This window comes from Musca autumnalis, unplaced genomic scaffold, assembly GCF_047663935.1.
Source record: "Musca autumnalis isolate F117 unplaced genomic scaffold, ASM4766393v1 scaffold_3, whole genome shotgun sequence".
Classification (NCBI taxonomy): domain Eukaryota; kingdom Metazoa; phylum Arthropoda; class Insecta; order Diptera; family Muscidae; genus Musca; species Musca autumnalis.
Genome location: NW_027411866.1, coordinates 41,928,052 through 42,189,580, shown reverse-complemented (window position 1 = coordinate 42,189,580; position 261,529 = coordinate 41,928,052). Strand labels below are relative to the sequence as shown.

Below are 261,529 nucleotides of genomic sequence, written 5' to 3'. Positions count from 1 at the left end.
TAAAATAATATCTTCCCTAAACCTATTTATCTTTCATTGCAAGCTTCCTGATCTGACTTTTTTAAGCAAAAATGTTAATCGTAACAAGTATGTTATATTGCCTTACAGAATATATCTTCGTCTCGGGATGCATTACATCCATCATATGATGGATGAATATAGGAAGCACGCGTCACATTCCGACAGCATTTAAGTAAAGGAGGTAGAACCACAAAAATAAATTTTAAGAAAATCATTCATAGGCAAAGTAACACACAAGACTAAGTCGCGATTAGAGGTAGGCGATTGTCGTGTTCGTGACACTAGAAAACACGTCACAACAAAGTTTATATAATTGTTCCACAAACATCCCAGGCGGGACGGGGGAGACTTCTCTCACATCAATGAGTGCACGCTTAATGATATGGGACCTACTGTTTATCGCCGAGTCCGAACGGCGTGTCTAAGACACCACTTGTAGAAAAGTTGTGCAAGGCTGAAATACTCAGAAAATGTCGCCAACATTACTGACGGGTATTTTGCCACCGTTGAAAAGTGTTTGATGTTGACTGGCCGGGGAATCGAACCCACGACCTTCAGCGTGCAAGGCGGGTGTGCATACCATTGCACCACGGTGGCACCCAAGTACTTTAGTACTTCTTAGTCGGTGCTAAAGTGTTTTACGTGTTTGCCACGAATACGACAATCGCCCACCTCAAGTTCCGATAGTATTTGATGATGAAACCCTATCTATTTGGATAGGAAATCTGCCCAATGTTCCTAATTTGTCCCTGTCCAATTTAATGCAGAACCTTTATGTAGAACCAACTAGTTTCAACACTTTTAATATGTCTCTCTAATATATTTGAAAACGTTGGGCGCCATTAATATGAAAAAATTAAAACCGATTAAAGATGTATACCGGTAATAATCGTACATATAATTTTTCATTAATTCGAGTGAGGTTATAGTCTCCTCCATGTAAAACATTTGCTAATTGTTGGCCACTGAATTGCGGGAAAAACAAAGAAGATCTTTCCAAAACACATTAATTTGACCAGATACACCTTTACTTTCAACCCTTTTAGCCACATCTTACGTTTCGAGTCATTATGAATATGTTCCTCCCAAACAGTTGAAACGTTGGGCGCCATTAATATTTGTTGCCGCACACGTAGCACTTGTTGCTATTCCCTAAAAATTCATATTTTTTTGCGATTTAATTGCAATGCACTCCGAGGTAAGATCGAGGAAATAATGGACCTTATGAGTCGGAAGAATATCATGGATAAGAAGAACAACTGCAGCATACAGCGTTGTAATGGTTACAACGTACTGCGGAAGGATCCCAACAGAAGTGGAGGTGGGGGACCAGCTTTTCTGATGCACCGCAGCGTTAAATAAAGCCCAATCTCGCTTGAGCCTGGCTCAAATTACCTGGAATATATGGGGTGCCACCGTGGTGCAATGGTATGCACACCCGCTTGCACACACAAGGCCGTGGTTTCGATTCCCCAGCCAGGCAACATCAAAACACTTTTCAACGGTGGCAATATACCCTCAGTAATGTTGGTGACATTTCCTGAGTATTTCAGCCATGTAAAACTTCTCTACAAAAGTGGTGCCTTAGACACGCCGTTCGGACACGGAGATAAACTGTAGGTCCCATATCATTGAGCTAATATGAATCGGGGTGCACTCATTGATATGAGAGAAGTCTCCCTTGTCCCATCTGGGATGTTTGTGGAACAATTATTATATGGGGATAGCCGCCAAGAGTGGAACTGTCTATGTAGAGTTGCTAGGTTATAGGCCCAACAATAGGTCGCTTTTGGAAGGTCATAACCGACTGATCTTTAATGCTCATGGTGAGTAGGGTCTTTCGGTCTTAGGTTATGGCCAGAGGGTTATAGCGTTAGCTGAACAGACGCACCTACCAGAATTAGCGGAGAGTGTCACAGTTCGCCAGACATAGCCATCGTGTCACCTGGTCTGACAAATGACTTCACCTGGCAACTCGTAATTTCTCTCGGATGAGACCATCTCCCCATAATTGTCTACCTCAGCAGACCGCCCGATTTCATCATCTCTGAACGCCGTAATTTCGTCAATCATGCGAAAAAGAGTCCAAAGAGCCCAACCCTTCTGATGTTCGGATAGCAGAACGGACGTTCCGAGACAAAATCACTGCTGCAGCCGCTTCTGGCCGAATACCTGAAGTGAGACCAAACTTCCCGGCAGAGGCGACGGGATCAGTAAATGAGCGTAATGAGCTTCGTTGTGCCAACCAGAGTCGGGGAGCTGACACTGGAAGTTAACAGGTTGTTCGGTGATCATAAGCGGAACAAGTGCTTAAATCGTCTGAAGAGTTGCAACATTGGAGTCGGAATAACAGCCAGTTTTTGTATGTCGAAAGAAGAATGTGTGCGAATGAAACACGTCCGAACTTTAGTTTTCGAAATAATTTTACCTTTGCTTTTGCTTCAAAACAAAAAGAGTTTGGACGTGTTTCATTCGCACACAATCTTCTTTCGACATACTGAAACAGGCTGTAAGTGAATTATGGGCAACGTAAAGTCACTCTCCAACCCTGGAAAGAAGAAAGATAGAACCTCAATTACGTTTGACGACATTATGCTCACTGATCCGAAGAGGTGCACAATCTATTTTAATTGACAATTTGTCAAGCACCCCGGGAGTGACTAGTCGAAGAGAAAAGAACTACGTCGTATTATATATCTCCTCCTGCCGAGGAGGAACCACGACAATTTAAAATTGATGATGTTGCAAATGCCACCATCCAAAGCGTTAGTTTCTGACGGTATCTCCATGATAATGCTGAAACAGCTGGTTGAGCCAGAAGCTGAGTATCTTACGAGAGTTCTCAGTCAGGAAAATATGCAGAGTAGTCCCCAACTGAAGCCAATCAGGATTCCAGGTGAATAGTACATGCCGGTTTTGATGTTATCGCCTATAGCAAATACTGTAGGGGCTTTACTCCTCCCCATCATCAGAAGTAGCTAGTCAACACAGAGTAGCGCTGCAAACCGCTGAGACAGGACAGTGTTGAAAGTGTTCGACTTATCAAAAGCATTTGATACTCTCAAGCATTCAACGCTGTTTGAGGACCAAGGTTGAAACTTTGAATAATCAATAATTGGTCTGTTCCTTAACTTTAAAAAAAAGTAGCAAAAGTTGTGAACTGCTCTCATATCAATTGTATGCTTACATCAAGTAAAGGAACGCTTTTCGTGTAAAAAGTGGTAAAACTTGAAGATTCTTGAACGTAAAGGAACAGAGCTAATATGTGGAAACGCCATTAGTACGCGGAAATCAGGAACATGAAGTCGAAGCCCTGTACACTGAAACAGTGAGTTTCCGAAGGTGTGATGGTATCTCCGGAACTGTTTAACCTTTATCTTTCCTATATTCCACCCCAGAGATCGTTACTTATGAGGACCATAAGATACTTGGCGTCGGTTATCATTCCTGATGTCTTTTGTGAAAGTATGTAGCAGCCAAATTCCGACTATCAACTACCCTAAGATTCCAAAGGCCTGCGTACATAAGCTGTCTCGCCTGCTTACCTTGCTTGCTTCTGATAAAAGAATAAAAAAGAAAAGAGCAACCCTGTCCGAAATTTACTCGGCCTTCTTTATTCTTTTATTTTTATTATGTACGCAGGCCTTAAAGGTGTGAACAGAATGAAATACGCCGCTTTATCACGCTCAGTTTCATGTAAAAGACTAAAGGCAAAGTACTACCTAATTCAAATTAATCAGGCAGCATTTGAATTAGGTAGTACTTGGCCTTTAATCTATGACATGAAACTGAGCGTGAAAAAAAGCGGCGTATTTCATTCTGTTCACACCTTAAAGCTGAAAACAGATACAACGTTTGATTAATGTTTTGCGTTGGGCGTCGAGAAAAAACAACAACAACAGGGCGACGACAACACCAAAGTCCAGCGTTTATCTGTTTGTCGGCATATATGTATTTCAAATGAAATTGAATTTTTCGGCATCATGCCCAACAGTGTAAAAACGGCCAAAACGACACAAAACTTTAATCAAACGTTGTATCTGTTTACAGCTTTACATTTGACAGCATGTCCACGTCGTCTGTGCATATCACAGCTATGTGCGGCAAGCTGAGATGTAGAAACCAGGTCTCCCAGCGGCAGCACTTGGGGAGCAGACAAAAAACCTTGTTGACCACATATAAAGTGGTTGGTCGGTCTGTGGAAACCTATGCTACGTCAGTGTGGTTCTCGGACATAAGTGAAACACAACGGAATAACATTCAAAGCTGTCCTCATGTCATCAGTGGGCCATCTGCATGAGAATCGTAGATTCTTACAGTACGACAGCACAATGAAATGCTCTCGTTGCAGTACTTGCTCCGGTATTACCATGAGACCAGTTTCTGTATGTCGAAAGAAGAATGTGTGCGAATGAAACACGCCCGAACTTTAGTTTTCGAAATAATTTTGAAAAACACACAAGAGTTTGGACGTGTTTCTTTCGCACACATTCTTCTTTCGACATACAGAAACAGGCTGTAAGTGAATTGTGCGCAACGTAAAGTCACTCTCAAACTCCGGAAAGAAGAAAGATAGAACCTCAGTCACGTTTGGCGACATTATGCTCACTGATCCGAAGAGGTGCGCAATCTATTTTAATTGACAATTTGTCAAGCACCCCGGGAGTGACTAGTCGAAGAGAAAAGAACTACTTCGCATTATATCTCCTCCTGCCGAGGAGGAACCAAGACAATTTAAAATCGATGATGTTGCAAATGTCACCATCTAAAGCGTTAGTTTCTGACGGTATCTCCATGATAATGCTGAAACAGCTGGTTGAGCCAGAAGCTGAGTATCTTACGAGAGTTCTCAGCCTGTCGCTAGCCACCCACATCGTATCCGTAGTCAGGAAAATATGGAGAGTGGTCCCCAACTGAAGCCAATCAGGATTCCAGGTGAATAGTACATGCCGGTTTTGATGTTATCGCCTATAGCAAATACTGTAGGGGCTTTACTCCTCCCCATCATCAGAAGTAGCTAGGTTCTCGGACATAAGTGAAACACAACGGAATAACATTCATGAAGTTCGACTGTTGTTAAATCGTTTAGACGTGTTACAATGGAGCTCCCTAGTAATTCTCTCTGCGCTAAATGTTTTAAACCGGCAAACGTAAAATTTATAGCCTGTCATGTTTGCAGGTCAAAATATCATTTATTTTGTGCTGAAATCGATGTTAGCATTGGTGAACTTTTTATTAAAAATACCAATTTAGTATTTAATTGCAATGACTGTTTAAGTGCTACATCTGACATTGTTGCTGTTATAACTTCTCTGAAAAACGAAGTAAGAGAACTTAAACATTTTATTGACTCTTCGTTGAGTGCAGATGTGCGAGAATTAAAGCAATTATTGGAGAATAACAAGCAAGCAAAAAAAGGAAAACCACATCAAAACAAAACCCAAAGCAATGCGACGGTTAGTTCTGGTGATGTTGTTGGTTCGGTACAAAGTTCATATGTACCTGTCTCAAATGGTGCCGAAACAGAATCTAATAACAACAACAAACAACATGTTGTGCATTATGCATCCTCTGTGTCGTCGATAAACACTCAAGATGTGAATGCTAAAGTGTGTTCTACACGGTATGTTTTTTACATAATGGTGCATACCAACTGTCATGGTATAAGTAAAGAGGTAGATTTAAATGAAAAAAATCTATAGAACCCTTGTTTTTCTTGAATTCCTAAAACTTCAAAATAAAAGCAACAAGTGGGTTTGTTTACAATGTATTTTTTGAGTATTTTATAAAAAACACGAAAAATGAATGAAGAGTTAAGTTTTCTCCACATAATCGAGATGTGAATATGATAAACTGATTGTTTCAATGCAAATCTCACCAATTTCTTCCATACAAATGGTCTAAAAACAATTTTAAAAATCATTGAATTCGATTGTTTTTAAAATTGTTTGGCATATTATTCAAACACCACACACACATACACAGTTTGTTTATATTGTTTTGAAGTTTTAGGCATACTCGAATGAAAAAATTTAAATTGACATAAAGCTTTGGCTAACCTTTCTTATTAAACCATGCCAACTGTCACTTTTTACGTATCTGAATTTTGTACACATGGTGTGAACCATACAGAAATTTCAATGCGTGAAAGTGTTATGTGCATACATATGTAAATTTTTCGAATAGAACGCGCTCTATTCTCGTCTGTACAAACAATGATAAACAGCTGTTTTGTTTGTACGCGATATAATTAAAGAAAACAACAGAAAACGAATGAAAAATAAAATTTTGCCGTGCAGAAGGAATTACATATGGGCGAAAAAAAAGAGACATTTGCAATGCATGAATATGTAAAAAACATACCGTGTAGAAACCCCATAATGATGCAAATATGTTTGAATCAAACACGCAAACAACATCAAATTGGATGCGTGCTCAGAGGCGTAGAAGAAGGAGGAATAACATAATTTATGGAGAAAATGTTGATTCCAATGACTTGGATGTTATAGTAGCTAAAAAGTGGTTACACGTCTCATCATTTAAACCGTCAGTAACGTGTGAACAAATCATCAACTATATTGTGAAAAATTCTAAAATTGAAAGGGTCAATGTTGTTTGCTACATGTTAGTAAAGAAAGATGCTGATCATACAACTTTAAAAAGAGTAAATTTCAAGATTGGAATTTCTCCATGTTGCTATGAGGAAATCGTAAATCCTAAATTGTGGCCTAAGGATATCAGAATTCGGCCATTTGTAAATTTTCAAAGAAATGCTGCGCAACCGACGACGTTGTAATTAATGTCGTACACGGTTTAAAAATTTATTATCAAAATTTGTCTGGAATGCGCACTAAGTCAAAGGCGGTTTCAGATTTTACCAACCAGTGTGATTTCGACGTAATAGCACTAGTGGAAACTTGGTTAAACAATGATTTTCATGATGCTGAATTCTTCAATCTAAGTTTATATTTCTGTCTATCGCAAAGATAGGAGTGTTTCAATGACTGGATCTACTAGAGGTGGTGGTGTGCTTATTGCAGTCAAAAATCAATATAAGTCTTTTTTACATGAAGTAGATGATGATAACGGATTATTGGATCAAGTTGCCGTATCTATTATTGGTTTGAATATAAATCTTAAAATTTGTTTATCTTATATACCTCCATGTAGTAATGAATGTATTTACTTAAAACATCTGGGTAATGTTGTCTCGTTGGAAGCAAGCTTGGAGTCAAATTTTTGTCTTTGTGTTCTAGGAGATTTTAATCTTTCAAGTATCATTTGGTCCAAATTTGATAGCAATGATTTTTTAACTCCCACAAATGTTAATAAGAGTTATGAAATTGAGTTTATTGATACTTTGTTGAGTTTGAATCTGGTACAAATAAACCATATTTCAAACCAGTTGCATCGTTTCCTCGATCTTATTTTTGTTCCTCATGACTTTAAATTTCAAGTTTTTGAATCGTTGACGCCGATATCTTCTTCCAACCTGCACCATACTCCAGTTGTTATTGAAATCGATTGTTTTCAATTCTTAAAATCCACATCGTTTGCTCTGACAGACTTTAATTATAACGCTTGTAATTTCCAAGTGCTAAATTCGATTCTTGGCTCTATTGATTGGTTGACAATTTTTGCAGATCATGAAGTTGAGGTTTGTTATGAATTATTTATTGGAAAAATGTCAGATATTCTTAAAAATAATGTGTCTATTAGAAGAAATAAACCATATAAGTTACCTTGGTACACTAAAGGTCTTAAAAAGCTAAAAAATCAGAGAAATAAATTCCATAAACGTTTTCTATTAAATGGAAGTTCAGATGACCAGTTAAAATTTAAACACTATCAACGAGAATTTAACTTTTTAAACAAGTTCCTCTACAAGCAATTTATTTTAGATAAAGAAAACGATATTAAAACAAATCCCAAAAGTTTTTGGTCGTTTGTGAAATCAAAAAAACAATCGTCTGATATTCCTACTGTTATGAGGTATAATGGTACAACGTCGCAATCAGGTGTTGACATTGTCAATATGTTTGCAAACTTTTTCAAGTCTAATTTTGATTCGTCAACTGTGAATAATAACGTTATTCCAAACTCTGTATCTGCCATAAATTTGGGTAACATTTTAATTTCAGAAGAAGATGTCTTGGAAGCTATTTGTAAAATCAAGAATAGTTTCAAAAGTGACGTTGATGGTTTGTGTGCTCACCTTTTGAAGAATTGTTCAGTTTTCATATCACCAATCTTAAAATTAATTTTTAATCGTTCTATTGAAGAAGGTGTATTCATTAGCAGATGGAAAGTTGCATACATCACACCGATTTTTAAGAGTGGCAGTAAGGATGATATAACCTGTTATAGGCCTATTGCTAAATTATCGTGCGTTTCTAAAGTATTTGAACACGTGATTCACAAAAAACTGTTTTTCACATGCAAATCAATTATTACTCCTCATCAACACGGATTTTTTTCTGGTAGGTCTACTACTACCAACTTAATCCTTTTTACTGAGTATTGTTTATCTGCTTTTGAGCGTGGTTTTCAAGTGGATGCTATTTATACGGATATCGCCAAAGCATTTGATAAAGTCTCACATGTAATTTTATTATCTAAATTAGAACAAATAGGGTTGCATTCTAATTTTTTGCAATGGATTGCTTCATATCTGCATAATAGACTATGCAAAGTAAGAATAGAGGAATTTGTGTCTGAGTCTTACTTTCAAACTTCTGGGGTACCACAGGGCAGTATACTGGGGCCACTACTTTTTAATTTATTTATTAATGACATATCTTTGTGCTTTTCCAAGGCAAAGTTTCTTCTCTATGCCGATGATTTGAAGTTATTTTTATAAAATTGAGTCTCTGCGTGATGCGATCGACTTGCAGAAAGATCTGGATAATGTTCTACAATGGTGTATTCATAATAATCTTGCATTCAATTTATCTAAATGTTTTCATGTTTCATATTATAGATTACTTAATCCCATTCAGACCACTTTCAAAATTGGTCACATTATACTAAATAAAGTAACTTCAATTCACGATCTCGGGGTAATTTTTGATTACTCCTTGACTTTTGTTCCTCACATGGATTTTATTATTCCCCAAGCCTACAAAGTCCTCGCATTCATCAAGAGAAATTGTTCAGAGTTTTCTGATCCCAATACTATTAAATTGATTTATACTGCCTTTGTAAGATCAAAGCTAGAATATGCATCCATTATTTGGGACCCTTATAGCTTATCCCAAATTAGTCGTGTTGAGCGAATTCAAAGACGATTTACGAAATTTGCTCTAAAACCAATTTCGTTTGTTGAACTTCCACCATATCAATCAAGATGTTTGCTACTAGGATTACAGAGCTTGGAATGTCGTAGAAAATTCCAATCTTCTGTATTCATTTATGATTTGATTAATGACAATGTTGATTCACCTGATTTGCTGTCCTTAATTCCGTTTTCTGCTCCCTCAAGGAGATTACGATTTAATGATTTGCTTAATATTTCTTTACATCGGACTAATTATGCATGTAATGGGCCTTTGACGCGTGCACTCAGAAATCTTAACTTAATAAATCTCAACTTTCAAAAAGATCAGAAGCCATGCATTGACTTTAGTGCTCCTAAAGAATCGTTTAAATGTTTAATTTATTATGCTTTTACTTAAACTTTAATATTTAAAATTAAAATATTTAAAACTTATTTATTTTTGAATTATTATCTTAGTCTGTAAGGAATTGTAATTCCATTGACTGAAATAAATGAAATGAAATGAAAGCTGTCCTCATGTCATCAGTGGGCCATCTGCATGAGAATCGAAGATTCTTACAGTACGACAGCACAATGAAATGCTCTCGTTACAGTACTTGCTCCGGTATTACCATGAGACCAATCCTAATCACCATATGGTGAATAGGACTCCTCGATCCTGGCATGTCAGAAGGGATCTTCGTTATCTAGAGAGAGATCTAACAAGATAAGAACCCCTAGATCAGCAAGCCTATCAAGCAGATTTTGATAGTCCTCGAAGTCAGCTGCCAAGACAAATCTGAGTAGTTTTGGCTCAGCTACGTTTAGGATGGTGCAGCCGTCTAAATTCCTATACAGCAATGATTGATGACACAGTGCAAAATAACTACCCAGCATTCGGCGCAAGCCCACACGACATACTGCATCTTTTGTACGCTCCTGCCAAACCCACTCAACTAACTTTAATAGCTTTGTGTTTATAACCAATCGAAGCAGTCACATTCCTAGACCTGAAGATAGAGGTAGAACTAAATTGCGCGGGAAAACGAACGTGCCACATGGCATGTTTGAAAGACAGATCAATACATTCCTATCGAATAGCTTCAAAGGTTAGACACCACTCATACAAATATACCAAAAGATAAATACAAATAGAAAATATACTGCGTCGCGCAGTTACAGAAACCGGGTGCAATGAAAGGTGTAGGAAAGTCTCAGATTACAATACAGGATTACGATCGGACCAGTAACATCTAGCCTTCTTAATTTTTAGCCACGACTCGCGTATCTAGTCGATACGTATTTTCGGTTGAACGGTTGGGCGCCACTTTTGAATATGTGGAGTTTAACAAAACGAATCGCTACTAAACACCGCTAAAGATTATTTTCTGAGATAGTCCTATTTTCGCTCGATGTAGTTCGTCTGTATCTATCATGTCCTGGTCCTTATAAGTGAGGATTTTTAATTATTCCCGGTTGATTGATTTACATAGATTTCGATTTTAAATTATTCTTTTTGTTTTCTTTCTTTCCAGGGGATGGAATCGTGTTATTATCGAGAAACCCTTTGGCCGTGATGACATCTCATCGAAAGAACTAAGCGATCATTTGGCTTCACTCTTTCACGAGGATCAAATCTATCGTATTGATCACTACTTGGGCAAAGAAATGGTACAAAATCTAATGACCATTCGTTTTGGTAATAAGATTTTAGGTTCCACCTGGAATCGTGAAAATATTGCCTCAGTTTTGATAACATTCAAGGAACCCTTCGGCACCGAGGGACGTGGTGGTTATTTCGATCAATTTGGTATTATACGTGATGTGATGCAAAATCATCTGTTGCAAATTTTGTCACTGGTGGCCATGGAGAAACCGGTTAGTTGCCATCCCGATGATATTCGCGATGAAAAGGTCAAAGTGTTGAAGGCGATTAAGGCATTGACATTGGATGATATGGTATTGGGTCAATATGTTGGCAATCCCGAGGGGACTGGTGAGGCCAGACTGGGCTATTTGGATGATCCAACTGTTAATCCTGGTTCGACGACACCAACCTATGCCCTGGGTGTTTTGCACATAAACAATGAACGTTGGCAGGGTGTACCGTTTATATTGCGTTGCGGTAAAGCGCTGAACGAACGTAAGGCTGAAGTTCGTATACAATATCAAGATGTTCCTGGTGATATATTCGAAGGCAGTGCCAAACGTAATGAATTGGTGATACGTGTTCAACCCGGTGAAGCTTTGTATTTCAAGATGATGACCAAATCGCCGGGTATCACGTTTGATATTGAAGAAACCGAACTGGATTTAACCTATGAACAACGCTACAGAGATTCCTACTTGCCCGATGCCTATGAACGTTTAATTTTAGATGTTTTCTGTGGTTCACAAATGCATTTCGTGCGTTCCGATGAGCTGCGTGAAGCCTGGCGCATCTTTACACCCATTCTCCATCAAATCGAGGATGAGAAAATCAAACCCATACCCTATGTTTATGGATCACGCGGGCCCAAAGAGGCTGATAAAAAGTTGCATGAGAGTAATTTCCTGTATTATGGTTCTTATAAATGGCATGGCAACAACAATAACAACAATGGTGTAAATAAAAGCCATTAAAGAAAGGAGTTGTCTCCTCCTTATAAAAAATTAAAAACATTTATTTGCATTGCATATTGTACAAATTTTCATAACAAAATCAATTAAAAGGAATTGATACGAATTTCAATCGTACTTTAAACGTATTTCCTTTGAAAAAAAAATTGTTAAATTTTATAAACTAAAATATCACTCCCTCACCTAATTGACATTTATTGTATGTATTCTCTCTGCTCTCATCATAAACACATCGAAATTATTCTCTTTAATGAAATAAAATTCTAACCTCACTTTTTGTAAATTCATGAATTGTTAAGATATTTTAATTGACTCATTCATTATACACTGTTTTGTATATAAATTGGATTAATGGTTATTTTTTATACAAACATATATTTTGTACGAATATTTATACAAATAATAAAGATTTAAAATCTTTTTGTGTGTGTTTAATTCACTGCAACCAAGGCGAATTTAAGGTAATGTTACAAACGATCAATAATGAGCATTAAATTAGGCCGGCCCTAAATTTTGATGCCCACTACCATGAAATATTCTAAACTAAATTATCGGGTATGTTCTGAGACACACTTCACGCCTCAAGCATTTTGTACGCTTATTTTTCGATTATTTTATGGATGGACTAGGGTGTATTCTTCTTTTTAAATACCCTAATGAATCTTAGCCCCAAGAAAGTCGCAAAAATAGGACTAAATGGGGTGGATAAAATGCTTGAGGCGTGAAATGAGAGGTGAAGTGTGCCTCAAAACATACCCGTATAATCAGCCCGATCATGAATATTAACTCCCCATGAGTTTTCTCACTCTCTCCTTTAAGTTGTAACGGCAGAGAGTTTACATTAAATATCGGCATGAATAATTTTATTCCGGTTACGGAATTCCAGTCCACTGCAAACCCTAAATCCAAATTACAGTAAATTTAGAACAAAAACTTAAAATCGGCTGGTACTGTTATAAGGGGGCTATACCATAACGTGGAGCTATGTCCGCAATTTTTGGTGCAGAAGTTGTTGACCACTGGAAATCTCAAATGCATCCAATTTGGACCTAAAATATTGATAAAAATTTCAAAATACCAAACGTGGCTTATCGTCCTTTCTTTCCAGGAGGCAGGAGAGTGACTTAACCGTTGCCCAGAAATCACTAATTCTCTAATGTTGCAACTCTTCTTATAATTTAGCCATTTGTACCGCTAGTGCTCACTGACCACTATATTCACGTCCACTGTGACCTCCCTAACTAATCACATTCATTTGCTAATACCATCGTCTCAGCTGGAATTTTTTTTCACTTCGGATATTCGACCAGCAGTTATATAGCGAGGGGGTGCAGCAGTGATAATGTCCCGGATCATCCTTTCTGCTACCCAAACATCAGAATATTTGGGATATGTTACATTCAACACAGAAAAGCGATACAAATATAAACATGTGTATTCTGAGATGGCAGCCCGAAATGTGGGAGCTGTGTGGTTCCTGGTAAATTCGTTTTCGACTAACTCGTCGCCCTGGATTTGCATCGTTCACAGAAAATAGTGATGGTATCTCCTGAGATTGTAGGGCAAATATGACACTCCTCTTTGATGTATCTCGTGATGCCGGTTAAAATAATATGCGCACTTCTTTGGAACTAATACTGTCAACACATTGAAAGTAACGTTCTTTTAAAAAAATACTTCATGAAAAAAAAACCAATAAATTTAGTAAAATCTAAAACTTTATAAAAATTGTATTCGTTTATTTGCACACGGCATTTTTAAGCTACTAAAAAGCGATGTCTTTGAGGCTTATTGAATTGTTATGTATATATAAGTAAATATGTATATGTTAGTCAGTTTTTAAATATATTACAAACTAAAAATGTAACTTAAAGTTAATATGGAATACTTCTGGGGTCGTACTTTTATATATTCTTATTAGAATACCAAATGTTAAATAATTTCGAAAGTTATAAAAAAGTATCTAAAACTATTTGCAACCTCCACCACAACTACTTCCTTCCTTCGTTTTGATATTTATCATCTGCCCATTGAAACCATTTTTACTTCGGCATTGCCATGATCGGGTAAGATGTGTTTAACGGAACCAACACAGGTGTTTTTAAGACTTTGCTCCTTATTACGTTTCAGACACTCATCATAGTAGCACTTCTCTACATTATGAAGAAATTCTATAAGCAATTTGGAGTCACCGCCATTTGGACCAACAAAAAATTCACATTCCATGGCCATGGGTTTCTTTAGATCACGTACACAACAATTTAAGAAATCGGGATTAGCAGAAAACCAGTTATTAAGTCTTTGCAATGGTATATTCAATGGTTCCCGTAATATTCCCGTTACCCATGTATCATCAATCCAAAATATCGGTGAGTTGTAGGCTTGTTGAACCAAACGTAAAGCAGTATTTGGATTTGTTACATACAACCAGCCGGATAAGTATGAGGGATAAGTGCTTCGATTATATTCCTCTGGACGAACATACCATTTATTGGCTTGGTTTCGTATAACAGGCTTTTCATCCAATATATAACCACATAACATTTCATTGGACTGCGTTAGCTCAAGATTTTCCAATTCCAAAGAATCAAGATAACGTTTCAAATGGAAAACATCATAAATAATATCGTCATCAATTTTTATAATAAATTTCGCCCTTCCACAGCGTTGAGCTGCCCACTCCAAACCCATTACATGTTTGTAGGAAAGATTGCGATAGGCTTCATAAAAGTTTCCTTGCAAAAGATCACCAAATCGTTGTTGTTCATTAAATATTTGTGATTGGGTAATAAAGTGCTCCCTCCGTGGTATAGATGCCAGAAGGAAGACACGCTGCATACCCATTTCGGCAAGTTTTGTCTGTGATATTGCCTGACGATGTGCTGCACGTAATTCATCATGACCCACATAGGATGTGACAATCAAAATTGCTGAAAGAAAAACAAAAATTAGCAGTTTATACTACATAAAAAGCTCAATATAAACGGGAACAAATTTGAAATTTTGCATAAATTATACTTTTATTATCATTACCATTCATGAAGTTACATGGACCTCTGTTACCATATAGAGGAACTTAGGATCACTCTGTTGTTATATACGGGGTCTAAGGAGGTTTATGTCACAACATATAAGATAACAGGGCCGTTGATGTTATGCTATTTAGATAATAGATAGATAATCTAATACTCTTTGATGTTCCGGAGAGCCTATTTACGTATGGTAAAATCCTTTGATTTACTATTGAGGTTCAGATTTATCTTCGCATTGGCATTGGCCCGTAATCTCAAAGTTTCGTCAAAATTTGTAACTGTTCCCCTTGGACTATTAAGCCAAGTTTGCCAAACCATAGGATATTGTTATTCGCGATCTGTGAAGTTTTCTACGAGATTTTTTATTTGTTTCACACAAAAAATGTCTACGTGGTTTCAATTAATCCATAGCTTCTATAAATGCAAATTACGATACATGTATTTTGCAAATTTAGATAATCTACATATATCATAAAATTAGATATATATTAACATTAAAATTTACATAAGAAAAGATTTCCAATAAAACTATTAGTTTCTATTATGCACTAAGGCCCACTTGGACTTCTTTCGATAATTATTCCCCCATATTAACTATTAAAGCTATTGAATATAACACCATATTACCTGTTAGCTCCTTTTTGAAACGTTCACACAAATCATTGTCAATTAAATACTCAAATTGTGTTAGATTCAATAGGGGTCTTGATGTCACTTTTCCTTTTCCAAAATCTAAATTGGTTATTAACTGTAGCTGTTGTTCCTCTTCACTAGCTACGGCAGCAGAATCTTGCTTTGTATTTCGAAGTATAGTTATGAATTCATCAGAATAATTATCCGATTTTTCGTTATTATTTAAAAATATAAATAGCAGGACGACCAATGAAACCGTTACAATTAATAATAATTTCCAAATAATTCGGCGCAAGCGCATCTTTATTTTTGTTTGATTTGTTGGCCCTTTCCTTTCGATGGAATTCTTTTATTGTTGTGTTTACATTAACCCATTGACGTTCGTCATAAATTATGGAGAAATACCTGCAGGCTTTCAAATCAATTACATGTTACAACTTGCTTATTTTAATAATACATAGCACTTAATACATAATTGCCATTCAAAACTTTCAAATAAATTTATTTCTCAAGCGTAAACTTTAATCTTATTAATAAAATTAATTTACTATAAATTTAAAGGGTTAATCACAACTGGATTAGTGCAGTGGCAACGTGTGTCGTACAAGTATACAGTTATTCGTGGCGTATTTATCAATATTACACATAACGCTGTGCTTACACGTGACAAAACAACAGGGTACAAAGCGAACGGTGGGTTCTATTTCCCTGCGTTTACACATGACAGGACAGTTGAGTACATGTATTTGCTTTGTTCCCGTACTTTTCAATAGCAAAACTCGTAAAAGAGAGAAAGAGAGAAGATTTGTTGTCACACAAATGTTTTTTCAAAAAGTTCGGGAACGTAAAAATGGAAAAAACGTCAAAAAAGCTTGAACAAATGTCAAAGTCGGCGTACCGTCCAATCAGACGCCGGCATCCATGTTACTATTTTTTTTATACGCTCAAATTTGTCGAGTAAAAAGTTTTTAACGAGAGCGTCTTCAGCGCCATTTTTGTTTAAAGAGAAGTGAACATTCTACAACTTTTTTGTGTACGGGAACGGATTTTCTGGTAAAATGTGTAAAAGTCGTAAAATTTGTAAAAAACTTTTTAGTTCTGGAACAAAGCTATTGATTGCCAAAAACCCCAAACTTGCCTGTGTGACGTAGGCGTCCAGACAACTGCGAAAACAGTTGTAAAATTATGAATGAAAATCGTTGATTTCTTTTGTTTTCCGTTCACATATTTTGTTTTTGTTCATGTTCTTTTGTTTTCAACACATTTCCATTATTATCTAACTTATTTTTACAAAAATGTCAAAAATTTGTTAACCCGACTGTCTGTGAAAAAATGATGGACAGTTTGCCGGGTTGACTGGAAAAGTTACACTAATGTTGACAGCTGAAATCGATTGGATTTCGTAAATGTAAACCATGGCAGAACTACCAGGTAGTGGTATCACACCAGCTGATCGAATATTAAAAGTCAAATCCTTTATAAAAAAATATTTTTGTTGTAATTTCCCCAACAACATAAAGACATTTTTTACATAACATATTCAAAAATTTTCGATGCCTCTACCTAGGTAATTATGCCATGATGTAAACCAAGCATTATGGTCTGTTCCTTTACTTTTAAAAATGGTAACAGTGGCAGAAAATGGTAAAAGTGGTAAACTTCTATCATATAAATTAAACCAATTCTATGAATGTTAAATATAATTTGGAAAAGAGCACATTCGTAGTTTTTATTTGTTAAGTTCTTATTTATCATAGTATAAGTAAAGTTGGTTTACCAAATCACTTGCACCCATGCATGAATATCATGTTTGGCATCGAACATTTTGCTGCGTACCGATCATCTTCGGGTATCTCCCAAACAATATTTAAAAACGTTTCACACAGATGCAGATTATGGGCATGTCTCGCATGGTTTGAAAATGTTTGCAGTAGGCTGTCCACGCGCCCCTATGGTAGTACATTCCCATACTTCCTGTTAGTAGAAGAAAATTTTGATAAATAAACATATAATAACCGACGAGAACATAAACTTAGAAGAATACTTTATGGTCCTGTTGCACCGATATAAAAGCTTTGCTCATTTACCCTGCGTTTACACATGACAGGACAGTTGAGTACATGTATTGATTGTCAAAAACCCAAAACTTGCCAGTGTGACGTAGGCGTCCAGACAACTGCAAAAACAGTTGTAAAATTATGAATGAAAATCGTCGATTTCTTTTTGTTTTCCGTTCACATATTTTGTTTTTGTTCATATTCTGTTATTTTCAGCACATTTCAATTATCGTTTCATTTCTTTTTTACAAAAACGTCAAAAATTTGTTAAGCCTACTGTCTCTGAAAAAATGATGGACAGCTGGGAGACAAACGACAAATGTATGTATGTGTTAGTAAATCAGAGTTGTATTTGGAGACAGTCTGTCTTGTGTAAACGCCTATTTAAGTTAAAGTTTCTTCAAGTTTTACCATTTTTAACTCGGAAAGCGTTCCTTAACCCCAAAAAGTAGTAAAACTGGAAGCAAATTTTAAGAGAGTGAGAGAGGAGAGGGTTTCAAAATGGCTTTCTCTTTTACTACTTTCTGCTCGACAAATTTCGTTGTGTAAAAAGTGGAAAATCTGTCAAACTGCTGATTGGACATTTATTTGACAATTAAGGCAAAAGGAAAAAAGAAAACTACGCGCTTTGTCAAAGCAAAATAAAAACAAATAAAATAAAATAAAAAAAATTTAAACCAGTGAAATAAAAAAATAAAAAAACAGTGAAATTTATTTGGTTTGTTATTTTTTTTAAGCCGCCATGGTTGTTTTTTGACATTGCTGCCAGATCTACTATTTTTTCGTTTCTTTACTTTTGTGGAAAACTTGTTACGTGAGAGCAATTTTCACAGTTTTCTGAGAGAGGTGAAAACTTCCCTCTTTTGCTACTTTTACTATTAAAAAAGTAAAGGAACAAAGCTAAAGTTTTTCGTGGACAAATCCATGTTTCCTGACATAAAGGTCCAACATTTCTAAAAGCACGATAACTACCCAAAGGAGTGTCTGACATAAGCTGCTGCCTTGCTTTCCTGCTTCATTTCCGGATTTTTTACGAATTGTATTTATCATTTATTTGGTCAAAAAACGACATCTAAAGTTTGGACTAAATAGGTGGAACCTTTCGAGATTTATCGTTCGCACACACAAAGACGAACAACTTCAAATTCCATCAATGTCTTGACCTTCCGCCACTGTATATTCCAATTAACATACTAGTCAAGCATTCATCATCCCAACAATCGCAGGCATAATGGGTCATTGCTCATCTGTTGACGCAAACGCAAGCATCGTCATGATGAGTCATTCTTGTCTCAACAATGGTCTCAAACTTGGGATGATCCTTCTGCATTCAACAACCACAGACTTAGAATGTTTGATTCAAGGCACCACAACCCATCGAAGTTTATACCTTACATACTACGCCGAAATTTACCGTCTGGACTAGAATAGTCGTCTTCATCACTGTAATAAAAAACTATGGGCCCCTATATAAATGTGTTCTTTAACATTGGATGGATTTTATTACGCAAAATAAACCAATTTAGAGGAATTAAAAATATAATTTAAACGTTAAAAGTTAATGTCAAGAAGGTCCGCCATGAAATCTAATGATCACTTTTAACTTTAAGTTAACCGGAACGCTATAAACCTGTTCGGTAAATCCAAACTATAACAAAAGAAGACTTATAATAATGGTGGTATGAATTTTAATATTATCTACAAGATATCTCTATATTTAACTTACCATTTCCAAAGAAAATTTAAATATAAATAAACAAAAGCTGTTCTTCTTTGTTTTTGACCAATGTGTTTGATATTTTTAAATTATTGGTTACTGGGCTTTTTTGGTCAGTAAAGGCCTGCGTACATAAGCTGCCTTGCCTGCTTACCTTGCTTACTTCTGATAAAATAATAAAAAAGAAAAGGGCAACCCAGTTCGAAATTTCCTCGGCCTTCTTTATTCTTTTATTTTTATTATGTCAAAAATGAAGCAGGAAAGCAAGGCAATCAGGCAGAGTAGCTTATGTACGCAGGCCTTAATAGTTTTAAATGATAATAAAAATAATTTTATTTCCTTTTTGCTCGACGTTTCGTTGGCTTTTTTCCAACTTTATCAAGAGCGGCTTTTATTTGAAATTTTTTCTTATTTCTTCATCGTTATTTATTCCTTATAGTATTAAAAACTGGACTCCACAACATACATTTAATACAATAATTAATAAATAATTAAATAAATAAAATCACAGTTAAACTTAAGATACTTTTATCACAGAACAGTTCCTACATTATCGCAATTGAATACTGTATTCAATTGCGATAATGTAGGATGTTGTGGAGTCCAGTTTTTAATACTATAAGGAATAAATAACGATGAAGAAATAAGAAAAAATTTCAAATAAAAGACGCTCTTGATAAAGTTGGAAAAAAGCCAACGAAACGTCGAGCAAAAATGAAATAAAATTCTTTTTATTATCATTTAAAACTATTACTGACCAAAAAAGCCCAGTAACAAATAATTTAAAAAAGTTGTTCTTGTTTTTCAATGTCATGCAGGGTTGGATAGGTTTAATTACATGTTCAATTGCAGACAGGTTCAATTACAGAGAAATACAGATAAGTATGTTCGCTTTTTTGAAATGAGGTTACCTTTTATTATTCTACCATGGAGGTTTCATTGATTATTTGTGTTTTTGGGTCATTATCTAAAAATGCGAAAAATGAATGGAAGCCCAAGTTTTATTTACAGAATCAGCTTCTGTATAAATGCGTTTCCGTACACCAAAAAAGTTGCAAAATGTTCACTTCTATTTAAACAAAAATGGCTTATCTTTAAACAAAAATCTTTAAACAAAATACATGTATTTCAAATTGAAAACAACAACAAACACATGTATTTTGTTTTTGTATTTTTGAACGCACACGCAACACGCAGAGCTATAGGTTTCGCCCTTATTTGTAAACCCTAGGTTAATCATTTACCAAAAATGAGAAGCCAAGAAAGTCCCAATTTACATTAGGCGAGTTTACTTGCGGCAATTGTCAGTTTGACGGAGAGAGAGGTGAGGCATATGGTAACCCTTTGCCTCTCAGCCCCCTCTCTCACCTACAAACTGACAATTGCCGCAAGTAAACTCGCCTAATGTAAATTGGGACAAAGCGAAGCAGGCAAGAAAAGTCCATTGAGTTTTGGCCTTTATGATGTCACCTAAAGGCCTCGACACATAAGCTGTGTTCCAGAACTAAAAAGTTTTTACAATTTTTACGACTTTTACACATTTTACTCAAAAAAGCGTTCCCGTACACAAAAAAGTTGTAAAATGTTCACTTCTCTTTAAACAAAAATGGCGCTGAATGACGCTCTCTTTAAAAACTTTTTACACGACAAATTTGGGCGAGTAAAAAAATAGATAGATGGATTACCACAAGGGAGTTGCCTAAGTCCGACCTTGTTTAATATATATACCCTAGGTTTACACGGAATATGTGATCAGTCCACAAGAACCTTTCAATTCGCTGACGATTTTGTCATTTTATCTGCACATAAAAATTTTGAAACTGCCAACGTTATTCTTCAAAACAAGGTCAATCAATTCTGCAATCTACTTACTGCTCTCAATCTAACTCACAACTCTGAAAAAACAGTTGCTATGTATGTGGCCAAAGGAGCCAGAAAAACTCCTCAGATTATGCGATCAAATCAGTCGACAAGATAAAATTTCTCGGGAGACACATAAAAAATAGTCTCACCATCTACAATCACTATGAGTAAGTTATAAATTCTTGCACTACGACGTTAAATGCTCTAAAAATGATTAATTCTTATAAGCACGGACTGAATCCAACGATTTCTTTAAACTTAGCAAAGTCGCTCTTGTTCTCAAAAATTGAATACTCAATTTCATCGATGGCACACATGCCCAACTATATTAACAAAAAGATTACGACCTTTCAAAACCGAATATTGAGGAAAAATTTAGGACTAACGCCTTCGACACCTGTACATATTCTATACGCTTTAGCAGTCATTTTGCCTCCGGAAAAGAGAGCTCAATATCTAGCTGCAAAAGAATTATTAAGATTCAAAACCTTTCACAAGGAATCTTACACAAAGTTCACAATAAATGCGACCAACCGAACAAGCTTTGGTATAGTTTACAAGAAATTCGCGCAAATATTCGACAACACCATAATAACTCATCTTGAACCTACTGGGAGAAATACCACTTTCCTTCTGAATATTTTTAATAATGCAAAAAACACAATGCCCAAGGAATTGTTTAAATCCACTGTTATGCAGACACTAGAAGATTTCAAGTCAGTTGGTACCTCTATATGGGCCACAGATGCCTCAATTGGAGTAGATTCCACTGGTTGTGGCGTCTGCAACATATCCTCCAATGAGAATTTTCTCTTTAAAATTGAAACAAAAACGTCCTCTCTCATGGGTGAACTCAATGCCATCAATAAGGCCATCGATCTAATTATCGAAGATGAAATTGAAAAAGCTGTCATCCTCACCGACAGCAAGAACGCATGTTTGCTCATAAAGAATAATACTGCTCACAACTATCTCGCCAATGAAATAAATAAAAAAATTAATCACTCAAGAATAAACTCGCTCACGTTCTTTTGGGTTCCATCACATATCGGCATCCCGGCCAACGAGCGCGCTGACTATTTCGCCAAACAAGCTGCCATTAATGGCTGTATCATACCAAATCTACTATCTCTCAAAGATGCACACTCCTCTATTTACGAACTATTATGGAAGGAATGGGTTAATGAATACAAAACTATATCCGTCTCAAAAGGAAATTACTTTTCCAATTTTTTCCCAACTCCTCCAAAAAGCTACTGGCACACTGGTTCGTCACTTTCTCCAGGAGAAATAAAACTTGTTAATCGACTCCTGTCCGGTCATACATATTCGAAGACATATCTGCATAAAATCAACATAGAAAACTCTTCCCACTGCGACATCTGCAATACACCAGAAACTGAGAACCACCTTATCTTTGAATGTTCAAAGTTTAACACAATTAGGAGCAATTTTGGATTCTTCAAATCGTACAACAACTTACAGGATTTACTTAAAAATCGTTCAAACATCATTCTAAAAGATGTTTGCAAATTCATCGCAACGGCTAATATCAACTTGTAATTACCTTATGGGTGCCTCTAAACAAATCAGCAGGCACTCATTATGTCATTTCAACAACCCAAACCAGGGGCTGGATTCTTGTTCTATGAAAATTTGAAATGAAAAATATTTCCTTTATAATTTTTTTCATTTGACAGTTTTCTCCTTTATAAAAGTTTTCATTTCACATTTTCATAGAAACAGTACCCCATAACTAGCAGATAATCACATAAAATGAATACCCAGTAGTGGTCATGAGTACTTCGGGTACCCAACCAACATCAAACAAACATCAGCCCAAAAAAAAAAAAAAAATAGTAACATGGTTGCCGGCGTCTGATTGGCTGATACGCCGACTTTGACATTTATTCCAGTTTTTTTGACGTATTTTCCATTTTTCCGTTCCCGAACTATTTCAAAAAACTTGTGTGTGAGAACAAATTTTTTGCAGTTCTCTCTTTTACGAGTTTTACCATTAAAAAGGGAACGAAGCTATAAGAAGCATGGCATTCTTGCTTAAGTCATAACTGGTAAATGACTAAAGACCCTGTTCGACCTAATTCAAATGTGATACTGAAATCTTTTTATTAGGTCGAACTTGGTCTTTAGTCAATTACCAGATATGACTTAAGCAAGAATGTCATGCTTCTTATGTGTCGAGGCCTTAATGGTAGAAACACAATGACTCTTTTTGCTTGCTTCATGCTCAATTCCATGTACTGCCATGTTCATACCAGTACTTTAATTTCGTCGTTCGCTCTCACAATTACGTATACGAATTAACCCGTTCATTCGACATGGTACATACTTCATAGCAACATGATTCATATTTTCATACTTTTTATTTACTGATTTTAAAGGAAGTTTCAAACAAAAGACATGCAAAATTGATTGATATGAACTGGAAAATTAATTTCCTTTCCTTCAAACATCTATTTTATTTTCTATTCTTTTCATTCATGTTTTCTATTTTTTCTTAAAATTGTGCTGTTTTCAACACATTTTTAAAATTTTCTATTTTCAAAATTAACGAGAGAGACCTGCCAAAATAACTGTTTGGTATACAGAATTTCAGGCAGGCACATGGTAGAATAAGAAAAGGTAGCAGCAATACACAGCTGACTGAACTGGGTTGTAACGTTAGTGCCAAATTTCATATGACATTTTATACATTTATTTCTATTTCGATATTTTTTGAGGAAAAAATATATCATTCGGAAAAAAAAACTATTTCCCAGAAAGACTTCTTCATATCAATGATATGTAACCTCCTCCAAATTCGAACGATAAGCCGCGCAGTAAATCCCCGTTTGTTAATGTGGGAGGTATTTTGTTAAAATTAAAAAAAATAAAGTCCTAATAAACATGTGCTTCTTTGATTTCTAAAAAAAACATTGAAACAGCTTCTCCTTTTTCTATGAATTTCCAGCGACCCCAAACTTTTCTGCAAGAATTCTACTTTCTGCGAGAATTTATGCATTTAGGGGAATGATGTGGAAACATAAAAATTGAAAATGTAACGAATTTTCATTCATGTTTTCCAAAATATTGAACCAAATGTGAAAAATTATTAGTTTTTTAAATTCCAATAATTTATAGACATTTATTGTTTTGTTTACAAATACAACTGGCAGTAACGTTACAAACAAAAACAAATTCCTTTGTGGTTGTTGTTCGAGTTGTATTTGTTGTAGTATTAACTTTACCTTGTAAAGGGTGTTTTTTTTAAGCCCGATAGAACTTGAAATTGTAAAAAATAACACAAAAAATTAAATTGTAATCAAAATTTTTTTTATTCGAAAGATCAATACGTGACATTAACACTTAAAAATGATTTCGGGCATATGGGCACCGAGGCTGTTCTTTACGAAGTGCATTCTGGACGTCCAATTTTTTGGCCACTTTTTCGAGCACAGCTGGCCGTATGTCACGAATAACACGAACAATGCTGGCCTCCAGGCATGAATTGTTGCTGGTTTATCAGCATAAACCAGTGACTTTACGTAGCCCCACAGGAAATAATCGAGAGGTGTCAAATCGCACGACCTTGGAGGCCAATTGACAGGTCCACTTCTCGAAATCAACATATCGCCAAATTTTGATTTCAATAAGTCGATGGTTGCGTTCGCCGTATGGCACGTAGCGCCATCCTGTTGAAACCACATCTCCTCCGGATCAATGTCATCCATATTTTCAAACAAAAAATCATTGATCATGGTGCGGTAACGATCTCCATTGACCGTAACGCGAGCTCCGGCCTCATTTTTGAAGAAATAAGGTCCGATGATGCCACCAACGTGAAAACCGCACCATACGGTGCATTTTTCTGGATGTAATGGAGTCTGTAGGGTCTCTTGTGAATTGGTCTCACTCCATATGCGGCAATTTTGCTTATTAACAAACCCGTTAAGCCAAAAATGCGCCTCATCGCTGAACACAATTTTGCGATAAAACAACGGGTCATTTGCCAACTGATTTTCAAAGTAAATTTGGATAATTTCGTAGCGTTGTTCAAGCGTGAGTCTATTCATGATGATTTGTCAGAGTATACTGAAACAAATAAAAAAAAAAGTTTCATCAAAATTTAATTTGTTGTGTTACTTTTTACAATTTAAAGTTCTATTTAGCTTAAAAAAACACCCTTTATTTGTTCTACCATGAGGCAGGCATTTGATTTTAGTTTCTAGATTTGTACGCGAATTTGAAACAAACGACAAAAAATGCAACTGCAATGGAAGAGAACACAAAATTTACTATGATTTGAATGTATACTAATCGTTCCACCGTTTACTTTTCATTCATGTTTTGCAGTTCTTCTAACAATTTTAGTGTTTTTCATATATTTTTAAATGTTGGATTTTGTCTGCCATAAATAATTTATTCGATAAATACGCTCATTTGTTAGAGATGGGAGATATTTTATCGTCGTTCGGAGAGTAATTTAAATTGAACAAAGTACAAAAATCGTTCTTCGCTCTCAAAATTTTGTATGGAAAATTAAGTAATCTATACATAATATGGGCTCGAACAACGAATAGAGAGCGAATTACCGTCAGTATGAACAAGGCATAAACGAATAAAGGCCAGGTACTACCTAATTCAAATGCGATTATGCATTTCTTTATTCTTTTCATGAATTTCTCATTGTGTTCTCAAACTACTGATTTGACAATTAAGGCAAAAGAAAAAAGAAAACAACGTGCACTGTGAAAGCAAAATAAATATAAATAATAAACAACTTAAACCAGTGAAAATTTAAAAACATTGACATTTATTTTGTTTGTTGATATTTTTTAGGCAGCCATGTTTGTTTTTTACATTGCTGCCAGATCTACTATTTTTCCTTTCCTTTACTATTGTGCAAAACTTGTTTACTATTAAAAAAGTAATTGAACAAAGCTCTTATTAGCCCTGTTCATTTACGTGCAAGAATCTTCAAGTTTTGCCATTTTTTACTCGAAAAGCGTTCCTTTACTTTAGACACCATACAATTCATATGGGAGTAGTTTAAAACTTTCACTACTTTTGCCGGTTTTACTATTTTCAAAAGTAAAGGAACAGACCAATTAGTTTTTATTTTGAATTTATCCCGCCAGATCGCCAAGCACTGTAAAATGGTAGCCGGTGTCCGCTAAGCACTGATAACTGATGCCACGTAATTTGGATTTGGCAATAATGCGTGATTTCAGGAGGAGTAAACAATGTTTTAGTATAAGAATAAAACGCAAAGAATTTCTACACGCCGCAAAGAAATGAAATAAAAATTTAAAAAAAGTTTTGCACACAAACCAAAATTTTGTATTTATAAATGAAATCTTAGCGCAAAAGAGTTTTCATATCAAATGGCTAAATGAATTTGAAATATTTTGATATATTAAAGTGAAAAAATCAATACAATAAAAAGGCTTTAATAAAAAGATTTGATATAACAAAAAAAGTGGAGTTTAGAATTTAAGAATGTGTTTGTCTGTATGGTAAGTGTATCTTCATAATACCGAAAAAATATAACCATTTCAAAAATCCATTTAAAGAAGTTTTTTATTCATAATTTTCCATAATTACTAAGAACCTGATTTGACTGTGCTTACTTCTCTTTGTCTCCTTTATGTTCATGTTTTTTTCCCTAACGCTAATAACGTTAAGTTTCGTACATTAATTTGTGAGATTTTTTTCTTTATTTGCATATTTTTATTTCTCCTGCTCCTTCTTTATTAATACATAAATTTTCTTCAGGGAGGGCTACAGTTCGCCGCCGCGAAATACAATAATGTTTTGTGTGTGTTTGTATGTGTTGTTTTTTTCTTTTTGCACAAAACAACATGTGTATTTGTGTTGTGCTCCTTTTGTTTTTGTTTGACTTTTTTGCTATGTTTGTTGTGTTTCATATTTCATTTTGTTCCCATTCTCTCTCTCTCTCTCTCTCTGTGCTAGGTAATTGTTTAGTGTTGACAATATTTATGTTGATTTGGCGTTTTTAGCAGACAAATTAAAAAACCGTTGCAAAACTCTAGGGCCCATTATTATAACCTTTCGGCAGTTAAATGTTGGTCGTAATCGGACAGAAAACCAGTTTTTTATTCTTACAATTTTGTTTTAAGAACAAGTTTTTCATCAATAAATGTTTCAACGTTTCGTAAAAACTGACATATGTGTGATTTGTTGGACTGTGTGGTTGCTAGACTTGTTGATTGCTAGTTCATCTGTCTTCTCGTTTCCCATAATGTTAAAGTGTCCTGGTATCCAGCATAGTAGGGAATCATTTGTTAAAAATTGCCCAAAGGGGTCTGCTCCTAATTCTTGTAGGATACATCTATGCCCATAGGCGCTGTCGCGCTAAAGATATAGTACATGCATCCTTAGAGCACTACCTGCTGCTAGAGCTGGCAAACAACACTATCGATACTTTATTTTGAATTTCATTATCGATTGATAGTTTTTTCAATCGATATTATCGGACAAAACTGAATTGGCTAAATTTCCAATGTCTTTTGGGTATTTATCATTCTGCCATGGTATTTATCTAGAATTCATGGAAGCTCCGAAACTAATGCTTGATTTACATTTAAACGTCACAAAATACCCAATAGCATGTGGAACCATTACATGTGAATTATTACCAAAATCGGACCTACAAAGTTTTTTATGCGGTCTTAATGTTTTTCCTTTACCAGGAACCTATACTAGAATTTCAGATCTAGAAATATTTTTGTCACCCCTTTCCACTGGGTGTTGAAATGAAAGGGCGATAGTATCGATACTATCGATAGTTTGAAATGAAAGTATCGAAACTATCAAATGTTGTGGATATCGATAGTTTGCCAGCTCTACCTGCTGCCTGACATTTAAAGTTGGCCAAAGGTCGGAGACTTAGCATAACATTCAGAGCTGCATTCAGAGTAGTTCTAAAGACTCTCGTTATTAGAGTCGAGGCTGCTCTTTGCATCATGTCACAATGGATGTTGATTTTAGGCGTAATGAGTGCCACCAGACAAAATATTCATAGGCTAGGGTGAGCCTTACCACTGTGTTATACATCCGGTATATCATCGATGGGTTCAAATATTTTAATTTTTTCGCCAATATTAGTACCCAATCCAAGGCAGTTTAAAGAGAGGGTATGCAGAGTACTCTCCGTAATGTTTAAAACATGGCTGCTTAAAACGGTGTTTTGTGTGTCAGCATAATATCCTAAACGAAAAAGTGCCCAGCAAAAATTTGGTAGGCACATGTCATTACTTTCTGCATTACCAGGTAATGCGTACTCATTACCCTCCGCATTATCAGACAGTACATATATAACAGGTAACATATAACTAGTTACATCCTTACTTACTACTTACCTACAAAGGAATAAGTACGGTGGCACAGGGCTAGTGTGTCTGACTACAAATCCTAGGTTTGTGTGTTCAAAGCTCACCGTCAGCATGGGAGTTTTTTGTTGACAAAATTACGAAGAAATTTTGATGTACATGGATGTTTTTAAACAACCCTTACTATTTGTACGAATGGCCTAGTGTGTAGTGTGTTTGGCTAGAAATCAGAAGTTCATGTGTTCGACACCGGCAGGAAGCGGAATAAAAGAAAAAGAAGAAATAAAAACAAAAAATAATTGGAATATTTAATTTGAATATAATTTCACCACATTTGTTCTAAAAATAGAACTATGCTTTTTAGCTTTTTTTGACTACTGGTAAGTGGTTAAATATGTACTTAAAAACACATTTAAGGAAGTACTTCCTCCCTATGACATCCCCATGTTAAAATAATGACTTTTACGGTCATTTAGTAAGTAGTTACAACTGCAAAAATTTACTGAATAAAGTCATTATTTGGTAATGACTTTTTTTGCTGGGTGCTGATAAGTTCAAACATTAAACCATATAAAACATTGCATTTTCTACCAGTGTTTCATAAATTGTCTTTCTTTGGGTATGTCTATGGTTTCTTGGCCAGTGTATAACTTTTCAAATTGTTTTCAAAACTTCTTCTGTGAAGTACTCTAGGTCATATATCGCAAATAAGAGCCCCAACTAATTCTTGGAAGTTCCTATTAGCGTTATTTTTAAAGTTTCCCCAACGTTTTCCGCCAAAATGTGCCGATGGCCTTAAGGGGTTTACACAAGGATGTATTGTGTTTAACTTTTTATTATGAGGCAAACAAAAGAACGGTTGATATTAATCCACTTTCCGAATGAATATTTTAAAATTTAAGTGTTTATATGAGGGAAATTTTTTTTGATTTGAGGGTATTGTGAGATTTTCCCCAGACCATGGGAAAAGTGGTAGAAAGTGGCAACCCTGTTAGGATAACAAATGCAAACCCTTTTTAAGATGACACTACCATGCCCCAAAATACAAATTTAAGTCAAAAGTACAGTTAATTAACACCGATGACACTAAAATTTTTAATAAAATTCTATTGTTGCTTTTGTTTTGCAATCCCTGTTCTCGAGGATCTGCAAATATTATTGTTCTTGTTATCCCATCCAACGACAAAGTACAGAAACAACTTGTCGGAAGCACTCTGCACATAATAAAGAACAACTGGACACAAAATATTACATTTTTAAAAAATTGTAACGGATCCAAAAATTGAATTACTGCAAAATCCTCGATTTGTTGCTTTTGATATGCACAACACTGTATGTTAAACATTTTAATCCGATCCCAGGGCTACTCATAAACGATAAAGTGCTGATAAATTCATACATTTCTAAAAATGTCAAGACCCATAAATCGAGTATTATGGAGGAATACGGTCGGAAAACTAATATAGAACTGCTACGTTGGGAAGATAACATGTCAATAGATGCCGAAATAGATAATGAGTTCGAGAGGGGCCATCTACGAAATATGTCGTTCAAAAAGGAGAATAGAAATATCCCAGAAAATGCCTAGTAAAGTAAATACATTCACAAAAAGTGATCAAAAAGTTTTTTCCTTATTTTCTATTGAAAAATTGGTGGCGATAATCAAAAGTGCCGTTTGCATTAGAGCCTAATTAATACTTTATAAGGATTTATTTTGACATATACGCAATGGAATTGACATTTGTAACCCTGTGGATTGGTTAAATCATAGACACATGAATTGTATAGACAAAGAAATACTCTCACCAATGTTGTTATCATTGAGTTTATTGACAGAACAACTCAATTAAAAATGCCAATAAACACGATTTTATAAACATTTTGCTCTAACAAGAACTGTATGGGGTTAATTTTTGACGAAATCTACATCCTCAAACAGCAAAAATAGTCATTACAAATTGAACTACTTTCTAATTATTTTAACAAGGGCATGTCAGCGTCCGTATTACCCAATTACGTTGAATCCGACATCCTATTTAAAACACAAAAATCGCAACAGAAATTTTATTAAATGTTTTCATTCGTAAAACAAACATTTTTCCTTTGCAATAAATTGTATTTATAGTTTTGTTGGGCTTTTGTTTTCAAAATACAAATCACACACATACATACAATAACATATCGTACGTTCTGTCAAAGTTGAAAATGTTCAACTTACAAAAAGTATACGCTCGACATATTTCGGTAGTTCTCATAAGAATACATGTGTTCTACTTTTTTACCACACACGCCCCTGGAATACGGTCGTATTTAGGCATAGCAGTAACTACTTACTTAACTACTTATTTACCTACTTTTTAGTGGCCAAAAATAAGTACTGATTCCCTATGACATGCCCTAGTTAAAATAATTAGAAAGTGGGTCAATTTGTAATGATTATTTTTGCTTGGCTGATAGAAATATAGACGCAAATTTTTCAATTTTCTCCAAAAATCGCCTTCGAACAATTTTGAATTTTTCTGTTTGAGTCGGTTGCAAAATGCACCCCGTTTACTACATTTTAGAAGCAGTTGCTTAGAGAGCCCTAAAGAAAGTCAGTTTGTCGATCCCCACAAAAAGCGACGTTATTTTTCCAAAAACAAAAAAGATGGTCTACACTTTTAACATTTTATTTATTTTATTTATTTATTCATTTATTGCGATTAAAGCAATTTCTAAATTAAAAATACAAACAGTTAATTAAAAGTTTCGAACCTTTTTGCGGTAATCTACGAGACTAAAATGAGTAATGGAGTGCATTTGGTGATGAGTAGCCAATACAAAAAAACATTTTGGATGAGCGTGAATTTTATTTGTCTGGGATATTATTAATTTCTTGCATTTTGATTGTATCCTTAAACTGATTAAATACACATTTCAAAGAATTCGAAAAAAGTATTCAAACTTCAAATATAATCATTTTGAATCATGGTGCCTTCGTAATAATTTAAAGCTTAATGTGTCAAAGTGTTCTCATATGTCCTACAGTCGACTTAGAGATCCATTACAGTTAACTTTTCAGCTTGGTGATCATGTCTTGGATAAAGTGGATGAGAAAGATGATCTTGGTTTAGATCAAAGGTTGAATATGGATCTTTCATATGGAATCCATGTTCAACAGTTCATATTAATAGAATTGAAAGAATTCAAAAGAAATTCATCAAATTTACATTTTTCACAACGTATACCAAATTATGAATCTCGCTGCCTTTTGATCAACTTAGAAACATTAGAATTCAGAAGGAAAACTCATTCTATGTTATTCGTGTTCGATTTAATAAATTCTACAATTGATTGTTCATGTCTCTTAGAAAAAATATCCTTCATTATACCTTGCCATAACTTGCGTAATTGCAATGTTTTTCATATTGATTGCCATAGGAATAATTATGTTAATAATAGCCCCATTAATAGGGCATTAAGATATTTTAATATGCTTAATAGATATACATCGGTTGAATTTAGTGCAACAAAAGAGTCATTGAAGGAAAATATTAAAAAATTTAATAATCTTTTGTGATTAGAAATTGTAATATACACTTCGATATAGTCTGTAAGGAAAATTGTTCCATAGACTGCACGATGGGGCCAATGACAGGTTTTCGAGGCAACAAATCACTGGGGCAAGCTAGACCTTCCAAATTTTGTACAGATGTTTATAATGGGCTTAGAAACTAATATGCCAAATTTGGTTCATATCGGTTCATATATACATATAGCTGCCGTATATATGTTCGCCCGATTTTAAGCAATTGATGGACCAAACACGCAAATTCTGCCCAATTTTTATGCGATTTGGAAAATACCACGGAATTAGGACTACAAATAAGTTTGCCAAGTTATATTGAAATCGGTTCAGATTTTGATATTGCTCCCATATATATTTTCGGCCGATTTTAGGTATTTGGTGCACCAATCCCGCTATGTATGTCCAATCTTAATGAAATTTGAAATGTGTGACGGAAATTGGTCTAGAAACATTTTTGGCCAATCATATTGAAATCGGTTCAGAATTGGATATAGCTCCCATATATATGTTCGCCCGATTTCAGGAAAATGATTGACCAAGCATGCAAATTCCATCAAATTACAATAACATTTGGAAAATGTTACGGAATTCGGACTACAAATAAGTTTGTCAAGTTATATTGAAATCGGTTCAGACATAGAAATAGCTCCCCTATACACATATGTTCAAATTTCATGGTTTTGTCTGTGCTTTGTTATAAGTTAATAAAAAAAAGGTTACAAATTTAGTAAAAATCGGCTAAGATTCCGCCACAAAAGCCAAAGTTTGCGATATCTTTGAAATTATATATTACTATTATTATATACGTCTATTAAATTTTTCCGAAATCCAATTGGTAACATTAATGGGTTTCCGATTATTCGCCAACCAAAGCATAAAAATGTCCATATTTTTAAGTATTACGACATCTGAAATCAGATTTTTATGAAAAGGCGCAGATAGGCGCAGCTAATTTTTTCACAAAATGATAGTACACATTAATACATTTCACCACATATATATAATATCCTAGATCTTCCTAGATCTCAAAAGTTATACTCCAGAGAACACATGGATAACAAAGCAAAATACTCCAAAAAAGACATAACATCTTACCTCAAAAATACATTTACCACACATAACATTTTTATTATTTGTTAACACTATCTTATTTTACATAACCATTGAAGAGCTTTCCATGTTTAAAAAATATAAAAATGTTGAAATGTTCTTTTTGGCGCCTAAAATGCTTTCACTACTTATTTATAATGAATGTCGGAAAATGATGCATAAGAAAATATGTCACCATTGCCAGATCAGTATGTCGCTATGTGATGTTACCAGATTGATTTATTTTTTTATTTTAAGTGATTCAGAGTGTTGGCAATCGAAATCCGTTATTATTTTTTTCAAATTGTTCACTTCAAAATTGACTTTTTGCCTCGAAAACCTGCTATTGGCCCCATCGTGGACTGTAAGAAATAAATAAATAGTCAACATTTATCTCAAAGTTAGCGGAATAATCGTTTGTGCGTTTTGCTCATTGACAATACTGTTGAATCTCCTGTTCACAGTTCTTTTCAGGGATGCCAAGTTGGTGGTTTTCCCGCTACTTGTAGTGATTTTTGACGTACAAAAACCACTTTTTAGGACTTGTAGCGATTTTTTTTAATCGCTACAGTAGCGATTTTGGCTGTTTAAGGTAGCGATTGTAGCGATTTTTACGCAATATCTGCTCTGTTCCAGAACCTGCTAGATGCTACTACTTTTTACTACGATAACATTTTTTCCTTCATGTTATCGAAAAAAATAGTAAATATTAGTAGATTCTTGTAGTACTGGAACAGACCAATTGTTTACTGTCATCACTTTTTAAGCAAACGAAAAATAGTTGGTCTGTTCCAGAACCTACAAGAAGCTACTATTTTTTACTACAATAACAATTTTCCCTTTATGTTATCGAAGAAAATAGTAAAAATTAGTAGATTCTTGCAGTTCTGGAACAGACCAAGTATATTGTGAGGCGAGTGAAATATTCACACATTTAGAGCAGCGTCAGGTGATTAGGCGCCCGTGTGCGCTCATTTACCGTATCTCTCTCCACACACACAATTCAACCCATTGACAAAGCATGCACTCACACTATGATGCCCCGTAAAGTATGCAATAGAAAAGTATGGTGCCTGACCCTGATATAGAGGTCAGATAGTGTTCAGAAATACAGAAAAGCATGGGAATTGAGATATGTATTTTATTGAGGAAATGGATAAAAACATGTATGTGCGATCTTTTTAAATTTCTATCTTTCTGTGTAACAGTTGATAATTTCTGCAGTTTTTATAGATTTTCGTGGTGCTTTTTGTGCTAAGTTTACATTTACGAAATCCACTCGATTTCAACTGTCAAATCCATAGGATAAACGTCAAATGAAATCCAGATGAGATTTCATTTGACGTTTGAGCTTTGTAATTGACAGTTGAAATCGAGTGGATTTCGTAAATGTAAACTTAGCATTGGTCTTAGTCAGTGAAGATTTGTGGTGGTTTTTAACACAACTTTTCTGTAGCGATTTTTGCCTCGGAAAAGTTGGCATCCCTGGTTCTTTTGTTTTTTTAATCTCTCACTCTTAAGATATTCTCATTTCCTGGCACAAAGGCACTATGCCAATGGTGAGCAAAATAGGAAAAGAGAAAATTTAAGGGAGAATTAATATTTAATATTTCTTGTTGTTTCATTGCATATTTAGACATTTTTAAGCATTAATGTTACCTAAAATCGTGCTACAAATGAAATATTAAAGAATTATTACAAAAAATACTTAAACTCCCAAGTGTTGTTGAATTAATTAAATTAAGAGTATTTTACAGAAACCACCAGTGGATGGCCGTGCACACGTCTGCACTATGCTTACTCTCTTCACTGTTACCCCACATCCCTCCTCTCTCTCTGTTGTTTTTCTGTAATAATGATTGCTCTGCCACTGCGGCTACAACTTCTGCTGCTGCTGCCTGTGTTGTTTCCTGCAATGTTTGCGCTACTATTATTCTTAATGTATTTTTGTTGTTTTCCTTAGGAGGATTCTTGTTTTTTTCTGATTTTGTTATAATGTTTTTAGTTTATTTAGCTGATGTGTGTGTGTGCGTGAGGGTTTATGGATTTTTGTGAGAGTGTGAGTTATTTTTTGTATATTCTTGGGCTTCTCCTTGTTCTGTTTAATGTTGTTGTTGCTATTGTTTTTTTTTATAAATTTATATTAAGTACAGTGTTCAAAATTGTTCGTTCTTAAAGCTATTTTGCAGTGCAATGTTATTGGCCTGTTCCGCGCCGTGAGTTGTATGTTTTTTGCCTTTTTGTTATGTTTTTTTTGTTTGTTGCTGCTGCTGTTGTTTTTGTTGTTGTTGGTGGTGGACTCCTCTGTGTATAATGTGGTACATCTGTAATTTTTTTAAAATTATCTTTTAGTAGTTGTCTTTGTGTCTTCCTGGCGTCATTTGTTTAAAATATAAGACGGAGTAACAACATTTTTGTTTGTTATATCTTCAAGAAGAAGAAGTAGAGGTGGAGAATACCAACAAAATTTGGTATTATTTATAGATTTGCACTGAAGAAGTTGTAGCGATTTAGTGGCAGTAAAGAAGGAACTGTGTGTTGCTGCTGCGTTAGTTGCACAAATCACACAAGGTCACTGAAACTTCTTATTCTTGACTGAATTGGCCAAAAGAAGAATTGAATTATTTGAATAATAGCTACTACGACATACAACTGAAGAAAGGAAACGTCTTTTAAAAACCGGTATGAATTGTGTATATCCTTGCATTATTTTTTTTTTTCTTTCTGTTGGATGATTAAACATTTAAGTAGCATATAATATTTTTTCAGATGTAATGTGTATTGTGTTTTATACCGATGACTTTGTGTTAGCGTCCAAAAAAAACAAAAAATATTTATAGCATGGATTAGTCTTTGTTACCACGGATTTTAGCAAATCATTTTTGGTGTTAATCTGTCTATCTGCCATTAAACCGCCACTGATAGCCTAAAATAATTGCATATATTTACATATTAATCTATTACAATCTGGATACTTAATATTTTATATAATGAAAAACGAAGGTATATTCAATTTACATACGTAAAAATGCAACAACAGTCAACAAAATTTATTTTAAAGCCCATACCCTCCCGATATATGGGGTCCTGCCATTTTAAGGAATACCTATGTGCTTTTATCACCATTATTACTACCCCAATCATTGGAATATGAGTATCATTTTGAAACTTATTGATAGAACATAAGTCACTTCATAAGAAAAGTTACAACATTGGAGTCGGAATGAGTGAATTGTGGGCAACGATAAACTCACTCACCCTCGGTCCCTGAGATTAAAGGAAGATAGAACCTCCTTAGTCACGTTTGGCGACGATATTGCCGGTTTTATTATAGCTTTTACCGGCTTAAAAGTGTTTGAGTGTTTATTTGACGTATACGTAATGGATTTGACATCTGAAACCGAGCGGGCTTTTTAAATCCGGTTATATGTAAACGTACTGTTAAGCTGACTGATAGGAAGAGGTGTGCAAGTTATTTTAATCGACAGTTTGTCGAGCATCCCGTGAGTGCAGGGTTGAATAGAAGACCCCCTCCATAGAATGAGTGTTGATTTTAATTTAATATTAAATCTACAATAATTATGTTTTTGAATGAGTAGTAAATTATGCAACATAGATGTAGTTAACTAGCTGATGAATTAAATATATGTAGCTGGTCTTTAAACGCGAACAAAAAACCCACTATGATTCGAATCATGGTGTGTACGCGGTCCCTACGTATGGCACCGTCGCTTCCGGTCGGAAGGGATGGGTGTGAGTGGCGTAGGGAACGTTCGTTAAAAAAAGAGTACTACGTCGCATTAGACTTCTTCCTGTGGATGATGTTACGAAAATCATCAGGAACGCAAAATCATCCAAAGCGTTGGGGCCTGTTGGAATCGCCATGGTAATACTGAAACAGCTGGATGAGCTGGGAGTCGAGTATCTCACTATAGTTCTCAACCTGTCGCTTGTCACCCACATCGTTCTCGAAGTCTGGAATATGGGCGCTACTGAATCTAGGCAATGATGCCACAAAGTTGAATCATTCAGACCGATTTCGCTTTTGTCGCCCGCAATAAAGAGCCTTGAGCTTTTAATACTCTACAGCGTCAGAAATAGCTATAAAATAATCAGCATGGATTCCGTAAGTAGCAAAACGCGTCAAGAGCGGTGCACAGCATCTCCACACATATTAGTCGAAGACTCAACCAGACCAAGCCGTGCCATAGAACAGCGATGGTGGCGCTCGACTTATCAAAAGCCTTTGATTCTGTCAAGCACTCCAAGCTGTTTGAGGGCATCGAACAGACTACCCTTCGGCCTAGTTTGAAACGTTGGGTAATAAATTATATGTATGGACGCCAGTCGTACGTGGAATTCAGGAACAAAAAGTTCAAGCACCGTTAAGTGAATCGTTTTTTCCTAAGGTGGGGTGATATCTCCTGAACTATTTAAACTCTACCTCTCCTGTAAACCACCCCCTCCAGACGGCATTGAAATCGTAAAATCGTTCCTTCAATTGCGAAAGGCTAACCAACATCATATAAAGCGATAGGTTGGTCTGTGGTAAACTATGCGGGGCCAGAGTGGTCCGCGAATATATGTCCAACGTGATGGAAAAATATTCAAACCTGTCGGAATGCACCCTGAGAACTGCAAAAGGATGCCTCCTCATGTCTTCAGTGGACCATCTGCGTGAGGAGATACAAACTCTTCCAGTACAGCAACACAATGGCATGCTCTTGTTGCAGTACTTGCTCCGGTATTATAGGAGAGACATCCTAAGTGCAAGGATAAAATGACCCCGGCCAAAACATCTGCCTTACTTGCAAAACAGGCCTGAGCGACAAACTGCACCTTTTCAACTGCACTACCAAATCTACTCGACTAACTTCAGTAGCTTTGTGGTTAGAACCCATTGCAGCAGTGACATTCCCACTATCTAACTCTGGGAAAAGGAATGATCCGATTTCTGTCATGCGATGACAAAATCGGAAATTGAAAAAGAGCCAGATTAAAAATAAAGCGAGCATTTGACTGTGTGAAACTGTGATTTTACCTGTCTTAAGCTATGGACATCTGGTATGATGGCGCTCTTTACAGGCACTCTGGTTTAGGCTCTGAAATGAAGTGTGGAAAGGAGCAAGACAATCTTCTATCTTCTCTGAAAGTCGTCCCAGATCCTATCTTCAATTCCAAGCATTTGAAACTGTGTTAAGACATCGAAAGTCAAGATCGTGACGATCTTCGAAGTGATCACAATAGTGATTTCATGCCTAGCTCTCTGTCGTTGAAAGCATAATTTCTAAGGTCTTCTATATAAGACGTTCAAAGATCTTCTGTCGCATATACAAGACCTTCAGTCGTCTATATATTACCTTCAACGTTCTTCTGTCGTCTATATAAAACCTTCAAAGGTATTTTGTCATCTAAAAAAGAACCTCAAAGGTCTATTGTCTTTTGGAGAAGAATAAAGAACAAAGGTCTTCCGCCGTTAAAGTCGTTGCAGTACTTCTGAGGTTTACTGTCGTCTTTATAAAACCTTCAAAACTCTTCTAGATGATAAAAGGCCTTCAAAGGTATTCTATCTTCTATATAATACCTTTAAAGTTCTTCTGTGGTCTAAAGAAGACCCCCAAAGTTCCCTGTCGTCTATATAAGACCTTCAAATGTATTCTGTTGTCTATAGAAGACCTTCAAAGGTCTTCTGTCATTTTAAGAAGACCCTCCCTCAAATGCCTATTGTCGTCAAACGAGGAAGGTTTTCTTTTACTGATTTCATTTCCACATTATTACTGCTAGCTGTGATATTTGGACTAGAGGATCTTCCTTGACGGATAGACGGATCTTTAGAGGCTTATATATCGGGAAGTATAGGCACCAATCACCATATGTTATTATAATCAGGACAACAAGGTCTGACACTATTAGGTATCGATCTTCTGAAGTGTGCTAAATTTTCTACTTATTCCAAAATCGTCAACATTATTTTAAACAGATTCATTAATTGATTATAAACTAATAATTGTTTTACACTTTCTTTTCAGAATTGGTTAAAAAGTTCAACAACGATTTCCAAATCACAAAATTCTTCCCAAATAATAACTGAACTACAACGCCACAACAGTCATATTATGTCAATGGCGAACATCTTCCTCATCTAGTCTTCATAGCAGATAACAACAACACCAACCGACAACAGCAGGTCTTTAACACAACCACTAACATTTGACTTAAAATCTCACCGTCATCATCATCATCAGGAGTAACAGCTAATTAATCATATTCTCCACTAAAAGCCCCACCATCACAATTGCTGGTATATGACGAAAAGTGGTAAAATGTCACCATCGCATCGACAAGAGTTTTGTGTGCGTTGGAACAGTCATTTGGGTAGTATAGGAGCGGCATTTCCCCAACTATTGGCTGGTCAACGATTCGTGGATGTTACCTTAGCCTGCGAAGGTCATCAGGTGCACTGTCATCGCCTTGTCTTGGCCGCTTGCTCCTCATATTTTGAAAGCATTTTAGCGGAAAATCCCTGCAAACATCCTGTCATAATTCTACCTTCTGAAATAAAGCTATGGGAAATACAAGCTTTGGTGGATTTTATGTATAAAGGTGAGGTAAATGTAACACAAGCGGGTCTACCACAATTACTGCGCTGTGCCGAACAGTTGCGTATACGTGGCTTATATGGTTCAGATGCAGCATTGAATTTAAATCAATTGAAAGCTTTAACTGGCAAGGCGACGCAAAATCAGCAAGTTAGCAATAATAATGCCTCACAGCCAACGGCGGGGATTGGTGGAGGTGGCGACAGCAACGATGAAGATACAGCAACAAATTCTACAACTACCACCACGGCCACAGCGACCAGTACAACGCAATCTCACCCGCAGAATGTAGTTATTAAGAAAGAACCTATGTCAGGACCACCTAGCAGCACACGACCCGTATTAACACCCGTCTCCTTGAATTCATTGATGGCAAATCCCGCAGCAGTAGCTGCAGCTACAAATTTCTCCACACATCATCAACAGGATTCGGAAGATGAATCAACCTCAAATGCCTATGAACAATATGAAAACAGTCAAAATGCCAACAACATTGCAGCTTCGAATAATGCATTACAACAAAATCTGATGCAACAGCAGCAACAACAACAAGTTTCCTCCACACCCTCAGAGGCAATGGCCCAGAATATGTCAAGCCATCACATGGACTCGACCATTGAGGATGATCACAACTATGTGGCCCACGATGAAGATGATAGTTTTGGTGGTGGCAGCGGTGCAATGGCCGATTCAGAACACGACTCAACAGCCAATAACTCAATGATGATGCACCAATCAATGGATCAAAACAGTTCACTGCGTCGCATACGCCGATCTGAGGAGTCTCTGGAACAGGCAGCCAAGTGTGTTTCGAAAGGTCAAACCTTTCAAACGGTCAGCAATATGTTTAACATACCTGTATCGACAATACGTTTCTATATGGCCCGCAAAGGAATATTGCCCAAACGTAAACGTGGCCGTGGTGCATCAAGTGCGGGCAGTGGTAGTACCGGTACAGGAGGAGGAGTTGGAACTGCTGCTGGTAATATGATGAGCTTAGCGGCGGCCGCGGGTGGTAATTTATTAAGTAGCGGCCTTGGAGGTGTTATTGCCAGTAATCCCGCAGCTTTGGCGGCAATGTCTGCAGCTCAAATGTCACAGGCACTGGCGGCCCAAATGAAGCAGCGAGCAAGTGAAAGCCCCAATTCAGCACAATTTTCCGAAGAGGCCGCCTACCATATGATGGGCTATAAAATGAAAACAGAGGCGCCGCGTTTAGTTTGAAATTTTGAAACGTAATGCAGATAGAGGCGCAATTAAGGCAGATGCTGCTACAGTTGTTGTTGTTAACAAATAAGATTCCAAAACAAGAAAAGAAAAACGAAAACAAAAAAGTTGTGAGTTTCTAAAACTAAAAAATACTCTTAAAAAACAATGATGTATATTCATATACACACACATACATATATAAAAGATATAGGGAACCTATCAAGCAATCATCAATGTTAAGAAGATTATAACAACAGACATACGTATATCCATATATCCTTTGAGGAGGAAGTGTTAATCTTTGCTTTTTTAAGAAAATGTTCAAAACCAATTTCGAAATATCTTCTCTTTTCTAACAATGGCTTATAAAAAGAGCGCTAAATTGAGGGATTGCTTTGTTCTCTTCTCTTTTTACAAGAATCCTAAAATCCTAACCTAAAGTGTAGTACACTTAGATGACAATTGCAGCTTTATGCCAGTTTGGCCGTTCATGTTTGTCAAGAAAAAAAAAAACATACTACCCAGTTTTAGAATGGGAGATTGCAATCATTTCTCGGCATTTTCTTATAAGAATTTGTATTCACTGCAAAAACAGCGTAAAGTAGAAAAAATTGACAAATATTGTCTGCATGTCTCTCTCACGTCACATGGAGAGAACATACTGCATTTTTAATTTTGCATAAATGCACTCTTCCATGGCACAATAAACAAGATATATGCTTGAGATCCGCCGATAGGACGGACAGTCAAAAAAAAAAAATGTAAAAAAATGAAATCGTTGTAAATAATAAATCAAATTGAACCTTACAATTTATGTTGAAAATTATTCCAAATAAAGCTATTTCTTGCTCTGCGATAACAATTTGTCCTTTATGTTATCGAAAAAAGTAGTAAAAATTAGTATATTCTTGCAGTTCTGGAAGAGACAACATATTAATAAATGAGCAAAATAAATATTATTTTATCGTTTAGACATCTGCCCTGTTCCAGAACCTGCAAGAAGCTACTATTTTTTACTACGATAACATTTTTTCCTTTATGATATCGGAAAAAGTAGTAAAAATTAGTAGATTCTTGCAGTACTGGAACAGACCAATTTTTTACTGTCATCACTTTTTAAGCAAACGAAAAATAGTTGGTCTGCTCCAGAACCTACAAGAAGCTACTATTTTTTACTACGATAACAATTTTCCCTTTATGTTATCGAAGAAAATAGTAAAAATTAGTAGATTCTTGCAGTCCTGGAACAGACCAAATTTGTCCTTTATGTTATCGAAAAAAGTAGTAAAAATTAGTATATTCTTGCAGTTCTGGAACAGACCAAATTTGTCCTTTATGTTATCGAAAAAAGTAGTAAAAATTAGTATATTCTTGCAGTTCTGGAACAGACCATATATTAATAAATGAGCAAAATAAATATTATTTTATCGTTTAGACATCATTGTTTATAATTACATGGTCTGTTCCAGCACTGCAAGAGTCTACTAATTTTCACTATTTTTTCCGATAACATAATGGAAAAATTGTTATCGTAGTAATAATTAGTAGCTTCTTGCAGGTTCTGGAACAGAGCAACAATTGATACAAATCAACTTTGTATACCAAAGCGAATTAATTGTTTTCACTTCGTTTACACTTTTTTTTTGACTTTGACTTTTAAAATTTGTTGTTGTAAGAATTAGCCGTTGCATCTACCTTGTTTATTGTGCAATGCACTCTTCTAAGTATATTACTCTCATCTTTTTTGAACCATAATCAAATAGGATTTGAGAGGATCTTAAGGTTTACTAAAATTGTTTTCCAAAATAAATTATTCTATCATGGATAGTGATTCCACACCACTGTTATGCATAGGATAAACACAGACTTAGTATTTGCCCAAGAGCAAAAACATTTTAAAATGTGTGTACATATGATTTTCGTTTATTTTCAGACATACAAAAACAAATGAGATTAAAAATTAAAACTCAGATATTCGGATGTTCGAACGTGGCTATAACAAACCGTTTTCGGTATTACTTACATAGGTTATATGAATGACATTTTTCTTATAACAGATTACAAACCAAATGTTATAGGCATGTTCCAACAAGCAAACAAACAATTGCCATATACATACATAAAACATAAATATATTATTTTATTTAAGCCGCCTACATATTTAAATATAGTTATTTATCTAAAATTGGCCACACCAGCTTAATTTTGTATATTTTATTAGAGCTGCCCCCTCACTCATTCTGCAAAACATAATTTTAGTTTTATAAAACCATTTCTTTAATCTTAAGCTAATAGTATATAGTTTTTGTTATTATAAGTTTTAATTTATCTTCTTCTTTATAAGAATAAAAATGTGCAGCATAAAAAATTAATTTTTAAGCAAACAGTATTAAGTCAAGAAGTCAATATGATTATTAGTAGTTTCAAAACGAACAACTTTAATCCCTATTATGGAAGTCGTATGCAATGCATTTGTATTATGTTGTAACATATCATTTTGCATTATATGCCATTTTCGTAACTGGAACATGTTTTTTTTTTTCTATTGTTTATAAGAGAAAAGAAATTATGTAAATGTATACGTTTTTTTAACAATAAGAAACAAATTATTTTTCAAAATTTAAATTTTTTCTATTTTAACTTTACACATTGTTTGGTAGGCTTGAATATTTTATATCCTTATATCGTCTATATGCCTATATTTTTCGTTTGTTCTCTGTATTCCAAAACTTAATATATAGGAATAACAGTCTTGGGTTTGATACAACAGTATTTCATTGCCAGGGCTTTTAAAAGGGCATGCGGTTCAACATGTACAAATTGCACATAAACCGACACCGGTGACTACTTCATTTTAGATCAGTCTGGACATCCATGGCTCATGTTTTGCTCCTCGTCGTAATGTAAACTGTCGTTGTAAAGATTTTCACAACCAGGCCGATTAGAAATATTCGCTAGGAAGACCTCTCACTAGTAAGAAATACCATCCTTTCATTTTCTCACATTGAAATATTCGAAATTTCAGATAAATAAAAGAAATAAAAGGTGAGATAATTTTGTTGTTGTAAAATATGATACACATGTTTGTAAGTTAATTTTTCTGCTTAATCCATTTTTTAGAGAAACTATGAAGGTCTTTTTTTAGACGAAGGAATAACTTTGATGATCTTCTATGGAGGGCAGAAAATCTTCTATAGACTACAGAATAAATTTAACGGTCTTGTATAGACGGAAGAAGAACTTCACAGGTCTTACACAGAAGGGAGAAGAGCTTTAAAGGTCTTATATAGACGACACAATAACTATAAAGGCATTATATAGACCACAGAAGACCTCAGCAGTTCTTTAACATACGACAGAAGAACTTTGCTCTATAGACGACAAAAATCCTTTAAATGCTTTCTATAGATGACAAAAGACCCTTGAAATTTTTCTATAGACAACAAAACGCCTTTGAAAACCTGTGAAATTCTTCTATAGACGACAGGCAGAAGACCTTTGAAGGTCTTCTCTAAACGACAATGGATCTTTGAGTATCTTATTTAAATGACACAAGAACCTTGAAGGTTTTATACAGACGACAGGAGAACTTTGAATGTAATATATAGACGACTGAAGGTCTTGTATATGCGACAGAAGATCTTTGAACGTCTTCTATAGAAGACCGTAGAAATTATGCTTTCAACGACAGAGAGCTAGGCATGAAATCACTTTTGTGATCACCTCGAAGATCGTCACGATCTTGACTTTCGTGGTCTTAACACAGTTTCAAATGCTTGGAATTGAAGATAGGATCTAGGACGACTTTCAGAAAAGACAGAAAATTGTCTTGCTCCTTTCCACATTTCATTTCAGAGCCTAAACCAGAGTGCCTGCAAAGAGCGCCATCATACCAGATGTCCATAGCTTAAGACAGGTAAAATCACAGTTTCATACAGTCATGGCTCGCTTTATTTTTAATCTGGCTCTTTTTATACCCTCAGTATTTATGCTAACGAGGATATATACACTTTCATACGGGCAAAATGTGCCTCATCGAAATAATGGTTTTAGACCCCAAGTATGTTTGGACGAAATGTGTTTCAGACAATTTGGAGTCGATTGAGCAATGTCTGTCTGTCTGGCTGGCTGGAGCGCACGATAACTCTCGACGGATAAACCGTTTCGGTTCAAATTTTGGTTTTCGCAATATTTTACCCAAACTTAGTTTAAGTTCGAAGATGCGCTATATCGGTCCACTCCTTCCGGTACCTCCCCCACAAAAGTTCGAAAATGTTCGGAAATTTTGTGCGCACGATAACTCTTGAAGATAGTAACCGATTTGGTCCATATTTTGCCCATCGTGAAACGTGTGCCAGACTTAAATAAGGTTTCAATATGGACTCAATCGCTCCACTCCTTCGGATACCTCCCACACAAAATGTCGGAAAAGTTCAGTTTAGGGTCATCTCTCGAATCGCTTTGATTTTTGTTTTAGCAACTTGTATTCACTGCCCTCCATACGACGGTACAAGTTTCATCAGAGGCAAGTCCATACTTCCTGAGAAAATAGCCTGAAAGTTGACCAAAAACCCCTATGACACCGTGTGAGGTTGTTGGAGCGCAATATAACTCTCGAACGGATTTGTCGATTCGGTCCAACATTTGGCCTTAGTAATATTTTGTGCAAACTTAGGGGTCGATTATGGATAGCAACCCAACTCCAGTTGCCTTGCCCACAGCAAATTTAGTAATAGAATTTTCTATTTCCGCTTTAACATTTATACTTTTTTACAATTAAATTAATGGCTGAAGGTTCAAAACACTGATATTGATTGAATTTGACAAAAATTTCCGTCTTTTTACTCATTTTAATTGTATGATTTTCTCTTCTGGCAACGCAACTACAGTTGAGTTCCTATCCATAATCGACCCCTTAGTTTAAGTTCGAAGATAAGCCATATCGGTCCACTCCTTCAGGTACCTCCCCCACAAAAGTTCAAAAACGTTCGGAAAATTTGTTCGTACGATAACTCTTGATGGGAGTGACAAATTTGGTCCATACTTTACACATCCTAATATATCTACCACGTATAGGTCAGGTTCGAATATGGACTATATTTGTCCACTCCGTCGGGTACCTCCCACACGTATTTTTGGATAAATTCACATTAAGACCTGCTCTCGGATTTTTGTTGAAGCAACTTGCATTCGTTGCCTCTATTACGATTTTAAAAGTTGTTTTAGGAGCAAGTCCATACTTCTTGAGAAAACAGCCCGAAGAGTGTAAAAACCTCCTATGGCAGCATATGTTGTGGCTGGAGATCCACTTCCATAACGGTCAATGTCGATCCATTCCTTTTAGTATCTCCTCCGCAAAGTTTTTGATCTTTAATCCTAATCAACATTATTGTCGGTTCAAAAAATTGTTTCAATATACACAGGCTGAGGGTATATCTCTGATACTTTTTTACTTGTTTAATTTTCAATTTGTCATCGCATGACAGAAATCGGATCATTCCTTTTCCCAGAGTTAGATAGTGGGAATGTCACTGCTGCAATGGGTTCTAACCACAAAGCTACTGGAGTTAGTCGAGTAGGTTTGGTAGTGCAGTTGAAAAGGTGCAGAGTTTGTCGCTCATGCCTGTTTTGCATGTTAGCCAGATGTTTTGGCCGGGGTCATTTTATCCTTGCACTTAGGATGACTCTCCTATAATACCGGAGCAAGTACTGCAACGAGAGCATGGTCCACTAAAGACTGAGGAGGCATCCTGTTTCTGTTCTCAGGGCGGCATTGTGACAGATTAGAATATTTTTTGATTTATTGCATATTTTTGAATACCTCAGACCGACCAATCGCGTTATATGTGGTCAACAAGGTTTCTTTATTTGCATCCCAAATGCTGCCGGCTAGGGACTTGAGTACCTTGTTCCTACATATCAGCTTGTCACACATTGCTGTGGCATGCACTGACGATGTGAAAATGCTGTCGAATGTTGCCCCAAGAATTTTGGAGTAGTTTGTGGTCGGAATTGTGCTACCATCGACCATGACATTCAACTCAATGCCCACCTCTGCAGTCCATGTGGTGAGCAGAGTGGCCGATATTTGATTATTCCTCACGTCGAAATAGGTGGTAAGATCAGTCAAATAGGTGTTCAGCTTTCGCAAATGACATCAGGGAAGGTACCTGACGCCGAGATCGTACAACCATTCATAACGATCTCAATGCCGTCTGTAAGGTTGGTATACAGAAGAAGTAGAGGCTAAACAGTTTCGGAAATATCACTCCATCTTGGGGAACTCCCTGTTTCACTCTACATGGCTTGGACTTCTTGTTCCTGAATGCCACGTACGGCTTAACTTGGCCGGAGGATAGTCTGCTCGATGTCCACAAATAGTGTGAAGTGCTTGAAAGTATGGGTGCCACCGTGGTGCAATTTTTAAACTTCGTCAAAATATTCCAGTTGCATACTTTTACATTGCTCATCGAAAAAGCAACTAAATGCATCAGAAATAAAAATAATCCATGTTTGCTTTTTACCTGCGTTAAAAATGTGCAATTGTGACGTTTTGAAGTACATAGCTCCGCATTTGCAAAGCATCTGACGATACGGATTTCAGCCTATCAGGCTTTTGATAAGTCTAACGCAACTGTCACTGTTCGATCACACGGCTTGCTCTGGTTGAGTCCTCGATTAATATGTGTGGAGATGGCGTGCTGTGGAGGGTTATTGCTGCGAGCGACAAATGCGAAACCGGTCTGAACGATTCACCTTTGCTGACATCCTCTCCTGTCTTCAGTAGCCTGACCAACCTGCCCATTTTCCAGACTTCGGAAATGATGTTGGTGTCTAGCGACAGGTTGAGAACTTTAGTGAACCACACTAATCATCCAGCTGTTTTAGCACTCAGATGGAGATTACATCAGGTCCCAAAGCTTTGGATGATTTAGCGTTCCTGATGACATCATCCATTGTGAATTATGGTGGTTCATCCTCGGCAGGAAGTGGCGAAGTATTCTTCGCCAGGTCACTCCAGGGGTGTTCGACAAACACAACATATGTTCTCTTTATGTTCCCAGCAAACCAAAATCGGAAGAAACAACAGAGTTCGGACCGAATAACATTTAAACACTATCATGCATCAACACGCATAACAAAAATAAACCAAATTTGTTCTCCGATACAGAAATTAAAACCCGAGCACTAAATTTTTCGTTCGTACTGCATCAACGTCGGCACATCAACAATTACACATTTACAATGTGCGAGCGAAACATGTACAATTCTTTTCTCTCTGCTTATTTGCCAAAGCAGCACAAAGAAAATAGAAAAATTCCCTTCAGAGAGTACGGTAAAAAGTTCGTCAGACTAGTCGGACAGAGTTCGGACCGAAGTCGGTCAGACGCTTCGGTAAAAACTTTCCGACTCTGTGTTTGCTGGGTTCTTTTATTTTCATCAGTCGTGGTTTAGCAAAGGAAAGACTCGCTCAGAGAGACTAATGCACAAACTATTTTGAGCACCACCGGTCGGTATAATTTTTTAGGGTGCCAACGTGGTGCAATTTTAAGCACACGCGCCTTACAGACTGTGAGAGGGGCGTGATAAGTCTCCCTGTTTTCTTAGGGCCGTTTGTAGGAAATTTATATAGTGACGATTGGTTTTTTGAAAAGAAGTACTAAAATGTTTACATGTTTACATCATCTATCGGCAAAAAGGGGCACACTACCTGAAAAATCACACAATAACAGCTTCCTAATTTCTTTTAGATTGATTCCAAAATTCTTTCCTTGCCTAAATTATACATTGGATTATTGTTAAATATATGAATACATTAACATATTTTGTTTATTTCTTAAAAGCTTCAGTTTTAATAGGTTTCCTCTGCAAAAAAAGAAAAAAAATGTTTGTACATACATAACGGTATGTAGTGCTTAATATGTTTTTTAGAAATCTGGAAACATGCTTTGTAAATTATTTTTACAAATACTTAAAACTACATATGTAGTTTTTTTTTTAATTTTAGCCTGTAAAAATTAAATGATAACAAAAAAGTATTAAATATTTATTAAGGAAGTAAGAGAAAAAAAGTCAGTGAAAACAATAAACATACCTACATATTTTATAAAACAAAAATTGTTAATATTTTACAATCAAAAACAATACAATTCATGTGCGCGTAAAATTGCTTAATAACAACAAAATCACTAAATATTACAATATAAAGAAGGGGTTTAAAAAATTGTGTTTTATATAAAAAACTATTTTTATTTTAATAAAATAATAAGTTATTTTAGTTTCAAAATAATAACATGGACTGATTTGAAACAACAATTCAATGATATTCTCAAAACATGCATACCTATGTATTAGTTTTGAATATAATGCATTTATTTAAAAAAAATTATTTTGTTTTCAAATGCAATTTGTGTAACACAAATCTAAAACAAATGAAATTATGTTTATTGAAAAACAATATTAATACTCCTTTACTTGGAGTAATTGTGTAGCTTTTAATTTGCATATGTATGTATGTAGGTATGTAGTTTTATTATTTATTTAAGTTTACACATCTTTTTTAATATATAAATTCTTCCTCTTTATTTCCAAACGAAAAGACTTTATATTGCCATTTATTGTCTAAGTTATTAATTTGTAAATGTTTTATTGTAACAATTAGTATGTTTTTATATGATTCTCCCAAAACAAAAACAACAAAAATCCACAGCCTTACAGTATCTATAGAAAGAAAAAAAAACATCAAAACCTTGAATGTTACGTAGAAAGAAATAAAGCATTAAAATTCACATACCTCGTTGCAACAGAAACATAAATACCATTATATGGGAAGTAAGAAATAGCCCTAACAGAAAATAAATATTATAATTATATATACATAATTAAACATAACGCAAAAAATCTATATTAAATGCAGACAAAAAATCATGTAAATAAATTAATAAATATAAAAATGTGAAAAAATATTTAAACGTGGTGATATTTTTCAACTGTAACGTCATGCGAATTTTTGTGTGGCATGGATCAGATTCCGTCTCACAACAATCCGGTATAAAACCCTAGGCAGCAACAGCTTCGCCTTTTCTAGATTAATATGTATCTCCTCTCCATATCAAAAACAAGGTCTTCTAAACCAGAACTGACTGAACTAACATTACTGCAGATTATGTGAGGATAAGGGGGAGACAGAGACCATTGATCACCTGCTATGTGAGTGTACCTATCATGGGTTCGCCATTGTCCATTTCTCAAGAAGCCTTAGGTGGTTATGTGGAAAGTAACTGAGAGCTTCTTCAAGCTTTAAACTAAATTGCAATCAACTGACGACTTTCTTTTTGATGTTCTATCTATCCGTACTGGTTCACTAAAGACATGAGGAGGCAACCTGTTTCTGTTCTCAGGGCGGCATTGTGACAGATTAGAATATTTTTTGATTGTATTGCACTTAAATTCGCGGACCACAATGGCGACGCATAGCTTACCTCACACCGACCAATCGCGTTATATGTGGTCAATAAGGTTTCTTTACCTACATCCCAAATGCTGCCGGCTAGGGACTTGAGTACCTTGTTCCTACATATCAGCTTGTCATAGATTGCTGTGGCACGCACTGACGATGTGAAAATGCTGTCGAATGTTGCCCACCTCTGCAGTCCATGTGGTGAGCAGAGTGGCCGATATTTGATTATTCCTCACGTCGAAATAGGTGGTAAGATCAGTCAAATAACTAACATTACTGCAGATTATGTGAGGATAAGGAGGAGACAGAGACCATTGATCACCTGCTATGTGAGTGTACCTATCATGGGTCCTCCATTGTCCATTTCTCAAGAAGCCTTAGGTGGTTATGTGGAAAGTAACTGTGAGCTGCTTTAAGCTAAATTGCAATCAACTGACGACTTTCTTTTTGATGTTCTATCTATCCTTCCTTACCATTAGCCATCTATCAGTTATGTGATGAATTTCGAATCGATTTGCAATGAAAACGATTTGCTTAAAACGAGTGAATGGTTTTTAGATGTGATAAGAACAGCATTTAATTTCAATTCCACGTTGTTTCAATTTCATTAAATTCCCACAAACAAAAACAGACTAGTGATCCCTAATCTGCAGTTGAAAGAAGAAAAATAGAAATAAACAAGTAAGAACAGCTTTAAGTTCGGCCGGGCCGAACTTGTTATACCCTTCAGCAGGAGTGGTATTAAAGTAAAATGGAACAATTAGTTTCCTTTCGTTTATGAAAAAGACTTAATACCAAATTTTAGCAATTACGGTAAAACAATATAGCTAACCTTAAAAATACAGTAATTCGGGAGGTACCACCGTTTTATGGGGGCTATATCAAAACGTCGATCTATACCGAAAAATTTCTGGCGTAAAGTTTTTGGACTCAAAGAAATTTACGATATTTCAGTAGGATAATGTGATTAAAACCTAAAAAATACCGTAAAACACGATATATGCTTCTATGGGGGATATAGGAAGACGTGAACCTATACTGATAATTCTTTTCTGGAACATTTTATAACCCCATGAAAGACTAAATAACAAATTTCAGTGATTTTGGTGGGATATTAACCTCAAATGCTTCACAATAATGAAAATCGGGAGGTACCGTTCTATGGGGGCTATATCGAAACGTGAACCTATACCGACGAAATTCAGTCGGAAAGGGTTTTACTTCCAACATAGAGTAAATATCAAATCTCAGCCATTTCTGTTCGTTGTTGTGGCCACAACCCTCAAAAAAAAGGAAAATCGGGAGGTACCGTTCTATGGGGACTATATGAAGGCGTGGACCTATACCGACAAATTTCATATGGAAAGTTTTATAACTCAAATGAAATACCAAATTTCAGCAATATCGGAGAAATATTGAGGCCAAAACCTTCAAAATACCGGAAATCGGGAGGTACCGATCTATTGGGCTGTATGAAGGCGTGAACCCATAGGTTAGGTTTGGTTTGGGGATGTGTAGCCGCCACTCGGAGACCTTTCGGTCCATTGAGCTCATCCATAAATCAGAAAAAGAAGTTCAGAATTACCTGAAAAGACAAAAGAAAATAAAGAAAAAAGAGGGTGGGGATGGGAAAGTAATAATAAATGGATTACTAAAGATGAAAATGTAATAAAGAAAGGAGGATGGTTTTATTTGGCGATGGTTAGAAAACTGTCAGAGAAGTAGTTACGCTTATGGGTTGCGCCGTCCCAGCCAATTCAAATTTTTGATGATGTTATTGATGATTGTTGGTTCCATGTTTGAGTAGAAGGTTAAGCTTGGAGGAAAGCATACTCCTGTTAATCTATATCGCTTTCGAGTTAACATCGGGCAGCGACATAAATATGCTCAATAGTCTCCGTTTCCTCTTCATCTTCACAGAGCCTGCAATAATCCATGCCATCATCCTGCCATTTTCCGATAAAAGCTCGGATAATGAGCCCCGTCAATACCCTGATTTCTGATTTGCTCAAATTCAAGAGTGAAGTTGTTCTGTTTGTTGATAGAGTCGGCCAAATGGCACTTGTCACGTTGCACCTTGATTCATTATGCCATAGTTCCTTGGCTCGTTCTTCAAATAACGTCTCCACTCTCCGAAAAAGCTGACATATGGGTGGTTTGATAGAATCAGTGATTGCTAGACTTGTTGATTGGGATCCATGTCTTGCCAGTTCATCTGCCTTCTCGTTTCCCATCATGTCACAGTGTCCAGCAGAGTCGGACATCGTTTGTGAGGTTCACCAAAGCAGTTCTACACTCAAGAACGGCCTCCGACTTGATGTTGGAGGATTTGATGGCTTTAAGAGCCGGCTGACTATCAACGAAGATAGTCAAAGATTTTTATATCCAGACTTTTTATCAACTCTGCAGCCATTTTGATCGCGAACATTTCAGCTTGGAAAACACTACAGTCGCTGTTCAACCTGTATGAGTGTTCGAGACAAAGCTTTTCGCAGTAGACGCCAGCTCCGGTACTTTCTTCCATCTTGGAACTGTCTGTGTAGAAAGCCAGACCGTCCAGAGGAGGGTTACTACGGATCCAGTCATCTCTACTAGAGATAACGAACTCAATATCTTCAAATCTTTGGACTGGTGACAAAAAGTCGCTGAATTTTCCCTGCTGATTTAAGCTAAGGTTTGGTCCTAGCTCCCGAAGAATGCATGCATGTCCATAGGTGCTGTCACGCCAACGATTCAATTCATGTAGTCTTAGGGCACTACGTGCTGCTTGACCTTTGATGCTGAGTCTCATGGCCAAGAGGTTCAACATCGCATTTGTAGCTGCTTGCGGTGTACTTCTAAAAGCTCAAGTTATCAGGATCGAGGTTGCCCTCTGCACCTTGTCTATGTTGCCGGAGTTCGATTTATGTCAAAGCGCGTGCCACCAGACAAGGCATCCGTAGGATAAGATTGGTCTCACAACAGTATTATACAGCAAATGTATAATAGCTGGATTTAATCCCCAGCTTTTCCCAATCGAATTCTTACATGAATAGAGTGCAATCATATCTTTCTTTTTCCGTTCTTCAACTTTCCTCTTCCATCTTAATTTTGAATCCAGGATTGTACCTAGGTATTTGGCCATCCAATGTTGGTGGGAGATGTCGCCGATCTTACGCTTTCTGGTGAACAATACCAGTTCTGTTTTCGTTGGATTTACACCAAGGCTTGACATGTGGCGTTGCTCAATGGTTGGTCATGCATCTGTTCTGCGGCGGCTTATTAGTCAGGTAGAGATTGGTGACAGAGGGGGAGAGACTGACTATATCTCACCGTCTCTTGACTTCAATATACCTGACGTCTTAATTCCCAATAGGGACGCATGGGTTCAGTGCAGACCAATACCCGATAGCCTATCCATCTTCACTGACGGGTCTAAGATGGAAGACGGCACGGGTGCTGGGGTGTACTCAGACGAACTGAACTTCAGGTACTCGTACAAACTTAACGACAACTGTAGTGTTTTCCAGGCAGAAGTCTTTGCAGTATTAAAGGCATTAGAGGCACTAGTGGGGAGGACAGACTTAGCAGACAGGGCGGTTACTATATATGTAGATAGCCAGGCTGCGCTAAAAGATCTAGGATCTTTCACTATTAAATCTAGGATCGTTCGAGACTGTAGAACTGCTCTGAAAGCCTGCAGATTGCCAGTAAGACTTTGTTGGGTACCTGGTCACTGCGGTGTAGTGGGAAATGAGATTGTGGATGAATTGGCAAGGCGAGGCTCGCAATCAACCGATATACAACTGGAAGTTGGAGTGCGACCTCCGCTTTGTCACTTCATTGACAAACTCACAAGGTTCCACGTTGAGAAAACCAAAAGAACTTGGCTAGACGCTCCTGGTTGTCGGGTGGCTAAGTCAATCTGGCCGGAGATCTCGGCACGTAGAACTGATTCCCTCCTCTCACTATGCAAGTCAGAGATCAGGGTTGTTGTGGGGGTCATTACTGGCCATTGCAACATCAGATCAATGACGTGCAGCAGTGATTATTGCAGGCTGTGTGAAGATGCAGAGGAGACGGAGACGATTGATCATTTACTGTGCCAGTGCCCCAGACTGTCGGCCAGGAGATACAGACTCTTCGGCACATACATGATTGAATCGCTCTCCTACCTCTCTTCTTTCGACCCATCAGTCCTGCTTGCATACTGTAGAGGTCTTAAATGGCTATGGGGCAGACAAACTTAACTGCATGTTAGTCTATTTAATAACTAATATACCTCTCTTGCTTTTCTTTTATCTTCCCTCATCCTTCTCCTATACCCCCCGACCCGTCTCTTCCTCTCCTACCTCTTCCTCCCCCATCCAGCAACAACAAACTGGTATCCAGTCTAACACACAACCACACGCCATCACATCACAACAATCAACTCCATAGATGCAATATCCATCATCACCACACAACACAACAACACAGAACCACATGCAGAACCACCAAACAACAGACAATATCAACAACAATATCCGATCTCTCAACAAAACAGGATGATCACAATGGACCACAAGGTCTCCGAGTGGAGTGGCTGCCTTTTACAGCAGCTGCGCATCCTATAACCTAACTTAACAGGTAGGTTCAATCCTGGCTAGCACTATATCTTTGTTCCAGCTGCCGCATGAAATGGCATAAGAGGGTGGCTTGATTGAGTTGGCGACAACAATATCGGTTGAATCTGATCCGATAAATCATTTCCTTCGATGTTGCAATGACCCGGGGCCCAACATAAGGTGACGATTGATTTTAGCTACTCCAAGTTGTTCATGCAATCCAAAACCATCGCTTAGATAGTCACCGGTCAAATTATGCCCCTTTTCATATTACATACCAGCACTGCTGTTTTTTCGAACATGAAAGCCGTAAATTGAGGTATCGCTGCAGACGCCTGCTCCTGTTCCCGCCTTCATCTTGGAGCCATCGGTATATACCTCTATGCCGAGTAGAGTGAGGTATTTTTACATTGATTTAGTCGTCCTGTGGAGTGGCATCATGCCACCGGTTTTTAGTAATGCTTTCGCTATTTGGACATTGTTCTTTTGTGAAGATATCATGTCTTGCTCACGAGCGTAGAATTCTACATACTATGGTCGTGAAGATCCAATGGATGACCTGTAGTTTCCGTCCCAAAATCTCGCCAATGAAATTCTTGCATGAATATAATGTTCTACTTCACGTTCCTCGGCATTCCTTTTTCACTTGAATTCGTGGTCCAGAATAATGCCGAGGTACTTGTCTTCTAAAGAGATATCTACGGAAACTCCATCAGGCATTGTTAGGGTGAATGGTTTGACATTCCTCTTGTTCGTAAACAGAACCAGTTCTGTCTGGAATGCGTTCACTCCAAGACCATTGTTGTGTGCCCATCTCGATATTTCGACTAGATAGTGGTTGTGTGAACTTCCCGTTGATCATTATGACCACGCATAAGCGATCGTTTTTAATTTGTAGTTTATCAAATTCCTTGAATATTTCGTTTATCCACAGAAGCCATATCAGTGGCGATAGAGCGCCATATTGTGGCGAGTCCCTGGTGACAAACTTCCGAATGGAACTCTCACTGCTGTTTGAGTCGATTGTCTTGCTACAGATCATTCCGTCAATCCAATCGATTGGTGTAGAGGAATCACCCAAGTTAGAGAATAGATTATGGATATATTCAAAGGTTGTTAGCGCATAGTCTGAGCCCTCCATATTCCTTTCGAAAAAATGCACGAAATCGTTCAGTGCCGTTTTGGTGTTCACATATTGGGCAGGACTTATAACAGTACTTGAAATCATGCCCCTGTTTTTGACGCCCAGCAACCTTTGTAAGGTTTTCAATAGAAATGAAAATAGACTGACAAGTCTCTAGTCTTTGGTTGTTGTTGTAGCAGCATAAAAACCTACGTAGAAGCATATGTTTGATGCTACACTATGGTTTCGGGTCAATCCGGTACGAAAGAAGCCGCTGCCGTGGGATTGTTTTTGGTAAGTGTGTGACTTGACTTCCCCGCCATGCGAATGTATGTCACATTTATGGACTTCCCTCCAAATAGCCGGAATGAGCGATAGACACAGACAAGCTCTGAAAATGAGTCCAGATGTGGGATCAATAGCTCCAGTGCATTTTATAGCATTGCAGGAGTAGATACCATATGGACAAGTAAACTTAATGATCTCTTGTAACACCGTAGTTTGTTATGCGGTAAGATATGTGATCTGTAATACAAGTTTGAAAATGCTCAAGATTTTTTGCCTAGCTATTTTTAGTTTACTAGACAGAGATTGATCAACTTCTCTATGATATTTTTCTTTCCATTAATTTTTAAGTGCTAGAAATAATTTCAAGATGTGTTTATTTAATTTTAATAAATTAATTATTAACAATTATTATTCTTTAAATCTTGGAAATTTAAATTAAATTTCCTAACAATTTAAATATGTAGTTTATTTAACAGTACTTTAATACAGCTTTGAACTTTGGTTTAAACTCCACAACTGATTGCTTACGTTTTCTTCTCTTCCATCTCATCATAAAGATAATCTTCGGCTTCGTAAAGTTGTCTTTGGCGGTTGGACATAAATTCATAATCGACAGGGCGACAGGGTAAGCGAAGTTGTCGTCGACGACAATCTAGATGACTAAAATCCCCGTATTTCGTCGACGACTGTTTCACCGACCCTGTCTTGCTACTAGTCATCGATGACCCAACTAAAGACAATTTCGTTTATGCTGTCGTGTGTAAATTTTTTATTTAATTATAAAATATATAATTTTTACAAAAGAAATTAGTTAAATAATTAATAATACTTAGCCCCCGTATGTTCTGCACTCCACCATTTTCTTTCAGCTTTACCACGCCACCATTTCCACCATTTTCTTCCAGCTTTACCACGCCTTACACTTCTTACCCCAGCCGACCGAAAAGCGACCTCGCTTTATTTTTGGATTCTACAAAAAGAAATGATTTTTAATGTATATTTTGAATATCCCCTAAATATTCTAAAAGCTTACCATAACCACAGGCGTTGTATATTACAGTCGCTGGAATTTTCAATGTTCTTCAACCTAAATGCACATATTCAAAAATAACTACAATTAATTTTAAAGTATTTAATTCTATTTATTCTAACTTACCATTTTCTATTAAATTCAGTTTGTATAAATAAAAATTGTTTAATCTGTAACGTGGTTCCAGATTTTTGTGGCTTTATAATTTTACATTTATTACAAATCAAAAATTGTATATTTGAATAAATATGTGTACAATTGTTTCAAAGCACACTTTTGAGCATTTTTCGGTTTGTTGCCAAGACACAATGCAAGACATGGTCATGCAAGTTGTCGTGCATGACAATTTCGGAACATTCGTCAACGAATCGTCGACGAAAATGTCATCAAAGACTCGATTTTCTATTGGGTTGCTATTGTCTTGCCAACACTGTTTGTGTGTAAACGCCTAGTTAGAAATCGACAACAAAAATATTACCGTTTTCAAAACCAGAAAAATAAACGATTGTCGGATTGCATCACACGTTGTTTTGATCAAGTTTTCCATAGAACACAATGGAATATGAAACCGAAATGGATCTTTGGTCTGCGAGTGAAGCGCCTGTATTTATTACAGTCGCACGTCATTAAGGTGTCGATTATGGATAGCAACTCAAATGTAGTTTCGTTGCCAGAAGAGAAAAGTAATCATACAATTAAAATAAGTGAAACGACAGAAATTTTTGTCAAATTCATTCAATATCAGTGTTTTGAATTTTAACTATTAATTTAACTGTAAAAAAGTAAAAAATTCAATCCGGAAATGGAAATTTCTATCGTTAAATTTGTTGTCGGCAACGCAACGGTAGTTGGGTTACTATCCATAATTGGCCCCTAAATCTAGTCCCTGAACATATGTATAATGGGCAAAATATACATGTATCTATCGCATATTCCGATTATATGGGGGCAAGTGGAGGTCACTGTGATCTACATTCCGAAATCATAATGGAGATTTTAGTTCTTTAGAACAGAGATATTGAGTCATTAAGAGTTTTATGGTGCTGTAGAAGTTCATTCTCGCTGCAGACCCTTGGCAAGAAGAAGCAGACTAGTTGGCTCGGTTTGGCAGAAGGTTGTTAGATATTGAATTGTCGGGTCATACATGATTCGCAGCCTCCGGATTGTGGGCATTGGACAACGACATAACAAGTACTCAATTGTCTCCGTTTCTTCTTCATCGTCGGATAATATGCAGTAGTCCACAGTATCATATCTTTCCCATTTGCAGGACACTAATCTTCTCTGCTGTAAACCGTAATTATTTCCATCGTTAGTTTCAAGTCAGATTTCTTCATAGAAAGCACACATGTAGTTCTTCTCTTGCGGAGGATTGGACAGATTGCCTTGGATACCTTACATCTAGGTTTAAATCTGGCTAGCATTAGCACTATATCTTTGTTCCAACCGCTGCATGAAATGGCAAAAGAGGGTGGCTTGATTGAGTTGTCGACAACAATATCGAAAGAGAATTAATTAAATATCGGTTGACTCTGATCCGATATTTCATTTCCTCCGATGTTGCAATGACCAGGGACGACCCAACATAAGGTGACGATTTATTTTAGCGACTTCACGTGTTGATGCAATCCAAAACCATCACAGACTTGATAGTGATTTACGATACGCTTGACTATCCACATAGAAAGGTCTTCGAACATGAAAGCCGTAAATTGAGGATATCGCTGCAGACGCCTGCTCCTGTGCCCGCCTCCATCTTGGAGCCATTGGTATATGCCGAGTAGAGTGAGGTATTTTTACATTGATTTAGTCGACTTCCTTTTTCACTTGAATTCACATTCCTTTTTCACTTGAATTCATGGTCCGAGGTACTTGTCTTCTAAAGAGATCTAGGGTAACTCCATCAGGCATTGTTAGGGTGAATGGTTTGACGTTCACTCCAAGACCATTGTTGTGTGCCCATCTCGATAGTTCGACTAGATAGTGGTTGTGTGAACTTCCCATTGATCATTATGACCATACATAAGCGATCGTTTTTATACCCTACACCACTGTGTGGGGAAGTATTATAAGTTGCTTTTACCCAAAAAGTTTGTAACTAAAATGATTGTCTCGACGAGCTGAGTCGATCTGGCTATGTATGTTCGTCTGTCCATCTAAACCTTGTAATCACGCTACAGGCCCAAGTTTGATCGGATCGTCACCAAATTTTGGGTGTTGATGAGGGTCCTGGGAGGGAAGAAGCCCATTGATTTTGGTGATAATATTTAGGGGTCAGAATGGGCAAAAAACTTATTTCAAGAAAAGGTCAACGTTTTTTCCAAAGCAAATATCTCAGCATTAATAGGGGGTATACCAAAGGGATGAATGAAAGTAGAAAATATCACCTTTCTAACGATGTAAAGGAGGTTGTCGTAGGTGGTCAAACAACGAACATATCGCAGTAGCCGCTAATAGAACACAACTTTTTATTTTTGCAATTTTAATAATAATGACGAACATCACAACTTTGGTTAGGGACCTTCCAAAAGCAAAGTCTGACTATGAAAGTAGAAAATCCCATCTTTACAATGATGTAAAGCAGGTTGGCGTAGGTTGCCAAATAACGGAGATATCGCAATAGTCGGTAATACATCCCATTTTTTAATTTTTTATAATCACGCTAAAAGTCGCAATTTTGATTGGATCGTTACGAAATTTTGGGTGTTAATGGGGTCCCACAGAGGAAAAAACCTATTCATTTTGGTAATGGTCGGATATTATTCAGGGGTCGGAATTTAAAAAAAAAAAAAAACAAAAAACTTATTTGGAGAAAAGGCAAACGTTTTATTTCAAAGCGAATATCTCTCTTCTGTAAGAGGTATATCGAAAGCAAAACCTGGCAAGGAAAGTAGAACATATCACCTTTACAACGATGTGAAGTAGGCTGTCATATGTGGTCGAACAACAGAGATATCGCAATAGTCTGTAAAGCATCCAGGAATTTCGATCGGATCCTCACGAAATGTTGGTGGTTGATGGGGGTCTCACAGAGAAAGAAGCCTATTGGTGGTTGGCGTTCATCCCACTTTTCCATTTTTGATTTGAATTGTACTGACGATGCGTTTCAACAAAATTGACCTGTATTAATGAAGACATTCAGAGCAAAAGCGCTAAACTATCCCAATTTTAATATTTTGAATTTTACCAGTCAAAAGCTTATGCACAGGGGTAGTGGTGTATTTATCACATAGTAGCCCGACCCGACTATAGCATTGGCTCACTTGTTAATTTGTAGTTTATCAAATTCCTTCAAACATTTCGTTTATCCCCAGAAGCGATAGAACGCCATATTGTGGTAAGTCCCTGATGACAATCTTCCAAATGGAACTCTCACCGATGTTTGAGTCGATTATCTTGCTACAGAGCATTCCGTTAATCCAATCGATCGGTGTAGAGGAATCACCCAAGTTAGAGAATAGATTATGGATATATTCAGAGGTTGTTAGCGTATAGTCTGAGCCTTTCATATTGCTTTCGAAAAAATACACGACCTTCTTCAGTGCTGTTTTGATGTTTAAATATTGGGCAGGACTTATAACAGTACTTGAAATCCTGGTCCTGTTTTTGACGTCCAGTAACCTTTGTAAGGTTTTCAATAGAAATGAAAATAGACTGAAAAGTCTCTAGTCTTTGGTAAGTGCGTGACTTAACTTCCCCGCCATGCGAATGTATGTCACATGCATGGACTTCCCTCCATATAGCCGGAATGAGCGATAGACACAGACAAGCTCTGAAAATGAGTCAAGATGTGGGATCAATAGCTCCAGTGCATTTTATAGCATTGCAGGAGAAGATACCAAGGACAAGTAAACTTAATTATCTCTTGTAACACCGTAGTTTGTTATGCGGTAAGATATGTGATGTGATCTGTAATACAAGTTTGGAAATGTTCAAGATTTTTTGCCTAGGTGCACAAAACCGTATTTTACATCTCTGTATAATTGCAGGACCTTAGTATTGTATTCCGTGTATGCCGAGTAGAAACTTATCCCTGTGCGTAAACGCAACAGAACACTGGTGCGCTCAAAATATTTCGTGCATTAGTAGCGGTAAGTAAACTTTTTCGTATATGGAGGAGCATCTGTGCTACAGAATATCGGCTTAAAAGTATCGATAAACTATGTAGGGCACAGAAAAAATTTTGCTATTCCGGTATTTTTAGTTTCCTAGACAGAGCTTGATCAACTTCTCTATGATATTTTTCTTCCCGTTAATTTTTAAGTGCTAGAAATAATTTCAAGATGTGTTTATTTAATTTTAATAAATTAATTATTAACAATTATTATTCTTTAAATCTTGGAAATTTAAATTAAATTTCCTAACAATTTAACTATGTAGTTTATTTAACAGTATTTTAATACAGCTTTGAACTTTGGTTTAAACTCCACAACTGATTGCTTACATTTTCTTCTCTTCCATCTCATCATAAAGATAATCTTCGGCTTCGTAAAGTTGTCTTTGGCGGTTGGACATAAATTCATAATCCTTTACGTCCTCACTCATGCCATCAATCATGTGATCGGCTATGCGATATTTCTTGCGTTCTGGTGTATTCTTTCGTTCTCGTCTTTTGGCTAAGAATGCTTCAAACTTTTGCGAATTTTCAGCCGCTTTGTCTAATTTATTTTGTATTCTATTTAATTGGCTTTCCGAGGGCAGTGTTGATGTACTTGTTGTTTGAATTTCGCTATTTGCCGCAGTTTGATGTTGTTCCCAGGCTTGTTTAGACTTACGCATTTTGGTTAGAATCTTTAGCATAATTCCTTTGTGATCTAACCCTAAAACATCGTGGCGCATTTCTGGTAGCTTTGCGCTAGTCGCTTGAGTTTTCCCAAGTTCCAGCTCTGGACTTGCCACTGGTGCATTGGATGCATTGGATGGTAGTAAGGCCTTATTACCATAAAACTCATTTTTAACAATATCTGCCGAAGTTTTCAAATAGTCTTCCATCTCCTCAGTGTCTTCTTCCTCCTCTGGACCAAAATCCATATTTTTCAACAATGACTCTACTTGAACTATGTTTGACATGATTTTATCCTTAACAAATTTAATGCGTGGCACAACACCCATCAAGTCCAGCTGTGATAACTCATGCCTAAGCAAACCAGCACAACGTTGAAGCTCCTGTTCCAGCAAAGTATCCCTGCCAACATCTCCAGTTGTTACCCAAAATACATTAACATAGGCAAAATCTTGAGAAATTTTCACCCGAGACACTTGTAGACCTTTTCCAAGTATTTTCTCTGAAATTTCTCCAGTTGCCAAGAGGTCGGTAATGTGTTTCATAAACAGTTTATTTAGGACTGTTACGCGTCGAGAATCATTTTTTCCATTCCCTGATTTCTTTGTCTGGCTGCCAAAGGGAGATTGTTTAAAGACTACATTGGACGAGCCTGAGGTATCGGCAATTGGAATCCATCGTTTCTTACTACCCTGTACCCGGTTACCAAACAATTTGCTCATGATTTTTCCTTGTTTGAATACGTTACCACTGGCTTTGTTGTGTAGAGCTCCATTTTGCAGTTGTAACCAACGCTTTTGATGGTTTATAGTTTGGCAAATGTATTTACAAGTCGTGCACTGATTTCGTAACATCTAACTAAATGTTTAAATAATATATCTATTTTACATTGAGCCAGAAAAACACAACTACCGAACAAATCAAATAAACGCTCCAACGATACGAATGAGGAAGAAAATGTGGAATGTACCATAAAAATGAGCACAAAAACAAAGCGTTTCAATGTTTACGAATGAGACATGAAAAATTGAAAATCAGCTAATCATATGCATGGCACAATTAGGAAGGTAGATGCATCAGCCCAGCTGATCGAATCTAAAACGTCAAAAAACTAGGAATTCGCCATGAAAAATTAAAACAAATAACCATATGATTGGGTAAGTAAGAGATAGCATGTCATCACTTTAAAGACAAACACAAGCGATAAAAAGAGACAACAAGAGACCATTCGGCGAAAATTTTGACAGTTTACATTACAAAAAAAGTTGCTTTGTTGTAGCAATTCGCCGATGCATCTACCTTCCTAATTGTATCATGATCATATGATAACGAAACCATGCATGGTACAATAATACAGGTAGCATTATCATGCCAGCTGATGGTAACATAATGTGTCAATTGCATTGAAATGATGTCAAATTTTGACGTCTTATGTTTCCAACAATTGTCGATGCGGCTACCTGTGTATTTGTACCATGAAACCATGGTACCATGGTACAATTAGAAAGGTAGATGCCTCAGCCCAGCTGATCGAATCTAAAACGTCAAAAAACTAGGAATTCGCCATGAAAAATCAAAACAAAAAACCATATGATTCGGTAAGTAAGAGATGGCATGTCTACACTTTATAGACAAACTTTACTTACTTACTTAGCTGGCCTTTTACAGAACATTTGTTCCATAAGCCGAACTAAGAAAAAATCTCCAATCCTCTCTGTTTGCTGCTGTATTTTCCCAATCTGGGATATGTAGCTTTGTGATATCTCGTTTCACTTGTTCGCTCCAACGAAGCTTTGGCCTTCCAGATCTGCGAGAACCTCCATGCGGCCCGTATTTATACGCCTTTTTAGCGGGTTCATCATCACTCATTCTTATAACATGGCCTAGCCATCGCAATCGTTGTATCTCGATTCGTTCAACTATATTGATGTCATTGTATAGTTGATACAGCTCGATGTTCATACGACGCCGATATTCGCCGTCAACACAGATTGGCCCGTAGATCTTTCGAAGAATTTTTCTCTCAAACACACAAAGCACTGCCTTATCTGCTTGAGCAAGTACCCATGCTTCGGAACCATACATTAGCACGGGTAGTATCAGTGTTTTGTACAGTGTTATTTTTGTTTGACGAGAGGTGGCTTTATTCCTAAACTGCTTACTCAGCCCAAAGTAGCATCTGTTAGCCAACACTATTCTTCTTCGTATTTCACAACTGATGTTATTTGTTGTGTTTATGGCGGTGCCGAGGTAGACGAAGTCCTTTACTACCTCAAAATTATAGGTACCAACATTCACAGATGGTGCGGTGTTTATGGACATATTACGCGTCGATACCATCAACTTGGTTTTTACGCCGTTTACTGCCAGACCAACTTTAGCAGATTCTCTTTCGACTTTTGCAAAGGTGTCAGTTACTTCCTTTACCGATCGACCCATGATGTCAATGTCGTCGGCATAAGCCAGTAACATGTGGCTGTTCGTGTATATCGTTCCATTTCTTTTGACCTTCGCGTCTCGTATGACCTTTTCCAGTAGGATGTTAAATAGATCACACGACAGGCCGTCTCCTTGTCTGAAACCTCTTTTGGTAGTAAACTCTTCGGAGAGGTTCTTTCCAATTTTAACTGAGGATCTCGTCTCAGTTAATGTCATTCTACAAAGTCGAATGAGCTTTGCAGGAATACCAAAATCAGACATGGCTTGGAACACCTTTGAACGTATAGGGCTGTCGAATGCTGCTTTATAATCGACGAAAAGATGGAAGGTGTCGATCTGCATTTCTTGGGTCTTTTCCAGGATTTGTCTCAAGGTAAATATCTGGTCAATGGTGGATTTGCCAGGTCTAAAGCCGCACTGATAGGGTCCAATAATTTCATTGACCATAGGCTTTAGTCTCTCACACAATATGCCAGATACTATCTTATATGCAATAGGGAGCAGACTTATGCCCCTATAATTGGAGCACACAGTTTTATCACCCTTCTTGTGGACTGGACATAGGATGCTCACGTTCCAATCGTCGGGTACGCGTTCTTCCTGCCAGATGGTGCTAACTAGCTGATGCATACACCTTATCAGCGTGTCGCCTCCGGTTTTGAACAGCTCGGCTGGTAGGCCATCTGCTCCTGCCGCCTTATTATTCTTCAGCCGGTTTATTGCTGTCCTTACCTCATCTTGGCTGGGCGGTATACATTCAATACCATCATCTGGGATTGGATTTGTGGTATCTTCGCCGTCTTCACTGCTATCGGATACCAACAGTTTGGAAAAATGTTCTTTCCATATCCTGAGCACACTATCTGTATCAGTTACCAAATTACCTTGTTGATCTCTACAGGAGGATATTCCTGTACCAAAGCCATCAGTTTGATGCTTCACTCTTTGGTAGAATTTTCGAACTTCGTTCTGTCTCCTGTACATCTCCATTTGTTCACACTCCCTCTTTTCCATTTCTCTCTTTTTCCTGCGGAAAAGACGTTTCTCCTCTCTCCTTTTCTCCCGATACCTCTCTCGTGCGCTACGCGTTGCTACTGATTGTAAAGTAGCCCTATATGCCGCATTTTTTTCTTCGGTAGCAGCACGGCACTCCTGGTCATACCACGGATTCTTTGGTGGAGGTCTCTGGTATCCAAGTACTGATTTTGCGGCTGTTTGCATGGAGTGGGCAATATTTTGCCATTGTGCTGATATGTTATCGGGACGAGAAGCGCTATCATTAAGCAATTGGGTCAGTTGAGTGGAATATGCTGTGGCTATCTGTTGTGTTTGCAGCTTGGCGATGTCCAACTTTCGTGTTGTGTCTGTCCGTGCTTTATTTGCAACGTTTAGACGGGTACGTACCTTTGCTGCAACGAGGTAATGGTCCGAATCTATGTTTGCTCCTCGGAACGATCGTACATCCAACACGCTCGATGAATGTCTTCCATCTATCACAACGTGATCAATTTGATTTATTGTTCTTTGGTCTGGAGACAGCCAAGTGCCCTTATGAATATCGAGATGCTTAAATCTGGTACTGCTAACTACCATGTTTTTTGCCGCTGCGAAGTCTATCAGCCTCATTCCATTGTCTGATGTTTCACTATAGAGACTGAATATTCCTACTGTTGGGCCAAAGATATTCTCCTTTCCAATGTTGGCATTAAAATCGCCTAGAACAATTTTAATGTCATGGGCAGGACAACGGTCATATGTTTCTTCTAAGCTCTCGTAGAATATATCTTTGGTCTGTTCGTCCTTGTCTTCGGTTGGGGCATGAGCGTAGATAAAGCTGATGTTGAAGAATTTTGCTTTAAATCGAATTGTAGCAAGTCTTTCATTCACTGGGGTGAAGCTGGAGACCAGATGTTTTAACCTCCGACCAACTACAAAACCGCAACCAAACTCATGCTTTGTTTCATGGCAGCTATAATACAGTGCGTCACCTTTAGGTGTTGTTGTGACATCTTTCCCAGTCCATCGTATTTCCTGTATGGCAGTAATATCGGCTTTGTACTTTACAAGTACGTCTGCCAATGCGAAGACTGCACCTTCTCTATAAAGAGTGCGAACATTCCAGGTGCAGATTCGCAGATCATGGTCCTTAAAACGTTTGCGGGGTTCGTCAACTTTAGAGGGGTTTGTTTTTCTTTTCTTTCGTTTTTTCATAGTAGGCTGTTTTTTTTCTAGGGGAGGGTTACTAACCCGACGCCCAAACCCAAGTTTTTAACGTTCTTATGGGTGAACGCGCGGCACATGTTAGCTCACTACCTTTAACGGGTGTTAAAGGCAGTTCCCCAGGTGACACCACGGGGAGGTCAGTGTCCACTTGAGATGAAAGAGGGACCAAGATAAATCCTGGGCTTTGCCATGTTAAAACCGGTCAGGACCGTTCCTTGGTATCTTTCATCCCCTACGTCACCTTTATAGACAAACACAAGCGATAAAAAGAGACAACAAGAGACCATTTGGCGAAAATTTTGACAGTTTACATTACAAAAAAAGTTGCTTTGTTGTAGAAATTCGCCGATGCATCTACCTTTCTTATTGTACCATGTATCATGTGCTTTATTCATGGTACAATAAGAAAGGTAGATGCATCGGCGAATTGCTACAACAAAGCAACTTTTTTTGTAATGTAAACTGTCAAAATTTTCGCCAAATGGTCTCTTGTTGTCTCTTTTTATCGCTTGTGTTTGTCTATAAAGTGTAGACATGCCATCTCTTACTTACCGAATCATATGGTTTTTTGTTTTGATTTTTCATGGCGAATTCCTAGTTTTTTGACGTTTTAGATTCGATCAGCTGGGCTGAGGCATCTACCTTTCTAATTGTACCATGGCTTTATTGTAGCAATTCGCCGAATCGGCAACGTCTTATGCCAGACCATGGTACAATTAGAGAGGTAGATGAATCAGCCCAGCTGATCGAATCTAAAACGTCAAAAAACTATGAATTCGCCATGAAAAATCAAAACAAAAAACCATATGATTCGGTAAGTAAGAGATATCATGTCTACACTTTATAGACAAACACAAGCGATAAAAAGAGACAACAAGAGACCATTTGGCGAAAATTTTGACAGTTTACATTACAAAAAAAGTTGCTTTGTTGTAGCAATTCGCCGATGCAACTACCTTTCTTATTGTACCATGTGCCAGACTATGAAAATTTTCATGTACGTGAAAATGAGTTTATAGTCAAGAGGTGTGAAGGGGGTGAAACTCTGTAACTCTCAAACCAATGCAAAGCAATGAAAATATCAAAATTTTCATATGATTTCATATATGTGTGTAGACGTCAATGAAAATTTGGAAGAAAATGGCATTTTTTCTAAGTCTTCTGAAAACTTTTTATACAAAAAAAAAGATAATAAAAACACTATTATTCAATCGCATTTTAGCTGGACACACGTATGATAAAGTATACCTTCAACGAATTGGAAAATGTGATGACAATAGATGTGAGGTATGTGATGTGCCCATCAAGTGCCTAGCACTTGATTTTCAATTGTTTGAGATATAATATCCTTAGAAAAAAATATCCTCAACTCTTCTCCCAACACCAGAGACTGACGACCCTCCTCCGGTCCAAGGATGTATGTCTCTTTAGAGATATCCTTGGTTTTATAAAGGAGGCTAGAATTAACCTATAAGCTTTTCCTACCCTACCACACCCTGTGATACCTTATCTGTGATACTATTTTTTTAATTACTCTTTGTTTTGGAATTTTACTCATTAAACTCTCCGATCCCTTTCCCCCCATTTGCCCTTTTGATTTTTCTTTCTCTTCAGAAGAACTGGAGCTGTCTTGGATTATATATGGATTCTTGTCCCTTCGTATATTGAATATTTTGCTGCTGTTGGAGAGATCCTTGTTTATTCCTGTCACAAGAAGTAAGGCAGAGATCGATTTTAACGCTTATTACACTGTTGATGCTCTTTCTCAACCGGGAGTTCGTGAGTTGTTAATATTTAATTGTTTGAAAATAAGAAATTGTTATATGTTAATGCAATGTCTTTAACTTTGTACTAAAGTACTGTCGTTTTCTATTTTCGTTTTGTTTATATGTTGCTGAACGTTTGCTGTAAATCAGCTATCGACGAATGCATTTGGAGTACAACCGCTATACTTGATTTGAATATACCCTGGCTTAGTGTATCCTGAGGATCGCCAAATCTTTGTCGTCTCTATATCTTTGAAGGAATCCAAAAAAAAAAAATAAATGCTATGGGTGGTACACATAAGAAGAAATTGCGTGCCGAAAAGGCAAAAGTGAAGCTAAAAGGTGCCAAATTACCCAAGGGTTTGAATATCACCAAAACTGGATTTAAAGTTCGCAAAATCACAATAAGGGAGCAACTGAAGGAGTCGCAGCAGCACAACCGCCAGCAACAACAGCAGCACAACCGCCAACAACAACACCAGCACAACCGCCAGCAACAACCGCCAGCAACAACACCAGCACAACCGCCAGCAACACCGCCAGAACATCCAACAACAACCGCTCCCGACCCTATCAACGGTACCAACGCTATCAACCATACGAACCATTTACATTTTTCTGTAATGGTAATAGGGTCCAGGTTACGCCCGCCATGAGCTACCGTAATTACGGGCGGCGATACAACAGCCGATATAAATACAAAAGAAATAATAGAAATAATGTAAATAGTTGGGATGGCCGCGGTGGAGCTGGTAATTTTGATGGCAGCGGTGGAGACTCAGCAGCAGCTGGAAATGTTGATGGCCGCGGTGGAGCTAGAAATTTTGATGGCCGCGGTGGAGACTCAGCAGCAGCTGGAAATTTTGGTGGCCGCGGTGGAGCTGGAAATTTTGATGGCTGCGGTGGAGCTGGTAATTTTGATGGCCGCGGTAGAGCTGGAGGTGACTTGGACTTGGACGCAGCTGGCGATTTGCAGGAAGTCATAGTTCCAAAGGACCGGTTCAAGGCCACCGTTTAATTTAAATTTTTAATACATTTAATGTATAATTAAATTGAATTTATTATAACTCAGGTTTTTTGACGTATCTCAACGTCTAATTGTAATTGCCCATTGCTTTGTATCATATATGAATTTTTAAAAAATAAATTCATTTATTATATAATAATTAATATATAATATTATTATATTATATAATAATACAATATATATTTAAATTTAAAATTTAAATTATTAATTTAAGTTTTTAATACATTTAATGTATAATTAAATTGAATTTATTATTTTCTAATTAATTATATAATAATTATAATTATATAATATATATTTAAATTTAAATAAATTGTTGAAGGGAAATGTGTTTGTGTTTATTTGGGTTTCTTATACACCAAGACGTCGTTTTCGAAGTTGCGTCGTTGCTTAGTTAATACCTATTTTAACGTTGTTTTAAGTTTGAGTGTCTAATTTGAGCCATGTCCCTATTTTGTAATCACGCTATCTTCCGAATGACGGCTGACATTTTGTAACATGTGTATTTGGTCTGTGCTTAGATCAAGTTTCAGCCACCATTTTCAAACCGAATTGGTATTTAGTGTTCCCCGTGATATAATGAAGAAAATATGTAAACGTTTTGCTATAGCCTACCGGTACCGAATTAGACCAAAATAGTTGTAATTTAGCATTTAGACTTCCTTGACCTAAAATTGTGTACATATGAAAAAATGGCACAAAAGAAACAACAAAACACCTGTTGTCTTTGTTTTAGCCAAGACACCTGATTTGGAAAACCCAAAACACCAGATTTAGGAAACCCAAATTTGACACAAAACACCTTATTCGTGTAAAACACTCCATTAAATTTGATCGTAACTGAGTTTACTTCCTCTGCTCTGATTTTTATGACACCGCAATTGATATTTATTTATTTATTATTTTCAAAACTTGTTACCAGGCTTTATTTAGGTTACAAGCAATCTGCAATTCTTAAAGACATACAAACATAATATAATGTAATTCGTAAGAAAACATAAAACTAAAAATATAATTAAAAAATAATATAAATTTATGGCAAAAAAAAATGAATTAAAAATGAAAAAATAAAAATAAAATAATAAAATCCCAATTAGTTATTAACAACACAATAACAAATACAAAACAAGAAGTAACCAGATTTAGACTACTAAAAAATGACCTTTCCTAAAAGAAGCTTATTATCAATAAATTAAAATCAGTAAAAGCCAAAAGTTAAGAAAGGAAAACGTATAAGCATATTAATTTCTTATACAAAATTTGCAATCAGTAAATATTGCAAGGATCAATATGAATTAAAAAAAAAAAAAACAATTTACGAGTAATGCTCAAAGAGCTTTCTTTTGTAACATTTAGCGGATAACAAAAACGATTTTAGAGAAGATGGCAAACGATTATATAGACGTGCAACTCTGACATGAAACGATCGACCTAAGTAAGAGTTTAAACGCGGAATTTTAATTTGACGGTTTCGTACTGATCTCCCCAATCGAAACAATCTGCAAACAAATTCCGGCTTTTTATGCTTTTGTGTCCTATAAAAATATAGCAATGATCTAATGCCAATGTAATTTTTGAATGTGCATCCTAGAAACCTGTGAATGTAAATAGAAATGTGTTGACGACGATTAACAGAAAATATGTACCTCACAACATTATTAAAAACTACACGCAACTTCTTCAAAATAAATCCCACTGTACCTGAATACACTTCTATGCAATATAAAAAGATTGGCATAATAATAGCATGAACAACCTTCGCTTTAATATGCCAGAGAAGCGATAGGTTTAAATTAGCTTTGTTCCTTTACTTTTTTAATGGTAAGGGTGGTAAAAGAGAAAACTGTCAAAATTGCTCTCTCATGAACATTTTTACCAGAAAAGTAAAGAACGGAAAATGGTAGATCTGGCAGAAATGTCAAAAAGAAACATAAAAAATCAATTTTCGTCTTTTATTTCACAGTTTTTAATTTAGTTTTGTCAGCGTTCGACTTTTTCTTCTGTTTTTCGCCCATTTTCTTTTTCGTTGTGAAATAATCGCCAAACAAAAGTCGAAAAATCAGTTCTGCCATTTTTTACCTGCAGAAATTTTGCTGGTAGCCTGTGGTAGAAGAGAAAGCCATTTTTGCTCTCTCTCCACTCTCACTCTCTTAAAAATTGCTTCCAGTTTTGCCACTTTTCGGGGTTAAGGAACGCTTTGCAGGTCAAAAATGGTAACAAATGGTAACCTCAGGTAAGTAAAGGAACACAGCTATTATATAGTTTCCTCAATATGAAATTTACTTTTGAAACAACAGAATTTATATGAGCTGAAAATGACAAACTATTATCAAGAATTAGGCCAAGGCAATAAAGAAGACAATTGCTTTGTTCCAGAACCTGCAAGAATCTACTAATTGTTACTATTTTTTCCGATAACATAAAGGAAAAAATGTTATCGTAGTAAAAAATAGTAACTTCTTGCAGGTTCTGGAACAGAGCCAATAATAAAGGCAATAATAAAGAAACTGAAATATTGTCGATTGAGAAATTACCAAATAACATGGCATTAGTTTTGTTTATATTAATGCATAGGTTGTTACAGGACATCCATGTCATAATTTTGTCACAAAAATAATTCACACCACTTTGAAGTACATCCAAGAATTGCACTTCACATGTGAATAGAATTTGCACGTCGTCGGCGAATGCAAACGGAAAACTGTTACTACCCTCAATAGCACATAAAAGATCATTCTACCCTCAATAGCACATAAAAGATCATTAACAAACATGATGAATAGCAGAGGCCCAAGAACGGATCCCTGAGGAACCCCACTTCTGACATGAAGAATGTTCGATATGAAGAAAATCCGAAAACATAAAACAATTTTTCTACAAGAAGCGCATGATCTAGGCGGTCAAATGCTTTCTCAAGGTCTAAAGAAAGCAGGATACAACATTTACTTTTGATACTAGATTTTCTGATTTCATCTGTTAGGCCAATAAGTGCAGAGATTGTGCTAATAGAGAATGCCCCTCTACATACTCCTGCATTTGGTTCTTCACATGGTACAATAATACAGGTAGCATTATCAAGCCAGCTGATGGTAACATAATGTGTCAATTGCATTGAATTGATGTCAAATTTTGACATCTTATGTTACCAACAATTACCGATGCGGCTACCTGTGTATTTGTACCATGGTTCTTCAATACATTTTCATAAACTTTTGATAAAATTGGCATGATGGATATTGGCCTATAGCTGTTAGGGCAAGCAATATCCTTTTTTTAAATAGGTATAACTTTACCTTGCGTTTACAAATGACAGGACAGTTAACCTCATGTATTGATTGTCAAAATCCCACAACTTGCATGTGTGACGTAGGCGTCCCGACAACTGCAAAAACAGTTGTAAAATTTTGAATGAAAATCATCGATTTATTTTTGTTTTCCGTTCTCATATTTTGTTTTTGTTCATGTTCGTTTGTTTTCAACACATTTCAATTATTATCTCACTTATTTTTACAAAAATGCCAAAAATTTGTCTTCCTTACTGTCTGTGAAAAAATGATGGACAGCTGAGAGACAAACGACAAATGTATGTATGTGTTAGTAAATCAGAGTTGTATTTGAAGACAAACTGTCTGGTGTAAACGCCTAGTTAGCGACCTTCCATAAAATTGGAAATACAGAAGTCATAACAGACGTGTTTATAATATGCAATAGAAATTTGCTAATGAAGGGGAACAATTTATGTAGAAAGCTTCATCATCCAAATGGTTTTTTATTTTTCCTCCTACTCCAGTTCAGATTTCCAAAAAAAACTCCAACTCCACTTCAAAAATAACTTGCGTCTCGTGAATTACAGCAATGTTCGTAACTTTAGTTTGTATTTCTTTATCTTTTTAAAACAAATTCTTATAAATTTAGACACTCTTTCTTGTGTTCAGAAAAAAATACTAGGGATCAAAAAATTGGCTTGCTTGGCTAGGGATCTTTAAGCGAGTGCTTCTAAAATGTATCGGGCGGAGTGCATTTTTCATAACTCCGTGTGGACTGCATCGACAGATGTATTGAAATCATAACTCTACATTGCACTACTTCCAAATTTTTTGCTGGGTATTTTTGCATTTGGTGACAATTTTTCAGGTTCTGGAATAGAGCACCTGTTTGAGTGTAATGCGATATAATTGGTCTGTTCCTTTACTGTTGAAAATGGTAAAACCGGCAAAAGTAGTAAAAGTTGTAAACTGCCCCATATGAATTGCATGGTGTCAAAAGTAAAGGAACGCTTTTCGGGTAAAAAGTGGCAAAACTTGAAGATTCTTGCACGTAAAGGAACAAAGCTAATGTGTGACGGTGTACTGTAATAGAGTTGTGCAAATTGAACTACCTAGTTCAATGGGCACCGGTCGTTTCTTTGAACAAAATGCGTATACTTAATATCCCACGTTAGTTTGGATGACGTTACTCATACGTTTTTGAACTAGGTCGTTCAATTGAACAACTCTATACTGTAATTGTTATATCGGGTAGTCGGTAACCAATATTAGCAACCAACCATTAACAACAGCTGATTTACACGTGCAACATTTGTTTACAATTTTTTCAAAGCCTTCTTAAGTCTTCTGAAAACTTTTTATAAAAAAAAAGAAAATAAAAATACTATGGGTGGTACACATAAAAAGAAATTGCGTGCCGAAAAGGCAAAAGTGAAGCTAAAAGGTGCTAAACTACCCAAGGGTTTGAATGTCACCAAAACTGAATTTAAAGTTCGCAAAATCACTATAAGGGAGCAACTGAAGGAGTCGCAATTTGTTGATGGTTTAAAGCAAGTGAATCTTAAGGAGTGTCTTTCCAAGCTGAAACATCACAGCTCCAATTTTCGCAGTGAAGCTTTAAAAAACCTACGAGATGCCATTGCCATAAGTCACCCAGGTATTATGGGATCTTTAAGTGAACTTATTCAGGGTATATCAGCTGTGTGTTTGGATCAAGACCGAGATGCTCGCCGAGAATCCTGTAAGACATTTGCTGCACTTTTGGCTTTCCTACCCATTGATGCAGTGGCACCATTTTTCCACATAATTTCTTCATATTTGCGATGTGCAATGACTCATATTCAACCGAATATACAAGAGGACTCATTGTTATTACTGGATGTATTGTTGCAACATATACCTACACTGGTGGCCAGTCATAGTGCAAAGATTCTTCACAACTTTTTGGAAATGATATCTCGGGTTCGGGCGGAAGGTGATAAGGCGGGAAGAATGTTGACCGTTAATATGGGACAGAAGCAGACAACCATTAAATGGCGTTCCAAGGTGTTGTTACGTTTGCAGCAAATGTTGGAAACTCTGGCTGAGTATAAACTTCAGCAAAGGCAGGAAGCCATTTTAAGTGGTGTTGGTACCAACGAAGGTTTGATTACACACAGCCTCAAAACGCCACAATATTATGGAATTAAGCGACGATTTGCTGCCAATCAACATTGTGATTTATCCAGCATATTCAATCGTTCTGTGGGTAGTTCTGCAACGGCAAGTGATGATGCCGCCGTAGATGAATATGAACAGTTGCGTTCCTATGTGGACCATTTAATGCCATTACTATTGGAGTCATGGTTAGAGGTGAGACCACAACAAACCGCCAATACATCATGTAGTGTGGAGACCTTACTGACTCTGGATGCCAGTTTAACATTGAAAATTGTTTTGGAAATAATTGAGAATCTATGGTCGCTGATTGAGATCTATGAGCAACAGGTTAATAACAATGATTTAAGTTTGTGGTTTAAGGATCAGTATGCAGATGTTTTTGCGGCCAATTTTTTGCAGAGTTCATATCCCTATCAGCAATTTGATGCAGATGGCGATGGTAAGTGATGAAATTTGAGTTCCACGTTTTCCTACAATAAAACAAAATTTCTTACAGACAACAACCACTCAAAGAAGAAGGCAAAGAAATCCCACAACAGTCTATCACCATATTGTCTGCAGCAGAATATAACAATTGGTTTTTTGATGTGTCGCTTTTATGCCAATGCCTTGGACCAGGAGTCATCAAGATTTAATGCAGTTTTAAACTACTTGAGTACCATAATTGACACATCCCTTGGTCAAAAGGGTTCCCAGGATTTTTTACCATCTTTAGTAATAGCATTGAGGGCTTTGCTTCTGCAAAGTGGTCAGAGGCTGTGCCACCTACACAAGGAATCTACGACAAAACTTTTGCGCAGCTGTATTAAAGCCTTTTTGCAAAATAGATTTGGCGAAATTACATCAAAAATTCTAATAATTCTCTGTGAAATTGTACAAAGCCATGATCTTTGTAAAGTATACGGAGCTGAGGAATTTGAAGAATTTTTAAAATTCCTTCCCAATCTTCTACTGAGACCAAATGTAAATGTTGCCTGCCTTTTGGCAATGAGTAAATTGGGCAAACAGCAAAACCAGGCGTTTCTGGAGGCCTTAAGAACAATTCTCCCCAAGGTTGTGGAGCATTTACAAAACATACAAGTGACTGGTGCACCAAATGTGTTAGAGGGTAAAAAACATGTCATGAATTTGTTCTATTGGATCCATCCACAACAAAGTGTTGACCAAATTCAATTGACGCAAATAATAGACACAGCTGAATCAAGTATAACAGATAAACGTATATCTGGATATTGTAAATATATATTAACCATAGCTTAATATTTCTATTTTACATACATATATTTTCTATAAAAAAACTTCGAACTTAACAACTAAAACATTAGTCTATGTTTTCTTTTTAAGTGGCTTGGGTTTGAAACGATCCAATACACTGGGTTTTGTGTCTTCCAGTGGTATGAAATCATCACCACCATCTTCCACTTTGTGGGCAGCAATGATTTTCTTCTTCGCCTCTCGAACATCGGCAATGAATTCCTAAAATAGAGAAAAATAACACATTAATTTTACATTTATCGGCAAAAGCTATCCATTCTAGTTGCCTGCTTACCTTTCTCTTTTGATCCTTGACAATTTGTTTGTTGCGTGCCGCATTTGCACTGCCACCTTTGCCTTTCATTTTTCTTCTCGAATTCATTTGAATCTCTGGCGGTTTTAAGAAGAATATCGAACGCTTAGCATCAATCTTCTCTTGCAGTGTAGGTTCATCAACAGTAGCAATTTCATTAGGATCCAAAGTAATAAGCTCGGCAGGTATCTTCTCCAACAATGAGTGAACCTCATGTTCACGTCGCTGAGATTTAGTTTGCATTGGATTATCTTCAAGAGCATCATAATTCGGTTCGCCCGAGCCAGGAACCAATAGCGATTGAAATCCGTTTGCCGTCGAAACACCCAAAATATCTTCATATGGACAAAAACGGATACCATGGACAAAGGAACCACAATGTTTGCGCAAGTATGGGCGGCTGGCATTTTCTCCCATTATCAAATTGTGATAAAGTTCACAATAGTTGCCCTGGCAAATGGCCAAGACACCTTTTTGTGATACCTCTACTTGATTTGCCGGTAATCGCAATTGATATTCCGCTAGGGGACCACTTAGGGCACGAATATCCCACACCTTCACCTTACGATCCAAACCAGCAGTTATCAAATGTTGTCCCTTGTGGTCAACGGTCAAAGCTGACATTGGTGTCGGATGGCAAAGAAGTTTAGCCAAAGGTTCCCTGACTTTTGGTGACCACATTGACACCACACCCTTACCACCTCCCACACATAGCACACCATTACTAGGGTTTTGTCGCATTATGCGTATTTCACCCAGCTTTGTGCCATAGTTGCCAACCAATTCACCTATCGATACATCCAACCAAGACAAATAACCATCCTTGTTACCCGTGGCCAGAAGGAAGTGATATGGTAGGAATTCCATGCGGTTGACACGATACATTCTTTTAATGCAATGCAACTCGGTACCCTGATTATCGTAAATATAGACATGATCTTTCTGGGCACAAGCAAACATTGTGTGGACATGTAAAAAGCTAACATCGGCAACTTCTTCCATAACATTCATTTCACAATGCATTTTCTTGGTAACCCAATCGAATGAGGTTACATGGCCCTTACGACCACCCAGCAACAAATGTCGTCCATTCTTTGAGTAACGCATACTATATGGACCAAACTCTAAATTTAATTTAAACAATTTGGATGCTGATTGTATGTCAACATTTTCGGCAATCTCTTCTTGACGATATTCTGCCGTGACTTCACCCTCGTCAGCTTCAATAAATCCCTGTTGCTCCGTTAGTAAAAGTTCTGTTCTGGCAGCCTGTTCAGTGGCATATTCCAAATAGACGGCTTTACGTTGTTGTTTTTCCTTAAAGTATTTGGTTTTAATACCTGACTCCTCAACATCTTCACCACGGCTGTATTTATCCAAAAGATGTTTTGGTATGATTGGCCTCTTCTCATCTGCATATTTGCCCTTCTTGCGTTTCAGATGTGGTTTCAATGGCCTCTGGACATTTTGTTCCACTTTTATAATTTCACCCTTGAATTCTTGTTTTATTTTTGGCTTGTGTTTGATCTTTTTCACTTCCGATTCGTCCACAACTTCTTGAAAATAACGTTTATTTCCTTTCTTCTTCGTTGTTCCTTCATCTTCACCCATTTTAAAATGTAATTTGTTTAAAATATTTGAATTATTCTCAAATCTTTTCGGATTCAAAATTAAAAACTAAATCCGAATATCGAACAACGTGCTTCTCGTGTTTACTTCTTGCTGGCTGTCAATCCTCAGCTGTAATCTTGGTATAATAATCAGGGTACATTCATACGCCCAACTGTCAAAATAAATAAATAAAGGCAGAAAGACAATGACTTTTGTTGCTTGCTTCTCGCTCAATTACAAGTAAATGAATAAAGACCAGGTACTACCTAATTCAAATGCGATTTTGGATTTCTTTAAGGCCTGCGTACATAAGCCGCTCGGCTTTCTTACTTAATTCATTTCTGATAGAGGAATAAAGAAATGTCAGAACCACATTTTAATTAGGTCGAACTTGGTCTTTGGTCTTTTACCAAAAATGAATTAAGCAAGAAAGCCGAGCGGCTTATGTACGCAGGCCTTTATTCCTTTACACAAATTCAGCCTAGGATAAGTATGAATTTGTATACCATGGATGACTTTTTAGTTTGACAGCTATAGTTGGCACTCTTCTGATTGCATTTTTAATCTGCCTAAAGATGCAATAAAAATGCAAGCCATTGTGAAATATTCCAGATTATTCAAAATGCGTTTATTATTTCCCAGCAAAAAGTTTGCATCCGTGGGTGCAGTTTAATCAGTACAAGTGTACAGTACAAGTGCGGTTGGAGTACATCTTTTTCTATGAATTCGCTTATGAATTTTATGCTAATGCTATGTTTACATTTACGAAATCCACTCGATTTCATATGTCAAATCCATAGGTTAAACGTCAAATGAAATCCAATTGATTTCAGATGAGATTTCATTTGACGTTTGAGCTATGGAATTGACAGATGAAATCGAGTGGATTTCGTAAATGTAAACTTAGCATTAGCATAAAATTCATAAGCGAATTCATAGAAAAAGATGTACTCCAACGGCACTTGTACTGTACACTTGTACTGACTAATGGGTACTTTACACGATATGTATTTTACATATGGGTTGTCACTTTTTATATACAAAATGTATACGCAAAGTGACAATCCATATGTAAAATACATATCGTGTAAAGTACCCATAAACTGCACCCACGGATGCATCTGGATTTCATTTGACGTTTAACCTATGGATTTGACAGTTGAAATCGAGTGGATTTCGTAAATGTAAACCAAACATTACAAGAGAGCACGCAGCTAGGATGCACTCCATTTTGCTTCCACAGCACACAGATGGGATGTAGTCCGTTTTCGATCTAAATCAATGCATTTGATGTAGTGTTAAATGCAGTCTTAAGATGCTATAAAAATGGAAGCCATTGCAAAGTATCCCAAAATAAATAAAATGCATTTTTATTTGTGTAAAACAAGAATATTAAGAACTTTATTACATTAACACAAATTATAAAAATTCTCCATCAAATTTAATCGTGATTTCCTCTGCTCTGCATTTTATGCCACCGCAGTTGATTTTGCTTCGTCATCCAAAGGGTTTTTATACATAATAGCTGTGTTCCAGAACTAAAAAGTTTTTACAATTTTTACGACTTTTACACATTTTACTCGAAAAAGCGTTCCCGTACACAAAAAAGTTGTAAAATGTTCACTTCTCTTTAAACAAAAATGGCGCTGAATGACGCTCTCTTTAAAAACTTTTTACTCGACAAATTTGAGCGTGTAAAAAATAGTAACATGGTTGCCGGCGTCTGATTGGCTGATACGCCGACTTTGACATTTGTTCCAGTTTTTTTTGACGTATTTCCCATTTTTGCGTTCCCGAACTATTTCAAAAAACTTGTGTGTAAGAACAAATTTTTTGCAGTTCTCTCTTTTACGAGTTTTACCATTAAAAAGTACGGGAACGAAGCTAATGTCTACCAACTCCAGGGGCTGGATTCCTGTTCTATGAAAATTTCAAATGAAAAATATTTCCTTTATAATTTTTTTCATTTGACAGTTTTCTCATTTATACAAGTTTTCATTTCACATTTTCATAGAAACAGAATTGAGCCCCAGGGGCTCAATTCTTAGTCCCAATTTACATTGGGCGAGTTTACTTGCGACAATTGTCATTTTGTAGGAGAGAGAGGTGAGTCATATGGTAACCCTTTGCCTCTCAGCACCCTCTCTCACCCACAAACTGACAACTGCCGCAAGTAAACTCGCCCAATGTAAATTGGGACTTAGCTCTGTTCCAGAACTAAAAAGTTTTTACAATTTTTACCACTTTTACACATTTTGCGTTCCCGCACACAAAATTTATATGAAAATCGTTTACGACTTTTACCACTTTATAAAGTACTGGAACAGGGGCTCAATTCTGTTTCTATGAAAATGTGAAATGAAAACTTTTATAAAGGAAAAAACTGTCAAATGAAAAAATATAAAGGAAATATTTTTCATTTCAAATTTTCATAGAACAAGAATCCAGCCCCAGGTCTTTCTTTATTTTTCAACAAATTTTAGACACTCTTTTTTATATTTGAAAAAAAAAGACTGCGTCATCTTTTCTAGGGATCAACAAATTGGCTTGCTTATATGGATCTATAAGCGATTGCTTCTAAAATGAATCGAACAGAGTGCATTTTTCATAACTCCGTGTGGACTGCATCGGAGGATGTATTGAAATCATAAAGGCCTGGGTACATAAGCTGCTTTGCCTGATTGCCTTGCTTTCCTGCTCAATTTTTGACTATTTGGATGATGAAGCAAAATCAATTGCGGTGTAATAAAATGCAGAGCAGAGGAAGTAAACTCAGTCACGATTAAATTTAATGGACAATTTTTATAATTTGTGTTAATGTAATAAAGTTAATATTCCTGTTTTTCACATATAATAAATGTATTTTATTTATTTGGGATATTTTGCTATGGCTTGCATTTTTATAGCATCTTTAGACTGCGTTTAAATTCAATCCAAAACACTGCATCAAATGCCGTGATTTGGATAGAAAATGGACTGCATCCTAGTCCCGGTCCACACTAGAGTGAATTTGTAGCAACAATTTCATGAAATTAGGCATTCTTAGATTGAGTTCCCCTCTATAGCAATTTTATAAAATTACTTTAGTATGGAATTCGATCTAAGAACTCCTAATTTCATGAAATATTTGCAATGAAATCACGTTAGTGTGGACCGGGACCTATGAATTCACTTATGAATTTTACAAGAGAGCGCGCAGCTGGGATGCACACTATTTTGCTTCCACAGCACACAGCTAGGATGCACTCCGTTTTCGATCCAAATCACAGCTTTTGATGTAGTCGTTTGGTTTGAATTTAAAGGCAATCTTCGGATTGTGTTTTTAATCAATCTAAAGATGCAGTAAAAACGCAAGCTATTGCGAAATATCCCAGAATAAATAAAATGCATTTATTATTTGTGTAAAACAAGAATACAAAGAACTTTATTATATAAACACAAATTAAAAAAGTTTCCATTAAATTCAATCACAATTGAGTGTACTTCCTCCGCTCTCTATTTAATTCAAGCGCAACCATGGTGGAATATGAAGGTTTTACATGAAATCATACCAAACGTCAAATTTGCTCACAATAATGCATTACTGTGCATTACTTGTTTACATTTTGTATGTAATTTTATTCACAATAATGTATTTTGACAACTGGCATGAAGATCAGCTGTTTTTGCCGCTGTACCTGTATTATTGTGCCATGAGCGCAACCATGGCACAATTACCCAGGTAGTGGCATCGTAAAATTTTGAATATGTTATGTCAAAACTTTCTTTATGTTGTTGGGGAAATTACAACAAAAATAATTTTTTTATAAAGGGATTTGACTTTTCATATTCGATCAGCTGGTGTGATACCACTACCTGGTAGTTCTGCCATGAGCGCAACTGATTTTGCTTCGTCATCCTAAATGTTTTTTATGTTGCCTTCTCATCACTAGTTCAGTTTTCGACTCCACCTCCACTCCATTAAAAATTTCCGTCTCGTAAATTACCACAAAAATGTTCGCAACTTTAGATTGAATTTTTTTATTTTATAACAAATTCTTCGAAACATATTCTCTTTTGAAGAAATTATGTCAGTAGCGACGGGTTTTTGTTTTGTAGGGATCTTTAAAGCAACTGCTTTTAAAATGTATCGAACGGAGTGCATTTTTTATAACTCTGTTGGACTACATCGAAGGATGTTGTGAAATCATAACTCCAATTGCACAACTTCCAATTTTTTTGCTGCGTACTGTATACTTGTACTGTTTAAACTGCAGCCACGGATGCAACCCAGCAAAAAGTTTGCATCCGTGGATGCAGTTTAATCAGTACAAGTGTACAGTACAATTGCCGTTGGAGTACATCTTTTCCTATGAATTCACTTATGTTTAAAACAAGAACTCAAAAAACTATATCATATTTATTATATAAACACAAATTTATTATATAAACACAAATTTATTATATAAACACAAATTTAAAAAAAAAAGTTTCCATTAAATTCAATCTCATTTGATCTTACTTCCTCCTCAATTTAATCCAAGCGCATCTGATTTTGCTTCATCATCCAAAAGGTTTTTTATGTTGCCTTCAGCTTTCGACATGGACTCCAACTCCGCACCATTAAAAATTTCCGTCTCGTGAATTACCGCAAAAATGTTCGCAACTTAAGCTTCTATTTCTTTATTTTATAAAAAATTCTCCGAAATGTATACACTCTTGTTTATCTTTTGAAGAAATGTGTAGGGATCAACCAACTGTTTTTTTCTGTAGGGATCTCTACAGCAACTGCTTATAAAATGTATCGAACGGAGTGCATTTTTCATAACTCTGTTGGACTACATCGAAAGATGTTGTGAAATCATAACTCCATTTGCACAACTTCCTAAATTTTTTGCTGGGAAACATTTTGCTGGGATATATCATGGCACATGGATTTAGCGCATTATCAGGTTTTTTTGCTGAATCCGGCCACAATCTACCAGATTTCCCATACAAAAATAAATCCTCATATTGAGTGGATTTATTTTAAATCAGGCATAAATCCTCGTATACAACTCTGTTTTTTGCAACATGTTGCTAGAAAATACAAAAGGTTGCAAACAGCCACAAGAAACAAGGTAGATGTATCGGTGAATTGCTACAACAAAAATAATTTAAAATGTCAAAATTTGTAAAAAAGGCGAAAAAATTAAATTTGCTTTGATATACAAAGTTGATTTAAATCAACCAAAACTAATATTTACGATGTGTAAGCGATAAAAGCAAAGCCAGCGACGATTAATTCTGTTCTGGCCTTTAAATCCTCCAAAGGTATATCTAAATGCAATGAGATTTGTTCTGGATTTATTAAATCCAGTTGAAGATTTATGGCTAGTCTAAATGAGCTATTATAGCTCATTTAGACTTGCCATAAATCCTTGAGTGGATTTAATAAATCCATTACAAATCTGATTGCATTTAGATATACATTTTGGAGGATTCAAATGGCAGTCAGCTGATTTTTGTTCATAGCACAATTACCAAGGTAGATGCATCAGCCGATCTGATCGAATTTGAAACATCAATAGAATTTTTGTTAATTGAATTCGTCTCAAAAAACATACGCCAAATTACAAATTTATTGTTTAATACTGAAAATGTTAGCACATTATGCTACTAATGCTAACTAAAGAGCAAATAAAGAATTATTTTATCGCAGTTTTCCCATCTAAAATAAATAAACGAATTATTTTATCGTTTGGACATCATAAATATTAGTGTTGGTTGATTAAAATCAATTTTGTACATCAAAACAAATTCAATTTTTCCGCCTTGTTTACAAATTTTTACATTTTAAATTATTTTTAGTGAAGGAATTCGCCGATGCATCTACCTTGTTTCTTGTGCCAGCTTGCAACCTTTTGTATTTTCTAGCAACATGTTGCAAAAAACAGAGTTGTATACGAGGATTTATGCCAGATTTAAAACAAATCCACGCAATACGAGGATTTATTTTTGTATGGGAAATCTGGTCGATTTTGGCTGGATTTAGCAAATAAAACCTGATAATGTGCTAAATCCGGCTAATGAAGTCATATCTAAATGGGCTATTACCTAGGTAGTGGTATCACACCAGCTGTTCAAAAATGAAAAGTCAAATTCCTTAATTAATTTCCCCAACAACATAAAGACAATTTTACATAGCATATTCAAAATTTAACGATACCACTACCTTGGTAATTTTGACATGGTATATATGTACCCAGCAAAAAGTTTGCATCCGCGGATGCAGTTGAATCACTACAAGTGTACGGTACATTTGCCGTTGGAGTACATCTTTTCCTATGAATTCACTTATGAATTTTACAAGAGAGCGCGCAGCTAGGATGCACTCCATTTTCGATCCAAATCACAGCTTTTGATGTAGTCTTTTGGATTGAATTAAAGGCACTCTTCGGCTTTAGTTTTTAATCAGTCCAAAGATGCAATTAAAATGCAAGCAATTGCGAAATATCCCAAAATAAATAAAATGCATTTATTATTTGTGTAAAACAAGAACACAAAGAACTTTATTATATAAACACAAATTAAAAAAGTTTCCATTAAATTCTATCACATTTGAGCTTACTTCCTCCGTTCACGATTTAATCCCAGCGCATCTGATTTTCTTTCATCATCCTAAAGTTTCTTTATGTTGCCTTCCCATCACTAGTTCAGCTTTCGACAGGGACTCGAACTCCACTCCATTAAAAATTTCCGTCTCGTGAATTACCGCAAAAATGTTCGCAACTTAAGTTGTTATTTCTTTATTTTATAAGAAATTCTTCGAAATGTATGTATACACTCTTGTTTATCTTTTGAAGAAATGTGTAGGGATCAACCAACTGTTTTTTTTCTGTAGGGATCTCTATTGCAACTTCTTATAAAATGTATCGAACGGAGTGCATTTTTCATAACTCTGTTGGACTACATCGAAAGATGTAGTGAAATCATAACTCCAATTGCACAACTTCCAAAATTTTTTGCTGGGTATGTGTGTCTTTTGTATTTCGAAAAGAAAAGTCCCAATTTACATTGGGTGAGTTTACTTGCGGCAATTGTCATTTTGTAGGAGAGAGAGGTGAGGCATATGGTAACCCTTTGCCTCTCAGCACCCTCTCTCACCTACAAACTGACAATTGCCTCAAGTAAACTCGCCTAATGTAAATTGGGACAAAGCAAAACAAAACATATAATATATTTTTATAGAAGAAAACTGTTTCTACGAATGAAATAAATGTTATATGTTTTCATCGCGGTTTCTCTGTCCTAAGCGGGATTTCCGTCGTAACGTATTTGGGTAATACGGATGCCCAGATAGCGTTTTTGTGGTAGGTATGTGAGAAGTTACTCTCATTCTAATAGTACGTTTACATTTAACTGGATATAATAAAGCCATTGTTTTCAAATGTCAATTCCATTGCGGTTACGTCAAAAAAATTGTCATAGAGAAGATTAACCCGGCAAACATCTATAAAATAAACAGGCTATCACTTTGGATACATTTAACGACGTAATTATGAAATCACGTCAAGGGCTCTGACTTTCATCAGACTTTCGTCGCCGTCATTAACAGAATTGTGTGGCTCATCAATTTTTCGTCGTCCGCTCTCCGCTTGTATTCATCGCTGTCATTTTATTCCCCCATTACAAAAAAATATTTGATCGCTTCTAACGTGGTCGTGGTTTGATAAAGGTAAGTTTCACCGGATTGTTAAGAGTTTAGTGCAATTAAAGAGCAATATTTTGAAGAAAAAAATTGGTCTAAATGTCATAGTGCCCGCATAAAACGGAAATTTAGTGAATAATTGTAAAAATTGTGTTAAAAACCATCGGAAAACATGCATTTTTTCACATAGAGATTTTCAAACAGAAGACAAGACAAAAAAGAAAATAGAAAGAAGAAGAAAGAGATACCCGCTACTCCGAAAAATCTCCGCATGCGAGCCAAACAATATGTGTAAAAAGAACCGACATATAGGATGATTGCAACAAGGAATGATGCAACAAAGTGAAATGGCAATAAACGACATATCCAAAAAGAATGAATTATATGAGTTTTGACAAATTTCGTGGTTCGGGTCGGTCGGTGAAATATAAAATATAACAAACGACGGACACACAAGAAGGAAATAACGAAAAATTTTCCCTTTTTCTCCCAAACTCAAAAAGAAGAAGAAAGTGATGAGTGTTTAATATTTTGTGTACAAAAATTTATCCAATAAATGTTGAAATTTCAGTAAAAACTTGAAAATTGTGTGGGCCAAACAAGTGTAAAGATATTTTGTTATTTTCTTTTAGTTGGTTTAATTTATTGCAAAGTTAATATCTAAAAATATACATATTAGCAAATGTGAGTTTGTGTGTTTTAATTAAATTCGAAGTCAACATTGCACTGTGAACGGCGCGGGTGTGACATTTTTATTATTTGATGACGGCAGTGGCGGAAAAAATTAAATTGTATACGGGACAGTTTTTTACAATAAACAAAGAAATGCAAATTCAATTACATTGAAAAAAAAACTATTTTTGGAAAACTTTAGTTAAAATTGATTACTTTAACGACAATTTTAAGAACACATTTTGCTGCAAAATAATACTTATTAACGGCGGCTTAACGCCGACCCTGCTTGCTTTGACTTTGTTCTCTAACATAGACGGCAAATTTTTCGGCTATTTACGTGAAATTGAAAGAAATTTTAATTTTCTTTCATTTGCTCTTTAATTTACTAAAACAAAAACAAAGTGTGTGGCTAACTACACAACGGCCACATAAACATTATTTTTGGTATATTCCAGATGAAGGAATTTTGTTTTATTCTTCTTACCCGTACTAATAATTTCTTTTCGGCTTTCTTTTCAGAAAAATGAGCAGCTCTGAAGAAGTGTCTTGGGTTACTTGGTTTTGTGGTCTACGCGGTAATGAATTTTTTTGTGAGGTAAGTAGATGTATAGATGATGATGTATGTTTGTGTGTAACATCTTTAGCTATTTAGTATGTGCTGCATTTCAAAATCACTGATTTGTTTGGATGGATGGGCATTTTAAGTAAATATACATATGATGAATTGCAATTTGTTATCTAATCGCCATCAAATGTTGATTTACATTATTTTTATGCTTAAATGGATCTTCTGTTTGTCGTCATCCCATCAATAGCAAGCGATGATCCACAACCCAACCAACCCGGAAGAATAAGGTGTAAATGTGATTTACTTTAACAACGTCGTCATGTGCACTATCATCATATTAGTAGAGCCCACTAACGTTGATGACCTGCAGGCTGACACACCTTATTACCGAGATTATTGGATTTGTTTGTAGACTTTTGGGATTGTTTATGTGTGGCCAGTCTTTATTTATAATTTTGTTGAGGGGTAGTTGCTTCCATGTGACTTTGTTGCTGCATTATGTATTTTCTTTTGTGGATTTTGTCCACTAACGCAATTTTAGTGTAAAATGACTAACAAAATAGAGAAAAGTGAGAAGGGATATAAATACGGTTGAATGTAGTTTATAATGGACATTTTCATACCAGCACCATATGCTGGAAAATTTTACATATGTTGATTCAGTTCGAAAATACTGCTGATAAATGTGTAGATCTTCCCCTCTTCGTTAAAAATGGGAAAAGGCCAAACGGAGAAATCCAAGAAATCCAAATGTCAATTTTAAACGAAACACAAAGTATCCCAAAGATATCGGCGAAAACTTCTTTTCAAAAAAGCCGCGTGTGAATATATGTAATTAACGCAAAGTGCAATTTATTTATTCTTTCCAATTCCAAGTCCGAAGACCTCATTTGAGAAATTGACAAAATATCAGGATAATTAACTTAACAGAAAAAAACATTTATTGGAGAGATAGATGCTCAACATAGGCACACTAAAAAACATATAAAAGCTTCAAATACCCAAATACTTTTCACTAATTAACAACAGGTATATAATAAATCACAATCCGGCTAAGAAACTACTCGGTTTCCGAGCAGCAATAGCTTACAACATTACATATAAAAACAATAAAATTACGGAAATCGAGCATCAATCATTACAATTTAAACAGAATTAAAGGTGCTATTCAGGTATTGATAAAATAAATATATTAAAAAATAATGAAGGTTTAAAAAAGTGGTAATAAAACATAGTATAAAAACACAGTGACAAAATGAAAGACAAGTAAGGATTCAGGGAAGTAAGCAGTTTCCAAATTCGGACAACTTTGCAAAGGCGAATGAGTTTAGGTGGGCAGTTGAACAATTGCTACGTCTCTTGTGGCATATGCTCGGTACCAATTCTAATTGAAGACAACAAACCATTCTTATCTTAGCAAAACTAAAAGTGGCAACAGCACACAAGCATCGACAACATTGCGTTGTCCTGATGTAAAGGAATGATCTTCGTCTATTCATGACGATCATGAGGTGGCACCCTTCTGCTGGTTGTTGCACGCTGTCGTAGCACGATGCGACGGATAATAACACAGAATCTCTCCTGAAAACAAATGACAGGACACAGATTAAGGATGTCGGCCAGTAACCGCAAAATTAAAATGCGTCATGCCTGTAGGGCTGTAAGAGAGCTCTGACAGGTGTTCGACGATGAGGCAACACCTCCTGTAGCACCAGTGTAGTTCGAGCGAAGTTGCAGATATTGTCCAATAGGAGAGCTGTGGCGTTATGTCGGGGAGTGATATACGATTCCAAGATCTACCTATGAGTAATGTTTTGAATGGTTTGAACGGATAATTGATGTTTGTGAGGATGCGTTGGTTGGGGACGGTTCATTGAAGCAACATGTGATGCTCCTTGTTCCATATTTTGCAACTGGTACAGTGTGGTACAGTCGCGGTGTGTGGTGCCCAGACAATTGTTACCATTCTTTGCATACATTGAAGACTCTCCCAGCTGGCGGAAAAATCTGAAATTTTTACCACAGGTAGATTATAAAGTTCTTTGGGGTGGGGGGGGGGGGGGGGGGGGGGAGACCATACTTCCCGAGATATGGTCCTATGGTAGATCCGCCAGCTGGGAGAGTATTCAATTTGTTTCCCATTCTTCTTCATAACTACGTAAAACTTACGTATGCCATTTTCGAAGCTTTTTTTCTCCTGCGGATGAAAGTGGTGGGGAGTTCACAGGTACTGCTTAGGCAGAAAGATGGTGATGAAAAAGGGAACATTAAAAGGTTCTAAAAACATCTGCTCATCGACAATGAGGGCAGTATTGACATTCCTTATAACTAGACATCGCATTTTTGTAAAATTAGTATGCAAATAATTCCTTTTTTAAACCATAGAAGCTGGAGCTTTGTACATATTATTGATTATTTTCAATATGACATCGAATTTCTAGCACTGGAACGTTATAATTCTATATAATAACGAAGTTACAATTGGTTGAAATTTCAAAAATATGCAAAAATCCGATATCTACTTATAACCAATGCATCCGTGCCGCTGATGGTTTATCGGCGGGTGATGATATTTAACCAGCAAACATCAACGTTACTGATTAAGGCACTGTTACTGATGTTGACGTTGCCAGGGTTGGCGAACCGCTCCCTCCCTCTCTCTCTCTCTCTCTCTCTGTGCAATCAATTGTTCAATAACAAATGTCCACTTTCCAATTACTTCACCACTTGTAGAAATTTGTATTAGGCTATATCAATTCTTTAAAAAATACCTTTCCATTTTATGCCTCAAAATTGAATTCCAATTACAGGTTGATGAAGACTACATACAGGATAAATTCAATTTAACTGGTTTAAATGAACAAGTACCGAATTATAGACAGGCTCTTGATATGATCCTTGATTTGGAACCTGGTATGTATAGCAAATATGTATATATAAAAAACATAAATATATTGTATAAATCTGTTTTCCAATTTCTCTTAATTTCTTTGCAGAAGATGAGCTTGAAGATAATCCATTGCAATCGGATATGACCGAACAGGCAGCTGAAATGTTATATGGCTTGATACATGCACGTTATATTTTAACAAATCGTGGAATAGCACAAATGATTGAAAAATACCAAACAGGAGATTTTGGTCATTGTCCACGTGTTTATTGTGAAAGTCAACCTATGTTGCCATTGGGTAAGTTTTATTGTTAAGATGATAAGGCTTATTTAGGATGTAAATTTACCGCCAGAATTGACACTCTGCCGTTTCAAAAAAAAAAAAGGGCACTGGGAATTTACGTTCAGAATAAGACTGGGTATATTTCCACTGTTTTCGTTCGAACTATTTTCAATCAAACAAACATTTTCGACCATAGCATGAGTTTGGTTGCGATTCGAAAGAATTTGAATTCGGATAATATTCAAGGCCATTGTAAGTCCGCGTCCCATCAGGTTTCTTGATGCTTCCAATATACTTGGGGTTCCTGGAGAATATACTTCGAAACATAGCTTCATTGTTTACTCTTTCTATTGACTTGCAGAAACTTACCCAAGACTTTGGCGCGTTTGATCTCGCTCTTATATTTATTGAAACTCTCCTTGAAACTCTCCCAAGCAATATAGAGTTCAATCGCATGTGCCCTACTATATAATATTCTGTTTGTTGTTTGAATGTTCGTTTATCTGCTTAATCTAGCTCCGAGTCTATCTCAAGTTCTAGGAATGTGCTTGCTTCGATGAGATGTAAGCTACAGATCTACTGGAATTAGTTGTGTAGGTTTGGCAGGGCTGTTGAAAAGTGCAGTGTTTCATGTGGGCCTGTGCCGCATGATGGACAGATGTTTTCGATACTTGCTATATAGGAATTCAGACAGCTGCTGCACCATCCCGAGCGTAGTTGAGACAAAATCACTACGGTTTGTCGCGGCAGATGACACTCCTCAGCTGTGATAGATGGGGGATGTTCTCCAAGCACCGCATTTCGAGATATATAGTTGTTTATTGTAGGATTCGTTTTTAGCCACAACTATGAACTGGTAAAAAATGTAAATTGATTTGACCATATATGCGGCTTTAAGAGACTTTTCGTGAAAATGCAACTTTGGCCCCATAAAAATTAGTACTATGGAAACAAAGATCACCCGGGTGGCACGCGGGTTAACGTTCACCGATCGCCATAATTGCGCATATATAAGGTTTTGGATTGGAAAAAAATTAGGGGGTAGGAGATTCAAAAAATGTTTTTTTTTGTCAGTCTAATGTATATATAGATAGGTTTCAATAGAATATCCCCGAGGGTGTATGAGACTGTTCTTATAGCAGTGAATGCACCCTGATTATACCCTACTCCACCCTGTGGTAAGAGGTATTATGTCTTTGTGCATTAGTTTGTAACATGCAAAAGGAAACGTGTTAGACCCATAGTTCATTTTAGGAATATACATGGAATCACTTTCTGAGTCGATTTACGCATGTCCGTCTGACCGTCTGTCCATGTATTTTTGTAAACAAAGTACAGGTCGCATTTATTGTCCGATTCGCATGAAAATTGGGAAAGATAGTTTTTTTGGCCAAAGGACGAACGCTATTTATTTTGGTAAAGATCGGTTCAGATATGGATATAGCCCCCATATATATCTACGCCCGATTTAAGGCATTTGGTGCACGAAACACTCAATATATTTCCGATTTAAATGCAATTTGGAATGTGCGACGGAATTAAGTCTAGAAATAAGTGTGCCAAATTATATAGAAATCGGTTCAGATTTGGATATAGCCCCCATATATATTTTCGCCCGATTTAAGGCATTTGGTGCATGAAACACGCAATATATTTCCGATTTCAATGAAATTTGGAATGTGCGACGGAATTAAGTCTAGAAATAAGTGTGCCAAATTATATAGAAATCGGTTCGGATTTGGATATATCCCCATATATATTTTCGCCTGATTTAAGGCATTTGGTGCACGAAACACGCTATATATGTCCGATTTCAATTAAATTTGGAATGTTTACCGGGATTTGACCTAGAAATTTTATATATAAATCGGTTTAAATTTGAATATAGCTGCCATATATATTCTCGGCCGATTTTAAATATTTGATGCACGAAACGCGCTATATATGTCCGATTTTGATGAAATTTGGAGTATGTGACGGAATTTGGTCTACAAATAAATGTGAAAAATTATATCGAAATCTGTTCCGATTTGGATTTAGATAGTGGTGTAGGGTATTATATAGTCGGCCCCGCCCGACTTTGATCCTTTCTTTTCTGTTTAATATTAATTATTTTCTGAAATACTTGGAAAATATCCTCTATATTACACTGAAATATGTTTATGTTTTCATTTGTTAGTAACTTTTTGCTTTATTCTCAGGTTTATCGGATATTCCCGGTGAGGCAATGGTTAAAGTATATTGCCCCAAATGTATTGATGTTTATACACCAAAATCATCGCGTCATCATCATACGGATGGTGCTTACTTTGGTACTGGTTTTCCACACATGTTATTTATGGTACATCCAGAATATCGTCCTAAAAGGCCTACTAATCAATTTGTTCCAAGGTAAGTTTCCTACTCCTAGGGTGGTATTTTGCTTTTAAATTAACTTTCGCTTTATATCCTTCTTTCTTTCTTTGCAGACTTTATGGCTTCAAAATTCATAGCTTAGCTTATCAAATACAGCTGCAGGCAGCAGCCAACTTTAAAATGCCACTACGAGCGGTAAATTTAAAATGAAATTTATTTTAAATGTAACAAAACAATTATTAAATTCATATATCGTTTCCCTTTTTTCCTTTCCTCCCACACACACTCTTATGTTTATTTAATTTTAAATGTTTTTTGTTTTTAACAACAAAAACACACCAAAACAACTATTTCTACTCTCTCTTTTTTCTCTCGCTCTTGATGATTTTTTATTAAATTGTTCAACACCTCAAATCAAACTCTTTGCATTTACAAAAACAAAAAACAATAACTAAAATTATAATAATACTTATATATAAAACAACAAAAAATTATGGAAAAAAATTAAATAAAAAAAGAAAAATTAATAAAAAGCACACAAAAACTTTAAGAACAAAACAAACATAGAGAAAAGAATTCTAATTGAGAACAAAACAAAACAACAAAAATTATGTAAACAAAATAATTGAAATTAAGAGGATTTTTTGTATTGAAAGAGTACGAGCCCCGCCCCTTATCCTATCCCCACAGAAAAAAAAGGAAAAACACAATAACAAATTATCGGTACAGATCAGTTAGGAGAGGATCATGCATTTTTTACCACATCAAACCAACAGAATTGTTATTAATTTTGTGAAAGAAAAGGAGATTAATTCATTTATTATTTATCACAAAGAAAAGAAAAAAAAGAAAACCAATTCTAGCCTAAACACCGCTGTCGTCGGTCTGTAATAATATCTTCTGACTTTCATTACGAAAAACATTTAATAATGAAAACTAGACGATCTTAATAAACAAAAAACAAAAACAACATTTATACAAGCAACGAATTTTCATTTTTGAATCAGGAAACAAAAAGAACAACAACAACAATTCAAACCACCATTCCCCCTTACATACATACATACCACACATACAGTGCCACAACAGTTTTTTGGTTTTACTTTTTGGCCTTTACAATTGTTAAGTTATTGTTTAGTAGTAACAATTCTTCCAAATACCCAACCCCTGCAGCACTTATGTCAGTTCATGTTGTGCGAATCTGGGCTGTTTTTGGTCGTGCTGTTGTGTATATGTATCAATAAAGTGTCCTACAACAATATCCTTTACCACAACTGCTACAACTACAATAATCATAAGCCAAGGAATTCAACTCAACATATTGCCAAATTATCACCGTCATCATAATTATCATCATCATCAAGAGATCATGAGAAAACAAAAAGGGACTACTACTACTCTGCAGCACACATGTGTCACACACATATATATATACATATATCAACCTGTTATTATTGTAATACTAACTGTGCAACAAGAACCATTTTCATCATCACAACATCAATCAGCCAACCAATCAATCAATAGCCGCTAATAATGTATTTATTTTGCGTTCTTTTTTGAAAGCTTTCTATTTTGTACAATCTTAGCTCTTCTATTCCAACTACTAATGTTGCTACATTTTCCCCATACACAGTAGTCATCTTCTGTCTGCTTGTTTGTTGTATTTGATAATTACATTTTTGTAAAACGAAAGCGAACGCACAATACAATATCTTCTTTAGCTTCTTGTGTATAGTATGTATTTAAGTGTGTTGTAATTTAACCAAACAAAGAAACAAACAAACTATATACAAGTTGACGTTTTATCACCGTATACAAAATGATGAAAAAACTTGCACCTCTACCTACCACCATACAGCAACATTGTGTGTGTCCAATTGGAAAAAGGTATTTTGTGTTTTTTTCGCTTTAATTCCACAAATGACAAAGCCAAATGACTTTGGCAATTTAAGACTCGGTAGACTTGTTAAAGTTGCAAAATGGTTTGGGAGTCGAAAGTTTAGTTGTCGGTCGATTCCGTATCAGATAAAAGTGTTGCAAAGCTATGTTAGGCTTTGAGCCCTATCCTCTAACACAATGGATCGAGAAGTGACATTGTTTTGAGACAGACATCACAGCTATGTCTGCGGTATTATATGGAATCGGCCGACAACTGAGTTTTTACCTCTCAAACCATTGTGTTGGAAAATAAAACTTAGGGTATGTTTAGGGCAGCAGTTTTATTGGAATTACAATTTTCCATTTTGGCACACACAATGTAAATCATTCTTTTTCTCCGCCACTGGAAGTTTTAATTAATTTTTATGTGCAAGAATAGGAGAAATGTAATCAAATTGATCATCAATGATCCTCAGAAAGTTTTCCTAAAGATTTTCAGTGTGTGGCTAAAATAGTTACAACATATTTATGAGTTTTGGGAGTTTTGTATAGAGAAAACAACCAACCACAGCAACCAATGTTCATTTATCACTTAAGAATTTTTAAGATGGTATTTTTTCAACATTTATTTTTTCATAGTTTTTTTTTTTTTTTTTTTGAAATTAGTATTTTTCTCTTATTTTAATTTTTTTGTACACAAAAAACAATTAAATATTTTTCTAGTATGAGCGATAATGATAATAAAAAAATAATTTAAAAATTAATATTAAACAAAAAACCCCAAATGAAGAGAGACGTAAAGAGTATATAATAAAATTAATCATACAACTTAGTGATTTATAAATGTTTAATTAATTTAATTATATAAAATGAAAAAAAAACCCTAATAGAGTAATGTGCTTCTTATTTACGAAAAATATATATTTAATTTGAAACAAATTAAAAAAACAAACAACAAAATAATAAAACAAAAAAACACATCTTCCATAAATATTTTCGTTTTTCCCTTTAGTTAATGGCATTAAATGAAAGAAGTCGAAGACAGGAACTAGTATCTAGTTTGCAAGTGTAAATTAGGTTTAAGGGTGAAATTAAGAGTCTACTTCAAATCAAGCGAAATTTTAAAATTCTAATAATTATTTTCATTAGAGTTTTTCAGCAAATAAAAATCACAAGGAAAGGATTATGAAAGAAGAGCTAAAAATAAAAGACATGTGTATCGGCGTTGAATAGTGTACATAGTGAGGAATATTTCTGAAATATTTAACCCAGATAAAGCCACTGGTCGTTTAAACGCCACAAAAAATGGTTGCAAAAATTGACGTAAAACTCTGGTTTTTTCGAATATTTTTGTGGGGTTTTTTGCATTTTGTTATAGTATTGTCTGTTATCTGTAACTTCACGTTGATAACGCTTCATTTGATCTACGCATTTCCACGCAATTGGACAAAAACCCAAGTTATTCAAAAAATCGACTTTTTTGTAATTTTCGACTTTTGATGAAAATTTCAAATATGCGATAAAAATTTAATCAAAAAATGTTAGAATCATATAAAGTCAGGGATTTGTTAGGAATATAGTAAGAGTATTTTCTCAATCAAAAACCAAGGGATTGGCATGTAAGGATACACCTATATTACCCTCCGATTGCAGGAAAACTATAGGTTTTAGAGAAAAAAGTTATTTTTTAAAAAATGATTAAAAAATCTCAAAAATATAATTTTCATAAAAAATTTTAAGTTTTCTCGGCGCTAAGTGGGTTAAACCAGGATCTAATCACCGGATGTTTTTTTATATTTATTTATTTCAATTCTTATATATCTAGTCTTCCGACCTTAATGCATGGCTTCATACTACTTTATAATGTTAACACAACAAAAATTAATATAAACTAAAGTATCTTAGATGTAGTGATTTTTTGTCCACTGGTACAGGGGAATTGTTATACTCCTTGAAAATAATTCTTTAGCAGATCAAATATGACAATAAATATGACTATTTGTCTCCCCTTTTTACTTTTTTTTTTTGCATTTTGTAATTATATCATTCAGGAAAGAACCTTCGAGTTCAGACGAAGTGTTACAACAACAAAGTAGATACTCGGCCGTCTGTATCTCTAGTGTATCTCTACATGATCACTAGTAGTCGACGCCACGGGTTAACCCATTTCGTACTTGGTGTTCGATTTTTCGAACAGTAATATCACCTTTTTTCAAAAAAATATTTATGGATGAAAAAGTTTAAATTTTAAACAAGTTTTGGTATATGTATAAAGTCTAATCTGTCAGCAAATAAAAAAAATATTGTTCCCTTGAAAACCCCACCTCCCCATCGATGTTAAGGGTAGGTTTTTAAAACCTATATTCTTGGATCTTTTTTAAATTAATTTTAAAAAATTATAAAAAAAATGAAATTAAAAAGGTAATCATGGGGAATTATTGCCAATATATGTAGCCGTTTCACAAAATATAGAAAACTTGATTTACATGCGCAAGCGCGAATTTACAGATGTGCAAATTTGACTGTTCGAAATTTCGAACGCTGGTATTTAACCTACATATCGATGGGTATATCAAAACGTCGAAATTTACTGACAAATTGCGGTGAAAAGTTATTATAGCACCATATAAGACTAAATACTAAATTTCAGCCATTTCTAATGGATAGTGCGGCTAAAAGCCTGAAATACCCTAAAATCGTTAGGTACAATTCAACGGAGGCTATACAAAACGTGGACCTATGCTGACAAATTTCTGGAGGAAAGTTAAGTAGCCTCAAAAAAGACTAAATATGTATAAATTTACAGTCATTTATGTAGGATAATGCAGCTAAATCTTTGAGATCTCCCGAAAATCGGGCGGTACCGTTCTATGGGGGGCAATCCAAAACGTGGACCAGTGCTGACACACTTCGGGGTAAAGTTTTGTAGGTCCAAAGAAGTCTCAATACCAATCTGCAACCATATTTTCATACAAAAATTGTGAAATAAATCAATAAAACGGCAAATAAATCAATTTTATTTTACTTCTAAACATATAGCTTAAGTACCAGTGTTCGAAATTTCGAACGCCACTTTCCGGGAAAACGAAAAATCGGAAAATTTTTTTGAGTTGATTTTTGACATCAGTGGGTCCTAATTACCCTAAAAAGAGCATTGTTTTTAAAAGAATAAATAAAAAATTTTTCTCGGTACGATATGGGTTAAAGATCTAACCCTACAGTGACCCCTAATGAGTTCCACAGTTCCCACAGGGAACTTTTCCAAACTATTTACGTTACCCCACAATGTAAACTTAAACTGCCGATACACTTGTTTTTTAATTTTTAACTCTTCTTCATAATCCGCTCAGTTTTTCCAGTCATTTTGGAAAAAGTGTAATTGCACAATTTAATTGGTCAAATGGTCACATTGAGAGGACTCTTTTTCTTTTACACACCGTTTCGTTTACTTTTAAGAACTTTTTCACAGCGATCATTTCAGCAACACCAAATAGACAACACAACATTTTATGTTTGTATATTCCATCTGTTAGCATTGTATCGCAGCAGAAACCTACCATGTCCTTATCATGTGTAAAATCATCCCTATTATCCTGTGGTGTTTGATGTTACAATAATAAGGATATATCTGTCTACCATATATGTGTATTGGTTAGTATATTAATTACATAGTTTATAATGCACTCAATTTATAATAAGTATAAACATTTATGTGATGGAAAGCAATTAGTTTCAAATTCTCTATAATGAACAATTTTTCTGAAACGAATCGATTTAAAAATTACAGAGAAATTATATTTCTCACACAAATTACTTTCTTTATAACGATTATTTTTCTATATCTTATTAATAGTGTTATAGTGTACCTTAAAATTTACATGAAACAACTTTTAATCCTAAATGTTTTCCATCACATGTCAGATAAAAAATATTGGAGGTTTTGTTATCATGACGAACAACAACATAAGAAATAAAAAAAGTATCAATTTGCTTTGCCAACAGACATATACAGTCGAACTTCTCTGTAGCGAAATATAATAATTCTCTATAATGAATCGTTCCATATAGCATAGATATTTATTTCTACAAAAATATTCTCTTTATAACAAACTGTCTCTATAACGTAATTCGTGTTCGCAGCAACTACTTTATAGAGAAGTTTGACTGTGTGGCCTCAATGTGTATTAAAGGTATTAAACGAAAGACTCTACGCACAGAGGAGGAAGTCTTCTTGTGGCCGTAGGAATGTAAAGTTCTGAGGTATAACCATTGAGTAACACGACATATTTGATATTTTGCCCAGATCCGGAGAGTGGTCGTGATTGGCTTTCTTTATAAGTTATAAGTTACATCATCTGAGAGATCTTCCAGGGTCCTGGATTAGACTTTTAAACGGTATTTATATATTCTCGCTTCATCAGAAACCACCAAATCTTTTTACTCTTGTCAATAAGTAATTTATTTTGGATAGGCGGCATGCATCGTTTTCGACGTAAGTATTATACATATTGGGGGTTATCATGAATGAAATTTCCCCGCGAGTTTCGTCTTTCCGCCGTTGCAACTTAAGGGAGAAAGTGAAAAAATTCACGGGGAATTGCCGTTCATTATAACCCCCATTATGTACTTCGCAAAAGTATGTCATATACGTCACACTTTCTGACAGGCCATCTCTGGTCAGGACCACAAAACGATCCTCAAACAGCCCATCAACTAGATAGCCGAAATTGTTTGAATGTTTGTGGAGAGGTAGCCGGTCGCAGGGAGAGATCCTCGAACAGCCATTGGACTGCACTTAATTGAAAAATGTTGTAATTATGTTGGGGACATACCCAAACTTGATCTAAGTTTGTTAGAAATATTAGTTTGTACAGTCTCGTATTACTCCCTTAGAGAGTTTTCGGGCAAAGAGTATGGAATTGACAATCGGGACTAAGTTCTGTAGACACATGTGGTAAGATTTTTAAACTTTTGTGGCTGAGGTACCCGAATTATTACTGAACCGATATAATTCATGCAGACAGGCAGGCGGGCGGCCGTCTTGGCTAGATCGACTACAAATTATCTCCCCTGTCCTTGCAGAAAACAGTGGGGACTTAGATTAAACCTTAGTAGATTTTGCTATAGCCGACAAAGGTATATTGGCTCGAATGATTCATCCCTCCTAGGTTTTCTATCCTTCCGGAGAGTGACAGTTGATGGTTCGTCAGATCAGTGAACCTGCCCCAGTCCGTCCTTCTCGGGTTCCTATAAGGATTTTGGCGGACTCCGTCGAAAGAGATTTCAAAGTATATCCTCATATGATCCGAAAAGGAACATTTGTTGGATACCCTCCAGTTCTTGACGACAGAATCATCTAAATTTAACAGGGTTAGATCAATGACCTCCTCCCTGTCTGTAATTTTAAAGGTAGGGTCGTTTCCTTTATTACATATTCTTAGATTGTATGATAATATAAAGTTGAAAATCGACTCACCTCTAGTGTTTGTATCTTTGCTGCCCCAGTGAAAATGGTGGGCGTTGGCGTCACATCCAAGGATTACGTTACACACGCCCAGGTTCTCCTTTAGCAGCATGTGAACCCCCTGATTTGGTGGATCAGGGTCCTAATATGGCATGTAGATTGAGGACAGGACAGTGGCCTTCTCTCTGCCGTTCTTCAGTTGCACCGTGCACATGTCTCCATTACTATAATTAGATAGAAAGATTAGATTGAGGTTCTTCCTACCTACCACACAGGTCCTCACCTTGTCCGATGCGAAGACCTCGATGTTGGCATTGTTCAGTCCAGAGACCTTATTTTTATATATATAAGGTTCCTGGACTAGAACAATGTCTACCTCTGAGTTCGTGAGGGACAGAAGTACAATGATGCAGATTAATCTGCAAAATGCGTAGCACCTGCCGCCTACCTACTCCTACTGATTTTCGCGAGGTGGAATCAGTCGGAACCGAACCCATCCTGAACTAAAGTTCAGTTTTCCCTCACGAACCTTAAGGTACTCCTCTCCTGATGAGTCTATCGCCATCTTGACATCCATCCCACCATTCTCCTTACAAGGGGTTAGACTCATTACAGTCCAGTCCTTAGTAAGGAGACCTGGGTTCTGGAGCTCCAGCATCCTCAGCAGAAGTTCCTTATCCACGGTAGGTGGGGGAACCCATGCTGGGAATACCTTCCTAGACGGAATCTCCGTTATAGACAACGCAGCAATTTTTGCCCCCCTCCCAAAGTTCATCAAAGCCATTAACGGTCTTCTTAAGGTACTCTTGCGAGCTCCTGTTGAGACATTTAATGACTTTAACTCCCTTATGAAGGAAGGCGCCACCAAACTGGCGGTCACCCTGGTTCGCCTCAGTGGACACAATGGCTAAACGAAGCCGAGTCTCGAAGAGCAACCAGTGACTTTCGCTGATTTGCCCGAAGCTGTCAGCTCGGTCGATGATTGCAACTAGGAGCTCGTCATCGTTTGCCACCTTGGCCGTTTTGGCGTAGGGTTTCCTACGTCCTCGATCACGTGCCTTGGTAGCAGCTTTTCCTGAGGAGGTGGACGCCTTCTCAGTACTGGTGCTACTTCCCTTGGCTTTGTGAGCAAGGACACCAGCATAGGAGTCCGCCGTGTTGACCGTCTGGGAGATCATCGTCTTCTTTGGCGAAGGCTGTGGGCCTTCTGAAGAGCGAACCCGCTTCACAGTCTTTGTCTGCGAGGACTTGTTCGTCTTCTCCGAAGTCGATGGTGTCCCAGTCGATCCACCCGTCGTTACTCCCGAGTGGCTTGCGCAGGTCTTAGACACCTTCTGTTCGTCCGCTTTACCCTCGTCAGTTGGGGTAGGATCCGGATTTGGGACAGTCACCTTCTCCAGTTGACTACTCTTACGAGAATCATTTGGTGTCGGATTATGCCCCTTATCCTTTTCCAGTCCTTTCTGGCTCGGGTTCGGCTTCGGAACAGCTTTAGGTTCCACCTTGCTGCCAGAAGCAGCAGGCTTCACCTCCACCTTTTTGCTTGCCGCCGCAGTCTCTTTTGAGTCTTTGGCTGAAGCAGGGTTCGGGAGGAAGATTTTGTACACCAAAATTCTTTCGAACTTCCTGATGTACTTGAGCTTGCTCTTGATGAACATAATCTCCCTCTTAGTATGCGAGCTCGCGTCCCTTCCCACGAACTTGCGCAGATACGAAGCCGCACGTTTATAGTGCCTCGTATCTGAAGCCTCTTTGGCGGAGCTTGCGGCTGCGTCGGTGTCCGTCGATGAGGTTTTCTTGGATTCCCCAACGCAGGCCGGAGACTCAGAGTCAGTGGCAATTGTTGGAGTTTCCGTTAATTCCCCCTCGACGGTCATCGACTTAGAGTCAGTGGCAGTTGATGGATCCTCTTTTGATTCTCCATCAACATCCATTGACTCCGTCGCAATCTGCCTACGAAGCTTAGTATCGGATAGTGCCGATACAAGACCAGACTGCTTTCGACTTGTCTGTGATTGCGAACCAAGGTTCACAACCTCTTCGATCACATCACCGTCAGTGGACATGTCATCGTCAGACCTCCTTGTTGACTCAGCTGGGATCACCGTAATGTCCAGTTCATCGTCAGTGAGGGTGAGATTGTTTAGCATGTCCTCTGGTGGTATGGTCGGGACAAGTCTCTCCAGTTGATCAAGGAGTTCCCTACTCTGTCTCTCAAGACTGTCTCCAATCACTTTGAGGTGTAGGTCGTCCCCGCCCAAAACTCCAGTCCTGTCAGCCGTGGACTGATTAACACCAGTTTTGGCTAAAACATTATCCTTTTGAAAATCCGGTTCGTCAACAATAGTTCGGGTTGTATTTTTTGCACTTGTAGCAGTTACGGTTGTTGGTGCCAAGGCATCCACACCTGAGACAGCCGGATCACAATCGCTTGATCTCGACGGCACGTGGCTTGTGATGTCGCCAACGCTTACCGCCGGTACTGGGTTATTAACTCCCTGCACCGTAACTTTACTCCTCTTATGTCTTTTACCCATCTTAGTTGATTTATTTAAGGGAACTACCCCGATCCAATTTTGGGAATCCCGGGAAGACGCGTCCAGTAGAAGATTGGCAACTCCCTAACCTAAGGTTCCGTGGTAGATGTACTGATGACCCATTTCCGTAGACAACGCTTTTCAGATGATATTTGCGACAATAACTGTGGATATGTCTCCTCCTATCACTCTCAGAAGTTTGACAAATTTTCATTCGAAATAACCCCCAATATTCTGAACGAAAATTGCCCGTGAGTTTACATCTTTCCGCCGCTTCAACTTAAGGGAGAAAGTGAAAAAAACTCACGGGGAATGTTCGTTCAGAATATTGGGGGTTATTCCGAATGAAAACCCCAAATGGGGTCCTACGGTCCGTAGACCGGGTTAAAGTAGCAGTTGTAATTCAGAGACTCCATTTGAAATTCAGATATTTCATTTGAAATTCAGAAACTAGGAAAATCTGAAATTCAAATTATATATTCTTAATTTGAAATGGAGTATCTGAATTTCAAATGGAATTTCTGAATTCCAAATGGAAATTCTGATTTTGAAATGGAATTTCGGAATATCAATTAAAATTTTCTGAAATTAAAATTAATTATCGGAATTTCAAATGGAATTTCTGAATTTCATTTATTTTATTTAATTTATTTACTTCAATATAATATAAAAAAGCCAATATGGTAAAAAAACTTATATTGTCTTAATACAGTAACCTATGGAAACTAACTCAGTACAGAAAACAAACATAAAAGTAGAGTAACAATAGTATCAAAAATGGGCTGCAAACTAAAATTCAATGTCTGCAATTGGAAAGTAGATTCCCACAAATCACCATTCCACTGTGAAAAACTATTCGACTGAATAGAAAAGCAGAGGGGAAGTAAAAGTTGTGATTAGGATGCCAAGGACTACCTATGGCAAAAATTTCTGCCCGATCCGAGAGTTGCCCATAAACAAGACAATGGTGTTAAAGTAGGACATTTCCGAAATGTCAAGACCCCGGGAAGTATGGACCTTCCCCGGGAAAACTATATACCGTTGTGATTAGGATGCCAAGGACTACCTATGGCAAAAATTTCTGCCCGATCCGAGATTTGTGTATAAACAAGTCAACGGTATTAAAGTAGGACATTTCCGAAAAGTCAAGACCCATATCTCGTAAGTATGGACTTCCCCCGGGAAAGCTATATATAGTTGTCATCAGGTCCCTAGGACTACCTATGGTCAAAATTTCAGCCCGATATATACCGTTGTGATCAGTATCCCAAGTACTACATATGGCAAAAATTGCAGCCCGATCCGAGAGTTGCCCATAAACAAGTCAACGGTGTTAAAGTAGGACATTTTCGAAAAGTCTAGGCCCATATCTCGGGAAGTATGGACTTCCCCCGGTAAAGATATATATAGTTGTCATCATGGTCCCTAGGGCTTCCTATGGTAAACATTAGAGTTGTGCAATCTAGTTCATTTTAAAGATCTAGTTCAATAGCTCAGCTCTTTAAACTGAACTAGGTCAGTAATCTAGTTCATAGTTCACTGTCCAGTTCAATCATTCGGATCAAAATCGTTCACCGGCTCTTAATCGGTCGTTTGATGAAAACGCATACATACACCAAATACAAACAAACAAAAGACTAATATAATTTAACTACTCCATAACAAAAATATTACATTTGCATAGCTTTATTGCATTCTTAAAGAAAGATTAATTAATTTTAGAAAAACATCATTCATTTAGGTGGCTGGCAAAAAATCGTATGTTGTGTGTGTGTGTAGAAATTGTGTGTTTCTTTTTTTCCCCTTTTTTCTATCCAAAAAGGAAGATTCAATAGGTAATGGATTCGACATATTGTAATATGTTATGTCTCGTATGTTTTTGTAGAAATCTTTATTTTCGGACAGCTATTCCGTGTACCTTGATCCAAAACATAAACAAACTGATCACATTACGAAGGCATCCCTAAACATAGACGACGCCGTCACTTTATGTATTTGTGAACGACATGTTGAACTAGATTGTGAATCGTTCTGATCGTACGGTCACCGACTGATTATAGTTCAGTGAACTGTTGAACTATAATGAACTATATCGACTGATCTAGTTCATACGCTCTTTTCAATGAATCGTTCAATTGAACTAGTTCGTTCATGAACTATACAACTCTAGTAAACATTTTAGCCCGATACGAGAGTAGCCCCTAAACGCGACTTGTTATCACTCGATTTTTAAATAGTTTCACCATTTTAAATTATTCTCCGAGCGGAAAAATTCCGATCGAAATATTCATGATTGCCCTGAAAATAAAAACAAACTTCATATTTATGTTAAAAATATAAACAAATCATTATGTTGTTCAAGTCGCGATAACAAAACTCCTAAAATATTAATTTTAAAACGCTATGATCTATTTCAGCCAACAAAAATTAATCACTTATTTTTTTCTTACTACCTTTTTCTTTGCCGCACACTCTATTCTCTATGTGTTTATGCTAAAATCATATCGCCTAATTTATCATCCATCGTCAATTGCACATAATTCACATTCCACATCCATTCATTCATCCACATATCCCATATCCACAAAACAATTGTATTTACAGGACTATATTGCCCTATGTCAAGAAATACTTAGCCGACCATGTCCCGAAGATGAGGAAGAGGAACAAATTGAAGTTGAAGTTGAGAAAAAGGAAGAATAAACAAACCACTCACAAAAAGAATTGGAACACATCCCACAAAAAAAAAAAAAAAAAAAAAAACAAACAAAAATACACCCACAAAAATGAAACCTTAACCCTGTAGTTGAATTTTTTACAAGAAATACCACAATACCACAAAAAATATTGAAATATAGAACAATTATTTTTTTTTGCTTAAACAATGTTGTTGAGAGAAAATTTTTGTGTGCATTTTAAATAAAAAGAAAAAAAAATCTAAATAAAAACAAACCGAAGTGTGTTCCATAACATCAAAGAATCCAAAACCATTTGTAAATAGCACAAATATTTCATAGACTTTATAAAGACTATATTTAAAATTTATTAAAATTTATTTTTTTTTTTCTTTAATTCCTTCACTTTTCGTATCCAAACATCCACTAGACATAAATCATTACTTCTTTGGTACACACCATTTTTTTGATAATCTCTGCATACGTTTTATCAGTAAATCACCAATATAGTCTTTTCCCTTTGAAACTTTCACTTGCATTCCCAAAAATTATAGATACTAGACGTCTCTGCTTATTTGCAAATACAGTCCCTGCAATGTTAGGTTAGGTTAGGGGATGTGCAGCCATGACTGCGTCATTCGTAGACCTTCCGGTCCATTATGATCATCCAAAAAAGGTATAGGAAGAGGTAGAGATGAGGTAAAAAGAAGCCTGTAAGATAAAAAAATAGAAAAGAGTGCGGAAGCAGAAAAAAGGAGATAACAAGTAAAAAAGTATCAGTCGGCTTTGCCGACAGAGGGCGTTTGAACCGATAAAAATGTTGATTAGGATTAAATATCAAAAGTTTTGCGGTGGAAATACTAAAAGGAATGGTTCGACATTGACCGTTATGGAAGTGGATATCCAGCCACAACATATGGTGCCATAGGGGGTATTTACACGCTGTTTGCTCAAGAAGTATGGACTTGCCCCTAAAAAACTGTTACCATCGTAATTCAAATCAATCAAAAATCAAAGTGATTCGATATCAGTTCTTAAAGTGAACTTATCCGAAATGTTGTGTGGGAGGTACCAGTTGGAGTGGGCAAATCCAGTCCAAATTTGAACTTGATCTAAATCGGGTAGATATATTAGGGTGTGTAAAGTATAGACCAATTCGGCCACTCCCTTCAAGAGTTACCGTACGAAAAATTTTTCCGAACATTTTTGAACTTTTGTGGGGGAGGTACCTGAAGGAGTGGACCGATATGGCTTATCTTCAAACTTAAACTACGTTTGGACAAAATATTACTAAGGCCAAATTTTGGACCGAATCGGCAGATCGGTTCGAGAGTTATCTTGCTCTCCAACCACCTCACACGGTGTCATAGGGGTTTTTTGCAACTATCAGGCTATTTTCTAAGGAAGTATGGACTTGCCCCTGATAAAACTTGTAGCGTCTTATGAAGGGCAGTGAATACAAGTTGCTAAAACAAAAATCAAAGCGAATCGAGAGATGGCCCTAAACTGAACTTTTCCGAAATTTTGTGTGGGAGGTACCCGAAGGAGTACACCGATTGAGTCCATATTGAAATCTTATCTAAGCCTGGTACACATTTCACGATGGGCAAAGTATGTACTAATTCCGTTACTCCCTTCAAGAGTTATCGTGCGCACAAATTTTCCGAACATTTTCGAACTTTTGTGGGGGAGGTAACGGAAGGAGTGGACCGATATAGCCCATCTTCGAACTTAAACTAAGTTTGGGTAAAATATTACGAAAGCCAAAATTTGAACCGAATCGGTTCATCCGTTCGAGAGTTATCGTGAGCTCCAGTCAGACAGACGGACGGACATTGCTCAATCGACTCCAAATTGTCTGAAACACATTTCGTGTGAGGCACATTTTGCCCGTATGAAAGTGTATATACTCTCGTTAGCATAAATGCTGAGGGCATAAAAATGTATATAAAATAATTAAGCAACTTTGAAAAGGAGAATTTTAAGGAAAAAATAAGTTTGGGTAGTGATGGTTGGAAAACTGTTGGATATACATACGTTTCACGTGTTCAGGTTACGCTCTCCCAGCAACTTCAGATTTCTGATGATGTTGTTGAGGGCAGCAACAGGTTCTAAAGTTGAATATAAAGTCAGGCATGGTGGAAAGTGAACTACCAATAATCTATGCCGTCTACCGGCCAGCATTGGACTGCGACACAGTAGATGCTCGATCGTCTCCGTCTCTTCTTCGCTCTCACAGAGTCTGCAGTAGACGACAACGTCATCGTCACATTTGATGGTTAAGGCTCTAATGTAGCAGTGTATTAATGTATTTCGGCTTTGCTCAGGTTCAACAGTGAGTTTTTTGTTGGCTGGCAGAATTGGCCAGATGGATCTTGACACTTTGTACCTATGTAGGTTCGTTATGACATAATTCTCTAGCTCTTACGTCAAAGAACGTCTCAATATTCCGAAAAAGGTGACATATGGGTGGTTTGATTGAGTTAGCGGTTGCTAGATCTGTTGATTTCGATCCTCGTCTAGCTAATTCGTCTGCTTTTTCGTTTCCCATAAAATCGCAGTGTCCTGGTACCCAGCATAGTCGGTAACTATTTGTTAGTGCTTCCGAAGCTGTTCTACATTCAAGAACGACCTCAGACTTGATGCTACAGGATTTGATGGCTTTAGGAACCGCTTGACTATCGACAAAGAAAGTCGCCGGTTCAAAGATATCTGCATTCAGACTTCTTATCAATTCTGCTGCCTTCCATATCGCTATCCAACCTGCAAGAGCATCCAAGACCTAGCCATTCACAGTAGACGCCAGCCCCGGTACCTTCTTCCATCTTGGATCCGTCTGTGTATAAAAAAGCCAGACCGTTCAGAGGAGGGATACTACGGATCCAGTCACCTCTACTAGGGATAACGACCTCAATATCTTCAAATATTTTGAACTGGTGATAAATAGTCGCTGAATTTCCCCTGCTGATTTAAGCTAAGGTTTGGTCCTAGCTCCCGAAGACTACATGCATATCCATAGGTGCTGTCACGCCAACGATTCAATTCATGTAGCCTTAGGGCACTACTTGCTGTTTGACCTTTGATGCTGAGTCTGATGGGCAAGAGGTTCAACATCGCATTTAGAGCTGCTTGCGGTGTACTTCTAAAAGCTCCAGTTATCAGGATCGAGGCTGCCCTCTGCACCTTGTCTATGTTGCCGGAGTTCGATTTATGTCGAAGCGCGTGCCACCAGACAAGGCATTCGTAGGATAAGTTGGGTCTCACAACAGTATTATACAGCCAATGTATAATAGCTGGATTTAATCCCCAGCTTTTCCCAATCGAATTCTTACATGAATAGAGTGCAATCATACCTCGTCCGTTCCTCAACGTTCCTCTTCCACCTCAATTGCGAATCCAGGATTGTACCTAGGTATTTGGCCTCAGGAGATACATGTAATTGCACTCCATCTAATGTTGGTGGCACGAAGTCGCCGAACTTACGCTTTCTGGTGAACAATACCAGTTCTGTTTTCGTTGAATTTACACCAAGCCCATATGCGGTGGCCCAACGGGACAGCTTTGATAAGGCCCTTTGCATTAGCTCCGAGATTGTGGACAAGGATTTGCCAGTAATCAATATAAGTCCGTGTTTAGACAAACAGATTTCTCGGGAAAGTAAATTCAGGTTTTAGGCAATAGGGGATAGGAAAGAGTATTGAGGAGCTCTTTCCTCTCCGCTTTATCCCAAAAAACTCAATTTACTTTCCCGTAAAATTTGTGTGTCTAAACACAGACTAACCACATCATCAGCGTATGCGACAACCTTGATGCCCTGATTGTCGAATTCCGCCAAAATGTTGTTTATCACAAGTAGCCACAGCAGCGGTGAGAGTACACCTCCCTAAGGGGGAACCTCTAGTTACTGTTTTCCTTATCGTCAACTCCCCAATACTGGAATTAATGATCCTGCCCTCCAGCATCCTATTTATCTAGCATATCAGGGTTTCCGTGATGTTGAACGCTCTAAGCGAGAGATTAATGGACTCAAGTTTTATGTTGTTGAAAGCTTCTTCTATATCCAGGAAAGCTGCCAAGTTAAAGTTTGAATTCTCCATGTTTCTCTCAATAAAACCCACGACCTCATGAAGAGCTGTTTCCACAGATTTACCTTTGATGTAAGCATGCTGCGAGTTATTCAGCGAGGCAGTGCCTGCAAAGCTCCTAATCTCCAGATGGATCAGTCGTTCGAGTGTCTTGAGGAGAAAGGAGGTTAAGCTTATAGGTCTGTAGTCTTTCGGTGCAGAGTGACTGGCTTTCCCCGCTTTAGAGATGTAAGTTACATTTACCTCCTTCCACAGATCTGGTACGCAAGAAAGAAACAAACAGGCTCTGAAGATCTCCTCCAGAATTACATATATCTGCGGTGCGGCAAATTGAAGCATCGCCGGAATTATTACATCTGGACCAGGTGACTTATAGGGTTTGAATGTACTAACTGCCCACTTTATCTTATTTGCTAAAAAGGCTTATAAATACGTGCCACATGGCGGTACACGCAGAATTGCCAGGCCTAAGCTTAGATGGAGCAAACAAGTGGATGAAGAGATGACAAGGCGCGGTATTCCAGAAAGCGAAGCAGTAATCAGAGAGAATTGTCAGTTCTGTCGATGATTGCCACTTGAAGGTCTTCCTGGAGCTAGCGACGAAGTGCGTGTGGTTAAATTTTTTCAAACTTCCTTATGAACCTCAGCTTACTCCCTCTCCGAATGATACAGAACCTCCGGTTGGGCATCAAGATCCATGCTCTCTTCGTTAGAGCCACAATTACCATCTCTAGTAGACTTGGCCGGAATCACCGTGGTGTCCAGCTCATCATCAGTTAGGGTTAAATTATGTAGTAATTCCTCCGGTGACTATGTCCCACTTTGCTCTTCCGGGACAAGCCTGTCTAGCTGGTAGAGGAGTTCCCTACTTTGTCTCTCTAGACTATCATGGATAGTTTTAAGGTTCCCATGTAGGTCGTCCTATTTTTGGGATTAAACTTGATGCACTTGTAACAGGTACAGCTGCAGGTGCCAAGGCATCCACACCTAAAACAGCCGGATCACAATCGCTTGATCTCGACGGCACGTGGCTTGTGATCTCCCCAAAGCTTACAGCCGGTACTGGGTTATTAACTCCCTGCACCGTAACTTTACTAATTTTTTGTCTTTTACCCATCTTAGTTGATTTATTTAAGGGAACTACCCCGATCCATTTTTGATCCACGAGGGGTCCGAATACCCCAAGATTTCCATGACGTGAGGATCCAGGCCTAACTTCTGTTGCCCTATGTCACTTCCCATTCCACACATCGCAGAGACCCCCTTCCCATCCGCCAACTGGAGGCGTGAAGTGAGAGGTGAAGTGTGTCTCAGAACATACCCCATTTTGACAGTGCAGTCGTCTGCGTAGAGGTTGGGGGGCGCTTTGGACACATAAAAATAAAACAGACAGTAGGAAAGAAAGAGCGCCTCCTTGGGGTATACCTTGTTTATTTTCCTTGGGGGTCTGTGTCCCTTACATTCCACATATGACTGTCTACCGGCCATGTAGTTTGTCAAACATCTGTTGAGTTTGTTAGGGAGTGCTGCCACCATAACATCCTTTAAAAGAGTGGTATGACTGACTGTGGTTAAGTTACAATTGTTTTGTATCCAAGGGAACCCGATCCAATGCCATAAGGATATGACCGTACTCCTCCCATCTTGGAAGCCGTGTTGATGGTCGGCAAGTTAGAAATGCAGAGAAATTTTTGGTAGTACTATCGTCTCTATTATCTTATCTGACAGAAGAGTTATGTCGATCGATAGGAGCTTCCGGATGTTGCTGGCTTGAAAACAGGGACTATCTTTCCAATTTTCCACATGTCTGTGATTTCAACAGGTTGCGCTGTCCCAGCCACTTCAGATTTTTTATGATGTTGTAGATCACAGCAGGTTCCACAGTTGAGTAGAAAGTTAGACACGGTGGAAATTGAACACCTACTAACCTATGCCGTCTACGAGCCATTGCTGGACAACGACACAGGATGTGCTCGATCGTCTCTAACTCCTTCTCGTCCTCACAGAGTCTGCAGTAGTCAGTAACATCCTCATCCCATTTGATGGTATGGGCCCTGATGTAGCAGTGTCCAGTAATGACTCCCGTCGTTACTCTAACTTCAGCCTCAGGTTCAGCTTTCAGTTCGTTCTTTTGACTGACAGAGACGGCCATATGGATCTTGCCACAATGCACCTAGGTTCATTATGCCACAATTCACTGGCTCTTTAGTCAGAGAACGTTTCAATATTTTTAAAGAAATGACAAATGGGTGGTTTGATAGAGTCAGCGATAGCTAGGTCTGTAGACTGTGATCCTCGCCTAGCTAATCCGTCTGCTCTTTCATTACCCAGATAGTCGCGGTGTCCTGGTACCCATCATAGCCGGAACCCGTTAGTTAGCGTTCCCAAGGCTGATCTACACTTAAGGACGACATCGGATTTGATGTTGCAGGATTTGATGGCTTTAAGAGCCGCTTGGCTATCCACAAAGATAGTCACCGGTTCAAAGATTTCTGCATCCAAACTTTTTATCAATTCCGCTGCCTTCCAAATCGCGAAGTTTTCAGCCTGGAAGACATTACAGTTGCTGTCTAGCCTGTAGGTGTACTCAAGAGATAGCCTTTCACAGTAGACGCCAGCCCCGGTACCTTCCACCATCTTGGAGCCGTCTGTATAGAAAGCCAGACCGTCCAGAGGGGGGTTACTGCGGTTCCAGTCATCTCTACTAGGTATAACGACGTCTATATCGTCAAATCTCAGGACTGGTGATATATAGTCGCTCAGTTTTCCGCGTTGGTTCACATTTATGCCTGATTCATTCAGGATACAACCATGCCCATAGGCACAACTGCGCCAGAGATCCTGTTCATGCAACCGTAGGGCACTGCGAGTTGCCTGACACTTAATGCTGAGACTCAGTGGTTTTAAGTTCAGCATTGCGTTCAGAGCAGCCTGTGGTGTGCTCCTGGTGGCTCCAGTTATGAGAATCGAGGCAGATCTTTGTACCTTGTCAAGCCTACCGGATGTCGATTTTTGACGCAGTGAGTGCCACCAAACAAGAGAACCATAGGATAAAATGGGTCTAACCACGGTGTTATACAACCAGTGTATAATCGATGGGTTTAGGCCCCAACTTTTCCCAATGGAATTCTTACATGAATAAAGTGCAATCAATCCTTTCTTCGCCCTTCCTCAGCATTCCTGTTCCATCGCAATTGACAGTCCAGGATAGTGCCAAGGTACTTTGCCTCGGGCGAGAGCTGAAGCTGCACTCCATCCAGTGTTGGTGGTACAAATACGCCGAGCTTACGCTTTCTCGTGAACATTGCCAGTTCTGTCTTGGTTGGGTTTACTCCAAGGCCATTGGCCTTAGCCCAGCGCGACAGCGTCGATAATGCTCCTTGCATAAGCTCCGAAATGGTTGGTAGTACAACGTCGTCCGCATAGGCGACAACTTTTATACCTTGATTTTCCAGATCCGTCAAAATATTGTTTATAACAAGTAGCCACAGTAGCGGCTACTTGGGGGGTGCCTCTAGTTACTGTTTTCCTAGCATATTATTTATCCAGCAAGTTAGAGGTTCAGGTGTGTTAACATTCTTAAGTGAGAGTTTTATGGACTCAAGTTCTACGTTGTTAAAGGCTCCTTCTATGTCCAGAAAGGCAGCCAAGGTAAAGTTTGAGTTTTCCATATTCCTCTCAATGAAGCCAACCACCTCATGCAAGGCAGACTCCACAGATTTGCCTTTCATATAGGCGTGTTGTGAGTTCCTTATAGAGGCGGTGTCTACATGGCTCCTTATCTCCAGATCGATCAGTCTTTCGAGAGTCTTAAGGAGAAAGGATGATAAACTGATGGGTCTGTAGTCCTTTGGTGCAGAGTGACTAGGTTTTCCCGCTTTGGGAATGTAAGTAACTTTTACCTCTTTCCACAGACCCGGCGCTGGGACTAGAAAGGCTTTTAATTGTTCTCCACAGCGTTTTGTATTCCAGATCGTTGTGCTTGCGCCATTGATCTCTGTTATGGGTCGACACGTACTTTTCGATCTCTTTATTAAGGTTTTGGATGCTTACATCATCTAGAGTATCCCCACGATCTGCGAGCTTTGAGGCCTCTGTTGGGCTTTATTTTTTGATCCTGTCCGGTGGTATACTCGTATATTTCCGCGTAAAAACGTTTTTCGCCGTTGAGGCTGATGTTTGAGGAAACATGGTGGAGAAGAACTCATCCTCGGTTGCTTGGCAGTCTGCCTTAATAAATATGGTAAATGCTCTGTCTTCATACATATTTCCGATCCAAACTAGACTAGTTTCATGAAAGAAATCTCATTAAAATATGAGATCATAGATGGCGTTCCCACTACTGTATTTGCATGAAATTACTCTAGTGTGGAACTCGATATAGGAACGCATAATTTCATGAAATTACTCTAGTGTGGGCCGGGACTTATTAAATCATGAACTGAAGATGATAGGTTGGAACTTCATTCTAAACCAAAGGTTCTTTACCAGACTGTTTGGAAATACAACTCTGATTTACTAACACATACATATATTTGTCGTTTGTTTCCCAGCTGTTCATCATTTTTTCACAGACTGTAGGTTTAACAAATTTTTGACATGTTTTGTAAAAATGTGTGAGATAATAGTTGTGTCTTTTTACTTTTTCAGTAATAATTATTCAGTAACTTATTTTCAGAGAGTAAGAGAGATTTTACTCTTTGCTAAGAAAACAGAGAAAAAAGTAAAAATACAGCATTTAGTAAACTTTAGCAAGATAACAGTTGATGACCAAAACAAAAACATTGGCGCCAATGCACGAAAGAAAAACTAACTCCAAAGCAATGAAAAAATTCTTCAATTTTAAGCAAAATAAATAAAAAATAATTAATAATTAATAAAATAATCAATAAATATAATTGAATTGTAATATTTATAGTATTTTTCCACAAAAATAAGATAAACATTGATCAGCTGACCATTAGCAGATGATTAAAAAACAGCTGATCGAACTTGCTAAATGTTGCTGGGAAAAATTCTTTCAGCAACATTTAGCAATTTCTCAGCAAACAACTGTCAAAATTGTTCTCTCACTTCCCTCTCTTTTACTGAACTTTTGTGTAAAAAGACAGCATTTAGTAACATTTCGTAATAATAATTACAAATTATCACATAAAAAGACACAGCTAATAATTGAAATGTGTTGAAAACAAAAGAATATGAAGAAAAACAAAATATGTGAACGGAAAATAAAAGAAATTGATGATTTTCATGCATAATTTTACAACTGTTTTTGCAGTTGTCTGGACGCCTACGTCACACAGGCAAGTTTTGGGTTTTTGACAATCAATCAATACATGTACTCTGATTGACTGTCCTGTCATGTGTAAACGCAGGGTTAGCTTTATTCCAAATTTCTCGCAAACGCGACTCAGTAGTTTCATTTTATTAATATTTCACATTGTAAATTTGCATTAAAAACGGCGATTTTTCACAATAAATGGTGTGTACCCAATCATCACTTCCCGCCAAAATACCTACAGGGACATATAGATTTAAATAATTACATTTTATTTTATAAAAATATTTTTTTGAAAAAAAAACTGTTTATAACAATATTTTCTTTTTATTTTCTTTCACTTTCTTTTTTCCTTTCTTATTTTTACAACTTTAAACAAAATTTTTTCTTCGTGTACTATGTTCAATATTCCTTTAAAAAAATAATAATAACTTTACAAATCCACATTGTATATGTGTCTCTCTCGCCCGTTCTTCCAAATATCAATATCAATGTTCAATGAATGGTTTTTGGTGGTTGGATGTTTTTGGTTTGATTTTGAAACAAACATCCTTTTTTTGATTTTGGATCCTTCGATTATTTACTAAAACGGTTTTGTGCGGTATTACAAATTATCTTTTTTTGAATTACTTTTGTTCAAAAAACAAATTGTGTTTTTCATCAATTTACTTTTTTTTAATAATAACAATTGTATAGCGTGGTGGTGGTGGCGGCGGTGGTAATATCGTTGGTGGTGTCCAAGAAAAGGATGATGAGGCTGAAAATACAATTGAAACAATTCCAAATCGTGTTTAAATGGAGGAGGAGTACAGGAGGAGAGAACTGCTGCCGCTGAAGTTTTCCATCGTTCATATTTTTTATTTGTTCCGAAAACATCTCGTGTTCTATTTCAACTCTCTTTGGAAGTCTTTTGTGGAAGCAAACATTTTTTAGGTTACATTTGACTTTTTTGTTACACATCAATATCAATGCTATTTTTCTAAGGATGTATTGTATATGTTTTAGATAACTAAGTAAATGAAAATAATAGTGTATAACAACAACCCCTTTAATATAAACAACAAATAACACCAATTACATGTGTAGTTTTAATATTGGCGTTGATGTGCCTGGTTTGGTAATGGCTATAATACACCATATGTTTTTCACATGCATGACATCAGCTGGTGTGTATATTAGTATACCCAAAGTGACTACATATACTCTGTTCATTTACGTTTGAAATGGTAAAACCGGTAAAAGTAGTAAACTGGTCCCATGTGAATTGCATGGTATCTGAAGTAAAGAAACGCTTTTCAAGTAAAAAGTGGAAAACTTGAAGATTCTTGCACGTAAAGGAACAGAGCTATACATGTGAAAAAGCATATGGTGTAATATAGCCATTACTTGTCGCCCATGGTCAGAATAGAGCGCTACAATAGGAATGCTTTCTTCAATACTGTTTTGAAATTTTATGTCTGTTTCAGAACCTGATATAATTTAATATTTATAAATTTTTACTACGATAACAATTTTTCTTTTATGATATAAAAAAAGAGTAATAACTAGCAGACCCGAGTCCGCGTTGCTGCCCGTCGTATTAAGTTTTAATGACAACTTTTTATGGACTTTATGCTTCGAATTTTTTCGCCCATTGCTGCTGTGTTAAAGATATGGCGTTTTTTTTAAATATGGCCTATGGGAGATACTCCACCCCCTTAGGTAAGGGTGGAGACACAACCACAAGTGTCTCGTAAATTAATTTCCAAACCGATACATTCGTAATTATTGTAAAAATAGCATTTTTAAAGAAATAGGGTAAGTACCTCGCCCCTTCCGAAATTCAAATAAATTTGTAGCCTATTTTAGGGATGGTCCTCCCTGTACATTCCCTGGCAATTTCAGGAAAATCGATTCAGTAGTTTTTGTAGAAAAGATAAAAATTGAAAAAAGAGGGCGTGGTCAAATTTTCTTTGCATTAAAACCTAAGTTGGGTTATGGCGCACATTTTACAGAAAGAATTATCCAAATCGGTCTAGTCGTTCTCAACTGACGAACGACATTTGATTTTTATTTATATAGATTAGTAAATTCTTGCAGTACTGGAACATCCGTTTCAGTATAGTAGGGCGACATTTCTGATAGAAGAATAAGGAAAATTCGATCTACATACGTACAGTGACTTTCACTGAAAATGATACAACCTGAAATAAAAAATGTAAACGTTGATAACTTGGAAACGAGTTGAAATTTTTTAAATTTTATTTTTTAAAACACACATCTCAACAAAACTGCAAAGTGAATCTAAAAATAGACACAAAGCACGGTGGACGATCGGTTGTTGTTATTTTTCGACAACTATCAAAATAGTTATGTGCATTCTCTGCATTGTGGAGACACATGACAGTGGGAGTAGTTAATTTGGTTTACATATGCGGCTACGAGAGTTTTTAGGTGTGTCGGTTGAATTCGCATTTAAACGAATTCATCAGTTACACTTAATCTTGAGCTCGAGTCGTCATAAAATTGGGGAAGAGTTCTTTGCTTCAATGCAAAGAACTAAGAGAACTGATGAGTCCAAGTGGCGTTGGACGAAACTAGTATTCTCTGCCATCCCCAAAAGTAATCAATTTTAACTACACCCACTTTAAACTTGTTGTTTTTAAATTTGAAAACAACAAATATGAGATTAAGCTTGACTTGCACACAAATAGTAAGTAAAACACACATCTCAACAAAACTGCCAAAGTGAATTCAAAAAACAATTTTGTAGGCTAAAAGATGGACCGGAAAACTAAAAATGGGCATTTTTAAAATAAGCATTGAAAATGATGCACCACTATAATCGATTAATAATTTTCTATTTTCTCGCTCTTTATGTCATTTTAGTAATCAGAATGGTAGAATAATTGGTTCCCTATAGTTTTCAGTAGTTTTGTCATTAATTCCGATAGAAAAAATGATGTTCCTGACGTAAGTTTGTCATGATTGCAATTAATGTCCCATTGTAGGCAATTTGATTAGAAATTTTTAGTTTTTGAAGTTATTTTCCAAAAAATGACTATGGAAAATCATTAAGGCCCCCACTCATTTATCAGTCTGTGCCGTCAGTCCGATGAACCCTTTCTGTATGTGTGACTGACAAGTGTGTAGCACGAACCATCAGTCAAGTCTAAAAATCTTGAATTTCTCCTCCAAAAATGAATGAATTCTAAGTTTTTTGTGTTTCAACACCAACATTATTTTCTGTTTATCAAAATTATTTATTGACAATTTGAAAATAAACACAATTCACCCAGACTGATGGGGGTTCATTTTGAAATCAAAACTATTATGTCCCAATTTACATTAGGCGAGTTTACTTGCGGCAATTGTCAGTTTGTAGGTGAGAGAGGGGGCTGAGAGGCCAAGGGTTACCATATGCCTCACCTCTCTCTCCATCAAACTGACAATTGCCGCAAGTAAACTCGCCTAATGTAAATTGGGACTTTGATTTTCATCAGTCTTGGAAAACTCACACATATGCTCTGTTCCAGAACCTGCAAGAAGCTACTATTTTTTACTACGATAACATTTTTTCCCTTATGTTATCGGAAAAAATAGTAGAAAATAGTAGATTCTTGCAGTTCTGGAACAGACCAATACATTCTCAAAATTTCAAAAATTTACACATACTACCATAAATGCTGGCAGTCAGACTGACTAATGAGTGGGGGCCTTTAAGGGTTATGTCCAGAGTACATAGAAAAAATCTAATAATAGAACCTGGGTCGTCGCCAACTAACAGACAATGTTGCTGACGTCTTAGCGTTCTAAACCACAATCCACTTAAAAAATCTTTCGATTTGAAAGACATATATACAGTCTACGATGGAAAAAAGCTATCGACTGTAATATGAATGTAACATGGAAAAAAAAATTGATTTCTGGAATAGAAGGGGGACAAATGAGTCGTCTTTGGAAATAAAAAGCTGCAATTTGAACTTCACAAATGCAAAATTTGCAATCTTGGATGTATAAATAGGAGCTCCAAATGGCGAAAATTGTCTAGCAACAACAACACATTAATATGCCTGATGATGTTAGCCTAACCAGCTAACGAAACGATCGTCGCATAGTGGTTGATGTGTGTGTGTGTAGGACTTCGCTAGATATCAATTTTTCAATGTAATCTCCTTAGGTCATAAAAAAGCTCGATTAATTAAATTAATTAAATCTCACAAATAATGGCCTTCGCCCCTAAAAAGGCAAAAACTTTAAAAAAAAAAGTCCCAATTTACATTGGGCGAGTTTACTTGCGGCAATTGTCAGTTTGTAGGTGAGAGAGGGTGCTGAGAGGCAAAGGGTTACCATATGCCTCACCTCTCTCTCCTACAAAATGACAATTGCCGCAAGTAAACTCGCCCAATGTAAAATGGGACATATATGGAAATTCCTGTATTAGCCAGGATTGCCCTATATTATACTAGTCTTTACCGGCGTTGCCCTAACCCTGCGTTTACAAATGACAGGACAGTTGACTTCATGTATTGATTGTCAAAATCCCACAACTTGCCTGTGTGACGTAGGCGTCCCGACAACTTCAAAAACAGTTGTAACATTTTGAATGAAAATCATCGATTTATTTTTGTTTTCCGTTCACATATTTTGTTTTTGTACCTATTCTTTTGTTTTCAACACATTTAAATTATCATCTCACTTCTTTTTTCACAAAATGACAAAAAATTTGTCTTCCTTACCCAGCAAAATGTTCGATGCCAAAGATGCTATTCAAAATGGGTGCAAGTGAAATGGAATGTCATTTTTTCAGCATCTTCACTCATTCTTTTTACAAGAGCGTGACCCCCAAAAGATGCAATTCATTTTCAGATCCTAAGCATGTCATCTTTACTAACTCGATGGAATGGCATCTTCAACAATTCTTTGGCATGGCATCTATACCAATCCTTTGGCATGCCATCTTTACCAATTCCCAAGAATAGCATTTTCACTAATTTTTTCACGTCTTGTTCGGAAAATGGAAAATGCTGTATTGAAAAATGATTTTCATTTTTTTATTTTATTAATTCAAAGGAATTAATGAAATAACTATAATTTATTTATCATCATAAAGTTTACGTCTATAATTGTAGTTTGTTGTCGTTGTTGTAACAGTAGTTAATATGTTTTTATTCTCATTTTTTTGCTTAATCTGAATCTGGGTCTATCAGTCGTATGAATGTGGATATTTCGCTATTTATATGATTTGCAACCACAAAGCTGCAAACTTAAGTGTCTTAGCAGGAATGGCAATTGAAAAGGAGCAGTGTGTCGTGGGGGCCTGTGCTGTATGCTGGGCAGATGTTTTCCACGGTGTCATCAGTACTTGCCCTATAGGAATTTTGACGGCTGCACCATCCCGAGCGTATTGACCCAAAACTACTGAACAATTTGCTATGAGGTTTTATTAAACCCATTTTAATTCTTAAATTTGTTCCAAGGATGATTTTTCTCCTCATTAGAGTCTGTCCACTACCTTAAAATACGACTATGTACTTCGTACATAAAAGGAAAGGTAATGACATATTCTAATGAGTGACGTTTGAGAAAAGCCCGCCTCTCAGTATCTACGCTAGAGTTTTTTAAAGTAACACCAACGATAGGATCACGTCCTACTCGTCAAACCCTTTGTACAAAGGTAATACCGTTCCACGAACGTTAAATCAATAAAAATACAGTCCATTGCGATTAGAAAAAATACTTTCACATCGTGTTTTATTTTTCTCTAATTTTCTTTCCATATTGCTACGCAAACATTGGTCCAATCGAGCCGGATTTTACGATCGGTCTCTGCCTTTACAAGGAAAAACCAAAAACCAACAAAAAGCAACGACTACGTCGCAGCAACAACAACAAAGGATCTACGATCAACCACATCAATTTATTTTCCAATAAATTGCGATTTTTACCATCACAACAAAGGTATGTACACATTTCATTACGTGAAAAAGTGACATACCAAAATTTACAAGTGTTGTGCATAATTAAAAGTAAAAAAACAAAACCGTTTGTCGTTTTACAATAAATATTTAACGTCCGTCCGCCACCTACGATATTGCCGTCGGTAAAATTCATTTAAAAAATACCAACAAAACTAAGTGTCAAATCGCCCACTATTTTCTCACATAATAGCAACAACAATCACAGTGATTTTTTATGTTTATTAATTTCCACATTTATTGGTGTTTTCGCACATTTCTTTTATATTTAATATAAATCCATATTGTTATTGTTGTGTTTTCCTTTTATTCTCTTCTTCGTGTTCGCCAAAAACACAAAAATCATCACAACAATAACAATTCTAATATAAAAGAATAAATGTCATTCACTGTCATTACTGCTGATTGTTTCCACCTTTAATTAATACGGGTGGCAGATTTGGCACTCATATACCATTTACACTACGATCGATTGTATTAGGGGTATTCCCGTGTACTAAAAATTAAAATTATTTTCGTAAAGATATTTTAGTGCTGTTTTCTCGTATTTTTTGAGTTGATTCCTTCGGATATTAACTAAAAATAAATTTAATTCGTGTTTTTGACACCGTGCCCCCTACCGTCGGTATTAGTGAAGTGGTTTTGCGAATTTTCAATTTTTTTAATATTTTTGGAAATTTGTTTTCGGCAAGTGCTATCTTCGATACATTGCCATAGTTTACGTGTATTATACGATACACTCTAAGTATTTTGCGAAATTTAGAATACACTGAGAGAAAATTGGACTTAGTTTTACATTTTTCTTAAAATTTAAAGAATTTTTTGTGGTTTAATCACGTTAAACCTCAAATATATTGCCGTATCCACGATACATTATGGAAATAGTCTACGACTACTAATAAACTCAGTGTATTTTTCCAATAAAATAATTTTATTTTGAAGCATCACGTGTTTTAAAACTATTTTTTTAATACTTTAGTGAAAATTTACTACCTTTGTTGGATTTTCGCCTACAATTTTTGACATCACGTGTCATTTCCAAAGTAATAAAATAATTTTCGTGCAATTTTATTGAATTTGTACAACTACGTGCATTATTTAGGAAATTCATTTAGTCTTCGACTACATTTAATTTCTCAATACGACATTTCGTGTCACAAATTATCTTTGTTTTTGACTTTAATCGTGAATTTCATTCAAAATGCCCCTCACTCCTTTAGATTTATTCAACGGAGCTGCTGATGCTTTAGTCAAATTTGATGCCTACTTCAGTTCCCAACGGGACGATGAGCTCGATGTTTATATCTTAGAATTGCTAGGAGCTGAGGCGAGAACATTATGGGAAAAAGTTAAACTACAATCTGATATATGCCTCAATTATCTATATGAAGATAAAAATTCCAATAAGGACAACCTTGTAGCTGCCGACATCAAATTCGATGTCGCATACAAGTGTTTTATGAATGTTTTATCGTCCATTAATAGAAAGTTAGGTGTACTCCGGACCTCGTCTCAGTCACCTACTTTCACTTCTCCAAAATCTCATATAGATAAACCTACAGTACCACGTTCTGAAGATACAACGACCATTTCCGATGTTTCACATCGATTGACACCTTCAAATAACACATCCTTCACATCCTGTGGAGATGTTAATGCTGGTCACAGACTTAATTTACCCCCCTGTGACATCGAAGTGTTTAATGGCGATTTTCTCTCCTGGCCTACGTTCAGGGATTTATTTTCTGCCCTCTATATAAACAACAGCGGCATAAGTGATATAGAACGCTTATGTCATTTAAAGAAAAAGACCAGTGGTGATGCCCATGAAATAGTGGCTAAGTTTTCGCTTACCCACACAAATTTTAGTCTGGCGTGGAATGCTTTGCAACAAACTTACGACAATCCACGTATTTTGGTGAACCACCAACTAAAACGCCTCTTTGACCTACCAGTTTTAGAAGAGGAAACTAGTTTAGGGTTGAAGTCTTTGCAAAGAGGCATAAACGGGTGTATTTCGTCCATGTCTAATTATGACGTGCCGACAGAAGACTGGGATCCAATTCTAGTTTTCCTTTGTCTTCAGAGATTACCTAAACACTGCGTTGTGCTATGGGAACAATGCATTAAAAACAAATCTGCATTGTCCTCGTGGGCAGATTTGGATCAATTTCTCACGGAAAGAATCCAAACTCTTACCTGCTTACGTGATATTAGGGGCATAGACTACGTCGAACCTCTAAATCACAACAGACTTTCCCATTCCACGAATGGTGAAAGCACTAAAACATCTGTGGCCTCGCCACAAAGCACACCTCATTCTTCACGGTATTCTCGTGCACCCTCGCCTAAATCATGTGCTCTTTGTTCACGACAAAGACATCATCTTAGGGTTTGTCAAAAATTCCTTAGATTTTCAGTTCCTGAAAGGATAAGTGCAGTTAAGAAACATTACTGTTGTCTTAACTGTTTGTCTCACGGACACAAGGCTTCACACTGTAATAGTGTACATAATTGTGCTATATGCAAAAAAAGGCATCACACCCTGTTACATAGGGAGGTCTCAACACTTCACACGTCTCCGACGTCACCTGTTTCCAGGAGTTTAGTTGCAGTATGTTCCCCTTCTACCTCTACAGGCCATCCATCTGGGTCTAATTCTAGACAAGTATTCCATGCCACTCAGAATAGGGAAATATTGTTAGGCACGGCTATGGTACATATTGTGCACCAAGGTACTACGTACCCAGCCAGAGCTTTAATTGATCCTGCTTCTGAATCATCTTTCATTTCTGAAAATATGCAGAGTAGAATAGGTATTGCCACAAATGCAGTTAGAGCCTCAATTTTGGGTGTGAGTAGGTCAGTTTCTGTCATTTCTGACAAAGAATGTTCCATTCACATTGTGTCTCCTTTGGACGCTACGCATTCAATGGACACAACTGCTCTTGTCGTCCCGACCATTGCAGATAATCTGCCCTCCTGTTCCATTCCAACTGACACTCTACCACAATTGCCAAATCTACGTTTGGCGGACCCCGATCCATTCTCTTCCCATTCTGTTGACCTTCTTCTTGGTGCAGATCTTTATCCGAAGATTCTGGCACAGGGCTCTCATACTAAGGTATTAGGTTCGTTGTTAGCACAAAGTACAGTCTTCGGCTGGATCCTTACAGGTCCAATGCCATCCACCCATACTGGGCCTTCTATTTAGGGATTCTCCTTGAAATAGTTAGGATAGAAGACTGGGGACATTGAGTCTTTGGGCTCCAATTTATCCATACGGACGCTATTGACAGTCATGCACTTAACCTTCGGTGGTGTATGTGTTGACGGGTTAGTAAGCCATGCTAGGTTAGTTTTCCCACGGAAAACAGAGATTACATCGCCTACACTTCTCCACCACTTGCTACGCAAATATTGGTTCTACGACCATCTACTTAAACTTTGGCCCTACGGCCGTCTATCTTATGGGTTTTAATGGGCACATCCTAAAATGTTCATTAGGCATTTGATTGAAATTTTGATTAATAAAAAGTCCTAAAATATTCCGTCACTGGATATTTCATTCAAGCTCCTCCGGGGCAAAAATATTTATCTATGTTCGAAAGAGGGTATCAATACTGATACTGAAAACGAAATTTAATCCCGACGGCACTCAATCATCCATATTCCCACTCCCACGGAGTTAATTAATAATAGACCATGTTTCGAGGCGTCTACGCGACCTCACTACTTTTTCGTGTTATTGAAAAAATATAGCTTTGATGACCGTGTTAGAGCCGCGAAGCATCGGGCTATATATATGTAAAACGACCAACGGTTAAGAGGTCCTTCTGACCTAAAAGTTTGTTTTATTGTTTAATTCTCGCTTCCTCTCCATTTTTCTTATGACTTGGAAAATTTCGAATGATGGTTGCGACGATGGTGTGAGGATGACGTCCCCATGCACGACAAGGAACAACAAGCTGATGAAGCCTACGGCAAAAAGGACAGCTGGTACTGTACCTCCTTCGGAGAATACAGTCCTATTTTTATACAAACCAATTTCGCCCTCGGCGACTCCTCGGAGTTCCTCCAGGAGAAACTTGTGGTCTCGCCACGTATATCTGTAAAAGGTGGTCTTCAATCACCTTTTGCAATCTTTACAAGATGATCAAGTCCTTCACGAGGCATTGCACGATCGTGCCCCACGGGCACACGAATGTAAAGTACTTTTTTAAATAACTAACATTTAATTTTGCAACATAGCTGGATATTGCAAGGCCGGCGGAATGAACAATTTGCTATGAGGTTTTATTAAACCCATTTTAATTCTTAAATTTGTTCCAAGGATGATTTTTCTCCTCATTAGAGTCTGTCCACTACCTTAAAATACGACTATGTACTTCGTACATAAAAGGAAAGGTAATGACATATTCTAATGAGTGACGTTTGAGAAAAGCCCGCCTCTCAGTATCTACGCTAGAGTTTTTTAAAGTAACACCAACGATAGGATCACGTCCTACTCGTCAAACCCTTTGTACAAAGGTAATACCGTTCCACGAACGTTAAATCAATAAAAATACAGTCCATTGCGATTAGAAAAAATACTTTCACATCGTGTTTTATTTTTCTCTAATTTTCTTTCCATATTGCTACGCAAACAACTACTCTGGTTAGTCCTGACAGCTGGCGCTTCTCAGCTGCGATAGATGGTGGATGTTCTCCAAGGACCGCATTCACATGATAATTGTTTACTGCATTTGCGACTGCATTCGTGTGAATGCTACTTAAACCTGGTTGAAAGGCTTGTTGATCTAGAGGTTCTCTCTTGTAACGTTAGACTTCTCTTTCTAGATTATTAGCACGGCTTGCTCTGATTGAGTCCTCTGCTAATATGGAGATGGCCTTCAGCGCAGTTGTTGTGCTGCTTACGGATGCTATTGATCGGCAACTGGATAGTTATTTCTGATGCTGGAAGAACTATAGCCACAAGGGTCCTTGCTACGGGCGACAAAAGCGAAATCGGTTTGTAAGATTCAGCTTTGCTGGCATTCTTTTCGGGCTTCAGTAGCTGGCCTATTTTCCAGACTTCGAGAACGATGTGTTTGGCAAGCGACAGGTTGTAAATTTAAGTGAGAAACTTGACTTCCGGCCGTCCCAGCTGTTGCAGTCTAAACACCGCCGCAACAGAGTTTACTTCCTCCGCAACAGGTTTTGATTCATCTTGCAAAAGGATTTTACTTCCCATCAGTGCAGAGCAGATTTCGACATTGACTCCAACTGCAGATTACTATTTCGTGAATTTTATTTTACAACGTATTGGAAATGTTTGTTGTTTTGTAGGGATCTACAATTCGACTTGTTGAGCAGGGTTCTCTAGAGCAGGCAAGGAAACTCTTATAATTGGTCTGTTCCTTTACTTTTAAAAATGGTAATTGTTGCAAAAATGGTAAAAGTGGAGAACTGCTTCCATATAAATAGTATGCTTTTAAAAGTATGGAAACACTTTGCGGGTAAAAACTGGTAACCTCAGGCACGTAAAGAAACACGACTAATACCAAAGAGTGCAGTCCGACTCTACTTTTAGCTCAATGATTGGGACTTCTTAGCATAATAAATCTTACATTGCTTTAAACGTACATATTTAGATAAATAAAAGAATATATACACGTGTAAAAATAAAAACACAAAATTCATCTCTATTGGATCGATGGAATGGGTTCAAATGCTAAGGAAAAGATCGGATCTATCACGACTTCCTTTGAATTGGTTCAAATGCTGATGAAACGATCGGATCTTTCACGACTTCCTTCGAATGGGTTCAAATGCTGATGAAAAGATCGGATCTTTCACGACTTAATTTGAACCAATGCAAAAGATCCAGTGAAATCATGGCATCTCATGGAACCACTTCCATAAAATTTTGCTGGGTTACTGTCTGTGAAAAAAATGATGGACAGCTGAGAGAAAAACGACAAATGTATGTATGTGTTAGTAAATCAGAGTTGTATTCGAAGACAAACTATCTGGTGTAAACGCCTAGTAATAGAGGTAAAAATCAGGACTTACAGCTATACCTAACTCTCAGCGAGACGTACAAAAATTATTCACAAACCTACCACAACAACGCTCTTTGAGCGTCCGTATTACCCAAATACGTTGAGTCCAAAATTACATTTAAAACACGAAATACGCGACCAAAACTTATTTAAATATTTTCATTAGTAAAATTAATAATTTTTCTTTGCAATTATTTCATGTTTTGTTGGGCTCTTGTTTTTAAAATACAAAACACACACGAATAATAACGTTCTGTCAAAGTTAAATTTTTTCAACTTACAAAAAGTATCCACTTATTTCGGTAGTTCTCATAAGAATACATGTGTTCTACTTTTTTCACCACACACGCCCTGGGTATACGGACGTATATAGGCATAGGCCATAGAACAATATTTTTTGCACTTTTCTCTGAAAATAGTTTTTAGAAATATTGTTAACAATGTTTTGACCAAGTTGGCTTTTATAAAAACAAAAAAGTTAGCTGATGGCCTCTGCTGCCAATGCTAGTCACTTTTTCATATTAATATTCAGCCTTATAACATTTGTCGTAGTCGTATCCAAAATTGCAGGTTGACGTGTCGAAACGACTGATTGTTATTATAAATATATTCGTAATTAAAAACTAAAATATCAAATTTTAAAGAATTCTTTTGGTAAAAAAATTAATAGAATTGTTAGTAGATCATGTTTAAGCTTTTAATCCAGAAGAAAAACCTACCCTACAGTTTTTACAATCAAAATAATTGTTTGGCGCAGAAGTTTTTGTAGTCGTTGTCGAAGGGTTCTTTTATGGTATCACGAAAAATTTACGACAACGACAATTTTTGTTCATACAAAATTAAAAAATATATATATATATATATATATATATATATATATATATATATATATATATATATTTTTAATTGTAAAATAATTCGTTCGAAATCATCTTTTGAACAAAACTAGGAAATTTGAATTGCTTGAATCGTTATACGAGGACTCTAACACATTTTCAATAGAAAGTTTGTGATCTGATAAATAACCGAAATTTGTAATACGAACATGAATAAAAGCAGTAAAATTTTTATTTTTTTAGTTATTTTCCAATATATTTCATTAATCATTGCCAAAAAAAAAATGTTTTGAAATTGATTTGTTTTTATTTTTATATGCAGTCATTAACAAAATCGGTCACGACTCTTTCCTCGTATTTCTACACCATAGGTGTTACCGATTTGTCGTATCAAAAAAAAAAAATAAATGTTATTTATAACCCAAGAAATCCGTCCAGGCAATGATGAATGTGTTACTTTCAATATTTTATGGATCTACGATGCTATAAAATAAAAAATTTCGTAGTATATAATTTTTCATCATAAAAAATGCAAACTACGGCTACGCCTACGACATTTGAACGCAAACGTACTAACCGTAATAAGGGTGATTATATTTACTATAATATCAATATTATTAAAAAAAGTCTGGCTTAATCCCATTGTTGTTGTTTTAATATTTTAAAACAACTATTTTATTAGTGGAAAAGATTTGGCATTGTTCGCCAAGGGGTAAGGCAGGGAATACTATAGTTTCGATCCACACCACTGGATCTCATCAGTTCCCTTGTTTCTTGTTTGTGGATATTCTCCACCGAAGTTATTTTTCAATAACTTCTTCAACAAGAAACTTTTTATACCCAAACATCAATCGTCAGCTCGAAGTATAAAGGTAAGCGAAGAAAAAAGTTCAATGAGAAGTTTTTCCTTGGCAACCTCATACAACTCCGACGAAAGTGTCTGCGAAAACAATTCAAACCTCTTCCACTTGTATGTGTCGTCGAATTTAGACGAATGCACACACCAAAATTTGGTTGGTCTGCTTTACAGCAAAAACAACACACGTCGTGCCAGTGTCTTCAATTTGAAGCATTGTGGAGTTTTTTTTATTGGGATAGCCTTTGCAATTTTGTTTTTTCAAAATAGTCTGGCTTAATCCCATTGTTGTTGTTCTTCTTGTTGAAGAAGTTATTGAAAAATAACTTCAGTGGAGAATATCCACAAACAAGAAACAAGGGAACTGATGAGATCCAGTGGAGTGGATCGAAACTATAGTATTCCCTGCCTTACCCTTTTGCGAACAATGCCAAATCTTTTCCACTAATTAAATAGTTGTTTTAAAATATTAAAAGCCAGACTATTTTGAAAAAACAAAATTGCAAACGCTATCCCAATAAAAAAAACGCCACAATGCTTCAAATATTATTAAATAAATAAATAAAAACAAAACATTCAAGCCCAAACAATAATACTTCTTACGAAGCGTTTTGATAGCGACAGCCTATTTATTTCAACACAGGTGTGTGTTGGCTTCTTCCACAAGTATCGATTTTAAATGTACCGTTATTCCGTTCTGGCTATTTCTAATTGTTACATATGCCATTGAGTACAGTCAACACTCTAGTTCAATACTGTACTAGCGTTTTATAGTTCCCTTCAAGTTCATTTTTTGATTTTCTGAACGGTAGGTCGGTACATTTTCCCACTGTGCGTTGGGAGCACCAAATAAAGTTAAGGCAAATAAACTAACTCTATGACTCTAGGCCTGTTGAGAAAGACCCTGTTGGTGCAAGTATGCTTATTTTTATCCTAGTATAGATGCGAGCTTTGTTCCTTTACTTTTTTAATGGTAAAAGTGGTAAAAGAAAAAACAGCCAAAATTGCTCTCTCATGACCAGTTTTACCAGAAAAGTAAAGGAACGAAAAAATTGTAGATATGGTAGCAACGTCAAAAAGAAACGTAAAAATTCGCTTTTTTCTTTTATTTCACAGTTTTTTTAATTCAGAACAATCATGAATAATTCCCTCGGAATTTTCCACAAGAAAATAATTTTGAAAAGTAAAATTCTTTTAAAAATCAATGTTTTAAAACGTTGGAAACATAATCACTCAATTATGGAATATTCTCGCCGCATTCCCAAAAATATTCCATTTTTGGACATAAATTTGGAAATAAAAATTTTGAAAATGGGGAAAGGGAACAAATTCCGACCGGAATTTTTATTCATGATTGCCCTGATTTTGTTTTGTCAGCGTTCGCTTTTTTCTTCTATTTTTGTTAATTTGTTTCTTCATCGTCAAACAAATGTCAAAAAATCAGTTCTACATTTGTTACCCGAGGAAATTTGTCTGGTAGCCTGTGGTAGAAGAGAACGTCATTTTCGTTCACTCTCTTAAAAATTGCTTCCAGTTTTACCATTTTTTGGCATTAAGGAAAAATGGTAACCTCAGGCAATTGGTTGTTGTAACGCGACGCTCAACGGACCGTATGTGCCGGGGCCTTAATACCTTCAAATCTCCTTAAAGTGACGCGTTGCGTCACTGGTCGGCAGTAAAAATATGAGAAATACCGGGGGTTATTCTGAACGAAAATTCTACGTGAGTTTTGACTTTCTGCCGTTTCAACTTAAAGGAAAGTGAGAAAACTCACGGGGAATTTATGTTCAGGGGCCTAATGCTCGCATACGTGATCGAGTTATTTCGATTGATATCCGTTATCGGACACATTTTCGAGTGGAATCATGCGAGTTTTTGCCCGCCACACATTTGCTGTCGAAATTATTATTTTTTATTTTTAATGGAAGATTTTGCAAAAAACTAAACAAAATCACTTACTATTTGTACAGATTTCTCCTAAAAGGACGAGGAATCTGCAGTTTTGACTTAAATTACGGGCGTAAATTAAGGTCAAGTAAATCGTTGTTGGCGGGAAATGCAACAACTAAACAAAGCAGCAAATACACAGAAAGGACACCGCAAGTATTTCAAATATACTTACGTGGTGTAATTCAAATGCAATTTAAAATTGCCACACAAGAATAAAAAATAAAAACAAACGTTTCAGAATATTGACGCAGGCGGTCACTAATTAAAACTTTTATTTTTGGTTTTGTGTTGACGATCAAGACGATCTTGCTTATCCCCAATTTGGTTGACAAGTAGTGATCGTAAATTATCCATAAGGCAGCCATGTAATTGTCGAGTTTGATAACATTCAATATCGATATCCTAGTTTGGTATCGGGTTGGCTCAAACCTCGACATTAATGACTTTTTCCAATAAAATGAGTAGGAAAAATAGACAAAACGGGTATTTTCTTAAAAATTAAAAAATATATTTTCCAATGTCAGTATGCGAATCCTAGAATTTATTTTGGTTCACCATTACTTTTAACTTTTCACAATTTTTTTTTTAATTTTTCTCTTTTTTTATACAATTTTCATGTTTTCATTTCTTTTTACGAGAAACTTGCCGCACAGCAACTTGTTTGTTTGTATGTATTTTGTAAGTTTACCATTGGTCTGTTCCAGAACATCAATAACACTGCGAACACAAATTTTGGGGAAGAGATAATTCCTTATGGAGATGAAAGCCCTTGGTGAGTATATTAAGAACCCCGAAGGACAGATCCGCCGTGAGTCGAACTTCCGCGTTATGGTGTGATGAATATTTTGCTGGAGGCCCTATAAGCCCTCAAGAATTAGCGTTATATCTTTGTTAGCTGTTGCTTTAGCTTATTTTTGAGATGACATGTCTTGTCAAATCGAATGAGGATTATTTTCGTAGTGCACTTCGTAGTACCCAGGCCCAGGAATATTTTGCCCATTGAATAGTTTTATCTTCAAGTGACTGCATATTTTAAATTTTCTTTCCCATTTACCATATAAAAAGACATGTACTTTGTATTTTTCAATTTATTTTTTATTAAAGTTTTTATTTGTTTTTCTCAAAAATTTAAGTTATTATTTTTCTTTATAGTTTGGAAAAAGAGAAATAAATAATAAATCAGGAGCTCTTCTTAAAAATCGAAGACTTCTATTCTTTTTTTTAGTGTATTTGTAGCTTAATACAAAATTATATTAAAATTAATTGAATTCATTTGAATTTAAAACAAATTACGATAATGTTGAGGCTAATGCAAAATGAACAAAATGAATTTGGAGGGGGTAAAGAGAAATCAATTTTTTTCATTTATCTTCTTTTTACAATAACTGGAAATGCGTTTGTAAAGTGTATCTGTGTGCATGGATTTTTAACGAATGTTGTTGTTGTTGAAAGGAAAAGCGTGTCTTTTTGTTTTTAATAAATATTTTTTCTTTATATTGTGTATTTTTTCATTTCTTTTGTATTAACACAAATGATTTTATTTATTAAATGTGTATCAGTCTGCTTTGTTTGTTTCTTTTCTTTAACTAAACTGCGAACTACAACTAAACTAGAACTAGAACCTATATATCGCTGAGTTAACGATTTACAGCTCATCCTTCAAGTCATCGTTGTCATCACTGTCTGTGGGTGGGACACCACCGGTGCCTTGGTACAATTTGGCGATGATGGGTTGGACAATGGCTTCCAAGTCCTTCTTTTGTTTCTTGTATTCTTCGGGATCAGCATCGGCATTGGTTTCCAACCATTTGATGGCTTCATCGATGGCAGCTTCCATTTTCACCTTCTCGTCTTCGCTCAACTTGGCACCGAGTTTTTCCTTGTCGCCGATTTGGTTCTTGAGACTGTAGGCATAGGATTCCAATTCGTTGCGGCTTTCAACCTTCTCCTTGAGTTTCTTGTCTTCATCGGCGAATTTCTCAGCATCGTGGATCATGCGTTCAATGTCTTCAGGGGTAAGACGGTTTTGGTCGTTGGTGATGACAATTTTTTCCTTGTTGCCGGTGCCCTTATCTTCAGCACTTACTTGTAAGATACCGTTGGCATCAATTTCGAAACTGACTTCAATTTGGGGAATACCACGAGGTGCTGGAGGAATACCGGTAAGATCGAATTTGCCCAATAAATGGTTATCCTTGGTCATGGGACGTTCACCTTCATAGACTTGGATGGTGACGGTGTGTTGGTTATCGGAAGCGGTGGAGAAGATTTGAGATTTCTTGGTTGGGATGACAGTGTTGCGGGGAATCAATTTGGTCATAACACCACCAACAGTTTCAATACCCATGGTCAAGGGATTGACATCGAGCAAGACAATGGCATCGGTATCTTGTTCACCGGAGAGGACACCAGCTTGTACAGCAGCACCATAGGCAACAGCTTCATCGGGGTTAATACCACGGGATGGTTCCTTGCCACCGAAGAAGTCTTTGACCAATTGTTGGACCTTGGGAATACGAGTGGAGCCACCAACCAAGACAATTTCATGGACATCCTTTTTGTTCATGTCAGCATCTTCCAAGACCTTTTGTACGGGCTTCAAGGTGGAACGGAACAAGTCCATGTTCAATTCTTCGAATTTAGCACGGGTCAAAGTTTCAGAGAAGTCTTCACCTTCGAAGAATGATTCGATTTCAATACGGACTTGATGGGCACTGGACAAAGCACGCTTGGCCTTTTCAACTTCACGACGCAATTTTTGGACGGCACGGTTGTCTTTGCGGATATCCTTGCCCTTCTTCTTCTTGTACAACTTGATGAAGTGATCCATGACACGTTGATCGAAATCTTCACCACCCAAGTGAGTATCACCATTGGTTGAGACGACTTCAAAGACACCATTATCAATGGTCAACAAGGAGACATCGAAGGTACCACCACCCAAATCGAAGACCAACACGTTCTTTTCACCTTCCTTCTTGTCCAAACCGTAGGCAATGGCGGCGGCAGTGGGTTCGTTAATGATACGCATAACATTCAAACCAGCAATGACGCCAGCATCTTTGGTGGCTTGACGTTGGGCATCGTTGAAGTAAGCGGGTACAGTGACAACGGCATGGGTAACCTTCTTGCCCAAATAGGCTTCAGCGGTTTCCTTCATTTTAGACAAAACCATGGCAGAGATTTCTTCGGGAGCAAAGACCTTCTTGCCTTGGGAGGTGTCAACGCTGATGTGGGGCTTGGAGTTCTTTTCCACAACCTTGAAGGGGAAGTATTTGATGTCATGTTGGACATTGGTATCGGTCCATTCACGACCAATCAAACGTTTGGCATCGAATACAGTGTTTTCGGGATTTGTGGTCAATTGATTCTTGGCAGCATCACCAATCAGACGTTCACCATCGGCGGTAAAGGCAACATAGGAGGGGGTGATACGATTACCTTGATCGTTGGCAATTATTTCTACACGGCCATTTTTGTAAACACCAACACTGTAGGGAAGAAATATACAAACAATTAGGTTAGAGACGAATGCTTGAAAGTATTTTAATCAAAATATTTTTTTCGGTGCTGGAACTAAACTTACCAAGAGTAGGTGGTACCCAAATCAATACCAATGACTGTGCCAATATCCTTGTCCTTTTTCTCCTCACCAAGTGCAAGGCCAACAAAGGCCACAACGGCCAATAATACAAACAATCTCATTTTGTTGTTTTGTATCTGTTCACTGATGGGTATTTATTTATACTAACTGTAATTAAAAAAGGTGAAGAAGAAAGGAACTGTTAAAAATATTGTTTAAAATTAAAAAGGCAACTATAACCTAATCTATAATAGCCAGTCGAGTCAGCCGGTAAAAAACAGACACGACACACTTTAAACACCAAAGAAAATTGCCTGCGTCATCACCAAAGAGCGTTCAATGTTCTTGGATAACAATGCAGGCCGTCAAGCAAACGTAAACGTGTACTTCTAGAAATCTAAAAACTGGTTAGCTGCCGCCGCCGCCACACAACAAACTTTCTATTTGTTCTTTGAGGCTTAGACAAATGGCTGACCCATTTTTGTTAACTTAAAACCAGTTTGGGGCTTGTATTAAAAGCTTTTAAATCACACACTTTTGGAATTTCTTTTTAAGAACACTCAACCCTTTTTTTCATAAATTTAATTCCAATTTTTCTTTCTATTTCCACTTCTTACCAGTAAACACGTCCACACACTTTGACAACTGCAACACAACTAACCAAACAAAAAGCGTTCACCAACATAGACTAATAAAAAGACAGACGAAGGAATACTCAATTTTGCGCCGTAAACCTACTCAAACAAGAAAACTCAAAAAAGTTCGAAGACGTTTTTTGGGGAAAATGGCAATATTTTCATGGATATTTTTGTCTGAGGATATTGTTCCCATCAAAAACTAACCCCAAGTTGCCTTTTGCCAGAACAAAATATTTATTAACTTGTATTTTTTGGCATTTTATTTTGAGTACCTCTGTAAGCATACTCAATTCGAACATACTCGGTGAGAGCATTCCTTCGTCTATCTTTTTATTAGTCTATGTCACCAACATAGACTAATAAAAAGATAGACGAAGGAATGCTCTCACCGAGTATGTTCGAATTGAGTATGCTTACAGAGGTACTCAAAATAAAATGCCAAAAAATACAAGTTAATAAATATTTTGTTCTGGCAAAAGGCAACTTGGGGTTAGTTTTTGATGGGAACAATATCCTCAGACAAAAATATCCATGAAAATATTGCCATTTTCATAGACTAATAAAAAGACAGACGAAGGAATACTCAATTTTGCGCCGTAAACCTACTCAAACAAGAAAACTCAAAAAAGTTCGAAGACGTTTTTTGGGGAAAATGGCAATATTTTCATGGATATTTTTGTCTGAGGATATTGTTCCCATCAAAAACTAACCCCAAGTTGCCTTTTGCCAGAACAAAATATTTATTAACTTGTATTTTTTGGCATTTTATTTTGAGTACCTCTGTAAGCATACTCAATTCGAACATACTCGGTGAGAGCATTCCTTCGTCTATCTTTTTATTAGTCTATGCCATTTTCCCCAAAAAACGTCTTCGAACTTTTTTGAGTTTTCTTGTTTGAGTAGGTTTACGGCGCAAAATTGAGTATTCCTTCGTCTGTCTTTTTATTAGTCTATGTCACCAATAACTGAAACTGACTTTGACATTGGCTCTGTTGTCTGTGGCAAAATTGAGTAGAAAAATGTGAGTGGGAAACTTTCTCTCTCAAGAAAAATTTCTACTCAATACACAAAGGGAAAGGGGCGGTAGAAAATAACAAAAGTTTAGGGAGTGGGGAAGTAAAAAATGATATTTTATAAAAACAAAAAACGATCTTATCACCAAAAACAACAATATTTTGAGTGCCAAAGAAACTTAATAATAATAAATGAAATGAAATACGTGTTCATTTTTCATAGGCAACAGTGGGCCGGCAAGGCAACACAACCGAGAGAGAATGAGATAAAGATGAAATCGCTCAAATGTCATATAGCCAGCACGGTTGCCACAGGGCAAATATATTGTCTACCAAAATTTTCCGAAAATGTTACCAAAAAGTTACCAACAAATTAAATTTGCAATTTCGTTTGTTACACATAGAACTATGCATCGAAAACGCTGTAAAATGTAGATATTCTAGACCAAGGCATATTTATATAAGGTAAATGCATGAATTACAACAACAAATGTCATGTTCATACCAACATTTGAATCACGTTGTTCGTTCTCATAATTACGTACACGAATTAACCCGTTCATACACAATTCACAGCAACATGATTCATATTTTCTTTATTTTTATTTAATGATTTTAAAGAAAGTTTCAAGCAAAAGGCAAGTAAAATTATTTGATATGAAGTGAAAAAATATTTGCCCTTCTTTCAGATATCTATTTAATATGAAATTATATTATTTTCATCGTTTTCTATTTTTTCTCACAATTTTGGTGTTTTCAGTATATATTTTATTTTTCCATGTTCAAAATTAACGGGAGAGAGCTGCCAAAATAAGTTTTTGGTATACAGACTTTCTGGCAGGCATTTGATCTTTGTTTCTAGATTTGTACGCGAATTTGAAACGATGGACAAGAAATGCAACTGCAATGAAAGAGAAGACAAAATTTGCTATGACTTGAGTGTATACCAGTCGTTAAACCATTTGTTTTTCATTCATGTTTTGAAGATTTTCTAAATATATGTGTGGGTTTTTGAAATTTTTTTAATTTTTTATTTTTCCTGTCATAATTAATTTATTTCGATAAATTCTCTCATTTGTTAGAGATGGGACATATTTTATAGTCGTTCTGAGAGTAATTTAAATTGAACAAGGTACACAAATCGTTATTCGTTCTCAAAATTTTGTATGGGAAATGAAGTAATTGTATCGTAATTTGGGGTCGAACAACGAATAGAGAGCGAATTACCGCTAGTCTGAACATGGCATAACAAATTAACAAAAACAAAATTGTTGTTATTTAAAGTTTAATGTCAAAAAAATATTGAATAATGGGGTCGTTCTAAAAATTTTCTCAGGAAAAACTTAAATACATTTTGAAAATCCTCTAAAATAGAACAAATTTGAATCAAAATGCAAATATAAAGCATACAGAACTGTCGCAAGTCGTTGTTATTACACGATTACGATAAAAAGAAGTATTTTATGGTAGCAAATTTCGATGTTTCAAATTTCATGAGTAGACCTACCCTATTACATTTTGAAAATCAATGCAAAATCTACTAATTTTTACTATTTTTTCCGATAAAATAAAAGAAAAAATTTTATCGTTGTAAACAATTGCTCTGTTCCAGAACCTGCAAGAAGCTACTATTTTTTACTTCGATAACACTTTTTCCTTTATGTTATCGAAAAATTGTAAAAATTAGTAGATTCTTGCAGTACCGGAACGGACCAAATAGTAGCTTCTTGCATGTTTTGGAACAGAGCACAAATTCTCAGAGCTGATTGTCACTTCTACCTTATATAAATGTGCCTTGTTCTAGATTAGCACGAAATATTGAAATCAAAATAGATATTTATTATTCTCGCTAATAGAGTTGCATTGATCCATTATATATATTTTTTAAATGTCACGGCAACAAAAAATTGCTAAAATTGTAAATCATGCTAGAACAATATAAGGTAACAGCAATACCCAGCTGACTGAACTGGGCTGTAATGTTAGTGTCAAATTCCATACGACCTCTTATATTTTTATTTCAATTTTCAATGTATATTAGGGATATATATTTTTTGAGAAAAAAATATATCATTAGCAAAAAAAATCAATTTCCCATAAACACTTCTTCATATCAACGATATATGTAACCTCTTCCAAGTCCGAACAACGTGCCACGCACTATAACGCCGCTTATAGAAGCAGTACAATATTTGTTAATATGTGTGGTATTTTGTTAAATTTTTTTGCAACAGCTTTTCTTTTTCAAGGAATTTTTAGCGACCCAAAATATTTTTGCAAGAACTCTACTTTCTGCGTAAAATTATCTATTTATTGGGATGATATGGATACTTTCAAATTGAAAATGTAACGATTTTTCATTCATGTTTATAAATGTCAATAATTTATAGACATTTCCATGTTTTGTTTACATTTGCCGACTAGTATACATTCAAATCATAGCAAATTTTGTTTTCTCTTCCATTGCAGTTGCATTTCTTGTCCATCGTTTCAAATTCGCGTACAAATTTAGAAACAACAAGTAAGAAAAGCATTAAGTTCGTTCGGGCCGAACTTTTTATACCCTCCACCATAAATTTCAGCCATTTCGGTGGATTAATGTGGCCACAACCTTCAAAATACCGAAATTCGGAAGGTACCGTTCTATGGGGGCTATATGATGGCGTGGACCTATACCTACAAATTTCTGGGGGAAAGTTTTATACGCCTAAAGAAGACTAAAAACCAAATTTCAGCCATCTCGGTGTGATAATGAGGCTAAAACGTTCAAAATATCGAAAATCGGGAGATATTGTATTATGGGGGCTATATCAACACGTGGACCTATATAAACATTTTATGGTAGAAATGTTTCTTAGCCTCTGGAAACACAAAATATAAAGTTACAACCGATTCTTTGGTCAAATGGGTCTAATACATTCAAAATATATTAAAATGACGCGTACTTTATAAGGGGCCTTATGTGGGGGCTATACCAAAACGTGGACCTATATAACCCAACTTTGGTAGGAATGTTTTCTGGCCTCTGAAGACACAAAATACCAAATTACAACCAATTCTGTGGTCAAATGGGTCTAATACATTCAAAATATATTAAAATGACGCGTACTTTATATGGGGCCTTATATGGGGGCTATACCAAAACGTGGACCTATATAACCCAACTTTAGTAGGAATATTGTTTGGCCTCTGGAGATACAAAATACCAAATTACAACCAATTCGGTGGTAAAATGGGCCAAATATCTTAAAAATTCCTTAAAACGACGACGCGTCACACGCCATTTTGTATGGGGGCTATACGAAAGCGTGGACCTACATAGCCCGCTTTCAATACCAAAAGTCCTACGTAAATATAACATATTTTCCCAAAATTTCATCAACCTACGTCAATCCGTTCGGACGCTAGAGTGATTTCCACAGACGGACAGACGGACGAACATGGCTATATCGATGTATAATTGCACGCTGATCAAGAATATATATACTTTGTGGGGTCTACAATGATTATTTCGAGTAGTTACAAACGTAGTGACGAACTTAATATACCCCCATCCTATGGTGGAGGGTATAAAAAATCAAATGCCTGCCGGAATGTCTGTATACCAAAAAGATATGTTGGCAGGTCTCTCTCTCTCTCGTTAATTATTGAAATAGAAAAATTTGAAAATATACTGAAAACACCAAAATTGTGAGAAAAAATGGAAAACGTAAATGAAAATAATAGAATTTAATATTAAATAGATATCTGAAAGAAGGATAAATATTTTTTCAGTTCATATAAAACAATTTTACCCGTATTTTGGTTGAAACTTTCTTTAAAATCAGTAAACAAAAACTATGAAAATATGAATCATGTTGCTATGAATTGTTTACCATGTCGTATGAGCGGGTTAATTCGTGTACGTAATTATGAGAACGAACGACGTGATTCAAATTCTGGTATGAACATGACATTAAAAAGTTACCAAATCAAAAACGAAGTTACCAAGTTACCAACCGTATAAAAAGTTACCAAATTTGGTAATATTCTACCAACTGTGGCAACCGTGATAGCCAGCCGGCAATCATTGAGATAAAAACGTATAAAAAGAAAAGAAATTCTTGAAAGGAGATAATGAAATATGCAAATTTTGATGAACAATAATTTTAAATCTGGGGTGTATGAACTTTGTGGAAAACTAACAAAAATTGTAAATGAAATACTTTGTCGATGCAATATAAACCCATTGAAAGTAAAGATCTCCTTCACAAACAAATTGGTTAAAATCATCATTAGGTAGTATGTTTTTCGTAAGAAAATTATGCTTGACTAATTAGAACATCTTTTTTTGTAGAAAAAAAAAACTGTGTCACCTATAGAAAGTTAAACAACAACATGACCCATTTTTGTTGTTATTCAATAAGCCAAAGACTGGAATTGTTTTATTTATTCAAGTGATGTGCTGTGAGCCATTAAAACTGACGTGTAGTTTTTACCTTTCATTGGAAAAGAAGGAAGGTATGCCGTTTTCATTGTTTTTGTTACTGTTTCAATATAAAACTGGAGTTTATTGATATTCGAAACAAAACATCTTAAAAAGTAAAACCGCATGTGGTTGGTTATTGATACGTGTGCTTTATTCATTCATGCCAAATGGATTTAATACTAAATTTGTTGCTATCCAACAATAAACACCGTGTCAACATTTTTTTTGCCTTTTAATCACTTTTACCCAGCCAACCAACAAGTGACGTGTTCAAATCGTATACGACGACAAACGGTTGTTTTATTTTATAAAAAAAAATAAACTGAATATTTAGCTATGTGGCGGCGTTGGCGTTTTTTTTTTTGTTGCTCTTCTCTCTCTACCTCTCGTCAGGTGTTTACTTGTTATACCTAAGTGATAATGATTTTTTATAAATTATTTAAATTTGATAATTGTTTTGACTTATCAGTCAATGGCTCTTGAGACAAAAATTATTTATGTCGCGAGTCTTCTAGAAATGTATTGAGAATTCGACAATTTGTTAACTACAAATTGCCTCAGTTGTTGTATTCATTTTTATTGTTTGAAAATTTCAAGGTAAAAAACCTTTCTAAAAGCTAATCTTGAACTAGTTTTGAATGAGTTTGGGCCTTTGTGTTGCAAATTTATTAAAAGAAATACAATACTTGACCGCTTTACCCATCTCCATCTTAAGAGGTTCAAGACTCAAAATTTAGGTATGAGGCTTGAACGATGAAGATATTTGGCATTGACTTTTCAAAAACAAAGCCAAAGTGCATGTTACGTTATTAGGGATTAATTCAATTTGATGCCACCTTGCACACTGTATGTCCGGGCTAGATTCCAAGAGCCGGAAACATCAAATTTTCAACAATGACTAAGATAACCCTCAGCGTAATGTTGTCGACATTTCCTGATTATTTCAGTAGTGGAGTTCTAAGATATGAAATGTGTGTCCTACGTACGTTTCATGTCACTGTTGGGTGTACTTCTTATTGATATGAGAAAAGTTGCCCTTTTCCCTTCGGGGTTGTTTGTTGATAATCCAGTCTTTAGAAGATTTTATTTTATATGAAAAAGAGGTAAACACTTCAAAAAGTTCTAATGCTGAACATGCTGAAAGAGCAAAGTTTAAGATTTTAGGAAATGGTCACAACTTAATCAAGATTTGAGATGGTTAGGTTAGGTTAGCGAAATTGGCAACAAATAAAATTCTCATAACTGGAGCTAAAATCAGGCTAGTAATAATATTTGGAAGCAATGATTTCTTCGTTCTTATGGTTATATCCACGCACATGTAAGGCTTGCATTTGCAAAAGACTGGATGAAAACAGATTCTGTCAAATAGTTAAAATCCATCACTACCACTAGAAAAGCATTCGCTATGCGAGCAGAAAAAGTTTACTTTAGATGATTTTCTGGCAGAAATTTACGTTTCGATTCAGATACAGTTGGCGGCGATAAAAGTCCCGATAGAAAACAGAACTGCTCCAATAGTGATGCCATTTAAATTAAAAAAATCTATAATAAACTTAATGTGTTGCGTTTAATCTTCCTAATTTTATCCTAACAGCGTTGGAGGTATTGCAACTACATCTCTTCTCCTGATGCTAAATACCTAGGTATAATTATGGACTATCAACTGCAAAGGAGAAAGATTGCTGATCAGGCTTGCTTTTCAAATGTCAAATTATATGGCATTCCACGAGCTGATTCTGTTTCTACCCTTAAAGCCACCAAATCCGTCAGCATCACACCTGAGGACGTCTTTGAGTGCAGAACAGCAATTGATAAAAAAAAGTCTGAAAGCCAAGCAAGCAACGAGCTGATTCTGTTTCTACCTTTAAAGCCACCAAATCCGTCAGCATCACATCTGAGGACGTCTTTGAGTGCAGAACAGAAATGGGAAACCTTTCAGCGAATTGATAAAAAAGTCTGAAAGTTGAGATCTTTGAAACGAAATAGTCAAGCGACTCTTAAAGTCATCAAATCCTTTAGCATCAAATCTAAAGCTATATGTTAGCGCAGAACCGGAAAACGTTTCCGCGATAGGAAGGTGGCAGAATTTATAACAAGTCTGGATGCTGAGATCTTTGAAGCGATATATATCTTTGTGGATAGTCAAACGGCTCTTAGAACCATAAAAACTGAGGCCGTCCCTGTTTGGAAGCCCTAATTGCCGGGCACTGTAGTATTAGAACTTTTATCAGTAAACGGAACAAGGACGGTGTTGATTACTGCTGGCTTTGCGAAGATAAAAGACTGATTGCACTTATCCAATTTTATCGGAATGGGTCGTGGGTCCCATAATAGCTTAGGAAACAAATCAAGGTCGTGTTTGAAATTTGGATAATTGCTATGGAACACAATCAAAGTTTCTTCAATTTTTGTGCTACAATATCATTTTTGGCTGGACGTTTGTACTCACTCGACCATTCTGACCAAAGACAATTGAATTTCCATTTCTCTCTCATTTTGCTCCATTGACTTTTGATCACTAGCCACACTGATTGGTTAAAATGTCATTCACATTGGAAGGGATGTGGAGCAATGCCACATTATGAATCTTCTTTGTATAGACTTAATATCGTGATTAATGTTAAAATCCACGTGTTTATATTTGTCCACATCAAGATAAGGGATAATAAACATTGATTCCCATACCACGACAGCCTTATCAATTTTGATTTATTGGCCACTTGGTGTACTTGGTGTTTGATAAGATGACACTTTGGTGAAGAGATAGATAACAATTTGTTTCTAGACAATTGTAGATTTTCTCTAGGGAGATAAAACAAAACTAGGCAAGTCTAAAACATTTTCTTAATGCACAACAAAATCCATAAGAAAGTAACTCAAATGTCATTCAAAGATATGTATGTATATTGTTTTAGGGCCTGTTTCACTATGTCGAAAAAAGAGGAATGCGAACGAAAATCACCTAAACTTTGTTTTTCATGGTAATATTGGCTTTGTCTTTGCTTTGAAACAACTACAAAATTTGAAAATCATACACGAGGTTGTTTTTCTTTCGTTTTCATTTTCGTTCGACATAGTGAAACAGGCTGTCAGTGTCCGTATTACACGGACAGATGACACAACTCTCTGCAAAGGGCAATACTCTGACACTCACTTTTCCTTTATTTAATTTAGTGGAAGAAATTTTTCTAATTAAAAATAAGAATACTTGGAAATTTCAAAGTACTTTCTACTTTTTGTTTAATTCAAGTTATTATGAATGGCAATGTCAGAAAATAACAACAATTTTGTTATGCGACAATTCTGTTATACAAAAAATACACGCAAGTACACTGTGTATACCAGTTTTCCCTCCGCCCAATTCATTGAGAACAAGAGTCGCCAAAAATTATTTTTCTTTTGTATACAAAAGCAAGAGAGTGTGAGATACCGAGAGAGGTAGAAAGTGGCTGCCGACAGACGACGACCGACAGTGTAAATTAGTCCGGAAAATTCTAGGCGTATTTTTTATGATGTGTATCCTTAAAATCTTTAAAATGTAAACATATTTTCGGCAAGATTTCTATATTTAAAAACTTTCACTGATTCCATTGATAGTTTTGCAAACATTTTCACACAGAATTATTTTCCTTTGGCAAATTTTGACACACACACTTTTGCAAATTCATGTAGTCCGGCTGACATTTTTCTTTTGTATTTTTAGAACAATTTTTTTGCTTTATAATTTTTCTATTTGATTTACTTACTTTGAATAACAACTATTTATTATATTTAATTAATAAAATTCAGTTTTAATAATTTTTCCAAATTTGTTTATCACACTTTTTACAACTTTGTGTTTTGTTTTAAAAATTTCACACAATATGTTTAATTCTTGTATAAACGCTTTATTTTTTCTTTTACTTTGTTGTGTTCTCTTTGCTTGTGATTTAGTAACTGACTGACAATGCAAACGTTTGCGGCTTTTAATGTCCATTATACATGACGTGGATTTTTTTGCTTGGTTTTTTCTTCTTCTGTGACACTTAACCACGAATAATCTCACAAAATGCCAAATATGCTCTTCTCTTATCGCATAAAATGACGTGTAAATTTTAATTGGAGATATTGATGGGGGATGTTTTGGGGGCGGGCTGCGGTTGTCGTGTTGCATTGAGAGGCGCCGCGCACAGGTAAACATCCAATATGAGAGAAGAGGAGCAACATTTTTTGATTGGGCCACGTCAGTTCGTTATTTCATGCTCAATTTCTTTTGGCATCAGTACGTGTTCTCTTGATAGGGGGTTTCTCTTTATTTCGCGATTTTACCAGATGCCAGATTTTCATGTTTATTTCCGTTATGACGGTTTTTCAAAAAAGTGACAGCAATGGTAATGATATGATGTAAATTAAGAGAATAGTGGCATAATATAATACAGAGTCGGCAAATTTATTGTAAATTGCGCATAAAAATGTCCTTTTTAGTATATGGCCTGTAGTGGACCTGGGTAACCACAAACGTAACATCCCATGCATTTTGTTAATCTAAAATTTGAACCTTTGAAAGACCAAGAAAACTTAAGGTATCTGATAGAAGAAATCATAAGGAATAAGATGTTTTATGGAAATTCTTCATATTAAGGCAAAGTAGGAGCAGTGGACGAACAAAGCGAAGAAAACCAAACAGATAACAAGTAAAACGTCCTTAAGTTTGGCCGGGCCGAAGTTTTTATACCCTCCACCATAAAATAGTCTTAATTAAAATGGGATAATTAGTTTCCTTTCACAATTTTTGATGGAAACACGACCATGGATATCCCAAATGCCTAATCTAATCTAAAAATATGTTCAGCCAGGTGAAAGGTACCACTTACGGACCTATACCAAAGTGTGGACCTATCTTTACAATTTTTAGTGAAGAAGTTTCGTGACTACTGAGAACATCTAGTTGTAGCTAAAATCCTCAAAATAACGAAAATCGGTACCGTTATATGGGGGCTATACCAAAACATGAACCTATGTTGACGATTTTTGGTGTAAAAGTTTCGTGACCACAGAGAACCTCAAATGTCAAATTACAACCAGTTCGGTTAAAAATTGTAGCTAACACCCTCGAAATACCGAAAATCGGGAGGTATCGTTATATGGGGGCTATACCAAACCATGGAAGATTTTTGGTGGAGTAGTTTCGTGGCCACTGAGAACCAGAAATGTCAAATTACAGCTAGTTCGATTAAAAATTGTGTAACAATTCTATTCACATCAGAAACCTGTTTTAAACGTATGTGATTATAAAGTGCGGATCCGATTTGTTGACGGCAGACATCCTGGATCTACCCTTGATGCCTTTATTTGGATTTCGGGATTTCCATTGGAATCGTATTTATTGACACATTACCGATCGGCTGAACTACATTCACCTGAGGGTAAATACAATATATTTCATTGAAAGGCTCGAAATATTATAGAGCCTACGAATAGGGTTTTAATGTCTGTATTAAGATGTCTTTCTGTAGAACGATACCTACACTGTATACACCCTCCAGAAATTTGTCTCTATTATTAATGTATGTTGCGAATTGAAAAGAAGTACCTGCAGAATTACAAGAACAGTAAATTTTCAATCAAAACGATGGAGACAATGTAATAACTTCAGATGTAAGACGAGCAATGCAAGTATCGAATACATTTTGTTCTATTTTTTTACATCATTTTTTATTAAAAAGTAGGAAAAATCAAATTTACATGTTGCTTTCAAACCCTCAAGGCGACACACTTGTGGGCAGTCTTATTATATTTTAAAATAACAGGTTAAAATTCAGGTAGATTTAAAAGTACGGAATTAAACATGCATTGAAAATGGACATCATACATTTGTAATCGCCGCAGAAAGTTCAGTGAATGACATCGCTGCAGTGTCCTTTTAAGGGCTGAAACTTAAAAAAAGCTTTGAAGTTGAAGAGAAAATATGGTCAGAAGACTTACCTCTGAATATAGAAGTAGAACAAACTACACTGAATAAAGAAAAGTTAAATTTACTACCAAAATTGCAATGGAAAATACAGGATGAAAATTATAGGCAGAAGTTGAATAAAATCCTACTGGCAGCGAAAAACAACGCAAAAGTGAGGGGTTTAAAGGATATATCCAGCATTATAACACAGTCGGCAGCAAAAATGAAGATTCCTAGAGAACATGGCACAAATAAGTCGAACTGGTTTAATAAAAAATGTGAAATAGCACTCAAAAATTCATTCAAGTTCTTAAATATATACAGAAAAACAAATAATCAAGATGATAAATGGAACTACATAGCAGCTGTGAGTGCATACATAGAGATGGGAAATGGGTAAATACCCAAATGGTAAATACCCATTAAAATTGGGTAGAAATGGGTACATACCCTGGTATTTACCCAAATTGTGGGTATAAACTACAGAAACTAAAATCATGAAATTAGATGCTGGATTTGGCAAACAAACTCTATGTTAAACCAACTCAAAACACAAAGCTATATACATACGAAAGAAAATAATAATATAAAACAATAATCATGAGAACGAGAGGAGATATATTGCCACTGAATGACAATGTCCAATGGATTTGAACCCTTGTATAATTATGTTAGACATGCACTCTTTTATAGGAAACTCATAATAAAGGGTGGTTAAATTGTAAGGGCCGATGTTGAATGTGAACCACACCTAAACGCCAAGTTTTTTTCCGAGTTTTATTTGACATTTCTCTATTTCAGACTTACTCAATTTGAACCATGGAGAGATACACAATCCAACAACGTGTTAAAGTTATCCAGACTTATTATGAAAATGGGCGTTCAAATCAAAATGCATATCGTGCACTTCGTAATTTTTTTGGTCAATTTGATCGTCCAAATGTGCGTACAATCGCAAAAATCGTGAAAATAATTCGAGCAAACCGGGTCTGTAGAAGATGTGAGAACACCAGTTCATGCTCGTACAGCTCGTACTGCAGAAAATATTTCTGCTGTTCGCGATAGTGTGGCTGAAGAGCCGTTCACCTCAACTCGTCGTCGTGCCCAACAATTGCAACTCTCACGCTCGTCGTTGATGAACATTATGCATAAAGACATGAATTTACATGCTTACAAGGTGCAATTGGCTCAAGAACTAAAGCCTTTTGACCATTCCAAACGTCGTGAATGGGCAGAATGGTGGCAAGAAATGGCAACAGTGGATGATCAATTTTCGAAGAAAATCATCTGCAGTGATGAGGCACATTTTCACCTCAGTGGATTAGTCAATAAACAGAATAGCCGCAATTGGGCGAATGAGAATCCAAGAGTGATTGTCGAAAAACCAATGCACCCACAAAGAGTGACTGTTTGGTGCGGTTTATGGGCTGGCGGCATCATCGGGCCGTATTTTTTCCAAAATGAGGCCGGTCAGGCAGTTACTGTGAATGGTGTTAACTATCGTGAGACAATAACGAACTTTTTATGTCCCGAATTGGAAGATATGGATGTGGACGATATGTGGTTTCAGCAGGACGGTGCCACTTGCCACACAGCTAACGAAACAATGGCTCTTTTGCACAACAAATTCAATGGCCGTGTTATCTCACGTTATGGCGATGTCAATTGGCCGCCAAGATCATGTGATTTGACACCGCTGGACTTTTTTCTTTGGGGTTATTTGAAAGAAAAGGTGTACGTCGATAAGCCAGCAACAATTCAAGAGCTAAAGGATGAGATAATTCGGCGCATTAACGGCATAGAACCTCCATTATGCCTCAGGGTCATCGAAAATTTGGACCATCGGATGGAGGTGTGCAGCCGTGGTCGCGGCGCCTATTTGGCCGACATTTAGTTCCATACATAATTGAGTAATACCAATATATCATAAAATAAAATTACAATAATTTCCTAAATAGTTTGTGATTTATTCAAAATCAACATCGGAACTTATAATTTAACCACCCTTTACGTGAAGAATTTTAGAAATTAATATTGAAAGAGTTCACATTAATTTAAAATATTTTATAAATGTATAACAATTTAGACAGACAACTTGTAAAAGTTATTGTCAAAATAAAAATATATAATTTTGTTATCTTTAAGATATAAATTACAATTAATAAATGTTACTTTTTATAAATTAAATTGAAAGAAGCAAAATAAAATCTAATCTAAATATAAAAAAATCTAATCATCATTCAATTTTTTCACAATGCACATAGGTTTCAATCAGGAAATTTTTGGCCAAAACCCTATTTTTGAAGTTTCGAAATTTTAATTTTTTTGCACAGAATAATAAAAAACACATCAAGTCATCTGAAAATAATTAGTTTTTGTAAATGACGTTAGTATTCGTTGATTGGCGCAGTACCAAAGATGACACTTTTTTATGTAAAAATAAAACAGACTTTGCTGCAAAATATACAATTTTTGTTGTACTGCGTCGCTGCATAAATATACAGCAGTGAGATCAAAGTTATTATGAATCGGGAAGCTGTTAATGAGTACTTTCATAATATTTACAAAAAGAACGATGCAATTTGTAAAATTAGCGTAATAAAATCAATGTTTTTATATATTAAAAATTATTTTTTACAAATATTTTTTAAATATACTTAAACTTTTTAAAAAATGTCCAAATATGTCTACATCCAAATCTAATTTGAAAGATAGCAGGGGGTGTGTACTAATAAATTCAGAAGTCAAATCGTGCTCAAATTTGCCACAGTTAAAATAAAGTGGATTTTTATATTTTAAGATGGTAGATTTTTTTTTAAATACCTGTTGTGACTGTACGTAGTATCCAATTGAAATAGAACGGTAATACCCACATCTATCAACCGATTTTCCTTAAAATTCATATTTAAGGGTTTCAGACTGTAGAAAACAAGTATGTATAATTTTTTTTGAAAATAGGTCCAAAGTTTGTAACGCATCGAAATAATGTTCGTAGACCCATACTTATATATACCAAAATGAATGTCTCGACGAGCTGAGTCGATCTGGCTATGTGTGTCCGTCCGTCCGTCTGTCCATCTAAACATTGTAATCACACTACAGGTCGCAATTTTGATCGGATCGTCACCAAATTTTGGGTGTTGATGAGGGTCCCGGAGGGGAAGAAGCCTATTGATTTTGGTGATGGTCGCATAATATTCAGGGGTCGGAATGGGCAAAAACTTATTTGGGGACAAAGTCAACGTTTTATTTCAAAGCGAATATCTCCGCATCTATAATGGGTATATCAAAAGCAAATCCTGCTAATGAAAGTAGAAAATATCACCTTTACAACGATTTATAGTGGGTTGTCGTAGGTGGTCGAACAACGAAGATATCGCAATAGTCGCTAATACAACCCAATTTTTCATTTTTGCGATTTGAGTTATAATGACGAATATCACAGCTTTGGTAGGGGAGCTTCCAAAAGCAAAGCCTGACTATGAAAGTAGAATATCCCACCTTTGCAATGACGCAAAGGAGGTTGGCGTAGGTGGCCAAATAACGGAGATATAGCAATAGTCGGTAATACATCCCATTTTTCATTTTTTTCGAAATAGCTCTACAGGTCGGATTTTTGATCGGATCGTCACGAAATTTTGGGAGTTAATGGGGGTCCCACAGAGGAAGAAGCCTATTGATTTTGATGATGGCTGGATAATATTCAGGGGTCGGAATGGGCAAAAAGTTATTTGGAGAAAAGGTCAAGGGTGTCGTAGGTGGTCAAACAACAGAGATATCGCAATAGTCGGTATGCATCCCATTTTCCGATTTTTTTGTAATCACGCTACAGGTCGCAATTTTGAGTCCCACAGAGGAAGAAACCTATTAAGATTGGTGATGGTCGGATAATATTTAGGGATCGGAATGGGGCAAAACTCATGTGGAGACAAATTCAAAGTTTTATTCTTTATCAATATGTCGGCTTCTAGTAGGGGTATTCTAACGGCAAAGCCTGTCAATGGAAGAAAATATTACCATTACATTGGTGTAAAGTAGGTGGGCGAAGGTAATCAAACAAAGACAGTACCACAATAGTTGGTAATGCATCGATTTCTTCAATTTTTTGCTATTACGCTGCAGGTCGAAATTTTGATCGTATGGTCACGAAATTTTGGTTGCTTATGGCGGTTCCAGAGAGAAAGAGGCATATTATGTTTGGTGGTAGTCGGATTATATTCCCAAAATAAAATGTTTACCAGTGAAAAGCTTATACACAGGGGTAGTGGTGTAGGGTATCACATAGTCGGCAAAACAGGGGACAGATGTGAAATTTCATCTTTTTGGAAATTAAGATTCCTTGAAATCTTTGCCTTTTAGGTTTAGTGCCTTTGGCAACTTTAATGACAATATTGCGGCGAATATTTTTCTTAATATATTTATTTATATGTTTGTCTGCGTACTCGATAATTTGTAATAATTATTACAAATGTTTCGAATTTTGACAGTTGTATAAAGGAAAAGTTGCTGAAAAATTGTTTCAGCAAAACTTAATTTAGAAAGCTTTTTGATGATTTTCCAAATTAAATTAATGATTTTCGTCAAAAAACACTTGCTATTTAGCATATTTTTTGCATATATTTTGTATATCGAAAAATTGACCCTCAAAACGCCTAGATCCAAAATTTGAGTCCAATCGGATAAGAAATAAAAACATGCTAAAATCCGATGTCTATACATAAGGGAAACCTAGTTCGAAATTGGTTTGGCCTTCTTTATTCTTTTATTTTATATTATATCAGAAATGAAGCAGGAAAGCAAGGCAATCAGGCGAGGCAGCTTATGTATCCAGGCCTTAAGGCCAATAGGTTAACAAAGCGAGAACAGCATTCGGACGACTGCAAGGTGTATGGAGAAGCTCACACATATCCTGGAAAACAAAGCTTAAAATATTCGAAGTATGTATAAAATCTATTCGGCAGTGAAACCTGGCTTTTGCCTAAAGGCCTGCGTACATAAGCTGCCTTGCATGATTGCCTTGCTTTCCTGCTTCATTTCTGACATAATAAAAATAAAAGAATAAAGAGGGCCGAGCAAATTTCGAACTGGGTTGCCCTTTTCTTTTTTATTCTTTTATCAGAAGCAGGCAAGGCAGCTTATGTACTCACCCCTTAACACCATCCAACAAATGCCTCGGGATCATATGCAGGATATTCTGGCCCAACACTATAAGTTACATAGAGCTGTAAAACCTAACACATACAAAAACAGATTAAACATAGGAAATGGAGATCGATTGGCCACACCTTCAAAAATAATCAAAATGGCGCTTTAATGGAATTCCCAATGATCACGAAATCGAGGTCGACCCAGAAACACCTAACGAAGAACAATAACCCAAAAACTAAGACAAAATAACCTTACATGGGAAGATGCAAAAACAACGGTAACTAATCAAGTAATTTGGCGATGCGTTATGGAAGCCCTAGGCTCCCAAGAGGATTAAATAAAGAGATCATAGCAAGAATAACTATTGAGAGAATGGCGGACTTCCGTATCGTCAGATGCTTGGCAAATGAGAGCAAATTTCTGAAGTATTGTGTTTCATAACGCCGTAATACTTAACAAATGCGAAGCTATGTATTTCAAAATGTCACAATTGCGAATTTTTGACGCAGGTAAAAAACAAACATGTATCATTTTTACTTCTGATGCAATTTGTTGCATTTTCGAGGAACAATGCATGAGTGTGCAAATAAAATATTTTGACGAAGTTTAAAAACTACAAAGAATTTGACTATACGGAAGTCAGCCAATATGTAAATATCTCAATCGGTTCAAACGTTACAGAGTTTTGGTCAGGAAAAAACGATTCTGAACTACTGTGAACCGTTTGAATAAGACACTTTTTCTTTCTATTAAGGCTATCTTGTAAAAGTTAAAAATTGGTTTTGGATATATTTCCATTGATTGAAGGGAGTTTTTGATTTGTACCCAATATAACTCAGGACAATTTTCTTGTTATTGATCTTTCTAAAGCCAGTTATGGATTTTGGTAAAAAGTTATTATCATAAACTTCTTCGTGTTGTTCTTGTTTTGAAGTCTGTCCTGTTCTTATTTTCAAATACAGGTTAATTACCCCTATTACATAATATTCTAATATTTGATTTTAATAAAAACTCAAAATGCAGACTCACCTTTTCTGGTACTTTTTTCATTTTATTTCCCATGAAATTGGTAAGCATTGGCATCACATTTAATAATGATCAAGCTGCTGCCACCCGGTTACCTTAGGTTCGAAGGGTAGATGTTAGGATGTGAAGATTGTGGCTCTGTAAGAGCAGTCCCCCATCCATACTGCCGTAAAATCTCCACTACTGAAATTACAGAGAAATGTTAGTTGTTACTTCTTTCTGGAAACTGTACAAACTCTTACCTTATCTTCATTTGGAATTGTGAGATTTTGTTGTTTTTAAACTTGGGTCTCTGGTCTAAGACGATGACTATTACGCACTTTAAGATGGCAAGAAGCAGTTCAACAGCAGCCGATAGTCTTTAGTTTTTTTAACCCCTACTCTCTTGTTGCGAGACGGAATCGGACCCATCCCGAACCAAAATTCAGCTTACCCTCTCGAGTTCTTAGATACTCTACTCCCTCAATGTCGACTGACACCGTGATGACAAGTCCTTCGCTCTTAGAACTGTGACAGACCAGTTTCCAGTTGTCAGTCTGGAGATTCGGGTTTTGTAATTCGAGCATTCTGAATATTTGTTTTGGGTCTACAGGTGGCGGTGGAACCCATGCTGACAATATTCTTCTGCAGGGAATCGCATTGATGGGGGCAGTAGTTAAGTCACACCCATCCCAAAGTTTACCAAGGCCAGCTATGGTGTTAACGAGAAAATCTAGGGACTCTTTATTCTCACAGGATATGACCTTAAAACCTTTATAATAAGCGGCATTACCAAACTGCAAGTGCATGGGATTCCCTTTGTCCGAGAAAATAATGTCTCTCAAGCGGCCTTCGATTAGTAGCCATCTGCTTTCGCTGATGGTTCTTTCAGGATTAGATCTGTCGATGACAGCGATGCGAAGACTGTCTGGTGAAGACTGTTGTGGGGAGCCATGCTTATCATCTTCGAGATGCGATCTGGGGGGTAATCTATGGCTTTGGTCAACTTGGGAGGTCTTCTGGATTTCGATCTTCGAGTAGCTGGCTGAAGAGGTAGAATGTTTGACGTCCTCACTCATTTTAGGTTTCTTTGAATTGAGCTGTGCTTCGTTTGTAGACATTGCCCTTTTTAAGGTGTTACCTGTTGAGGCAGCAATGGTTATCTTTGGTTCCACAGTCTTTCCAACTATTTCAGCCATAGGTCTATACTCATAATGTTTGCTCCTATCTGATGTTTCAATATGTGGCCCATCTTTGTGGTTTTGAATTTTGTGTACATCACTCGCATTGTGGCCCTTTGTGGCATTTAGAGTTGATGGAGCATCCGACATCATAGATAGAGTTTGTCTATCGATCTCTGGATTCCTCTTGGGAATGTGGGGATACTTTCTCTCGAACTTGTTGGCTACATTGAGATTAATCCTGATCAATTTACTCTCCCTCTCTGTAATAGAAGCAGGTTCCCTGCCAACGAATTTCCTAAGGAAATGCATTGATCTTCGGTATGCTCTTTTACATTTTGCTTTCTTGGTATCAACAGCGTTGATTGTTGAATCTTGACTTGGAAGATTGGGGTTATCGATTTTGTAGACTTCTTGGTTAAACGATGATGGTCCTTGTGACAGGGCGTTAGCTTTTCCACCCGATGCCGAAGACAGCTTATCCACAACTTTAACATCCAATTCCTCATCAGATGTGGAAAAGTCGAGATCTTCATTGACAGAACTACTTTCCACCGTTTTCAAAAGTAAGGCTAACAGCTGCCTGCTTTGTTCCGTCGTCTTCGGGGCCAATGGAGCCGGGCTGCCCGATCCTACCGCGGTCATCAAAGATGTCCGCAAAGGACTCGACCTGTTCGTCACCATTGGATTTGTTTGGTTCCCTGCAGAGGTTGCCTTTGTCACTGGAAACTTTGGGCTGGAAACTGCAGCCTTTACAGGGGTCGGAATTTGATCGATTGGAAGGAAGATCTTCTCCATGTGAGGGTATTTCCTCTCGAAACGCCTTACAAATTGGATCTTCAAACCAATCTCCCTAAATTCCGACTGAGTCACCTCGGAGGGGTCTTTGCCAACGAATCTTTGGCAGTAGAAGATGGCTCTACGGTAGTTATACCTGTCTTTTTTCTGTCTAGACCTGTTAGTTTTGGTTGAGAGGGACATGGGATAGGCCGTCGTCGTATCCCCCTCCACAACCTCTTCCACCAAATCATCTTGCCTGCATAGGGAAGGCTTATCGGAACCGACCGACAAATCAGCCCCTGAGGGAGCAGGATCCCCGACCATGAGGTTGGAGCTCTCCAAGGCACAAGAGAGAGCTACGTTGGACGACTGAGATGGGATAACAGTGATATCCATCTCGTTCTCCTCCCAGCTCTCCCTGTCCCATGGAGGGGGGCTCTCCTGACTGAGTCGAAGGGTCTCACTATCCCTCAGGAGCTCGAGCAACTCCCTGCTCTGCTGTTTAATGGCGTCACTGACATTGTCCAGAGTCGTCGTGTTGTCGTCCCCGCCCAGGGATTGGGTCGCACTACCACAAGGTGCATCGTTGTCCATGTTCATTGCAGTGGTCGATATCGAGGGTATATTGGAATTGGGTGGTTTAAAGTTTTCAAAATGTTTATCCATGAGAAAAATGGTTAATGGGGGAGCTGAGGACAGTCATGGCATAGCCCTCCACTACCATGACTAGGGCTGAACTACTCGCTGAGGTGCCCAGGTATCAGCGAGGCTCCGTTCGAATACAGTTGGTACCCTAACTGCAAACCTTGGAACACCGATAGGCACGAGGTCGCATTACACCCCGGTGTTAGGGGATCTCACCATTACTTTGGTAGGAGATCGCTACCAAATATGTGTCACTCAGTCCAGAGATGCACTATGAGTTTCGAGTGCACTCTGTTGGTGCGTGACAGAGAGTGGATAACCTTTGGTCGATCACAGCCTCCCAGTTCAACACTACAAAAAGTTAAATGAGAGGATTGTGACGTCTAGCCCCCGCATCGCGTCAAGATTGTTATCCATGGCGGGGGTTATGCGTAAAAGTAAATTATTTTAAAAGTAGTTATAATTGTAACGAATTTCAAAATACTCTAATTCTAAAAATATTTACAAACTAAAAAATAATAACAACAAATAACTTAAGATATTCAATACACAAAAGGTAAGTATGTACATTAAATTAAAGCAATATCTGATAAACATTCCGTGGGATCTAAATTTGTATTATGGTCTGCATCATCTTCTTCCTCTTCGTTATCACCATTCGATTCCATATCAAGTTCTACGTTATCATCACCATCATCGATGGTATTATTTAATTCATTACGAGCTGTATTAAGTTCCCTTTGCCGTTTCAATGTCGAAGGATGCGGCAAATTCAAATGCAACACACTTCTCATAAAACGATAACAACCACTCGAAATCGAGTATATTTTCTGTGCCAATAAAACTTCATTTTTGGTATACATTTTTCGCTTTACACAAGCCATACGAGCGAAGGTGATACTATTTTCACTTGCATTTTGAGCGGCAATTATGTGTCTGCGACTTTGTTCGGACAAAACAGTTTGCAGAGATTCCAATTGTTTTCGCAGATATTTTTCCGTGGAGACCAGCTCGGCTATTCGCTTGGTTTTGGTTTTGAGCAAATGCTCACTGATTTTATTTTGTGACATTAGAGTTTGAATTTCATCGAATTGATGTTTATTTTTCATTTTTAATTCCTCAACTGTTTTCTGAAGTTCTTCACGTTCTTCTTGTTCACGATTGTGACAGCGACAGTAACAGGTCATTGTTATATCAAGTTGTGGTGGAGGTTTTGGTTTTGCAGCAGAGCTATTCTTTTGGCCATAGGTACGTTTTGGTGGTGTTTCAAATGTTGTTTTCACCAGCTCAAGCTTAACAGGGCTACGCAATTCATTCACTTTCTTACTCTTTTCTACTACATCCCTAAGCGTTTTCTTTAAGGTTTTATATTTTGGATCAAAGTGAAGATCACATAATCTGGCATCATTACTAACGGAGGGAATTTCAAGAAATTTACACCATAAACGTTTCTCACTTTCCTTTGCTGGAAAATGAAACAGCTCTTTGAAATCCTTACAACCCATAACACATTTTTGAGCCATCTTGAGGTTGTACTGCGGATGATATGTGGAAGACTTTGTGAAGCACAGATTTCTATAAAGAAAAAAAAAAAAAAATAGACAAAATGACAAATAATTAACAATTGATTGGTATAGTAACTTTTTTGCGGGGGTACATTAGGGTCCATTCTAAAATAGTTACATAGGCACTCTGTCCGACAACTGAGCCTTTGCGCGAACCAACGTCAGTGGGTCAAGGGTCTACGAGCTTTCTTCTTGAGGGATTATAGCCACTTACAAATTTTACAAAATCTAAATGTTTTTATTTGCTCATTTTAAAGTATAGTCAGAATAGAATATCCTGCAAAAAATTTCGAGTCCATCGGACAAAAATTAGCTGGAATATGAGCGTTAGAAAGAGAAAATTCATTGCGATTTGTATGTAAATTCGAAGTTTTAAAACCGATTTTCTTGAAATGGAATTTTTGAGAATCCGGTGCCCAAGCAAACTGCTTTAGTAAAAACAGTGTAATGTGGGATATTAAAAAAATCCGAAAGTAGCTCAAAGTGTGATCCATCAGATGAAAACAATATCTTCTAAAAAAATTTGGCAGATTTCTCCCAAAATTTCGTGAAAAAAGTCATTTTACGTTCTCAATAGGTGGCCATAACCCCTTAAGAGAAGGCCTAACTACCTTAAGATCATTTGAGCGTCGGTGATCATTACCAACAATATTCATTTGATTACTATGGCACGAAGATAAGAAGATTGGCAATATTGAAGATAGTTATATCACATGTAGGTCTTGGTGGCGTGGTGCATTAATAACAATAATATATTCTTCAAATTTACCTGAAGACATTATAAAGTACTCTCCATAAGCTTTAAAACGATATCCATATTGCCGAGGTTTGAGTACTAACAATGACGAAAATATAAAGGCCCATATCTTGGGAAGTGTGGACTTCCCCATGCAAGAGTATATATTGTTGTGATGAGCGTAATGAAGAATATCTATGACAAAAATTTCAAAACGATCCGATGGGTGCATATAGATGGCATAATGATTATAATACATCTCCGAGAATGTCAAGACCCATATTTCGGGAAGTAAGGACTTCTAAAAAAAACTATGTGTCGTTGTGATCAGAATAACAAGGTAAAATTTCAACCAGATTCGAATTATAAAACAAACGACATTTGAACCTTCGGACATCTATAGGGGCTTTATGAGTTGTTGGGCCTATTTCTCAGGAAGTATGGACTTGCACCCGAAAAGAAAGTGCCTTTGTAACCAGGTCCGCATACACAGCATGTTGCCAAAAATTTAAAAACGGTCCCAGGCGAGCTGTTTATCTAAACTTTATTAAAATTTTGTGTGGGAGGTACACGAAGGAGTATACCGCTTTAGTCCATATTCAAAACTGATCTATGCCTGAAAGTAATGTTCCCATATGAAAGGTTATGATCGAGTGTACCATTTTAGTGAAATTGTTTTAACTTTCGTGGGGGAGGTACTGGAAGTTGTGGAATAATATTGCCAATCTTCGAAGTTAAAACTAAGTTTGGACAAAATATTACAATACCTAAATTTGAACCAAGTGTTGATCCGAACGAGAGTTAGGCTGACTTCCGTATAGTCAGATTCTTTGCAGTTTTTTAACTTTGTCAAAATATTTCAGTTGCACAGTTATGCATTGTTCCTCGAAAATGCATCTAAATACATCAGAAATAAAAATGATACATGTTTGCTTTTTACCTGCGTTTTCCTTTTGTAATGCATAGAATCAATTATTTGCGACCCTATAAAGTATAAATATTCTTAATCTACGCATGTTCTTCCGTCTGTAGTGATCTTTTGGAAGGATGCGTCTTTTGTTCGAAGATGGACTATAGCGGACCATATTTTGGTATAGCCCCCTTTTACAGGACTGACCAATGTCATTTTCTGTTTTAGCTACATTAGACCGAATTAGCTATGATTTAAGGTTCCAAAAACTTCTCCACCAAAAATTGTGGGCATAGGATCCACATTTTGGAATAGCCACCCATTGTTAAATAAACTTCTCCACCAAAAACTATGGACATAAGTGCAAGTTTTGTTATAGCCCCAATGTAGCAGTACCTCCCGATTTCAAGTAGTTTCACGTTTTTTGTTAATAGAATTATTTGGAGTTCCCAGTGGTCGAAAAATTTCTCCAACTAAAATAGTGACATTGGTACTTTAAACAAACAGAAAACTAGTTATTCCATATCAGTTCAGAATTTTTCATGGTGGAAGACCAAACTGAACGTTTTTACATGATTTCCTGTTTGCTTAAACGGCATTTGCATGAAAGCTTTTTGTCGGGTTAACTTTTTTTTGCCTGTCACACGAACCATTCGTCTTTATCTAGAAGCTTTCGTCTATGTATTTCGGAAAAGCTTTTATATTTCAGGGTTTTATTATTGATTATTTTGTGAATTTTGCATCTGCATCGGTACGTAATATGTGTTGCTAGATGACAACGCCGATAAACAGATGACAAACAAAAAAGAAGACAAAAATGTAAACAAATCACATAATATAAAGAACTGGGGGGGTTACTCTGTATTGCGATGCGTTTAAGTTTAGTATAGTATTTTGTTAACGCAAGATATTTGCGTTAACGCACGATTTTTATATTGGCTTTTGTACTACATATTGTGGCGGTGTCAGAAAGGAAAAAGGAACAAAAAGGAGATACGAAAACGCAATAGAGACGCATTTAATTTCCTTACGCATCGCAATAAAGAGTAACTCCAACTCCCCTGGTGGTACTTCTTCTCCTATGCTTCTGTGAAAATAAATAAAATGACATTCCCCACCAGTTTTCATGCGATTTGTGTCATTTACTACTCCAATAATTCGGCTTTCATTCCGAACGATGGGTCTTTTCCATTCGTCTATTTCTGACGTATTCGTTCGTCTGAAAACCAAAAAATTACGAAAATGAAAAGCTTTCATTTGTTTGTCACACGAACACAAACGCTATGAAAACCGACGTATTTCATTCGCACAGATTCTTCTTTCGACATACAAAAAACAGGCTGTAAGTCACCATTATTTTCACCTACTATTCATTACTGCCCCCTTTACTGTGTAACAACGGCCAAAACATTGACAACGAAACCAGGGAAGAAGTAAACAAACCAAACAAACGCACATTGCCTTCTGCCTCTAACAAGATATTTGTCTATTTACCTTCTTATTTTGTTGTTTCAAATAGTTAATCCTCTTGTTGGACTGCGAAAAATCTATTTTTGTCACAATTTATTAATAATTATCCAATTTATTTAATGTATTTATTACAAGACGAAACAAAACGAATGGAGCTCAAAATTAGACTGATTACATGTAGAGAATAACCAAGTAACCAGTAACCCCCATCAACACATGATGTATCACAGAGCTGCCTAAATAAACTATTAACGGCGTTAAATTGTAACTTTCAAGTTAAAATTAAGGATACGTTTACATCAAAAAGTGAAGATGGATCTTTCTTATGCTTGGTTTACATTTACGAAATCCACTCGATTTCAACTGTCAAATCCATAGGTTAAACGTCAAATAAAATCCAGATGAGATTTCATTTGACGTTTGAACTATGGAATTGACAGTTGAAATCGAGTGGATTTCGTAAATGTAAACTTAGCATTACTCCCGTTTCACCATAAGTCCCGGTCCACACTAAAGTGATTTCATTGAAAAAATTGCAAGAAATTATGCGTCTCTAGATCGACTTCCATAGTAGAGTAAAATCATAAAATTGCTGTAGTGTGGAATTCGATTTAAGAACGCCTAATTTCATGAAATTTATTAATGAAATTCACGCTAGTGTGGACCGGGACTAACAACAATTCTTAGCGGTGACAAAAATACTCATAGTAATTTCCTGTTTAAGTCGATATACTGCACTTAATCATCATATAAGTGCATAATCTAAACCAAGTATATATGTAAACGTACTGTAATGCTTGGTTTACATTTACGAAATCGACTCGATTTCAACTGTAAAATCCATAGGTTAAACGTCAAATGAAATCCAGATGAGTTTTTATTTGACGTTTGAGCTATGGAATTGACAGTTAAAATCGAGTGGATTTCGTAAATGTAAACTTAGCATCATATTTCCAACATGAGAATTATAAAGGCCTCAGTACATAAGAAGCATGGTACAAATACACAGGTAGCCGCATCGGCAATTGTTGGTAACATGAGGTGTCAAAATTTGACGTCAATTCAATGCACTTGACACATTATGTTACCATCAGCTGGCATGATAATGCTACCTGTATTATTGTACCATGATAAGAAGTCTTTCTTGCCTTAAGCCATAAACACAACCAACCTTTCAGTAAAACATGGATCGATTTTTTTATTTATTCTTCAGTTTTTTATCAGAAACGACGCCCAACTTTACTGAAACCTTGATATCTGAATTTGATATTTTTTTTCCTTTTTTAATACAAATCCAATCATAATAATTAGGCGTAAAAATACGACAATAAGAGACTTCTCTCATATCAATGAGTGCACTCCGATTCACATTAGCTCAATGATTTGGGACCTACTGTTGTCGCAAACATTACTGAGGTGTATTTTGCCAACGCTGGCCGAGGAATCGAAACCACGACCTTTAGCGTGCAAGGCGGGTGTGCATACCGTTGCACCATGGTGGCGCCCATGTACAGAACAAATTTGTATATACTCGTATGCAAAATCCGGGGTAAAATGTGTGTGTACAATTCACCTAATTCAAAAACCGTGCATTAAGTTATGAACATGGTATAAGTAAAGAGGTAGATTTAAATGAAAACAATCTTTTGAACCCTTGTTTTTTTCTGAATTCCTAAAACTTCAAAATTAGTAAACGTAAAAGCAACAAGTGGGTTTGTTTACAATACCTTTTTGAACATTTTATAAAAAACGCGAAAAATGAATAAAGTGTCAAAGTTTCTCCACATAATCGAATTGTGGATATGATAAAATGATTGTTTAAATGTAAAGCTGACGAATTTCTTCCTTAAAAATGTTCTAAAAACAATTTTAAAAATCATTGAATTCGATTGTTTTTAAAATTGTTTGGCATATTATTCAAACCGCACACACCCAGAACTGCAAGAAGCTACTAATTTTTACTATTTTCTTCGATTACATAAAGGAAAAAATGTTATCGTAGTTAAAAATAGTAGCTTCTTGCAGGTTCTGGACCAGAGCAATTGTGTATATTGTTTTGATGTTTTACCCTGCGTTTACAAATGACAGGACAGTTGACTTCATGTATTGATTGTCAAAATTCCTCAACATGCCTATGTGACATAGGCGTCCCGACAACTGCAAAAACAGTTGTAAAATTTTGAATGAAAATCATCGACATCTTTTTGTTTTCTCTTCACATATTTTGTTTTTGTTCATGTTCTTTTGCTTTCAACACATTTCAATTATTATCTCACTTATTTTTACAAAAATGCCAAAAATTTGTCTTCCTTACTGTCTGTCATGGCCCAATAATAGGTCCTCCATCGAGCGAATTTAAAGAAAAACGAAGATTTTGAATGTCAAAATTCATAAACAGAGGCGAAAAAAAATTTTGAGGCGAATTTCTTTTCTGTCAATTCAATTTCAATTTTCCGAGAAAAAGTTGTTACCGTAGTTATTTTTGTTTGACGAAACAGAAAATACCAGCTGATCGAACTTGAATTGTTGAAATAAGTTATTGTAAATTAAATTCTCATACAAACACAACAAATGTTGACATTTTACGTGTACAACATTAAGTTTATTTGTTTTCTTTTTTTCGAGATACATCTACCTGTTTCTATACAGTTCGACATTTCAATACATCACAGCGAATTCAAATGACAAATATGTATTTTGACAGCTCAAATCGAAATCATCTGATTTTGCCGGAGGACCTATAATTGGGCCATGCTGTCTGTGAAAAAATGATGGACATCTGGGAGACAAACGACAAATGTATGTATGTGTTAGTAAATCAGAGTTGTATTTGAAGACAAACTGTCTGGTGTAAGTCCGTGTTTAGACACACGGGAAAGTAAATTCAGTTTTTAGGCAATAGGGGGTAGGAAAGAGTATTGAGGAGCTCTTTCCTCTCCGCTCTCTCCCAAAAACTCAATTTACTTTCCCGAGAAATTTGTGTGTCTAAACACAGACTAAACGCCAAGTTAGGTACACTCATGGCAGAACTACCAGGTAGTGGTATCACACCAGCTGATTAACGGTCTGTTCCTTTACTTTTGAAAATGGTAAATCCGGCAAAAATAGTAAAAGTTGTAAACTGCTCCCATATGAATTGTATGCTGTCCGAAGTAAAGGAACGCTTTTCGAGTAAAAAGTGGTAAAACTTGAAGATTCTTGCACGTAAAGGAACAGAGCTTAAATATGAAAAGTCAAATCCCTTTATAATTATTTTTGTTGTAATTTCCCCAACAACATAAAGAAAGTTTTGACATAACATATTCAAAACTTTACGATGCCACTACCTGGGTAATTGTGCCATGGGTACACTCGAAAGAAAAAAAAAATAAACTGACAGAAAGCTTTAGCTAACCTTAAGGCCTGCGTACATAAGCTGCATTGCCTGATTGCCTTGTTTTCCTGCTTCATTTCTGACATAATAAAATAAAAGAATAAAGAGGGCCGAGCAAATTTCGAACTGGGTTGCCCTTTTCTTTTTTATTCTTTTATCAGAAGCAAGCAAGGTAAGAGGTAGTTTACACTCTCTATCAATGTCATATGACACGAAATAAAAACATTCCATATTTAGCCACGGAGGCAATGTGGAGACGTAGTTTTTTACATGTTTGCTGGTGTGGATGCAGAGAGTAAATGGAGTAAGGAAAATCTCCAATACTACACATATTAGCGAATATATAGCGATGGAAAATTTCATGTCATATGACATTTACATATAGTGTAAACTACCCCTAAGCAGGCAAGGCAGCTTATGTACTCACCCCTTTATGTCCCGGTCCACACTAGCGTGAATTTCATTAAAAAATTTCAAATTTTTGTGTGCTCTGTGCATTTTCTAAAAAAATTAAATTTTTAATTAAATTAGCGTGTATACGTTATCAAAAGTTTATTAAAATTATTAAATAACTTATTGTCTAAATATTGTGCTAATTGGTGAAGTGTTATTAATTACATTTGTGCTAATAAGCTCCTTTTTTGTGTTGAATTTGTCTAATTGGCTATTTCGTTTTGTGCATATATTCTGTTACATTAGCTTATTGTGTTGTTGTAACAGCTTGGTTATCATATCAAAACAGAGTTGCCAAAGATTGCTTTTTTTTTAATTAAAGGATTAAGAAATTCAGCTACAAAATCTCCAAAAAATTTTAACTTATTAGTAAACTGAAATATAGTTAACATGGTCTGTTCATACGAAATATGTAATATTCGTGATGATAGTGAAGTTTGTGTTACATGTTGGTTTTGTTTAGATCAATGGCATTGTAAGTGTGCTCGTATGAGAGTAATAGTTACTGACATAATTAAAGAAAATGATGGAATTCGTTGGTGCTGTCCCAATTGTAGAAAAATCTCTGCTGATTTTTACAATTTTGCAAAGAATCTACATTCCGAACTAGTTTCAATTAAAGGGGAACTTTCCATAATTTGTTCCCGTTTTGATAAAGTTTCAAATTTGTTTAGCAAATATCCGGATTTGGACGAATTTGCATCGTCACCATCGGTTATCGGGCAGAAACGCAAAAGGTCGACGAAAAAGAGTACAGGTAAAACTGTTTCTAGTCGTAAACCTAGTGTTTCTCGGGATACTGTAGTACAATCGGATCCAGTTAATATTTCTGATACAACTGAATCTGGTCGTGCTCAGTTATACGCCAATGTTGTGTTGGATAAGCCTTTGGAAGTAAGCAAGCAGTTAAAGGAGGTTGTATCAACTCCTGAGTTAATGAGTACTGATGGTGCTAGTCTTGAAAAGACCTCACAATCTGCTCAAGGTATTCAGGAGTTGGCAACATCCTTGCCTGTTGTCTCTTCAAGGGGCTCATCTGCCAATGTAGGCCATACCCAACAACCTGTGCAAAGATCATTATCTATGCCTCCAGCTATGAAAATGGTATTTGCGTCAAGGTTCCCTCCCGAAACGACGGCTGACGAAATTTATGATTATATAAGATCAAGTATTCAAGGAGATTACTTTCTTAAATGTTACAAGCTTCGTTCAGCATTTTCGGAAAGTAGATCTTCTTTCAGGATTGTTACTAATCAGTCAATATTTAATCAAATTATATCGAGAGAATTTTGGCCTGTAAATGCTTTTATAAAAGAATTTGTGGAAAGAAACGACAAGTTAGCACATTTGCCTCCGCGAACAGCTACAGTTTCAAAAAACTAAAAAATTCTATTTCTATATGCTATCAGAATGTAAGGGGTTTAAATACAAAATTAACTCGCTTATATACTGATAGCTTCGGTTTTAATTATGATGCAATTGTTTTATCTGAAACTTGGTTAAAAAAAGCTGTATTAAATAGTGAAGTTTTATGTCCGAAATATCAAATATTCAGAAATGATCGTGTTGCTAAAAAAGGTGGTGGAGTCCTTATTGCAGTTGACTCCTCTTATTCCACTAATTTAATTGAAATAAATAATATTCCTGATATTGAATTTTTAAGTATATCCATTGAACTAGGCAATTTTAAATTATTTATAACTTGTTCCTATATTCCTCCTTCTTCTCAACTTGACATATATAAAAAACATATATCCGCAATCAGTTCAATCGTTGGAAATATGAATGAAACCGATCGAATTTTGGTTCTGGGCGATTTTAATATGCCCTCTGTTAAATGGCTCTTATTACCAGATTCTGAAGCTCTAACACCACTAACATCCCGGGCGAATGCTAATCAAGATACATTCGAAATTGTTAGTCGATTTTGTGACCTCAATCTTCATCAAATAAACGATATACTGAATAGTTACGATAGAATCCTTGATTTAGCATTTGTAAATGTTACTCAATATTTTGAAATAATTAGAATTCCACCAATTTCTATTCCTGAAGATATTCATCATCCCTCATTATGTATAACCATGACCCATACTCATTCCTTTGGGGAAAATCAGTCCAAAGTGTTAAAAACTGTCCTTAATTATAAAAAAACAGATTTTCGGAAACTCAATTCTCTTATTTCTTCTGTTAACTGGACATCGGTATGTCTTTGCAGCAGTGATATTGATCTTGATATTAAAATTAACAAATTCTATGAGATCATAAATAAATTTATGCTTGAATGTATTCCAACTATTAAAATCACAAATTCTTATAAATTTCCATGGATTACTCCTGAGTTATCAACTATAAAAAATTCCAAAAATAAACTTTTTCGTAAATATAAAAAGTCAGGTTCTTCAATTGACTACGCCAATTATTCTGTAGCTAGGTCTAAGTATACGCTAGAATCTCGTAGATCATATAATGAGTACCTTAACAAGATTAAAGAAAATTTTAAGTCCAATCCTAAGTCCTTCTATGACTTTGTTAATTTAAAAAGAAAAACACCTTCTAAGCCCTCTTTATTGAAATTCAATAATCAAGAATTTACTAAAAACACAGATATTGCTGAATGTTTTGCAGAATTTTTTGCTACAACTTATTCAAGTGCATCTTGCCAAATTAGAGATACATATCCTTATAAATTATCTCAGATTGATGAAATTTACATGCCTTTCTTACAATACCAAGACGTTTCCAAAAGTCTGCGATGTTTAAAACCCATTAAAAGTCCAGGTCCCGATGGAATACCTAGTTTAATTCTGAAGCATTGTTCAGTTGCATTGTCAACCCCTTTAACTCTATTGTTTAACTATTCCCTTAAATTCGGTCATTTCCCCGCAATATGGAAAAAGTCTTATATTGTACCTTTACATAAGTCAGGCAGTCTGACTAATGTATCCAATTATAGAGGAATTGCAAAATTAAGTGCAATTCCTAAATTGTTCGAAAAATTAATTACTTCTGTAATTTCCCATAAAATTCAACCCATGCTAAGTCCATATCAGCATGGTTTTCGTAGTGGTCTTTCGACCATAACAAACCTTATAGAATTCACATCGAATGTAATAAAAGGATTTGTTCGGCATAATCAAACTGACACAATATATACAGATTTCAGCAAAGCATTTGATAGGGTTAACCATAGGCTTTTGTTGTATAAATTAGATTATATGGGCTTTAATACTAATTTAGTAAGATGGATATCTTCTTATTTACAAAATAGATCACAAACAGTTTTGTTTGATGGATGTGTCTCAAAATCGATTGACGTGCCATCGGGTGTTCCGCAAGGAAGTCACCTCGGACCGGTTCTCTTTCTCTTATTTATAAATGACTTGCCAAACTCAATAATGCATTCTAGATTGCTAATGTACGCTGATGATGTCAAGCTATTCATTACTCATAAATCGGAAAAGCAAGCTGATCTTCTCCAGAGTGATTTAAATAGCCTTTTTCAATGGTGTAAAATCAACTGTATGGACTTAAACTTAAAAAAATGTAAACATATGTGTTTTTCCAGATCTTCTTCTTTAATAAGGCAATACAATATTAACGGTTCTCAATTATTAACTGTAGCATCATTTGTTGATCTTGGCCTTTTGATGGATCGAAAATTAAAATTTAATAATCATGTAATTTCTATTGTTTATAAAGCGCATGGAGTTTTAGGATTTATAAAAAGATGGGCCAAAGAATTTTCAGATCCCTATATAACAAAACAACTATTTACGTCACTTGTAAGACCTATATTAGAATATGGTTCTGTTGTATGGGACCCTCAATACGCAGTGTATTCTGATAAAATTGAATCAGTGCAGAAACAATTTTTGCTTTTTGCACTGAGAGGTTTACATTGGAATAGCGATTTTGTCTTGCCTTCATATACAAGCAGGTTAAAATTAATTCGATTACCTACATTAAAAAGTAGACGCACAATGTTAAACACTATGATGGTGCATAAAATTTTAATGGGTAATATTCCCTCGGATTTCTTAATATCATCTATTAGAATAGATATTCCTTGTAGAACAATTAGAAACTATCAACCCTTATTTAGAGATTTCCACCGCACGAATTACTCTATGGGAGATCCTATTAACAAAATGTGTGTAGATTTTAATTCCATGTATTGTAATGTAGACTTTGGTATGAGCCTTGACCTTATAAAATCTAACATAATTTTATTTTTAAATGAATAGTATATAAAAATGTATTAGTAAGTAACTAACTAGCTGATGAAGTAAATTCTGTAGCTGGTTTTCAATTTCCCTCTCATACCCCATCATGATGCGGATCATGGTGTGTACGCGATCCCTACGTAAAAGGGAGGTCGCCCCCTCGGTCGGCAGGGGTGGGAAAGTGAGGCGTGGGAACGTTCGAAAAAAAAAAAAAAAAAAGGTGTTCTTAAATCGAATTCCCCACTACAACAATTTTATGATTTTACTCTACCATGCAGGTCGATCTAGAGACGCATAATTTCATGCAATTTTTTCAATGAAATCACTCTAGTGTGAGCTGGGACTATATGAATTTTTTATTGTAAAATTAAGTGAAAGCTCCCTAAAGTATGCAATAACAAATTCCTTCTCCCACTTCAACTATCAACATAGGGATAAGGTGGGAATGGAACAATTCAGTCATGACTCACGAAAAATATGATAGATGGCGTTGAGGGTAAATTTAAATAATTTATTGAACTAAATCAAAGATGTAAAATATGTATATTATTTATAAATAAAATATATATATTATTTAAAACTAATAATATGAACGGGTCTACAGAAGCACCCTATCTTTATGAAATAGTCTATAGAAGCATCATATCTTTCAGAAACGGTATATAGAGACAGCCTTTCTTTCAGAAAGAATTTATAGAAATACCCTTTCTATCTTGAAACGTCTACAGAAGCACCCTTTCTTTCATTAGTATCTTCATGGCACGAACGTTGTTTAGAATATGAAGATAGCCTCATGTGTTGTTCAAAGCATGTGTTGTACTAGAGCACCATAAGTAAGAATTGGGGGTACAATGGTCGTGAAAATCCAATGGATGAGGTGTGGTCTCAGTCCCCTACTCATGCCTAAGGAATTCTTGCATGAATCTAGAGCCGTCCGCAAAACGTTATGCTGCCGGACTGGGTCATGATAATTTAGAACAAATCTCATTTTTCCCAGGTCAGTACCCCATTTTCGAGTGATGATGTTGCCAAATTTAAAACGCCCGATTTTTTTGAGTCTCCGTGACCTTATAACAGCGTTAGGCAAAGCGCGGTATTTGCTCTTAGTGAGCATACATTTCAATGCATTTTACGTTCGCAGAGAGTAAACGCTAGCACTTTGCCTAACGCTGCCTTATAATCGACTTTAGCTTAAAAATTTCTGTAAGTAGCCGAACTTTGGCCGGTATTTAAGACATTCGGTGTAGGACAGTCTTAAGTGGATACGCGTTAAAAATTCTCCTTAATTTCGTTAGACATTTTCTAAAAACGGACACAACTAAATTAGACCTTATGATTGCGGTGTGGAGGTTATAACACCCAAAATTCATCTTGAGGTTTATCTTCGTTGTCAGGTCGCCGCGTTTTCCTCTAAAATCAGAATAAAACCAACTGCACCTTTAGAATATCTCCAGAAAATAGTGGAAAAGTAGTTGTAATTTGTTGTTGTTATTTTATTATTATTATCATAACAATTAAAGTTTTTCTTTGCGGTTGTTCTTCTTAGCTGTTTGCATTAATTTGGACTTACAACTATACAATATTTATGTTTGTATGTAATCTTCATTTTCTTCAGGTGACGACTTTGTAAAAAAGAGGAGAATAAATGTATATAAATTGAGTTTTTCTGTTTTTTTTTTGGTTTCAACAAAAATTTGAATTTGATAGTCTTAAGACGAGACAATAAATGGTGTACAGTATTAAAGTGCAGCACAAAAATATATATTTATAGTATATTGGTATATGGTGTGTTGTTGTTGTTAAGATTACTAAGAATCTAGGTAGTAGTGGTAATAGTTATAATTACATGCATAGGTTTGTTTATAGATAATATCGTTTTGAAGTACAATCTTGAAATTTAACTTTCTCAACGGAATTTAAATAATTTATTTTCTTTGTTATCGGGAGTATTAATTAAGTAGGACACGCACACACTCATATATATGATATAAAGTTGGTTTGGTTCTTCTTCTTCTTTCCTCTAAATAATTTAGTATTTGCCAAATATAAAGCTAAAGAAAAATATACATTATATATCCTAAAAAAGATTGTAGAGAAAAATTGTAAATTGTTAAGTATGTTTGTATGTTTTTTTTTGGGGTATTTTTCTTTGGGGAAAAATACAAAAACATTTGTTGTATACAAAAAGCAACTAATAAATTTGTTTATATCAAAATGTAATTTTATTTTTTTTTTCATCATTTTTCTTGTATCTGAAACAGCGTTCAAGTCCTCATAATCTATGCGTTTCTTTGTTGGTTTGTTTTCAAAAATTGATTTTCTTCATTTGGTCCAAAAGCAACAAAACAAAAAAAATTTTCTTATTACCTATTATTTAATATTACAAACAAAAACAATAATAATTTAATATTAATAATAAAAAATTGTAACAAAGAGACTTGCTGGGCATCCCATCCAATCAATGCTGCTGCTGTTTGCTTTGTTTTCCATTCATCCATGTGTTTTTTTGGGGGATTTCTTTTATTCATGTCTTACACCACAAATTGACAGGAAAGTACTGAAATTATTTAAACTGCATGCTGGTATAACCGTAAATGACACATTGGCCGTTTTATGATTCTTATCACGAAAATCATTTAGAGTGGTCAATAGCAGATCAATTGATGGCGTGGCTGTCACTTGATAGAACACTTTTAGGTGTATGGCTGGTACGACAAATGTGGGGCTATTGCCGGCGGCATTTACCGGTGAACCATTCAAAGCGCTTGAATTTGTTGCAACATTCAGATTTTCATTACTCTTGGCCAACGGATAGTCCTTGAGTAGACGATTGACAACATACGTGACAATATCTTCGATATTTTCAGCTGTTAAATTTTGTGCCAGACGACAGTGGCTAGTCAAGACATCATCGCATAATTGAGTTAGTTGAGTGGTCGATGAGGCCATACCTAAAATGAAGAACAACATATTTAACATAATTGTAAAAATGGGAGAGTGGTTAAAAGTGCTCCACAACAACCATGGAAAATAATTTCACTTTCAAAACCTGACAATACAAAGGTATATATGGGTTGAACGAGGATACTCTCAGGCATGTGTTTACGGAAACGAACCGTTACTCCATATTGTTCCCTAAAGGTTCTAGTTCAATAAAGTATGAATTTCACTAAAATTTAGTGCCTGTAGTGGGATTTTCTAACGCATTTTTTGGTTACGGACCAAAATCGGTAAAATTCAAATCTTTATAATTTCGGTAATTAACGATATTTTTCGGTATGTTAGCAACTTAAATAAAGTTGTCGCTAAGTCCTACCGATATCAACAGTGTTGCCAACTTTTATTAATGCTTTTCATTCATAATTTTACGTGTTATTTTTACTGATTTTTGTCGGTAACCAAAAAATGCGTTAGAAAATCCCACTACTGAGGAAAAGTAAAATAACTCACTACGGTATTAAACATTAATAAAAAATGTAATGAAGGCAACATCCGTTATAGCTATTTTTTCTCCATAAAATTGCAAAAACGACGAAGTGGAGCAAAATTGTCGTCTTTAGGGACACACCACGCACCTTCCTTCCAAAATTTTGACCTAATTTTTTTGTTTTCTTTGTTTCAATGTAATTACTATCGAATCCCATATAGAAATTAACAAACAATGACGACAAAAAATAATGTTTTGGACAGGAAAATTGATTTCTGAACCAATTGCGGCGGCCGGTTTCTATATACCGGATTGACTCGGAGAACCGTCACCTCAACAATTATGTGTTTGTGTTCGTATATTTTTTCACCATGGGAGCGACAAAATATCTCCGAATACCTGCTCCGATTGATATCCCAGTGTTTCCAACCTCGCGTCGGGATACGAAACACCCGCATAGTCTCCCCCAAAAACAACAAACGCAGCATCTTACACCTCATGTTGTTGTTCAGTGCCCTGGAAGTCTACGCAATTGTATACTTTATGTGCCAGACGAGCATTACTGTAGCTTGCAAAGTTGCAAAGTTGTGACGTTTCCAACGTTTTGCGAAAGGGTCGTACAAGAAGCGGAGGAGTAGGACTTGCCTTCATTATACACTAGTCTGTCCAGTAAAGGCATATCTTGTTTCAGCCAGGCTGTAATGACCCGTTCATGGAATGTATCGGGGTAGCAGTCAGGAGTGGAACTGCCGAGATAGAGTCGCTAAACGTATACATCCCGCCGATAAACAGCTGTACTCCAGGGTATAGGTCCCACATTACCGTTTGGAAGGTCATAACCGACTTCTATTACGAAATTTAATGCTCATTATGAGTTGTGTTATTAAGTCACCGGCAATGACCAGAGACGTAAAGCGCTGGCTAAGCAGATCGATAGCACTACGTTTTACATGGTCAATGAGGACGCCCCTACCAGAATTAGCGTAGAGTGTCACAGTTAACCATCGTGTCCCCGGGTCTGACAAAAAAACGTCACCTGGAAACTCGTCGTTTCACTTGGGTCGGGGCATCTCCCCATAATTGTGTAAATAAGTAGACCGCCCGATTTCATCACTTCTGATTGCCGCACTTTCAACAATCATCGAGAAACTAATTGGCCTAGATTCAGAGAGTTCACTAATCACCGTTTCAGATATCTGTCCAACCCTTCTGATGTTCGGGTAGCAGAGAAAACGTTCCGAGACATCAACACTGCTGCAGCTGCGCGATATATACCTGCTGGACAAATACACGAAGTAAGACCAAATTTCCCATCAGTGGCGACGGGCTTAGCAAATTAGCGTGACGATCCTCGTCGTGCCAACCCCAGTGCAATATTGGAACCGGAATAGGTGAATTGTGGGCGACGGATATGTCACTCTTGCACGTTGTAAAGAAGGAAGAAAGGACCTCAGTCACGTTTGGCGACTTCACGCTGACTGATCCGAAGAGGTGAGCAAGTTATTTTAATCGACAGTTTGTCGAGCACCCCGGCCCCGGGAGTGACAGGGCGAAGAGAAGTGTATTATGTCGCATCAGATCTCTTCCTGCAGAGAATGAACCACCACAATTTACTATCGATGATCCCACCGCAGCGGGTTCTTTCGTACCGGATTGACCCGGAACAACACAAAACCAATGTTCCGGCCAGCGGCTGCCACCTCAGTGTGTACATGTACGTATTTGTTTCGTTTTTCTGTATTGGGAGCAGCATATCCCGGAATGCCCGCTCCGAATTCTATTGGTCCGAGCCGGGACGGAGGAAAACCCAGGACCAATATATCTGTGCTCAGTTTGTCACATTCGCATCTTCACCCACATCCAACCTTCGGTGAGATGCAGTAGATGTCAGGACTGGGTGCATCTAAGGGGTTGCTCTGGACTCGTCCACGTAAGGGACTACGACAGGGACTATGTTGCTGCATGCTGTGTGAACACAGTTCCCAGTGAGTCGTCGTCGGATTACGAGACTCCCTCGTCGTCTGATTACGAAACTCCCCCGCAGTCCCCTCGACAGCAACCGCACACGCAGCCTTTAACACCAGCCGTTGTTGTCCCAATCCCCGAAAATGCAGCCTTTTTGCAATTGAATTGCAATGGATTCCGAGGTAAGATCGAGGAGATAGTAGATTTTATGAGTTGGAAGAACATCAAGGTCGCGGCGGTGCAGGAAACCAAGCTGAACAACAACCACAGCTTAGAGCATTGTGGTGGTTACAATGTTCTGAGGAAAGATCGCACCAGAAGTGGATGTGGGGGATTGGCTTTCCTATTGCACCATTCTGTCCAATACAGACCTATCTCGCTTGAGCCTGTCTCTAATGACCCATACATGGAATGTATGGGGGTAGCAGTCAGGTGTGGAGCTGCCGAGATAGAGTTGCTGAATGTATACATACCGCCGAGAAATAGCTGTATCCCTGATTATAGGCCTGACATTAGCCCGCTCTTGCAAGGTCATAATCGTCTGGTCCTGGGGGATTTTAATGCGCATCATGAGATGTGGCATTCGGCCCTCGGAAATGACCAGAGAGGTACAGCGCTAGCTGAGCAGATTGATAGCTCTACGTTTTGCACGGTCAATGAGGACGCCCCTACCAGAATTAGAGGAGAGTGTCACAGTTCGCCTGACATAACCATCGTGTCACCTGGTCTGACAAATGACGTTACCTGGCAACCCGTCATTTCCCTTGGATCAGACCATCTCCCCATAATAGTCTCCATTAGCAGACCACCCGACTTCATCACCTCTGAACGCCGCACGTTCGTCAATCATAAAAAACTGATTGGCCGAGTTTCAGAGAGTTCACCAATCACCGCTTTAGAGAATTGCCCAATCCTTCTGATGTTCGGGTAGCGGAAAGGACGTTCCGGAACATCATCACTGCTGCAGCCGCTCGCCATATCCCTGCTGGTCGAATACCCGAAGTAAGACCAAATTTCCCAGCAGAGGCGACGGGATTAGCAAACGAGCGTGATGAGCTTCGTCGTATCAACCTCAATGACCCCAGAGTCAGGGAGCTGACACTGGAAGTTAACAGGCTGGTTGGCGAGCATAAGCGGAACAAATGGTTAAATCATCTGAAGAGCTGCAACATTGGAGCCGGTATAGGTGAATTGTGGACAACGGTTAAGTCACTCTCGAACCCTGGAAGAAGGGAAGATAGGACCTCAGTCATGTTTGGCGACGTTACGTTGACTGACCGAAGGGGTGAGCAAGCTATTTTAATCGACAGTTTGTCGATCACCCCGGCCTCGAGAGTGACAGGGCGAAGAGAAGACTACTACGTCGGATCAAATATTTTCCTGCCAATGATGAACCACCACAATTTACTATGGATGATGTGGCGAATGCCATCAGGAACCCTAACTCATCCAAAGCGTTGGGACTTGATGGAATCTTCATGGTAATGCTGTAAAAGCTAGATGAGTCGGGAGTCGAGTATCTCACCAATGTTTCCAACCTGTCGCTAGCCACCCATATCGTTACCGAAGTCTAGAAAATGAACAGGGTGGTCCCGCTACTGAAGCCAGGCAAGGATGCCAGCAAAGGCGAATCGCACAGACCGTTTTCGATCATCAGCATGGGTTCCGTAAGCAGTACAACACTACGGCAATGTTGAGTGTCATCGTCACACTTCTTAGCAGAGAACGCAACCAGAACAAGCCGTGAGGAAAGTTTTGGTGGCGTTCAACTTATTAAAAGTCCTTGATATTCACAAGCACTCTCAACGCTGTTTAAGGACATTGACCTCACTACCCTCCGACCATGTTTGAAGCGTTGGATAATTAATTATATGTGTGGACGCCAGGAACAAGAAGTCGAAACACTGTAGATTGAAACAGGGAGTTCCCCAAGGTGGAGTGATTTCTCCGGAACAGTTTAACCCCTACCTCTCCTGTTTTCCAACCTCTCTAGACGGCACTGAGATCGTAACATATGCGGGCGATCTAGGCGTCGTGACCTATCGTCGAGGACATAAGTGATAGGTTAAATGTCTAATAGCTGATTTAGCGGATGCGCGCTACATCCACTTTCACACTGTTTACCAAGGCGGACGGCTGAAATGAGGCTCCCACTGAACATATTGGTTGATGGTGTCCTGATTCCTACCACTAACTACCCCAAAATAGTGGGTGGAACGTTCGATAGCATGTTTAAGTCGCACGCGCAAGTCACAGCTATTTGCGATAAGATCAGAAGTAGGAACAAGGTCCTCAAGTCGCCGGCCTGTGTAAGCTATGCATGAGCATCCCTCCTACGATCTAGTGGACATGCAAAGGGAGAACCTCTAGATCAATAAGACTATCACGCAGACTTGAATACCATTCATGGTGTTGCAGTTGGGCATGCAGTTCGAAGGTAGAAACATATTTCCGTTCCTACAACAACAACAACAACTTCCTTCGTTATCACCTTCATGTGGACACCAGGATACTGTCAGTCAGACATAATACTGTGTTGCTGACTAGACAGTTCCTGCTGGCATCCTATCTGCCGTGTCATCCCAGATACCACACTGTGATGGAAGACCCATATCATTGTTGATTTTGGGTTGGTGCTGTAGGTTTCCTTATAAGTTCCAACGCCTAATATAAAAACACAGATTTAACTGTGGACTTTTTAAGATGCTTTCACTTGATTTAGATGCTATGATTTGCGTGTTACTCGTAACAAAACCTGAAGTTTTAGCATCTAATTTTAAAAACTTCTTGAGCCAATGTCATGCAATGAAAAACTGCACTTGTTTCAAATGCGTATGCCTCACTGTGTTGCTGACTAGACAGTTCCTGCTGGCATCCTATCTGCCGTGTCATCCCAGATACCACACTGTGATGGAAGACCCATATCATTGTTGATTTTGGGTTGGTGCTGTAGGTTTCCTTATAAGTTCCAACGCCTAATATAAAAACACAGATTTAACTGTGGACTTTTTAAGATGCTTTCACTTGATTTAGATGCTATGATTTGCGTGTTACTCGTAACAAAACCTGAAGTTTTAGCATCTAATTTTAAAAACTTCTTGAGCCAATGTCATGCAATGAAATCCTGCACTTGTTTCAAATACGTATGCCTCACCTGTTGATACATAACAAACAATAGCAGCGCAATTATTCTCATAATTCCAACGTCTTCTTATTGATATCGTATAATCACTAATTGAGCAACCGGTCTCTTCATCTGGAAAAGAGAAATACAAAAATCATATTTCATAAATTATTTTATCCTTTACATTTTTCTCTGTTCTACAACAAACTCAACTTACATTCAAAACGATCATTGTGTGTATGAGCCCAAACTTGCCACTCCACTAATGCCTCACGTGGCAGTGCTGGCACCACAATATAATCCATTATGGCATTTGTTGTACGTCTCTCCCATTGACGGCGTGCCTCCGCTATGAAGGCTGGATGTGTTACAAAACATATGCCATGTACCACATCACGTAGCTGACCCTGGGCATTCATAGCCTTGGCAATACGTGAGATGTGGCGTAAAGTTAATTTACATTGAGGGCGTATGCCACCTTCAATGATTGTCATACTGCCAGGTACTAAAGCAATTTGACCAGATATATAGGTAATCTCACCAATCTGTAAACAAGTAAAACAAACAAATGAAAGTAGGTTAAAAGAACAACATTCTATTGACGATGAACGAACACATGCATGCATACCTTTGTGGATTGACTGTATGGTCCAATATTGGCTGGTGCCCAATGCGATATACTCTGCACGTGCATTGTATGGCGTTTGCAAAGGGCATCATTTGTACTGCTGCAACTGCTGGTATTCATAATGTCATCGGATGAACCACCTTCCGATGACCCCTCCTGTATGGAGATGGTGGCACGACGACGTTGTGGTGACTTGAAAGCAATTGCCTCGATTATAACATGACATTCTTCGGGCAAAGGACATTCCACACAAACACGGGTTGGTGGATTTTGGAAATTGAAAGCTTGTCCATAAATACGATTTAGGGTTTGATATTCACTAATGGAACGCACATAGAGAGTTATATAACAGTAATTAGTCATTTCATAATTGTGTTCGGTGGCCAAGGAACGTAGGGAGTCAATGGCAAGTTGCATGCCTTCATCTAGGGTGGGTGCACAACCTGAAAATGGGAAGAAAATGTAATGGTTAAACTGATCCACGTTTATTAATGGTCCTTTAGAAAAATATTTTTAAAAAATCCACGCTTATTAATGGTCCTTTAGAAGAATATTTTTAAAAAATCCACGCTTATTAATGGTCCTTTAGAAAAATATTTATTAAAAAATCCACGCTTATTAATGGTCCTTTAGAAAAATATTTTTAAAAAATCCACGCTTATTAATGGTCCTTTAGAAAAATATTTTTAAAAAATCCACGCTTATTAATGGTCCTTTAGAAAAATATTTTTAAAAAATCCACGCTTATTAATGGTCCTTTAGAAAAATATTTTTAAAAAATCCACGCTTATTAAAGGTCCTTTAGAAAAATATTTTTAAAAAATCCACGCTTATTAAAGGTCCTTTAGAAAAATATTTTTAAAAAATCCACGCTTATTAATGGTCCTTTAGAAAAATATTTTTAAAAAATCCACGCTTATTAATGGTCCTTTAGAAAAATATTTATTAAAAAATCCACGCTTATTAATGGTCCTTTAGAAAAATATTTTTAAAAAATCCACGCTTATTAATGGTCCTTTAGAAAAATATTTTTAAAAAATCCACGCTTATTAATAATGGTCCTTTAGAAAAATATTTTTAAAAAATCCACGCTTATTAATGGTCCTTTAGAAAAATATTTATTAAAAAATCCACGCTTATTAATGGTCCTTTAGAAAAATATTTTTAAAAAATCCACGCTTATTAATGGTCCTTTAGAAAAATATTTTTAAAAAATCCACGCTTATTAATGGTCCTTTAGAAAAATATTTATTAAAAAATCCACGCTTATTAATGGTCCTTTAGAAAAATATTTTTAAAAAATCCACGCTTATTAATGGTCCTTTAGAAAAATATTTTTAAAAAATCCACGCTTATTAATGGTCCTTTAGAAAAATATTTTTAAAAAATCCACGCTTATTAATGGTCCTTTAGAAAAATATTTATTAAAAAATCCACGCTTATTAATGGTCCTTTAGAAAAATATTTTTAAAAAATCCACGCTTATTAATGGTCCTTTAGAAAAATATTTTTAAAAAATCCACGCTTATTAATGGTCCTTTAGAAAAATATTTATTAAAAAATCCACGCTTATTAATGGTCCTTTAGAAAAATATTTTTAAAAAATCCACGCTTATTAATGGTCCTTTAGAAAAATATTTTTAAAAAATCCACGCTTATTAATGGTCCTTTAGAAAAATATTTTTAAAAAATCCACGCTTATTAATGGTCCTTTAGAAAAATATTTATTAAAAAATCCACGCTTATTAATGGTCCTTTAGAAAAATATTTTTAAAAAATCCACGCTTATTAATGGTCCTTTAGAAAAATATTTTTAAAAAATCCACGCTTATTAATGGTCCTTTAGAAAAATATTTTTAAAAAATCCACGCTTATTAATGGTCCTTTAGAAAAATATTTTTAAAAAATCCACGCTTATTAATGGTCCTTTAGAAAAATATTTTTAAAAAATCCACGCTTATTAATGGTCCTTTAGAAAAATATTTTTAAAAAATCCACGCTTATTAATGGTCCTTTAGAAAAATATTTTTAAAAAATCCACGCTTATTAATGGTCCTTTAGAAAAATATTTTTAAAAAATCCACGCTTACTAATGGTCCTTTAGAAAAATATTTTTAAAAAATCCACGCTTATTAATGGTCCTTTAGAAAAATATTTTTAAAAAATCCACGCTTATTAATGGTCCTTTAGAAAAATATTTTTAAAAAATCCACGCTTATTAATGGTCCTTTAGAAAAATATTTTTAAAAAATCCACGCTTATTAATGGTCCTTTAGAAAAATATTTTTAAAAAATCCACGCTTATAAAGGGTCGCTTAGAAAAATATTTTTAAAAAATCCACACTTATAAAGGGTCGCTTAGAAAATATTTTTATGAAATCCACGTTTATTAATGGTCCTTTAGAAAAATATTTTTAAAAATTCCACGCTTATTACAGGACCTTTAAAAAATATTTTTAAAAATTCCACGCTTATTACAGGACCTTTAAAAATATTTTTATAAAATCCATGCTTATAAATAGTCATTTAGAAAAATATTTTTAAAAAATCCACGCTTATATTGGTCCTTTAGAAAAAAATTTTTTAAAAATCCACGCTTATTATTGGACCTTTATAAAATTATTTTTCAAATATTCACGCTTATTAATGGTCCTTTAAAAAAATATTTTTAAAAAATCCACGCTTATTAAGGGTCCTTTAGAAAAATATTTTTAAAAAATCCACGCTTATTAATGGTCCTTTAGAAAAATATTTTTAAAAAATCCACGCTTATTAATGGTCCTTTAGAAAAATATTTTTAAAAAATCCACGCTTATTAATGGTCCTTTAGAAAAATATTTTTAAAAAATCCACGCTTATTAATGGTCCTTTAGAAAAATATTTTTAAAAAATCCACGCTTATTAATGGTCCTTTAGAAAAATATTTTTAAAAAATCCACGCTTATTAATGGTCCTTTAGAAAAATATTTTTAAAAAATCCACGCTTATTAATGGTCCTTTAGAAAAATATTTTTAAAAAATCCACGCTTATTAATGGTCCTTTAGAAAAATATTTTTAAAAAATCCACGCTTATTAATGGTCCTTTAGAAAAATATTTTTAAAAAATCCACGCTTATTAATGGTCCTTTAGAAAAATATTTTTAAAAAATCCACGCTTATTAATGGTCCTTTAGAAAAATATTTTTAAAAAATCCACGCTTATTAATGGTCCTTTAGAAAAATATTTTTAAAAAATCCACGCTTATTAATGGTCCTTTAGAAAAATATTTTTAAAAAATCCACGCTTATTAATGGTCCTTTAGAAAAATATTTTTAAAAAATCCACGCTTATTAATGGTCCTTTAGAAAAATATTTTTAAAAAATCCACGCTTATTAATGGTCCTTTAGAAAAATATTTTTAAAAAATCCACGCTTATTAATGGTCCTTTAGAAAAATATTTTTAAAAAATCCACGCTTATTAATGGTCCTTTAGAAAAATATTTTTAAAAAATCCACGCTTATTAATGGTCCTTTAGAAAAATATTTTTAAAAAATCCACGCTTATTAATGGTCCTTTAGAAAAATATTTTTAAAAAATCCACGCTTATTAATGGTCCTTTAGAAAAATATTTTTAAAAAATCCACGCTTATTAATGGTCCTTTAGAAAAATATTTTTAAAAAATCCACGCTTATTAATGGTCCTTTAGAAAAATATTTTTAAAAAATCCACGCTTATTAATGGTCCTTTAGAAAAATATTTTTAAAAAATCCACGCTTATTAATGGTCCTTTAGAAAAATATTTTTAAAAAATCCACGCTTATTAATGGTCCTTTAGAAAAATATTTTTAAAAAATCCACGCTTATAAAGGGTCGCTTAGAAAAATATTTTTAAAAAATCCACACTTATAAAGGGTCGCTTAGAAAATATTTTTATGAAATCCACGTTTATTAATGGTCCTTTAGTAAAATATTTTTAAAAATTCCACGCTTATTACAGGACCTTTAAAAAATATTTTTAAAAATTCCACGCTTATTACAGGACCTTTAAAAATATTTTTATAAAATCCATGCTTATAAATAGTCATTTAGAAAAATATTTTTAAAAAATCCACGCTTATATTGGTCCTTTAGAAAAAAATTTTTTAAAAATCCACGCTTATTAATGGACCTTTATAAAATTATTTTTCAAATATTCACGCTTATTAATGGTCCTTTAAAAAAATATTTTTAAAAAATCCACGCTTATTAAGGGTCCTTTAGAAAAATATTTTTAAAAAATCCACGCTTATTAATGGTCCTTTAGAAAGATATTTTTAAAAAATCCACGCTTATTAATGGTCCTTTAGAAAAATATTTTTAAAAAATCCACGCTTATTAAAGGTCCTTTAGAAAAATATTTTTAAAAAATCCACGCTTATTAATGGTCCTTTAGAAAAATATTTTTAAAAAATCCACGCTTATTAATGGTCCTTTAGAAAAATATTTTTAAAAAATCCACGCTTATTAATGGTCCTTTAGAAAAATATTTTTAAAAAATCCACGCTTATTAATGGTCCTTTAGAAAAATATTTTTAAAAAATCCACGCTTATTAATGGTCCTTTAGAAAAATATTTTTAAAAAAATCCACGCTTATTAATGGTCCTTTAGAAAAATATTTTTAAAAAATCCACGCTTATTAATGGTCCTTTAGAAAAATATTTTTAAAAAATCCACGCTTATTAATGGTCCTTTAGAAAAATATTTTTAAAAAATCCACGCTTATTAATGGTCCTTTAGAAAAATATTTTTAAAAAATCCACGCTTATTAATGGTCCTTTAGAAAAATATTTTTAAAAAATCCACGCTTATTAATGGTCCTTTAGAAAAATATTTTTAAAAAATCCACGCTTATTAATGGTCCTTTAGAAAAATATTTTTAAAAAATCCACGCTTATTAATGGTCCTTTAGAAAAATATTTTTAAAAAATCCACGCTTATAAAGGGTCGCTTAGAAAAATATTTTTAAGGAATTCTTAGATCCCTTAGTCACAAAGCAATTGTATATATCCTTTGTTCGCTCCAATCTGGAGTATGGATCTATTATTTGGAACCCTGCATATCCTATTCATGCTAAGGTCATTGAATCTGTCCAAAAGCAGTTTCTTTTGTTTTGCCTGAGAGGTCGTGGTTGGAATTCACAAACTTTACCCTCATATGAACATAGATTAAACTTAATAAAGTTGCCCACATTAAAAAGTCGTCGGACAATGCTAAATGTAACTTTTATTTTAAACGTAATTCATGGCAAAATAATTTCAGATTTTCTATTAAACAGAATCCGTTTTTATGTCCCTATTAGACCCACACGTAATTACTCACTTCTTCATATTAATTATTTTACATCCGATTATGCAAACAACGATCCACTCCGCCGTCTCCTTCTTGAATTTAACAAATTATATAATCTTATAGATCTGTCTGAAAATCGTGAGTCTTTAAAAAGAAAATTAATCATATACCTTAACACATAGTTTCTACATCAACGGTTGAAATTAATTCAGTTTTTGTATATAATTAGTTAGTAGTCTAGTCTGTAAGGATTTTGTATCTATAGACTTAAGAAATAAAAAAAAAAAAAAAAAAAAAATCCACACTTATAAAGGGTCGCTTAGAAAATATTTTTATGAAATCCACGTTTATTAATGGTCCTTTAGAAAAATATTTTTAAAAACTCGACGCTTATTACAGGACCTTTAAAAAATATTTTTAAAAATTCCACGCTTATTACAGGACCTTTAAAAATATTTTTATAAAATCCATGCTTATAAATAGTCATTTAGAAAAATATTTTTAAAAAATCCACGCTTATATTGGTCCTTTAGAAAAAAATTTTTTAAAAATCCACGCTTATTAATGGACCTTTATAAAAATATTTTTAAAATATTCACGCTTATTAATGGTCCTTTAGAATTTTAGATTTTCTTCTTATGGTGTTAGGTTCGATCTCGTTCGGTGCTGTATGCACAACAACAATCAACTTACCCTGTATACCAGCAACCCACATCCAACCTTTGTTATTGATTGATACCATTGGTCGATTATTAATTGGACGGAATTCTCTTTCATATTTTAGTGGGCTAGGTGGTTGGGTAACCATTAGACCGCCAGCCAACGATGACATCCCACTACCAGCATTACCACCCGGTAAACCACCTGTAGCCGTTAGCGCCATTGACGATATGGCCAAGGACAAACTGCCACAAACTGCTGCTGTACTACTGCCCAATGGACGTGGCGGACCAAAACTACCGGCCTGCAATGAGGCAGCACACAGAGCAGCCGACGAGGAGAGCAACGTAGATGGTGTTTGTTCATCGACACTTGCGCTCTTCGTCACAATCGGTATGGGTGATGATGAGGTGGCAAGATGTCGACCAAATGAATTGCTGCGCGATATCAATTCATTCTGGCTAAGAGATTCACGCATGCGTGTCTCCTTTTCGATTAGTTCCAGTTCAGTTTCACTGAGATCGGGATCACTGAGGTCACTGTATGTCGATTCATTGAGGTCACTTATATAGTCCAGAGATTTTTTCACAAGTACATCACAGCTCTGTTGCGGTTCTTTGGGTTGTAGCGATAATTTGGTGAAATTAATATAGCCCACCGGGCATATGGGATCAGCCGAACTGATGACAGTTTGAATATCTTCGCTGAAGGGTAAAATGAAATAAAAAAAAATTAATTAAATAGAAACAAAAAACATAACCTCACAAACACTTACACTACAATACGTTGTTTGAATAGCGGACAATCCAGGGTGAATGTTTCATATTCACCACCCTCACCGCACACATTCAAACCGTATTTATCACGCATTTTCAATAAATGTGGTTGTATCTCTCTAAGAGATTTCCCTAAATGGCGATCAGGAACTAAACCTAAAGTTGCTACCTGCAAATGAATCAAAGAAGGGTGTTGGGGGTTATATTTGAATTGGAACAATTGCTGAAAATTCCAGTGGACCTACCTTTATTAATATGGCATGTACTTGACAATCAATCATTTCCTGTAGCAGTTCAGTCTGATCTCTCCTCCATAGATAGGCTAGTGATACCAAATTTAAGCGACTGCAAACATTTTCCACCCGAACTCTTTGATAATCGGAGAGTATGGCACCAACAGCAACCGCTTCAGCTTGTACTTCTTCCTGCAAGTAAAAGAAGACACAAACGAAATGAAAATAAAGCAATTGAAGGAAGAAAAAAAAAAGTCAAAATCTGGTGGTTGGTCAAAAGTGAAGATAAAGATTAAATCAATTGAAGAAGAGGAAAAGACAAGTTTCGAAGGACAAACTGAAATGAGATCTCTGATGACCAAAACGAGGGAAACAGTCACATAATTAAGGAGATTGATTGGACATTAAAAACGTATTACGTTGACTTCTACCCTAACCGAAGCAAATGTATGTATTTATAGAAAGCAGAGATACCTGGACTGAAGGTAAACTCCCTCTAGACGATTTGACAAAATATATGCATTTGAATATAAGTTGGAGAAAGGATTTGGGTGCAAAAATTCAGCCATCAAAAACTCCTATAAACTCAGCGCAATCTCACGGCAGCAGGTTCTCTCGTACCGGCGGCTGCCACCTCAGTGTTCATATGTCTGTATTTGTATCGTTTTTCTATTTTGGGAGCAGCATATCCCGGAATGCCTGCTCCGGATTCTTTTGGAAAACCCAGGACCAATATATTTATGCTCGGCTTGTCACATACGCATCTTCACTCCCATATAAAACCTTCGGTGAGATGCAAGAGATGTCAGGAGTGGGCAATTCTAAGGGGTTGCTTTGGACTTGTCCATGCGAGGGACTACGACAGGGACTACATATGTTTTGCATGCTCCGTGAACACTGCTCCCAGCGAGTAGTCGTCAGATTACGAAACTCCCCCAAAGTCCCCCAAACGGCAACCGCACACGCAGCATTTAACACCAGCTGTTGCTGTTACAATAGCCATAGTGGTATAGCGTTGGTTGAGCAGATTGATAGCTCTACGTTTTACACGGTCAATGATGACGCCCCTACCAGAATTAGCGGAGGGTTCGCCGGACATAACCATCGTGTCACCTGGTCTGACAACTGACGTTACCTGTCAACCCGTCATTTCTCTTGAATCAACCATCTTCCCATTATTGTCTCCATCAGCAGACCGCCCGATTTCATCACGTCTGAATGCCACACTTTCGTCAATCCTTCTGATGTTCGTGTAGCGGAAAGGACGTTCCGAGATATCATCACTGCTACAGCAGCTCGCTATATATCCAGCAGAGACGACGGGATTGACAAATAAGCGTGATGTAGGAAGCGTGGTATAGGAAAAGTCATCTCCGGTGATCTTTTGTATAGGAAAAGTCATTTCCGGTGAACTTTTGTATTGGAAAAGTCATCTCCGGTGAACTTTGGTGTAGGAAAAGTCATCTTCGGTGAACTTTTGTGTAGGAAAAGTCATCTCCGGTGAACTTTTGTATTGGAAAAGTTATCTCCGGTGAACTTTTGTATTGGAAAAGTCATCTCCGGTGAACTTTTGTATTGGAAAAGTCATCTCCGGTGAACTTTTGCATTGGAAAAGTCATCTCTGGTGAACTTTTGTGTAGGAATAGTCATCTCCGGTGAACTTTTGTATTGGAAAAGTCATCTCCGGTGAACTTTTGCATTGGAAAAGTCATCTCCGGTGAACTTTTGTGTAGGAATAGTCATCTCCAGTGATCTTTTGTATTGGAAAAGTCATCTCCGGTGAACTTTTGTATTGGGAAAGTCATATCCGGTTAACTTTTGTATAGGAAAAGTCATCTCCGGTGAACTTTTGTATAGGAAAAGTCATCTCCGGTGATCTTTTGTATAGGAAAAGTCATCTCTGGTGATCTTTTGTATAGGAAAAGTCATCTCCGGTGAACTTTTGTATAGGAAAAGTCATATCCAGTGATCTTTAGTATAGGAAAAGTCATCTCCGGTGAACTTTTGTATTGGAAAAGTCATCTCCGGTGAACTTTTGTATAGGAAAAGTCATCTCCAGTCATCTTTAGTATAGGAAAAGTCATCTCCGGTGAACTTTTGTATTGGAAAAGTCATCTCCGGTGAACTTTTGTATTGGAAAATCATCTCCGGTGAACTTTTGTATAGAAAAAGTCATCTCCGGGGATCTTTTGTACAGGAAAAGTCATCTCCGGTGAACTTTTGTATTGGGAAAGTCATATCCGGTTAACTTTTGTATAGGAAAAGTCATCTCCGGTGAACTTTTGTAATGGAAAAGTCATCTCCGGTGAACTTTTGTGTAGGAAAAGTCATCTCCGGTGATCTTTTGTATAGGAAACATCATCTCCGGTGAACTTTTGGAAAAGCACAAGACATGACCAAAGTCATGTTTGACGACGTTTCGCTGACTGATTCGAAGAGGTACGCAAGTTATTTTAATCGACAGCTTGTCGATCACCCCGGGAAGGGGGAAGAGAAGAGTACTATGTCGCATTAGATCTCTTTTTGCCGAGCCTGCTAAGTCTTCCAAAGCGCTGGGTCCAAGATGCAATCTCTGAAACAGCTGGAGGTGTCGGGAATCGAATATCTCACTAAAGTTCTAAACCTGTCGCTAGCCATCCACATCGTGTCCGAAGTCTGGAGAATGGGCAGGGTGGTCGCGCTACTGAATCCGGGCAAGGATGCCAGCAAAGGTGAGAAATAAAACAGAAATAGATATCCAGTTGCCGATCATCAGCAGGGATTCCGTAAGGAGCACAGCTCTATAACAATGCTGCACACCATCTGCCCACATATTTGTCGATGACTCAACCAGAACAAGCCGTGCGATAGGACAGTGTTTGGTGTCATTCTACTTATCAAAATCCTTTGATACTGTCAAGATATTTGTTTAAATGTTTAACCTCTACCTCTCCTGTATTCCACCTGCTCCTGCTCGTAACCTTTCCTGAAATCATTTGTGAAAGGCTGAATTCCTATTTGACAAATATCTGCCACTAAATCTGCGGCAGCAGAATTCCGAACACCAACTACCCCAAGATTCTAGGGGCCACATTCGACAGCATGTTCACATCGTCCGGGCATGCCACAACTATCTGCGATAAGCTGAAATGTAGGAATAAAGTCCTCAAGACCCTGCATGCATGATTTCGTTGCAGTACTTGCTTAAGTGTTACCGTGAGAGCCATCGTAATCACCATATGGTGGATAGGAACATAGATAGGATAGACATGTTCGGAGCGATCTTCATGATCTGGAAAGAGAGGTCCAACGTTACAATGCCATTCACACAGATGCAGTCGCAGATACCATAAACCATAAACAACTATCGCAGCTAAGGAGCGTCAGGTGCCACGACAAACCAGAATAATTTTGGCTCAACTTCGCTCGAGATGGTGTAGCCGTCTAAATTCCTATAGGACAAGGATCGATGACATCGTGCAAAACATCTGCCCAGCATGCCGCACATGCTCGCACGACACACTGGAACATTTCAACTACCCTACCAAACCTACTCAACTAACTCCAGTAGCTTTGGGGTTACAACCCATAGAAGCAGCCGCATTCCTAGAACTGGACATAGACCCAGAGCCAGGTTAAGCAGAAAAACGAACTTACAAACATATCATATGTTGTTACAACAACAACATTAAATCGATGTAAATATTACCACAAGAAGTACCTTCGTTAAACATTTTAAAACGTTCCTCGAACAGCCCTTAAACTGCTCTTAAGCAAAATTTTTTAAATTTTTGTTTGGAGAGGTACCCTGAGGTGTTGTTCTAAAGCTCACCAGTCTTTTCAGTTGGTGCTGGCAGAGTTTTTCAGAGCTATTCATTGTTTCAGAAAGTATGGACTCGCATTCGAAAAAAGTGTACCATCGCAATATGGTGAGCAAGGATAACGCACACAAAAAAAGATCAAATCGCACACCATTTTAGAGAAAAAAATGTGTACTTTTCTTGGCGACCTATATCCTGCCTTGCCTGTAGTTATGTAGCTGAATATATTTTGTATACTACTTTTTGAAGAAAATACTGTCTAAAGTTTATAACGGGATTAACAAAATTCTGCTGAATTGATTTTTACGGAATTCAGCAAGGGAATATTTGTTCAAAATATTAGCTGAATATAGTCAGAGAAGGCAACAAATTCCCCAAAATTCTGAAATTATGCCTAAACTCTCATTTGTATTGCAAAAATATCTTGCTGAATACGAAAAACGTAGCTGAATAGCTTTTGTTTGTTACTATTTGAAGAAAATGCAGTCTAAAGTTTATAATTGGAGTAACAAAATCCTTGGTGAATTGATTTTAATGGAATTCATGAAGGTTTAAAGATATTTTTAAGAAAAATCCTAATATTTAGAAATATTATTTTTATATATTTAGCTGAATGCAGCAAAAAATGATAAGAATATCTCAAAAAGTATGAATTGAGGGTAAATTCTCATTTGCATTGTAAAAATGCCTTGCTGAATACAGCTGAATACGTTTTGTATGCCACTTTTTGATGAAAACACAGTCTATGCTTTATAATAGAAACATAAAAATACTTGCTGAATTGGTTTTAATCAAATTCAGCAAAGGTAAAATGTGTTTTTAAAGGAAAATTATTATTTTCTTAATATATTTGTTCAAAATTTTAGCTGAATGCTGCAATATTATGTCTAAACTCTCATTTGAATTGTAAAAATGTCTTGCTGAATTCAAGAAAATGTAGCTGAATAGCCTGTATATATTACATTTAAAAAAAACACTGTCTACACTTTGTAGTAGCATTATGAAAATACTTTCTGAATTGGTTTTGATTGAATTCAGCAAAGGCAAAAAGGTATTTCTAAAGGAACTTTTTTATATTCTCAATATATTTGTTCAAAATTTTAGCTGAATGCTGCAATATTATGTCTAAATTCTCATTTGAATTGTAAAAATGTCTTGCTGAATTCAAGGAAATGTAGCTGAATAGCCTGTATATATTACTTTTTAAAGAAAACACAGTATAGACATTGTATTAGCATTATGAAAATACTTTCTGAATTGGTTTTGATTGAATTCAGCAAAGGTAAAAGGTATTTCTAAAGGAACTTTTTTATATATTTGTTCAAAAATTTAGCTGAATGCTGCAATAGAGGACGAAATTGCCTAAAACTATTAAATTATGTCTAAATACTCATTTGCATTGTAAAAATGTCTTTCTGAATTCAAGAAAATGTAGCTGAATAGCCTATGTATATTACTTTTTAAAGAAAACACAGTCTAGACTTTGTAGTAGCATTATGAAAATACTTTCTGAATTGGTATTGATTGAATTCAGCAAAGGTAAAAGGTATTTCTAAAGGATCTTTTTTTATATTCTCAATATATTTGTTCAAAATTTTAGCTGAATGCTGCAATAGAGGACGAAATTGCCTAAAACTATTAAATTATGTCTAAATACTCATTTGCATTGTAAAAATGTCTTGCTGAATTCAAGAAAATGTAGCTGAATAGCCTGTATATATTACTTTTTAAAGAAAACACTGTCTATACTTTGCAATAGCATTATGAAAATTGTTTCTGAATTGGTTTTAATCAAATTCAGCAAAGGTAAAAGGTATTTTTAAAGGAAAATTTTTATATTCTCAATATATTTGTTCAAAATTTTTGTTGAATGCTGCAATATTATGTCTAAATTCTCATTTGAATTGTAAAAATGTCTTGCTGAATTCAAGAAAATGTAGCTGAATAGCCTTTATATATTACTTTTTAAAGAAAACACAATCTAGATTTTGTAATAGCATTATGAAAATTGTTTCTGAATTGGTTTTAATTGAATTCAGCAAAGGTAAAAGGTATTTTTTAAAGGAATTTTTTTTTGTATTCTCAATATATTTGTTCAAAATTTTAGCTGAATGCTGTAATAGAGGACGAAATTGCCTAAAACTATTAAATTATGTCTAAATACTGTCACTTGCATTGTAAAAATGTCTTTCTGAATTCAAGAAAATGTAGCTGAATAGCCTTTATATATTACTTTTTAAAGAAAATACAGTCTAGATTTTGTAATAGCATTATGAAAATTGTTTTTGAATTGGTTTTAATCAAATTCAGCAAAGGTAAAATGTATTTTTAATGGAAAATTTTAATTTTCTCAATTAATTTGTTCAAAATTTTAGCTGAATGCTGCAATATTACGTCTAAATTCTCATTTGAAATGTAAAAATGTCTTGCTGAATTCAAGAAAATGTAGCTGAATAGCCTGTATATATTACTTTTTAAAGAAAACACAGTCTAGACTTTGTAGTAGCATTATGAAAATACTTTCTAAATTGGTTTTGATTGAATTCAGCAAAGGTAAAAGGTATTTCTAAAGGAATATTTTTATGTTCTCAATATATTTGTTCAAAATTTTAGCTGAATGCTGCAATATTATGTCTAAATTCTCATTTGAATTGTAAAAATGTCTTGCTGAATTAAAAAAAAGTAGCTGAATAGCCTGTATATATTACTTTTTAAAGAAAACACAGTCTAGACTTTGTAATAGCATTATGAAAAATATTTCTGAATTGGTTTTAATCAAATTCAGCAAAGGTAAAATGTATTTTTAAAGGAAAATTTTTATTTTCCCAATATGTTTGTTCAAAATTTTAGCTGAATGCTGTAATATTATGTCTAAATTCTCATTTGAATTGTAAAATTGTCTTGCTGAATTCAAGAAAATGTAGCTGAATAGCCTGTATATATTACTTTTTTAAAGAAAACACAGTCTAGACTTTGTAATAGCATTATAAAAATACTTTCTGAATTGGTTTTGATTGAATACAGCAAAGGTAAAAGGTATTTCTAAAGGAACTTTTTTATATTTTCAATATATGTGTTCAAAATTTTAGCTGAATGCTGCAATATTATGCCTAAATTCTCATTTCATTTAGCTGAATGCTGTAATAGACGACGAAATTGCCTAAAACTATAAAATTATGTCTCTAAATACTCATTTGTATTGTAAAAATGTCTCGCTGAATACGAGAAAATGTAGCTGGATATACAGACCAGATGGTAGATTGGAAAGCAGTGATCGTTACGGTAATCGCAGTTAGTCCATTTACATTTTTTCGTTTCACCATTTTATGACTTATACCACTTGGAATTTGTTAATGGCAAGTGTATATTTTTTTATTATCTGTTTGTTTGTTTGTTTTTACACATATTTGATAAGAAGGGAATTATAATATACATACTACAACAATTTGTTTTCATATTTACAATATATATTTTTGTTGTTTTTGCAAAAGTTTTGCTCTCTTGACCAAAGAACAACAAAAAACAAGAAGTCGCTGAAAGTAACAGTGACTTATATTGCAAATAATTGTTGAAGATGATAATTTTAAAGATAAAATAAAATGAAAGGGAAATTTGCAAAATTCAATAACTTTGCATGAACATAAACAGCAAATTCTGAACAAATAAAAAAATTTAAGAATTTTTATTAACTCTTAAAGTCGATGATGTTTTTAATAGTTACCGCCAAAAAATTAAAGACAAACCCCATGGCAAATAGAACAATAATCATTAAACAAAATTTGTTTAAATAAAAAACCCATTACCAAACGACAAGAAATAAAAATAATAATCCTTCTTTTGGTTCAATTTGTTGATAGGAAAATAGAAGGCGGCTTAGTTTAATTAACATTTGATTGCAAATAAAGCATGCCGTCGGCGGTCGTCTCGCCTCCGCCGTAAATAAAACCAAAAGCTAACAAAAAGAACAAAAACAAGTGATGATGAATTATAAAGTAAATGTTAATAAATGCTTAAATAAATATTTGCCCAATTAAATTGAAAATGAAAATAAAAATTGTTTTGTTACTCAAGCGCAAAGCGATGGCAGGCAAGAGAAATATTTATTTTTGCCAAAAATATGTTAAATAAAAATTAGACAATTAAAAATACTACCACTGTATGAGAGAAACTTTAAAATTAAAAATATCTAAAACAAAGCCGACCAAGAAAAAGGGAGACAAAATTACAATCCCACGGCAGTGGGTTCTTTCGTACCGCATTGACCCGGAACCACACAACAACAATGTTCCGACCTCAGTGTACATGTTTTTGTATTTGTTTCGTTTTTCTGTGTTGGAATCAGCATATCCCGGAGTGCCTGCTCCGGATTCTTTTGGTCCGTGTCGGGACGGAGGAAAACCCAGGACCAATATATTTGTGCTCGATTTGTCACATCCGCACCTTCACCCATATCCAATCTTAGGTGAGATGCAATAGATGTCAGGAGTGGGTGCATTTAAGGGGTTGCTCTGGACTTGCCCACGCGAGGGACTACGATAGGGACTATGTTGCTGCATGCTGCGCGAACACAGCGCCCAGTGAGTCGTCATCAGATTACGAAACTCCTTCGTCGTCGGATTACGAAACTCCCCCGCAGTCGCCCCCAAAAAGCAGCCGCACGCGCAGCATTTAACACCAGCCGTTGTTGTTCCAATTCCAGAAAATGCATCCTTTTTGCAATTTAATTGCAATGGGCTCCGAGGTAAGATCGATGAAATAGTGGACTTTATGAATCGGAAGAATATCAAGGTCGCGGCGGTGCAGGAAACCATGCTGAACGACCACAGCTCAGTACGTTGTGATAGTTACAACGTAATAAGGAAGGATCGCACTAGAAGTGGAGGTGGGGGATCAGCTTTCCTTTTGCACCAGTCTGTTCAATACAGACCTATCTCCCTTGATCCCGCCTCTAATGACCCGTACATGGAATGTATGGGGGTAGCAGTCAGGTGTGGAATTGCCGAGATAGAGTTGCTGAACGTATACATCCTGCCGAGAAATAGCTGTATCTCAGATTACGTGCCTAACATTAGCCCGCTTTTGGAAGGTCATAATCGTCTGGTCCTGGGGAAGTTTAATGCACATCATGAGATGTGGTATTCGGCCCTCGGAAACGACCAGAGAGGTATAGCGCTGGCTGAGCAGATTGATAGCTCTATATTTTGCTCGGTCAATGAGGACGCCCCTACCAGAATTAGAGGAAAGTGTCACAGTTCGCCAGACATAACCATCGTGTAACCGGGTCTGACAAATAACGTTACCTGGTAGCCCCTCATTTCCCTTGGATCAGACCATCTCCCCATAATTGTTTCCATAAGCAGACCACCCGATTTCATCACTTATAAACGCCGCACATTCGTCAATCATAAGAAAGCTGATTGGCCAAGGTTTCAGAGAGCTCACCAATCAACGCTTCAAAGAACTGCCCAATCCTTCTGATGTTTGGGTAGCGGAAAGGATGTTCCGATATATCATTACTGCTGCAGGCTCTCGACATATACCTGCTGGTCGAATACCCGAAGTAAGATCAAATTTCCCAGCAGAGGCGACGGGGTCAGCAAATGAGCGTAATGAGCTTCGTCGAGCCAACCCAAGTGAGCTGACACTGGAAGTTAACAGGCTGGTCGGCGAGCATAAGCGGAAGAAGCGGTTAAATCATCTGAAGAGTTGCAACATTGGTGCCGGTTTAAGTGAATTGTGACAACGGTTAAGTCATTCTCCAATCCCGGAAGGAGGAAAGATCCTACCAGAATTAGAGGAAAGTGTCACTGTTCGCCAGACATAACCATCGTGTAACCGGGTCTGATAAATGAGGTTACCTGGCAGCCCCTCATTTTGTCTTAGATCAGACCATCTCTCCATAATTGTTTCCATAAGCAGACCACCCTATTTCATCACCTCTAAACGCCGCACATTCGTCAATCATAAGAAAGCTGATTGCCCAGGTTTCAGAGAGCTCACCAATCACCGCTTCAGAGAACTGCCCAATCCTTCCGATGTTCGGTAAGCGGAAAGGATGTTCCGATATATCATTACTGCTGTAACCGCTCGAATACCCGAAGTAAGACCAAATTTCCCAGCAGATGCGACGGGGTCAGCAAATGAGCGTGATTAGCTTCGTCTAGCCAACCCCAGTGGCCCCACAGTCAGGGAGCTGACACTGAAGTTAACAGGCTGGTTGGCGAGCATAAGCGGAACAAGTGGTTAAATCATCTGAAGAGTTGCATCATTGGTGCCGGTTTAAGTGAATTGTGGGCAACGGTTAAGTCATTCTCCAACCCCGGATAGAGGAAAGATAGGACCTCAGTCACGTTTGGCGACGTTACGTTAACCGACCCGAAGGGGTGCGCAAGTTAGTTGGCCGGGAGTGGAGTATTTCACTAAAGTTTTCAACCTGTTGCTAGCCACCCTCATTGTTCCCGAAGTCTGGAAAATGAGCAGGGTCGTCCCGCGCCAACAAAAGTGAATCGTACATGCCGATTTAGTTTTTGTCGCCTGTAGCAAAGACCCTTGAGGCCTTAGCCTTCCCCAGCGTCAGAAAAAGCTATCTAGTTGCCGATCATCAGCATGGATTCCGTAAGCAGCACAGTACGACAACTCCATCTCCTATATTTGTCGAGGACTCAACCAGGAAAGGCCGGTGATTGTGGCGCTTGACTTATCAAAAGCCGTTGATACTTTCAGGTACTCCACGCTGTTTGAGGACATAGAGAAGACAACCCTTCGGCCAATTCTGAAACGTTGGATAATCAATTATATGTGTGGATGCCAGTCGAACGTGGAATTCAGGAACAAGAAGTCCAAAACCCGTAGTGTGAAACAGGGAGTTCCCCAAGGTGGGGTGATATCTCCGGAACTGTTTAACCATTTCAACTGCCCTGCCAAACCTACTCATCGAACTCCAGTGGATTCCAATGAAACAGCCACTTTCCTGGAATTGGATATAGAACCAGAGCCAGATTGAGCAGAAAACGAACACACAAACACATAATAATAAACACTGTTACAACAACAAGACAAAAATGTGAATTTATAAAAATATTTGCAATTTATGACAGTGTGTTAGTAAGTTTGAATGCACGCAAGCTACAAAACAACCACAAATCAGAACATTTGCTCTCTCTCTCTTGCACGCTCTTTCTTTGCGTTCGGATCAAGTGTGTGTGAATTGCCGAAAAACTTCGTAACCATCGATAACTGTCTGTTCGACACTGGTCTAAAACCAATCAAAATGATGTTTTTATCCCTGTTCCTTTATCTTTCTGATAAATCTGGAGTAGTTATTCCATCCAACGTAAAAACTTCGCCTCAATTCCTATTGGACAGAGTGCAACTTACTGCAGAAGCCCGGAACCGTAGAGAGTTGCCCTTACGCGTGGAGAGATATACTTTCCTTGAAATAATGTGGCATGGATAATGGTCTTCGGAAAAAGTAGGACATAAATAATGGCTTGACCGAATTTTCGCTTAACTCAGTTCTGTTTCGTGACAATTTGGTCATTTCCGGTAATAAATAAAAAAATGTTATCACATAACCTTAAAATTTGTGTGGTAGTTGGTTTTTATTGCTTTCCGTCTGTCTAACAATGTTAATTGCTTTTGAGGGATATTATGCCTGCAGACAACGAAACTGCCATTAAAGTCATATAATTAGCAAACATTTTTTTGCATAATAAAGGCAAAATATATCCTCACAAAAATATTCAATTTGATTCCCCACAAACGGTTTTTTTATTTAGGCATAAATGGCTTTGAAGTGTTTTCATAGTACATTCATATACAGTGGTGTGAAAAATAATAAGGACACTTTAGTCCATAACCAAGATTACATTGAAAACTGACTAAGAAAGTGAAAATTACATTAGTTTATAAAATTTATTGTTTTCTTAAAATGTTAAGAAAAGTATTATAAAAATATTTAGATTGCTTGTAACCATATTTTATTTATCTTTTATATTTTATGCGAATTGCCGTAGTTTGGTGTGTGAAAAATAATAAGGACACTTCATGACATCTTTTAGTAAGGACCAAACTTGAGAGAAATTAATGCAGGTTTTTACTAAATAATGGTAGATAAAGTGTTTCAGTGTCATTAATACTTTGTAGACGATCCTTTGTTTTCTAAAACGGAAGCGCATCGTCTGGACATCGAGTCGACCAAATTTTGGCACTTCTCTACTGGTATCGCGTCCTACGCAACCTGTATAAGTTGCCAAAGGTCGCCATAATTTGATGGACAGTTTCCCCTGCTTGATTTTTTAACTTCATTCCACAACATTTTTCAATCGGGTTCAAATCAAGGTATTGTATGGGCCATTTTAACAACTTAACTTAATTATCCTGGAACATTTTTTTTAATTTTGCCGTCATTTTTGGGTCATTAACCTTGCTGAAGACTCATTTGAGAGGCACACCCCCTTCAGCATACGGAAGAATTATATTTTTCAACATTTCAATGTAATCTGGTGATTTCAAAAACACTTTGAATACTGTATAGAGACCCCACAGCATAGTAAGAAAATGAGCCCCACACCATGCTGTTACCTCTGCCATATTTAGCGGCCTTCAGAGTATATTTTGGGTTATATTATTGATTTTTAGGTCTTCAACCCTGATAAACTACTCTATCGGAACAAAAAAATATATTTGGTTTCATCAGACCAAAGAATGGTACGCAATTTTTCTTAGACCAAGCGATGTGATTTCTAACAACCTGTATTATTTGCTGAATATTTTTATACCCTACACTACTACGTGGGAAGTGTATAATTTTTCGATTAAAATTATACTTTTCTCACACTGTGAGCTCTAATGTGGCCACCACAGAGTGTTTTAGGAGTTGTTGATGCGTCAAAATTAATATTTAATTAGCTTTTTATTTGTAAAGATGTGGTAAAAGGATATTTTTTAATCATCGAATAACGCATTTATTATTACAGATGCAATTTTTGGATTTCTGCTACGACTTTTATCTTTGAAGTTCACTTAGCTGCATCCTCCATCATTGTTTTTGAAGATTCTAAGCTTTTTCTGTAATTTTTCTGTATGAATTTCCTTCTTTATGTAAACATTTAATGATTTCTCGAGTAGCGTGATAAGAATGCGTATTTTTACCCATATTTGCAAAGAAAAATTAAAATGTACCGGTAGATTTAACATTTAATGAATAGAAATTAATTCATTTTAAACTTTTACTTACAGGAAAGAATCACAAAAAAATAATATCAATTTATTTTTACTAAAACGAAAAACTGTCCTTATTATTTTTCACAGCAAAAATCACGGATTTTACGAAAAATATTTGTTTTGTATAAAAACTAAACAGAAAGAAAACAAAATCGTAACGGGATTTCTTATTGCAGTACATGTACATTTTCAAAAACAAATTTCCATCGCAAACTCTTCCATTTTACACATTTTAGGAGCGACCAAAAGTTGTGAATGTCACTGTCCTTATTATTTTTCACACCACTGTACATAGATACATAGATACAGCATTCGTGTTACAGCGCTTATGGAGACATGACGACTGTCAGACTGGAGTCGAGCTCGGGTAGAGCACTTCTCTTGGCTGCAGTTTACCTACCTTTTGAAGACCCCGAACCACCCAGCAAAGGAGTACGGAACCTTTTAACGGAACTCGTGAGTTCGTGTGACCTAATTCTGGGCTGCGATGCCAACGCTCATCATTTTCACTGGGGGAGCAGTAATACCAATGCAAGGGGTGAGTTACTTTTCGATTTTATTTGAAGTAATAATCTCAGAATATGCAATAGGGGCAATACGGCCACATTCCATAATAGAGTTAGAGAGGAGGTCATAGACATAACAGTAACTAATATGGATGAATCGTCTATTAGGAACTGGCGGGTATCGAATGATTGCTCTTTCTCTGACCATAAAACGATACTCGTTCAAGTCTCTTTTAGCGGTGAACGGCAAGAACCTCATAGGAATCCGAGAAGAACTGATTGGCCGCATTTCAAAAAGCTGACGACTTCCTGAATCTGTCAACGTCCACTCACCAATTTTCTTCTGAGTTGCTATGAGAAGTCCTGCCCGCTTACGTACCCAGGCAGGAAAAACCAACCACTATGGCGGTATAAAGAACTCGCCAATCTCAGGAAAATCAGTAGGAGGGCTTACAATAGAGCAAATAGGACTAAGCTTAGTGCGGAATGGGACTCGTACAGGGTGTGTTTCAACAAGTACAAAAGCGAAGTCAAGAAAGCCAAAAGGAACTCTTGGATAAAATTCAGCGAGTCGGTGCAAGGTGTGAACTCCACATCCAGATTCCGCAAGATGCTCTCGAAGGATCCAAAACCCAACCATTAAGCGAGAGGATGAATCTTGGACGAACTCTGGCTTTGAGACCATGGAACTACTGGCAAGCACTCACTTCCCCGGCTGTAAGGATGTTGACAATACCACGGAGACGTGGCGTGGACGTCAGTCCCGTACAGATGGAGAGGTGGTACTTGTCAAAAGGTTAATAAGTGATTCCAAAATTGTATGGGCGATTAACACATTCCAGCCCTACAAGTCTTCCGGTCCTGACGGGATCAACCCGGCGATGCTGCAGTATGCGTCTACTACATTGATTCCACACCTTCGGGAGATATTCAGGTGGTGCTTGTTGCTTTCGCACATACCGGGCAGGTGGAGGGAGTTAAGGGTGATTTATATCCCCAAGGCTGGGAAACCAAGCCACTCTCTCCCCAAAGACTACAGACCAATTAGTCTTTCTTCATTTCTGTTGAAAATTTTGATAAGGCTATTGGACCTGGAACTGAGATCCAATTTTAGTCCAAATCAAATAAGTAAAGCGCAACACGCATACACTAGAGGAAAATCTGTCGACACGGCACTACATGAGGTGGTGGGCCACATCGAGAAGAATATGTACGGCTCAAACTTCACGCTGGCAGCTTTCTTAGACATAGAGGGAGCGTTTAATAACGTTAAGCTAGAGTCAATCAATTACGCGCTATCAAATCTGGGTGTCTCCTCCATCCTAATTCAATGGATTGACAGGATGCTGGAGAGCAGGATCAAAAATTCACAGTTAGGAGGGAGTGTCATCAGAAAGTCTTTTAACAGGGGCACACCCCAAGGAGGCGTGCTGTCACCACTGTTATGGCTTCTGGTGATAAACGAGATTCTCAGACAATTTGAAATGGCCAGGACGAAATTTGTCGCCTACGCTGATGTCGTTGTTATTCTCGTCAGTGGAATTTTTCCATCAACTCTGTCAGAATTAATGCAAGGGGCCTTAGTCAAGCTCTCAAAGTGGGCGCATCGCAACGGCTTAGGCGTAAATCCGGCAAAAACGGAACTTGTCCTCTTCACCAGGAAAAGGAAAATAGACAATTTCTCTCTACCTGTTTTGGATGGGGTGCAATTGAGTCTCTCTCTGGAAGCCAAGTACCTAGGAATTGTTCTGGACCAACAATTGCGACGGAAAAGAAATACAGAGGAACGAGCTAAAAAAGGACTAATTGCGTTATACTCATGCAAGAACTCGATCGGCAAAAGCTGGGGACTCAAACCACATATTATATACTGGCTGTACGCTACCGTGGTTTATTCCATTTTAACATATGGATGTCTGGTCTGGTGGAAAGCACTCGAAAATACGACATACCTAACTAAGGTGGGAAGTGTGCAGCGGACGGCTTCCCTGCTAATCATCGTAGCTGTAAGAAGTACGCCACAAGCGGCCCTTAACGCGATCCTAAACCTTCAACCTCTGGATGTGGTGGTTAAATTACAGGCCTCTCGGAGTGCTATAAGATTAAACGAAATTCTGGCATGGAGCTTGGTATTCGACTCTCATATCAATTGAATAACAATTGTAGCGTTTTTCAAGCGGAAATCTTTGCAATAGTGAAGGGCCTTGAACTGATCCGTGATGGTTTAACTTGTGCGGATAGGCGTGTAGTCCTGTTTGGGCTCTTAAATCCTGCACAATAAAATCAGAAATTGTTCACAAGTGTAGACGTATACCTGTCATCATTCAAAACTCAGTTGTCTTTTGCTGGGTACCCGGACACTGCAACATTGTGGGTAATGAAATCGCTGACGAATTGGCTCGCACAGGCTCTAAATCTGAAAGTACTCAGGCAGAATGCTGTGTGAGGCGGCGGATGTGTCATTTCATTGGTGAGCTCGTAAAGTTCTACTCGGATATATCCGGTCGAGCTTGGCATGAGGAACCGATGTGTCGAGTGGCTAAACTTATATGGCCAGTTATATCGACACGTAGAACCTTATCACTACTTTTGCTTAGTAAGACCGAGATCCAAATCCAGATAGGGGTAATCACTGTACACTGTCGCATCAGGTCAAGAAAAGAACTTGCAAGTGGGACGGTACCGGCATTGACTTCTGTAGGCTTTGTGAGGATAGAGAGAGTTAGAAACGATTGGGCATCTGCTATGTCGCTTTCCAGTGCTTAGATACACTAGACAGTGACTATTGGGCACTGTTGGGTAGAAATGCTCGGCCTCATACACAAAAGTGTAAAAAATACATGAGTCTCTCGCAATTTGCCCACCATTGCTATTGGGTGACTACGAATTCTCTACTCTCACCGAAGTCTCATCAGCAGATCCTGCAACCCTTGTCCGTTTCCCAAAGTCGTGCAAATGGCTTTGGGAAAACTGTGCTATACCCATACAAAATTGAGAGTATCGTTTTTATTGGGTGTTTTACGAACTTAAAATTTTCTTTCGTTTCAATCTGTATTTTTCACGCTATCTACCACACAGTATCATCTCCTTCTTCTTCTACTACGAACCCTTCGTATCTATCCCTTTATTTCTTTCTAATTTCAGGATGAACACAATAGACCTATGGTCACCGAGTGAATCGGCTATGATGAATTATGGTCGCGCATCCTTAAACCTAACCTAACCTACAGCGCTTAGAGTTGTTGTGGTGCCACCGTGGTGCAACGCGAAGCAAACCTGTCTGCATACTGTATGCCCGAGGTTCGATTCCCAGGCCAGACATCACATTTTCAACGCTGACAAAAATACCCCTGAATATGAATAAGAGCTCATGGATAAATACATTTTCAAAATGAAAGACAGCCTTTTCAAATCAGAAAAAAAAAGTAAAAAAGTATCAGTCGGCTTTGCCGACAGAGATATACCATCAGTCTTTATGAATTGAAATGCTGATTTCCCAAAAAAACTAATGTATTTAGAGGGTTTTCAAATTTTGGACATATTAACCGCAAAAACATGGATTTTGATTAAATCTCAAAGTTTTGCGATGGAGGTGCCTAAAAGAATGGACCGACATAGTCCATTTTAGAAGTATGTCTTATTTTGGGAGGCATTCCTCTCGATAGATATCGTGCCCACCTGTCATTTCAGTTGGTCACCATATAATGTAGAGCTTTTGGACCATTATGTCAGGAAACATTTACTTGCCTACGAAAAACGAATATCGCTGTAAACAGAGCCAAATTTCCAAAGGATCCCCGAATATACTCTTAACCGCACTTAAACAAAAATGTTGAACATTTGTGTGGGTGTTACCCCTAGGAGTGGACTGATAGGACCCCACCTTTGAAAATAAACTAAGTTTGCACACAATATTTCGAAATCCAAAGTTTGGACCAAATCTATTCTTCTGTTTATGAGATATCGCGCGTACCCTTTATAGCAAATATTTTCGAACTTCTGTGGGAGAGGTACCGGAAGGAGTGGACCTATAAGCATCACATTCGAATTTATTCAATTCATGCGCACCAGCCACTATACATGCTGGACGTAGGAGTTTTCTACAGCTTTCGGGTAATTTTCTCAAGAAGTATGAACTCGACGCTCAAAACACTTGTACATGTTGCAAGAAAAATCAAAACTATGCGAGAAGAGGTCCTAAACTGCACTATTCCGAAATTGTATGTGGGAGGTACCCGAAGGAGTTGAGATATATAGTCCATATTCGAACTTGATCTATGTCTCGTAGAAATATTACGATGTGCGAAGTATGGACTAAATGGGTAAGTCCCTTCGAAAGTTATCGTCCGCACAATTTTTACGAAAAATTTTGAACTTTTGTGGGGAATGTACCCAAAAGAGTGGTCCGATATGAGCCATCTTAGAACTTGATTTAAGTTTAAACAAAATATTAAGACTGCCGTTTGAGAGATACCGTTCGCTGCATCCACAACACATGGTGCCATAGCGGGTTTTTACAACTTTCGGACCATTTTCTCAGGAAGTTGGACTTGCCCCTCTAAATACTTATACCGTCGTAATGGGAGCAGCGAATACAAGTTGTCACATTAAAAATCAAAACGATTCGTGAGACGGTCTTAAACTGCACTTTTCTAAAATATTGTGTGGGAGGTGCCCGAAGGAGTGGACCGATATAGTACATATTCGAACTTGATTTATGTCTGGTAGAAATATTGACCAAATCGGTTATTCCCTTCGAGAGTTTTCGTCCACACAATTTTTAAGAAAAAATTTGAACTTTTATGGGGGAGGTACCCGAGAGAATTGATATGGACCATCTTCGAATTTTAACAAAGTTTAGACAAAATATTACGAAAGCCAATTTTTTGGACCAAATAGGTTAATCGTGCGCTTCAGCCAGCCACACAGACCGACGACCAATGTTAAATCGACTCCAAATTGTCTGAAACGAATTTCGTCTAAACATATGTACTTGGGGTATAAAACCATTATTTCAATGAGGCACATGTTGGCCGTATGAAAGTGTATATTCCCTCGTTAGCAAAACTGCTGAGGGTATAAAAACGAAGTGACCCAAAGAAACCAACGGGTTTTAAAGTGACCATGAACCCCAATGCGATAGAATTTTTGCATCAGAACGTTTGAATATTTTTCTTGACAACTTTTGTAGCACAGTGTCATTTATCGACATTTTCCGAAAAATTTGCACTGTCTCAAGGCCAAAACTGCCTAAAGGAGCGTTCCAATGCTGTTGTGATGTACTTGAGAGTTTTTAATTATTGTTTTGGCTAAAATTTCGTCTTAGTTTTGGATCGAAAATCTCAATGGTTTAGCTGTTATATGCCAAAATATCCCCAAAAATGTGGATAAAAAAACTTCACGTAAAAATAGGGAGGCTCGTTTTTCACCGTAGACATAGGTATAGTCTATAGTATACTTGTTGCTCAGTACAATCCCAGAAATCAGCAACGCGAAGCGCCCATTAAGGTTTTCAAATCGCCCCGGCCCACAGTGGTCCCACTTGTATGGAAAGGAGTGCCAAAAATAGTTATAGTCGATCTACCGCCTAGAAATTTTAAACAAAGGTTTATAACGAGGCAAAAATATAGAAAAAAAACATGTTAGTGGGTGTAGGTCAACATTAACGTATAGCCCCCATATAAAGGTACCACCCGATTTTTGGTATTCTGCCGATTTAGCCAAATTTTCCAACCGATTTAGTTGTTATTTTGCATTTTGAGTTCTGAGTGAACCAAATACCTCATAGCAAAAAATGTTCAATATAGTTCTACGTTTAGGTATAGCCCCCATATGAAGCTACAGCACGATTTTCGGTATTTTGACGGTCTTAGCCAAATTTTCAACCGATTTAGTTGTAATTTTGGGTGACGTAGGGGATGAATGATACCAAGCAACGGTCTTGACCGGCTTTAACATGGCAAAGCCCAGGATTTATCTTGGTCCCTCTTTCATATCAAGTGGACACTGACCTCCCCGTGGTGTCACCTGGGGAACTGCCTTTAACACCCGTTAAAGGAAGTGAGCTAACATGTGCCGCGCGTTCACCCATAAGAACGTTAAAAACTTGGGTTTGGGCGTCGGGTTAGTAACCCTCCCCTAGAAAAAACAGCCTACTATGAAAAAACGAAAGAAAAGAAAAACAAACCCCTCTAAAGTTGCCGAACCCCGCAAACGTTTTAACCATGATCTGCGAATCTGCACCTGGAATGTTCGCACTCTTTACAGAGAAGGTGCAGTCTTCGCATTGGCAGACGTACTTGAAAGGTACAAGGCCGATATTACTGCCATACAGGAAATACGATGGATTGGGAAAGGCGTCACAACAACACTTAAAGGTGACACACTGTATTATAGCTGCCATGACGTAAAGCATGAGTTTGGTTGCGGATTCGTAGTTAGTCGGAGGCTAAAATATCAAGCTACACCCCAGTGAATGAAAGACTTGCTGCAGTTCGAATAAAAGCTAAATTCTTCAAAATCAGCTTTATTTGCGCTCATGCTCCCACTGAAGAAAAGGACGAACAGACCAAAGATATATTTTACGAGCGCTTAGAAGAAACATATGACAGTTGCCCTGCCCATGACATTAAAATCATTCTAGGCGATTTTAATGCCAAAATTGGAAAGGAGAATATATTTGGCCTAACAGTCGGGAAATTCATTCTCCACAGTGAAACATCTGACAATGGTATGAGGCTGATAGACTTTGCAGCTGCAAAAAACATGGTAGTTAGCAGTACCAGATTTAATCATATCGATATTCATAAGGGCACCTGGCTGTCTCCAGATCAGAAAACAAGAAACCAAATTGATCATGTTGTGATAGATGGAAGACACTCATCGAGCGTGTTGGATGTACGATCGTTCCGAGGCGCAAACATTGATTCGGACCACTACCTTGTTGCAGCAAAGGTACGCACCCGCTTAAACGTAGCAAACAAAGTACGAACAGACACTACACGAAAGTTAGACATCGGTAAGCTGCAATCACAACAGATAGCCACAGCATATTTCACTCAACTAGCCCAATTGCTTAATCAAAGCACTCCTCATCCCGATAACATATCAGCGAAATGGCAAAGCATTGCCAACTCCATGCAAACAGCCGCAAAATCCATACTTGGATACCAGAGACCTCCACCAAGGAATCCATGGTATGATCAGGAGTGTCGTTCCGCCACCGAAGAGAAAAATGCGGCATATATGGCTACTTTACAATCCGTAGCAACGCGTAGCGCACGAGAGAGGTATCGGGAGAAAAGGAGAGAAGAGAAACGTCTTTTCCGCAAGAAAAAGAGAGAAATGAAAAAGCGGGAGTGTGAAAAAATCGAGATGTACAGGAGCCAGAATGAAGTCCGAAAATTCTACCAAAGAGTGAAGCATCAAACAGATGGCTTTGGTACATGCACATCCTCCTGTAGAGACCAGCAAGGTAACCTGGTAACAGATACAGATAGCGTGCTCAGGATATGGAAGGAACATTTCTCCAATCTGCTGGTATCCAATAGTAGCGAAGACGATGATACCACAGATCCAATCCCAGAAGATGGTATAGAATGTATACCGCCCGGCCAAGATGAGGTAAAAACAGCAATCAACCGGCTGAAGAATAATAAAGCAGCAGAAGCGGATGGCTTACCAGCCGAGCTGTTTAAAACCGAAGGTGACGCGCTGATAAGGTGTATGCATCAGCTAGTTAGCACCATCTGGCAGGAAGAACGCGTACCCGACGATTGGAAACTGAGCATCCTATGGAACCTGAGCATCCCGTCCACAAGAAAGGAAATAAGACTGTATGCTCCAACTATAGGGGCATAAGTCTTCTCCCTATTGCCTATAAAATAGTGTCAGCGCGAACGACTAAAGCCAATGGTCAATGAAATTATTGGACCATACCAATATGGCTTTAGACCTGGCAAGTCCACCATTGACCAGATATTTACCCTGCGGCAAATCCTAGAGAAGACCCAAGAGATGCAGATCGACATATTTCACCTTTTTGTCGATTATAAAGCAGCATTCGACAGTCCCCTCCGATCAAAGGTATTCCACGCAATGTCTGAATTTGGTATCCCCGCAAAGCTCATCCGGCTTTGTAAGATGACATTAACTGATACTAGGTCCTCAGTTAAAATTGGAAAGAACCTCTCCGAAGAATTTTGTACCAAAAAAGGTTTCAAACAAGGAGACAGCCTTTCGTGTGATCTTTTCAACATTTTGCTGGAAAAGGTAATACGAGATGCAAATGTCAAAAGAAATGGCACAATTTACACCAATAGCCACATGTTACTTGCCTATGCTGATGACATAGACATCATGGGACGATCAGTAAAGGAAGTAACTGATACCTTTAGGAAGGTCGAAGCAGAATCTGCGAAAGTGGGTCTGGCGGTAAACGGCGAAAAGACCAAATTGATGGTGTCGACGCGCAAAGCGTCCATAGAGCTCGGACCAACTGTGGAAGTTGGTACGTACAATTTTGAGGTAGTTAAAGACTTCAGTAGTGAAATAAGAAGAAGAATTGTATTGGCCAACTGGTGCTACTATGGTTTAAATAAGCAATTTAAAAACAAAGCCTCATCTCGTCAACCAAAAATAAGACTATACAAAACGCTGACACTACCCGTGCTAATGTATGGCTCCGAAGCATGGGTACTTGCGCAAGCAGATAAGGCAGTGCTTGGTGTGTTTGAGAGGAAAATTCTTCGAAAGATCTACGGGCCGATTTGCGTTGACGGTGAATATCGACGTCGTATGAACCACGAGCTATATCAGCTATACAAAGACATGAATATAGTTAAACGTATCGAGATGCAACGATTGCGTTGGCTAGGCCATATCATAAGAATGAGCGATGATGAACCCGCTAAAAAGGCGTATGAATACATGCCACATGGTGGTGCACGCAGAATCGGCAGGTCTAAGCTTCGATGGAGCATACAAGTGGATGAAGAAATGAAAAGGCGCGGTATTCCAAAAAGTCAAGCGAAAAACAGAGAGGAATGGAGATCTTTTCTTAGTTCGGTCTATGGAACAAATGTTCTGTGGCCAACTAAGTAAGTAAGTAATATATATATTTGTTTGTTCGTTTGTTTGTTTGCACTTTTGCAACAATTAAAAATTTGTAGATTAGCAATAAAAAGCCATTTATCTTTTTTTTCGGTAATAGTCAATAGCTTTGCTCAGCGCTTTTTTTAAACCAGAAAAAAAAAAAACAACAACATAATACTCAATTTGCGGCAAAGTAAAGTTCGCAAGTGAAGTTACTCTAGTCCTTGGTAAATCACCTACTTTATACTGCTTTTCTAATGCATTTACAAAATTTCCATTTATTTGCTGTGACCTTGACATGGCGTCTAGGCAAATGGAATGTCTCAACTAGGCTTGTTGTACTCGCTGGCTGGCTCTATAAGTAGCCGGAACAAAAAAGTAATTTGTAGTTAACTTGAAGTTTCAAAGAAATGAAAGCTATAAATACCCTTACAGTGAAATCCGTATTTAGGGAACGGTTAAAATCCAAACATTTTCAATTTAATAAAATTTGCATAAATAGAAATATTGCGTTTACGAGTAATGGAACCAAATATAGATGAAGTCAATTTAAAAGGCGAGATAATTAAACCCTATTCTGCATTAATGTTGAGAGTGGTTTGTTCACCTGCCCCCCCATTCAGTAACTTTTTCACAACTTTACTCATTGTTTATTTTATTATTTTACAACAATTCCATTTGTTTGTTTTGTAGTTGTTACAAAAACAAAAGAAATTTAACAGCTTTTCAATCGATAAAAGTTACAGAATAGGCTCACTGGAAGAAGAAAAACAAATTGTTTGTAAAGCTGTCGCTGAGCTGGCGATTTTTGTCGAATGCTCTGGTCGTTCGGATCAGATCGTCGTGGGAACGAACTTTGCTGTAGTGCTATGCAATTATCTCCTCTCCTATATAGATGTTCTACCTGTTGTACTTATTACTTACTTACTTAGCTGGCCCATTACAGAACATTTGTTCCATAAGCCGAACTAAGAAAAGATCTTAAATTTTCTCTGTTTGTTGCTTCGATTTCTGGAATACCGTGCCTTTTCATCTCTTCATCCACTTGTTTGCTCCATCTAAGTTTAGGCGTGCCAATTCTGCGTGCAGAGACCAACATGGTAATTTGGTAACTGATACAGATAGTGTGCTAAGGATATGGAAAGAACATTTTTCCAAACTGTTGATATCCGATAGTAACGAAGACAGCGAAGATACCACAGATTCAATCCCACAGGATGGTATTGAATGTATACCGCCCAGTCAAGATGAGCTAAAGACAGCAATAAACCGGCTGAAGAATAATAAGGCAGCAGGATCTGATGGCCTACCAGCCGAGCTGTTTAAATCCGGAGGCTATACGCTGTTAAGGTGTATGCATCAGCTAGTTAGCACCATGTGGCAGGAAGAACGCGTACCCGACGATTGGAACCGAATTATCCTGTGTCCCGTCCACAAGAAAGGAGATAAGACTGTATGCTCTAACTACAGGGGCATAAGTCTTCTCCCTGTTGCCTACAAGATAGTGTCAGGTATACTATGCGAACGACTAAAGATTATGGTCAACGAAATAGTTGAGCCAAGCCAATGCGGCTTTAGACCAGGCAAATCCACCATCGACCAGATATTTACCCTGCGACCAATCCTAGAGAAGTCCCAAGAAATGCAGATCGACACTTACCAACTTTTGGTCGATTATCTGGCAGCTTTCGCAAGCCCCCTACATTCAAAGGTATTCCAAGCCATGTCTGAATTTGGTATTCCTGCATTGCTCATTCGGCTTTGTAGAATAACATTAACTGATACTCGGTCCTCAGTTAAAATAGGAAAGACCCTGTCCGAAGAGTTTAGTACCAAAAGAGGTTTCAGTGTGACATATTCAACATTCTGGTGGAAAAGGTTATACGATATGCGGAGGTCAAAAGAAGTGGCACAATATATACAAACATCCATATGTTACTTGCTTATGCCGATGACATTGACATCATGGGTCGATCAGTAAAGGATACCTTTGTAAAAGTCGAAAGGGAATCTGCTAAAGTAGGTCTGGCGGTAAACGGCAAGAAGACCAAGTTGATGATGTGGACGCGCAATGCGTCCATAGAGAACGGACCAACTGTTGATGTTTGTTCCTATAATTTTGAGGTAGTAAAAGATTTCGTATACCTCGGCACCGCCATAACCACAACAAACAACATCAGTTGTGAAATAAAGAGAAGAATTGCGTTGGCTAACAGATGCTACTTTACTTACGTAAACACTTAAAAACAAAGCCACAACTCGTCAAACAAAAATAACTCTTTACAAAACACTGATACTACCCGTGCTGTTGTATGGTTCCGAAGCCTGGGTAATTGCGCAAGCAGACAACTCAGCGCTTGGTGTGTTGGAGAGAAAAATTCTTCGAAAGATCTACGTTAACGGTGAATATCGACGCCGCATGAACCACGAGCTGTATCAGCTATACAACGACATCAGTATAGATAAACGTATCGGGATGCAGCGATTGCGTGGGCTAGGCTATATCATAAGAATGAATGATGATGAAACCGCAAAAAAGCGTATAAATACTTCAGACATGGTGGTACACGCAGGATGTGCCTGTACCAAAGCCATCAGTTTGATGTTTCACTCTTTGGTAGAAGTTTCGGACTTAATTCTGGCTCCTGTACATCTCGATTTGCTCACACTTCCGGAAAAGACGTTTTTCTCATTTTCTCCCAATACCTCTCTAGTGGGCTACGCAGGGGTGCCAACTGTTCTGGGGTAAAAATCGCTATATACCACATACGTGCCATAGGTCTGTAGCTATTTTTAGCTCCATACAGTTGAAATCCCTATTAAAACAGTGCACGTCAAAAATCACCACAAGTAGCGGGAAAACCACCACATTGGCATCACTGGCGCTACGCGTTGCTACTGATTTTAGAGTAGCCCAATATGCCGCATTTTTCTCTTCCGTAGCAGCACGACACTCCTGGTCATACCATGGATTCCTTGGTGCAGGTCTCTGGTATCCAAGTATGGATTTTGCGACTGTTTGCATGGAGTGGGCAAAATTTTGCCTTTGTGCTGATATTTTATGGCGACGAGGAGTGCTTTGATGAAGCAATTGGACCAGTTGAGTGGAATATGCTGTGGCTATCTGTCGTGTTTGCAGCCTATCTATGTATTCCGCATTGTATCTGTTCGTGCTTTATTTGCAACATTTAGACGGATTCGTGTACCTTTGCTGCAACAAAGTAGTGGTCCGAATCTATGTTTGCTCCTCGGAACCATCGTACATCCAACATGCTCGATGAATGTCATACATCTATCACAACATGATCAATTTGATTACTTGTTCTTTGATCTGGAGACAGCCAGGTGCCCGTATGAATATCGAGATGCTTAAATCTGGTACTGCTAACTACCATGTTTTTGCAGCTGCAAAGTCTATCAGCCTCATACCATTGTCAGATGTTCCACTGTGGAGACTGAATTTCCCGACTGTTGGGCCAAAGATATTCTCCTTTCCAATGCTGGCATTAAAATCGCCCAGAATAATTGTAATGTCATGGGCAGGACAACGGTCATATGTTTCTTCTAAGCGCTCGTAAAATATGTCTTTGGTCTGTTCGTCCTTGTCTTGAGTGGGAGCATGAGCGCAAATAAAGCTGATGTTGAAGAATTTTGCTTTTAATCGAGTTGTAGCGAGTCATTCATTCATTGGCGTGAAGCTGGAGACCAGATGTTTTAATCTCCGACCAACTACAAATTCGCAACCAAACTCATGCTTTGTGTCATGGCAGCTATAATACAGTGCGTCACCTTCAGGTGTTGTTGTGACGCTTTTCCCAATCCATCTTATTTCCTGTATGGCAGTAATATCGGCCTTGTACTTTTCAAGTACATCTGCTAGTGCGTAAATTGCACCTTCTCTGTAAAGAGTGAGAAAAATTCCAAGTGCAGGTTCTTAGATCATGATCCTTAAAACGTTTGCGGGGGTCGTAAGCTTTAGAGGGGGTTTGTTTATCTTTTCTTTCGTTTTTTCATAATAACCCAACGCCCAAACCCAAGTTTTTAACGTTCTTTTGGGTGAACGCGCGGCACATGTTAGCTCACTACCATTAACGGATGTTAAAGGTAGGTCCCCAGGTCACAGTGTCCACCTGAGATGAAAGAGGGACCAACATAAATCCTGGGCTTTGTCATATTAAAGCCGATCAGGACTGTTTCTTGGTATCTTTCATCCCCTACGTCACCCCCTGTTGTACTTATACGAATTGCAATTATGCGACGTTGCCTGTATGTATACAAGTAAATTAACACATTTAGGCTAAGCTAAGCCGCCAGCCACATGAGATTTGCCAATTAGATAATTTATTTCATTTACAGTTTTGTGTTTGGCAAATATTTGGCCACCATTTTTACGCCATTGTCGACGTTGGTTAGTGGTGGTAAGAATGTTTGCAGACGAACGAACATTCATTTGCTGGAAAAATATTACTATTGGCTTTCGAAAAAAAAACTACTATTACAGCATAAAGAAGGCATGGGATACGGCAATATTTTACAGCAATCAAATAAGGTTAAAGGTCAAGGTAACGGATAATTAACATAACAAAGTGATAATTAAGGGGTTTAGTAGCAATTACGAGGATATATTGAGTTTTGGATGACTCGGTGGCTAAGGGTTTACGAAAAAGAAATAAATTTGGAGAGATCAAGAACACAATTTCTGTAATATGTGTGTGTGAATAAGCATCACATTTTTAATACAGTCGAAACTCGATTTTCCATGAATCGATTATCCGTAAACCTCCATTATTCGAGATAGGAAAACACAAAAATTTTGTTAATTTTACACCAACTAATAATTCATTATAATTCAGTCGACCCCATTTCAATGGACAAAAACAATGCACAAATGATTTATTTTAGAACAGTTTCAATCTTTTAATCTTCACATTAAATTTATAATTGCTCTTATTTATAAATATTTGCAAGGACGCATATTTTTGACTAAAATATATGAGAAACATTGTTACTCTACTATCCGGGAAAATCGATTATCCGTAATGCCTCCGGTCCTGACCATTACGGATAATCGAGGTCCGACTGAACATTGTATAAATTATTTGTTATTGTGGCAACGCAAATATGTTCGTTGGCATGTATTTTTCAGTTATCTGGTTCTGGTTTCCCCATGTCCAGGTTAAAAAAAAAACTGCAAAAAATTCTGTGTCCAGATTCAAAAATTATTGACAAAGTGGAGACAGGTTGGTGGGTTTAGCTGGGCAGTTAAACAAATACAGCGTGTCGTGCGGCCCAGATCCACATGCAGGGCATGGGTTGGGTATTGTGCCAATAATTTGGGCCCAATACGAATTGAGGTGGTTCCATCGTTCGGGTCTTAATTGGGCTAAAACTGCTGCGATGGATGTGGGGTGGTCTCCGAGTACGGCATACGCACTATATTCTTGGTTTCTTAGTACTGCCTGCGCAACAGCATCAGTGATCTAGATGTTCTCGTTGATCTAGATGTTCTAGCTTGTATCTTAGGACCTCTCTCTCTCTACACGCAGAAAAATATATGTTAGAAATATGTTTAGATCCAAACAAATATTTGTTTGGGACTGGTTTCAAACAAATATATGTTTGGATCCAAACAAATAGATGTTTGCAACATTTTGTAACATATCTCAATTTTATTTGTTTGGGTACCAACATATTTTTTATGGGTGGATAGAGGATTTTTGTCAAAGAGAGTAACAACAGGGGTTTCGCGGCTGCGGAATGCTGTTTTATAATAAAGAGCTGTATGTGTGTAATAGCAGACGCAGAAGCTTTGGTGGTGTGTATGCGGCGAAACACGTGTGTTTCGTGCTTTGTTGTTGTTAACCAAGCGAAGGAAAAGAAAAAAAGGTATTAATTATGTTGTTCTTTTTCAGTTTTCTAAATACAATTAGTGATTTGTGTTTTCTTAAAGACATTACGCTTTTTACTAAATTAAATGCCCAATACATTTTATAATTGAATCAAAAAGGTGAATGGAAATATTTTATTGGATAAGGAAGAAATTGCATTTAATATTGGTAATTACATCAATACATTTTTCATAAATGTATATTTGAAATATGGATGTACCAATTTATTATATTATACAATCATTTGATTCCAGATGACAACGATGTCTCTATACATTTTTTTCTTATTAAATGTGTGACTTTTTATAAATTATTTCATTCAGTTTCTTTTGTTAAAGTCTTTTATGTATTTCTTTGGAATTTTTTATGTACCTATGTGTCTGTTGTTGCTTTTGTGTTTTGTACTTCTATGCCTTTCAATAAACCAACACCACTTATAAATGTGTGTATATGTTAGAGATAGCCAGAGAGCGCTTACTGAGAGCAAGTGAGCATACATTTCAATGTCTTTTACATTAAAATTTACGCTCCCTTGCTTGCAAGTGAGCATACATTTCAATGTCTTTTACATTAAAATTTACGCTCCCTTGCCCTCAGATATATTCTACGAGCGCCTAGAAGAAACATATGACCGTTGTCCTGCCCATGACATTAAAATAGTTCTAGGCGATTTTAATGCCAAAATTGGAAAGGAGAATATCTTTGGACAAACAGTCGGGAAATTCAGTCTACATAGTGAAACATCAGACAATGGAATGAGGCTGATAGACTTCGCAGCTGCAAAAAACATGGTAGTTAGCAGTACCAGATTTAATCATCTCGATATTCATAAGGGCACCTGGCTGTTCCAGATCAGAAAACAAGAAACCAAATTGATCATGTTGTGATAGATGGAAGACATTCATCGAGCGAGTTGGATGTACGATCGTTCCGAGGCGCAAACATTGATTCGGACCACTACCTTGTTGCAGCAAAGGTACGCACCCGCTTAAACGTAGCAAACAATGTACGAACAGACACAACACGAAAGTTAGACATCGGTAAGCTGCAATCACAACAGATAGCCACAGCATATTCCACTCAACTAGCCCAATTGCTTAATCAAAACACTCCTCATCCCGATAACATATCAGCGCAATGGCAAAGCATTGCCCACTCCATGCAAACAGCCGCAAATCCATACTTGGATACCAGAGACCTCCACCAAGGAATCCATGGTATGATCAGGAGTGTCGTGCTGCCACCGAAGAGAAAAATGCGGCATATAGGCCTACTTTACAATCCGTAGCAATGACTCTAACTGACACGAGGTCCTCAGTTAAAATAGGAAAGAACCTCTCCGAAGAGTTTGGTACCAAAAGAGGTTTCAGACAAGGAGACAGCCTTTCGTGTGACCTCTTCAACATCCTGCTAGAAAAGGTTATACGAGAGGCAAACGTCAAAAGAAGAGGCACAATCTACACCAATAGTCACATGTTACTTGCTTATGCTGATGATATAGACATCATGGGCCGATCAGTAAAAGAAGTAACTGATACCTTTATAAAGGTCGAAGGAGAATCTGCTAAAGTGGGTCTGGCGGTTGTGAAATAAAAAGAAGAATTGTATTGGCCAACAGATGCTACTTTGGTTTAAGTAAGCAGTTTAAAAACAAAGCCACATCTCGCAAACAAAAATAACGCTCTACAAAACACTGATACTACCCGTGCTGATGTATGGCTCCGAAACCTGGGTACTTGCGCAAGCAGACATGGCAGTGCTTGGTGTGTTTGAGAGAAAAATTCTTCGAAAGACCTACGGACCAATCTGCGTTGACGGTGAATATCGACGTCGCATGAACCACGAGCTGTATCTGCTATACAACGACATCAATATTGTTAAACGTATCGAGATGCAGCGATTACGTTGGCTAGGCCATATCATAAGAATGAGCGATGATGAACCCGCTAAAAAGGCGTATAAATACGGACCGCTTGGCGGTGCACGCAGAATTGGCAGGCCAAGGAATAGATGGCGCAAACAAGTGGATGATGAGATGAAAAGGCGCGGTATTCCAGAGTGCGAAGCAACAAATAGAGAGGAATGGAGATCTCTTCTTAGTTCGGCCTATAGAACAAATGTTCTGTAATGGGCCAGCTAAGTAAGTTACATTGCATCTTCAGGGAATCAAAAAGTGACTAAAGCAAAAGACAAAGACCGTAAAATTTTCTATAAGATATCGCGTTCCTAAAAGTCACATAATAATGATATGCATATGCATAAAGCAAAATGGGTTATAGGTGCTTTATATGCACATATCATTATTATGTGACTTTTAGGAACGCGATATCTTATAGAGAATTTTACGGTCTTTGTCTTTTACTTTAGTCACACTCTGATTCCCTGAAGAAGCAATGAAATCCATTGCGAAATATCGGAAAACAATAAAAACAAAATCTGGCCTCAAGCTCAAAAAACTCTTTTTTTGTCTTTTATGTATTTTTTTGGAATATTATATGTTCCTATGTGTCTGTTGTTGCTTTTGTGTTTTTTATTTTTATGCCTTTCAATAAACAACCACCACTTATAAGTGTGTTTATATGTTAGAGATAGACAGTGAGCACTTACTGGGAGCAAGTGCCTACATTTCAATGTCTTTTGCATTGAAATTTACGCTCCCTTGCGCCCACTGGTGCATGTGTTTGTTTTTTATTTTTTTGCTTTTGGGTTTGTATTTGTTTGCACCCAAACATATATTTGTTTGGATATGTTATGTTTGGGACTGATGGCAAACAAATATATGTTTGGGACATATGTTAGAGATGCCTTTTTTTCCTCCGTGTAGATTATGAAGCTTAATGCTGGCGTACCTGGTGCGGGTAACACCCAAGCAGGTACTGCATCGACAACATCTAGTTGTGTTAATGTACCGTTAAAATCATTGTTTTCTCATGAAAATGGTCCACTGGTGTCGTGAGGAGGCACCTTTTATCTGGGCTGCATTCTGACTGGTTTGAATATTCTTCCATTGCGTAGTCCTAATATTTTCATTCCACATTGGCGCCGCATAGTTTATCACAGACTGGCCTATTGTTTCGTAAGAAGTCAACAAGGCCAGCGACTTGAAAAACTTGTTCCTACTTCGTTCCTACTTCTATCGCATATGTCATCGACGATAGGACCCGACGCCAAGATCGTACAATCATCCGCATACATAACGACCTCTATGACGTCTGGAGGGTGTGGTATTTCAGAATGTTGGAGGTTAAACAGTTCCGGAAATATCACCCCACCATGGAGAACTCCCTGTTTCACTTTACGGGCCTTTGGGACATCTTATGGCTGAATTCCACAAACGACTGGTGTCCACACATATAATTGGTTATCCAACGTTTCAAACATGGCCGCAGGCTAATCTGATCGATGTCCTCAAACAGCGTGGTGTGCTTGACAGTATCAAAGGCTTTAGATAAGTCGAGCGCCTCCAACACTGCCCTATCGCACGGCTTGTTTTGGTTGAATGCTCGACAATCTTTGCGACAAAAGCGAAATTGGTCTGTACGATTCACCTTTGCATCTGTACGATGTGAGCTAGCAACAGGTTGAGAATTTTTGTGAGATACTCAGCTCCTGGCTCATCCAGCTGTTTCAGCATTACCAAGGAATAGAACTGGTAAAATATAGCCCGACTATCGTTTTGATTGCTGTCGTAAAACAAAGGTTGCATCGGACACCAAAACCGTTTAATTGGGCTATCTGTCGCGAATTATTTAAAATATATTTGCTTCTGAGTCCGATATAAACAAAGCTTTACGACAGTGATCAGCTCTACCATGGAGACACCGCCAGTGTTATCCATTGAAAATTGTGGTGGTTCGTCTCCGGCAGGAAGAGATCTAATGCCACGTAGTACTCTTCTGTTTGCCCTGTCACTCCCGGGGTGCTCGAAAAATTGTGGTTTAAAATAACTTGCACACCTCTACCTGTCATCCATCTTTCCATGGTTCGAGAGTGACTAATAGTTACTCACAATTCACTTATTCTGGCTCCAAATGTTGCAACTCTTCACATGGTCTAGCCACTTATTACGCTTGTGCTTGCCGACCTGGCTCTGGGTTCACTGGGCTAGGTACGACGAAGCTCATCACGCTCATTTGATAATCCCGCCGTCTCTGACGCGATATTTAGCCTTACTTGGGGTATTCGACCAGAAGGTATATGACGAGCGGTTGCAGCAGTGATGATGCTTCGGAACGTAATTTCTACCATCCGAAAATCAGAAATGTTGGACAGATCTTTCTGAAACTAGGCCAATGTATGTAATCGGGCGGTTTGCTGATGGAAATGATCCTAATTATGGGGAACCTTTCCAAAGGAAAGTGTGCTTCTGAAGAAACTTTGCAATGGAAAGAGTGCTTCTAAAGACCATTTCTAAAGGAAATGGTGCTTCTAAAGCCTCTTTCCAAAGGAAAGGGTGCTTCTAAAGACCATTTCCAAAGCAAATGGTGCTTCTAAAGCCTCTTTCCAAAGGAAAGGGTGCTTCTAAAGACCATTTCCAAAGCAAATGGTGCTTCTAAAAACCATTTCTAAAGGAAAGTATGCTTCTAAAGACTATTTCCAAAGGAAAGGGTGCTTCCAAAAACCATTTCCAAAAGAAAGGGTGCTTCTAACGACCATTTCCAAAGGAAAGGGTGCTTCTAGAGACCATTTCCAAAGGAGAGAGTGCTTCTAAAGACCATTTCCAAAGAAAAGAGTGCTTCTAAAGACCATTTCCAAAGGAAAGGGTGCTTCTAAAGACCATTTCCAAAGGAAAGGGTACTTCTAAATACCATTTGCAAAGGAAAGTGTGCTTTTAAAGACCATTTACAAAGGAAAGAGAGTTTTTAAAGACCATTTCCAAAGGAAAGGGTGCTTCTAGAGACTCTTTTCTATGAAGAGGGAGATTCTAAAGACCCTTTCCTATGGAGAGGGAGCATCTAAAGACTCTTTCCTATGGAGAGGGAGCTTTTAAAGACTCTTTCCTATGGAGAGGGATCTTTTAAAGACTCTTTCCTATGGAGTGGGAGCTTTTAAAGACTCTTTCCTGTAAAGACCTTTTCCTAGTGAAAATGTGTTTTTTAAGACTCTTTTCTATTGAAAAAGTGTTTCTTAAGACACTTTCCTATTGAAATGGACCCGTTCCATGAACATATAACGGTCCTTTATGAGAAAGGTCCTATCATAAAGAAGTTCTATAGACTTTTTTCCTATTAAAAGGGTTCTTTGAAGCTCAACCACATTAGGAAAATTGAGGAAATGTATACGCAAGGCAATCGTCTAAACAGATATATTTCAGACCGAGGCAAATGGGAACATTCCCATAAAACTCACGCTCAAAGATATCGATAGCGTAGCAATTTGGTAGTTCATCTTTTTTGTATTTGCAATCGCCTTTCAACGAGGCCAAGAAGTTTTCTTCTCGAACCATTCGTTTAATGTATCTATTAGAGATGAGCTCGTGTCACGATTGTGACACTGAACAACTGATAGATGGACTCGTGACACGATCGTGACACTGAATATAAACAACTGAGCACTTTCGCAACGACTAAGTACTAAACACTTTAGTTGTTATACTTTAGTTTCACGATCGCAACACGAGCCCATCTATCATCATCGTGTCACGATCGTGCCAAGAACCCATCTCTTGTATCTACTACCACTTTAAGGTTGTTTTCCTTCTGAAAGTTAATTGGGTTTTGTTTGTTCCTTGTAGACATAATATGTTACTATCGATGAGAGATGATCGACCCACCTTGTATTAAATGAGTTGAACTCAGCCATTGGCGATAAAATCCATTGGTCCTGCGGCCAACATTGGCACAAGTTGTCACACAAACATTCATGTTGTGCAGCTTGTTCTTTGACCAAGGGTGGATAAATGTACCATAGTCTCACATTCTTCTCAATTTCATTTGTTCAGAGGTCTCCTTATAAAAGAATTGCGAAAACATATTATCATCCCATCCATACATATATTCCCGTTTTTTTTATTGCAACCCATATTTTTGTCTTAATTAATCCTCTCCGCATGACATATCCACAAAAACAAACGCAGAAAAAGAAATCAAACAATAAACTAATCACCCCCACCAGGTCAGCCTCTTTATTAAAGAAGGAATGACAAAAAACTGAATAAATTTTCCTATGAATAGAATTAGCTGTCATCTTCTAAATACTGGCGTCTCATCTAAGTATGTATGCTGCTGCTGAACGAGCGAACGGCATAACCAGCCAGCCTCATCATACTCTCACACAGCACAACAGCAATTTCTTCGGTGGGGTGTAGAAAACGGCGTCAAAATAAATTGTTTTGTTTGTTCAACAAAATGATAAAAAATATGTGAAAAATTTCAAAAGATTTGCCCATGAATGAGGGATATTAAGGAGGATGCCAAATGGAGGGGGGAAGAGAATTGGCGACAATATGGTTAATAAAGAAACATTCAATGTACTGTATGTTTGTTGGTAAGTACATATGTGAGAATGTTTTCGAAAAAGTGAGTACAACTCGGAAAACATGACAACAATGTAGAAGGGAAAAACGACCGCCGGATCAAATATTTTATTCCCTCCACAATGAATAAAACATAGAAATATGCTACCAAAGCGAGCGGTAATGATAGTGCGGTCATGGCAAAAGGGCAATGAATGACAATGTTTGGTATGAATGAATCTCCCACATAACCCCCCCTACCTTCTTACCACCCAAGTTTGGGGCCACTACAAACTAGAAATCTTCCAAGCGATAAACATGTTTTGCTAATCGCGTATCATATGAAGCAAATTCAGCAAATACTTATCTGCTGTGATTTCAAGGATTCTCTTTTTAACTTTTTATGTCCTTAAATGTCTTAAGCACTCATCTCTAGTGAACACAAATAGCTGATTATGTACAAAACTATAACAACAGATTGGACAATAAAAAAAAACAGAAACAATAGCACAATAACGTCAAACTAACATACGACGATGTCAACGATAGACAAATTGGATGAAATACGAATGAAATGAAATAATGAAGCCACCACCATCAGGCAGCTGCACTAATAGTTTGTCTGTCCCATCATCAAAACAATCAATTGAAGCAATAAACAAAATAGTGTCATTTAAAATAGCATCTTTCAACAACCACAACAACAGGCTGGTAGCTATATGAGATGCATTGTTTTCCCTACATAGTACACCTTGGCGTTTAATTCGGGAACATCAGCAGACATTACATTTGTGATAGATAAAATGAAATGAACGAGGGGATAGTTTGAGAAGGGCGCCTTTCTCAGAAATTTATTTAGTCCCGTCGCAGGACCAATACTTGGTTTGGACGACATCTACACGAAAATAAAACTCAATTTATGGGTCAGATCCGAATATGGTCACGCTGAGATCCTACGACAATTAGATGTATAATCGATATTATGGTCGCGCCAATGCAGGAAACCAAGCTCAACAACAACTACAGCTTACAACAGCGTTGTGATGGTTACAACGTAGTGAGGAAGGATCGCATCAGAAGCGGAGGTGGAGGATTAGCTTTCCAATTGCATCAGTCTGTACAATACAGACCTATCTCGCTTGAGCTCTAATTAACCATACATGGAATGTATGGGGGTAGCAGTCAGGTATGGTACTTCCGAGGTAGAGTTACTTATAGGCCCAACATTAGCCCGCTATTGGAAGGTCATAACCGCCTTTAGTGGAATTCTGTAACACATTTTTTGACTTACCGACAAAAATCGGTAAAATTAAAATGCTTATAATTTCTGCAATTAACGGAATTTTTCGGTAAATTAACAACTAAAATAAAGCTGTCGCTATGTTCTACCGATAGTAACAGTGTTGTCAACTTTTATTGATAGTTTTCATTCATAATTTTGCGTTTTTATTTTACGGATTTTTGCCTTTAACTCAAAAAATGTGTTACAGAATTCCACTACAGGTCTTGGTGGACTTTAATGCTCATAAAGAGCTTTGGCATTCTGTCCTCGAAAATGTCTAGAAGGATATAGAGCTGTCTGAGCAGACTGACAGATCTACGTTTTCCACGATCAATGAGGATGCTTTTACCATAAATAGCGGAAAGTGTCACAGTTCGCCAAACACACAACAACTATGAGAGAGATCGTCAATTTACACCACATGTTGAGCGCCATCCTCTTTCTCCCGCCCCTTGGGAAGACTTCCAAATTCTTGTTCTGTTTGCCAAAGATCTCGATCATGCACTCCGTCTCGCGTTTGCATTCATATTCCTTGAGGTGAAGGATTTCATCCTTTCTCACCAGCTTCAGTTTGCCGCCTTCCCAGAGTGTTGAAATACTGCAATCATTGGTCAACACACTAGAAGGATGTGATGCAACAATTTGTCGTTGACCATTTTCACGATGTCTTCCTAAAGATCTTTGGATAGCCCGTCATACCATTTTCTGGTGTCAATATTACCACACCGGCAAAAACCACAAGTTGAGTGTCATTCCCTTTCTCATCCCTGTGGGCGAGATTCTAATGTTTCGTCCTGTTTGCCAAGGACATCGAACATGCGCTCCGTCTCGAGTTTACAACCATACCCCTTGACGTATACTGCATCTTTAGTCCTTCCTCGCCAGCTCTAGTTTGCCATCCTCTCAGGGAGTTGCTATACTGCAATAATTGGTATGTGCTCTTGATGGATGTGATCCGTGCATGTTAACCATTTCCCCGATGGCTTCCTGACAATCTTTGAGTAACTTACCGGACATCCTCTAACGGTGTCGATCACCTTAGCGTAGCATGATGGCGGCTACTTTCCAGTTTCCACGGCCATCTTCCTCTTCTGTGATTTCATTTCGGAGTCTCCAATCTTTTAAGAAGATTCAGTGGTCGCGCTTAAACTCTTCATGCCCGAGCGCCCTTTTTGGCCCTCTGTCAAAGGATACTCGGCACTTGGGTGTTGATGAGGTTCACTCGACACTTTTGAAGGTAGTGGGGAGTTATTTATTTTGCTTGGATGGTTTACCAGTGTTTTGTTCTACGGGAGAAGTGAAGATAGTACTGTTGATGTCCATAAGGGCATCCTGCTGTTTTTTATTTAGCCGCACCTGGTCCTTCTTGAACTGCCGTGGTTGAGCCCCTGACAACTGCTTTCTTTTCGTTGTGAGCTTTGCGATACTCTCGTTCACTTCATCTACCATTTTGTGGACATCATCCTCTTTAGTGGCGAAATCCGCAACGATTGGGTTTGTTTCGATTTTGCTGTTAGGTTCGGAGTCAGTGTCGCTCCCAGTCTGTAATGGTTGGGTCCAGATTAAATTCTCTCTAAGCTACCCCTTCTCCTTCGACCACAGATGCCACATTTGTGGAAGATTGTTGCTCACGATCCCTTGATATGGCCGAGGCAGACAGATCACGGGTCTTCGCCGGTAGAAGTAGAAAATATTGAAATAGAATCTCGGTTCTTCGTCCATTTTTTTATATCGACAGTTAATGATTAATAGAAACACTTTGGGAGCATTATGTGATTTTTTCATTAAACAATAATGTATGCAAGAGATTTGAAAGCCACAGCATATTCCACTCAACTAGCCCAATTGCTTAATCAAAGCACTCCTTATCCCGATAACATATCAGCGCAATTGCAAAGCATTGCCCACTCCATGCAAACAGCCGCAAAATCCATACTTGGATACCAGAGACCTCCACCAAGGAATCCATGGTATGATCAGGAGTGTCGTGCTACCACCGAAGAGAAAAATGCGGCATATAGGGCTACTTTACAATCCGTACCAATGCGTAGCGCACGGGAGAGATACAGGGAGAGAGGAGAAACGTCTTTTCCGCAGGAAAAAGAGAGAGATGGAAAAGCGGGAGTGTGAAAAAATCCAGATGTACAAGAGCCAGAATGAAGTCCGAAAATTCTACCAAAGAGTCAAGCATCAAACTGATGGCTTTGGTACAGGCACATCCTCCTGTAGAGACCAGCAAGGTAATTTGGTAACTGATACAGATAGTGTACTAAGGATATGGAAAGAGCATTTTTCAAAACTGTTGGTACCCAATAGCAGCGAAGACGACGAAGATACCACAGTCCCAATCCCAGAAGATGGTATTGAATGTATACCGCCCAGCCAAGATGAGGTAAAGACAGCAATAAATCGGCTGAAGAATAATAAGGCAGCAGGAGCCGATGGCTTACCAGCCGAGCTGTTCAAAACCGGAGGAGACACGCTGATATGGTGTATTCATCAGCTAGTTAGCACCAACTGGCAGGAAGAACGAGTACCAGACGATTGGAACCTGAGTATCCTGTGTCCCGTCCACAAGAAGGGAGATAAGACTGTATGCTCAAACTATAGGGGCATAAGTCTACTCTCTATTGCCTACAAGATTGTGTCAGGGATATTGTGCGAACGACTAAAGCCTATGGTCAACGAGATAATTGGACCATACCAATGCGGCTTTAGACCTGGCAAGTCCACCATTGACCAGATATTTACACTGCGGCAAATCCTGGAGAAGACCCAAGAGATGCAGGTCGACACCTACCACCTTTTTGTGGATTATAAAGCAGCCTTCGACAGCCCTCTACGTTCAAAGGTATTCCAAAACATGTCCGAATTTGGTATCCCCGCAAAGCTCATCCGGCTTTGTAAAATTACTTTAACTGACACGAGGTCCTCAGTTAAAATAGGAAAGAACCTCCCCGAAGAGTTTGGTACCAAAAGAAGTTTCAGACAAGGAGACAGCCTTTCGTGTGATCTCTTCAACATCCTGCTGGAAAAGGTTATACGAGAGGCAAACGTCAAAAGAAGTGGCACAATCTACACCAATAGTCACATCTTACTTGCTTATGCTGATGATATAGACATCATGGGCCGATCAGTAAGAGAAGTAACTGATACCTTTATAAAGGTCGAAGGAGAATCTGCTAAAGTGGGTCTGGCGGTAAACGGTGAGAAGACCATGTTGATGGTGTCGACGCGCAATGCGTCCATTGAGCTCGGACCGACTGTGGAAGTTGGTTCCTATAATATTGAGGTAGTAAAAGACTTCATCTACCTCGGCACCTCCGTAAACACAACAAACGACATCAGTTGTGAAATAAAAAGAAGATTTGCGTTGGGCAACAGATGCTACTTTGGTTTAAGTAAGCAGTTTAAAAACAAAACCACATCTCGTCAAACAAAAATAACGCTCTACAAAACACTGATACTACCCGTGCTGATGTATGGCTCCGAAGCCTGGGTACTTGCGCAAGCCGACATGGCAGTGCTTGGTGTGTTTGAAAGAAAAATTCTTTGAAAGATCTACGGACCAATCTGCGTTAACGGTGAATATCGTCGTCGTATGAAGCACGAGCTGTATCTGCTATACAACGACATCAATATAGTTAAACGTATCGAGATGCAGCGATTGCGTTGGCTAGGCCATATCATAAGAATCAGCGATGATGAACCCGCTAAAAAGGCGTGTAAATACGGACCGCTTGGCGGTGCACGCAGAATTGGCAGGCCAAGGAATAGATGGCGCAAACAAGTGGATGATGAGATGAAAAGGCGTGGTATTCCAGAGTGCGAAGCAACAAATAGAGAGAAATGGAGATCTTTTCTTAGTTCGGCCTATAGAACAAATGTTCTGTAATGGGGCAGCTAAGTAAGTAAGTATATCTCCATTACATCTCTCGGATGTAAAATAACCGATGTCGATTATTTTAGTTTTTTTTTTTTCTAAGAATCCAAAGTGAATCTTTTTTTACTCTGGGAATTTAAGATTGCAGAACTGAAACTTATCTTAGATATAAATATAAAGGATGCCACAAAGTAAGTGGGTGTAGCTAATATCATGACTCGGTCAGTCGCTTCCTAGAAAGCCGTAGCATTTGAACACTGGAAAAGTAAAGTTTCGCCGCAACTGATATTTAAAGAAAATGTTGGAACACAACAAAATCTCTGATATCCCTTCATTAGAGTTGTATAGCTCGGAAGAATGAACTACTGCAGTTGAACTATTCACTGAAAAGAGCGACTGAACTAGGTTATTCAAAGTCGTTCAATTAAAAGAGCGAACCACAATCATCGTTCATGTCTACACTAGAAGGACTATCTTTTCTAAGAATCCAAAGTAGGAGAATAGCTAAACATTTTTTAATATGAGGATGTAGCTACTATCATGTCTGGACTAGAAAAGTTGCGCCGCTGATACTTAAAGAAATTGACGGAATGTTAATAATCTCGAATTTAATCTCTATTCGTTAGAGTTGTATAGTTTGAACGAACGAACTACTTCACATGAACTATTCACTGAAAAGAGCGACTAATCTATGTTATTCAAGATCGTTCAGTAAAAAATCAAATTGTTGATGTTCACATATCAGATTAATCAATAATATCACGTTTAGGTTTCCGAGTCCAAGGTTTAAATGATTTCTCTGGATTTTTGCCTAAACATTTGCCGTAATATTTTCAGAAAATTTAAAACAACTATTTTTGACATTTCAAGGTATTGCTAAATTAACAAATGATCTAAAATCGTAATAGAAATTGTGGGAAATTCAAAAATTCTCATGTGCATACAAAGCAAACTGGTGCTAGTGTCTCGAAACGTGCCATAAAATGGCATGTGACAGTAAAATAAACAAACAGAGATGTGTTAATACTGAGGCAACAATGTAGAGAATTCGTTCGGCGGTGGTCTGTTCATTCTCTGGTTATTTGTTTGCTGCCTGTAACCACAATATGATTATTATGCAAGCGCCGAGCAGATAAATGATTGCCATATCTGGCATGGATGAATTGAACGACCTAACCCATGCTAATAACTGCGGCCACTCACATTCTAGAGGGACAGGGGCGGCCACATGAGGCAAAATGCATTACAGTGCCCACAACGACGGATGCATCAGAGTTTAGTCTTCCATCATTATTTCTATTTATAAATCACAGGAAAGGAAAAACAACGAGAAAAGAAATAGGCTCTGAATCTAATTGTCATTGTTAATAATTACTGGCATTCCCAGAAGCAGCTATACTGACTTTTGCATCCATGGCATATTTGCTATTTCGCTTTTGATTGGCAATAACAATTGATTTTCTTCTCTTTTTTTTCTAATAAAATATAAAGTGCGAACATTATTTACTTTTTCAAACGAAAGGGAATACAATACATTGTAGTACATTGTTGGAAAACATGTGCAGTTACATATGTCCCGCCAGCCCATTAAACTTACCTTACACGTGGCCAGTAAATTGTACAAGTCCTCCACCTCATCATTGTCCGTGGGCACATAATGTTTGCCAGTCTGTGTACTTTTGCCTTTGGTCTCCTGACGATACAATGGCAAACCCATGGCTTTAGCCAGAATTTCTATGCCCATGTGACCGACGGTCTGATACATAAAGCTATCAAGTTCATCTGTAATGCAGAAGAAGAAGAAGAAGAAAAGGCACAATATGAATTTGAAATATTAAATTATTGTTTGTCGGTACTAGAGAACAGAAGAGAACAAGAGTTTGTAAGAAATTACCAATAACGCATTTCAATTTAACTGTACACCTACCTACCTGCAGGGTTCCAGTGAATCGATGATAAATAAAATAAGAAATAAAATTAAGTTTAACAAGAATATCAAATAGCAGGGATTTCTGTGTAAACGACAGATGAGGAGAATCTAGGCCTCTCTGCCATAGATTCTGTGCCTGGTAACATAAGAAGTTGTATGCTGGAAATTTAAGATTGCCTCTTAGATGTAAAAATAAATGGTGCCAGAATGTAAATGGGTGAAGCTGCTATCATGACTCTATCAGTCACATCCCAGGAAGCCGAAGCATTTGAGCCCTACAGAAGCAATGTTGCGCAGCTGATATTTAAAGAATTGTATAATTCGAACCAACTAGTTCAGTTGAACTATTCACTGAGAAGAGCGACCGAACTAGGTTGGTCATAGTCGTTCATTAAAATAGTATTATTTTAGTTCTGCCCTGAGAATCCAAAGAAGGAGGATAACCATAGCTTATCTTAGATATAAATATAAAGAGTGCGAGAATATAAATGGGTGCACCTACTATCATGGCTAGATCAGTCTCATCCCAGGAAGCCGAAGCATTTGGACACTGGATAAGTTGCGTAGCTGATAATAGAATTGACGGAATGTAAATAAAAATAAGATCTCTGTTTTACCTTCATTAGAATCGTATAGTTCGAACGAACGAACTAGTTCATTCGAACTATTCACTAGAAAGTCGCTCTTTCCAGTTACTCAAGTCGTTCATAAAAAGGGACGACAATTATTGTTCCATTCTGTTTGCATATTAGCTATGTGAACTATGTCCCCCGACGACATAGAGTTTCATGAGAAATAAAGTAGGGAACTTCTTGATCAAGTGGAAAGGCTTGTTCCAGAATGGCAGTACCAGCATGTATACGCGGAGTAACGGTGAGTTGGACACCACAGCCAAGTCTAGTAGGGAAGATGAGAGTAACATGGAGGAATGGGGTTAAGGCCTGGGTACATAAGGTGCCTCGCCTGGTTGCCTTGATTTCCTGCTTCATTTCTGACATAATAAAAATAAAAGAATAAAGAAGGCCGAGCAAATTTCGAACTGGGTTGCCCTTTTCTTTTCTATTTTTTTTCAAAAACAAGCAAGGTAAGTCCCAATTTACATAAGGCGAGTTTACTTGCAGCAATTGTCAGTTTGTGGGTGAGAGAGGGTGTTGAGAGGCAAAGGGTTATCATATACCTCACCTCTCTCTCCATCAAACTGACAATTTCCGCAAGTAAACTCGCCTAATGTAAATTGGGACTAAGCAGACAAGGCAGCTTATGTACTCAGCTCTTTATAGACTCAGGTGTTCGAACAAGCCGGTAAAAAAACTTCATAAGGGATATTGCCTCAGGGACATTGACTGACGATGGACAATCCAAATACAGATCTGCCAAAGAAGATAAAAACACAACAAGTGTCTGTGATGTATCTTTACATATTCTTGGGAAGAAATTGAAATTGCATTCTGAGAAGGTGGTCTTCATCGGCAGAGGTAAACTGGAGAAGACAAAACCTACTGCCTCAGGCAACGTGATGGAGTTAAAAACCCATAAACTGATAAAGAACTTTATTGACAGATTGCTACAGGGACATTGACTAACAATGGACAGTCCAAGGACTTTGAGAACAGATTTTTTACCCTTATGTACCTCGACGCGAGCTTCAGTTCGATAAGATCTTTCTCTCAGACACTGTAGCCACTCAAGCCAATGCCTCTAAAGAAGAAGTTGAGATGACGGGCTAGCAAGTGGAGAAGACTAAACCTACCACCTTAAGCAACGTGGTGGAGTCAAATTCTGTTCCGAAGTCGAACCTAAACCAAAAAGCAATGAAGAAGGCTAATAAACCTACCCCTAAACCTACTACCTAGATTCGTAAAGGAGATCAATTTACGAAGACGTCTGTTTCTAAGTTCGACTCAAACCCGAAAAGCAATGCTAAAGCGGTGGGACAATATGTTCTAGTAACTTCCACAGGCTGTAAGGAAGTCAAAAGCGTGGAGAAGTCGAAACCTACTGGCTGGTATCAAATTCTGTTCCGAAGCCGAACTCAATCCAAAAAGGAATGAAGAAGGTAATGAACATACCCCTAAACCAAACTATATCCGTAAAGTAGACTAATTGACGAAAGGAACTGCTTCTAAGAGCGACTCAAACCCGAAAGGCATGGGTAAAGCGGAGGGACAATCTGTTCTAGTCACTTCTACAGGTTGTAAGGAAGTAAAGGTGGTTGAGCCGACTGAAAAACCCATAACCTTCTTAGAGGATAAATCAAGCCCCAAAGCAAAACAATGTGAAACATTTTCCCCCCTTCCGAAGGCCTTCAACCTTCGGCCAAGAAGACGATGGTTTCTCAGGCAGCAAACCCATCGACCCCCAATGCAACTAGCTGTCTTTGGCCAGAAAGCCAAGCAGAATAAGACCAGTATTGAGAAGGTAGCTACCTCCTCGGGAATAGCAACCACCAAAGCTAATGGACAAAGATGCAAAAGCCTTATACCAGACCGGCTCCAATGATGCTGTTCCCTAATCAGTAACTTTTTAACAACTTTACTCATTGTTTATTTTACCGCAATTTCATTTGTTTGTTTTGTAGTTATTATAAAAACAAAAGAAATTTTATCGATTAAAAAGTTGTTGTTGTTAAAAGATACAGAATTCCTATACTGATACTGATGACGATACTCGAGTGACAGTCATCGACAAAGCTGACCCCGACGGAAGAATAAGCGAAAATCTTTGGTTCCTAGTCAAAACCAGTCCTCGAAGTGTTATTGTTATGGGAGATCGTCAGTTCAGCAGTGATTTCCTTCATAAGGACGTCAAGATCATTAACTGTCGCAGAAATCGCTATGGGATTTATTCTGAACGTGTATTCCACGTGAGTTTTCTCATTCTCTCCTTTAAGATGATACGACGGAGAGAAAAAACTCACGAGGAAATTTGCGTTCATGCTATTAAAGGGCTTGGGGATCCTTCGGGAACTGCAGTCACTAACACTGAGTATTGCTATTCCAGTCCTTGATAATGTGTCATTCCTGCAACGCGTAGCACACGAGAAAGAGGAGAAACGTCTTTTTCACAGGAAAAGAGAGAAATTGAAAAGCGGGAGTGTGAAAAAATCGATATACAGGTGCCAGAATGAAGTCCGAAAATTCTACCAAAGAGTAAAACATCAAACTGATTGTCTTGGTATTGGGATAGATAATGAGAAGCAATAATCGATTTTTTGACTTACAGATTTTGGCCAAAAACTAAAATTTTTTTTGGTCTGATAATTATTTCAATTGTGCCAAAACTCGACATACATACATAATCGACTATTCGCAATTTTTGAGTTTTCTTTCGATCCTTTGCCCAGATGATTTTATAGCTATCAGAAAACTGCAGAACCGCCAAAGTCATCTAAAATCTATGGACAAAATCGAAAACTCGATCATAAAAAACGATTATGAGATTTTCCATCCTGTCAAAATTCGACTTTGATTTTTAGACTAGTAAAAGTCGACTGATCGATTAATCGAAAGTCAACTTACTTATCCCTATTTTGGTACAGGTACATCCTCCTGTAGAGACCAACAAAGTAATTTGGTATTTGATAAAGATAGCGTGCTCAGAATATGGAAAGAACATTTTGTTCAAACTGTTGGTATCCAATTGTAACGAAGACGACGAAGATACCACAGATTCAATCACTAAAGCTGGTATTGAATGCATACCGCTCGGCCAAGATGATGTAAAGACAGCAATAAACCGGCTGAAGAAAAACAAGATAGCTTACCAGCCGAGCTATTCTAAACCGGAGGCGACACGCACGCGTTCTTCCTGCCATATGGTGCTAACTAGACCATATGACAGGAAGAACGCGTACGTGACAATTGTAACATGAGCTTCCTGTGCCCCGTCCACAAGAAAAGAAATAAGACTGTATGCTTTAACTATAGGGGCATATGAAGGTATTTTCCCTATTGCTTACAAGATAGTGTCAGGGATATTGTGCGAACGACTAAAGCCTATGGTCAACTAAATAATTGGGCCATATCACTTCGGCTTTAGACCTGGCAAATCCACCATTGACCAGATATTTAACATACAGCAAATTTTGGAGAAGACCAAAGAGTTGCAGATCTACACCTACCAGCTTTTTGTCGATTATAAAGCATCCTTCGACAGCCCCCTACGTTCAAAGGTATTCCAAGCCATGTCAGCTTGGCTTGACTTTGTAAGATGACATTAACTGATACTCGGTCCTCAGTTAAAATAGGAAGTAACTTCTCCGAAGAGTTTGGTACCAAAAGAGATTTCAGACACCCTTTCGTGTGACCTATTCAATATTCTGTAGGAAAAGGTTATACGATATGCGGATGTTAAAAAAATGGCACAACCCAGCAAACCAAATGTCGGATTTCAGACACGTCTGAACAATTTCAGAAGCAAAATCGTTCAGATTTCGTTACGATTTCTAAAAGATTTTTCGGAAGGGAAATAGTTCAGATTTTGGAGAGAATGTCGAATAAAATCCCTTTCCGAATTACCAAAGCATTTTCTTCAGATATCGTTCCGATTTCGCTTCGACATTTCGTTCCGAAATTATGTCAAATTATGTTACGATTTCGGATCCGACATCGGAGGTAACATCCAAATTTCTTTGCGATTTCGTTACGATGTCGGTACAGTTGGTTTGCTGAGAATTTACACCAATAGCCACATGTTTCTTGCTTATGCTGACGACATTGGCATCATGGGTCGATCAGTAAAAGATGTAACTGATACCTTAAATAAGGTCGAAGGAGAATCTACTAAAGTGGGTATGGTGGTAAATGGCGACAAAACCAGTTGACGGTGTCGACGCCCAATGCGTTTATAAAGCTAGCACCAACTGTGGAAGTTGGCTCCTATAATGTTGCGGTAGTAAGACTTCGTCTACTTCGCCATAAACATAACAAACAGCATCAGTTGTGAAATAAAAAGAAGAATTATATTGGCCAACAGATGCTACTTTGGCTTAAGCTGTTCAAAAACTAAGCCACGCCTCGTCAAAGAAAAATAATGCTTTACAACGATTGCATTGGCCAGCTAAAAAGGCAATAAATACGGGCCACATGGCAAGTACACCCAGAAGTGGAAGGCCAAGGCTCCGAAGGATCAAACATGTGGAAGACGAGATCGAAAAATGCGGTATTCCAGATTGAAAAAGCAAAGCAAAAATATGTAGATAGAAATGGGATTATATTCTTAGTTCGGCATATTAGACAACTGTTTTGGCCAACTAAGTAAGTACAGTCGAACCTCGATTATTCGTAATGGTCGGGACCGGATAATCGATTTTCCCGGATAATGAAGTAACACTGTTTCTCATGTATTATTATTCAACTTTCGTTTGGTTTTGCATGAAGTGTTTCCATATATTGAAAAAGCAATGGATAATATCGAAAGGTTTCGATGAGCAGGAACAACTTCAATATACCTTGAATAAGGTTTAGCAAGCTTGAACAAAGCCAAATGTCCTTTCGCTAAATACCAGTTTTGCTCCAATATCATCTGCTTCGTTTCGAATAGTTACCAACATATTGCGAATAGATTTACATGTGCAAAGTGTTGGTGATAACCGAACACCCATTATTAAGTATTGTCATATGTAATATATTATGTATACGGAAGCAGAAAGCTTAATCTTTACTCGTTGACTTCTACCATTAATATATGATGATCATGATTTAATGATGATAATCTATTATCAGGTGACTGTGATTTGCTTGGTTATTTTTATCCCAAAATAATAAAATTTGCATTGAATTGTCATTAATAATTTCCTTTTATTAGTTCCTTTGTCTTCTTCCTCCTGAGGTGTAAATAATGCAAATCAAGAATACAACATTTATTTTTAACGAAAATTTACATCTTTCAGGCGTAAGTATTGGTATTTTTATACATGAATTCATTCATACAAATGATTTAAAAGATTAATGAGTCTAATTAATGAGTGTCTAAATATACAACCGCCGGAACGTCTAAAAAGAAAATGTAATAAAGACCAAAATGTGTACCATTTCAAAGTGCATAACAAATTTAAAACCATTCAAATACATGAAATCGACATAAAACCGAACCGATTTCATTATAATTTGGCAAACCATATAAATATTTTAAAATCATGTTGTGCGTGAGGTTTTTTAATCGATTCAACTTATATGTACGATTTTATCTAATCTTAAATAAAACCTGATTGAAATATGATACAGGTATATGAGGTCATTCATCGCCCTAGTATATAACCTCGTTAGTCTAAAGACGACTGATGTTATATATGTACATAAATAGATCCCTGTTTAACTAAAAATCTCTATCTGCTCTGTTGCTCTAGGATTTCTCTTTGTGACACTCAAAATAATAATGAATAACTTTTTCTTTCTTCTTTCATTCTTCTTATTCTAAATCAATCTTCTATTAATCGTCTACTTACCTATATCCTTGGGATGTAAATTGGCCAATGCAACAATTTCATGCCCCTCAGCCACACACTGCATCATGTTGTAGCAGCTATCCTTGCCACCGCTTACCATGGCAACAACACGCATCTTGACGGCTTTTTCTTTGGACTATAACTTGGAAGAGGAGGGAGATTTTTTATTGTGCAGGAAGGGCGTTGACAATACGCTTCGCTTACACACACACAAGTTTTCGTTAAAGGGTGGCGTTGCTACAGAGAGTTTTGGTTGAAAGTTTTGTGGATTCTATTGCGTTACACATACAAAACATTTGCGCTTTTGGTGATTACTTTATCCGATAAGAATTTAATTAATCCCGATTATTAGCTGCAAAGAAGAAAGAAGGAAGAAAAGGTTAATAAGTATGGAATAAAAATGGAAATGTGTGTATTTTAAATTGTAAAAAGATAGACAAATGATTAGTTTCGAGTTTAGTGATATTAGCATAAAACCAGGGAAAAGTTTCTGAAATTTTCATAGTCTGGGTTGGAAAGTTTACATTGTTTGTACTTTGGGGATGGAACATCGTCCCCAGATCAACAGCTACCATAACTTTGTAGACAAAAGAGGTAATCTAAAAACTCAACATCCACATAGGTGATCAAAGCATCCCAACACCCAAAAATCACAAAATACTGACATCCTGTATTCTACCACATTCGTTTATGTCGTTCATTTAGATTCCTGATGGCCAAGACATTGCTGCTTACAAAATTAGCAGCAGAACCACCATAATTAGTTTTACACACAAAATCTACTTACACAAGCTGCGTTAGCGCAAGCATCACAAATTTGCACACACAAAACAATCAATGATTCAGTTAGCTCATATCGTTCAGTAAATCATATCGTTCATATAGCTTCTTTCGTTCATATTCAAAACCACCACCACGTTCAGAAAACCAACTCCATTTTTATGCACACAAACAAACTCACACACGCTGCGTTAGCGCAAGCATCACAAATTATCACACACAACACAATCAATGGTTCAGTTAGCTGATACCGTTCATCTCGTTACTTTAGCTTCTCTGGTTGTCTTTGCTTCTTTCGTTCATAGTCAAAATCACCACCACCACGTTCAGAAAACCACCACAATTTTTTGCACCCAAACAAACTGCGTTAACGCAAGCATCACAAACTGACGCACACAAAACAATCAATGTAGAAAAGAGGAACCATGAACGATTTTTAAAAGAGAATTATGTACCAATTTTTTTTTTTTTTGAATGAAAAAGAGCCATTGAACGAAGTGAAAGACCCGGATCTTTTTGGTGAACGGAATGAAAAGGATCGATCCGCTCAATGAACGAGATTGCCCAACACTAGTATTCAGTAGGCAACCTTAGCTTCTTCAGCAAACACACTGAGACGTGACGGTAGCCGGAAATTTTGGGGAAATGAAAATCCTCAAACATTTGGCTGGCAGGACTTAGGTGAAAGTAAAGGAGACAATCGTCGCCGTTTACAAAGCCATGGGCGTTCCTAATGGACCTTTGGCTTAACTGACACACAATGGAGAAATCTCCAAACCTGGATGTCACTCTAAAGCACACCTGGAACATCTTCATCACGAGACCAAGATGCTACCAGTAAAAGACCATTGCACCTTACTCATGAGGCAGCTCTTGAAAAAGTTTCAACAGGCAAACCAACCAAGTCACCTGATCTGCAAAAAAGCTCCTCCCTCATACCCCTAACCCTCCCACAAAGACATAAACAGGCTATGAAGCAGGTTCATACAGAGATGGAACAAAGCATCATACACGAGCAACATTGTGCTAGGTGATAGGCCCCCAACTAGAGATGTGTAGTTCCGGAACGAACTAGTTCCAAGGAACTATTCCGGACAAGGAACTATTGGAACTATATCCAGCTCTTGCGTTTATGTAGTTCCTTTCGTGTTTCTAGTTCCTTCAATATAACGCCTACGCCGATCTTTCGTTGTTGCTGTTTGTTCACTGCAATTTATTTATTTTTATGTCAATTCATCCACCAAACAATGAAAACATTTCGGTCTCGGAACTTTTTGAAACGAAGGAAACAAAAAGAGGGGCGAAAGAGAAAGATTCGTTGAACTATTTCGGTCTCGGAACTATTTGGGACGAAAAGAACGATGAAAGAGAAAGATTCGTTGAACTATTTCGGTCTCGGAATTATTTGGAATGAAATGAACGATGAAAGAGAAAGATTCGTGGAACTATATCGACCTCGGAACTATTTGGAACTATGGAACTATTTTAAGGAACTAGTTCCTTTTGGGAAAAGGAACTAGAAAGATCGATCCGCTACGGGAACTAGATTGCCCAAGTCTACCCCCAATCTTTAGTGGCAATGAAATGACACTACCCAGAGACAACAGATCGGTACTATCACAACTTCGATCTGATATCTCCAGGTATATAAATAGTTATCTATCACTCTTAAACCGTGACATCTCAGATGTATGGACAAACACCGCACATTAAGAGACAACCTTCGCTTGCCCTGCTAACCCAACAAAATCTCACTATGGACACACCCAGTCGAAGCAGCTTTCTTACTCGTGCTAGATGTGGAAGCTTAAGCATCCTCTTTAGTTTGTTACTTTCACTCTCTTTCTTACTATTTTCTTTCAATGTTACGTAGATATACCAAACCTGTAGAAGCTACAACAACTGCATTTTACAGCGTTGTAGTGGTTACAACGTACTGAGGATGGATCGCACCAGAAGTGGAAGTGGGGGAATGGTATTTCTGTTCCACCAGTCTGTTGAACACAAAACTATTTCGCTTGAATCTGATTCTAATGACCCGTCAGGTGTGGTATTGCCGAGGCAGATATGCTTATCTTATACATTTACTCCAGGTTATATGCCTTACATTAGTCCGCTTTGAGAAGGTCATAACCGAATGGTCTTAAGGACTTTAATGCTTATCATGGGTTGTGGCATTCGGTCCTCGGCAATGACCAGAGGGGTGGGTATAGCGCTGGCTGAGCAGATTGACAGCTCTACGTTTTGCACGGTTAATGGGGACGCCCCTACCAGAATTAGGAGAGAGTCCCATTGTTCACCTGGTCACCTGTTCTGACAAATGTCGTCACCTGGCAACGGTAGTTTCTCTTGGGTCAGACCATCTCACTATAATCGTCTCCATCAACAAACCGACTGACTTCCCCACCTCTGAACCCGCAATCTTATCAACCATGGAAAAGCTAATTAATTCCGTAACAGAGAGATCACCAATCAACGCTTGAGATAATTGCCCAACCCTTCTGATGTTGGGGTAGCAGAAAGGGTGTTCCGTGACATCATCACAGCTGCAGCCGTTCGCTATATATCTGCTGGTCAAATACCCGATGAAAGACCAAATTTCCCAGCAGCGCTACACGTCACCACCACACATATTAGGTTAGGTTAGGTTTAGAATGCGTAGCTGCCATGCTGGCAGCCACTCCACTCGGAGGCCTTGAGGTCCATTGTGATCTCCAGACTATTAACTTGTATTGATTGTAGAGATGAGGCTGTTGTTTCTTTTTTCTTTAAATAGAATTTATTTACTAATGGTTCTAAGTCTGAACTGACCTGCCCCTAGAGCCACTTAAGGCTCTTGCAGTAAGATACCAGGATTGTGGGGTCAATAGAAGAGAAGTAGGAAAGAGATTCAATCACATGTACACCAAATAGTATATGCCTTTTGACCATCAGTCTAGGACATTTGCATAGAAGGTGCTCGATTGTCTCCGTTTCCTCCTCATCCTCGCATAACCTGCAGTACTCAATGTTGTTGCCATCCCACTTACTTGTCATAGATCTAATGCTACAGTGGCCAGATATGACTCCTGTAGCGATTCTGATCTCCGACTTGCAAAGTGAGAGAAGGGACGCAGTTCTACACCCTGAGATTGCCGGCCAGATTGACTTCGATACCTTGCAACCAGGTACGTCCTGCCAAATCCTTACGGTTTTCTCTGCATAGAACGGACTGAGTTTGCCGAGGAAGTAGCAGAGCGGTGGCTTGACATAGTCCTCTACCGTAAGGTCAGAGGACTGGGAGCCACGCCTTGCTAATTCGTCAACAATCTCGTTTCCTTCAACATTGCAGTGTCCTGGCACCCAACAAAGGTTAACGCTTAAATTACATGCTTTTAAGGTAGACCTACAATTGAACGATCCTAGATTTAATAGTATATGACCCTAGCGCCTTAAGGGCAGCCTGACTATCTACGTAGACTGTGACTGTCCTACCTACTTGGTCCGTCAGTCCTACTATCAATTCTAAGGCCTTCAATACTGCGAAGACTTTCGCTTGAAAAACACTGCAATTTGTATTAAGCTTATAAGAACGTCTTATGTTCAGCTCCTCACAGTACACCCCCGCTCCAGTACGTTCAACCATCTTTGAACCATCAGTAAAGATGGAGAGGCTATCGGGTAGAGGCCTGCCATGCTCCCATTCACTTCTGTCAGGGATAGAGACCTTCGCTGCATCGAAATCCAGCGAAGGCGAAATGTAGTCAGTTACACTCCCTCCGTCACTTAGTCCGATCTTACTGCTAAGCTGGTGTAAAATACTAGCATGCCCAGACCGTGAGGATCGCCATAGATTAAGCTCCTTGAGCCTCAAGGCACTACGGGATGCTATATACTGAACAGAAATGTCCAGAGGCTGAATGTTCAGTATTGCACTCAGTGCTGCTTGAGGGGTGCTCCTCACTGCTCCTGTAATAAGAACTGAAGCAGATCTTTGCATAGTAGCTAACCTAGACAAATTGGACTTGTTGTTCAGGGCCTGCCACCAAACAAGACATCCAAAGGTCAAAATGGGGCATACCACTGTCAAGAACAACCAGTGTATGACATGTGGTCTCAGACCCCAGCTCTTACCTATTGAGTTCTTGCAAGAATAGAGTGCAATTAGACCCCTCTTAGTGCGCTCCTCCGTGTTCCTTTTCCATCTAAGTTGATGGTCAAGAATCACTCCCAGGTACTTCGCCTCTGTAGAGAGATTTAGCTGCACTCCATCTAGTGTTGGTGGTACGAACTCGGCGGTCTTTCTTTTTCTAGTAAAGAGCACCAGCTCTGTCTTTACCGGATTCACGCCAAGTCTGTTGGTGTGAGCCCAGCGTGAGAGTTTGGCAAGTGCTCTTTGCATTAAATCAGATAATGTGGACAGAAATTTCACGCTAATCAGGATGACCACATCGTCCGCATAAGCAACTACCTTAGTTCCTAGATTGTCGAATTCCCTGAGTATCCCATTTATCACCAATAGCCAGAGCAAGGGAGATAAGACTCCCCCTGAGGTGTGCCTCTGGTGACAGATCTAATAGAGCTCTCCCCAATATTTGAATTGATAAGCCTGCTTCTAAGCATGCTATCAATCCAATCTATTAGGATAGAGGGGACACCCAGCGATTCTAGAGAGGAGTGGATGGATTCGAGTTTCACGTTGTTAAAGGCACCCTCTATATCCAGAAAGGCAGCCAAGGTGATTCTCGTCTAGGACACCGGTCATACGTGGAATTCAGGAACAACAAGTCGAAGCTACGTAGAATGAAACAAAATGTTCCAGAAGATAGGATGATCTTTATCTCCGGAACTGTTTAACCTCTAACTCTTCTGTATTCCAACTCCTCCAGACGGCATAAAGATCGTAATGTAGGCGGAAAAATGTGTGATCTTGGCTCTCACTGCACCTTTACTGCCCTGCCAACCCTACTCAACTAACTCCAGTAGCTTTGTGATTACAATTCATGAAAGCAGCCACATTCCTAGGCCTGGAGATAGAATAACAGTCGAATTATGTAGGAAAAAGAACATACAATCATATCATATGCTGCTACAACAACAAGAACTTCCCACTTGATTTTCAATTGGATACCAAAATAGAATTAAGTAGAATGATATTCAGTGTTCGCAATTTGTACATGTTTATTAGTTTATTTTTATTTATTTATTTATTTCAAATATTTATTATAATAAAAAATTACAATAAAATTATATAAAAAATAGCACTAGCATCTAAGGCTATCGGCTATGTTTATTAGTTTCTCTTCTCTGCGAACCGGAATTCCTCATAAAGTGCAGGTGTTTTAAAGTGCTTCCATCTGGAATATGCTAGTTGGAAGCAGAAAGATACTAATAAAGACACACCTGTTCGCCAATCATCAGGATTTCGTGAACATTTTAGTGGTTTGGTTTAGACAAAAAGCTGTTTTAAAATGTGTTCACCGCTTTAAGTAGTCAGAAATAGTTATTTTCGTTGCTAAAATCCAAATGGAACCAGTCATAGGCGGAAAGCAGATCAAAAGTTTCGACATGGTTTTGTTTTGCTTAAAAAAAAAAAAAACAACAAACTCATGGCAATGCATTCGCTAAGGTTGACAGCGCTAACCAGGTTTCTAGTGTATATTGTGAATTTAGCTCTAAAGCAGCTCTTCGTTTAAGGTTATACCCAATGTCCACTAAAATTATTGATGTTTAAATGCTATTTATTAAACTTTGTACTTTGGTTGGTATCTTCCACTTGGTTTCACAACTAGTACTATGGCCAAAACTTATTAAAAGCTGGTTGACAATTTGGTTCCTCAAAGGTTGATCTCAAAATGATTTTATTGAGTTTTTGTTTTTTTGCTTTAGTGCTTTTGAGAAGCGACATTCTCGTCTAGTACACTGTTTCTTAAAACGGTATAGCAAAAGTAGTAAATACATTGTTGTAATAAAATAGTTTGATTATTAACTATGTACAGGGTTGCATAGAAATATTTACAAGTTGAACAGAGTTGTGTGGAATATGTTTTTTTTTCCTTTATTCATTCCACTTGGGAACATAGGGCATTTACAAGAAAATTTCATTCTATTCTATTGTTACAAATACATTTAACTTCTTCCCACGACTTATTCATTCTTTTTAATTCCATGGAAACTGTTCTGCGCCAAGTGTTCTTCGGCCGACCTGGACGTCTACTGCCTTGGGGGTTCCAGTCTAAAGCAATTCTAGAAATGATGTCGGGACTTTTTCGCAGGGTGTGGCCTATCCACTTCCACTTTTTTCTTGTGATCAGGCGTTTAATGGGTTCTTCATTAGTTTTATTCAATAGTTCTACATTGGAAGTTTTATTTGGCCAAAAGATGCCGCAAATTCTTCTTAAGCATTTGTTAATAAATGCTTGTAGTGTGTTGATAGTTGAATTTGAAATCAGCCAGGTTTCGCTCCCATATAACAAAATAGATTTTACGCACGCGTTAAATATGCGCAGTTTTGTTTGTAGGGGAAGATGTTGTGACCTCCATGTTTTGTTAAGACGACCAAACACAGATCTATCTTTATTTAGCCTACTGTTGACGTCTTCTTCCACTCCTCCGTCAATTTCCATGAAACATCCTTAGTAGCAGAATGATTTCACATATTGTAGTGGCTCGTTGTTTATTTTTATTTGGTTGTCCATTGAATAATTCAAGCGCATTGCATGCGTCTTTTTTGTGTTTATTTCGAGGGCAACCTCTTTTGCTCGAAGAACAAGTTAATTTACTTTCTCCTGCATATCGTTGAACTTATGCGACATGAGGCAAATATCGTCTGCAAAGTCCAGGTCCTCTAGATGACGATGAAGTGTCCAAACGATTCCTCTTTTCTTCGATGAAATCTTCTCCATGATATCGTCGAGAACGACCGCAAAGAGCAGTGGGGATAAGGGACAACCTTGTTTCACCCCGGCGTTGGTTGTGAAAGGCTCGCTAATTGTGTTGCTGTGCTTGACTTGTAATGTTGCGTTGTTATACATTGCCTTTATGATGTTTATAATCTTCGTCGGTACCCGTTTTTTTTTTTTGCAAAGCGGACCAAATTGCACTTCGTTTAATAGAATTGAATGCTTATCAAAAATCTAAAAAACGAGATAAAGTGGAGTTCGCCATTCTATAGACTGCTCTATTATTACACGCAGGGTGTTTGTCTGATCAACGCAGCTACGATGTGGGCGGAACCCGGCCTGTTCATCACGTAATGTTCCTTCAATAGGCTGCAATCTCTAGTTTATAATGATTGCAATTATTTGTAAACAGTGTTAAGTAGGGTGATTCCCCGCCAGTTGTCACATTGTTTTAGGTCACCTTTCTTTGGCAGTTTAATTATAGTACCTTTCGTCCATGCGCAAGGCAGCCTTTCATTGGACCATGCCTCGTTTATGTGGGTGTGTATAATTTTTGCCGATGTTGTAGGGTCCACTTGTAATAATTTGGGTGGTATGCCATCTTCTCCTGGCGCCTTGTTCCTTTTCAATTTATTAATTGCTGTTGCAATTTCTGATATTGTGGGGGCATTTGTGATAATGGAATCGTCTGGCATTTGATTTCCATAGTTTTGCTGGTGGTTAGGCTTGCAATCGTCACCGTCCATGTTGCTTATGACTTCGAAGTGCTGCTTCCATCGTTTCGTTTGCTCTTCGACATTTGTGTACGGATTTGTGAGTTATTTGAAAGGCGCTTTATTATTTTGTGGAGTTCTTTCATATTGTTTGATCCTGCTGCTGCTTCCGCTTCTTTGGTCATTGCTTCTGGGAAGTTCCTTTTGTCATTTCTCGCCGATCGTTTTACCATTTTCGCGACGGCTTTATATCGTTCCTTGCTTTGTACATCTCCTAAAGCCTGTTGTTTTAGACATTTCCGTTCGTGGATTAGGTTCCAGTTGTAGTCGGGATTTTGATTTTCCAGTTGTAGTCTGGATTAAGATTGATTTTGAGCGTTGCCACTACGAGCTCGTGGTCGCTATCAATATCGGCACTACGTTTGGTGCGCACATCTATGAGGGAACCGCTCCATTTTCTGCGGATGCATATATGTTCAATTTGATTTTGTGTATTGCCATCTGGAGATGTCCATGTGTATTTGCGTATCCGTTTATGTGGGAATATAGAGCCACCTATTACCAGCTGCGCTGCCTGGCAGTGTTCCACAAGCCGTTCGCCATTGTCATTCATAATACCCATGCCGTGTTTTCCCATGATGAAAGATAGTCCTTCGTTTTCACAACCGATTTTAGCGTTGAAGTCGCCAAGTATGATCAGTATGTCTCTATTGGCAATTCCGTTTATGTACAAGCTTACATACTTCAGCTCGATTTTTATTTATTTTTTTTTTTTACCAAAAATGACTTAAGTAAGAATGTAATGCTGCTAGGTGGTGTTTTTGGCCAAACACCAATAAACTTCACCGAAACTTCATAAAGAGATAACTTTATTTCGGAAGTTCTTCTTCAAGAGTTCATACTTCATCTCTTGTTGTAGCATTGCGAGATTTTTCTTTTGAATAATTCGCTATTCTTAAATTGTATTGTATTTTACCACATATTTTGTCCCACTAAAAAAAATCCCATAATTTGTGTCGTTCTATTCCCGACACTACCATTAAATTTTAATTGTTTATGGGTTAGTAGCTGCTTAGTTTTTTCTGCATTTGCCGGATGTCTTCTGATTTGGCAGTAGTTCAAAAGCCAAATAAACGATTGACACGAAACGATTTGCTTTGTTTGGTTGGTGAATGAGGGATTTTTATGTGGCTGTTTATTGTTGTTGGTTGCCATCAATTGTTTGGCAAGGTTTTCATAAATCTACGACCCGTATCCACCCACCTTATATGCAAAAAAATAATGGCAAATAAACTAAAGTAAAAAGCGTTCCCACAAATTATTTTAGTATGTAAAAATGTATTTACAATAGGGTTCCTAACTAGGCGTTTACACCAGACAATTTGTCTTCAAAAACAACTCTGCGAATGCTTGTTTTTCGTAATATTTATAATTTTTTACATGCAAATGATCTAGAGGGGAGCAGCTGCCCCTCCATATATATTCCTGGCTACGACCATGTCCTATTGTGATTGATCCTTACATTTTAAAAGTTTAACAGATAAAATACACCTCTGTAAAATATATATAATACTACTAATGTAAACAACTACGCACTACCAAATTTATCAAGCCATGCCAGATGAGAACATCGCTTCTCACAAGTAGAAGCTAAGCAGAACGGAATTCAATAAATTCGTTCATTCTTGTGTAGCAGTTTGAACACTATACATCAACCTCAATGCTTCCTTAAGTATATGAAACCGATAGCAGTGCATCATCCGCAATACAGGCAGTGAATCAAACAAAAAAATATCCGCCACCGCTTTGTTTCACTGGCGGCGCAACGTATGGCAATATAAAGCCAACTCTAAATACCAACTTTAATGCTTTCATAGAAAGTACATGATACCAGTAACGACGAATCGTCCACAATACAGAGAGTGAATCAACCAAATAATCTATAAAAATCGTGTTCTTTATTGACGCCCAAACTCAGTGGCCATGTAACACTACCACTCTCTACCATCAACAGCCGAGGGGACTCGTAATTCTTGGAAGCACACAATATTCGCAATCGTCTTGTTTCACAGACGACCTACACAGATGGCCATATAAGACGAAGGTTCATTTCTGTAGAACAATTGAACGCTACAAAATATGTTTGGGACATATGTTAGGGAGGCCCTGTTTTTCCTCCGTGTAGAGATGTAAAAGTTTTAGGAGGATATTTTTAACGTAAGGATTATCCGTGAAAGGTCTTTCCTGTCTTATAATATCAAGTACTTGCAAGTACCTTTTAATTGCGAAATCAATGAACAGACCTGTTGTTTTGTGGCCTTTTCAACAGCGACTGATAAAAGAGAATAAAAATGTGACAGCAACACCAGTGAATGCTCGTGTACAGCATTGCTCTACAAATTGACGTGCGAATACTTCCCTCACATCCCGAAATTCTCAATAATTGCCCACAATTCAATTTTAAAGAAATTCTATAAAATGTACACCCAGAATATGTAAATTTCTCCTCCTGCTATTCTTGGTTTGATAAACGTCAATAGATTAACTCCTTAGAAAAAAAACAATATAAACAAAAGAAAAAAAAAACTAATTTAAAATGCATGTGGGTGACACAAAATCAAGGTTAACAACAATTATTAGCTGATGATAGGGTGATGAGTTCGGTGGAGCCTGCCTTAGAAGTAAACAAATCCTGCTGATTACAGTTTCTTTAATATCAAATGGGGAGAATTTTTTAATATCTGTATAATAAGAAGAAAAACAATTACAATGTTTGCATGTCATCACAATTATAACGCCCACAAATATAATTTTATGCAGCCAAGGAAGAATGTAGATGTGTATATAAGTGTGTGGGTTAGTTAATAGTAAGAACAGTGTTATAAAATTTACGCTTAAAACAACAGAAGCGAAGATTGTGTGCTTTATTCACTGTCTGTAGGTAGAAGATGCGCTATTAATGGATTCATGTATTTTGGGGATGCATTGAAGTTGATATGTAATGTTCAATGTGTGCTGCAGGAGAAGGTATGAACGTGGTACATGGCCATTGTGTTGGGCGCCAATAAAACAAAAGACTGAGATTGTTTGACCTACTCTCTGTATTAATTTTGAAGCACTATTATCGGTTACATATACTTGAGGAAACATTGTAGTTGATATGTAGTGATCAATTTGCGCTGCAGGAATGAATCATCGTGTTACACGGCCCACGTTGGGCGCCAATAAAACAACACATTTGCGAATATTGTATCCTTGATTCACTCTCTGTAGGTAGAGGAAGCACTATTACAGGTTCCATGTACTTGAGGATGCACTGAAGTTGATATATAGTGTACAGGAAAGGAATGTCGTAGTACAGGGCCACTGAGTTGGGCTTTAAAAAACCAAAGGATCGCAAAGATTGTTTACTTAAATCAGTCTCTGTATTGTTCTTGAAGAATCATTGAAGTTGATATGTAGTGTTCAATGTGCGCTAGAAAAAGGAAAGTCGTGGTGCATAACTACTGTGTTGGGCGCCAATAAAAAAAGATTTCTTTGATCGGTTGCTTGATTCACTCTCTATATTACTGGTGATGTAGAATTATCGGCAACACCTTCTTGAGGAAGCATTGAAGTTGATATGTAGTGTTCAAATTGTTCTACAGGAAAGGAATGATTTTATTGAAACCAGGTCATATAGTGGTGGTTGTGTGGGTTCGAATCTTCGGCTTTTCTTTTTCACTTGCAAAAAAGCTTCGATCATTAAGCTGGACTCTAATTATCTTCGCCCTAATAGGCAAAATTTTCAAATAAATAAAAATTAGCCTGGTGTTTTATCCCACGTGCTGGAAAAACATATAAAAAGTGTTATCATGGCGTGTTAGCGTACAGAGCCGAACTGCACTAAAAAGCGTTTGTCGTGGAAGCCATAAAGGTTAAATGGGGAAAAGCTCTCCACTGTAAAAAAAAAAAACATTGCAAGTGAGAGAGAGAAGCCACTCAACAGCCGATATGTCTTATGATCTGCTACCAACAGCGAAACCAAGTCACATAGTGGTGGTTTTGTGGGTTCGAATCTTCGGCTTTCCTTTTTTACTTGCAACAAGTCTTCGATCATTAATGTTTGTGAAAATAAATTCGTAAACAACTCCAGCGCCCATTTTCATTTAGACGCTTACCAACATTGAAAATCTTCGTACGATAAAAACACGAATTTAAGTACATATAAAATCAAATTATAAATAAAGTTAATGCAAAAATGCATTATTAATATTACCAAAAATATGTCAACATTTTGGGACCCGAGATATCGGTCATTTTATATATGTATATGCAGAAGGGCCCCTATTGTAAATGGTATGTTTCTCAGGAACGGCTCTGCGTGCCATATAGTGACATATACCATACGATAGGTAATCAAAATACCTATCCGACAGCACCCGAAATATATCCCAAGACATTTTGGGAACCAAGATATAAGCCCATTTTATATATTCCGGCGAAGGGGACATATAGTAAATAACCTGTTTCGCAGGAACGGTTCCACTTTTTCATATATACCATACGATAGGTTATCAAAATAACTATCCGACAGTACACGATATACCACTATATCTGTGCTCAGTTTGTCACATCCGCATCTTCACCCACATCCAACCTTCGGTGAGATGCAATAGATGTCAGGAGTGGGTACATCTAAGGGGTTGCTCTGGACTCGTCCACGTGAGGGACTACGACAGGGACTATATTGCTGCATGCTGTGTGAACACAGTCCCCAGTGAGTCGTCGTCGGATTACGAGACTCCCTCGTCGTCTGATTACGAAACTCCCCCGCAGTCCCCTCGACAACAACCGCACACGCAGCCTTTAACACCAGCCGTTGTTGTCCCAATCCCCGAAAATGCAGCCTTTTTGCAATTGAATTGTAATGGACTCCGAGGTAAGATCGAGGAAATAGTAGATTTTATGAGTCGGAAGAACATCAAGGTCGCGGCGGTGCAGGAAACCAAGCTGAACAACAACCACAGCTTAGAGCATTGTGATGGTTACAATGTTCTGAGGAAAGATCGCACCAGAAGTGGAGGTGGGGGATTGGCTTTCCTATTGCACCAGTCTGTCCAACACAGACCTATCTCGCTTGAGCCTGTCTCTAATGACCCGTACATGGAATGTATGGGGGTAGCAGTCAGGTGTGGAGCTGCCGAGATAGAGTTGCTGAATGTATACATCCCGCCGAGAAATAGATGTATCCCTGATTATAGGCTTGACATTAGCCCGCTCTTGCAAGGCCATACTCGTCTGGTCCTGGGGGATTTTAATGCGCATCATGAGATGTGGCTTTCGGCCCTCGGAAACGACCAGAGAGGTACAGCGCTGGCTGAGCAGATTTATAGCTCTACGTTTTGCACGGTCAATGAGGACGCAATACCAGAATTAGAGGAGAGTGTCACAGTTCGCCTGACATAACCATCGTGTCACCTGGTCTGACAAATGACGTTACCTGGCAATCCGTCATTTCCCTTGGATCAGACCATCTCCCCATAATTGTCTCCATTAGCAGACCACCCGACTTCATCACCTCTGAACGCCGCACGTTCGTCAATCATAAAAAAGGTGATTGGCCGAGTTTCAGAGAGTTCACCAATCACCGCTTCAGAGAATTGCCCAATCCTTCTGATTTTCGGGTAGCGGAAAGGACGTTCCGGGACATCATCACTGCTGCAGCCGCTCGCCATATCCCTGTTGGTCGAATACCCGAAGTAACACCTAATTTCCAAGCAGAGGCGACGGAATTAGCAAATGAGCGTGATGAGCTTCGTCGTATCAACCCCAATGAATGAGAGTATTACGTCGCATCAGATATCTTCCTGCCGAGAATGAACCACCACAATTTACAATGGATGATGTTGCCAATGCCATCAGGAACGCTAAATCATCCAAAGCGTTGGGCCCTGATGGAATCTCCATGGTAATGTTGAAGCAGCTGGATGAGCCGGGAGTCGAGTATCTCACCAAAGTCTTCAATTTGTCGCTAGCCACCCTCGTTGTTCCCGATGTCTGGAAAATGGGCAGGGTGGTCCCACTACGGAAGCCAGGCAAGGATGCCAGCAAAAGTGAGTCGTACAGACCGATTTCGCATTTGTCGCCCGTAGCAAAGACACTTGAGGCCTTGCTCCTCCCCAGTATCAGAAATAGCTATCAAGTTGCCGATCATCAACATGGATTTCGTAAGCACGACAACAGCGCTGCACGCCATTACCACATATATCTGTAAAGGACTCAACCAGAGACGGCCGTGCGATAGAACAGTGATGCTGGCGCTTGACTTATCAAAAGCCTTTGATACAGTCAGGCACTTCAAGCTGTTTGAGGACATTGAGCAGACAACCCTCCGGCCAAGCTTGAAACGTTGGATAGTCAATTATATGTGTGGACGACAGTCGTACGTGGAATTCAGGAATAAGAAGTCCAAAACCCGTAGAGTGAAACAGGGAGTTCCCTAAGGTGGGGGTAATATCTCCGGAACTGTTTAACCTCTACCTTTCCTGTATTCCACCCCCTCCAGACGGCATTGAGATCGTGACGTATGTGGATGATTGCACGATGCTGGCGTCGGGTACCTATCCTGATGACATCTGTGAGAGACTGAACAACTATTTAACCGATCTTACCACCTTTTTCCATTCGAGGAATATGCAGATTTCCCCCACAAAATCTACAGCCACTCTGTTCACCACATAGACAGCCCAGTTTGGACGTGAGTTTAAGGTCGTGGTCGACGGTAGCAGAACTCCGACCACAAACTGCCCTAAAATTTTAGGGGTCACATTCGACACTACATCCAGGTCGTGCGCACACGCCGCAGCTATCTGCGACAAGTTGAAAAGCAGGAACAAGGTCCTCAAGTCCCTGGCCGGCAGCTCTTGGGTTGCAGATAAAGAAACCTTGTTGGCCACATATAACGGGATAGGTCGGTCTGTGGTAAGCTATGCGGCTCCAGTCTGGTCCCCGAGATTGAGTGATTCGAACTGGAAAAAGATTCAAACTTGCCAGAATGCCGCCCTGAGAACAGCGACAGGGTGCCTCCTCAAATCTTCAGTGGACCATCTACATGAGGAGGCAAAAATTCTTCCTGTAAAGCAACACAATGAGATGCTTTCGTTGCAGTATCTGCTTGGATGTTATCGTGTGAACCATCCCAATCACCATCTTGTGGGTAGGCCCGGCCAATTCAGGGAGATCAGGAAGGATATCCATGCTCTAGAGGGAGATGTCCAACGATACAGGAGAGAACCCCTAGATCAACAAGCATATCAAGCAGGATTGAATAGCATTCACACGGACGCAGTTGCCAAGGCCTTAAGCAATTATAGTGTGAATAAAGTACTCGGAGTACATCCTCCATCTATCGCAGCTGAGGAGCGTCGGCTGCCACGACAAACCAGAGTAGTTTTGGCTCAACTACGCTCGGGATATTGCAGTCGCCTAAATTCGTATTGGGCGGAAATCGATCGAGCCGTGCAAGACATATGCCCAGTATGCGGCATGGGCCCGCACGACACACAACACCTTTTTAACTGCCCCGCCAAACCTACCCATCTAACTCCAGTGGATCTGTGGCTACATCCCATCGAAGCAGCCACTTTTCTGGAACTGGAGATAGACCCAGAGCCAGATTGAACAGAGGAACGAACAAATAAACATAACAAAAACACTGTTACAACAACAACAACAACAACCTTATTTTGGTAGCTAACTTCGTGCAATATTCGAAACTATAAACAATTTAATGTTAGCAATTTTTGTAGGCATCATAAAAGATTTACAGAATTCCCCTACTGATTTACTGATATTTTTCAAGCATTATTAAGGCAATAATCGTGGGTTTAAAAAAAAGAATAGGCTTAAAGAAATATTCGTGAATTTTTTTAAATATTTTTAAGGAAATATTCGAGGATTTTTTAAAAATATTTCTAAGGGATGAATTTTAAAGAATATTTTAAGGAAATATTCGTGTAATACGGCGTTTATATTATAGTTTTTTGCAGGGTTAACCTTCTTTATGAGGATTTGTTTGAAGTATATACAATGGAAATGACATTTGAAACCCAGACCCACTGGGTTAACCTTGTTATATATAAACGGCCTATAATGCTTCAAAAGTCTCAAAAACATAAACAATTTTAAGTTTTCTCGCAAAAGATATTCACGGCGCTAAGTGGGTTAAACATGTTATAAGCGTGTAGTCTAATATGCGTTTTAGGCAATGTTTAACCTTCTTTATGAGGATTTATTTGAAATATAGACAATGGAATTGACATTTGAAACCCAGTGGGTTTATTAAATCCGGTTATATATAAACGTATTATTAGGGGTTGATGTGTGTCCAAGTCCGTTTAATAAAAACAGCTGTTTATCAGTTCAACTAGTTCACTGGACCATTTCAGTGAACGGGATTGAGCAAATCGGTTAACCGTGATATTTATACGTTTTGAGGCTGACTACTGACATCTGGCAGATATTTTTCATATTTTGCCTATCTACCTTACCTACCCACTGTGCTTCTTTCACATAAGATAACATGAATAATAAATCATCCATTAAAAACCTTTATCAACAATTGAAAAGTGATAGCAAATTAAAAAAAATGTGTCAAATAATTTTTTATTATCATCAAATATGAGGGGAAATTAAATAACAAATATATTCGTGAATAATCAAATGCAAAGAAAGCAAAATCACATTTATTTAATCTCACATAAAATATAGAGGTGCGTTGGTCGTGATTATGTTACTCTGAGAGGGAGAAAGGGAAGGAACTCTGTATGTAGGTAAGTGACTGACTGTTGTCAAAGTTTTGTGTCGCCAAATTTTTCGTATAAAATGTTTGTTTTTGTTGTTTGCCAGACAAACGACTGCAAAGAATCTTCAGAGGAATCAAAGTGAAGATGTTGATAATGTTAGAAGATGGTACATAGGTAGATAATAAAGTCAAGTGATGCTGCTAATGACGATGATAATCGGGATACATAGGTATGCTGATGTTTTTGTTTGTTTAATTGTGTATTTTTAGAACATTTTGTTATTTTAGATGCCAACAAATTTGACACAAGAGTAATAAAGAATAGAAAAGAACAAAACAAACATCATCATTCTACAGAGCAGGCAAAAATGAAGGTCAACATACATACATACATTCATAGTCATATTCAGATGATAGAAATGGCAAAACAAAAAGAAATTTAAAAAAAATCAAATGTTCTTCTTTATTTTTCTTCTTTTGCGACAACAGAGAAGAAAGTGAGGTAGATGTTACTTATACCGCCCAAGAGTAAACGCGTGTTAGGGGCCAGCAGCCAAACAGGCGAGCCAAGTCGTATCATCATATTTGTGTTGTATTTATAAAATGACCTACATAATTAATAATGAAAAAGCAACAAAAACAACCAACCCCCAAAATTTACAATTTCTTACAAACAAACAAAAAATCAAGAAAATAAAACGTCTGTCTGCCTCCCACTTGACCCACCCGACGTACATATTATCCCAAAGAGAAAAAACAACAAGAAATCAGGCAACACTCACAATTTAACACACCATACAGATTTACAGTTGTGTATTTCCTCTGTCTATCCGATTGTTGTTTGTTTATTTATTAGCTGATTCGCTGCTGCTGTTGGGCACTGCTGCAATGTTAAATGTTTGTTTTGTTTGTTGTTGTTTTGCATTCGCACTACTTTATTTGGTTTTCCTATTATGACATATTGACTGAATTTGCAACAAAAACACTATCTTCATAAAAATTTAAAATCAACACACAAAAAAATTATACACTTTCTTATTCTTTTCTATTAAATTTCTTAGCCAGCTCCCCATTTGTTCTGCGACTGCGGCGTTTTTAATTGGAGCAGAGAATACAACGCTTTCAAACTTGTCGTGTTTTCTCTACTCTCTCTCTCTGCTTTCCAAACAATAGCAAACACACTCTTTATTATCTATCTTCTTTCTTGGGGGACCTTTTTTTGCTTATATGTATTTTTGTTATCTTCTTTTTTGGATAATTTGCAAAAAGGGTTTGTTGTTGTTTTACACGTTTGCAAAAACCCACACTTTTTTTCGAATTTCTTGACGTTTGCAAATTTTTATTATTACACACTCGTAACTTTTATTGAAGCTCATTCATTATTTTCCCCCAAATCAAATGGAACCGAGGCCCTATACACTTGTTATTGTTATCAATATTCGAGGAGCCAACCATATGATGATTCCAATGATTCCACTTTTTCACACCACAATTAGTTTGCCTTGGTCACTACACACTCTTCCAAAGGGTCAATAACTTTAATTGGAAGCCCTTGAAAGAGAGGAAGTCATTTCCTTTGAGGTTCCCAACTTTATGGAGTTTCCTCAGCCAGCTATGTCAGCGCCGACAGTAGCCAAATTGCCATTCGCACAATATTATGGAAAAGGTATTTCTCGCGTGTTTTCAATACAATCGTCAAATGGCACGACATCAACTGTTTTTGAAAAACGCAAGTCGACTTTAGATTAATTCGATTAGTCTTCGACTTTTTTGTTCGAAACGTCTAAAAATCGAAAACGACTTTTGGTTAAAGAGAAAATCGATAAGTCGTCTTTACATTTTCGATTTTCCAAGGCACATTTACACTGCGTTTACACATGACAGGACTGTTGAGTACATGTCATGGTACAATAAAGTAGAGGTAGGCCAGGGGCTGGATTCTTGCTCTATGAAAATCTGAAATGAAAAATATTTTCTTTATAATTTTTTTCATTTGACATTTATTTCCTTTATAAAAGTTTTCATTTCAAATTTTCATAGAACAAGAATTGAGCCCCAGGTATAAAAATCGCTGAAAAATACAACCCTGCAGCCATGAGAATTCAGCTAGAATTCTTACAATATGCCAGTTCCAGAACCCGCAAGAAGTTTTTTTTTACTACGATAACAATTTTTCCTTTACGATATTGAGAACAATAGTAAACATTAGTGGATTTTTGCAGTACTGGAAAATACCATATATTTGTAATTTTTCCATTCCCGTACTTTTGGAATAAATTTCAATTAATATCAATAATTGTTCTATCGCAAGTATCTATTACTATTAAAAATTAACAATTTAATTTTGCCATGCAAATAAAAATAGTTTTCCCTTATTTTTAATTTTAAAATATAGTGTTGCATTAGAAGTTTTTTGTTGGAACAATTCACCGACAGCATAGGCCATAATAAGAAAAAAATTGTAATCAGCTGTTAGCTCTGGCCTACCTTATAATTATTCTACCATGGTTTCCTACCCAGCAAAAAGTTTGCATCCGCGGATGCAGTTGAATCATTACAAGTACCCTTGCAGTACACCTTCTCAGCAAAAAATGTTTGGAAGTAGTGCTATGCAGAGTTATAATTTCACAACATCTTTTGATGCAGTCCACATGGAGTTATGATAAATGCAGTCCGTTCGATACATTTCAGAAGCACTTAAAGATCCCTACAAGCACAAGCCAATTTGTTGATCCCTAAAAAATATGTCGCTGCCTTTTTTTCCGTAGGGGATGGAAGATACCAAGGAACGGTCCTGGCCGGCTTTAACATGGCAAAGCCCAGGATTTATCTTGCTCCCTCTTTCATCTCAAGTGGATACTGACCTCCCCGTGGTGTCACCTAGGTAACTGCCTTTAACACCAATATAGTGAGCTAACATGTGCCGCGCGTTCACCCATAAGAACGTTAAAAACTTGGGTTTGGGCGTCGCTTACTATGAAAAAACGAAAGAAAAGAAAAACCAACCCCTCTAAAGTTGACAAACCCCGCAAACGTTTAAAGGAATTTTAACGAATCTGCACCTGGAATTAGAGTTGTATAGTTCATGAACGAACTAATTCAATTGAACGATTCATTGAAAAGAGCGTATGAATTAGATGAATCGATATAGTTCATTATAGTTCACTGAACTATAATCAGTCGGTGACCGTACGATCAACGAACGAACGATTCGCAATCTAGTTCAACATGTCGTTCACAAATGCAAAGTGACGCCGTCGTCTGTTTTAAGTGATGCCTTCGTAGTGTGATGAGTTTGTTTACGGTTTGGATCAAAGTACAAATTATTGAGTAAACGAACACACCTATAAAGACATAACATATTCCAATATGTCGCATCCATTACCTATTGAAGTGCCTTGTTTTGGATCAGGCCTGCTCAAGGTGCGCACCTGAGCTGTCGGTGTGTGTCAATTTTCTCACACACACAATTTAAAAAGAGAGCTTTTGTTTTTGTTTTGAATATTTTCAAAATTAAAAATCAGTCTCTATTGAACATTCAATGAGGAAGGTTCTGTTTTCGAATTTGTCTATGAATTTATATGCGTACACTAAAAAAATAAATGAAGATACTGAATACGAATTTTTATTTGCCTAAAATTTTTACGGCAAATTAGAGTGTTTGGTTTGTCAACGCACTTTGGTTTGTCACGAACTTGATTTGCAACAAATTATAACATCAACAGTCACATTTGGTCAAAATAAAATAATTATTCTACTCTATATTTTGAAATATAAAATAAAAAAAAACTGTTACGATATTTCTCACAGTACACAGAGAGACAAAGGAAAATTGAAATTTGTGTATTTCAAAAGCAACACAATTACAAAATGTGTTTGTATGTGTCTGAGCAGGCCTGTTTTGGATAGAAAAAATAAAAAGAAGAAACGCACCCGACGCTCAAAGCTTTTTCAAAATGACAATTTCTACACACACAACCATGGCAGAACTACCAGGTAGTGGTATCACACCAGCTGATCGAATATGAAAAGTCAAATTCCTTTATAAAAAAAATTATTTTTGTTGTAATTTCCCCAACAACATAAAGAAAGTTTTGACATAACATATTCAAAATTTTACGATGCCACTACCTGTTAGTTCTGCCATGACACACAACATACGCTTTTTGCCAGCCACCTAAATGAAGTACGTTTTTTTTTTCTTAAATTAATACGAAGTTACAGGGTGTTTTTGTAAAAATGCTTGCCTGTCACACGAACCGTTCGTACTAAAACGTATACGTTCAAAATTTGGTTCTTGTAAAATTTTACGAACCATTCGTTTTTATCTGAAAGCTTTCGTCTATGTAGAGGCGCTTGTGATGTATTTCCGTTTCCTTAATTGTGTTCGTTTTCGCTTCAACGCATACATAGACATTTGATGGTAATGCAGTTTATGTTACCAAAGTCATCCATAAGATATGCTTTAGATAGCTGAATTTGGTTGGAAATAGATAATTGAGCCTAATTGTTCTTGGTTATAGTTTTGTTTCTTTCTTTGGTAGACATTTTGGAGATCGTTGTATTTCGTGCTCTTATTTATTGAATATTGATTTTTATGCCATTGGAATATTTCCGAGGATAGAAATAGAGGGTGTCAGGAGGCCATCTTCCTCATTTTTGCTTGGTCATTTAACAGTGAAAGTCTTGTGCATTGTGTTCATTGAATTTTCGAATAAATGTTCATCTGTTTGAAGCTTTGTTGTTGACAAACCGAGATAATAATTGATTTTATTTGAAATTAATGAGCTTCACCTTTTCATATGAACAAGCTTAATTGATAAACGTGTAAGTGGAGTTTGAAATACATGGGAATATACATGTTATAAAGAAAGTATAATTTTCTAGTGATTCCCAAGCTGAATTCTTTTGTTTTGCTTCTGCCAACTTGACCGCCGTTTCGCTGGAGTGCATACTCATCTTGATGTGCTAAATTCTGATCAAATTGAAATTACAAATTACACATAGTTTGATTGTTGCAAATTCTTTTGATAACCTCTGTATGTGCATACTTTTGTGTTATGTGCATGAGCATTGATGTACCCTATTTGGTCACTGTTTGGATTGGTTTTGTGTCGACAAGGTGAATATCGTAAATTGGACTCTCTCAAATGTATATTTCTCATTGTAATAATTTCCAGTTTTGTCATTAGATCAGTCAATACCCTTCGCAACACTAATAACAAGTTGGATAGTGAGTTCTCGCAGCCAAGATAATTCTGCATGATTCAGTACAGTCGTGGTTTTCTGTGTGGTCGCCCAACTTGTAATTCTAATTTCGTGGAGCTCGATTCATACCGGGAAAACACCCTTAAAGTTGTGTTCTGAAGGAGCAGATTTAATTTGCAGTGTCAAGTGTCCGCAGTGGAAGATAAAAACCTGGCGTATTTTTACTGGGAAAAAATTAATATCCTCAACAGTTCATCATTGCTAAATTGTTATTTTATAATTTCTGGCTAGTTAAGGTAGTGTGTGTGTACGAAAAAACTTCCATTTAGTGAAAGAAGAGGAAGAGAGCAAGCGATACTATAAATTCCGATAATTCAAATGCAAATATACAAGCTGAATCGATTGTGGTATTTGAACAAAAGTAAGAATTGTCCAGAAAATATTAAGAGTTCAAACATTATATGCCTTGAAGTATATTTTTTGTGCGTATATCAAGCTAACCTCAAAAAGCGTCATCATTATATTCACCAGGCATCTACCAATGAAAGGCCTTTCATCGAGGGAGCCCGAATAACGTAAGTTAATATTGTTCTCTTAATACTCATTTTTTATTGCGGGACAATCAATTTACTTCTCCTTTGTTTTGGTCTCAAATTATTTGGAAAGACTTGGTTTCTTTTACCGACACTAATCTAGTACCGTTATTCTATGAGAGAGATTGATTGTTCCCCAAAATAATTATTAATTTTGTTCAAACTACATATATATAAAAAAACTTAAATTATTTTTTTTGGTTAAGTTGAAAATATTTGCATTATCCTTTTCCCGGAAAGAAGGTTGACATTTTCTGTTTGAATGCTGCCATTGTATTTTTATAGGCATTACCAACCTGCGGTATGCTGTTGATGGCAACAGTTTGAAAATCATTGCCATAGTCCAGAGCGCATTCGAACAGAAACTGTTATACCTAGTGTTATTATCAAATTTGCTCTGAGAATTGGGTCGCCCATAATCTCTAAACATAGTTGTTTTTTTTTTTTTTTGTTCTCCCTTTGGAACTTATTTTGTCTAGTCTTTTTGTGCTTCTCCACCATTTATTTTTTGTTCCAATTTGTTAATATATTTTACCAGGTCATTGACCTAGCTTAAGCACCAGCTGTTACAGTTTTACAGTCACCTCTAGATTCTGTGCTGAAACGTACACACATATTCTTCAATTGAATATTAGTTAATCCTAGCTTTATATATATTTTTGTATTATGTCTAAAATTAGGAAGATGATTATTTTTATATTGGCTTATTATAATTCAAAATCTACATCGTCTTGAACAATCACCATATTTACCGTATGAGGTTAAAAAAAAAATGTTATTTTTTTGTAATTTAGTCATTAAATCAAAAATGAACTGAATCTCTACTTTTGTTTGACTTAACAAGGGACCAAGGGTTGGTGTAAGGGGGTACGGAATATGGGTTACCTTGGAATGTACAGTGGGCACCCGGTAACATGGTTGGGTGGGCAGTCGTTTGTGCAGCTTCATCAGCACAACGCAAATCAAGCTTTAGAGAATTAAAAATGTTTCCATCTTCTCATCTAAAAACAAATGCATGCTTTAACAATCTATCAAAATGTTTACTGTAGCAAATCTCCCACAGACTGTGGTAAGATCCCAATCCCACCGACGAGCTATAAGGCCGAGTATATGAGCATGCCACCGCCACTTTGTTCTGTGCTAGGAGTTGTACGAGGCTCATTCATGACCTCGTAAGGAAAAAAAAACTTTTGTTGCATGCTACATAAATAATTTTTGGCGCCCAACGTGGGGCCCGAGTGAGTTGAAATCATCTGTGGTCTATTTCAAATAGCAAAATAGCCTAATATAATGTATATTGTGTTACATCACTTGGTTCCAATTTCTTTCTTTATTTCCTTCTGTACTGAATTCTTTCGTCTTTCATATGTGGGGAAAACTTAGTATCCTTGGAACTTACAATTCATATAAGTCGTAGTACCGATGAATGTAACCAGATACGGTTATCCTTCTTCCTTATTAACTTCTTGAGAACTTGTTTTTAATTTTCTTTATTGATGGAAATCAGTTTTTCGGAACTACAGTTCTATAATTGACCTCATAAGGGAATTTATTGGCATTTTTTCTATTTTTTTACGATTTGGAAAATGTAAATGTTGTAGTGGATGTTTACTTCCAATCTAAATTGACTTTCTTTACTATACCTTTTCGCATTTCTGGGAACACATTTTTTTCTTTAAAGCTTTTTTTAACCCCTACTAATCTTTGGTTACCTTTAATAGTCAAACATACACACGCATTTATTTCGAATTTGGAAATTATTTCAGAAGTTTTGTAAAGATATTATAGATTTTGTCGTTGTTGTGAATCCGTCCTGTTATTAGAGTTGAAATTGTTCAGCGTTTCGACAGATTTACTTTGAAATAATTGTAGTCGTTGTCATATTTCTTGTCCTTAGTCAAGATGCCACTGACTAGAAGCGACGAAAACATACCTGCTGCATTAGCGGCTGAAGGAAACGAAACTATTTGTGGAGTTTGTAAAGGAAATATTGTGGATAAATCTAGCATGACTGAGTCTATCTGCAGACATTTATTTCATAGAGTCTGCATTTCCAATTATGTCAGAACTAATACGAATTGCCCTGTTTGTAACACTAGGATTTTGAAAGATAATTCTGCATCTACGTCACAGCAATCGAAGAAGAAGCCTACTTCACCTATGACAACAAGATCGTCATCAAAAGCGAAAACTTTTGATTCGAACAGGACAACTGAGTCCAATTCATCAACGGAAAATCAACAATCTTCTGAAGAGAGTCGTCCTCAAGCTGGAAATATGACATCTGAAGCGACCTCGGCGATGTCAAATGTTAATTTGAATAGCATAGAAGATGTGTTGACAAGAACGTTAGCTAAGCAGCAATCTCAATTTCTGTGCAATTTGACTGGTCAGATTTCAATGTTAGTTGAAGAGAGTTTAAGGTCGAATTTGTCTCGTTTGAACTCGAATCCTAATCCTAATCCTCTTTCGTCGTCGCCTAACATGAATAGAGTACCTGTAATGCAGACTCTACCAGATGTAGAACAAAGGACTCTTGAGCAATTGCTTGGGTTACCACCTTCTTCTGGGAATGCTGGTGCGAATCACAATAGCTCGTCCACAAGTAGGAACTTAGGAAATCGGTCTCATTCGAATGCCCCTTCCACTGTAAATGATTTACTTTTTAGACCTGACAAAGTGAGTCAAATCATGTTTAATTGGAAGTTAAAGTTTAGTGGAGGATCTAACTGTTTACCGGTGGATGCTTTCATATACAGGGTCGAAGCTTTAACTAACCAAACATTAAACGGCAATTTTGAAATATTATGTGGTAACGCTTCTGCACTCTTTGAGGGCAAAGCAAATGACTGGTTTTGGCGTTTTCACAAAACCGTCAACAATGTCACCTGGCCTGAATTATGTCTTGCGTTGAAACGCCAGTACAAGGACTCTCGAACCGATGTCGACTACAGGGAAATGATCCGAGATCGTCGTCAAAAGCCGAACGAGTCCTTTGATTCATTTTATGAGTCTGTTATAGATCTCGTGGATAGGCTCGATCAGCCCTTAAATGAAGCCACTTTTGTGGAGATTCTGAGAAGAAACCTCTTGCCTGACATACAGCACGAGATCTTGAATATGACCATTACCTCTATTGGTCAGCTCCGTGAGGTATGTCGGCGCAGAGAGTTCTTTATGCTGGATGTTCACCGAAAGCATGGTGTATCCACTAATAGAATGGGAAATTGGCAAAAACGCTTATCGGAGATTGGGATGGAGACAGGGCAACCCCCTGAAATGCTGACACCTGATGATGACGTTTCTGAGATAAGTCTGACGTGTTGGAATTGTCACAAAGTGGGACATAGATACCAAGATTGTCTGGCAGAAAGATCCGTCTTCTGCTATGGGTGTGGGGCTCCCCAAACATATAAGCCCAATTGTCGCAAATGCAGTGGAGGTTCAAAAAACTTCACAGCGACCGCACCAAAGGGTGCAGTGAATTCCACAGGGAGTCACAACCCGGAAATGAAATAAATCACACCTCTCATACTACCCCGCATGATGATAACTGCATTGAATCTGGACGTGACTTCAATTTACCTGAAAATGATAAGATGCAACAGAACGCAGCTAAGTTAGGAAACGAGAATGCTGTTGAAAAGCTTAAAATACTGTCTAAACCTGATTCTTTACAAAGAAGCGGCCCATGTCCGCTCATACCCTTTCATGAGCGTCTGCAAAATTACTACAGAGTAAGGGATAGAATCTTTGGAGAACACCATAAGCCTAGCAGGTCAAGTCGGAGAATTAAGGATTTTTGGCGCAATGTAAAATCAATAAAGAAATGTTTTTCGGTATCTGTTCTCGATAGGAGAGGTGATATACGTCCTTACGCGGAAGTCGAGTTGCTGGGGAAAACTATACATGGCCTACTGGACACAGGAGCCTCGGTTACTTGCCTAGGGGCCCAAGCAGCTACCGATTTTTTGTCATCAAACGAACCTTATGCATCATTGAATACGACTGTCAGAACTGCCGATGGGAAATCGCAGCGAGTCGTTGGTTATATACAAACTGAGATTTCTTTTCGTGGAAGAAGCTCCAGCATTCGAATCTTTGTTGTGCCAAGTTTGTCTCAGAACCTGATATTGGGCATAGACTTTTGGCGTCTTTTCGACCTACTCCCTTGTTCCCTGTTGCCTATCGTAGACCATATTTATCCATATAATAGTATTAGTGAAGTTCTTGGAGATAAACCTCTCTCACCTCGACAGATGACCGACATGCAAAGAGTCATTAGCTTATTTCCCTCTTTTGCCAAGGAAGGCTTGGGCAAAACGAATATTCTATGCCATATTATTGACACTGGGGATGCCAGGCCAGTGAAACAGAGGCACTTTCCTGTTTCGCCGGCCATAGAAAAACTAATCTACGACGAGCTTGACAGGATGATCGCGATGGGGGTTATAGAGGAATCTGCGAGTGCCTGGTCATCCCCTGTGGTATTACACAGAAAACCAGGTAAAAACCGTCTCTGCCTTGATAGCAGAAAACTCAATTCCTTGACAATTGGTGATGCCTATCCGCTCCCCCATATTGATGGGATACTTAGTCGCCTTCCCAAGGCCGAATATATTAGCAGCATTGACCTCAAGGATGCCTTTTGGCAGATACCACTTGAGGAGTCATCGAAAGGTAAGACAGCATTCACGGTGCCTGGGAGACCGTTGTATCATTTCAAGGTCATGCCCTTTGGTCTCTGCAATGCCCCGCAGACCATGTGCCGGCTTATGGACCGGGTGATACCAGCGGCTCTCAGGACCGAAGTGTTTGTCTACCTGGATGACCTTCTCGTGGTATCTGCCACCTTTGAGCGCCATATTGAAGTGCTGTCAGAAGTTGCTAAGTGTTTGCGTCTGGCTGGGTTAACCATAAATGTCGAAAAAAGTAAATTTTGCGTCAAGGAAGTTCGTTATCTTGGGCATGTTGTAGGAAATGGTGTCATCCAAACTGACCCGGATAAGGTTGCGGCCATAGTTGACTTTCCAATACCCAGATCTGTGAAACAGATCCGTCGCTTTCTGGGAATGTCGGGTTGGTACAGGAAGTTTATTAGGAACTACGCTGCTCTTTCTGCCCCTTTAACAGATTTGACAAAAGCTAATCGAAGATTTTCGTGGAATGATGAAGCCCAAAAAGCCTTTGATACTTTAAAGTCCATCTTATGCTCAGCTCCTGTTTTGCATAGTCCCGATTTTTCACAGCCATTTTATATTCACTGTGATGCTAGCAAAACAGGGATAGGAGCTGTGTTGGTGCAAAAAAATGCGGAGGGTGATGAGTTTCCGATAGCATTTATGTCTAAGAAACTCAACCAAGCCCAACGCAATTACAGTGTCACCGAACAAGAATGTTTGGCAGCAATGCTAAGCATTAAAAAATTTCGAGCTTATGTCGAGGGGCATGAGTTCACGGTGATAACGGATCATGCTTCGTTAAAATGGCTCATGTCCCAAAGCGACTTAAGTACAAGGCTGGCAAGATGGGCTTTAAAGCTTCAGGGGTTTCGCTTCAAGATTGAGCATCGTAAGGGCACGCAGAATGTAGTTCCTGATACGCTCTCCCGTATCAGCTCCGACAGTTTGTCAGATGTTGATGGCCTCTGTGTATTGGATAATGAACAAGGAGTGTTTATAGACTTGAATTCGCCGTATTTCCAGTCGGAAAAATACAAAGAGTTGCTGGAAAAGGTTCAGAATAATAGTAATGGTATCCCTGATGTGAAAGTTGTTGATGGGTTCTTGTACCGTAGGATGGAACATGCCACGGGAGAGCAAACCACTGATGACTTGGCTTGGAAACTTTGGGTCCCAGTGGAGTTGGTGCCAGATTTGCTGAGAAAGCACCATGATGATCCGCTTTCTTCACATTCAGGTATAAATAAGACTCTTGAGAGATTGAGAAGGTACTATTTCTGGCCTAATATGGTTAATGACGTAAAGAACTACATTAATTCGTGTGATACCTGTAAAGCCACAAAGCATCCAAACTACGTTATGAGACCTCCTATGGGTAAAACTGGGGAAACTCATAGATTCTTTCAGAAGTTGTTTATCGACTTCCTAGGTCCTTATCCACGATCTAGGACTGGCTCAGTTGGAATTTTCGTTGTACTAGATCACTTTTCCAAATTCTGCTTTCTTCATCCGGTGAAGAAATTTACGGCTGATGTTGTTATAAGGTATTTGGAAGAGTCTCTGTTTCATATGTTTGGGGTACCAGAAGTCATAGTCTCGGACAATGGTACCCAATTCAAGGCAAATAAATTCAATGACTTATTGAAAGGTTATGGTATTTCGCATGTGTATACTGCTGTTCACTCCCCTCAGGCCAATGCGTCTGAGAGAGTGAACAGGTCGGTCATTTCGGCAATAAAGGCTTACATAAAACACGATCAGAAGGATTGGGATGAAAATCTC

The 261,529-nt window shown here is 37.3% G+C and overlaps 13 protein-coding genes and 3 long non-coding RNA genes across 54 annotated transcripts in view; 10 read left to right on the top strand and 6 right to left on the bottom strand.

Moving 5' to 3' along the window:
• Nucleotides 1-8,658: 8,658 nt before the first annotated feature.
• LOC141397307 (glucose-6-phosphate 1-dehydrogenase-like) lies at nt 8,659-12,316 on the top strand. The gene has a single exon (XM_073973434.1). It carries the CDS (start codon nt 10,946-10,948, stop codon nt 11,897-11,899), a length of 954 nt encoding a protein of 317 aa, XP_073829535.1. The 5' UTR covers nt 8,659-10,945; the 3' UTR covers nt 11,900-12,316.
• A 1,280-nt stretch (nt 12,317-13,596) lies between these two features.
• LOC141397042 (beta-1,3-galactosyltransferase 5) lies at nt 13,597-15,930 on the bottom strand. The gene is made up of 2 exons (XM_073972859.1): nt 15,556-15,930; nt 13,597-14,826 (listed from the first exon to the last, which is right to left on the bottom strand). The coding sequence occupies exons 1-2, from the start codon at nt 15,860-15,862 to the stop codon at nt 13,916-13,918; spliced, it is 1,218 nt and encodes a 405-aa protein (XP_073828960.1). The 5' UTR covers nt 15,863-15,930; the 3' UTR covers nt 13,597-13,915.
• A 10,472-nt stretch (nt 15,931-26,402) lies between these two features.
• On the top strand, nt 26,403-41,121 carry LOC141397028 (uncharacterized). Of its 4 annotated transcripts, none has more exons than XM_073972821.1 (2): nt 26,403-26,714; nt 39,237-41,121. In XM_073972821.1, exon 2 carries the CDS (start codon nt 39,513-39,515, stop codon nt 41,028-41,030), a length of 1,518 nt encoding a protein of 505 aa, XP_073828922.1. In that variant the 5' UTR covers nt 26,403-26,714; nt 39,237-39,512; the 3' UTR covers nt 41,031-41,121. The 4 variants fall into 4 exon arrangements, with proteins under 4 accessions (XP_073828922.1, XP_073828924.1, XP_073828925.1 ...); XM_073972823.1 differs by lacking the exon at nt 26,403-26,714 and adding an exon at nt 35,151-35,266; XM_073972824.1 differs by lacking the exon at nt 26,403-26,714 and adding an exon at nt 35,291-35,525.
• A 10,006-nt stretch (nt 41,122-51,127) lies between these two features.
• LOC141397031 (uncharacterized) lies at nt 51,128-57,622 on the top strand. Its single transcript, XR_012411301.1, has 3 exons — nt 51,128-51,156; nt 54,826-55,083; nt 57,342-57,622. It is a non-coding gene; the product is annotated as an uncharacterized lncRNA (long non-coding RNA).
• A 3,708-nt stretch (nt 57,623-61,330) lies between these two features.
• Nucleotides 61,331-69,816, top strand: LOC141397030 (uncharacterized). 4 transcript variants are annotated; one of them, XM_073972827.1, is made up of 4 exons: nt 61,331-61,392; nt 61,492-61,593; nt 68,565-68,726; nt 68,864-69,816. In XM_073972827.1, exon 4 carries the CDS (start codon nt 68,998-69,000, stop codon nt 69,367-69,369), a length of 372 nt encoding a protein of 123 aa, XP_073828928.1. In that variant the 5' UTR covers nt 61,331-61,392; nt 61,492-61,593; nt 68,565-68,726; nt 68,864-68,997; the 3' UTR covers nt 69,370-69,816. The 4 variants fall into 4 exon arrangements, with proteins under 4 accessions (XP_073828928.1, XP_073828930.1, XP_073828929.1 ...); XM_073972829.1 differs by lacking the exon at nt 61,331-61,392 and having other exon boundaries at nt 61,573-61,593; nt 68,562-68,726; XM_073972828.1 differs by lacking the exons at nt 61,331-61,392; nt 61,492-61,593 and adding an exon at nt 68,061-68,234.
• LOC141397029 (uncharacterized) lies at nt 61,776-63,297 on the bottom strand. Its single transcript, XM_073972825.1, has one exon. The coding sequence runs from the start codon at nt 63,137-63,139 to the stop codon at nt 61,943-61,945; it is 1,197 nt and encodes a 398-aa protein (XP_073828926.1). The 5' UTR covers nt 63,140-63,297; the 3' UTR covers nt 61,776-61,942.
• Nucleotides 69,817-74,286: 4,470 nt separating the features above from the next.
• On the top strand, nt 74,287-76,485 carry LOC141397026 (testis-expressed protein 10 homolog). Its single transcript, XM_073972818.1, has 2 exons — nt 74,287-75,605; nt 75,663-76,485. Exons 1-2 carry the CDS (start codon nt 74,393-74,395, stop codon nt 76,424-76,426), a joined length of 1,977 nt encoding a protein of 658 aa, XP_073828919.1. The 5' UTR covers nt 74,287-74,392; the 3' UTR covers nt 76,427-76,485.
• LOC141397027 (WD repeat-containing protein 46) lies at nt 76,367-78,488 on the bottom strand. The gene is made up of 2 exons (XM_073972819.1): nt 76,716-78,488; nt 76,367-76,642 (listed from the first exon to the last, which is right to left on the bottom strand). Exons 1-2 carry the CDS (start codon nt 78,342-78,344, stop codon nt 76,493-76,495), a joined length of 1,779 nt encoding a protein of 592 aa, XP_073828920.1. The 5' UTR covers nt 78,345-78,488; the 3' UTR covers nt 76,367-76,492.
• Nucleotides 78,489-85,895: 7,407 nt separating this feature from the next.
• On the top strand, nt 85,896-115,778 carry CkIIbeta (casein kinase II subunit beta). 12 transcript variants are annotated; one of them, XM_073972786.1, is made up of 7 exons: nt 85,896-86,040; nt 87,208-87,283; nt 90,067-90,169; nt 90,253-90,444; nt 92,631-92,820; nt 92,898-92,979; nt 105,271-105,439. In XM_073972786.1, exons 2-7 carry the CDS (start codon nt 87,212-87,214, stop codon nt 105,367-105,369), a joined length of 738 nt encoding a protein of 245 aa, XP_073828887.1. In that variant the 5' UTR covers nt 85,896-86,040; nt 87,208-87,211; the 3' UTR covers nt 105,370-105,439. The 12 variants fall into 12 exon arrangements, with proteins under 12 accessions (XP_073828887.1, XP_073828891.1, XP_073828886.1 ...); XM_073972790.1 differs by lacking the exon at nt 105,271-105,439 and adding an exon at nt 93,303-95,656; XM_073972785.1 differs by lacking the exon at nt 105,271-105,439 and adding an exon at nt 115,401-115,778 and having other exon boundaries at nt 85,980-86,041.
• A 16,033-nt stretch (nt 115,779-131,811) lies between these two features.
• On the bottom strand, nt 131,812-155,160 carry Hsc70-3 (heat shock protein 70 cognate 3). Of its 7 annotated transcripts, none has more exons than XM_073972813.1 (4): nt 152,398-155,160; nt 152,159-152,338; nt 133,934-134,098; nt 131,812-133,838 (listed from the first exon to the last, which is right to left on the bottom strand). In XM_073972813.1, the coding sequence occupies exons 3-4, from the start codon at nt 134,050-134,052 to the stop codon at nt 131,993-131,995; spliced, it is 1,965 nt and encodes a 654-aa protein (XP_073828914.1). In that variant the 5' UTR covers nt 134,053-134,098; nt 152,159-152,338; nt 152,398-155,160; the 3' UTR covers nt 131,812-131,992. The 7 variants fall into 7 exon arrangements, 5 of the variants coding, with proteins under 5 accessions (XP_073828914.1, XP_073828915.1, XP_073828912.1 ...); XM_073972814.1 differs by having other exon boundaries at nt 152,159-152,335; nt 152,398-155,139; XM_073972811.1 differs by lacking the exons at nt 152,159-152,338; nt 152,398-155,160 and adding exons at nt 134,548-134,664; nt 134,773-134,887.
• LOC141397025 (uncharacterized) lies at nt 134,925-148,210 on the top strand. The gene is made up of 2 exons (XM_073972817.1): nt 134,925-140,081; nt 146,783-148,210. Exon 2 carries the CDS (start codon nt 147,117-147,119, stop codon nt 147,873-147,875), a length of 759 nt encoding a protein of 252 aa, XP_073828918.1. The 5' UTR covers nt 134,925-140,081; nt 146,783-147,116; the 3' UTR covers nt 147,876-148,210.
• A 5-nt stretch (nt 155,161-155,165) lies between the features above and the next one.
• On the bottom strand, nt 155,166-159,622 carry LOC141397024 (uncharacterized). Its single transcript, XM_073972816.1, has 2 exons — nt 159,446-159,622; nt 155,166-156,315 (listed from the first exon to the last, which is right to left on the bottom strand). The coding sequence occupies exon 2, from the start codon at nt 156,261-156,263 to the stop codon at nt 155,310-155,312; it is 954 nt and encodes a 317-aa protein (XP_073828917.1). The 5' UTR covers nt 156,264-156,315; nt 159,446-159,622; the 3' UTR covers nt 155,166-155,309.
• A 3,649-nt stretch (nt 159,623-163,271) lies between these two features.
• LOC141397004 (uncharacterized) lies at nt 163,272-166,599 on the top strand. The gene is made up of 2 exons (XM_073972772.1): nt 163,272-163,393; nt 163,570-166,599. Exon 2 carries the CDS (start codon nt 163,638-163,640, stop codon nt 164,628-164,630), a length of 993 nt encoding a protein of 330 aa, XP_073828873.1. The 5' UTR covers nt 163,272-163,393; nt 163,570-163,637; the 3' UTR covers nt 164,631-166,599.
• Nucleotides 166,600-168,945: 2,346 nt separating this feature from the next.
• On the bottom strand, nt 168,946-251,004 carry LOC141397003 (uncharacterized). 16 transcript variants are annotated; one of them, XM_073972762.1, is made up of 11 exons: nt 250,717-251,004; nt 250,047-250,229; nt 232,106-232,457; nt 225,328-225,512; nt 183,612-183,791; nt 183,366-183,535; nt 182,624-183,294; nt 176,618-177,060; nt 176,207-176,534; nt 176,020-176,121; nt 168,946-170,424 (listed from the first exon to the last, which is right to left on the bottom strand). In XM_073972762.1, the coding sequence occupies exons 3-11, from the start codon at nt 232,218-232,220 to the stop codon at nt 169,994-169,996; spliced, it is 2,625 nt and encodes an 874-aa protein (XP_073828863.1). In that variant the 5' UTR covers nt 232,221-232,457; nt 250,047-250,229; nt 250,717-251,004; the 3' UTR covers nt 168,946-169,993. The 16 variants fall into 16 exon arrangements, with proteins under 16 accessions (XP_073828863.1, XP_073828868.1, XP_073828857.1 ...); XM_073972767.1 differs by having other exon boundaries at nt 250,047-250,212; nt 250,752-250,982; XM_073972756.1 differs by having other exon boundaries at nt 250,570-250,980.
• Nucleotides 251,005-253,667: 2,663 nt separating this feature from the next.
• Nucleotides 253,668-256,072, top strand: LOC141397835 (uncharacterized). Its single transcript, XR_012411526.1, has 3 exons — nt 253,668-254,091; nt 254,152-254,386; nt 254,445-256,072. It is a non-coding gene; the product is annotated as an uncharacterized lncRNA (long non-coding RNA).
• Nucleotides 256,073-261,115: 5,043 nt separating this feature from the next.
• LOC141397834 (uncharacterized) overlaps nt 261,116-261,529 on the top strand; it is a 3,413-nt gene continuing 2,999 nt past the window's right edge. Inside the window, exon 1 of the long non-coding RNA XR_012411525.1 lies at nt 261,116-261,529. This exon is cut by the window's right edge and continues 1,001 nt beyond it. This is a non-coding gene — a long non-coding RNA (uncharacterized lncRNA).

Coding starts and splice junctions, on each gene's coding strand:
- LOC141397027 (XM_073972819.1), bottom strand. CDS start 78,344: ATGGGTGAAGATGAAGGAACAACGAAGAAGAAAGGAAATAAACGTTAT. Junction 76,643..76,715: donor TCAAGGATCAAAAGAGAAAG/GTAAGCAGGCAA, acceptor TCTCTATTTTAG/GAATTCATTGCCGATGTTCG.
- LOC141397026 (XM_073972818.1), top strand. CDS start 74,393: ATGGGTGGTACACATAAAAAGAAATTGCGTGCCGAAAAGGCAAAAGTG. Junction 75,606..75,662: donor ATTTGATGCAGATGGCGATG/GTAAGTGATGAA, acceptor AATTTCTTACAG/ACAACAACCACTCAAAGAAG.
- LOC141397030 (XM_073972827.1), top strand. CDS start 68,998: ATGGGTGGTACACATAAGAAGAAATTGCGTGCCGAAAAGGCAAAAGTG.
- LOC141397025 (XM_073972817.1), top strand. CDS start 147,117: ATGAACATTATGCATAAAGACATGAATTTACATGCTTACAAGGTGCAA.
- LOC141397004 (XM_073972772.1), top strand. CDS start 163,638: ATGGTCTGTTCATACGAAATATGTAATATTCGTGATGATAGTGAAGTT.
- LOC141397307 (XM_073973434.1), top strand. CDS start 10,946: ATGGTACAAAATCTAATGACCATTCGTTTTGGTAATAAGATTTTAGGT.
- LOC141397029 (XM_073972825.1), bottom strand. CDS start 63,139: ATGTTACGAAATCAGTGCACGACTTGTAAATACATTTGCCAAACTATA.
- CkIIbeta (XM_073972785.1), top strand. CDS start 87,212: ATGAGCAGCTCTGAAGAAGTGTCTTGGGTTACTTGGTTTTGTGGTCTA. Junction 90,445..92,630: donor TCAACCTATGTTGCCATTGG/GTAAGTTTTATT, acceptor CTTTATTCTCAG/GTTTATCGGATATTCCCGGT. Junction 92,821..92,897: donor ACTAATCAATTTGTTCCAAG/GTAAGTTTCCTA, acceptor CTTTCTTTGCAG/ACTTTATGGCTTCAAAATTC.
- LOC141397003 (XM_073972762.1), bottom strand. CDS start 232,220: ATGCGTGTTGTTGCCATGGTAAGCGGTGGCAAGGATAGCTGCTACAAC. Junction 225,513..232,105: donor TTTACATCCCAAGGATATAG/GTAAGTAGACGA, acceptor TCTGCATTACAG/ATGAACTTGATAGCTTTATG. Junction 183,792..225,327: donor ATTTACTGGCCACGTGTAAG/GTAAGTTTAATG, acceptor TTTTACTTGCAG/GAAGAAGTACAAGCTGAAGC.
- LOC141397028 (XM_073972821.1), top strand. CDS start 39,513: ATGACGAAAAGTGGTAAAATGTCACCATCGCATCGACAAGAGTTTTGT.
- LOC141397042 (XM_073972859.1), bottom strand. CDS start 15,862: ATGCGCTTGCGCCGAATTATTTGGAAATTATTATTAATTGTAACGGTT. Junction 14,827..15,555: donor TTTCAAAAAGGAGCTAACAG/GTAATATGGTGT, acceptor TTTTTCTTTCAG/CAATTTTGATTGTCACATCC.
- LOC141397024 (XM_073972816.1), bottom strand. CDS start 156,263: ATGGCTCAAAAATGTGTTATGGGTTGTAAGGATTTCAAAGAGCTGTTT.
- Hsc70-3 (XM_073972813.1), bottom strand. CDS start 134,052: ATGAGATTGTTTGTATTATTGGCCGTTGTGGCCTTTGTTGGCCTTGCA. Junction 133,839..133,933: donor TTGGGTACCACCTACTCTTG/GTAAGTTTAGTT, acceptor TCTTCCCTACAG/TGTTGGTGTTTACAAAAATG.